Source organism: Scomber japonicus, chromosome 18 (genome assembly GCF_027409825.1).
Source record: "Scomber japonicus isolate fScoJap1 chromosome 18, fScoJap1.pri, whole genome shotgun sequence".
NCBI classification, from domain to species: Eukaryota; Metazoa; Chordata; class Actinopteri; order Scombriformes; family Scombridae; genus Scomber; species Scomber japonicus.
The window spans coordinates 21,015,963-21,227,380 of NC_070595.1; the positions used below are offsets into that span (position 1 = coordinate 21,015,963).

General features: G+C 38.4%; 16 protein-coding genes and 1 long non-coding RNA gene across 25 annotated transcripts; 9 read left to right on the forward strand and 8 right to left on the reverse strand.

Annotated features, from left to right (window-relative positions):
• The first annotated feature begins 663 nt into the window (after positions 1-663).
• Positions 664-1,758, forward strand: gper1 (G protein-coupled estrogen receptor 1). The gene has a single exon (XM_053339256.1). It carries the CDS (start codon positions 664-666, stop codon positions 1,756-1,758), a length of 1,095 nt encoding a protein of 364 aa, XP_053195231.1.
• Positions 1,759-8,511: 6,753 nt separating this feature from the next.
• On the forward strand, positions 8,512-20,083 carry unkl (unk like zinc finger). 4 transcript variants are annotated; one of them, XM_053339252.1, is made up of 16 exons: positions 8,512-8,623; positions 9,310-9,519; positions 12,235-12,411; positions 12,977-13,110; positions 13,238-13,373; positions 13,962-14,079; positions 14,841-14,925; positions 15,141-15,307; positions 15,766-15,954; positions 16,832-16,882; positions 17,054-17,231; positions 17,326-17,415; positions 17,516-17,752; positions 18,339-18,526; positions 18,605-18,862; positions 19,049-20,083. In XM_053339252.1, the coding sequence occupies exons 1-16, from the start codon at positions 8,559-8,561 to the stop codon at positions 19,202-19,204; spliced, it is 2,439 nt and encodes an 812-aa protein (XP_053195227.1). In that variant the 5' UTR covers positions 8,512-8,558; the 3' UTR covers positions 19,205-20,083. The 4 variants fall into 4 exon arrangements, with proteins under 4 accessions (XP_053195227.1, XP_053195228.1, XP_053195229.1 ...); XM_053339253.1 differs by having other exon boundaries at positions 15,141-15,298; XM_053339254.1 differs by lacking the exon at positions 15,766-15,954.
• A 6,545-nt stretch (positions 20,084-26,628) lies between these two features.
• LOC128379279 (dynein axonemal assembly factor 8) lies at positions 26,629-35,456 on the reverse strand. The gene is made up of 29 exons (XM_053338903.1): positions 35,361-35,456; positions 35,124-35,261; positions 34,900-35,010; positions 34,695-34,797; positions 34,457-34,559; positions 34,136-34,378; positions 33,957-34,046; positions 33,742-33,880; positions 33,480-33,668; positions 33,249-33,377; positions 32,989-33,150; positions 32,788-32,895; positions 32,496-32,637; positions 32,029-32,317; positions 31,761-31,828; positions 31,431-31,585; positions 30,948-31,074; positions 30,043-30,174; positions 29,782-29,946; positions 29,031-29,315; positions 28,605-28,768; positions 28,376-28,517; positions 28,132-28,226; positions 27,927-28,041; positions 27,482-27,696; positions 27,296-27,381; positions 27,127-27,196; positions 26,844-26,911; positions 26,629-26,692 (listed from the first exon to the last, which is right to left on the reverse strand). Exons 1-29 carry the CDS (start codon positions 35,454-35,456, stop codon positions 26,629-26,631), a joined length of 3,993 nt encoding a protein of 1,330 aa, XP_053194878.1.
• Positions 35,457-36,361: 905 nt separating this feature from the next.
• On the reverse strand, positions 36,362-39,379 carry igfals (insulin-like growth factor binding protein, acid labile subunit). Its single transcript, XM_053337949.1, has 2 exons — positions 39,286-39,379; positions 36,362-39,144 (listed from the first exon to the last, which is right to left on the reverse strand). Exon 2 carries the CDS (start codon positions 39,137-39,139, stop codon positions 37,406-37,408), a length of 1,734 nt encoding a protein of 577 aa, XP_053193924.1. The 5' UTR covers positions 39,140-39,144; positions 39,286-39,379; the 3' UTR covers positions 36,362-37,405.
• Positions 39,380-41,337: 1,958 nt separating this feature from the next.
• Positions 41,338-95,901, forward strand: LOC128378889 (uncharacterized). The gene is made up of 3 exons (XR_008323374.1): positions 41,338-41,432; positions 42,725-42,892; positions 95,881-95,901. It is a non-coding gene; the product is annotated as an uncharacterized LOC128378889 (long non-coding RNA).
• shisa9b (shisa family member 9b) lies at positions 55,769-71,585 on the reverse strand. The gene is made up of 4 exons (XM_053338462.1): positions 71,083-71,585; positions 66,175-66,281; positions 58,776-58,916; positions 55,769-56,151 (listed from the first exon to the last, which is right to left on the reverse strand). Exons 1-4 carry the CDS (start codon positions 71,583-71,585, stop codon positions 55,769-55,771), a joined length of 1,134 nt encoding a protein of 377 aa, XP_053194437.1.
• Positions 95,902-96,229: 328 nt separating the features above from the next.
• On the forward strand, positions 96,230-111,526 carry mrtfbb (myocardin related transcription factor Bb). Of its 3 annotated transcripts, none has more exons than XM_053338451.1 (16): positions 96,230-96,509; positions 97,423-97,588; positions 98,129-98,476; positions 101,849-101,914; positions 103,437-103,492; positions 103,586-103,661; positions 103,913-104,074; positions 104,700-104,881; positions 105,235-105,384; positions 106,359-106,603; positions 106,960-107,095; positions 107,202-108,095; positions 108,880-108,990; positions 109,085-109,213; positions 109,299-109,359; positions 109,469-111,526. In XM_053338451.1, exons 3-16 carry the CDS (start codon positions 98,377-98,379, stop codon positions 109,942-109,944), a joined length of 2,844 nt encoding a protein of 947 aa, XP_053194426.1. In that variant the 5' UTR covers positions 96,230-96,509; positions 97,423-97,588; positions 98,129-98,376; the 3' UTR covers positions 109,945-111,526. The 3 variants fall into 3 exon arrangements, with proteins under 3 accessions (XP_053194426.1, XP_053194428.1, XP_053194427.1); XM_053338453.1 differs by having other exon boundaries at positions 98,129-98,461; XM_053338452.1 differs by having other exon boundaries at positions 96,230-97,588.
• A 3,442-nt stretch (positions 111,527-114,968) lies between these two features.
• Positions 114,969-117,599, reverse strand: snrnp25 (small nuclear ribonucleoprotein 25). Its single transcript, XM_053338649.1, has 5 exons — positions 117,212-117,599; positions 116,056-116,146; positions 115,761-115,866; positions 115,565-115,639; positions 114,969-115,141 (listed from the first exon to the last, which is right to left on the reverse strand). Exons 1-5 carry the CDS (start codon positions 117,437-117,439, stop codon positions 115,084-115,086), a joined length of 558 nt encoding a protein of 185 aa, XP_053194624.1. The 5' UTR covers positions 117,440-117,599; the 3' UTR covers positions 114,969-115,083.
• Positions 117,600-118,286: 687 nt separating this feature from the next.
• Positions 118,287-120,109, forward strand: polr3k (polymerase (RNA) III (DNA directed) polypeptide K). Its single transcript, XM_053338628.1, has 3 exons — positions 118,287-118,499; positions 118,580-118,667; positions 119,854-120,109. Exons 1-3 carry the CDS (start codon positions 118,389-118,391, stop codon positions 119,979-119,981), a joined length of 327 nt encoding a protein of 108 aa, XP_053194603.1. The 5' UTR covers positions 118,287-118,388; the 3' UTR covers positions 119,982-120,109.
• A 143-nt stretch (positions 120,110-120,252) lies between these two features.
• cdip1 (cell death-inducing p53 target 1) lies at positions 120,253-127,534 on the reverse strand. Its single transcript, XM_053338627.1, has 6 exons — positions 127,463-127,534; positions 126,411-126,472; positions 124,454-124,570; positions 123,632-123,790; positions 122,803-123,079; positions 120,253-122,253 (listed from the first exon to the last, which is right to left on the reverse strand). The coding sequence occupies exons 3-6, from the start codon at positions 124,527-124,529 to the stop codon at positions 122,142-122,144; spliced, it is 624 nt and encodes a 207-aa protein (XP_053194602.1). The 5' UTR covers positions 124,530-124,570; positions 126,411-126,472; positions 127,463-127,534; the 3' UTR covers positions 120,253-122,141.
• A 2,459-nt stretch (positions 127,535-129,993) lies between these two features.
• On the forward strand, positions 129,994-139,693 carry mgrn1b (mahogunin, ring finger 1b). 2 transcript variants are annotated; one of them, XM_053338659.1, is made up of 17 exons: positions 130,011-130,068; positions 130,172-130,327; positions 132,187-132,305; positions 132,674-132,762; positions 132,858-133,004; positions 133,695-133,812; positions 133,966-134,032; positions 134,203-134,246; positions 134,336-134,383; positions 134,998-135,066; positions 135,174-135,333; positions 135,427-135,536; positions 136,036-136,250; positions 136,571-136,682; positions 136,769-136,814; positions 136,904-137,008; positions 137,791-139,693. In XM_053338659.1, the coding sequence occupies exons 2-17, from the start codon at positions 130,240-130,242 to the stop codon at positions 137,901-137,903; spliced, it is 1,650 nt and encodes a 549-aa protein (XP_053194634.1). In that variant the 5' UTR covers positions 130,011-130,068; positions 130,172-130,239; the 3' UTR covers positions 137,904-139,693. The 2 variants fall into 2 exon arrangements, with proteins under 2 accessions (XP_053194633.1, XP_053194634.1); XM_053338658.1 differs by having other exon boundaries at positions 129,994-130,327.
• A 1,574-nt stretch (positions 139,694-141,267) lies between these two features.
• Positions 141,268-145,455, forward strand: aanat2 (arylalkylamine N-acetyltransferase 2). 2 transcript variants are annotated; one of them, XM_053338339.1, is made up of 5 exons: positions 141,268-141,334; positions 142,557-142,837; positions 144,289-144,459; positions 144,834-144,988; positions 145,146-145,455. In XM_053338339.1, exons 3-5 carry the CDS (start codon positions 144,294-144,296, stop codon positions 145,449-145,451), a joined length of 627 nt encoding a protein of 208 aa, XP_053194314.1. In that variant the 5' UTR covers positions 141,268-141,334; positions 142,557-142,837; positions 144,289-144,293; the 3' UTR covers positions 145,452-145,455. The 2 variants fall into 2 exon arrangements, with proteins under 2 accessions (XP_053194314.1, XP_053194315.1); XM_053338340.1 differs by lacking the exons at positions 141,268-141,334; positions 142,557-142,837 and adding an exon at positions 144,090-144,114.
• Positions 145,456-146,066: 611 nt separating this feature from the next.
• rhbdf1a (rhomboid 5 homolog 1a (Drosophila)) lies at positions 146,067-171,968 on the reverse strand. The gene is made up of 18 exons (XM_053337950.1): positions 171,674-171,968; positions 154,598-154,742; positions 154,351-154,490; positions 152,039-152,252; positions 151,533-151,739; positions 151,196-151,318; positions 150,892-151,055; positions 150,225-150,476; positions 149,987-150,098; positions 149,795-149,869; positions 149,547-149,708; positions 149,335-149,435; positions 149,177-149,240; positions 148,932-149,026; positions 148,745-148,820; positions 148,324-148,424; positions 147,306-147,459; positions 146,067-147,101 (listed from the first exon to the last, which is right to left on the reverse strand). Exons 2-18 carry the CDS (start codon positions 154,712-154,714, stop codon positions 146,682-146,684), a joined length of 2,577 nt encoding a protein of 858 aa, XP_053193925.1. The 5' UTR covers positions 154,715-154,742; positions 171,674-171,968; the 3' UTR covers positions 146,067-146,681.
• An 8,552-nt stretch (positions 171,969-180,520) lies between these two features.
• mpg (N-methylpurine DNA glycosylase) lies at positions 180,521-183,932 on the forward strand. The gene is made up of 3 exons (XM_053338479.1): positions 180,521-180,865; positions 182,441-182,645; positions 182,906-183,932. The coding sequence occupies exons 1-3, from the start codon at positions 180,614-180,616 to the stop codon at positions 183,370-183,372; spliced, it is 924 nt and encodes a 307-aa protein (XP_053194454.1). The 5' UTR covers positions 180,521-180,613; the 3' UTR covers positions 183,373-183,932.
• Positions 183,933-184,076: 144 nt separating this feature from the next.
• Positions 184,077-195,345, reverse strand: nprl3 (NPR3-like, GATOR1 complex subunit). 2 transcript variants are annotated; one of them, XM_053338077.1, is made up of 14 exons: positions 195,027-195,345; positions 194,197-194,266; positions 192,790-192,828; positions 191,882-192,014; positions 190,027-190,101; positions 188,699-188,852; positions 188,423-188,504; positions 188,192-188,329; positions 186,933-187,089; positions 186,296-186,402; positions 185,820-185,949; positions 185,085-185,274; positions 184,794-184,986; positions 184,077-184,456 (listed from the first exon to the last, which is right to left on the reverse strand). In XM_053338077.1, the coding sequence occupies exons 1-14, from the start codon at positions 195,217-195,219 to the stop codon at positions 184,291-184,293; spliced, it is 1,827 nt and encodes a 608-aa protein (XP_053194052.1). In that variant the 5' UTR covers positions 195,220-195,345; the 3' UTR covers positions 184,077-184,290. The 2 variants fall into 2 exon arrangements, with proteins under 2 accessions (XP_053194052.1, XP_053194053.1); XM_053338078.1 differs by lacking the exon at positions 190,027-190,101.
• Positions 195,346-201,006: 5,661 nt separating this feature from the next.
• LOC128378225 (hemoglobin subunit beta-2-like) lies at positions 201,007-201,865 on the forward strand. Its single transcript, XM_053337671.1, has 3 exons — positions 201,007-201,156; positions 201,295-201,517; positions 201,634-201,865. Exons 1-3 carry the CDS (start codon positions 201,065-201,067, stop codon positions 201,760-201,762), a joined length of 444 nt encoding a protein of 147 aa, XP_053193646.1. The 5' UTR covers positions 201,007-201,064; the 3' UTR covers positions 201,763-201,865.
• Positions 201,866-205,345: 3,480 nt separating this feature from the next.
• Positions 205,346-207,048, reverse strand: LOC128378453 (hemoglobin subunit alpha-like). Its single transcript, XM_053337974.1, has 3 exons — positions 206,892-207,048; positions 206,563-206,770; positions 205,346-205,557 (listed from the first exon to the last, which is right to left on the reverse strand). The coding sequence occupies exons 1-3, from the start codon at positions 206,984-206,986 to the stop codon at positions 205,429-205,431; spliced, it is 432 nt and encodes a 143-aa protein (XP_053193949.1). The 5' UTR covers positions 206,987-207,048; the 3' UTR covers positions 205,346-205,428.
• Between the last annotated feature and the right edge of the window lie 4,370 nt (positions 207,049-211,418).

Here is a 211,418-nt window from a genome sequence, read left to right on the forward strand (position 1 = left end):
TAAGCCAGAAGCTTGAATTTTAACATGCTTACTTTGTGTCTACCATTCATTTCAGACCCCTTAAAAACTACCACTCACCAAATGGACTTATGACATTCCCATATCTGATATGAAAAGGGAGTTTTTGTTAATATGTAAAAATAGCACTGTGCTGCTTCCGTATTTTAATTTGAGTGCACTTAAGATTGCTGTTGTTCTAGGTCTTTGCACCTAATTGTCTTCCGTGTTCTGATTTTTTTTTTCTCCACTCCACAGCTCGGGTGTCACAGCAATAGCGTTTCTGGCTGAGGCTCGCTGAATAAAGATGCACATGGACTTGGAGAGACAAAGCAGCACTCAAATCAGATGACTCAAAAGAGGAGAAAGAAAAGCCACCCTCTAATCTCAGGTCCACAGTTTGAAGTATCTGGACGATGTGAGTCATCAGATTACAAAGGCCAAAGGCGATTTTAAGACATGGAGGTGCTTCTGTTTTATATCTGGAATCTATTGGTAAATGAACCTTGATGTCAACATGGAGTCAAAACTACCATAAACATATCCACTAACCTGACTTCTGTCAGCATGCCAACACAGTATAGATGATTCCCCCTTTAAAGAGACACGAGTGGGAACTAACACAGTTTAATGATGTAGCAGCTACAGGTGACGTGCATGGTGCCTATGATTCAAGACGGTTCAACTACAGTAAGTATGGAAGTGCAGACAACATCTTTGTACTGGATATATGTTAACAGCACAGAACAACTGAACACTTCATATGAGTACAATACTACGGATTTGACTGAAAACTCAGACAAATACCAATCTTACATTATTGGTCTCTTCCTGTCCTGCCTATACACCATCCTCCTCTTTCCAATTGGATTTATTGGTAACATCTTAATCCTGGTAGTGAACCTGAACCACAGAGAGAAGATGACCATTCCCGACCTGTACTTTGTTAACCTGGCTGTGGCTGACCTCATCCTGGTGGCCGATTCCCTCATTGAGGTCTTCAATCTGAATGAGAAGTATTACGACTACGCTGTCCTTTGCACCTTCATGTCTCTTTTCCTGCAGGTCAACATGTACAGCAGCATCTTTTTTCTCACATGGATGAGCTTTGACCGGTACATTGCGTTGGCAAGCTCAATGAGCAGCAGCCCACTGAGGACTATGCAGCATGCCAAGCTCAGCTGTGGCCTCATCTGGATGGCTTCTATCCTGGCCACTCTCCTTCCCTTCACCATTGTGCAGACCCAGCACAGGGGTGAGGTGCACTTCTGCTTTGCCAACGTCTTTGAGATTCAGTGGCTGGAGGTAACCATTGGCTTTTTGGTGCCCTTTTCCATCATTGGTCTATGCTACTCCCTGATTGGGCGCATCCTCATGAGGTCCCAAAAGCACCGTGGATTGTGGCCGCGGCGGCAGAAAGCCCTGCGCATGATCGTGGTGGTGGTTCTGGTGTTCTTCATCTGCTGGTTGCCAGAGAACGTCTTCATCAGCATCCAGCTGCTGCAGGGCACAGCTGACCCATCGCAGAGGACTGCTACCACCCTGTGGCATGACTACCCACTCACAGGCCACATTGTTAACCTGGCAGCTTTCTCCAACAGCTGCCTCAACCCCATTATCTACAGCTTTTTAGGAGAAACCTTCAGGGACAAGCTGCGTCTCTTCATTAAGCAGAAAGCCAGCTGGTCAGTAGTGAACCGCTTCTGCCACAATCACCTCGATTTACGCCTCCCTGTCAGGAGCGAAGTGTCAGAGGTGTGACAGCTAAGAAAAGGGACAACTGTTGAGAACGAGCCCAAAAATTGTTCTATTCTTAATATCAAAGTGATATGTCACCTAGTGTGAAATATTACCTCAGCTTTCTTCAGCTGTTTAGCTTCACATCATAGCTGTGCCAGTGTCTCAGTTAACCTGCTCACTTTCTGAACAAAAATACTAAAGCACCAAGAATGTACACTCAAAGGTTGGAAGTAACTTAGTATGTGTATTAGTAGATTACAAATTCACATACAGTACAGTACTTAAACGTTATTTTCACCTGACGTTGGATTGTTTTCCTCATGTGTATTTGGTGTTATTTCTTCACAGAGTTACTTGGGTGGCAATGCAAGCAACAAATGCAAATGCGATGTCAGCATATAAAGTTGAGATACAGCAAATGGGCAAAGGAAACTGATAAATAGATGAGTCTCAGAAGAGCTTGTGTGTGAGATAGATAATAATGGGGGAAAAATCCTTGTGTCTATAAAACAAATCTTAAAGATTATGTTCAGACTAAAATAATGTGTAAAATGAAATTAAGCTATCTGTTTCAGATTGGAACAGGAAGGGTCATGTCAGGTACAATCTACATTACATGTACATATCAAGCAGTTAAGCAACATCAGAAAATGAAACAACAGTTAAGGACATCACAGTTAGGCAATAAAATAGAGGACACTACAGGGAGCATTGACTTGCCTTTTACTGTCCCTGTCTAAATATTACTGTACCCCTTGCTTTGTGCTTCTCAGCTAACCTGTTTTATTTTCTTCTGTTGAAAGTCAGCCTTATGTACAGCTAAAACAATCATTGGACAATGCAAACAAATGTTCACAAATTTGTTTTATTTTTTAGAAATGAATAAATTGATACACTTTTTCCAGGAATATGAATATGTTTCTGATTCAAATCAACGAATGTGTTTCATAGATTTCAAAGAGCAAACAGCCTTTAAAAACCCAATTTTGTTCATGTCTTCAAATGGAATGAATAAAGGGTTACTTAGTTACACCCTTTATTTTTTGCCTTATACTGAATGTATTTCACATTCAACCCACTGCCGGGGTAGGTCAAAACATAAGATACATCTTTTATGGGATTGATTTTCTAAATCTGGTGGTAGAGCTCAGTATTTATATCATAGCAAATGTAGGATTCAGTGAGTGTTCAGTTCAAAGATGGCTTCGATTATTACCCTATCTGTCAGTTCCTGTTATCGTGACGTTAAAGCAAAGAGGCAGGTGTTGTTTTGCCAGGAGAGGATGAGACTGGGTAAACACATCATTCTGTGTCTACCACAAAACGCATCTTCAATCTTTTATACGCACCCGTCTTTAACATACATTACACTGATGAATGATAATGACCAACACTTGGAAAAGTAATGGGCTTTTGTAACAAACAAATTTTCTATCAAAACATACTTCATCTACAGACTTGTCACTTGACTTGTGGATCCTCTTGAACTACATTATCACGTACTACCTGATACAATGTTTGTCAGAACAGACAAACATTGACAACAGGTTAATGTAAAACAGATTACCAGGCTACACAGGTGCAGCTTAGAAATTTTGAATTGTATCCCACTAAAGGCTTGATAGCAGAGGTACCATGATAACCTGTCATAATGTATTATGGCCTCTTTGTTTGTTGATCTGCCAGAGCAAACATTGTTTTCTGTCATCTACATAATATGAAACATAACATAGATTGCGGACTATTCTCTCTGTTATTTGAATGTTTGCAAAAACAAACAATGCATGTGCAACAGCTTCAAAACATTATGTGGAAGAGGCAGATGGCTATATAATATTGCACTGGCAATAAGCATAGAGGAAATGCTTTCATACAGAAAATGAAGATTGCACAAGAGTATATCAAATGCGTGTATTGCCAGCCTGTAGTGCGCCTGAGCTGTGTTTGTACATCAGGCAGCCAGAGATAATGGCGTGACTGGGAAAAACAGGAGTCCAAACCACAAACTGTTATTCCAGCTGTAACAGTCCCAGTAGCCTGGGAAAGCAGCGTTGAGGATTGTTTGAACAATTGTTTATTAGAGGTCTGCAAAAATGCAAAACTTGTTGTGCTAACATGAAACTACAGATTCAATTGTATGAAATTTCCTCTACATGATTCTTTGTTTTGTATTTCAACTGTGCAGATAAATATTCAGCATGTTTTATTATTCACAGTTTTGTTTGTGAAAAAACAAAACAAAGACAGGTTGAGTGTGACGCTCATACTGTAGATTTGTGTATTGTATGCGGCTGTAAACAGCACATGAACTGGCTCTGTCAAAAGCCACAGAGGGCACCAAGACAGGAAGACAGGCAAGTAATAATGCAATGAATGCTGTCAAGTTCATTGATATAAACAAGCAACACTGAGACACCAGAGCCAAGACCCTCCAAGTACAACCCTGAGGGAGAGGCAAAGGATCATCTTTACATCACACATACAAGCACACACATAGAAGACGCTGTGAGAAGGGGTTGACAGCGGACTGTGTGTACAGCTGAGACTACTGAGTAAGGTTAAAGGTTTGTGGTGGCTGACGTCACAGAAAGGAAAAAGGGTGTGACTTTTCCCCTTGCTTTCAGTCATCATACTTCCTCTGAATGATGCTGGATTACACAGCAAAAATCCATCTGATAATAGACTATAAACAACTGCTTGAGGCTATTCTTCTACAATAATGGGATGCTCATTCCAAACCAAATGGGGTTCACACAGCCAAATGATGTAACTGATCTAATCTAGAGATAAATTCTGGAGCATGTTTACTGCCAAAAGTGCAGTTGTCCAAAAGTTGTTGGCAAAATGATGGGTTTATTAGGCGCAAAATATGTTAGGATGTTCAGTTTCTGTCCAAAGGTCTTGATTCAACAATAATACGATTATTTTCTGAATCTCTAGGTAGTACTGGTTTTGTATTGTATTGCTTAATATGATTACACATTTCTAATATTTTGTCCCTCGTGCATTAACGAGGATGGGCGGCACACTAGAAATATCTCTCCATTTACAGTCCAAGTTAAATCAACACCTCTCTGACACAGTTTCAACCAAAAACAAACACAATAGCTTAAAGAAATTAAAATGTATTGCAGTGTGACTGTATTGGATTGCATTAGATTGTACAAATGCACTGAATTAATTGGCACTTAAATATACATTACCTCTCAGCTTCTCATTATCAGGTTAAAATGTCCATGTCATCATCATAAATGAGAGTTGATGCTGTCTGTTTGTAGCTATAGAGAACACAATTTAAAACATGAAATTTACATCAATATGCACTCCACTTGAACTGCTTGAAATATGCAGAAAGCCAAGCAAGCAAACTAAGGATGAGCACCCTCACAATATTTTCATACAGAAGAAAGGTAGTGGACAACTGTAAATTGAGCGAGGGTGGGGCATGTCAAAGTAATTACAACTGGGTAGTCCAGGCCTTATGCATAATTACAATGCAGTGCACTCTGTGGACCTCAGTAGCTGAATAATGGATTAGACGTATAATTGCATTTGTAAATTAAAATCCCTTAAAGGAAAAAAAAGTTTAATAGGACAGCTTTCCAGATACAGAAGGAGAGAAAAGGGACTGGAGGTTCACATATGGCAGTAATGATGAGGCAGACCCTATCAAATTTCTTATTGAAAATATTTAATATACTAAGGCAACACAACCTTCCACCAAAACATTTTATCACAATAAACATACAGAGAAGCCAGAGTCAGTGCTTTATAGTTTCTGTAAAATATAGAATATCTGTAAAATCAGTAACATTTAGTTTGTATGTTTTTATGTTATCTTTTTATGTAATTTAGCCTAAACTGTGGGCTGGCAGGTGAAGTAAGCAGTATAGACTGGATGGCAACATGACACCTCAAGAGCCTCATATAGAGAGAACAAGGCTTTCTACAATCCGCCCACTATACACACCTTCACCTTCATTAGGGCTGTGGATTTCATTTGTGAGGTGATTAATCTGAATGCAACGTAATGACCCCCAACAAATTATTCAGTATAAGTGAAAGTTAACTTTTGAAAGTTTTTAAAATTCCAAAAGGAAAGCTTTGACCTAACACAGCTAATAATAACAGCAGTGCATGAACACACAGAGACAGATGCTAGGTTTACAAGGCCGATTCTATAAAATCAATATTCTTGAACAGGAATGATTGAGGCCAATAATGATAATAATAATGATACAATATAATTTTAGTATATTTAGTATATTATTTTGGTGTCCTGCAAAATAAAATGTAATGATATTGAGGTGTCCATGATGGAAGTTTGACCCAAGTATTGCTAAAATCCTGGCTACCATGCTGCAGAGCAGACCTTTGCCTGGCAGGATAAATTCATTTAAATAAGTGTAGCCTTTGAAGCTTTGATATAAGGGGCAGACTTTCCGCACTGTTATGAATGTAATTGATTAATGTAATTAATCACAGTTACTGAGAAAAAATGTGTAATTATATTACAGTTAGGCTACTTATGAAGATGTGGATGATTACAAAGGGGGTTACATCTGAAGTCAGACATTTATCAGACATTTAACCACTTAACGCACGCTGTTCCGTCTACGGGACGGGACGGATGTTAGGAAGTTCTTCTGAATGTTTTAAACACCAACCCTTAAACATATATATTCATGCCGTACATCGTTGGAAAGCTTAGATTGTCCTGATTCATTCAAGACCACTCACGACTTATATGGTTGCTCACAGCCGTAATAGTATTAGCGATTAGCTCGGCTAGCCGCTGAGCTAAGTAAGAAAAGCTATAATGCCTACATACCTTCAAAGTCTTCCCTTTATCCACAACGTTTATCTTATGACTCAGGACTTTCTGTACAGCTCGCCAAGTATCCATTCTTGTGAAATATGAAATCCGTTTCCATAAAACCGGAATACTTTCCTCAATATGTCCATGTATTTAGTCCAACACGTAACGTAATAAATAAATAACAAACCATATACGGTCCGTTTACGTCATTTCCTGACCTGCGCGTCCATCTCAGAGTACACGTGACTAGATGTTTACGGCCGTGAGCCTCTCCTGCTTCTGACGACACCACACACAAGCCAATCGGTGTTTAGGTTTAGGCAGTACATGTCTCCAAAGCCAATGAGGACATGTGACCGACAACAATGACGACATGGCTTTGATTGACTGCTGTTCTAGCCTATGGAAATATTCGGTGAAATGAAGTTGATAACCTTTTAGCCAATAGTCAGAGGTTTCCAACGGTGTATGACACCAAAGTCCTTCTAAGGCTTTTCTTATTATAATGTCTCTGATGACACTAAGCTATTAAGTTTGGCTGTCCATAAACAAACTCCAAGCGTAACCGGCGTGTGCCCTGTGCGTAAAAGAGTTGAACCATATATCATTACGCACTCTGCATTTTGGTACACGGTTGGTTCTTCTTCGACTTGACATATGACTTATAGCAAAATAAACAGATAGATAGATAGATAGATAGATAGATATGGCCAAACAAAAAAATATGGTTATATGTAATAATAATAATAATAATAATAATAATAATAATATTATTATTAATAATAATAATATTAATAATAATAATAATATGGCGTCGTCAGCTTTCATTAGAGACCAAGATTTTGATTGTAGGCAAAGGGGATGTGAAGTTATAGGTGTTTGATTGTGGTTATACAGCTTTGGTAACCAAGTGTCCATTTGGAGTCTCCAAAAAGGACCTGAGGAAAACGCATGGACATACCTGTTGAAAAATAATTCAGAAAAATTCATCTTTTGGTCTTTTGACTCCAAATTTGGACTGCATGAAGCCAAGACATGTGGCTGTGGCCTCATTGTATCTATATCCTGCTGAGAGGTCCCTGAATGTCTGTACACATGTCATTGTAAAGGCAAACCTATGGGCGAGTAAACAACCCCATCATTGTAACCTCTGCCACTCTTTGTCAGTAAGTCACAGAATCACACTTTTACAAGAATCCTGAGAGTGTTTCCTTTCCAATGATACCAGACACATCTCTGAGTCTCAAACTATGTGGGATCTGTGCTGCTCACAACTTGGGCATGTCGTTTAGGCTAACAGCATAAAAAACAGGGGCGTGTGTTAAGTGGTTAAGAATTTGCTCAGGAGGAGGGCTTTTATTTAAAGTGTTACTGAATACATAGATTGTTGTGTTTAATTCTTTGAAATCAATATTTTTTAAAATATTTTGTAAACAAATCATGACATTATTTGGAGGCCACATGGGCTTAAATTGTGTCACGGTACTAATTAAGCCTTTGTCAGACTTTTGACTTTTTTCCACAACAGCAATATAAAAACAGCAATCTGTTCAGTAACATGTTAAATATTTCAAAAATGAGGAAAAAACCCTCTGCCTGAGCAAAATCTTAAAGGTTTGACTTCAGATCGCTTTGTAATCATCAACATTTTCATAAGTAACTGTAATTTAATTACACCCTTTCTCTCAACAACTGTAACAGATTCCAGTTACATTTATTTTGTGGTTAAATTACGTAACAAGTCACTCCCCAACACTGGTAATCAGTAATCTGTAACCTATTACATTTCCAAAGTAACCTTCCTAACCCTGGTGCCACTGACAATAAAATCAGTGAATTGAAGCAGAAGGTGCATCAGGGGAAGTGAAACAAACCAGAGGACATAAACAATCAGAGGTATGTCACGTGGTTGCAGCGCCCCCTGCGTCAGTCTTTGCAGCAGCGTGCAGGCGGACGTGCAACAGATCCCAAGCGCATGCGCAGTTCATTGTTTTGACTGAAAATGCCGTCGGTTTCGAAAACGGCGGCCAATGCGTCTCCTCAAACCGAGAAACCTACCCACTATACGTGAGTACAAGCTGCTGCGAATAAAACAACAATAAATCGTCCGCTGCTGAAAAGGTTTATTCTGCACGTGCACCTTATGCGCGCGTGCATTTCTCGCATACCTCAACTCTTGTGTGTGTGTGTGTGTATGTGTGTGTGTGTGTGTGCGCGCGTTGAAAACATGGTGCTTTTCCTGGCTTTGTGACTACCTAACGCAACATAGCAAACAACGGCTGTACGCTAACGACAGCCAGGAAACACGGACATGTTAAACCTTGTTAATTCACACGGCCATTGTTACCGGATCCGTTTTACAACAGTTTGACAGAGTTGGGGAATTGTTTCGACTAATCTGTTGAATATTAAACCGTGAACTTGGCCAGCTAAATGATTAGCCAGGAACTCGCTCGCTAACCAGTCTGCTTGTAAATAGCTCGGCCTTATTTTGAGTTCCCCTCTTGCCACGCACATTTATAGACGTACGCTCAAAGACGTACAACTGGCGCTACGTCGAAAAACATACGCACGTTTCTCTGTGAATATCGAGCTAACGTTAGTGACCCAAAATATAATAAAGGCTACACCTTTTTAGCAGCACAATACCTCTCCCGTCTGTCAACTTTCGCCCTTTTCTCCCTTTTACTCATATGTTTTTTTGGATTATTATGATAAAAAACACGCTTTTTGATTCTTCCTCGTTGTTTCAGATACTTGAAGGAGTTCAGGACTGAGCAGTGCCCGCTGTTCCTCCAGCACAAGTGTACGCAGCACAGACCCTTTACGTGCTTTCACTGGCATTTTCTTAACCAGCGGAGAAGGCGACCCATAAGAAGAAGAGACGGGACCTTTAACTACAGCCCGGACGTCTATTGCACGAAATACGACGAGACAACAGGCATTTGTCCGGATGGAGATGAGTAAGTGTCAGTCTCAAGTCATTGTGGCATGATGCTGCTGCAGACATTACGGATTATATCCTGCAATGTTTTTTTTCTTCTTTCTAACTATATGAATAGAAACCATTGCTACTAAAAATATTGAGTGCACTTTTGCAGGTCATTTCATTAGTGGTGGATAAGTGCTTCTGTTCCCACAGCTGCCCTTAATAGTTATGAGCAGTGATGCGAATAATGATACATGTATAAGTAGACTTTCATTGCTTAATATACTCACTTTTACAGTAACTGAAACAAAGTTAACTGAGCAAAACTGCAGCATTTTACCATTGATGATGCTGTCCTTACCGTGTAAATCCCAGATCATATTGCACATTTATATATTGCAGATTTATTTACACAAAGATTATTTGCTGTAGTATTTTATTTTATTTTATTTATCACTTTCAGCCTTGACACCGCTACTTTTTTCTGCACTTTACTGCTGTGTCAATTTGAATTTCAATAGGGATCAATAAAGATACCTCTTATCTTATCTTATTATTTATGAAGGAGCAGCTGGTATGTGAGGCAAGGCAAGTTTATTTGTATAGCACATTTCAACAATAAGGCAATTAAAAGTGCTTTATGTAAAACATAAAAGACATCAAGACAGAGAGTAAAAGCAACGTAAGGTAAGATATAAAAATACAAAATAGTGTTAAATCGGAATGAGACAGATAAAACAAGAACAACATTTAAGATATTAATCAAAAGCCTCAAATTTGATTTAATAAATGCAGCAGCAAAGCCTTGATTTAACAGAATTGAGAGTCCCAGCAAACCTGCAGTTTTCCGTGAGTTTGTTCCAGATATGGAGCTTAAGAAGTGAACGCTGCTTCTCCATGTTTAGTTTTGACTCTGGAGACAGAAAACAGACCTGTCTCAGACCACCTGAGAGGTCTGGATGGTTCAGAACGTAGCAGCATATCAAAATGTATTTTGGCCCTTAATAATAAAATAATAATGATAAATAATTATATATTATTATATATAATATATAATAATAAATATTCAGTATCTTGAAATCAATTTTCTGACAGACAGGAGGCCAGTGTAAAGATCTGAAAACAGGAAATGTTCAGTAGTAATGTGAGCTCAGAGCATGTGTTTCTGTTGTTGGTGCATTTTAGTGAAATGTTGACATTTTTTCAGTCTGTGGTAATATTACCAGCTCTCTGTGGCTACAGTTACTCATTCATACACACACAAAGTTGATGTACAATAATGCGTTAAGTGTTGCGATTACGCAATCTCTCTGTTTAATATGTCAATGTCCACATCAGCTTGTCTAAGCCTGAACAGAGATTATGAATTTCCAGTTTGATTATCAAAGCCATGTGTACATTTCCAACCATTGAAAAGATTGCACTTTAGATAAGATGGAAAACTGGGTGTATTCTTGACATATGGTTAAGCGTGAAAGATGAAAAATGAGATTGTCATTTTGCAAGACGTTGGTTTACTTTGGAATAATAGGATTTGATTGATAGCTGCGTCTTAAGCAGTCTTTCTCATGTAGTTCCCCTATTTGAAATTGATGATGTTGCAGCAGATGTTAGCAGCGTGAGTGCAAGGATCACATCTTGCGTCATTCCCTGTTTTGTTGCATGCATTAATAATTAGAGTCTGTGCCAGATTTAACATTTCTAATTGAGCTCACCCTCTGGATGGAGTTAATGCATCTCTTTGTCTTTGAGGCTATTTGACCAGTCAGCCATGTTTGCCCTCCGGCGTTATATTATGGTGCTACTATAATTTTCAGCTTATTACAAAATGTTATTTAATGCACAAACATTTTTTCCCCTATCTTCATATTTTCACAAATGTCTTTTTTATCTTCTTTACCATAAGGCACCAATTTGTTTGTGTATTGCTTGTGTGTGACCACTAGTCTACATTGTTTTGCACATATCATCTGTCCTCTTTCACAACAGAGGAAAAACAGACGCTTCTTTTTTCTTAACGGCTTGTGGTTTTAGAAAAGTGGGGCATTTACTACATGTGTATTGACTGCTGAATGTTGTGGTTGCACAGAAACACAGACAACTGTGTTTCTTTTTAGCCTCCTCTCTCTCTGTATGATGGAGGAAAAAGAAAATGGTGCATCATTTTAATTGAGCCCTACATAGAAATAAAAAATGAGATGAAATTATTGAACTAATGGATAATGAACGACTGCAGTCTTTACAGTTCCTCCTCTGCCAATGGCAGCTATTTTTGTATGACCTTATGTGTTGCTATAGCAACTGTTGCTACTCAAGGAAGGAAAATTTGGTTTAGAGGCTTATTGCCTATACATTTCTCGAGTAATTGCTGATTTGTCAGGCCCGCATTCAAAGTAGAATCTTATTCATGATTAAAATGTGCTTAACTACAATAATTAACATCCTTATAATGCAATTTTTACATCTTGTGGGCTCATACTGAAATTTTTAAATTATTTTTTTGAATGTCAGTCCAGTGTTTGCCTGTTTCATGCTTGTAATCATCAGATCATATTAAACATGCTGCCTGCACAAACATTATATATTTGTGGACTATGATAATATCTTGAGCTGAAAAAAAGGTTTATTCAATTTAAACACAAACTTCTGCTACATATTATGTTCATTATGGTCATGTTGATGTCATCCTAAATCAGTTTTCTTCCCATAAACAGTTCAATCTTTCAGTGCTGTGTTCTTCCTTCATCAGCTGTCCTTATTTACACCGGACAACGGGTGACACAGAGCGCAAGTACCATCTACGCTATTACAAGACTGGCACTTGTATCCATGAGACAGATGCCCGAGGGCATTGTGTGAAGAATGGCCTCCACTGTGCTTTTGCTCATGGGCCACATGATCTCCGACCTCCAGTCTATGATATCAGGTGACACACAAAGCAAATACTGGCCTCTCTTTCTCTGCCAAACTTTTCACTCACAAGCCTCACAATAGAGCACACAAATTAGCCAATTTATACATAATCTAAACAAAATCCTGTTTGTGGTCGAGGTTTAATGGATTGATAGACTTACAGTTTGTCAGGGGTTTCACTCAATGCATTTCTAAAAAGATAAACTTCTTTTATTGAGCTCTGTGCTGCTGAAAAGCTCTGAGCGAGGTTATCTGATAGAAGCCAGACTGTTGAAGTGTTTCCTGAAAATGTTGTGTGTAGTAAAGATTCAGGAATTAGGCTGATAAACCTCTGTAATCACTACATTGGCTGATTTTCATTGAAGAGTTAGTTTTTCTCTGTGTTTTAAGAATATTTCAAGATTGACTTTGTTTGAATATGATGATAGTGTTACACCTGCCTTTAGCCAATATTAAGATGTAGTATGTGTCCAATGAGCCAGTGTAAGTTTTTCTACTGGTATATTTAGCCTTTTAAGATTTGGAGTAAATGGCTAATATGATAAAAAGGGATAATAACATACATTTTATGTGCACAGGGAGATCCAAGCACAAGAGGCCCTCCAAAACGGACAGTTGGGGTCTGGGGAAGGTATTCCTGATCTACAACCTGGTGTATTAGCAAGTCAGGCCATGATTGAGAAAACTCTGACAGAGGACCCACGGTGGCAAGGTAACCCTCCCCCTCTTTAAAAAAAAAAAAAAAAAAAAATTATTATTACAATATGTAATAATATATGCTAGATGAAATTAAAAATTACATGAATACTTAGTACCTTTTTTAAATTTTTTTATTGCAGATACCAACTTTGTTTTAGCCAACTATAAAACAGACCAGTGTACTAAGCCTCCAAGACTTTGCAGACAGGGTTACGCTTGTCCCCACTACCACAACAGTAGAGACCGAAGACGAAATCCACGAAAGTTCAAGTATAGGTGAGTAATAATTCAAATTAATACATAAAAAATAACTAAATTATTAAACACAGCACATTGAGTGTAACATGTCATAGGTGTAGATGGCTCTTGGGGATTTGAGCCAAAGTCTTATATATGCAGAGGCCTCAGGGTCCTTTACTGAAGGAGATGTAATTGCCCACTTAGCATAATATTTCTCCACCTGGGTGATAAGTCCAAAAGAGAGGCCCTCCCTAAGTCTCTTTAATGATTCATACTGCAGATTTTAATTAATCAAAATAGCTATTCCCCTATTACGGCTAAATCCACACGCTATAGACACATGCACCCAGTCCACCCAGTATGCAGTTTTCTTGTTTATTGGTTTATTAACTTTAATTTATTTATTTTGATAGGCAATTGTAAACTCTCTACATTTAGGCATATATAATATAAACCTTTATTATTATGTGTTTTCATATTGTGCATGTACACTAACATAATCTGAGAGAAACAAACAAATACATTAAACAAATAAACAACCTCCATGAGCCCCACCACTATGGCAGTATATGTAAAGGTTCTGATTATATGTATAACATTATATCATATTGTATAACACTGCAGGTCAACTCCCTGCCCTAATGTGAAACATGGGGACGAGTGGGGCGAGCCTTCCAAATGCGAAAGTGGAGACAGTTGCCAGTATTGTCACTCTCGCACTGAACAGCAGTTTCACCCAGAGGTAAGTGAATTTTCTTTTCCCTAAATATACCAAGGTGTATCGGTCACAAGCTTCTTCTTCACTGTAAAATATTTAGCAGCACACACACAGTATGTTTTATGAGATTTTAAGGTCCCAGCAGAGATTCATAAAAGCCTTAAATTGGCCACTTAAATTGAAAAGCATGTCACCAGAGGAGATTAGTGAACTAATCACTATCCATATTCATTAGTTGACTCCATTCAAACCTTCAAACTACTGTGTGTAAGACCAAATTATCAGCACAGACAAATTTATACAAAAAATGTAACAATGTTCTAATTTCATGTTTTTAGTATTGAATCACAGTGTAGTCTCCTAAAACAACAGACTTATTGTGTACAGTACTTATTATTCATTGCCATTTTTTCTTGTGCTTTATTATTATTACTTATTCTCTACTATTACTGTTTTTGATGTAAATATTGCACATATTGTAAGTATATAATACTCAGTGTCTTGTTATGCAGACCTGCAATTCTGCCTTTTAGTTTAGGCTATTGTCATGTATTTGTTATTTTGTCATGTTTTTGTCATTTGTTCTTTACTATAGTTGACTATGTTGTTGCATAATTTATTTATTATTAATTAATAAAGTATCAATAAAGTATATCTAGTTCTGTGTACCTATCAGTCTAAAACACTGTATTTATGAGGTTTTCCATTGTTAATGTTTCACATTCATTTTTTTCAGATGTGTTAACTTTCTCTTGTCATGTGTGATTCTTTTTTCTATCCTTTAGATCTACAAATCCACCAAATGCAATGATATGCGGCAGACTGGTTACTGTCCCAGAGGACCGTTTTGTGCGTTTGCACATGTAGAAAGTAAGTACAACACTTAATATTGTGTTACTATTCTATTTCTTGTATTGAGTGATACAATCTAATATATTTTTCTATTTACTACTCAGCCAGCCCCATTGTGTTGTTTATTACATTATACATTGATAACCCTCATCATATTATTGGACTTTTTTTTTCTATGTAACCTCACTGAATACACACTATCTGCAATTAAATATTTTTAAAAATAATTTCAGGAATTCCCTCTACAGAAGAGACCATGAGCTCATTGCTAACAGCGATACAGTCAAGTTCACAGTCCCAGCTGAGCTCCCAGCAGTATTCAGAGTGTCCAGTCAATGAGTGGAACAGTGGAGGCAACTCCACCATCAGTGCAACCAGTAGCAACGGCCAAGTAGGAAGTGTACGTTTACTCTGTTGTCATGTTAATTCTTTAATGGGAAATATAATATCTGAATCAACTTGGCACTCAAGAGTAGGCAAATAAATCTCTTAAAATTGTATGTAAATGTTGCTGATATTGTAACCAACTAAAAATCAATTCAGCTGATGCAAACAAGCTATTTATATGTGGGCATTTTTTTTTGCCATGCTCTAATTTTTCTATTTTTAAATTCATTAATTTGTCATGATTTCAATTTTCCTTTTTATGGTTTTAAATTTCATTCCTACATTGTTTTCCAAGAACATACAATACATACAAAAAATGTGTTAATTGTTGCATACGCAGTCTAATCTCAATCACAGATGCTCTTGACTAGCACTCATCATCTTCATACTCATACTCAGAATAATGTTTTTATTTTATTATTTTCATTGGATCATCATTTTATTAAGATCATGTGCACTTCTCTTTCTCAGGTTTCATGTTCTAATAGCTCAACTGTAACGCCAAGCTCAGGAAGCGACAGTTTGTTATCCCCAGTGGGATCCATCAGCAGGCCCAAATCCTTAACTAATAGTAGTTTATGTTCAGAGTCCACCACATCCAGTGTCTCATCTCTGACGTCTAACTATCCTAAAGCTCCGGGCTTTGAACGTGAGGATCAGGTACACAGACTGCTCTCTTCAGTTTTAGGAAGAATACAACACATAAAAATATCTTAGGGCTTTGTCACTTTGTCATATCATTCGATTCACTGTTTTATTTGTCATGCATTATTTGCCATGTCTTTTTTTTTTTCATTTTTTATTTGTCACATTTGAATCATTTTCTTATAGACTGCATTTCTTTTAAGTGATTTCATGTATTGTGTCCTCAGTGCTTATAAAAACACATTCCTATAGGGTAACCATAAATAATGCCCTTTTTAGCTTGTTTGCATTGATAACACTGCAAAACACATCAGAGCTTCATAATCTGAATTGGTGTGATGGTTGTGGTGGTGAGATATTTCTTACAGATATTACTTACAGTCAGACTCCCTAAAAATACTTTCACACTGCACACATGAACAAGGAATATTTGTCTCTGAAGACTTAAGAATTTCCCCTCAGGTTAATTTTACCTGCTGTGTGATGTTGTATTACACAAGAACACCGCCCACTCTCTGTCAAAAGTATCTTGTCAGTTTTGTTCAGGATGTACTGTGATCATAGGCAGTGTGTTTAAATCATTCATAAGAAGCTCTCTATGTTGAGTCAAGACACATGAACAGTTTACACAGCTCTGTTGCTTCAGCACACACTTACCACATTAATTATGACCATAACAAAACTCACTGAATTTATTTAAGGAAGTTTCAGTGCAGGATTAGATGTCACCAAAGTTAGCTCTATCAAGGGAAGTGAATAAAGATTGAGGCATAAAGTTTGTGCTTATGTAGGCTTTTTAGTTTTTGTCTGTGAACACATCTTAGAAATAGCTTTAATTGACAGTTTTCAGATCTGTTATTAAATGTGCTGCTTCTGTGTTATTCATTTTTAGATCAAGAATAAGGGACACATGGATCAAAAATTAATGGACCAAGAAAAACAGGTTTGTGTTTAGGTTGGGTACTTTGTTGCAATAGTGATAAGGGTGATGATACATATATGACATGATTATTTATTTGTAAATGGATATTATTATTATTAGTTTATCTGCTGCTTATCAAAACTTAAATTAACAGTATTAGAAATAAAAACTCTTTCTCTGCTTCACTTTCAGACACAAAATACTGTATTCTCTGCGGTGAACCCTTTGGCATCAAGCTTTACCTCCAGTATAACATCAAGCTTGGCCTCCAGTATTGGCTCAGATAGTTCTTCACCCACCACCTTATCAACAATGAATGCAAAAGCCACTCCTTTCTATCCAGGGAGCAACACAGTGGAGTCTGTCATAGGTACGTCTGTGTAAAACGTGATTCAAGACCGCAACAGCTTCTTGTTTTCTTGTCAGATCTCAGTCAGATATATGTTGTTTTTTTTCTCCTTCAGGATCCGCTCTGGACCTCAACTTCAGTGACATTAATGTTGCATCTCTGGAGAAGGAGTTAGAGGATCAAGACAACAATGTGGGATTGGCAAGTAAGTTTACAGTAAAACCTAGTTTTTACTGCACTGTACTGTTAGTGGTTTGACTGTTTGATCACAGATGGTTTCAACACTATTTATTGTGTCCCCGTAGGTCAAAGGGTGCTGGGTGGATCCGCTCCAGTTAACATTCCTGGCTCCCTGGCAAGATCTTCTTCTTTGAATTCTTCATCATCGCTCTCCACCTCTCCGCTAAGCTCCCTCTCTCAGTCCCTGTCCCAGTCTCTGCTGTCTGGGACGGTATCGCAGCAAAATCAACCTTCCAGCATGTTAACCAAGCAAGAGCACGGCCTTCTGGGAACACCCACCTCCTCTTCCCAGAACTCGTTGGGTAAACTGATAACATCTTATATTTTCCTCCCAAGTGAGCCGGAAAGCATTTGAAGCCGTTTTTAGATTTTAATCTTTAGTATGCCAACAAAAAAACTCTTTAAAAAAGTTCTTCTAGACTTATTATACTACTGCTACTAAGTCATGTTCACATTTAAGAATAGAGGACTTCATTCAAATTAATTTTTCAGTTCAAACTAAGAAGTTTGCTTTTTTAAGAAACTGTCCTATAATCTGACCAGCATATGACACACCCTACCCGCAGACCCCCTGTTATTATGTATAAGGAAAAAGTCCTCCAAAAAAACTATTTTACAGCGAGAACGTGGAAAGCTTGCAATAGATGTCAGGTGTGCACAAAATGCAAAATTACAAAATGGAAAATCATACAGACAATATTGTCGATGGACTGGACATATATAAAAATGTGATGATGTGGTGAACATTATTTATATTGTGATAAAGGAGTTTTAAAAATTGTTTAATAATCCAATGTCTCTAAATGAATCTCCACTTCTACATAGATCCAGGACTACTAATTAACTTGTGTGTTTGTTCTTGTGATTTTTAACACCTCATTTGTTCAGGCTTGAATGGAGGAGCTAGCAGCATTTGGGACTTTGTGAGTGGCAGCTTTTCACCGAGTCCATCTCCAGTTTTCAGCAGCCTAACCTCCACAAACAGCAGCGCTGATCTGGCTCGCCTTTTCAGAGAACTCGATGAGGCCAAGAGGAAGATTAAACAATGGGAGGAGGCCTGGCATCAGGTCAAACAAGTGGGTGTTAATGAACTTTTTTTTGTGTCTGTGTCACAAATTGCAAGTATTTTTTTAAACAGAAGAACTCTTTTCCAGGCGTGTGAAGCTTGCCAGAAAGACGCTCACGAAGCTAAGGAACAAGCAAAAACGGCCGAAGCAGAGCGGCAGCTGGCAGAACAGAAATGGGAAGAAACGGAGCGCAAGCTCAAAGAGCTCCAAGGGGACTTTGATGTGCTTTGTCGCACCCCTGGAACACCTCTTCTACGTAGCTATGGAGAGCTGGACCAGCTCCCCTTGTCAAAGCTTCACTCCATCCAGAGTCAGCTGCGTAATGACCTAGACCTTATAGACGGGGTAAGAAAGACTAGATCACACAAAGCATTTCATTTGTAGCATCCTCATAGTTTAAAAAAAGAAAAGAAAAGGTTTATCAGGCTATCATTCAGATCCATTTGTCATCACGCATGCTTATTTAAAAAATCTGCATGAAGTGTATTTTCCTAAGTTGCAGCTGATATTCATTCTTTTCTTCCCCAACAGGTAATATATCAGCTTCAGTCAAAGAAATGTATAGTTTGCCAAAAGCATGATCGTTGCATTGTTCTGCAGCCTTGCCAACATTATGTACTATGTGAGACCTGTGCACCTAGTAAAACAGAATGTCCCTACTGTAGAACAAAAATATTGAAGTGGTGATGTACAAATACTCAAGGTACTATTTAAAGAATTAGCCCTTTGAAAAACTACTAATAGATATTACATTTTCTAAATAGCAATGTCTGTTTCATACAGTGATTGAATTAATTTAGATTAAAATGATGTTTGACTGATGAAACGCATAGTATTATGAATTAGATTGTGTACAGGGGATTCAATCGTTGTAGTTTTTGCTCATTTTATGTGCACGTTACCGCGGGTCAACCAGTTAGCTTTCTGTATAAAAAGCCATGCACTCAAAATTAGAATATTAAATTATCTTGCAATACCCTTGTGACCCTCATACTACGACGAGTTTCTCAAATATTTAATCATGATTCAAACACTCAAAAGAATGTACATGTTTAAATATCTAAATACTGTTTTTGCACCCAGTTAAAAATGCATTTGGCTAAACACATAATTTAGTCGTGCTTTCCAGCAAAAAAAAAAAAAAAATGCAAATATGCATTGCTCACCTGACACGTGTCTCTTAGGTTAAAATTGCAAAGAAGACAATAATCCCAGTGAAAAAGCTGGATACACAAAGGCATTGTCTGTGCGTTTGAATTGCTGCCCAATTTATTTGCTCTTAATGGATTAAAATTAGTGTGGATAAATGCATGTGTGATCTCCTGAGGTAACATCTTCTTTACTCAATGCACTTAAAGTCGCCCCAGAGCAAATCTGAGGACATTTCAGGCCACACATTTCAGACATTACTATGGAGATGTGTGTAAAGTCATTAAAAGGTTTTAGTACATCTGTTACATGAAAGATTGTTATATTTGAATTTTATAACTGGGAATGGATACGTGCTACTTTTAAAAATCCTAAAGTCATATGTCTGTCATTTACTGGAAGTCTTAAAATAATGTTTTCAGCGGAAAAAGTTTGATATTTATATATATATATATATATATATATATGATGATAATATTAAAGGTATTGTATCCCTCTAATGTTCATAGGAGAATATTGAAATACAAGTTTGTCCCTTGTGAATCTAAACAGTCCCACACATCAATAGAGAAATGCAAAGCCATTGTTGATATTTCACCACAGTAGCTCAAGTCATAGACATTCCAGGTTGGGACATCAAAGACGAGGAAGTCACTGTATACACTTTTGAAACATAAAACCAGGAAATGGTGACTTCACTCTCACACTAGTCTGGTGATGTTAAACATAAAATGGGCAAAACTCAGAGCTAATTTTTCTTTAGTTAAAGAGGAATACGACTAAATCAAATAATTCACTTTAGTGGCATTAAATCAAGAAACCTGATATCTAAGCACATAATCCAGAAATCATATTTTTTGTGTTGGCTTTATTAATCATCTTAACAGTGTGGAATACCAGAAAAAAATGTATGCTTAGTCCATTCACAAAATATGGAGCTTCCAAAACTGAACTGGTGAAAGGGATCCACTTTATTGTACCAGAAAGCGATGCAATGTGTGGTTGCTCCATGCTCTGTGGAATGAGCACGCACTTTTCTTTCAAAACTACGGGGTGTGAATGAATGAATCTGAATATGTAGATTTGTAAAGTGTTTCACATCCAATAAGCTCTTAGTGCTGAATCATGTATCTGTGCATCAGCAGATTAACAAATGAAATGAAAAGGCGCAAATGTCAAACTGTTGCTGTGTTCCTCTTTAAGTAAAGCCACATTTTGTTAAACCCCAAATTTTCATAATCTCATGATTTAATTTTTATTAAACCAACCAGTCAAGCATCATTATTTTGACCAACTTTCTGAAGAAGATTGATTTCTTATTAAAAGCACTTTGTTGACCTGGGACTATTAAAGGGTATATAGATTTTTGCTTTAAGCTGCTTTGTAGGTATTCTTTTGTGTCTTTTTTTAGATTTATACTTTTTTTTTTCTATATAAGCTAATGTCTGAAGCTTTTGTGTGTACTGTGAAACATAAATTGAATATTTCATGTTTCCTATTGTTAAATCATGGCATGGTTCTACATATTAAGATTTAATAGTAAAAGTGCTTAATAGTTCCTACTTTCATAGTTAGATTTATAAAATTTCAATCAAATAAGTGCAAATTTAAAATGCATTTTAGGCATAACCAGCAGCTGTAATATCAGTAAGGCACATGCTACATGTTTAAGGCTGTTATTCAATCAGTTAGTTTTTTTTTGTAGAGATTTATATAGCCTAGTCATTAGAGAAGCATGTATTGTATTTGCTAAAAGCCTGAAATGGTGTTTTTTTTTTTTTTTTTTGTAGGAATCTAGCCTCTTGACCTTGTCTAGAACATATCGGCCTCTAACTCTAAAGTGCCTTGACTTAGTGGAAAAAGTTATGTGTAGAATTGTCAGAGCAAACACAAGTAGTTGACGCTTGTGCACAGGTTTCTGCAAAAATGTGTCTTGTTTAATTTTGCGGAGAAGATGACATTCTGTATGACTATATATGTGTATATATAAATATATGCCAGTGTATTTGGCCCAGTCCCATTAAGTATTTCTCCAGAAGATAATTGATAACAAACATTGTCAGTGCCTGTGTCCTGACTTCAACTTTAGAAATTAACCCTCCCCTCTCCCCGTCCTTCCTTGGTCGTGGTGCTCTTTTGGTGCAGCTTCAGTTCAGTCTTTAAAATTAGGTTTTTCAATTCAACGTTTGGGAGTGTGAAAACATACGAAAGCAAAACAAATTTGTATTTTAGTGTATGAAAATGCTTTTTAAAGAGTTCAGTAATATTAATTTGTTTTATTGTAATAATTCTGCAGTGAATGAAGAATTATGTAGTTAACTTGTAAGTTGTACTTGCATAGGATTCGTGCTTAGGTTCCTCTAATTGAAATGACCTTCTACTGTGTTAAAGAATCTTTTTATTCTCGCTTTAAATTCAATAGAAAATCATGTATCGCCAGGTACACTTTTTGCTACTTATAAATATGGGAAAATGCATTGTTTACATTCACATAAATGACAATTAAGCAACTCAGAGGAAAAATATCAAGAAAGGTTATGGTATTTTCATGATTATATTACAGCATAAAAGGCAGGCTAAAACACATCTGGTATTGCATGTTATGCGATATATTAACCAGCTACAAAAATAGAAAAAAAAAAGTTCGCACTGTGTCACACTGCCAGAATATTTGTATTGACTTATTTTTAGTGTAGTAAAGGCTTAATAACTTCTGCAAGCTTTGCTGCTATTGGAAAAGGTATTAATGTAGTTTCTTGTAATACATTTAGATGTTTGAATGTTGTTATGCATCCACAGCTCAGATTTCAGAAACTAGGAAATAATCTGTCTTCTGCATCTAACTTGACTAAACCTTATTTGATTTAATTATTCATTTGTAAATCCATTTGAGTCTAATTTTCAGTACTTTTGTAAATCCCCTAGAATGATGTCACAGAGATTTACTACTGTAGATTGTCCATTTTTAAAAGATGATTGAAGGTAAATGTATTTTTATTGCATTATTATCCTCCATATACTGAATAGCAGTATACGGTGCAGCTAATTTCACAGGGTCCTTTGGTCTAGTTTGTTTTGCCTGTGAAGCCAACAAAAGTACTGATGTCTAGTGTGAAATTCTAAAAATGAACCAAAGTGGTGTTCTAGTAGCTGTCTAAATATGTATTTTAAATGGAAAGTGTACCCTTGAACTGAATTAAAATAATTGCTAAGATACTGGGCAGATCAGCCTGTAGTTGTGAACAGGGCTGGGTCTTGCACCATGGTCATCTAGATGAAACTGAGACAAAGTCCAGCATTGTGAGTGATGGGAATTCTGTTTTCGGGATGGATTTTTGCTGTAATATTTCATTCAGTAGGACATTTATCTTAATGAGTAAATGACAGGACTATGCCAATGGCTTTTGCTTACAACATTAATGGACTTGAGCCCATTTTTTGCAGTTTTACCAAAGACCTGTACTGTCGTTATTTCTTTTGTATTACATTTCATCATTCTCTTTTTTTTTTCAGTAAAAAACCTAAATTGATTTTTTTTTTCTCAATGAATCACCTAGTACCTTAAATAGATAATATTCATTAATAGCAATTAATGCTATTTCTTTCCATGTAAAGTTGGCTATAGTGAGTTGATACACAAATGAACAAAAATGCATGGGTCGGATCCTGAAAAAATGTGTATTTGTACATTTGATTTCGTGTTAAGTATACATTGGCGTTTATGGCAGATTTGTGCAATACTGGCTAGCACATGCTGACCTTAAGCAAGGATTCTGTGTCAGTTTAAATGTTGTCTGCAGTGAAGGAATGTCAAAGATGAATGACATTTGTGCTTCTGAAGTGGCCATATACAGTTGTATGCAGGAGTTTGGCCACCTTTTGACAAATAATATTGTGGTGATTGTTTCATTGAAAATATGTAAACAGCCTCTCTAGGATTTGGGACATGAGACACAATATTTATGGCAAGCATTAATGCATAGATACTTCTTATGTCAAATATGGGTCGAAAATAAAACATTGTGGCACTTGAAAAAGTTTGGACACCCTAGGATTTCTAAAGTCTAAGATCTTAATCAGCTCATTAGGCCTGAGTTATGTCAACAGTTGTCATAAAGAAATATCAGCAGGTGACAGTTTTTAAGCTTTACAAATACTTCTGCGAACAATCAGCAACCATGGGTTCATGTAAGCAGCTGTGGAAGTTAGAGACGCCTATATTGTAAGGGAAGGATACAAGGAGATAAAGCGCTGTTAGGTTGTGGTGTCTACTGTGTGAAATGTAATTTAAGAGACAGCAGTTTAGGGGAACTGTGGAGGTCAAAATGACATCTTGAACAGCAAGATAACTCTGAGCCATTCATATGCTGGTCAAAAAGGCAAATAGAAAAAAACAAAACAATTTGACTGGAAAAAAGCCTGCAGGAAGATTTAGTAGACTTAGGAGTGATGGTGCACCTTCCCACTGTGCAGCAATGCTTGCACAAACATGACTTTCATGGAAGATTGAGTAGAAGAATACCTAACCTGCATCCTCATCGTAAAATTCAATGTTGGAAGTGCTTTAGACGCTTTGGCTGCAACTACTAAAGGAGTAGCATTTCATGAAATGCTGAACAACTTGCCAACTGTTAAGCATGGGAGTGGATCTGTCATGCTTTGGGGTTGTGTTGCAGCTTGTGGTACAGGAAAAATTGCTGAAGCTGAAAAGAGGATGGCTTCTACAACAGGATCATGATAACTAAACATACCTCGAATCCACCATGCACTACCTCAGAAGACAAGCTGAAGGTTTTGGAATGACCCTCACAGTCCCAACTTTAAACATAATTAAAATTGGTGGGTATATCTTAAAAGAGGTGCATTAAAGATGACTCAAGAATATTTCAGAACTAGAAGCTTTAAGGAACAAACTGAAAAAATCCCAAATACAAGAATTTAAAAAAACCTTTAGCTGACTGCAGACAGTGTTTGCAAGCTGTGACATCTACCAGAGAGAGATTTACTAAGTACTGAGTATCTAGGGAGCCCAAACTTCTGCAGATGCCACAATGACTTTTAATTTTTGTTCAATTTATGACATAAAAAGTATCTAAGTGTTAATGTTTCCTGAGAATATTGTGTTTTATATTTCATATCCTTGAGAGCTGTGTTTACATCTTTTCAATAAAAGACACCAACATATGTTATTTGTTAAGGGGTGCCCAAAGTTTTGCATTTGACTGTAAACTTCACTACAGTACTGTTTTGAAGTTAATTTAGTTTTTTGACTTTGCTTAACTACATAATCTCAATCACTTTGGAAACAGATGGTTATGCATTATGTGTTGTTATGATAAGCCTACAGTGACTGTAAGGTGCTTTCTTTCTGACTTTTTCTTAAAGTCGTGGTCCAAATTAGTTTTTGTTTTTTTGTAAAGTAACAGGACAGATGATGATTGTGACAAGCATCAATGGCAGATACAGACATAATTAAAGTTGTGTTATTGTTGGCTCTTTACTGGTCTACTTACCCCAATCCCAAGTTTTTAAATAAGAAATTAAATAAAAATTCACTTAGTAAGCACAGCTTACATTTCTTTACATTTCTTCAGATTTGTTAAATTTATCTGTAACGGACCAATTACAGTAACATTTGTGCCTTTTATGATTACATAATTTTGATTGGTATCAAGAGAATATTTCCCTGAGGCAGTGTCTGTTCTCAGTCAAATGACAAAATTTAACATATTTAATTATAATTAAAAGTCCAGTGCCTTAAAATAGTTTTTGTGGACCACAATGTAATTGTTGAATGATCCTCTGTATTCAGGCCACTTGAGCTGAAAGGAAAACGAACACGATCAAATAAGCTTTGCTTTACCTGTTTCACAGAATAAGGCAAACATAATAATCTCCGTCTGTATTTGCCATACCATCTAAGAAACCGCAGCAATACTTACCACCATTACCACCATTGAATACACAATTTTGATCTCAATTAGTCATTTGGCACCAAAAATTCAATTGTTTGTAAGGAAAAGCACCAAATAGGAAGAATCTTGTAAATGAACTGTAATAGATGTATCATTATGCTCTGCATTGGAATCGTTTAATCTATTTTGCATTATTGTTAGTTGTTGTGTTGTCTTTGTTTTAATATTATGAAAATGGAGCCTGAAGATTTATGCAATCTTGTACATGTATATGAGTATGATGTATGGAGCTGTTTCAAATTAAGTAAAAATACTAGTACAACAAGTGTTGTCAAAAGTAAATAATCTGAATGTGGAACCAGCTGTTCCATATACTGTAGAAAATTTCAGTAGAAATGTTATTTTAACATTGAAGCCCTGAAATATTGAATGTATTGTTCTAAATTAGATATTCAATGAATAGGTCACTGGAATATTATGGAGCGCAGTTAATCCATTATGATGTAGCATCTAGTTGTGAACTGCTATTCAATAAAATTTATTAGAACTAAAACAATTGCAAGTTTTCAAGTTTCTATTTGTCAGTATAATGAGGAAAATAAGGAAGGAAATGTATTTTTCTCAGGGTAATACAGCGATTCAATAGAGAATGTGTTAAATCTGAGGAAATTGCATTTCATGGATTTACTTAATGTCAGTGGGTTTAGACCTTATTTATAGATTTAAAAACGTCCCTTATTTTGTGACAAGCTGTATGAATATGTAGGAAATTCTCTACTGATAATCGTAGGAATTATTCTGTTGGTATATTGATATTTTTTGTGTTGTGAACACAAAAATAGGTGCAAGTCTTAGAATACTAGGTTTTTCTTTTCTACATTGAGGATTGTGTACCGCATATTTTCTGTAGTGTATTACTAGTTTGTTAACACTTGTTAAATTGTTACACTACAGTTATGCAATGGTTTACAGAGTTCACAAAATTATTTTTTATCATCTTGAGAATTAAAATAATTTTTCATCTGAAATGTGTGAATACTTTTTGTCTCAAACACAACCTACAAAACACCTTTTTAGAAGATTGCGGGTGCCTAAAAAGTCAAGTGGACACCTGAGGGAGAGGACAGTGATTTTTAGAAAGAAAACTGCATTACACTGAGTTGAAAAAATATATTATCTAAAACATGTATTTTTAGAAAAACTGGAATTATGAATTACATATTTCAGAGCAGACATCTTATCAAAATGCAACAGATTATTACTTAAGTGCAATGGTGTAACAGCTCTCAGGAGACAAGACATCAAACAGGTAGCAGATCAGCTGTTCAGCCTGGTGGAGAAAACACAACAAAGATTGTCTGAAGATGGTGGTCAGCAAACAAGCAATACTTGAAGCACCAACTTATAACATTCATGGCAATACAACAGATCTTAATCATTACACTTGGTTGACTCCCAAAAAGCAGCTTAAGACTCCTGACTTGTTTTAGTCTTGTAAGAAGAATGTAGCCTTAAAGCAAAACCTCACTTATATTCGTGATTTACCTCTTTCTCACTTTCTGGGTAGATCATCATTTCCCCCACTTTCTGTAGGTCCGACCTTTCCTTGTAAATGCTGTTGTAACAGCAAAATGCACAGGACAAGGGGAAAGGTTATTCAAAAGCAAATATTCTAAATGCATGTATTCAAGGTTTGAGTTATTTGTTTCCATACCTTTGGAGAATCAAGTTAAAGCAGGTCACAATCTTCTCCCCCTGAAGAGCAATAATGAGGCAGGGGGTCAAGTGAAGATGAGCCACCTTTTAAGGACACAAAGAGATAAGTGACACTCAACTGCTGATTGTAGTGTTTGAAGAAGAACACAAGATCTAAAGCTCATTTAAAAGCCACACTCCTCACCCTCTCGTCTTCACTTGATAATCGCTTCAGTGTCCTGGCGATGTGTTGCCTTTGCTCCTTATCTAGTATGCTTAACCTCCCTGCCACCAGATGGCAGCCTGACCTCAACAGCTGCTCCAGCATGTCTAGCTGAGATGGCACTTGGCTGAGTGTTGAGGCATTTATGGGTAGCAACAAACATGTTGTTTGCCAGAGAGTGGTGTTTATCAGGGTCCCTGGTACCAATAAAAAGCCACACAGGACATTTGTTTTCAACACAGTCTAAAAAGGTCATCTGGAGTCATGTTTCAACATCAAAGTCCCAATAAGTGATTGAGTAATCTAAAGTGAACCCTTTTTGTTTTAGAGATGATTAAATCATGCAACCTGAACACAGGCCATATCATGGGTCTTTAGAGTGTAAAGTTACCAATACATATATAGTATATTGTCTGTTTGTCCAAACCTCCATTTGGTCCTGACGCCATCAGAGGTGACAGACCTTCCTTGGCTGCAGGGGCCAATGTGCAGCTTTGCTTACGTTCTACAGAGGCTAAAGGGTCTGAACACAGGCTAAGTATCTGAAACATGAAATCAAGAACAACCATAAAGCAGTGCAGGTGACAACTTCTCATAAGTTTGCAGTCTTACGCTGTGTGTGACATGTATACCTGCTCCTGTCTCATTGTGCTGGTCTCAGCACAGCAGAGCCCTTCTGGGAAAAGCCTCTTGACATCCTGAATTGCTCTCTGATAGGTTCCTGATCCTGTGACATTTGGTTATAGACTTTTTAACTGACATGTACACTGCAATTATATTGTTGAAATACTGGTTGATCTGTGTGGATTCAGACATCAGGAATGCGATACAGGGCACTGATCATACTGTAGATACCATAGTATGAATGAGCCATACCATAGCAGGCTGTCCACAGGGATGAGTCCTCCTGGCCCAGCATGTCCAGAAGCCTCTGCACAGCATTTTCCCCCTTGAGGCAGACAGCCAATGACCAGCCAGAGCACAGGAACTTCACACGAGCCTCCAAGTCTGAGGGGTCCTGCACAGAACAAGGCAACACTATATGAATTCTCAAGGCATAGTTTGTACAAATAGAATAATTTTTCAATAATACGCTTTAAGTTACATTTTCTGCAGACAGCAGTGAGTTAGCATCACTTTTGTCCAGAGTCGCTACTTGCAGGCCCACCAACATTAGACCGCTCTGCTGGAGTTTGCGGAGTATTGTAGCCACAGTGTGATTCCAGACGCTCGGTTTGAAGAGGAACACAGTGAGCAGCATCTGTGGATCTGTACAGAAAGTTAGCTTGTTTCTGCTCCACAGTATCACTGAAAATATTGAGAGTACGTCACATCATTTGCTGATTTTATAAGTTGCCTGCTTTTCTCCTCCTTATTTTTTCACACACGCCCTTCATAGTGCAGGAAATAAACTTCTGTAGTGTGTGTATGCTATGGTCTGAAGAGCAGGAAAGAGAAGACATCTACTTGTTTCTCCTTTAAAAGCTGCTAAAATCCATTAACAAGAACATCCCTCATTCAGCAAACATACCAGGAATCATTTCATGGTCAAAGAAGAAGAGGGAGGCTTGTCTGAAAGCCACTTCAGGTGTGGGTGACATCAGGACACTCAGGTCACAATGATAATCGTGCTGTAGGATCTTCTGCAGTGAAGCAAAAGCATCCACTCGTCTGAGAGCGCACACTAGTGCAGAAGATGACATCAGACTGTGCAGACTGCCTTGGTAGAGCTGCTCTCCAACCTCATACGGACTCAGTTCCTGGGCATGAAGTCGAGTCAATGCAGGCAGCCACTTCAGGCCAAGCAGTTCAAACGCTGAAAAAAAAGAAAACATAAGCAGAGAGGTATGGTAACAGAATTCTGGTGTAATACTCATGCCAGATACAGGTTAACATATTGTCTTTGTCATAGTATGCCTATGGTCTTTCCTTATTAAGAAATGTCTTATTAATGAAACAAAAGTTGTGTCAGTGAGTTTTTTAATACATTAATTCACCACTCCACTCCTCTTCTTACATGTTAATAGATTTTTCTGACAACAGTTGGGTTACATTATTTGCAGGTTCTTCATTACAATGAGTTTGTTGTGAGTGGAACAATATTTCTTACTTTTTAGTGCTAAACACTACTTGGATGCATAAAATAATTCACTCATATACTCATTCATTTGCTCACTCACTGAACTGTGTGGGCTGATTTGTGTATTTGACAGCGTGTTTGTTTATTTGCTGCTGCTCCCAGGACAGGCTGTACTAGAGAAAAACATAGGACCTTCACCCACCTTGTGGCCTTTCTGTCAGCAGTACGTGTAGGAGGTTCAGGCCTTGACTCATGTCCTTTCCACACAGGGTCAAAATAACCACCTGGTCCATGTCAGACTTGAATGGACACTTCTGCCGGAGCAGGATCACATCAGAAGGATTTGGCACTGCCCACATACACCTAACTATAAAAAAAGCATGTGTGCATACAATAACATGAGGGGAATCAGTATAGGATATTCTACTACAATCTTTATTTACACTGAATTCACAGTGCTTACCAAACATATGAAACAGGTGACTGTTGTAGGGCACAGTGTGGAAGCACAAGCTTGGCTCCACAGCCTGACCATCATCAAGTCTGGAGCGGATGCAACCCAGAGACTGTTGTGCCTTGAATTCTCTCATTAGGGCTGAAACAATATGACAAGTAGACAGAAATATTAAAACAGCCCTGCAATTAAGAATGCAGATTTGCACATTATCTGCAGTTTCTAGATAATAAGAAATCTTATACATATTATATCACACTACACATTTTAGCCAATGCTTTAGCAGCATTCAAGACTATCAGGAATTATAATTTTCTTCATGGTCCCCAGAGTTTACCCCCTCAGGTTGGCATTTTTGCTTCTCAGTATTTTTTTTTTTTTTTTTTTACAGTTTACCTTGTTAGTGAAATATCTTGACAACTCTTAGAGGGATTGCCATGAAATTTTATGACAAATCCTAATGACTTTGGTGAATTCCTGACTAAACATGAAGTTCACATTTGTGTGTTTTGTTTTTTGTGAATGTCACAAGAAATGTTAAATACATTGCCATGGAACACACATTCATGCTTTATCCTCTGATATATTTTAATTTGTCCAAAACTTTGGTTTATGATCAAATACCAGCAAAACTGATTATATTCCTATCTGCCTCACCGGTACTTTGTATTATGTTCTAATTAGCAAATGTCACACCTTAGCATAACTTCCTTAACATCAGCATGTTAGCATTTTAATTATTAGCATGTTAGCATAATGACTTTAGCTATTCACATAAAATATTTAGCTTTCATCACTGCTGTGTCTTGTTATTGTCTCACAGAGCTGCTGGCAAACTCTTAGTCTTGATTCTTTTCATATAATTAACTAAAATGAATGATGGTGTGAATATAAACTGAGATGAAATTTGAGACCTGCTGCCAGATTAACACTGTGACACGATGCATTTTCTTTCCTGAGAATCACCACTAGACAGTGACAAGGCAACACTGGCTCGTCCTGATGTGGAGTTACAGTAGGTGGACTGCAATACACAAGGGCCTGGAGAAAACACATACTGGATTTAAGAGTGGGGTAAAAAATACATAACATTGGCCACAACAAGAAACATTTAAATTCATCAAAAATCACTATCTAAATACATTTACTTAGATAGCAGCTAAAGCTACATTTTCTATTATGATATAGCCTAAATGTCTTAACAAGAGTCACTCCTGGTAAGTTCAACCATATCCATTCTACTTTCCATTTCTGTTTTCTGTAGTAAATGGCAAACTTCCCTGAAAAGCAATTAAAATAAAACATATCGTAATTCGTTGACTTTGATTCATGAGGTTCAATAAAATATTGTCTCAGCCTCCCATTCTTTTATTTTATTCTATCAAACACTTATTTACCTGCTGGTTGCTGAGTCCCAGGACTGCAGCTCCACTACTTTGCAACTGCAGCCTCTGCAGCCCTCTCAGACTGAAGCCTCTACGCTTGCATACAGCCAAAATTAGGGCGTAGCAACACAGAGGCACAATAGGTGACACCACAAGAAGCATGTCGCCTGTGCAGAGGGAGAGAGATGGGTAGGTCAGCAACTCCACTCAAGGTAAAAAACATAAATCCTCAAACAAACAAAATTGCGCTTGGGGCAGTTAAGATGTGGGCTAAAAATTAAATATGGACAGAATACAGTGTCCCACTTAAGACAGTTTCAGCTCCTCTCTGAATTACAGTACCTTTAATTGTAGCACACAGAAGGGCGGATGATCTTACATTGAACATGCTGCGTCCGACTCTGTCAACCCTTCTAACAAAAGAGAGCCATTCATTAATTTTCTTAAAGTGACTAAGTGTAAATATAATATTATAATCAAAAATCAGTGTCAGTTATTTTAATAGTTGGTCAAATAATTGGTCAACATAGTCTAATAATACATTTGTTTGAAGAAAAAAAGCATTACACTGTTGAATGAATTTTTGCATTTTGGAAATTTGAAAACAAACTTATTCAGAAGCTGCCTGTGATCCTCTGGCCTTCCTCCTCGAAGCCGTCCTGAAAACCAGAAGCACAGCTCTCTGTGGACTTGACTGGCCAGTTGAGGGAAGTACAAGAGTGGAGATCCTTGACCTCTGCAGTGGTTTAGGTTTTTAGAAAGTGGATCTGTCTTCATGACCAGCACTGAATCTAAAGAATTGGTTAAATCCTTCAACACTGAGTGAGCATGAGGGCCCCGAACAGCTAGAGCAAGGACTGGCACGGAAGTCTCGGCACTTTGGATAACTGCTTCAGCACCTAAGGATCAGATTGAGTGTTTTAATACTATTTTTATTCTGTATAGATATTTGCTTTGATTTGATGTGACATGGATCCTGGAATAGTGTGAGATCCAGAGCGTCATGTACACCAGATGAACAAGTCAGAAGGAAAATTACTGAGTACTTTTATAACAAATGGCTTCAGGTATTCTTACCAGGACAGTTACTCAGGACCCCCTGTGGTGGATAAAGGAGCCGCAGACCACACACATCGAGTCCTGAGTCAAGGACAAGCTGGAGGATATAGTGTGCAAAGATGGGCTGTAGTGAAAGGGCACACCACAGAGTGAATGATACCTATAGTAAAGAATGAAGGGAAAGTTAGCATAAAATCAGTTGCTGCTATATCTGTGACTCACCGTTTCCTGAGATCAACAGGAAGCTGATGAAAAGGAACAACTATTGACAACGTAAAACGACTGCACTGCTGAAGGACAACATGCTCACCTCTGTGTCCAGCTCTTGTGTGGTCTCTCTCCCCTTACAAACACACTCCTGAGTTTCCACAGTCTGCCAGTAAAACCCTGGACTGAGACCAAATGTCCTATCTATAACCTGAAATACAAAGCCAAGGCAACAAAATACAGTCAACAGAATGCAAAATCATCTGAGCGGTTGGAAATATTTGAAATCTCTGCAGCAAACCACCTTTTTGTTTGAGGTGGCAGAGATAAAACAATTTAAATAAGAAGAAGGCAGGTAGATGGGTGAGGTTGGATGTAGCCAGTGGGCAATTGAAGTGAGAGAGGTCTCAGAGAGGAATCTGCAGACATGTTTATAGAAAGGTTCATGGATGTCTGTGTCCCGTTTCTACAAATCAAACAAAAAGAAAAACAGCATCAGCACACAAATCATCAGACATTATGAAGCCTAAACTTGAAATGTGTTTTTGTTTCTTTGTTATTCACCCTCGGTGTATAACTGTGACGAGCTACAGCTAAAACATGCAAAGCTAGCCCGTCCTCAGTCCACAGCTGCTGGAGTCCTGCAACCCAAAACGGGACTCCGTCTTCATCATGACGAGGGTCGGGACCAACCTAGCACACATAAACAAGTGTTACTGACATGGTGAGGCACGAACTCAGCCTTAATAACAACCTTTGGCATATGTTAGGAAAGAGAAGCCACTGCTCACGAACCAGAAACAGAAACCAAGCCACTAGAGAGTTGTACACATTTGCTTTGGTTGCAGGATCCAGATATTTTCTTTTTCCATGAGATCTGCTTTCAGCCATACCAGGACTGGAGAGGCTGACAATAAGCTGCATGCACCCTTTACTTTCAATATCTGCTGGAAGAGTACTGATTGGCTGGAGATGAGACGCTTCCTGCAAAACAAGCCATAATAAGTGTAGGCACTTTTTTAAAGTACTATACATCTTGAGTGTTCTGGTAACTTACAAAATCATAAAGAACATCAGTCTTTTCAGCAGCTGGCTGCTTTTCTCTGACCGATTTAGTTGGACGATGTAGTCTCAACTCCTTAAGAATTTGCTGGTGTTGTTCACGTTGCTTCACTTGCTTTTTCTGTTGTTGGTCTCTAACAAGAGCATCATCATGGTTAATTTAGCTTACTGTCAATGATGTGCTGAATGTATAAAGAAAGAAATACATACCGTTGCTGCTTTGGTGCTTTGGGATATTTATTTCCACTTCCATTCATCTCTCTTATTTTCTGAAGCAACATACTCTTTCCAGTCACTTTTCTGGAAGCAAAGAAATGACAATATGAACTAGAACACAATGTACTTAAATGTGAATCATAACAAATGTTTTTAGTGCAGAATATATTTACCTGTCCCCCGCCTGTGATCCAACATGCACTTTAAGATTGGGTTTCTCTGCAGGTGGTGTTTCCTGGTGAGTGTTGTGTTTGGCCGGTGACTTGTAATCTGATGAAAGCTTCAGGGATGTTCTTGGTGGTTTTATTGAAGGATCAGGGCAGCGCAAGTCAATATAAACTGTGGGACATTCCTGGTGGCTCAACTGCAACTTTTCTGCCATGTTTTCAAATGATTTGTTGCACACATTATTCTGTCTGTAGAGAACAGGTGATCATCATTATTATTATTTTAGGGACTTGGTTGCAAAAATGACTGTGTCATTTTTAACTTACCTAATGTGGTTAGAACTTGTCACAAGATCTGATGCAGACTGGTTCTTGGAGAAAGCAACTAGCTTCTCCATTATATCCCCTTGGGACCTGTCCTTGTCACCATCTATGAAGAGAAATTGCTTTGAAACTATAGACACAAGTAAATTCATAATGTTAAACATAAAACAAATAGGTAGATTACCATCAGCGAACCCTTTATTGATCACTATTGCTACACGGATGGTGTTTAATTACTTACCTGCATGTAGTTTTAGAAGTTCCCCTGAAACGCCTTGTTGTAGAGGTGCCGTATCCTGTTTGAGATTTTGGAGGACATCATCTAAATCCCACTGGTCTAGCTTCTGTATGTTAAGGTGTTAAAAAAGGGTATTTCTGAATAAAGAATGCTTACACTGATCAACCACAACTGGCAAAGATTATTGTTATTACTTTATCAAACCCACCGCAAATGAGAGAACGAGAAAATCTTCATCAGATTTAGTGTTGCTCCTGTTTGATTTTAAAGAGACATCCAGCTTGGTTCTGTTCAACTCAATTTTTTTCTTTTCATTTGCCTTTAACAGGGACATAGAAAATGAATGAAAGGGAATGATTACTATTTAATGTATCAAGGCTTTACAGTGCTTTACTCTCATCAGGACAGTGACTGCAGATTAATGTCACCCACCTCAATATCAGTGCCAGACGGTTGTGTACCCCAATGAGTTACAGTGGCGCTTTCTACAATTTCATCATCATCCAACTTCAGACTCTGGCTGCAATTCTCCTCTGACCAGCATGTCTGAGAAAAAGGTTTCAACAGTTCCTGGACACACACAAACACACAGACAACCAGTTTATGTCAGGTCAGTGGCTCCTGGCATTACTAGAAAACAATAAAAAATAAAAAATATAGTTGAATAACCTCCAGTTCAGCATCTTCCATGGGCAAATGATCCTCCTGGATGTCTTCAGGGACCTTTAAGGAAAGACCAGCTGGTCTTTGAAATATTGTGACCATCCCTTCATCCTCGGACTGTAAAGACGAAACATTGTTTGGTGTTATCTACTTAACTTAATTCATTTAAATGAATTAGGAATAAAGAACCCTACCGATAAAGAATTAAAGTCGATGGTCGGTATATGCGGTTTCACTTTCTCCAGAATTGAACTCCAGTGATTCAGCTCCATTTTCAGCAGACAGAGATAGCCTTAAAGTAAGACAAAGTGTTTTACATAACTGTGAGGAACGTGTTTGGGGATTCTTGGTTACCACTGGCAACAGAAGGCTTCTATGTGCGGCACGTTAGCCTGTCAACAATGCAGTGTTGCCTTCAAGTGCTGTCAGAAATCGCACGTTAAAATCACAGGGAAGCGTTTTTGCACCTGGACAAACAATTGGGTTACAAACACGGTGTTCTGGCTGTTCATGACACACAGAGAAAGGGACATGCCCCGAGGTAGGTTGTCTGGACAAATATACCCAAGTGTTAACAAATACTTTACTACAGTAAATCCTCTTGAACGTGCTTACCTCGTGTCAAATTCGTACCTGTTCATCTTTTGTAGCTGCTTCGTGACTAGCCAACTGTTTGGCTGACCAATTTGTTATATAGTATAACCCTCCCCCGTCATAATTAAAGTTAATTGTAACATTTTGGTCGCCCAAAAAGTCACATTTGGTTGTACTAAAAGACGTTCTTATTGTTGTATCTTCAGTTTTTTCCGGTAACGCTCAGTACATTTTGTTTCACTAGTTTGAAGCCTGTTTTTCACTAGTGAAAGATCGTGCTAACCAAGCTAGCAAATCGGATGGCAAAGGTCAAAATCATGGTGGTATTCTAAAAGCTCTTATAAAACATTTACATAATACATGATGAAACACATAATATATAATACATAAAACATTTTAATAAAGACAAGGCACATGTTTCAATCAATTTATTACACTTTTTAGACAATTTCCTAACAGTTCAAAATACTTAAAAGTAACAAGCATTTCATGAAGACACCAGCTGTACACATATTCGTAATTCATCCTGTCTGTAATTTCTTTGCCAAACCTTTTGGACATCCACTCCTGTCACATAAATTATCATTTATTATGCCTTGATGTCTTAAAGTTAAAGTGCCATTTCAGTTTTGTTCCTCTTATTTTTGCATACGGTTAAGGAGCCAAACATTAACCATTTCATCCATCCATTTCAAATTACTGGTCCATTCCCTTCCAGTTCTCTTTCTTGTTATCACAATTTTCACTGTCCTAAAATGCTCATGATCACAGCAATGAAAGTGCCATTCTGTAACAATGTAAATTCGATACTTTGTGTGTTAAAGACATACACTGTGGTTAAAGAGCATGAAAGGAGGGCCAAGTGGTTTATACATGATAGCATATAGAGGCATAGAATACATTTTAAAATATATTAAAATATTTTTGGAAAATATATCATTCAAATCCATTCATTGTTTTTTTCATATGCTTGCATATATATGCAAAACTGTCTCCATATTAAGAGATCAAATCCCTAGACTAAGATATATACAGTCCCTCTTACTCTCTAATGTCAGTATCCATTGAATTATCTCAAAGCATTTTTTGTGGATTGAATAAAATTCTATTTTCTTTAAAGAGATGGCAGTTTACCCACTGTAGTCGCACTTTCCCACAATTACACATTCACTATTAACACAAAACTCCATAAAGCAGAAGGAAATTAAATTTTTCTTAAATGAAAAAAAAATCTTCCTTCAAGTGTATTTTGAAACACATTTTCTGTAAAGATGATGACATCAATTTTTCTGTTAATAGTCAACATGAAATATGAAACTGAATCTTACATCAGTATTACAGTTTTGAGCTTGAAATCTGAAACATTTAGTTACATTGTTAAAAATATTATCTGACAATTCTGGAATACTCTGTCGTGTGTACGACCCAATTTTGTAATCATGTATGCCTGTGTCTGCCTAGCAGGTTTGGAAGACTTCATTGGCAATATCCCGTAGGTCCATACCAGCTAGATGTGGTGGGCTGGTGCATGTAATGTTGTTGTATATGGTGATAGTAGTGTCAGGCTCTTCACTCTCTGCGTGGGTCTCCACTTGTCGAGGTACCACCAGTGGATTCCTCAAGCTGTAGTTTCTGAGTGGGAGGGCACCGCAGTCACATTTCCACCGGTTCCCAGACAACAAAAGTTTTTCCATATTCTCTGAGAAATCAGGTACCATGCTTGTCAAGGCATTAGCTCTCAGGTCTAGATAGCGCAGTCTTGGAAGTAACTGCTTTGTGCCGTTTTGCAAAAACTGTCGACATTCATTGTTGGACAATAGCAAGTACTCCAAATTCTTTAGACCAGAAAATGTGTTGGTTGGGAGAACCTCCAACTTGTTATAACTCAAGTCTAGTCCCAGTAGGCCTACCAGGTCCACAAAGCTCTGGCGTTCCACTGTAGAGATGTTGTTGTGTTGCAAGAAAAGCCTCCGTAGACCAGACAGTCCAGTGAATGCTTGAGTTGTGATTCTTGTTAGACAGCCTCTGTCCAGATGAAGGCTGTGAAGCTTCGACAGGCCTTTGAATACCTGGTCCGGTAGACTGAGGAAGCAGCTTCCGGACAGGTTGATAACAGCCACATGAGACAGGCCTGTGAAACTACCCACTTGTGCCTCCTGCAAGTTATTATGCTCTAGCTCTAGGACCTCCAGATGACTAAGGCCTTCAAAGATCCTTTCGCCCAGGGCTCTGATCCTGTTGTAACTGAGTCGTAGTTCTTCCAGGTACTGCAGATCGCGGAAAGTCCTGGGCCTGATTCCAGTGATAGAGTTGTTGGAAAGACGCAGCACATGAAGACTGTGCAAGCCCAAGAAAGTGTCGTCGTGAAGTGTGGTCAGTCTGTTGTTTGTGAGATCCAGCCATCTGAGCGACCTCATGCCTACAAAGGCTCTGGGAACCACTGTCACGATCTGGTTTTGGGCCAGGTAAAGCTTTTGCAGTTTAGTGAGTTTAACAAACACATTAGCCTTGATGACCTTGAGATAATTTCCAGTTAGATCCAACTCTTTAAGCTCAGCAAGATTTTGGAAGAGCTGTGGTTGCAAGTAAGCAAGTCTATTCCCTGCAAGAACAAGCTCTCGTAGACCTGTCAGGTCCTGGAAAGCTGTCTCAGGTAAAACTGCTAGTGAGTTCCATCCTAGGTTCAGAAGCCACATGTTTGAAAGTCCAGCAAACAGTCTCTCCTCAACACGAATCAGGTGGTTGTTATGCAGACTAAGTGAGGCAAGGTTAGGTGTGTTCTGGAAGATAATACCCGGTAACGCCCGCAGGCGATTGCGCTCAAGGTGAATGTGTGCTAGTGACCGAAGTCCTTTGAAAGCCTGCGGGTCAAGAGTCGCCAGCTGGCCACTCTGCAGATTCAAAAAGTCCAGATTGGTAAGATCCTTGAAAGACGATGCTGGGAGCGAGGTAAATAAGTTGCCATCCAGCCAGAGAGAGTGAGCAGATGGCGGCATATCAGATGGGACTTGTGTGAAGTTTCGAGCACTGCAGTACATGTTGAGCTCCAAGCTGTATTCATCGTGCATACAGGAGCATCCCTTAGAACATGGAATAGGCTCTTCGGTTGCCTTGTCTCCAGCTGTGTCGGGGTCTGACAACACCAGTGATGTTCCCAGTACCCACAACACCAACAGCACAATGGTTCGCATAACAGCTGTGAATAGAGTATTGATATCACTCAGTAAATTCACTCTCAGATATTCTCACAGAATGGTGTAAAATGTGATGCTTTGTTAAAAATGTTGGGGGGAAAAATTTAATTGTTAATGTTTCGTTCTTAAAATATATTGCTTACCTTGAACCCGAGAGATCTTGATTTAAGGTGGACAGGCTGTGAAATACTGAATGACCAACCCTTGTGCAGTTGTTTGTACACTGAATGGAGAGTCAGCCAAGCCCCCAAACCTTTTTTCAAAGTGAAGTCCACTGAATGTGTACAATTAACCCATTCATTTCCATTAGTTTTGTGCTGAATGTTGCTAGTATTTATTTTTTTAAATCTTTTCGAGAACCCTACGCTGGCTGTCATTTATATCAACTGTGATCATTTAATATCCATAATCCAGTGTCCTTAATAGTTCCACTATTATAAAGTTGTTAAAATGAGACCATACTATCTATTGGGTCAGTGTGGTGATAATGTTACTTTATTGAAATATCTAATGATTACATACATATGTACTCCCATTTATTCTTATCACACACATCCTGTATTTTCAATCTAATATGGGATTCAGTGAAAGTAGACTGTAGTGTTCAGTAAAGTCAGGGTTCTGTCACTGAGTGCATTTACTGTAGATTGTAACTGATATACAGTGGAAAAGAGATAAGATGAACCCAAACACTAGATCCTTAACTGAAATAACATGACTTTGTATACATTACCTGTTTAGAAAAGGGGGTTATATTAGGAGGGGGCGGGTTGTATGTTACCTCATACTATACATCTAATATTACATAATCATTTAGAGTATTAGTTTACTAACTATTAATACCAGCTACCCCTTTATATTTGTATAAATACAACATGTTATTAGGTTTATACTGTCTGCAAAAAACCTGATAAAAACTGATATGCTACTTTCATTCACTTATTTGACAGTGTAGGATGAGGTCAGTTCCAGAGGTCCATTTGTAATGACTAACTTACTGTTTACTCTTTCATGTGGTATCTGGGTTCTTTTAGACAACCATGAACTGGTCATGCTCTAAAGGACAACCACATTCAGATAACTGTGTGTGCTTGCACATGAATTTCATTGACTGACTTATCAAAACAGGATTCACAACACCTCACAACATGAAGAAAATTAATTTAATTGAACACATCCTCTAAATTAATAATGTCTGTCACTCAAAACTGGCCAATTTCCGCAGTGAGTAAGTGGGAAAAATCGAATTCTCTTCTGGTAGGAAGGGTATGTGATGTACAAGACGAACTTAACTTCTTCAGTAGCCTGAGGTTACACTCAGTGGATTTACTGAAAGAACATTAGCCTTCTAACTATTTTAATTTTATATGTGAGTGAAAATAGATTTGTTAAGCAATAGTCTCACATAGATTAAATGAGTTATGTGTGCCTCAAATTCATTACCATCTAAGTTTAAATCTAAAAATCAATGTTTTTAATGGTTTTATAGAAGAATAGATATGGCACAGTGTCTTCTGTTTTCTTTTTAGCATCAGCATTTTTTTAATTTTATTTTTTAATTTGTGACAAATACATTTTTCATATACCAAAATTAAAATTACATTTGACATGTATTTTTAATGGTATGTGTAATGTTTTGTGTCAAAAAAATGCACTGACTGAAATCTTTTTTTTTATTGTGCATATGTCCCACCAATTAATCAATGTCCATTTAATTGATGCTGAAAGAAGATGTGATAGTTAGTTTACTGAGAAGACCAGGGAGTCAATGAATTCAAACTTTTATTTCTTTTGCCAGTAGAGAGCACTGCTGGTTTGTTGTCACATCTAGGTCCAACTGCATGGTATGTTTGCCTGTAAAGGGCTTTTGAAAGCATATAAAAGACAGTTTGTTTTATTTAATGGTAAACAGAGCTTGTGTCGGACATAGAACATGCCTTCAATCTTATCAGGTAACACTAGAGAACTGTAGTTGTCATATTTCGTGACGTCTTTGGATAATACATATAGTTTAATTAAGAGGGTTGTTTTCTTTCACAGAATGAATAGCAAATTATTTTACAAAGAGGAAAAATAAAACACTGCAGTTTTTACTGCCAAAAAATGCCAACTGGCTGCTGTAGTGAGTTGTTTCATGAGTGTTGCTCCCCTGACAAACACCTCTACATAATTGGCTCATTCCTCGGCACTCAACCAGAGACGAAGGTCCCCAGGTTTTTCAGTTCATGTGGGCTTCCTGAGAGGAGGAGAGGAGTCTTAAAAGTGAGTGGCAGAGCCTGCTGCCGTGGCTGTAAGTGTTTGACTGGACTGTGCCTTACTCTTCTCAAATTATTCTGTATAAATGTTGTGCTTCCTCAGCAGTGGAGAACAGCCTTGAAAGGCACCATGTCAATCTAAATTGCTTGCTGATCAGTATTGAAGCCCATCATATCACTTTTTTCACTCTGCTGCAGTGAAGTCTTGACATGAAATGTTCAAGAAGCCTAACTTTCAGCATCATTTAACTGTACATAATGGGATCCGACGCTGCTTTCGTTGGGTCTGTTTAAGTCATTTACTGTAGTACAAATCACTATTAACTGACATTTTTAACTTTTTTTATCAAGATCACACTCAGAAATTTTAAGTGTAGTTTGTTAGGTAGGCCTATATAATGTTTTACTTCATAGATTGTGTCAGTTAACTAAACTAATTTCAACATGGGCAGTCATATTGTTGAAATCTGTGTAGGTGTAAGTGGAATATGGTGTGGTTTAAAATTCTTCATTCGACCTATCAAAAGTGGTATTGTGACTGGGATCAATACCGTTTATTTGTTCTGTGTTTGTGTCTTTGCTTAGGCTGCTTTCCAGATAGTTTAAGCACAGTTTACGGTTAGACCTGATTCACCTTTGAAACCATGCAAAGTTTCCAGTTATCTTGTCAGACATGAAACACTATGAGTTAAAAAGTGTTTTGTACTAAGATGTACCTGCTGATGACCCAATTATCTTGTTCGATTTTCTCCAGCTAGCTGCGTGACACAGACTGCTGCCACATCCTATTTGGTATATAACATTAAAGACTTATATGGTGAATAATGTACAACGTTGTGTTCATACATTAAGCTAACCTGTCAACATTACAAGGTTTAAAACTCTCACTGTAGGTGATAATCATGCTTTATACTATTAATGTATACTATGTATTTGTTGACATCAGGGATTATGTCTTGTGAAATAAGAAATACATAATTTTCACTTTGTTTCTTTAAGAATTCAGTTCTGTCTGATTCATAAGGTTACGAGAGGGAAAGAGGCTGTCTAAGTATATAATCTCAGAATATTTTATCCTTTTATCCTAGAGAGTTGTATAGGTATTGATCATGTTGTGAGACTGTATAGTTGTTGTTTTTTAATTATAATGTATATAATAATTAAGGTCATTAAGTTTTGCTGGGTTATTTTTCACATTTAATTCCAGTGCCCATTTTGGCAAGTAACTACTCCATGTCTCCTGGTTCTTACGGCTTTTTCCTTATTTAACTTAATTCTACCTTCACTGAAACACTTTCATTTTTCTCTGTCATCCTGTCTTATGAAGGTTTGCCCAGATGATTCACTCACACTGAGTCCAGCTGCTCGCTGTACTCTCACAGATATCTTGGTGTCCTGCGCGCTAACGTCATGTCATGGATGAAACCAGTGACTTTGCTGAATAACCTTGAACACACCCACATGCTGTTGGCTTCTAAGGCCGGGAAGAGGACAGGTGAGAGATACTTCACACACTCAACTGCACAGAGAAAGTCTGTCTGAATTAGCTGCCAGGAGGAGACCTGGATCTCATTCAGAAGAAGATAAAAAAGCAGCTGATGAATCCCAGGAGGAATTTAGACTCAATCCATAGCCTCGTTTAGCCCTCTCATTCATTCATATATGTCCCAATACCTTAGCGTGATGAGCAAACATGCTGATTCAGGAACACAATTAGTTGTTTATTAATACTCTACAGCACTTGTACTTTTCAATTCAATCTTTTTGATCATCACATAAGAACAATGCAGACCTACATAAACAGGTTGACCCACAAAAGCGCTGATAATAACAAGGCTACGTTCTGATGTCGGGATGCTTCTCTGACAGTATACAGAACTCACACTTCCTCTCAGACACATCACACTTCATCTGTATGTCATTTTAAGGGTCAGCATTTCATTCTCTACTGCTGCTGTGTCCAGGTAAGTAAGTGATCCAATTTTGGAGTCAGTGCCATCACATCTACGTATCTGGGCCAACAGGAAATACGTGTACATGGCAACAGGCTCAGCTAAGGGGAAAAGCATCTGTCAAACTCTGATGAGTTATTATACATTTGCCTTGTTTAATATGAGCTGCCAAGTTCCTCTGCGTCCTAACCATGATGCTGAAGCTTTGAATGGATATTTTGAGAGCAGATCCTGGTGTTGCAGCCTAGTTTACAGCAGTCACAGCTTGAATTGCACTTGGGAAGTAGTCACAGATCTGATCTTGTGAGCTATACATTTAGTTCATTCAGCATATCAGTGACTCAGTAATCAACACAGAACTTTGGCCATGTGAGAAACTCTTTGATTTCAGGTGACAGCTCCCTTAATCACACCTAAACTTAGCTATTTGTTCTTCAAAGGAGAGCTAAATAACCACCATTCAAGACCTGTCAGAACTGGAACATAATTTTCTTTGTGACACCTTACAAAAAACACCTTGATATTTATCTTTGTCCCTTGTATGGCCTTTCACTGGAAATAGTGTTAGCTGTGTCTCTATTGTGCTTGTGTCCTCAAATGCCAGTCTGATAGAAGCTGATTTATTTAAAAAATATGCCAGATCGTCACAACTCATCCAACTGGAGTGAGGAACGCTTGTTGCAGTATCTTCCCTCAGTTGATCTTTGAAATTCTCTGACATTTATTTACATTTGTGTCATATGTTTTCTGGATAACTGAATGTCCATAAAAGCAGCCATGATTTCAGTCTAATTCTTACTTGATAAACCCCTTCATGTTGTTTGTGTGTTTTTATTCCCAACAAGACTATTACAATTCTGTGGATGCCACCTCATGCTTTAGTGAGATTTGATCATTGTTTTTGGCTGGGAAATCCCTCTCATGGGAATTATGTATGGTTTTGAAAAGATGTACCAGCTTGCCTCTCTTTGCAGTAATGGTACTAACTATCACTTAGATATTGAAATGACGGAAATCTCTCAGGGATTTTTGCAGATCTGTCTCTGTCTCACTACTAATTACTATTTTGCTTTATAATCCAGTAAATCAAATAAACCACAAATACTACTCTACGTTAGTCTGTACTTGGCACTTCAGCCACGACTCGCTCTTCCTTGTGGTGTGCGGCTGTCATGTCAGTTTTTTGACAGTTTCTCCTCTATACTTTCCAGTTACATCAAAGGTGACCCCATGGCTTTGAATTTCCCCTCCAAAAGTTTTAAATTCTTGGACTGAGTGCAGATGTTTTTCAAAGAAAATGGCCCTCCGTTTTGCACACTGTGTCCTACACAGTATTCCCTTAATGCATTTCCTTGGTGAAGAATGAAAAAGCACTAACTAGCACATAATAAATCCCAAAAATTGAGGAATCCAGGACAGTATTTTACTCCATGACTGTAGTCTTGCCATTTTCCTGACTAACTTTATCCAGGTCAGTGCTGTCCCCATATCCATTTCAACTGTTCTTGTGATGGAGAAGTACATTAACTATGGAGGGCAACAGCCAGCAGTTTTAGTTTTACAAACCAGCTAAGCTGCAATTATTTGTTTTTGACATTTTCCTAGGAAGGTTGTTCTTCTTTTATGTCTTCAGATAACTGTTATAGATCTGGAAAACGAAACAACACCTCCTCCACCTCCATGGCATAAATGTTTAGTTATTTCAGTACAGTGAGTTTGCGTGTAAAAGCTATGTAAATTATTGATCCAAACTTTTCATAAACCATGATACATCTTACATTCGTGTTACTTTCCTAGTATAGTTCCTCAAAACCATTTATTCTAAAATGACCCATTTTTTTTCAAGTTCATCATACTTAACCAGGTGCAAAATGTGTCATCGCAAGGTGATGAAAATAGTTGTGTGTTATCAGTCTGTTGCCCAGGGCTCCTGCTCCACATTTATGGTAGTGGAGTGAATAAATGTAGATAGAAGTGTAGGTCAATAATAAAAAAATACACTGTGCCTGTGGCATGAGTGGAATATTTTAATTGTTCCTTTTCTTAGACAGGAATTGTAGCACACATACATCACTTTGACTTCTTTTGCAAGTCTGTAAGTGAGAGTCCTTGTTTGGTGATGAAAGTTTCTTCTGGCTCACGAAGATACTGCACAGACCACACCAGAGGCCACTGTGTACAGTAAAATTGTCTCCTTTCAGCATTACTTTAATCTTTTATCATTTAGCTGCAGCAACTGTGCAAAAGCATTTAGTAAAAGCCAGCCAATTCTTTGTTTGAGAAAAAATAATGTTTTATGTTTTTCACATGACTTTTGATAGCCAGAAAAACATTGTAAACTTGTTCTTCTTTGGCATCATAAAGTTTTCAACTCCCAGTATTTTACAATAACAGAACCAATTGTTTTTCTATGTATCTGCGTGACAAAATATCCACTACAGCTCCCCAAACACTGACAGTTTTAGGATTCATCGTGAGCTAAAGCTTTAAAAGCTTCTGAAAGCTGAAGGAGGATGTTCACATTGTGTGAAGGACCTCATATATTTACAAACAACAAAGCGCTCTTTTTGGCTGGACCGCAGCAGTGGGACGAGCCCTATAACAGCAAATGTCTGTGACTGACTGAGAAGCTGAGCTCGGCCGAATGCCACGTGACTGAGTGCCTTTACATAGTCAAGCCACATACTAGGTTTTGACCTCGTCATGTTTTTTCTCAGTTTCACTTATGTTCAGATCAGCTCACTCCCATAGCTCACTGTAGATGATGGATAAATGAATAATTGACTAGTCCAACAGTCGTTTCATTGCAGAACAGCTCATTTTGGCTGACACCATGGGTCCTGTTTCTGCAGTTTGAATACTGGCAACTGAATTGTTATTTCTCTGAGGAGATATAAGCTTCTGCTTCTTTCCAACAGATTTTATTTGGGCTGTAATCTTCATAGTTTTGTTGCCCTCCTGACTGTTAATGAAATCTTAACGAGGACGGCTTACTGTTACTGGCCGCTGTCAGTGAATTAAAGTTTAACAGACATGCACCATTTAAGATCCAGTTCACAGAAGAACAGGCTTTATTTTCTCTTGTACATATTTCATTGAAATCCAATAATGTGCCTTTGTCTTGCTTTTTGCACTTAGTTATTAAAAAAATGTATATCTTTGATGTAGGAATGGCAGAAATATTATAGTCACAGTTTGTACCTTTTTTAAACTAGAGTATATTACACAGTTGTATCTTAGTAATGCAAACGTTTTATATATGTTTCATGAGGGTTGACGTGGAAATAAATGTTTTGTATTTTAGAATATACTTCCTTTATGTTTTAAGTATGAGGTGTCTTTAAATATGTGAGGCTGATTCATTGGGGTTGTTTGTGTTAAAGGCATGTTAAATAAATGTCTTTGGATTGTTCATCCTGAGAAAAAGGCTACAGGTCAGTATGTGATGTGACTTTGTGACTCTTCCTCAGAGGGCTTTGGAGAAAAGTGAGAAGCCGCTTATGGAATGGATGTTAAAGAAAGAAAGGAGATAAAGAGGTGCAGCGAGTCAGTAAGTACAAAGAGACCAAAAAATTATAAGTCATGTCTGTGACTTTAACGACTGTCATCATTCAGTGAATGGGAAGAAGGGACTGACAAGAGAATGAAGCTGGGATGAAATAATTACATTACATGACAATGTTTTGGTCCGTTTAACAGTCTGTCTTTTTCAGTTTGCGTGCTTCTACTAATAATCAAACCAAAAGTTTGAGTATTGAATAGAGACAAGCAGGAAGACAAAAGTAGAAATAAATGATTAAATAAAGCAGGATACTGCAGCCCTTACTGTTTTTAAAGTCACTGAAATTTCCAGAATAATTTAGGATCCTTTAATTTTCTTTTGACCTAAAAGGTTCCCAACCATGTATTTGAAAATCAAAGTTTTATTAAACCAAACCTAAATTTACATTTCATCATCTCCCTCTCTGCCGTGGCATTTCTTGATTAGATGTGGTCAAACTAAGAGCTCTTCATACTGTCTGTCGCCAGTATCTGACTCATCCAAGTTATTTTTTAGCTTCAAGCTTCAGCTGTTGAGTTCATTTTAGATATTCTCCCCATGCAGCAGCTTATTGAAGGATTTCACATTTATATTACATCTAATCTTGTAGGGCTGATTGGCTGAAATATTGATCATGATAAAATGTTTAATTTCAGTCTATCAATAATTATTGATATTTTCTTAATGATCTATTTAATGAAGACCCGAAGAAGACTTTAACCACCTTACTTTCATATTTTATTATTTATTCATTTTATTTATTCTGTTTTATTTACCGTTTACTTTGTCAACAATTCCCTTACCATCTGCACTTTTCTTACTCATACTGTTTCTGTTTTTGTCACATGTCGATGGTACATCCGAACAACACACCTGTTTTCGTGTCCCTATTATTCCACACCCTATTATCAAGGGATATGATAGGCTGTTTATGAGCCACGGAGAGGACATGCTTGTCGTTTGTTTGTAAAACTGAACTTTGCCTGTTTGTTATGTGCTTTTGTGGAAGTTTAAATTTAATGAATTTAAGTGAAAACATTGAACAAACTATTTCTTTCACTATAGTGCATATCACTATGGCCCAGGCCTATCACCTCCATATTTGCAAGTCCTACTTACTGTGTAGATATAACTCCCCATGTGCAATTTCTGGCAGGTAGCCTCTGAGGGACTTTCTGAAGGAGATGTGTGAGACAATGTTAACAGTGACAGTTTAATTGGAAGGTTAATCATGTCTGATGGTGTCTGATCTTCACACCCAAAGCCACATAGGAGAAGTGATTTGGGAAATAAGATTGTCATTCTAGTCTGATGACCCACCTGGCACAATTTCTGTCTTTGTGAACTATTTAATGAGGATTAAGAACATTTAGGTGGCCTTACTATAAAAGAGATATTGGTCTTATCATCTCAAACAGCCATTGACTGAGAACAAGATTAGATTTTAGGACTGATTAAAATGACTCCAGTTCATCGAAGATAATTCTCACCTGGAACAACAAAATCACGATACCCGATATTAACATTGTTTTGTGACACTGTAGACGAGCTTCATAAATATTAACGTGTCTCTCCTGAAGTTGGAAACAAAATTGACCATGACTTATCTTTCATCAGTGGCACAGTCTCTTGCATAATGGATGCATAGTTTTTCTGAAGAGTCGTAAATTTGAAGATCGTAAAGTATACATATTGCTGGGTGTGATAAATGTTTATAGAATGAATCATGGAAGCATCGGAGTTTTTTACAGCATAAATGTGTGGCATTAGTTTAAATACTATGAACAAGCAAAGCCAAAAGTATTTTACTAGAGCAGATGGTGGAACAGGTCAAAGCCTCAATTGTGTTAATTTATCTGATGGAGGACAGAACAGAGTACAGTGAGATGTGAGTGGCAGAAGATGGAATCATATGTTTAGATTAAAAACTGCAGTTGTCACCCAAATTGATGCATTTGGATAGCGCCTCTGTGCCAACTTGACAATGTTTGCATCTTGACACCTACTACAGCGCTGTTTTTCAGTGTTCAGTCTACTCTTGAACTTGGTGCAGGGAATTCTCTGTGGACCTTTCTATCTGTTTATGAAATTTCTGTAAGAATGGCACCAGTGTGTGAGCAAGCAATAGTGTGTAGGTTAAGCAGAAACTTCGATTTTAAGGTTACAGTGACCATGAGTGGGGGAATAGAATAAGGGAGTTCATAAAGTATTTGGTCTAAAAAAAAACCAAGCCCACATTGTTAGAAAGTAGTGATGACGGTAATATGAGCATCACTGACTTTTACCCCAGAAAAACAATTCCTATCCCAAAATGGTGACCTTTCTTCCCTCCTCAAGCAGAAGGAAAGACTTCTCAGAGTCTTTGTCTGCTGTGAAGGCATCTCTCAGAGGAGCTCCACATTCCTAATCTCTGTGTGCCTCCTTTCAGAAACACTCAGATTTTGCTCCAAGCTGCTTCACTTGCTTTTGTAGCAGCACAATGATCTGGGCTGTGTTACTCTGCACTGGATTTGAGAATGGAGTAATTCGGAGCATATTCGAGCCTTGCTGATGTCTATTTATCTGAATTGCTCCCTCTTTAGCCACGTAGCCTGACTGCAGTACAGTGGACCTTTTGACCACTAATTTTTGAAAATGCTTCCAAACAACTAAACTGATTAAGTAGATAATTTTAAAAAGGCAGATTAAATTAAGCAGAATATTACACATTACACACACACCCAAATGCATTCATTAGATATGTTGTCATAAACTACATAACTACATAAACTACATAAACTATCTATATTTCTACTACTATCTATATTTGTGTGTGTGTGTGTGTGTGTGTGTGTGTGTGTGTGTGTGTGTGTGTGTGTGTGTGTGTGTGTGTGTGTGTGTGTGTGTGTGTGTGTGTGTGTGTGTGTGTGTGTGTGTGTGTAATCATTGTTGAGCAAGGGAAATTTAAATATATGTGTAAATATGTAAGAGTAATTTCAAACGGCTCAGTTTCATCTTTGCTCCCTGGATAGATGTCACTAATGACATTAATGTGAAATTAAAAGTAAATGTCACACTCCTTATCCCATCCTCCTTGTCATGTTATCAGTGATCAAATTAATCAGAAGTCCCATAAAAATGTCTAATAAAATTGCTCTCTAGTAAAACTGACTCACCAGGACTTTTTCTATTCATTCTAATGCCAACTCTGTTGGAACACATGGATCCATGAATTATAAGCTGTTAATAATAGGTATGTCTGCCTCTGTGACATTGCAAACTTTGTGTTTGCGCAGTCCTATTTCCACAGTCGCTTAGTCTTGTTCAGTATCAGATGTTAGTGCTGCAGTATCACAATAATCATAAACCATGTGGAGGTCAGGGAGCAAAAGCCGCAGGGGAGGCAAACAAAGCAGACTATTCTTTTCTGCCTGACTGTCTCTCTGTCTTTGATTTTAAAGTGCACATTTGTACTATGGAGAAAAGAGGATTTCCAACAATCCTTCAACTATTGACTCATTTCTTTCTTATCTAGGCTTATGCTGGTGCTTATGCTTCCTCATGCTTCCTCCCAGTTTAATGGCTTTTGGAAAAGCAGAAATCTGTCCCAACACTGCAGACGTTTCAACGCAAGGAAAACCATAAATTCATGTCGTGTGAATACACATGTTTTACCATTAAGTTGTTCACTCCCAGCGGAGTCTCTGCCATAGGAGTTGCGGCACATTTTTTCTAAGTATGTAAATTCAAAATCACATTTATTTGAACAAAAGCATTTCCCAATGGATTGGCTGTTTATACCTTATGTGAAAAGTACCATGCTGCATGACTTAATGTTTGAAAAATCATGCAGCATTTTATATCGTAGTTTTAGAATCGAGAAATTTCACACACCAGGACATGGCTGTGCCCCTCTGTTTGACTGAATAAGGTTACTGTGCTGCTTTAATTTCCAGAGGGAACCACTGTGGTGGTAGGAAACATCATTTGCTAATTAAAAAGATTGTCTCCTGGCGTCTTCACGAAAAAGATTATGTTCCCAGAAGCTTGTTAAAACTGAAGTTCTGATAGAAAGCATGGCTGTAAACAGGAATAATCTGCAGTAACAGGTACAAAATTGATTGAATTCTCCAACAAGTGTAAAAAGTTGAGTTAGAAACCGTCATCTAAAAATGCCTTCAGGAACGATTAATGGTGCCTGTCCTCCTCGGCTCCAGTTCTGGGTTCTTTCATTCTACAGGTTCTAAATTCCTGTGTGGAGTTTATGTGTGGCCGTATGACTGGAAAAGATTGCTTTAATTTGTGTGGAATTATGTGTTATTTATTATTATTTCTCCAAAAAATGTTTTGTATTTGAATTCCAATGCAAGGATGTAGTAAAAAAATGCAAACAGATCAAGATTTTTGTTTCTGGTTGCAAGAAGCCCCATTTAATGTTCAGCTTTGTTCTCTTTCGCGCTGCTGTACTATTGATTTATCATGCAATCCACTTATCCACAATAGAGAAGACTCTTCATTGAGTTGAACTAACTCAGTTAAGGCATTAGCACTGAATCAATTCTCCTTTATTTATCCAGGCCTTGACAGATAAGCATGTATTGAACGTTTCACATGAGAGTGGCAGGTACTTCAAGAAGTGCCTATCAGTGGTACGTAAAGCCACAGTGAGGAAATCAATGTGCGTCGCTCCTAGTCCTCTGAACTGAAGGAATGTGAGATTGTAGCTGGCTGTTGTTGTGTTCATGTACTTGAAGAGCCCATACAACATAAGCTGTTTTATGAAACGTTACAGTGTGAAGTTTTTCTTTACTGATCCATAGATATAGAAGTAATTAGAGCTGAGCAATATGGACAAAATCAAATATCACAATATTTTCAACCAAACACCTTGAATATTGACAGCATTGTTGGGCTGGCTGTGCTTTCACAAAATATTTACACAATGAGATTTTTGATGTAGAGATTTTTTCAATAGACTAACTTGAACAATCCGATAAGTTCAGAAAATATTATCACTTTACTGTAATGTAGCCTTGAAAACCAAGAAAAGACAATACTTATGCTATACCACCATATTACATACCTAAAATCTAAGATGATAATAGTCACAATATCAATATAATATCAATACATTTCCCAGCTATAGAAGTAATCATAATTAGTTGGCACCACAACCATTACGTTTTGTATGCACCATAATAAAATGTGTCTTAACCTGTGATTTGACTGTGAAACTGCTGCAATCTTATAATTATAAGCATAATCATAACTATCAAGGACAAATGGCTTTAAGAAAGTCTGGAGAAGAGACAGAGTTATTAAAAATAATTTTAATGTAGACAGAATAATGACACGCGTTTTACAGCTGGAGCGCACTACAAACAGAAAGTTTCATAAACTGTAGTATACAGTATGATCCAGAAGAAGTCCTCTGGCTGCACTCAAGAGCTCTTACATAATGTTATGATGTGGTGTTGTGAGGGGCCAGCTGATAGAACCAGTGAGAATCAGAAATTAAAAGGAAAAAATAACCCAAATGCTACAGACAACTTAGCTCTTGTTGTTTTTGGGATATTGAAGTCAATGCATCTTATTTATTTTATTTTCTGATTGGCTTTTGTTATTGTGAATCAGTTGAACGAACCAATTACAAAATGCTTAAAGCTGTAATAGTCTTACTGATATTGTTTACCTTTTGGCTGGAATGTTAAATGAAGTCCAATAACATTGTGTTGTGCTAAGCTACAGTTGTAGTCCTTTGTAAAAGTTAGGTTACACTTCGATGTAATACGCACTTCACAAAAAATAGTTGACATCATCAGTGTGCATTATTTTACAGAAACCTTGTATCACCAGGAAAGGCAGCAGTCAAGGTGTTCCACATTTAGAAAATGTTTCATTAACCTCTGAGTTTTCTAGACTTCCAAAACCAGTAAACCAATCAGTGGTTTAATTGTAATTTAATACAATTCAAAATAAGGAAAAGTAGCATCTTGAAGATTCAAGGTTTCAGCAAGACAGTGACAACATGGGGATTATGTTTTACTGCACAATCAATGTATGGAAAATGATGAATACTTAGGTTAGTATTTTATCAGGATAGCTGGAGGATGTGAACTGTCAAACACAGAGGTTGTAAATATAAACAAGGGAAACAAAGTAACTTTGTATTATACATAAAGACACAGAACAACATTCAATAGAGCAATTAGATATAATGATAATAAGCTAACAGTGATACACAGAACTGATAGCCATCATAGTGAACTGTATAAGACTTGTGATAATGGGGGCTTTCCTTTAAACCTTATGAGATACAACATAGGTGCTTTCATTACTGGATGTTGCAGTGCAAACAGATATTATACACATTATGTTTTTAACTGACAGTATTACAATAGATCTTCCTATGTGAATATAATGTAATGCAGCTTAATAACAGTGGTTTCAGTATCTTTGTCTGAGCAAAAAGTAAAAGAGTTTGTATTCACAAAACAAGAAGATTCAATAGTAATGACTATACAATAATATTTGCATAAATAAAAATCATGACCAAACATCAACTGAAGGTAGTACTTGAGATTGAACAGTGTGAGCAATAGATTTTATGTAACCGTGAAATAAACACTTAGGCAGTTATGTGAAAGGACATGTGCATTTGATATACATATTTGGGAAAATTGTGCATACAGTTAGCTTGGAAGTGTGTGATAATATAATTGATATCCAAGTACAACAATCTGCATAATTTCTGCCCTTATTAGTTATACTTCAGTTCCCACTTTAATACCTCATGAGGCAGCGAACCACTGGTGCTTCAGATGTATCAGTGTCACAAATTCAGCCACCTCGCAAAGTAAGACGGATATAGATGGTGATAGACAGATGGTTCAAGTAGCCAAGTATTTTCTTTGACAGTGCCTGCTCTTTTCCAAACAGTTTCCATGGACAACTTCTCAGATGGTTCTGTGTAACAAACCATCTGGTGCGTCAGGTTAACCGCTTCCCACTTGTGCATCAGCTATGAGTGCAGCCTTGTCCTCAGCTGCTTGAAATAGTCAGCTGCATGAGTAAGACTTGCAAGCAGGCATGAGCATTTTATATTGCTTGGCTGGAAAAGTGCAAAAAAAAGAAAGAAAATCAATTGCACCATAAAACTTTATTTATTAAAAATTTTTGCCATGTGTGGCATGAATTCAGTGTTTTTGTTGTCCTATTTTAGTGAGTTCTCAGTATAGTACATTAGTTATGATAAGAAGTGTTGACCAAAATGTCCCCATTTGCAAGTAAGTAGATATTGTCAGTATGTATTTAACAGATGCATTTACAAAGAAAAACTAACTTTATTTTGCTTTTCAGCATTTTTACATTCATCCTGACTGACGTTTAGTAACCTTCAACCTCCAACAATAGACACATCAACTACAGTACTAAACCAGATACATTCAACAAATGTGATGATGTGAAATTTAAGAAAAAAGTCACATTTTTTAATAAAAGCCTTTTAAAGAGTTTTAACCATAATGGAAACTCTGATACACCATCTTCATACCAAAAAATATTTTTTTTGGGGGGGGGGTACTGAATTACTAGGAACAAGACCAACCACCATTGTAACACTGGGGCTCCATCTACAGTATATTCTATCATTATCACGTACATGCTGGTACTGATGAGAGGCACTATTACACCAACACAACACTGGTTCAACACTCTGCAGCTACTGATGCTTCCCCCAGTAATCATACAAATATGTATTACTACAATGTCTGTTGGCAGTGACTTGGTTTGAATGCATTTGGAAGATTTCTTTCAAAATGAGACATCTACCATTGTAAAAGTGACACTACATTTACAAAATTTGACTTTCTAATGGATCGTAAGTCATTTAACTCAACACACTTTTATAGACTGAATCTGTCATATTTTAGAAATGTTGAATGATACACTGAATGTACATTTTAGAAATGAAACATAAATAACATTTATGTCACAAAGGCTTTGTGTGTGTGTGTGTGTGTGTCTGTGTGTGTCCACGTGCACGTGTGTGCGTGTGTGCGCGTGTGTGTGTGTGTGTGTGTGTGTGTGTGTGTGTCTTCTTAAATACATACAACTTAACTTATGTCAACATTAGTAACCGGGTGCAATTTACGGATTTCATAAGTTTGATTTATTAGACATATTTAAAAAAAAATACAATAGAAATGTATGTAATGTTTTGGAGGGCTCCTATTGAGAGCAATGTAAAGCTTAGGGTAAAATTAATTCTGGCCATTCTTCAAGTTTTAGAAAGTAATCTAAATTAAATAAAAAACTGAATTAATCAAGTTAAAGAAAAAAGCCAGTATGTTTTCTTTAGGTGAGCAAAAAATGTACATTTTGGACTCTCTTTGCTGTTCTTTAGCATGAAACCAGTGCCAAAACATTTTCAAACGGTATCCATAAACTGTCTGAGTCATTTCTGAATGCTCAATTAACCACAAGCTATTCAATCTTTGATTATTTAAATAAGGATGGTTATTTTCATTTAGACAATATAGATTTAATAGAAATTATATGAGATACTGTAATTTCAGGTCTTCTGACCTTAAATACACCTGTACTATGTGTGTATATGGTTTATTTAGCTCCTGTGTTTTGTTTTAGTGGTTGGATTATATGAATATAGATAACAACATATTAATCACTGTGCCTGAGGAACAGCGATTGGTAATGCGCCCTGTTGCACTTCACCTTATAGGCAGCGCCTTGAGTGATGCCCATCACATTCACAACTGCACATACTGCAGTCCATGCTGATTTCTTGAAGTGCCTCCCACAGTCAGCAGCTACTGTGTTTCTTAAATTGCGACTCCTGTAATTCCACTCGCTCTTTTAATCCAGATGTTTAAACAGTCCCTCATACTGTCACTTCTGTCTTGCTGTTGGTGACGAAGTATGGCTGCTGAGGGATGTAGCGAGTGGTGTGTAGCTCCTTCTCTATGATGCAGAGTTTCTTTGGGCCATAGCTCTGTCGCAGCCCCAGTGTGTCCTTGCTCCCCCAGGATTTTAGCACCCCTGGGCTGGCAGCAGTATTTGAGCCGTAGGACAGAGCCCCAAAGCTGTGGCTCTTGGAGCTTTTGTACTTGTGTCCATTCTGCTTTGCAGACATCTGTCTGGGCGGACTATAAGGATTACTCGGCTCTGGCTCCATATCCACAGGTTCCATTGGAAGGCTTCCCTTAGTTGTCATCTCAATCACTTGGCGTCGGCTGCTGTAGAAGCTGTCATTAGCTTTCTCTGCTAAAAAAAATACACATGAGCAACATGATAGTTTTTGTCCTGTTTCCCTTCATTAGCCATTACATTGAATCTGTAGCTAGACAGGCAGCTGAAAATAAGCCTGCACAGTTTTATGTTTTTTGCTAAAGAATCCAAAGAAAACAAAGATACAGCATCAAGTGGTCTTGACAAGTGGTCTTTGACTGTTGCAACAGGAACTCACTGTATGCTAAACTTTAATTGACCTTACAGCCAATACAAATAATTTAAAAATCCTATTTTTGATTAGATTTTTTGCTGGTGTCAGCACAGGTACCAGCCTGACACATGTGTATAGTCACATAATTCCCTAGGTTACATTAAAACAAAAACAAACAAAAATCTGCATATTTATAGCCTCTGTATATATTGTTATACCAATAAATAATAACACAGGCTCAAATTTCACCATATTAAGAATGACACACGCATATTAGTGAAATTACAAATTATTTATTATTACGTAATGCACAGTACTGTAAAATGCTAACAGTCTTTGCTAAATTGTGATAGCTTCCAACAACCTATCAGTATAAGTCAGTACATCTTTAAATATACATTTTCATTATGCTTCCTTGTCAGCCATTAGTGAAATTAGTTTTGTTTGTTTTTTTGCTCTAATTAAAACTGAGCAAATATGTATTTATTTTAGTGCAGCACAAGGAACTAAGGCTGGCCCAGTAGACCACTGCACAGTATATCTTGTCTTTGGCATTTGTCTTGCCATCTGCTGTAATTTGCTCATAACAAGCTCTGTAGTGTGATTTTATGTCTCCAATCAGCAGCAGACAGCGTATGAACAGTGTTCAGTTCAGTGCTAATTGAGCCTGAGCCTACCAAGCTCTAGCATTAACCATTGTGACTTTATTTTATTTATTTATTTTTTTGGTTAACATTTCAGACTTTTTTAATTAAATGTCTCCCAGATAACCTTTAATGTCTTCCCTCTGCTCTGGATCACACTTTATGGAATAGGAATAGGGACAGGAGATGCAGTGACAAGTAGCTAATCTTTTACAGCAGCCACTTCAGTGCTGGTAGATGAATATATACATTAAGGACCACAGAACCTCACATGGCTCATCCTGTATGGTGTAGCTAGTTGCATCCCATCACCACGCCCCAACTCATTTGTGTTTGATTGCTCCTGATTGTCTCCTGTCCCCAGTCTCATTAGCTTAGATTTGCTCTATTTTTAATTTTTCCCTAATGATCAGTTTGTTTGAAGGCACTTCAGTGGATTAGTGGGGGAGAAGCTTCGGCTGCTTGTGTAAATCACAAAGAGGGTTTTTTGTGTGTGATTGTACCTATTACACGCATGCTGATAGCTGTCATCCTTTCTATGGTCAGGACTGTCAAATACAGTTAATTTATTCAAGCAGCATCTATAAAAAGACTTACTGTGTGTCACTGTGCAAAATAGCATCAAATACAGATCCACAAACACCTTCCGTCCTTACTTTGATCCTGAGTATTTCTTGTATTTATATTTCCTCTTCCCTGGCTGTCATCATTATTCTTACACCAGAAAAAACTGTTCAGGGAATCTAAACTTATTAAAAAAAAATTAAAAACTATTACCATAATATACATAAAGGGGGGTAGATTGCTTATTAATAGTAGATTAAAATATCCGTTGTGTTGAGGGATTTAATTTTATGATTGGCAGTGTTTTTATTTACATGTACAGTACCAGTCTAAAGTTTGGGCACATCTTCCCATTTACTTGAATGAGAAAGTGTTTCCAAACTTTTAACTGGTTTCACACTATACTCACAGTTTATATGTTTTCTAATAACACGTTTTTTTAGCACCACCCTGCTGAGTATTTCTGTTTTGGTCCATTTAAAGCTTTAAGTATAATTTCTCCTATCATGGCTCTTACTTCTGGTTTCAATTGCTGCTTGCCCAGGAAACCGGGCTGCCAACTTCCAAAATTATCACTTGAGAAGAACAACAAACTTGTTCTATAAATAAACGTCCAGTTCCCTTCTCCGTGGACGTTGATGGACTATGGATTAAGTGACAACGATTTCTGTCGGCCAGAAACTTGACGGCAATTCAAACCAACCATTGTTTCTATTTAAAGAAAAAGACACTTTTGAAGCACATTTCTCTCAACATGTCTTGTGTAAACAGGATTTTGTTGAAGTAGATAAGAAATGACGGACTGAAGGACTGTCAAAGCCACCTTGTCTTCCATCATTTTAAAGCTAAACTAAAAAGAGAGGCATGACAGTGAAGCTCACTAATAATTTCAGCTGGCTGAATGTGCTAATATGTTTTTTTGTTTGTTGAGACACGCAATGTTTAACACTAAATTAAACACGTTTAATTTTACTGGGATCCTATAAAACGTTTTATGAAGCTCTTTGGCTGATTTTTCTGCCTCATAAGCTCATAGTTTACAGCTGTCCTCATGGTTGTTTTGTTGTTTCCAGTTCACTCAATTAAACCTTTCTACTCCCCTTTATATGATGTAGAGAGACCCTAATTAATTATGTTAACTTTATTTATGGGGGGGTGTAATGAGCAACCTAATCAGATCAAATGATGAATGGCAACTGATTTTTCATAATTATAGCTCACGTTAAATAATGTCTTACCCACAGCCTTGAGGGTGGCGTACTTGTTGAGATCCTTGACAGGCTTCTGTGGCTCGTAGGGGCTGGTGATCTGTCCCAGAGCCGGGTACGGCTGAGTTATCAGAGTTGATGATTGAGCTGCGTTGTTCATCTGGGTGCTGTCTAAAGGAAGGGAAACATGAGTCGGTAATGCAGAAAATGGTTGTTGAGGCATTGTTGTTGTTAAGTGCAAGACCGTGAATAAGCAATGATGTGTTTTCCGTCTTTATTGCTTGTTTTTTTCACTTCAGGGATTAACAGACCTAATTACACCATTAAATCTTTGTAGTTACAAACTGCCTTTTATCACTGAAGTAATATTTGGAAGTGTGTATGTTTTAAATGCACCAGCTGACACAAATAAGGAAAATAAATACAGATATATGAAAGAAGCCTCAAACACAGACAAATGGTCTCTTTCACAGTGGAAATCTGTGGATGTTGCGATTATGTGTTATGCATCTTAACCAGCAGGCTACCATAGCACCCCGATATGTTACATTTTATTTAGTAATTTGATTTTACCTGATTTGGTTTCTTCTAAGTGACTGCTCTATATTGTCTAATTCCCAGGATATAAATCAGCTCAATGGATGGATGTGAATACAGAATATTTGTTTCTTTAACTTGGTAGTGTCACTTTCTCTTAAGTAAGCCTCTCTGAGGACACAGCTGGAGAGTCATGACTGCTCTTTGTAAAACTGTACTAATCCTACAGAAGACATCTGGTAAATTAAGGGGTTTACAGCAAAGAGACTTGCCCCCTGCTGCCTGGCATGAGCAAGCAGATGTTCAGTGTCTTTTCCTCGTTTAGATTGGAGGAGATTAGGGGAACGTACCAGTTCACGGGAGGCAGTTTGAGGACGGCTGCATGTGCAAGGCCCTCCATTATATATTCCTGAGTAGGGACATTATGGATCAATACTTGAAACATGGATAGTTTTGATCACTCCTTTCGTGACGTACCCATCACAGAATCACAATGATGGTTATTTTAAATATCATAAGAATGCATGCAGATTGTTTCCTTTGAAGGAGGCTCACAGGAGTTGACTCTGTTCATTCAGCACCAATAACTTGGATATGAAGATACAAAAACATCCACCAGCTCATCCTTGCCAAGTTTACAAACTTTAAAATGTGGGCAGTCCACTAGTCCTTGGTCTAGAATTTCTCTGACAAAAACAGATCATTAATAGAGAAAATAGGTTAATTAAGCTCTTATTCCCCACTGGTCAGCAAGAAATTTTATTAGTGTGCTAATTAATTTGGAAAGTCTCAAATTATCAATGCTGTCTCATGAAATGATGTTGAGGACAGCTTTGATAATTCTCTCACTTAACCACATCCTAACAAGGCTGGTGGTGTGATGAGTAAGATCCATTTTTGGAGGTTATTCAAGGTAGCAAAGGATTGATGAGTCCACTATATTTCTTTTAAGATAAGGATTTATTTGCAATAAAGTCAAAACTGGAGCGTGGCCTACTGTATATCAACTGTATTTTTAGCCATATTAAAAACTGTAGTTGTTAAAGAAAGAATACCACTTCTACATGCGAGGAGACCTTATTAAACTCAATAAACCCTCATTAAATCTTTTAAATGTGTAGCATGTTGGATGCAGTCATGTGCAATCGAGATGTAGCTTTTGGCTGCTAACAACACAACAAATTGTCCAAAAATCTAAAAACAGAAACCTTGTCAGGTTACTTTCTCAGCTTGTTGACCTGCTTCAGTTTCATATAATTCATTGTAAGTGGGCCATGCACACAGACTCTGATTCAATGTGATCCTGTTTAAGCTGAAAGTCAAATTAGATGTTCTGCCTCCACAAAATACATTGAATGTGCTTGTAATGTATTTTACCAGGATAATACAGGATGTACTTTGTACAATATATATTATAGAAAATTTCAAGGTCAGGGTGGGATATTTTAACAATATGTGTCAAAAACAGTTTTTTTTTTCTCCAGAAACATGTACGTAAATAGATTTTTACAACAGTTAATAAATGAGGACAGTGCTTTTGTTCATGTCTGGTGCAACTTTGCAATTCTGAGACTGCCAAACTCAATTTAAACTGAGGTGTTGATGTATCTTCTTGTTTATCTTCCATTTTCATGTGTATCTGACTTTTTGTCATTGGCGCTTTAATATTGTCAAAGTCACAGCTTTTATGTCAGCTCATACCAGAAAGTATGCCACTTCTGGAGACATGTAAGGTTAAAGACATGGTTGTTGAGGGAAATAAGCGAGTTAACACTCCAGACACAGACACCTCCGTGAGACTCATAAAAGATTTAAGAGAGTATTTTGGGAGCTGTATGCCCCGAAATAAATGGTACAAGGAGATGGGCGCTCTTATTTACAGGCAGCCTACTTTCAAGTTAGTGATGAAAATATTCAGTTGTTCAAGTCAATATCCCCCTTTCACTGTCAGACCCCTGAAACATACATTATATAACATTATATAGTGTAAGATATTATATACACATATATATGTATAACATATATGTTATTTTATATAATTACATTCACTAGATAATTTATAGTTGAACTAAATTATACTTGTATTGATATGTAAATTAGTTGATAAAATGTTTGATTATAATTTGGATATTTTTATTATTTTTGCTTCACTGTTCATAAAGATTATAAACTACACTTGTAAATCATATATTGATTTTGTGTGGCATGAAAACACACAAAATACTTTATTTTGAAGGTGACCACCATTATCATAAAGCCATCAGAGAGTTTTCTATATTGAGTTGATCATTAAGTTCGTAGACGTGTCATGCTCTTTTCAACAATGTAATGTAATGTCAGTTATCTTTATTCAAACAGCCAATGATGCACAAGAAGCTTTACCACAACAAATTGAAATGATTTGATGTCATAGTAAACATGTTGAATACTTGTGAATGATGAATGAATTAACAGCATGGCCTGGTGGCCTAGGGGCTAAGGTGCCAACCTGTAACTAATCAATAATCTCTGGTTCACGTCAGGTGTGGAAATCTTCATTGTATGTAGTTTTGTCATCTCACTCCCCTCATTTCCAGTCATTTCTCTTCTGTTACTATATGATAATGGCAAAAAAATGCCCCAACAACAACAACAACAACAATAATAATAATGATAAATTAATAAACCATACAACTCATCACACATCTAAATTTAAAAGTTTCAGAAAAAGAGATTTTGGTCTATTGATGCCAGTAGTCTGTACTGTCCACCTCTACATTCATTACACCACTGTTGCAAATCTCTGCTATTGTAAATCACAGCTACAAAATTGACAGCATTCAGAGTCTAATTTCGTGTTTAGCAAACTTATTTCACATTAATACATTATATGAACATTTCTAACAGTCCTAGAGCCGATGCTTGGCTTTTCCTCTCAATCAATTAAGATTAGATCAGCTAGACTATAATACAGTAACTCTGACTTCATTTCTTGAGCCCTACATAGAAATTTAAAACAACAAACAAACCAGTAAATATTAAAAACAAATCTTTAAGCTTCATAATTAAAATGTAGAGAAAGAAGTTGCAATTGAATTATGTTTAGCCAACAACTCCAGATAACTGCCTTTCTTCACCTCACATTCTTGAAATTCATTGGCTCTCAAGATGGCAGCAATTTTCTAAATTCCCTATTTTGTCAATATTTCTTAATTAAAGTCAAAGCAAGAATTACTGGCAAACCTTAAGGTTTTACACCTGGTGAAACTTAGACATATGATTTAAAATAAATGTCTTGGTATTTCGTTGGCTAATGGCCTCAGTGTAACTGTGTTGTCATTGAAATTTGAAGCTAACAGCACAGCTGGTTACATTTCATAAACTACTGAAAATGAATTCTAAACAGCCCATGTGTCGCCAAACATTCAGACCTCACGGTAGAGTAATCTCTTTAAGAATTTGAGGGTCCGGTATACAGTGCAGAGTACAGTGTACGGCATGTGGAAAAATAGAACCATAGGTAGACTCTACATTTGGTAGCTATTTCTCAGCTGCTGTCAGAGGTAATGCTGCTAAAATACATTTCTATCTGGCAGTGAGGAAATGGACTGTCATGCATCAGTGGAGTGTTGGCAGTGAGTAGAGACTTTGTTCTCTCTGGCTGGCTGCCTGGAGTAAAAAGAGGCCACACTTCACAATTACCCCAAGTACGCACATGGCCAGCAGGACAGAAACATGATAGTACTGGTAGCCAAAGAAACCCAGCTAACAAAACGTGTATTACTGTCTTGAGAAGAATGAGAGCTCATAGCCCAGCCTAACAGATTTTTATTATCTTTGAAAGGCAACAGATGAGGAGCAGCGGCTCCCGCTGGAGCATTTCAATCACTGCTTTGCACCACTATACAGTGACTATTATAGCTGTGGCATAGCTACACCTGCCACCACAAAGCACAGCTGGAGAGGACAAGAACAGCACAGATGCACGAGGCAAAAAATATTACCTCACCTCTTGTAACCTTGCAAGGATTGCTGTCAAGAAAACAACAATCATACCTGTGCCGTTGCCAATTCAATTACACTGAATCCCTCCCCAACATCCCTGCAAGATACAGCAGCCAGCAGTGTGCCCTGGATCTACATGTCCAAGGTCGCCAAACAAAGCTACTTTCACTCATAATAAATGAACTAAATAGCACACATTCATGTTGAATACATATCTTGAATTAAATATTAAATTAAATTAAATATATAGTATATATAAAGTGCTCGTCTAAGGTGTTCCACAGCAACAAGTACTGCCAATCATCTGCGAGACATCTATCAAACAGAGTGAGTCTTCTGTCTGTTTTATATCCCAGTTGTAAACCTGAGACTCTAAACTATGTGAATGACCTGAATACAGGTTTAATGCCAATTTGTTCTGACTAGTAAAATTGATATATATTATTTTATAAGTATTATAACTGGTATGTTGTGTATATAATTACAAGAGAATGATTGTCTTTACATTGCTATGGGCAAAAGGATCTAGTCTGTCATCTTTAGTATTCTTATATATCTATATTATTACAGACTCAAACTAAAACTACTATTTTCTGACTCACAAAAGGAGGCAGGTGGGTGAAGAAGTTTAGTTTTTGAGGTTTTTCACAGGAGTGAATGAATGTAGTGACAGGATAATGATGTCCACCTAGAATTTGTGTCCAGTAAAAAAATGTATTTATATAGTGCCAAATCACAGCAGAAGTTATCTCAGGGCACTTTTCACAAAGAACAGTTCTAGACCATACTCTTTCATTTACTGAGACCCAACATTCCCACATGAACAAGCACTTGGTGAGAGCAGCAGGGAAAAACTCCCCTTTTAACAGGAAGAAACCTCAAGCAGAACTGAACTCTAGGTGGGCAGCCATCTGCCTTGACCGGTTGGATAGAGAGAGAAAGAAGGACAACACAACATTTTAGTACAGATACTGGTTTAAAAAGCTGAGTACAAGCACTTCCCCCTGTGCAGTGAACTGACTATTTTATTCTATCTTGCATATTTTTAGCTGACAAAACAAAGTATTGATCTTTATACTATACAGGCAGAATAACAGTAATAAAACATTGAATTACATATCAAACAATAGGTGATAACAAGTATAGTACTGTACATAGTACGCTAAAGAAATCATACAGTTTCTCTTTCTGAAGATTAGGTCTACCTGTCAATGTGTTGGCTGGTTTTTAATGAACAGATAATTATTCTGTGAGGAGGTAAGGTAGGAAAGAGATCAAGTGCTCTGATTTTAGAATGATTAATTATTACTATGTCAGTCCTGACACCTCGTCTCAGCTCCTTTTAGGGAATAAGAGAACCAAGCAGTACTGAAACTACATATAAAAATGTACCTAGTGATTAAAATAGAATTAATTTCATGTGTGTTTCTTGTTTTATTTTACTTACAGTACATTGTATTTCTTAATTGAAGTATATTGTAATATTTATAGTAAATGTGGGATATTAAGTTGCAAGATGGCCTCATGCTGTTAAAAGACCATATTTAACAACAACTTTATAGTAAACTGTCAATACCTGGTCCGGTTTTGAGTTTTCTGACAATGTAACAGGTTTTACATAATTTGTACAAAGCCTGTCAGATTTTCCACAGTTGGCATTCAAATATTGTGGAGAAATTACTTTTCTTAGCAGCTTGGGTTGAAGAATAGTCTGTAAGTAATTTTCTGTAATTTATTGTTTTATATTTGTAACAAACATAAGCATTTGACCTATTGAAAATGCTAAAAAAAAAAACTGTTCAACTGAAGCCTGAATATGATGAGATAATTTGAGATAAGCAATCATCTGCCATGACTGCCAAGAATAGGCGGGTTTCATTCCAACCAAAGATTACACCAGGTGTTTTCACTAATTAGCAAACCTTCCAAACTAATCAGTGAAATCTCCTGCTGTACTCTTCGGTCATAATGAGAACATAAAAACTTTTGGAACAATAATCTTTGATTTTTATTTTCGTTTGCCAATAAAATAAAACCTCTTGAGAAACATCTAGACTAAGGAACTTAACTACATCTCCTATTGTAATTTTGTTTTTTTCTTTAATTCTTTTTATACTCTCCTGGATCACTAAGACAGTGAGTTGTAATTATATCACCTTGTAGTGCTTGACATTGGACCTAATCAGCATCAGGAGACTTAATCTTCCATTTAGCCAAAGAAATTAGGGGTTTTAAAAGCCAGATATTCAGCCAAAATAGGTCTTAATAGAGAGAGAGACAGAGAGCGAGAGGAGGCAGAAAGACATTTATTGGCTGTAGCTGTCAAGGCACTAAGTGTGCTGATATTAATAATAATAATTCTTTTTTGACTGCTCGTATCTGTGTGGGTGTGTGTAGGCATTGAATGGGAGTGAGATACAGTTTAAGGTGTGAGGCTGTTGCATAGGCAAAGCATTATCTAAGAAAGAAAGCTCAAGGTTGTCAGTGGTAATTAGTATGTGTGTAAAGTGACTGCTAAGGGCATGACTAATTGCTCCACCAGCCTGCAGGATTGTGGATAGATCTTTATTTATTTACTCCCACCATTTCTGGATCCATAGCTAATCCAGGAAAGGTGAGCAAATCTGTAGGGCTCACCTTTTTTTGTATTTTAACAAAAAACAAATAATTGGGGATTTAAGAGTATTTATAAAAAATAGTTTATGGTGCTGTGATTGAGATTGCACTGCAGTGGGAGGCATTGGCTATATGTGACCAGCATCTAAGCAAACCACTCTGTAATGTGAATGTTTGTACAGTAAGTGTGTTGCTGGGTGCTGTGTGCTCCTGATGTCATTAACTTGCAATGCAATAAAAAATATCCATGTTCACAATTTCCTATCAGTGTACTTAAATTCATTGTACTTACGGAGACTGTTGACTGTGATTCTGGTTTGTATGTTCTCATAGTGCTGGCCGAGTCCAATGTCATCCGAATGCTCTGAGGCAGGATGGCGGATCACGTGTGCAAGAGCCCTGAGAAAACAGAGTATAATCTCAGAGAATGAACCATTTATTCAATTATATTAAACATTGAATATAAACAAGCACTTTCTGTGCTGTCCAGCTCTACACTCCTGGTTTTGTGCCATCCAAAACTACCTAAATGACTGTTTTAATAACAATATAATAATATCGACCATCTTTTTATCTTCAATCTACTTGTCTTCAAGGTAAGCAGAAAACATCTTAACTGTTGGTAGGAGACAGGACATAAACTGCCGTCCCTGGTGTTGAAGTCACACACTTAGTATGTCAGTCCATAGCTCAAAGGAATACTCAATGATTAAGTATTGCACTTCAAAAAAGGAACTCGCGAGAGACAGATTTTAAAAGAACAGTTAAAATTGAAGCAGCAGAGACCAAGATGTTTAGTCCTCAGTATGAGTCAAACTCCAAAAATACTGAATCCAACATTTCTCAAAATGCAACTCTGTAGTTTCTTTCTTTAGACCCTTTGTGTCTTCTAAATGCCTGAGCCTTTCATACTCTATTCCTCAACTTTGTAATGCAGGCTTTCTGTAAAAAAGGTAAGTCTCAACCCCAATATGGTAACATCACTTCAACAACATCAGGGTTATTTTCTCAGACTTGACAGAGCTCCCTGCAAAGCCAGAAGGCATTATACGACTGTTGGGTGCGGTTGGGGGATGATCAAAAGTGTGCTGTGTCACACATGTAACTGCACTCACCCAACAATGATATCAGAGTGTGCAAAAACCCTGAGTACACTTCTACTGCACTGCAGAAAGATGAGAACTGTAATCAGTGGGGGTCAGAAAAAATCAAGGTTTTCAGCTGAGAAAAAGCAGGAGCCAGTAAACAAACAGAACTCGCTGAAAAGACTTGATCAACCACTGTGTTTGGTCACTAATTATCCAGAATTGTCCTGGCATCCTTGGCTCTTCAACATTTCAAGAGTCAATTCAGTATTAGAATTTTCCTAATAGTGACTGAGGTATTTACATATTCTTGTGTCATACACTTTTTTCTTCTGACATGCTAAAGCCAAGAAAAAATCGCTAAAATATATGCCATTATCTAAAGTAGTATTTCCCAATGGGGATATTCAGAGAATGTTGGGGGGGGGGTGTTGGAAGCAATAATTTTGAAAGGGAGGGCATTAAAGTGTTCTTGAGGGGAGGCGGGGTGTGTCTGTTTTGAAATGCCAGTTTAGTCTACATTCAGCTTTTTTTCCTACTTGGCTTTTCCTGCAAAAACCAAGTCCTTTTTTTTCTTGAATCGCTTGCACGTAGCTTTTCATTGCTTTCTATGGAATGGTGTGTTCAGTTCCTTTAACTACCTTACTTTTCCTCAAGGCACACACGCGAGTATGGCTGCATCACCACACCTTTTGTTTTTGTTTTTTTTGGGGGGGGGTTGCATAGCAAGAAGCGTCATCTCTTGGTCAGTGGTCTGTGCAGTCGGCTGTCCTTGCTCTTTGAACTGGGTTGTTTTATTTGACACTCTATGCAAGACCACTGCAGGTCTCATTATTGAATCAACCGGATAGTGTCTTAAGACAACAACAACAATCATATTATATTGGCAAAATGACACGAAAATGCTGCCAATATTCTGTTGAGTGCCTTAGCTATGAATTCGTACCTTCTCCCACCAATGCACAACTTCCAATGTGTTTACTGTGTGAAGAAGTGTTTTCAACTGAGGCCATGAAACCCTCATGTCTCAAGAAGAACCTTACAAAGATCCACCTGGACAAAGCACACAAGAAGTGTCTGTTCTTTGGGGTCTTCCAAGAATTAGGAGCACCATCAGCAGTCGCCTCCCTATAGACCAGCCAGACTGATTGCGGGCTAGTAGCATCATATACCATCTCTGTGCCAAATGTTGACAGCCATTGGTGCTCCTTGCATTCAATGAGGTCATCTCTACGTTGGAGGAGCATGATCCCACCGGATCCCACACAGGTGCTGAAATCCATCACAATCAGCAATGACCCAGTGGCATGCAGGACAAATGAAATGGGTGCTGATACAGAGGAGCAGTTGTGTGCCATCCTTCAAGACTCGTAAGAACGTATGCTGATAGCTTATGTTCATTATAAGGCCTCCAACAGTCAGGAGATGACTATGGATTTTAGTTTTCCCAATATCTGGAAAACAGGCACCAAGGGCTAGACCATTCTAACCATTAGTCGTAATCACCAACATCCTTGCATACACTGCTGATGGTGTCTCCTTATTTCCCACAGTTGACCAGGAAGATCTACTATTTTTCAGAAACAACGCTCAATAATCTTAATAGGCCTGCTATTATTATAATTAATTTCAGTTCTGTGAATCATTATGTTGTGGTGTTTATTATTTTGACTTGTCAGGAAATATAGGTCTACATATTATTACATTACATTATAAATATGAATAAACACAGACTGATTACCTATTTTAAAAAAAAGAAGTTTAAAGTCAGATAGTCTAAATACCTACACCAAGAACAATTCAGCCTGTGGGCCTGAAAAATGAAGCCTGTATGTAAGCGTCAAAAACTGCAATTCCTCAAATGTCCACTTGAGGCTAGTTCCAAAAGCAAGTCAATCCCCATAGTCTTCCATATTAAAAAGCCAAACTTTACAGCAGAAATAAACATGTTTATAGCCTGGTACACAAATGGTTTTGGTTTTCCCCTTCCATGACAATGGACGTGGGGTGAATTTTTATATAACTCACTAATTTACATTTTATTAAGGCTTAAATTCTATTCTATTCTATTTCAGTGTGTTTTCAGTTCTTGAAAGTTATTTGTTACATTGTTTACGGTCAGCTCCGTATTATTACGGATCCTGCTGCTTTTCTTGGCAAGACCCACCCTACATTGCCTCTGATTGGCTAGTACTTGTTGCCTTCATTGCTTGCGTTGGTTAGGGTTAGGCATGAGGAGTGTGATTGGTTAGGGTTAGGGTCAGAATATCAGGGGAAGCCAATCAGAAGCAGAGTAGGTGAGGTCTTGTCAAGAAAAGCAGGGATCCATATTAACGCATCATCTCCACCCTCTCATCCAAATATGGTCACTTCTGGCTCCAAAAATCCAAGATGGCAACAATCAAAATGCAAACTCAAGGCTTCAAAACAAGAATCCACAGCCTATGGGTGACGTCATGGTGGCTACGCCCATTAATTAAATAAAATTGGCCCAAAAAAGGTTGAGAACCACTGATCTACAGTAAAGTTACCTGGAGAGTGATATTTTTTTAATATATGGGAATGGGAAACTATCAGCAGGAAATTTCACTCTAGTCAAGCAGTAATTGATGCTTGTGTGTGGCTGTCACATAATATGCAAATGCAATATGAAATAATTTCAAGTAAAGCACACCAGTGTATGAGAGTCAATCTTATCACACCATACTCAAAGTCTGCACCTGAATAATCCTTAAAATCTCAACATCATCATGTCAAGAAAAAACAAGAAAAAAGTCAGGTGCCCTTCGACTCCCAGCCTCTGTCTGTCAGTAGCTGTGTTGTTTAACACCTTCCAGGTGTTTTTTAATGAACTTCTGTCACAGGTGTCAGCCCGGATTTAAATACAATCTCTGTTAACCACTCCACATTCCATCAGAATTGATCTCATCCAAATTACAGTTTATAAATTATTTCATTATAGTGCACTGTCTACACCAAAAACGAGCCACATTTCAGGTTAATCTGTAACATACATTTTCATTATTTGTCTAAATAAACCCTTGATTGTCGAAACAGACCATTTTCTTTGTACTTTTGTGTCTTTTTTGTCTGTCTGTTTTTAAGGGATACAAACTATAGCTTTTAGTGCACCAGGATAATAGTCATAGAACAACAATAACAGTGCACTCTCTTCTCAGTGCAGACATTGATCAGCCCAAAATCACTCTCTAGAGACACAGTGTGTGAGACAAAGATGGGGAGAGTGTGTATATTCTGTTTGTGTGTAATAACTATCTGCAAAGATTTGATGCTCTCAAGCTTGAGATCACTTGTCACTTTTAAACCATTTATTTCCACTTTTTTTTTAAACAAAAGCCAGTAGAGGCTTTTTAGTAAATTATCTTTGTATATCTTGGAGATGGTTAATGATGCATAACAGAATATGAATTTGGAGAAAAGGCCTGTGCTTGTTGAACATGTTGAAAATAACTACACATATTTTTTGCTGAGCCAAAACTCAAATTAATTCCTTGTCATAGAACAATCTTCGCGTTAAAGGTAAAAAAGTCTGGAGCAGGAACACTTTTAACATATATTACCATCTGTATCCAGAGTGTCACCAATGATAAAACACTGTGTGCAATCGCAACACACTGACTTATAGCCTGATGCTGCTAAGACTCAGGCCAAGGACAATGCAAAAACACATCTTTAACAGTGACGCAAAAACATCCATAACTTCTTGGTGTGCAGGCAGCAGGGCAACTGAGAATGAGCAGGTTGATGATAAAGGTTGTCTCCAATTCGAGGATGTTAAAGCATTCAAATGAACCCATTCTCCCCAAATATATAAAACGCATTATATTCTTTTAAAAATGTAGGCAACTTCAAGTACAGCTGAATTACTTTTAACAATTTTATTTACAAAAGCCAACTTGTTGCTTTGTAATTTGCTCTCCAGTAAATAACGATAAGACTTAAGAAGCACAATAACGCAAAGCCTCACTAACCAGACGTTTATTGGTTTGATCCAATCCGCTCTGCAAGTGGAGGAACAAGTCTCAACTCTGAACTAATTGTTAATGGAGACAAAACCGACGGACATCACGGACATTGGTGAAATTATAACCTACCTCGACATGTTTTCTCTGTGCGGACGGTGCGTCTTTTCCAAACCAAGCTTGGTGAAAATCCCTATCAGTGCCATTATGGCCACGACCCCGCATATCACATACACAATGAGGTTGGTTTTATCCTTCGCGGCGTCCTGTGCCACGTCCACTTTAGGCGGTCTGCCTGTCATCATCCACGGCGGAGTGTCGTAGTTCTTACAGTTGGTCTGGTCCAGCCGGGAGCTTTTAAAAGCGCAACAGAACCTGAAGCCACAGGTGCCGCAGCAGTACAGGTAGCTGCCCGTCCTGCACACAAAAGGCGGGTCCCACTGACCCATCACATCGTAGTACCCGCGGCACCTGTCCTCCGTGTGCGGGTTCTCCGTGACGCTGCTCTCCGCTTCCTTTGACTCGTTGAACATTGTCACTGTCAAGTCGTCGAGGTGCTCGCCTGGCTCGCCTTCTGCATCGCACACCATAACTTTCACTAGAAAGTAACCAAGCAACAGCTCAGTGCCTCGCATCGTTGCTCACTTTTTATCCCGCTCTTGATGCCCTGACAAGCTCTCATATGTCCGGATGCATCTTCCGAGGAGACGAGGATCAGCCATGCGTAAATGTGATTGAGCTGATACCAACTTCCATGCGTAAAAGCACAGTGCGCTCCTGTACTTTTCTTTTCTTTTCTTGTGGGAAAAATCTATTGTAGCGCAAAGGCAGCAAGACACTTTCCAAGTGGCAACCTACTGTGGCAAATAGTTGATGAGGGGGGGCATCACTGAAGCGGTGCCTCTGGCTGTGCTGCAGGGTGTCAGACACCTCTGAGGATGCCTCACTCAGAGCGCAGAGCGAGAGAGGGAGTGGCAGAAAGACGCCAAGTTGAGGAGAGATGAGTGAGTGAGGCAGAGGGGAGAGAGAGGCAGAGAGCCAATGAGAGAGAGACAGGGAGAGCTGTGTGCTTTATTTTCAGATTACAACACTTATATCCCTTTATTATTGTGATTAGGTTTTAAAGGTACAACTAGTGATCCAAATATAAACAGAAGTCATTTTTGAAATTCATAACACAGGACTGAATCTTTCCACCAGTCCCAAAATAACTGGGAGGACTTAAATACAGGCAGTAACACTAGAAAAACAACGTATTAATGATACAACTGATTATCTACATCATGTCAACACAGGAGTAAAACATCCCTTTATGTTCTCATTTCAGCAGTTGAGAAACACAAAATGTTCTTTTTTCCATCTAACTCTAAATGTGTGATTAGATCTGCATTTATTGGTATGTAAAATGTTAGAGCTTTTAAAAGAAGAATAACTTGGCTGTGAATTTTAGCATTTGCACAAATAGATAACGGTGCAGTGACTTGCTCTGTTCTTTCTTCCAACACCTTTTTCTGGCTAAGGGAGGTGATGTTGGTGTCTACCCATCTCTCCAACTTTGGTCTGGAGAAAAAAAATATATAAAAACGTACTTGTCACTATACATGTAGGTCATTCCCTGACCTTTTATCTGGCACCAACTTAGGGCCAAAATTTCCCCTTTGATACATGACAAAAGATATCCTAAAAACCTAGGCCTAGTTCAAGTCAGAGCTGTAACCCTCTTGGCCTCTGTTATTTTCACCTCTCCCACACAGTTTAACACTCTACTCAGTAATATCTAAGAAAGCATTCGTTGAAGGGTTCATCCACTCCAACAAACATGCAGATCTGGGGGAAATTAATTTGTTGGTTAAATTAAATATCCTGTACAATGCTTTCAATGTTATCAGTCCATGGAGAGTGTTTCAGAAATCAAAATACAGCCAGAGTGTTACTACTGGTACAAAGGAATACAAGTTTAATTTTATATGTAAACATTATGATCTGAGTTAGTTTGATTCGTCTTAAAGTAGTCTTGTCAATTTTACTGTAATCATTTGCAGAACACTTTATTCCAGTTCTCATTTCATACAACAGACAATGTGTCAACCTTAGACCCTCATCTATTAATTACTGATCATGTACAAACACTAACAGATGATGAAGGACTTTGACAAGCATGGATCTGCAAAAAGCTTGTTGGTGATATATTTATAGAGAAACCTTTTTATCTAAAATTATGATTAGTGAAAGGAGGCTTACCATCTGCCACTTGAGAAATCTCACTCTTTTTCTTCGTTTGATGTTGAATCATCTCAACCATGGGAGGCTACTTTTATTTACAATTGGCTGTCAGGGGAGGTTTTGCTTGTCTTTGTGAATCTTTAAAGTTTCCCTATAAATAGTATGCACACTCCCCTAGGATGAAACTTTAGAGATCCTTTAAAGTGAAAACACACACACACACACACATACACACACACACACACACACACACACACACACTTACACACACACGCAAATCTTTATTAGGACCAGATACATGACATTTAATTTAAATGGTAAATTACAAAGTGTTAAATAAACATGTTTTGTTGCTGTACCACCAGCTCAGTTGGCATTCTCACTGGCTGGTCACTGTTAATAACACCATGTGGTACACTGATAATGAGTCACCACCACTCATACAATAAAGAAAAGTGGAGTATTGATGTGGAGTATTAATTGTCATACACCTTACACTAAAACAACAAAAAATCATAATATATTAGTTACGTCTATTAAGATGCTGTCCTGGTTTTATTTAAGTGCCATTAAAGTCAATCAGAATGATTTTAGAAGTTGATAATAGAGCTGTATCTGTTTATGAAGAAGAAACAGATAACACTTTTGCAAAACCGCTCTGAGACTTCAATAATCAAATAGTGAAATTTTAACATTTTGTGATACACAGCTCAACTGACAGCTGCGCGACTCTTCTAGGTCTTGCCAAAAGTTTAGTGCCACAGCTCATTCTGTGCCGTCCTTTGGGTGGGAGCAGGTGGGCAGACCAGAGTGCTGTAATTCTGATCTGACAGCGAGGGAGCCTAATTAAATGCTCACACAGTGGGGAATTTTAATGTAATCCCTTTCTGTTACATTTGAGAAAGAACACTGTGAGAAAAAACATTAGTCTGTAGCTCCAGAGTGCTGGAAGAGATTCTTCCCTGAAAGAAACCACGTGTATGTATGTTGTCACATTAGTGTGTTATGACTTATTTTGTCATTGTAAAAATGTTGGCCAAAAGTAATAAACTGAATACTCCCAAATATCAATCTATATATTAGAAATGTATATAAATTGTTCCCAATTTGGCTGAAAATCAAGCATTTTCTGTACTGTATTCTTTAAAGGATAAGTTCACAATTTTTCAAAGTCTTAAAACAACGGTCAGGTGCCCAAATGAACATTGAGACAGGTTTTGCCTGCTGAATCCAAACTTGATGAAAGAGATCTCCACACACTTAGATCTACTTTATTTTTGAGCTTTCAGTCTATCAGACCATCATGATATAAAGAAGGTCAGATAGGCCAAAAGCTCAGAAATTAAGTGAATACAGCATAGATCTAAGTATGTGGAAATCTCTTTCATCAAACAGAAGGGTATATAAATGTTTATCTTAAGACAATTTGAGGCTTCAGCCATCTAAATGAGTTAAATAAAGTAGACACCTTCCACATTGAGTCTTTTTAGTTAAGAAATCCCTCTCGTCTCAACGGATAGTGGTTTCCCATTCAGTTGCAATGGAAGGATTGTAACAAAAAGAGGGTATTTGGCACTCTGAAAATAATGCTCCTCTCCCTTTTCATCGGGCCCTGGTTTCCAACATTAGTGTTTCTGTGTTTCACTACTGTAATTTCAGTCCAGAGTTTCTGTTCATTTATCAGTCATGTTACACAAATAATAGAATAGGGGTGTCAGTTAAGTATTTTATCGTTATATTTTGTTGGAGAGCTTCAGTCCTGCTGTGATTATTTTAAGTGTTTTCTGATGGTATTCAGATCATTAGCTTAATCAGTTATAGTGGCAACAGGTGTGCGTCATTAGCGCGGTTAGTAGTGAGTAAGCAGGCACTATCGAGGTAGGAGGGATAAAACTGTTCTGTAGTAAATGTAGTAGTAAAAGGCTATGAGTGTGCCTTTCGACACACTCATGTGATTGTCAGCAGTAGAAGAAATTCTACATCAATGGTAACATGAGTAGATGGTACACTCCCATTAGGTGAGGTTGAGAAGGTAAAAGGCCAGTCACTGGTCAATTGAGAGGGAGTAGGGAAGAGAGTAGGCAGCACCTTGCTGTGAGGCTGCAGATGTTATTTATTTGTTTGCGTTGGCTTAGATCATTTGTTGAATTTCCTGGGGTTAATTTTTGCATCTGATTGATTAATATGTTTGCTAATAAATGTCACTTTTTGTGCACACACTACAGCCTGCTAACCGGCTTTCTGTAACATCCCTTTAAAGGTTTCCAGTGCCAAATACAGTCTTCTGCCCTTTATATGGGGTAGTGGTAACACACGTAGTAAAAAGACAGTAACTTTGAAAGTTATTGACTTCACTTGAATTATTTGGGAAGCTGAAGCCTCATATTAGCTTCAAGTACACCTTTAAATACATCTTTGCATGGAAGGGAGAGCTGCAGAGCTTGTTCCCCATAAACTGCCATCGTCATAAAACTTACATGTTTTATGACAGACTTGAAAAAATATGTATCCTTTGTAGAAAGTTCCATGGTCCTTGATTATACCTCTGCATGTGTATAGACTAAAGGATCAGGTCATTAAAATGTTAGACAAGATTACAGTCTGAAATGATTTGGTCATAACTGTAAAATATGTGTGTGGTGAATCACATTAGCATTTACATCCAGTGTCAATAGTGTGACAATACACTGAAGTGGTTTTTGATGTTATTTGAGTTACCTTAATCGTGGAAAAAGCTGAATATTCATACCATGACTTGACTTTGACAAAGGTTTTGATCTACACTAAAATTGAATCTGTCTTGTGTGTCTGATCAGTCCAGTCTAATTCTGCTCATTAGAGCTCTATATTTATCTGTTCTTTGTGAGCAATGGATTTTAATATCAATGTGTTGAAAAGGCTGTCAGGAATCAAGTTTCAAAGGTGTAATTTACAGAATAAAGTTATACATATATATATAACATTCTGACTAGACATGTAGAGCCTTATTTTCTCCCTTGAGATTAATACACAATTCCTCTACTCAAGAAATAACTCATTATCATTTGATCTCATACTGGACATACAGGATCCATCCCTGTAAAAGTAACATCCACCTTTGTTATATGTATAGTACCTTGAAGTTTCAGTAAACTCATAGACAACAAAAAGTAAAAAATATGAAAATAACCACAAAAAATAGAGCTATGATGATATAAATTAGTAGCTGATATTTCTCTGGGGAAGTCTTGCAGTTAGCATGCTGACCTTTTCCCAGTCTGAAATATCACTGTTCATTGCTGCATCATTCTCTATTATCCCTGTGTTTGGAAAGGTTTTAAGGACACTTGATTAACAAGTGCCACCCAGTTGTATAAGGTATTGCCTTCATGTGGCAATTTTTTCATTCATTTTGTGGCGAATGCGACAACACGTCATTGTTTGCAGGATTTAAGTCACAACAGTAAAATGTTTGCAGCTCAACAGAAATCCTGTGAAAAAGGTTGCTGGACCAGTATAAAGCAGTAGGTGTTATGCAGCCACTCATGTCATGTGACCCCAGTGTTAAGGCCTCACAGCTGTATGAGTTATTTATGCTGGCGTGGCTTGAAGCGTTCCACTTCAAAGTGAGACACACAAACAAATGTACATGACCTTCCGATTTGACTTTCTCAACTCTGTGGTTTCTTTTCATCTCCTGATTCTCTTGATACTGTATGAACCACTCATTGTTCTAATGTGAGACGACATGTGTAGTTGGGAGTACATAGAAACATGTATAAAGAAGGAAGGAAAATAGTGCAATCTTTCTTTTTAGGACTGGTTAATCAAGTCTTAACCTACATTTGCTTTAAAGGTATATTGTGGATTTTTGACCATTGGTAGCACTAAGGATTGATACTTTTGTGAGTGAGATGCACATTCCTGCTGCTGGTTTCATGGTGTTACGCTCATCAACAGTTGCAGACAAATAAATAATGCAATGCAAAAGCAGCAAAGAAGACTACCTGTAACAAAGACTGAGACATAAGGAGGTCTGATGTCATCCATTTTTCCAGTTTTTATTAGAGCTGGTTTGAAGCCCAGAGTTGCAGCTTGTGGTCGGCGCTATCTTTCCATTTGGAGCCAGGACCTTCCAGATAAGGGGTGCAGGGTGTTGCCTTTCACTCTTTGGAAACACACCCCACTACCTTGGATCAAAGTGATGAACCCTAGCTTACTGGGATCACTGTGCAGTGCACACTTGGGTTAACTTCAGCTTTAATGTGCTAACAGGGTAGGCATTGTAATAAAGTAATATTAAACTTACCAAAATATTACAACAAAAGTCCCAATCAGTGAGAGTCCTGGAGCCAGGGAGCAATCATTTCCAAAATGACTACCAGCACACATATTAAAGGGCCATAATGGCATAATTGGTGATTGAGAACTTAATTACTCGTAAAAAAAAGATTGACTTGTATTTATAATGAGAAGTTTTATCCTTTCTGAATGGGAGTGTACTGAAGCCAATATCTGGCTGTGGCTAATATTACACTCCAAGGTACTTCCACATTGGCTTCAGCCACAAGCCATGATAGCTGCCTCTTGATTCATACACTGTTACAAGAAACAATGATTCATGTAACAACAGTGAACCAACGTTGGATCAAACATATCAGAAGCTCATTTGATAGTAAGAGCAAAACGTCTGAGGATTGGTTGCTGCCAGTTGACTTTTGACAACTCTTAAGAAACATGTAAGACCATTTCATCTCAGAGTTAAGTGGTTTTTATTACTAGTTTAACTCACAGCGCTAGCCTATACCTAGGAAAGTTTCTGAGAAACTTGATTCACTTTCCTCCTCAGGCTTGTCGGTGCTGAGGAATGTAGATCAAATCATATCATTGGTCAGACTGCTGTTAGCTTTTGTTTGGGTTTTTTGGACCCAGTGAGAGCCCAGGTGAATAGCCGGTGTGCTTGTTTTCAAATTACTCGTGTCCTAGTTATAGAAAGCAGCAGGGAATTGTGGGAAGATTAGAGGATTTTAAGGTTGATCCACAAAGTGCTGCTGAAAGCACACCACTGTTTGAGATTTCAAGGTTCGGTTGCACCTCCAAGTGAACCTTTAAAACCAGACTTGAGTTTCTCACCATGTGACTGGTTTTATTAATGTAGGATGACAGTGAAGGATCGGCCTTTGAGATGAAGCGACACACTTTTCTATGACTATAGATAGCTGAGAACACCAGGACTAAAATTGGTAAGATATGCATTTCACACATCAAGCTTAGCCTTTAAGTAATTTGTAGACAAAGTAGGCCAGTCAGCAGTGATGGTTCATCTGTGTTCAATCACTGCTTCTCAGACTCTGACATTTTTCCCTTTGTCTTCTTGTTCATTTTCTACACAATCAAGAGGCAGAGGAGTGCAGAGAAATGTTGTCATGGTAACAGAAAAAATGGCAAGGATGACCATAAGTGAGACAGACCTGATAGCACACAATACTGTGCAAAGTATTTCATGACCTGATACTACAGCTGCAGTGGTACTTCCATCCTGCAGATGAAAAAGAAGATGCTGCAGTAAGAAATAAGTATGAGCTTCAAGGTCACTACTCTATTGGAAACTGGATTTTTGAGGGTTATTGTTGCCCTGACATGTATTGTTTGTACATTTCAATTCTGCATAAGCTCTTGGATGCACATTAAGTAAAGCAGTATAATTGAGTTTGGTTTGTCTTCAGTAAAGTCACTGCTATCAAAGTGGCCTATTTCCCAAATCACTTATTTCTTAATGTGTTTCCAGTGTCTCCTCTGGAAATTGGGTTCAAACTGTGTGGCAAAGAAAAATGCATAATTTGATTTTTGTGAAGTCCTTACCAATAACTAGCATGACTGGTAGCTCACAATGGCCCAAATCATTTTCCAGATTTAACACTGATAGCTTTCTATGGCTGAGACAAACTTTTGGAATAGGGCGTGTAAGCGTGCGAGTGTCTTTTAGAAAAGCCTTCTCAAAGCAGAAAGAAGCCGAAGGAGATCTGATTAGTTAAGCGTCTAGCTGAGAGGGTTCCAGATGAAGTGACCTTTTTATAGTAAGATGATGAGAAATAGGAAAACTTATTCACATTGCAGAAGTAGGACATAACTCTACTTCTGCAATATGTTATATTATGGCATGCATTTCTAACACTTGTGCTCTATATGTCATGAAGTTTCAGATACTGTAATCAGTATTCACACTTTTCTCTTCAGCTCTTTTGAAATTGTATTCCCACGTGAACCAAACTACACTGTATGATGGTCACTCTTCATCCTCACAGTCCCATACTCTGTGAAATTGGAGGTGGGGGGGATTAAACACAGAAACCATTATACAGTTGAACTTAGCAGAAGCCACTGGCAAGCCTGCTGGTCATTGTACTGATAAAAACAAGTAAGAAAGACTTCATAATGTCTGACTATAGCTAGAAATAGCCACCAGAAAGACTTCAAACTCTTACTGAGTTTAAAGCTCTTAGTGTTATGAGAAACTTTTGGGCATTTGATGTTTTTAGGAAAGGCTATTTTAGAAATGTCTCCTCTCTTCATTCTTTACGCATTTATTTGTTGTTTTGTCTTGTTAAGTCAATGTTTTTGTTGTTTTTTTTCTGCTGTGGTAGACAAGTCTGTCTTAGAAAAGATATCACAGATCCCAGCAGGATAAACATGGTTAAGAAAAGGCTGAATCAAATTAAAAATAAGTTAAGCATATTTATGCCATGTAGTGCACAAAATGCTCTTCAATCACATATCAATCATAGTATCTAGTTTCTCGTTTTAACCTGTAACAAGGTTAAAAAACAATAACATTTGAATTTTGTGATTTCTGTCTAAATATACAATACACAGCTCAGTAACTGTGAGCAGTATGTCATAGTGGCAGTTATTGGATACAAATCAGATCTAGGAAAACAGAAGCTAGAGCCACTGCAAAAAGCATTTAAACAGCATGCTAATTAAAAACAAAGAAAACATTTCTGAAAATCAATATCTGGTGGAGAAAAGTGCTTTAGCCAAAAAAAAACAAAAAAACATTACTGATCAAAACTATAACCAAAACAATTAAACGCTAAAAATTGACAAAAGAGAGATGAGAACATATTACACAATAAACCAATAAGGTGTCTGTTGTGATTGTGGGGAATATGGCCAGACTGAAGAGCCCTTAAGAGAGCTGCAACTGTAGAAAAGGTCGCTGATGAATTACAAATATCTGGAGAGTGAGTTGGATTATTAGGAAAAGGAACAAAGAAGGAGCGGTTACTATAACAGTGAATTCTCCCTGAAGTATCCTCATTTTCTTCTTAAAAGGAAACTTCAGTGTTTTTTAACTTGGACCCTATTTTCCCATCTTTTAAGTAACTATCAATTTTGTGATTAAGTTCGAGTTGTTGCAGAAATCAGTTAGATATTTAGTCTTGACAGATTTGGAGAGAGTAGTACAGAAAGCGTAGCTTAGTGTTACATAAAAGTTTTTCAGAGTCATGGCTGAATATTTAGCTGATTACAACAACTCAACTCTCGCAAGATTTCAGAATGAGACTTGGTTAGACACAATAACACATAGACCCACCTGATGGAGCGAAAGTTAGAAAAAAACATTTTATTTTTCTGTGGTCCTTTTCATAATGCTGTCAGATGCTTACAATAACAGTCGCAGCCTGTCAGTGGCAAAAACAACAACTTCTGTGGACGTATATTGACAGGGTGCTATTGCCCCAAAGCGCTCTCGCTCAATACTGAACCAATTTCAAAAATTGTTGTCCCCATTAGACAGAAAAAGAGGGGAGAATAGGATCCAGGTGAAAAATACCAAAGTTTTCCTTTAAATACTTCACAAAGATAAGATTCAACAGATAGACCCTTACAGAAAATCTTGTATGCTTGGTGAAAGTGAGGTCAGCCTGCACCACAGAGAGCAATGAAACCAATGATGCCTGGCAGTAGATACCTAACAGCCCCTCCAGGACGCCAGAGGCTCCTCTCTTGGTCAGCTGCAGGGCAACAGGGTGGTTGCCTCACTCCAAGTCGGCCAGCTTCATGCCAAGGTTTCTCGTGTAATGCCAGGTTCATTATAGCAGGACTTGAGTTCACTCCTCCTCAAACTGTGTGAGCTTCACAGGAGGATAATGAGCCTCCTGACCACTGGGAGTAAATGCTTGTCTAGCCTTCACCCCGTGGTTGTTTTCCTTCATTATATAACTTTAAAATCATAATGTGTGCCTTACATCCCTTACAACAAGCTTTATAGCTACATGTTACCACAAGTGAATGTTATTTTATTATAGCCTGATTTGTCATAAATGCTTTAACACATACAGTTCAGAGAAATACACTTGAGCTTACATATATTTTGAAATATGTATAGATTTCAGGATTGCATTGCAACTTGTAGTGAAGACTGTTTTCTATCATTTTATAGACAGTACCCTTTACAGCAAAGAACAAGAAATAATGGCTGGATTCAAGTCACACACCACTAGGGAGCCCCACTGCCACTTATTTGAAAGTTCAGTAGAACAAAAAGATTTACACTTTTTTGTTGAATTTTTTTTTTTTGCTCCATTTCCAAAATCACTGGGCTGAAGGTGGTTATCTTCAGATGTCATTGACTATTCACCTTGCCTTCCAAAAACACTCTTGCTGCAGGCAAAGCATTATGTGCTAGGGACCCAGTGAGTCTTGAGGGGGAGGGGGTTAATGCTTCTGGTGCTGGGTACATTAGCTGCTTGGAGGGAGAAAACTGTGGACCTGCCACAGTAGAGATATCCAGCACTGGGCTGCCAGCATTGGCACATATCCCAGATAATTGTGACTCAACTGTAGCAATAATGTCCATCCAGTCCGCTCCCAGGTGGCCAGCCAACTAAATGCCCATTACTATGTTTATAGTGCTTGTGGCTTCTTTGTTTATTTTTAGCAGCTTTCAAAGCACAAGTGCAAATTCATACTCAACAGATACATTTTAATATGAAAAGAAAAATATTGCCACAAAAAAAAAAAAACAGGCACTGTGCTGCTTAAGGGACTGAGATGTTTATGACTCATAATGTAGAGCTGAGAAATAATAAACTAATAACTACAACAACAACAACACAAACAAAAAAATTGAAATAATCCATTAACTGAGGCTGGAACATAAAGTTTAATATTTATGCATTTCACTGTCCTTGGCTTTGAGTAGTCGAGTGTGGTGATGGTGTGACCTTGACTGTTGTCCTATAAGAGTCTGCTGTGAGCTGTTCAGGAGAAGTGGAGACCTCAGTCTAGAGACCTAAAGAGGACATCAGTATGAGCTTTAGCTGCACGGGTCTCCTGTGCAATGTAATATGAAACACTATTCTTCGATCAGGCCTATTTTCAGCCCACACATTTTACTGGAGCAAAGCTGATCTCCCTAACATGCACTCTGGGACAATTTGGCAGGCGCAGAAACACACACACACACACACACACACACACAGTGAGAGAGAGCAGACACTTGGCTGGCTTGCTCAAATCAAATTGGGGCTAAATTTGACCTTTGAGGGTAAGTCTCAGGTGTGCCCATCATCATCTACAAATAGTATCTGAAAACATCCAGATCTGCAGACACACCATGAACTGAACTGCATTTTCAATCCACTTTCATTGTCGGTAGTGGTTTTGCTCCGTATGTGTCTTTGTCTCCCTTGTTTCCACATTCAGTGAAAGTTCCACAACCATCAAATAAAAACCTGACACTAATTTTGCACATTTCATAAATCATGCTTACTTCACCATGCTGGGTTACGTTTGCTTGTTTTAATGAGCTCGTAATGCTGCCACCACATTTAAACGCGTGGTTTGTGACACTATTTTGACAACATCAAGCCACCCAATTTGTGTCAAGGCCAGAAGACTTCCTCCATTTATGTCGCGCTTTTCTTCGCCTCAGCTCCTGTCAAAGTGGTATTTCACGGCAGCGTGGACGGACATTTATTCTGCTGCTGTTTTCTTTCGCTCCACAAATATACTTTCTCCAAGTCGTATATCTCTCCACGCCTTTCCCTTTCCTGCCTGCTGTTTTCACAGCTTTATTGCGTAAGTCGTTCGGCGGAGCTGAATTGAAGCTGACAACTCTCTGTATCATAGCTATAAATTTTCACCAAAAGGGGTGTTTTTATGTATCTTTCTCCTGACAGCCCTCACATATTTGTGTACCATTAAACTCAAGAATCAGACTCACATATGAGGCGCATGAGTCTGAGTCTTCTCACTCTCTAAATACTTACAGTGAACATGAATGCATTATTAACAAACTGACAATCAATTTTTATGTGTGTGTGTGTGTGTGTGTGTGTGTGTGTGTGTGTGTGTGTGTGTGTGTTGTGTGTGTTACGTGACTAAAGATTAAGATTATGTGTATTTTGACCATATAAAGACTTATTTTCTAAGACTTGAAATTGGTCAACTTGACACATTCATCTACAGAACTAAATATAACTGTATTGATAGTTTTCTTTAATTCTGCATCATGCTGAACTCTTTAGATGGGTTCATCAACTGGTTATAACTTAAGGCTCATGAGCAATGGGTCTGACATCTGCTGGAAACCTCAACAGACAAAAAAACTTTTTTCCTTTTATGAGATATTTATCTGGAACCAGTCAAACAGGTCTTAAAGGTAACAAATCCCCTTTTCAGAAAGTTCTTCTGTATATCTTATTATCATTATTGATATGTGTTTAATTATGTAATTGCTTGTGTTGTTTTTAATATGCAAGTATACACACAGCTTTTCAGAAAGCAGATTTAATATTAGTGGATTATTGACAATTTAACTCCAAGTTTGCAAACACAAACAAAGCAGATAAACCCTTTTACTATCAGTCCAATTCAAAAATGAATGTGAGTGTGCTCTTTAGTGTCAAAGTTGGGTTATTATGAAAAGAGTAATGACCAACTATAAACTAAATGCCATTGATGGGGGGAAAAAAGAGAAGGGGCTAATAAGCTTTTCAGCTACTGCGCCCAGGGGGAGTTCATATCAACCCTTCAACTCTTATCTATTTAAAACAAATGTCATGCTTCACCAGATGATAGCGCTCAGAAGCCTCGGTGGCTCCAGTGAAGTTTTTGTGAAATGACAACGTCCCACCTCTCAAATTGTTCTGACATTTCATTTCAGTGAGAGTCAAGCCACGGCTGGTTTGTTTGTATAGGCTTTAATCACTGCTGCAAACTCTGAGGACTTCAGTGCAGCTGAACGGAGAACAAGAGCTGTTTGAAAATGTAATGACTAATCAAGCTACTCATTCAATTAAGAGTTTGTTTTGAGTAAACAAAAGGACGAAAGGCTTCCTGTCAGAATATACTTTATACCCTGACTGATTGGTTTTAGTAATAGAAAGTAATATTGACATACAGTATAAGCTGTGCGTCAATCATATTTTCTGTTTATCATGTTTATGTGTGTAAGTGCTCAAAATAAAAGCAAAAAATAAACAGCTTTACATATACAGTATGTTTTTCTGCTTTTTCTTAGAATAGTGACTTGTTTTACTGATTTTTTTTTCACAGATTAAAAAGGGTACAGCTTTTTACAAAGTAGCAGCAGGATTTAACCAAGGCCACAGTTCGCAGAGACTAATTGATCATATAGTTTGTTGTCTGATATTTGCTGCATGTTGATTTCAGCTTAGTGTGTGTTTCTTCTCAGAACTCTGATTATCTCCTCCAAACAAGATTTAAAAAAAAAAGATTTAAATGGAATTTGATTTTAAAGAAATCATGCCACTGGCCAAGGAACAAGTTTGTTTTTTGATGTGAACCTGGACTCCATTGTGCCACCATCTGGCCATGTATAAACTACCTTACCTTCTCCCAGTTTTGAGAAGTCTTACAAGTCATCCAACTTATTTTGCTACATCATTTTCCAATTGGTTGTATTTTTTATATAATTTTTTGTAGACAGAAAATGCCGTAACTGTTTTTTCTTGGATTTTATGACATTTTGCCTGCAGGTGGCACTACAGCAACATGATGAAATTAAATTGTTACAGCTGTATTATGTCCGACTAGCTTTTTATATCTTTCACATAACATTCTTCAACAAAGCTTTAATATTCCCTGACTTCTACTTTCATACTCTGCTGGACCTCCAGGTGGCTTTGGGGCAACAAATGACCTCTCAGTTTGATTCTATTACATGAGAATCAAAGTCACTCATGAGAAAGTAGATGCAACAGTATTATAAAGACTAATTGCTATGACGTTGTGTTTGATATGAAACAGCAAAGTGTTCTGAGAGGAACTGACATTTATCCCCCAGTCTATAAAATCCCCTCTGAATATGGAAGTTACACCGACATAAATTTGTACATCAGAATACAACTTTTTTTAATCCTGCCTTTTCACATTTAGTACAGTTAATTCATCGAAATGAGTTATCCTTGGTTGGTGGGTACCTCTACATTTGTTATATTAATATGGTTGGACATTTCAGAGCAGATAACATCTTGCAGAATCATGATGGATTCACTCCAAGGATTCGCCTCCAAGGGAGAGATTCACTAACTAATATTATCACACTCTTATAGCGTCATGCTGAGCTCTATATTTGGGAGAGAGCTGATGGAGGGCATATGGACTGAAGAGATGTGATTTTTAAAATGATCACTGTGTGGTACTGAAGCAACACTTCAGATATAATTTTAACCTCCTAGATTTCAAAGGAGCCATCAGACAAGCTGACTTCACATAAATATGAAGACTTTACTCCATATCTGACCATGATTAAATTTAGGCTAGTAGGGGATAAAAATGTTTTATTTTAATTCATTTAATCTGTGTATGTCCATCTGTCTATTCAAACAAGTGTTTTTGTCACTAGGGAAATTGGATCCTTAAAAGCCAAACTGTTTAAAAGATAACCGTTTCAGTGTAATTTTGAATTCATATTCTCAGTCTCCTATAGTTGATTTAATCTGAGTACGGTATTTGTAAGACAAAAACAGTAAGGTGTTTGTTCATGATGGCACTTTCACACTTATAAAAAACCCTAACTGCTGCATTCCCTTGGTACCTACCTGTTCATACCTTCAAGAAAGTCTCTGACCAAAAGCTCATTAATTAAAAAGATTCTTGCACAGATTTGAGCGTAGGGATGCTTTTTTCATTCAGTCTCATATTTTTTAGCTTCAGCACCTCAGCTAAGTCAGATACCATGGGAGCAATGTATTTTTCTCTATATTTGATAAGATAAAGAAAACAAATTATAGGATGTTGTGAAATACTTTAACCTGAATCCGATGCCAGGATCTTTATCGCTTGTTTACTAGATGCAAAGCAATCTTCTAGTTCAGCTCCACCGCTATTGGATCAAGAAATGTTTTTAATGTGCAAACTGTCGAGGAGCCCATCTTGGCCAGACATGCCAGTCTGAACACTGATGATACTTGTGCAGAAATTTGAAGTGAAATCTGGCCAAGATGCTCAGTGTATAGAAACACCACAGCTGTTGATTTATGCCTCTTTGTTTTGGGAGACAGTCCACACTTTATCTGATAATTTCCAACACACAGCAGGTGATATTACATGATTGTTTATCATGCTGATTTAAGTAGCAAAATGATGAATGTTTGGCCACGTACAGTACTGGCTTTTTCTGTAATCGTATCTCTGATGGGTAGAGGAGCTAATACGCTGCAGCTGTTTTTGGTTTCAATTGTCACTAAAAATCAGCATTAAAAATATTGCCTATTGATGTAACCAATGTTATTATGTCTGTCTGTGAGGGACACATATGCGTCCTGATTGAAAAGAAGGCAGAGCCGATGGCTACCTCCTCACTGCTCTGCCTGTGACTGTTTGGAAATGAAAGGGAGATGCCTGTTGGATTAAATTATGCAAGAAAATTGATCAAGACACCTTAAACCATCCCCTATAATTACACTAGATGGCGACAGTTATCTGTTGAGTTGTCACTTGGCACTAACACTTAAAACCTGCCTAGATCTCTTAAGAGTGTTATATGTATTGTTTACGTCCATTAAAGTAGATTAAAGAAGGTTAAGTGACTTCATTTGCTAGGCTGTGTCAAACTGTATATTAACTGTATCTTTACCAGCCAGTTGTAGCTTAATTTCATCACAACATAAAGATGTTTAACCTTTTTATGATGCTGAGTTTCACACTTAACACAAAATAGAGAGTGCTTGTTGTGAATATGATCAAGTATAGCACAGGGACTTAAAAAGATGGAAAATGAGTAATTGTTTCTAAATCTTTCCTAAAAGGGTTTAGATAAAAGGTCAAATCTGATAATGAATATAATGACCTTTCATCAAAGACATTTCATTCCTCTGAAAATTACCTTTACAGTAAATTCCTCTCTATTACAACTTTGTCCTCAGTTAATGGTTGTTAAGACAAATCTTACTTAGCCTACTGTAATCACTCATCATGAGGGTGGAGAATATGCATTAGCAGACTTCCTAATATACCTGTATGTATTATAAACCTAAAATTGTTGGACTTCTAAACAAAAAGAAAAGAAACATCAGCTCGTAGTGCCCCCCTCTGGTGAGATTTTCAATAATAACATGAAGAAGCTTGTGGTGATGTACATAATAAGAAAAGCACAAAAATGCAGGTCTTATTTGTTTCATGTTCCTACAGCAAGTGAATAATATGCTGAATTGTTTGTGACAAACATTGAGAATATGGCTCTTTTCATTTTGTTTACAGACTCTTACTGAATAATATAATTGGTGTTGGGGTTGTGAGTGATTACTCTCCCAGGAACCCTTGGCCTTTGTAGCCTATGATGCGTATGTCATGTGGGTGTGGGATCTGGAGTGTAGCGCTTCAGGCCTGAGTAAATACTGCAGCCATTCCAGGCATTGCTGTGAATGGTGGAGGAAGGAAATGTCTGTAATCAGGGTAACTTCACTGTTTCCCATAACTGAGTCAGGAAGTAAATCAGTTGCATGGAGATGACAGTCGATGAAGAGAGCGTGCATATCTGTTGCTTTTAGTTTTCTGCTTTGCACTAAAATGCAACTTGGTGTCATGCATTATCATTTTACTTCAGAGATGCATCTTCAAAAGGACTTTACGTCACACTTTTATGCCACATTTATGCTGAGATAAAGTACATTTGTGTTATGATCAGTGTAACTTGTGCTTTATCTCATGCTGCCTTCAGTTTATAGCTTCGTTATACCTTCTCCATTTGAAGACAACACTGCACACTCTATATTCCTGGCATTTATAGGGGAGTTAATGCTGCCCTTGTGGTCTGGACTGTGTTCTTGCAGCCCACTTCTCTGACTGTCCATCTCTCTTGAGGCTGAGGCCATGGTTACCATGTTATTGTTACCTGTTATTCCAATGACAAATGTTATTCCTGATCTTTTTCTGGGGACGCACAAAATTGTAAGCATACCACTTGGTCATGCTGAAGTAGAGTGTATTATCAGAGCGTTCAGAACAGACTGGATTTAAGCTCTCAAAATTAAGATAACCACACTTCTCCAAACTGTTCCAGTTTCCTAATATCCCAAACCGAATAAGCAGGCATGGAAAAGTTATGTGGTGCCAAATGCTGGCTCCATGCCTGGGGTAATTACTTTTTTCACACTTCAGGAACTCCAAAACTCTCAGCTTGTCTGTTGACATCATCACACCAGTCTGCCAAATGCTAAAACCAGGTTTCTGCTAATGTAATTAGAATTAAAAGCACATAGATCTAATGCCATGTGAAGACTATAGCTGACATAAAGAGAGAAGCTTTCCCCTTGAGTCAACAGAGCTGCATGCCTGTGATTATATTACATAAACTATAACACTGCTTGCTTTAGATATGAACAGTTTTTATTTATCAGGAAAAACAATAATGTATAAGTTATTTACTAATCTCCTCTCTCTCTCTCTCTCTCTCTCTCCCTCTCTCTCTCTCTCTATCTCTCTCTATCTCTCTATCTCTTTTTGACTTTTTACCTCTGCATTCATAAAAAGTGGTCAGATAACAGCAACAAAGATGCTAATGTAAAGCACTTTAAAGCCTTAACATCACTGTTAAACTGTCTATCAAAACATCATTTCATTGCAGCTTAAAATTCGACTTTCCTCGTTTATCTATTTCTTGAAGCTGCTGTCCACAGATGAGAACACTATCGCTGGATTTCAGGATCTACTGTGATCCTTGACAAAAACACACAGTCCTCGTCTGGCTCCCAGAACAACACCACGAGTTACAGCATGCCAGTGAGCAAACAAGAGGTTATTTCTGTCCGTGGTCGACCCCTCACCGACCCCCTGCTAAGCATGCTGTTCGCTGGGCCCAACCAGGAGGAGAGAGGGGAGGACTTATGTTATGTGCAACTGCTCATAATAATGGCCACTTGAGGGTTAATTAGACTTATGGGAAAGTTCTGGTTGTTGAAAGCAGGGAATGTTAGAGGGGACGTGTGAAGGAGTTACCCACCCTTCCCTGTAGTTTAGTTTTCTTACATGATGTCTACATTGTGGGGACACCGTTATACCCCAGACACACACACACACGCACAGACAGGAAAAAATATTTTTTTCACCACTGCTTGTTCTGGCTATAGTATCAGCTATTTTTAGCAGCAGTCTCCCCCTGCTTTATAGTGCTGAGTTAACAGCAAGATCATGTGGTAGATCTGTGGTAGGCAAATAGCGGCCCATGGGCCAAATCTGGCCCTACACAAAATATATTTGGCCCCCTGACAAAAGTTTTGACTTTAATAATTTGCATCAAAACTTTTATAAAATTCTTCACAAAAGTATGTAACAAAATAAACTCAAGGCTGGTGTAAATCAGTATGTTACTTCTACAGTGTCCCTACAGGAGGAGAGGTGTGAAAACCGTGGTTGTGCCATGCTATCTGAACAGTGAGTGGTGCTGAAATTATGTCTAATAAAACTACCAGAAATAAAATTTTAATGTGTGAATTCCAATACTGATTTAATTTAACAACTTCAGCGTGTTCAACGATAACAGATTTATTTTTCACACACAAATATTGGCAGTTGAACAGAAATAGTGTGTTGATGCCATTTTTTTCTAAGGTAAGAGCAACAACAGCACTTTCAGCCAACCAGGAATGAAGCAGACCACTGTGTGTGAATAACAAAGTATGATCCTAGTCTCAGCACAGCACATACATTCGTGTATGAGTCATTTTTAGCCTATTGAGTATTAAACTTAGCTGTAACTGTTAGCCAGCAGTTGTTAATATGAAAAAGACATCTGCCAGCAGATACAACCCTAAACAGAGCTATAAATAAACACAATATAAAGGCATGTGTTTCCATTTAATGGCCTTCCAATAAAATGGAGTTGAACCTATGATGAATCCTGATGTTTATTCATGGCAGTTTTTTACACAACAGTGTGATGGTAAGAGATTCACATTATACAAATATGAGTTAGCTTTTATAGAAAGATTTAATATCTAGATGTATTTTCACAATTTACATTGTAAAAATAATTAGTACTTAACTTAATTGTAAAATAATTAAGTATATGTTTTTTATTTCTATTGGCTGGTTTTGTGCCATTGTAGTGAGGTTTTTGTCTGAATGCATTCCCTCTCTATTTACTCATTTTAGAAAAAGAGCCACGGCCGTGGAGATGTTGCTGCCTCACAAAGATTTTTCATTCTGTGTTGACAGCGGTCCTTTCACGGGTACAGTATATAGACAAAAACTGTATGATACCTCTGTCTATCTAGAGCTAGAACTCTCAGAAAAACATGGTAAAAAAATGTCTTGTGTCTCAACCATACATACAGCTTTGACAATGAGAACACAACAGAAACAGTTTAATCTTTTATTATCATTGCAGTTATGCTATTCTTGGTCAATGACATGGTGACTAAGACAATCCATGAGTGTATAACCAGATGTTTATCTAAAGGAATTGCACCACAGTGTTGTATTTATATTTATGATAAGTCAGCCTAGTCAACTTCCTTGGTATTTGGATGTAATAGAGAAACTTATGACAAGTCAGTTCAAGGCCCCAGAGCAGCTTGGCTTTGATTCTACAAGTCTCTGAGCTCTACTGGACAGATGAACACCATTCTTCCCGAAGATATTCCTTCATTTGGTGTTTTGATCCTGTTGGTGTAGCGCACTATGGTCCAAAATCTCCCATAGGTGTTTAATTATGCCTTGCCCATAGATCTGAATGCAGATGTCACATAAGTCACTGTTCCATTTGAAACAGCAGCCAGTTGAGTAATCTTTGAGACTAAAGTTCCTGCTATCCATGTAACAACAATGAACCCTCTTTCAAAGTCATTTAGATCTTTTCTTCTTGCCATGTTGGTACAAAATCAGATGTTTCTGCTCAGCATTTTTATACATGGCGCAGAGCGTAATTGGATGTTAATTGTTTAATTACACCATGCAGTGCACCTGTGTGGATTCATCTGCATTCATTGTTTCTGCACTCGTTTATTATTCCTTTTGATTTCACTTGTTTGTATATTTATGTTGTACAAAATGAAGACTCCATTTATGCCTAAGTTTAGTAATCTTGGTGAAACAGTTTATTGGTTTGAAATTATCATTCTTGCGAAGCCAAAATGTGGGAAGGAATGCAAGTATTTGATTGCCCATGACCATGAAGTTAATCTAAGAGATTAAATACAAATGATCTGCATTTGCACATGCTTGAGTATAATTACAGTGTGCCTTTGGGCAACGCTGTGCGCGTATGTGCTTCATTGTTTGTGTGTGCAATGTCTTGTTTTTGGTGATGATGTTAATTTGGCCATAGCTGCCACAAGCGTGCCTTTTTTAGCCTCTTGTGGCAGCTGCATGTAGCACAGCTTCAAAGAAAACTGGAGGCCTACAGGGATTTCCCTTTGGCTTTCCCACCATCTGCAGTGGCCTTCATAGGATGTGATGGTAGTGGGTGTTGTGGAGACTCCCCTGTGAAAAATGAATATCCAGTTTTATTCCAACCTCTTTCAACACATGCAAACTTTCTCAACATCATTATATATGCTATTTATTACTTGAATCATATACTTTCTTTGTCCTTATCTATTTAAAGGCTTCAGGCACCAACCAGCATGCAGAACATTTTGACTTGTGCCCCATCATTAAAGCACATTCTTGGTTTATTGTCTTGAACCAAACTTAGATCCAGGTGTTATATGATACGCCTAATGCCTTTACTGGAGATAATGCCATGGCAGTGACCCAGACTTTTCACTACAGTGATAAATAACTTCTCTAAAGCTTGAAATGTCAGCGTTTTATAACCCTGCAATCAGTCATCCAGAACCCAACACCTGATGCTTTGAAAAATAGTTTGATTAGCAGATTCTGATTATACTGAACATCTGTCTTTGGTGTAGCAGCACATGCTCAACAATGTGCTCGCTAAACTCAAATCCATCTTATTCAGCGTGACATCTAGCACGGAGAGGGCCAAGAAAGAGCTTTGTGTTAGGGAAGGAGCTGTCTTCTGTGCATACCTGCAGCTAGATTACTTTAAATGTGAGACTTATCCAGACCTTCCCAGGGATTCTTCCTGGAACCACCACAGTGAAAATCCAAAAGGAATTTGACGCAGTCTGGGTTTTATAGGAAATACCTATGTGAGCTGAAAGGGGCTGTATGGACAACTGCCTCATCTTCGTGCACCTGAACTTGATAACAATGTGCCCATCAGCAGGCACCATCAGAAAAGGAAAGGGGTGGTTTGAAATTGGCTTTCAAGAGTACTTTTGACCTCAAGTGTGATGGAGGTTAAACTCGCTCAAATTGTCTTTGACCTTGGTGCTTCGCTGTGCTTGAAACAAATCTAAGTTGAGCATGATTTAGTAAGTATTTGCATTTAGTTTGAAGCCCCCACAGACTTGATTTTAATATGCGCTTTGATGTTCAAATACACTTTATCTCAGGGAAAAAGAAAAGAAGTGTGGGTTTTGGCTCTGGAAAATAATGTGTCACCCAGAGTCAGAGGTCTAATGAGACTGTTGGGATAATAGTGATGAGGTTGCAGTGTATTTTCTCACCAGGACAACATTGTGACAACACAGCAGCTGTTGAAACTGCAGCACAAGCTATCTGACATCATCTGTAAAAATAATAACAGGAAACATTTTGAACTGGTAATAATATTGGCCTTTTGTTTGTAACACAGAGTAAACTGTACTTTTTATCTTTAGCTACACAAAGGAAACATCATACATCACTTCTATTTCAGACATAACTGGCTAATATAGTTGGATAAACAATGGATGTTAAGTTGAAGGAGAATATTATTATTGGGTTATTACTATTAAAATATGACAGGTGTTAAGCATGCAGTCCAGTAATTAAAGCAGTCAACAGCACAGTATAACACAGACACAGCTAACACGAGCCATCAATTCAAAAGAAAAGCTGAATTAGGTAAAATCACAAGTAATCTTATCTATTTATTTTGCAGGAATAAGTGAATGCAGTATGATGTAAATATAGAGGAGCGTTGAGCTCAGCGATATAAAGAGCAACTTTCCTCAGGCACAGAAATATTCTTACTTTGTCATATTTTATGTGGGAAAAAACTATGTTTTAGTTAAAAGACCTATGAGCCAGAAACGTGGGTGTTTTTCCCATATAAAATATAATGTCGAAATATTTGTAGTTTGTCTGAAGTTTGATATTTGTCTTACATGAACGATGAGGGAAAACTAAAATTTACAAACTTTATTTAATCCCAGATATTAGCTGCAGTGTGGCTTTTGGCATGATCCTGTCCAGACATTGAGCCTTAGTGTTTGTTTCTTTGCTTTTATCTTTACAGCGGCAACAACAATAATAAACAGTAAGATATGTAGTGCTTACTGCTGTGTGTCTGCTGTCTTGCTAGCATAATAATGGAGCAGTGAATAAAGCAGTCTGCACTTACGCTACAGTATAATATCAAGTAAAATAAATGGGCAGCCATCAGCAATCAACAATATTTTTTCAAGCCTGGGGATTACAACATTACTGACATAATCAGTGTAAACATAGAAGCCGCTGGCGATATTCTTGGCAGAGATTTAAGGCCAATGGTACAAATTGCCCTACAATACCAGTAGCACTGTATTGTATACCAGCATTGCAGCCCATTCTTCACCATGTACATGTTGTTGCTTCTTAATATCTGGTAATCAACTCTACAGTACAGCTTAATTTACTATCAAACTCTGTAGATATATCCTAATTGAAACATTCCATTATTGTAGGGGCGTCATCATTAAGAGTAAAGGGAATAATTGTTACATTCTGGAAATGGGAAAGATGAGAGTGGCGTTGTCTACCCTTGGGGAATCCGCTGTTTATAATTAAAGAGATTCCCATCTAGAGGGGAGGCCCAGAATGAAATTGTGCAATGTTTGGCTCTGTGTCACAGCACAATACTCATCCCACTGTCAGTGGACGTTTTTCACAGGAACACAAAAGAAGCTAGTCTAAAGTTGTGATACAGAACAAACAGTAATGGGGTGTAATGGAAAAATCCCAAACAAAAATCTCTCAGATATAGCAATCTTTTTCCATGCACTACTTTTTGTGTATTGCAATTTTCCATGTGTTGTCTTAACAAACTACACATGATGAATAGTAGTAGTAGTAGTAGTAGTAGTAGTAGTACTAGTAGTACTAGTAGTAGTAGTAGTAGTAGTAGAACATTAATGATGTTGATTTCTGCTCACATTTCACCAAAGTCCTAGATGGCCTTGCTTCTCTGACATGACCAAAAGAGTACAAGAACAGCAAGTGGAAGAAATCTTGGCATAATCAGTAGTCAAATATCTGAGCATGGTTTACACATACAGTATTGTACATTGACCATTTAAGAGCAAGGCCACTCTGGGAAAACAAACTAATTTCAGTAATTTGTTTGTAGAATTAAGTTAGGAATTTTACCAAAATTGTCTATGTGTTTGCAGACAAACACTCAATCACAGCTTAAGTAATTACTGCAATCAGAGTCTTTTTCCTAGGGAAAAGAGATTTGTTGTGTCTTACACAACAAACAGTGTCAAACTGGATGGTGTTAAAGGACTGAAAATGATCATTATAAATATCATAAACATCCTACCAAAAATAGATTTATTTTGAGCTTGGGTTGAACAGCACAAACCAAATGCTCACGTTGTTTCTGTTGTGTTCTCATTGTCAAAGTTGTATGTATGGTTGAGACACAAGACATTTTTTTACCATGTATGCCATTATTTACTGCGAGTTCTAGCTCTAGATAGACAGAGGTATCATCTTACCAGAAACAGTGTCTTATACATAGCTGATAGAGGTACATAGAGGACATATATGTGCTCTAATCTTGTTAATTACTCCTGATGTTGAGCCTTTACATTTTGTTCTAGTATAGTAAAAAATACAAGTAAACAAGCAAAACATTTTTGGAAACCAGAAGAAGTCCACTCATGCCACATCTTTATGTCAATCTCTGCAACTACTCAAGCTGCCACCAAAATGAATTAGAATCAGGTAATGAAAGTGAATACAGATTGTTTTATTAATGACTTCATTTCAATGAATTGGGATAGGTATCAGCTAATACCAAATTTTAAAGATGTACAGACTTTTTATTTTCTGAATGTATTGAAGTGACAGATAAAGATGTTCCCTTCAAAACTATTAAAGTTAAGAGAAGGCATCACCTTTGGATAGCTTTTGATAATCTCATTTTTTTTGTATTTTCAGGCAGAGAGATGATGTATGGGCCACATTTTGAAAGTCAAGGGAGGCTGCTGACTGGGAAAAGTACAGAAAGTTGAGTATTGTTTTGTTTTTTTAGACACTGAACACAGCTCTTATCTTCTGTTCCTGCAGTCCCTCATCTACTGCTAAGTAAGCCTTTAGGTTCAAAGCTCCCTCTGACTGAAATAATCTACCCCTAATTATTCCATTCATTTTGTGTCTCCACTTTATGGGATAAGCTGTACATATCCACAATAACACATCTACAATAATAATAATTAGAAGTATGTGTTATATATAACCTTATTACGTATACTATCACTGCCATTCATACTTTTGTGTAATTTATGAATGTATGATTATTTTGCTCTGCTTGGGGTATGATCATCTCATTTTATATCCATAATATCTGATATTTATTTCATTTATTCTTTGTTGTTGTTGATTATTTTATTTTGGTCTTTTGTTGTTGTTATTTTTTCTTTAAATCGATTATTAATAACATGGTGTTTAATTGTGTTGCATTTTTGTTAGGTAGATAGACATATATGAGGCAATGCTAACTAACATTTCCCTGATGTTGCTCTTCATGTGATGAACACGTCACACAACTTAGAAGAAAACCCTTTGAGGTACTGCTTTTTTGTTACAGCATGAGAGAGTAATGTGACACTGTACTTGTTTTTGGGTTTGTCTGTTGTATTTGAAGCTACAGCATTTCATCTTTCTTCCACACAAACCGGAGACATGAAACAAACACTGTTTAGTCACTACAATAGCAAACTCATATGTTTTCACTCTATTCTAAATGAGTAATTATAAAGTTGTACAATTGTGAAAAACCCTGGCCAGTGGGAAACAGATGCATGTGATAATGTAATGAGTGTGATAATCATCAAGCTAAAAGAACTATAACAGTGAACGTAGTGACTTTGTTCTAGTGCAAAACTAAATCCAGCTTAAAATGTAAAATATCTGCAATGTGGATCGTCAATGAAATTTACATTTGAATACAGTCCAGGTAGTCTTTTCTTGTTTTTTAGATATATTTTAGTGTGAATGGAAAACATCTTGAGTTAATATGAGCCACCTTGTGGTTTAACATTAGAGATTAGACTTTTAGATTGTGACCGACGATGAGAAACAGCATTGTTGGAGGCTGGAATGGGAATTCATGAGCCCACAGCAGACTTTGGTGCAGGGGAGAGAGGTTTTTGATAGTCAGACAAAACAGGTGTACGAAGCATTCATTAAATCTGTTGTTTCATTTCTGTGGCCAATGTTCCTATGAAATGTGAACTTCGTTTGTTTACGGATGGTGTGACATATTAAAAGATGTTTTTCCACATTCCTAATGCACCAACTACTCGCCCTTTTTTTTGTATGGTCTTGTTGTCCGCCATTATTCAATTCCTGCTAAGCTGTTGTAACATATTGTCCCTGACTGTACTAGTCCCATTTACTTTATCAACTCCATGTCTCCACTGTCCCATGCTGTTTGACATGCATATTTCTTGATCCCACAAGTGAACATTATTAATCCAGAACAGAGCAGACACATCACAGGAACTGAGAGGAACTGTGTCTCTGCAGCTTTCACTTTGGCATCAGATCCTCTGCGGGGGTTCAGACGCCTGCTCTTTAGCTTTGGTGTGTTTTCTAACCGGCCTTCCTGGATCCACTGAGACACATGGAACTCACCACAATTAGTGTAATTCCTTTTTATCTCATTTCCTGTTAGTGTGTTTATAGTCATGAATGGCATCTAGCCACTATTGTGAGCTGAGAGAAAGCATGATTTCCTATGAGCCACTGCATTTTTGCTTCACTTCACCCTGTTTGAGTCAGTCGTCATGTATAAGTTGGATTTGCTGGCAATGTATACTACAATTACAATCAAATTGGCCCCAATAAATCAAAAGCTTTACAGTGTTAAAGTGCACTAAAAACTAAAATCTTCATACATCTAAAATAAAAACAACTAATAATTTAAAAATGTTTAACGATAAGCTTCCACGTCCCCAAGGACTCTATGTGTTTGTTCTTGTCATTGTTATTTAGTGCTCGAAGAGTTTGTGGAGGAAAAAAAACACTAATGCAGTTTCTCATGGAAATTCGCCAACTCAAATTTCCCAACAGCTTGTTTTCATCAGCTATGGATTAGTTATTAGTAAATTCTTTAGTTCTTTGCTAAGTAAATATCGTAAAACCACGACCTATTGATTAATCTGAGAAAATAATGTTCTCAAAGGTTTTGTTTTGCCGTTTGATGAGTCCTCTGCGAGTAAAGCAGAGTGACCCAGCGAGGGTTAACATGAAGCAACTCTGTGTTCCCTCCTCCTGACGCTGACGGAGCACTCACACACACTTTCTCCACTGAGGCCAGAACAGAGCCAGAGAGGAGGGACTGTACGCAGCTCTGAGAGCCAGCTGTCGTTCGCTCAGAGCTGGGTCTTTTCTCTCCCTGACTCCCCCGTTCTCCACTGGCCTCATCACTCCATGGGACTCCAGACTTGGCCTCCAAGCAAACCACCACTGTCATCTATGGCCTGCCTTGATGTGGAGACCCCTTCCATCTGCAGGGGTAAATTCAAATCAGGTGCTTTCTCTTTCTTTTTGCTGTCTAAACTGCATGTATTCTGGTGTTGCGTTAGTATATTTCTGTAAAGTAAACTCAAGTTTTTCTTTTACTCTTGTTAATCTTAACTGATGCTGGCAGCATTTGGGGGGGATGGTTGTAGTGACGTAGACTCAGCCCCACCAGGAAATGACAGGGCAACAATAAAGCTCATCACATTGACTCATGCCAAGCATCATTATCACAGGAGAAACTATTGTTAATAACTCAAACTTAAGCTAAAAAGCAAACTGAATCAGTGATCGAGAGATTTAGGAGAGACCACTCATCCATTTATACAGCCTTTATTCATTTTGGCACTTTGTTGATATGATATTGTGGTTTTCTGTCACATAATATAGCCATGAATTCAGACAATAAGTACAGACAATGAGCTTCGTTCACACTAAGTCCAATACTCAGATACGCTGTTGTTCAAGATTCTGATCATTTTCCTTGTTTGCCTTCCTTGTTTGCATTAATCCGCAACAAATTCCTTTGATTGCGTCACTTCAAAGAAGCAATACACATAGCTGTGGGTCCGCGATAATACCAATGTTCTAGTGTGGAAGTTCTATATTAGATTATTGTTAATTAACTTTAAAATCTGCTAAATTACATTGATTGACATGTGGTGAATATACAGTAAACATAGGAGTATGTGAGGTGAGTGCACTTTAAGATACAGTACAGTACACTGCTCTTTATTTTTGAAATCACATATACCTAACAACATTCTCATGTCAAAAATACAAGAATTGTCTTTAAGATAAGTACAACTTTCCCACCGGCCATAATCCAAGATTTTGCTTAGATGACAGTTCTTGTCAATAAATTGTTAGTCATGGCCTTGATAGATATATTCAAAACAGACCCAGACCAGTTTGAGATTGACTCAGTTGAAGAGCACGCCCACCACTGGAGGAAAACTGTTTTCTCATCACTTCTGGTGTCATATAAGGCTCCACAAAAAAATCATACTACTACTAAAGAGACTTATAGACTGCTCATACCAGCAGTTTATACAGCTATTTGTGATGAAGTTTCAAATAGTTGAAATTCTATATTTAACATCTTCATTGTACCTTTTTGTTCAACTGACTATAGTATAAATGAGTAATGATAGAATTATATTTGATATGCTTTATGGTCAACTGTTTGCCTGTCTATACTGACCAACTATCTACATGAATGTTAAATTATTTTTATAGACCCATTTATAATTTAAAATCTTATTGCTTCATCTTTTTTAAATTTTTCACAATATATGACAAAATATATCAATTTATTCTATCCTATTAAATTTGAGTCAGACTTTTATCTCCACATGAGTGTAAGTTGTGAAAGCAAATAAAGTAAAATGCATCTGAATCAGCTACTGCCCATAAAAATGACGTTTTGATAAACCAATATTATCTGTATATTATGTGGTTTAGTCTATCGCTGATTACAGATGCTTGAATCTCTGCTAAAAAAGGGACACTGTTTAGAGTCTTTGGTATTTATAACAGTAAAGTCAACATAACCCAGTGTCAGACAGTTTCTAAACTACATTCAGCTTTGTCTGGGCAAGTAGTATGTGTAACCACACCAAACAGTTTTTTGTCTTTTCTTATTTGTACTGTTTCTAAAAAAAAAAAAAAATTCAAATAAAAAGGTCCGATGGGAGACCTTGATGATTTGCTGAGAACGACATGGGTCAGAGATTAGAGATTACATCAGTAGACAGGGATTTCAGTAGAGCGCTCTCTCTCTCTCTCTGTTTCTCCACAACCTCTGTTTATGCTCTGCTGGTGAGCAGGACAGTGGAGCCAGTTTGCATCACGGAGAGGGTTAGCCAGGGTTCAGGTGAAACACAAGCTGACACATAGTGAGGAGGTCCCCGGGCATGAAGTGTTCCCCCATATTGTTGCTCAAATTAAACTTTCTCTTGTGGAGCTGGAAGGCAGCTTTTGATTGATATTGATATGCAGTAATATTGACTCATAAATTTCCTTGCCTGTGGCATTCTCTCCAAGTCACAGAGGATATAAATACTGAGACAAACCAATGGCAATTTTTTACAATCTCCTGGTATAATCTGTCTCTGGCAGACCATAACCCCCCTGGTCTTGGTTCGTAATAGGAAACACAGCAGGCGGGGCAGGCACACTGTGTTCTCTGCCCTGGAGTTGATGGGCTGCTGTGAGACTGGACTCGGCCTCCCACCCTTTGCCTTAGATTTTGTCACTCTGCGTTCCCTTGCCCACCAGTGGAAGCCCGTGATCGTCCCCTCGGCTCTCCATACAACTGGAGATCCCACCCCCTTAACTACCCCTGAATTTCATGGTTCCCAGGCCTTGTTCTCACAGCTGCCCAGTTTATTTTTGCTAGAGTGACTCACAGTGGCCTGTTCAGACGCAGTGCCTGTCCCAGGAGAGCTGAGCAGGTCTGTGTTGTGTGTGTATATGTGTGTGTGGGAGTAGCTGTTTCCCCTGAGCCACTATAGTAGAGTAGATCTAGCTAAGCCAGCTTCACTTCACTACAGCAGTGATGATAAGGGTCTCACATGTGCCTCGCTCTAGCGCCTCATTCGTTACCATCACCCATCACCTTCCTCTTCAAACAGTTTTTTTTTTTTCGACTCCACTGAGCTGTGTTATTCTACTGAAATAACATGTCCACACTCAAATGTTTATAAATGTTTTAACTGTGATCTAACTAAACTTTATACTGATGGAGAAATAATGCTGAGGACCATCCAAGTACTTTATGTGGGGCCTGCATGCAAGGCTCAAGAGTTCCTGCTAGAAGATAGTCATGTCTTTGATGTTCTTATGTAACAATAAGTATTTCTCCATCCAAAGCAAGATCACATTCTTAAAAACAATTCATTAAAAAGACAAGACTTACTTGGCTAGTGGTGATGTCATAACCAACTCCAATTTTGTTCATTATCGTGGCTGCAGCCCTGAATATTAATCCCTCTTTTATCAGTTTGTATTCTGTACTGTAGATACTTTGTTTGACTCCGCAGTACATTTGCATCCCACACAGAGATATTCACTTTCATTGGGAAGGCAATCGGCCAATCGTATTGCACTCTTTGAGTCTAACTGTTGTAAAATGTGTGGTACTCTTAACAACCCTAGTTAAAACCATACAGGAAGTGAATAGCATGTCTGTGGTGGTGAACAGGGTTTACTGTTGGGTCTTGGGGATAGGTTATTGATTGATAAGTAGTAAGTATGTTGTTTTATTTTAATGCTGGCAGCGTTCATAGTTTAAAGCTAGGGATGCTTGTCAGATGACTCAGCGGAGTTGGCTCAGTGGTAGAAGTTCATCTCTGACCCCCGTGTCTCTGCACTCTCACAGTCCTCCAGCTCTGTCTGCAGCAGAGAAGAACTCGGGAGCAGCTTGTTGACCAAGGCATCATGCCACGTGAGTATTCACATCACGCTCTAACAGAAAAAGATGGAGGTCAATCGACTGGCACCTATGGAAATTAAGACAGCAAAGTAATCAATATGTCCTGAATCCGCAGTGCCATTCTGTATCATTGATTCCTTATTTTCTTATTGATGGCAGTATTTTGTAGTTCTCATTAAAACAGTATGAGAGATTAGATTTAAACTTTGCTAATGTCTCTATCAACCACAGCATCTTCCTTATTCAGACTTTGTTGGAGAGCATATTTGTAGTGGCATTAAAATGATGTGACAAAGGCAGGACACATGAAAACAACATTGTTATTTTTAAGTATACACTTAGTAGTTGTAAGTGTATTCAGTGTAACAGTAATCCTGTTTTACTTGTACTAAATGTGGTCACATAACATCTGTGTGTTGTGGTTTAATTAGGGATAGTGATATTTTATAGAGTTGTTTAAATGGCTTTTATCATCTGGTGTCTTTTTGCGCATAAATCAATTGTTTCATACTATAAAGTGTCTCATATTGTAGTTTAGTGTCCTAATCAGACCGTTACTAATAGCTGAATCATTGTGCTCATGTAAACATAGCCAATGATGAAAACTGAATCACAGTTAAGCCGGTGAGCAGCACACCAGTCCCTTACCTGGAGGGTCTAGTGCCCACTTTATACCATTCACATTCTGTCTCGATTTGATGAAAGTGGAGCAGACTTAGTCCCCATGCTGCCTTCCCTGGGGGAGCGTTGTGTTCAAGAGCACCTCTAATAAAAGACAAGCCAAATCTGTGACAGAATCATGCTGATAGCTGGAAAATTAGAAAGAGAAAAAGACATAGGTCTTCCTCTTTATCCTGTTCTCTCTCGAGAAGCCTCCTGCAGTCAGGCTTTCAGCTCCTCTCTGGCTCCACAAAGCCACATGAGTCAGCGACTGGGCCTTCAGTGGAGGTCAGTCACTCCCTCTGTGGCCTGGCCAAGCGTGGCCTGCACACAAACCTCCTAGGCCTTTCCTACTAAAGCACTCTACTGCTCCCACACTTATGGGCTTATGGTAGGTATGCAGTGAGGTTTAGGTGTTGAGCAAGAATGTTTTGCTTTGCTCCTCTGACACACTCCTCAGAGCCCCCCTGGCCAGTGTATCCTTAAACCAAATAGAGCCCGTCATAGCAGAGGTGACTCGTCAGTGAGCCAGACTTTGCCTGAAGCGGGACGAGTTTATTCTGGGAGATCAAAGACTAATTCTCTGCATGGAGTAATCTCTTTGCTTGAATCAGTAAAGCTGACACTTCCTGTTCCTGCTTCTGGTTATTACTGTCACACTCACACTGAATAACAAACACTAAAACACTTGAAAATAACTTGGTGTGAAGAGAGAGTTATTATCATATCCCTTAAAACCATTTACAACACTAGAAGACGGTGGTGAAACGCACCTAAATCAGTAATCATTTATTTTAAAATGAACAGTTTGCTTGAGTTGGTGTGGATTTTGGCTGAGAAAGTTTATGGATGTTGTTGTTTCACCTTCTCACAGCTCTGAAAACGCCCGCTGCATTTCATGAGCAGATTCGCAACCTGGAGAGAGCCAGGGTAAGACATCTAAGCACATCAAATCACCTGATCGTGACTCTTCTCATCTGCATCTAAATTATTCCCCCATAACCCTAACCTTTGTTTCAACAGACTGGGAACTTCTTGAAACACAAACTCTGCAGCAGACCTGAGCGCTCGGAGCTAGTCCGTATGCACATCCTGCAAGGTACTCATCCTCCTGTGTGTTCCCACGTAGTTATGACATCTAGATAACAGAGATGAATACAGTGCGCTTTCATCTAGCTATATTTATTGCTTGTTTTAATTTGTTTTACAAAGTTACAACCAGATAAATGTCTTTGAGGATGACTCGTGAGAGCTCTGGCTGAGCTGACTGTGAGTCACCCTAACAGAGCAGTTAAGAGGTTGTCTGATGCTAGCTGGATCATAGCTGATGATCCACTGTGTGTTTATCAGAGACGCAGGCAGAGCCGTTACTCCAGGCCACACAGATGAAGCTGAAGAGGGCCAGACTGGCTGATGATCTCAATGAGAAGATCGCCCAGCGGCCTGGAGCGATGGAGCTGGTGGAGAAGAACATCCTGCCTGTAGACACTAGCGTCAAAGAGGCCGTGAATGGTAGCCACTCATTAATACTACGGTAACACTATCATGAGGCCAGGGCCAGTAGCGAACATAAACAACATAAAATAAATATAAATCCTTTTCATGGCTTGTTGTAGTGCATTTTGGTGCCACGTGAATGAGATACAAACTGTATTTTGGTCATTAATACTAGTTACACTTATGTTTGACCAGTCAAAATATCTGCTTCTTCCTCTTTGATGGGCACCATACCTGATCTTTTAATAATAAGTCTTATGTGAGTTAATGGTGCCAATCTGTTACTGAGAAGTTGGCCTTCAATAAAAAAACCTGCTCTTCATTTTATGAATAATGGTACTTAAATTTCACCTTAACTCAAAATAACTCATATCTCTGTCCCCATACTAACCTCTGCTTATTTTTTTCTGTATTTTTGTTGTGCATTATCATGAGAATATTAATGTGAGAGGTATCCTAGACTCTGCAATCACTGATAATTTAAATGTACCTTTTCACTGTATGTCTAAATTACCAGCAATGCTAAAACTTAGTCTGACAAATTCTTTGGTCATTTTTGACTCATTGTATTAGTCTTTTTAGTCTTCTATTATGGATAACATGAGCTGTACTTACTAACTTGTCAATGCTGACTCGCTAGGTGATGAGGCAAACTACCCTAAGACCCCAGATGTGTACAACTTTGATGAGGACAGCAGTGGTGCGTTAACACCAGAACAGACTCACAGCCAAGAATCTCCCAGCTCTAGCTCATCCTCTTTGAGGGAGTATGGAGGCACTGAGTCCTCCTCTGTTTCCTCTAACCTAAACTCTTCCATTCAGGTGAGGCAATTGCAAATACCAATATCCTGAACCATCATGATTTATAATATGCTGATTACTGACTTAGTTAGACACTAACTTCCACTGGTATAATTGTTCACTTATGAGAAAAATAAAACATTGACACTTACTTAAACATTGTACTAACCATGCATAATGTATTAAGTGTTAGTTTTAAAAACATTTTGTACTCATTCTTCCATTTTCTAAGTAATATAATCTGTTTCTGGGAACATTATTCCAGTTCAGGTGCTTTTAATTATCCCACATTTAATGACGATCAACTGGCAAAGCAACTTCATTGTTCTTGGTGAACTGATTGTGCGGTTTCTCTTTGTCTCTGCTTTTCTTAGCACTCACCACCACCACCCATCTCGCAGTCCACATCAGATTTAGTGAACATTGTTTCCATCAGTGAGCAACAAAGCAACCAACAATCAACTACACCTCAGCCAATCGCCACTGTCGTCACCAGTATCACAACAGGGCCAGTTCTTGTAAAGGTGAGTTCAAAATTGTTTCACAAAGTCTTCTTAAACTCAGAATGCAGTGGGAGTTTTTTTAAAGGATGACTTCATTTAAGCCAACAATTATTTCATCCCAACTTGCTCACAGTCCTCTAACAGTTATTATCAGCTGACATGAAACTGACCTCTAATAAATGGCTCTGTCTCTCTAAGTTAGTGACTGTGTGGGTTTTGGGTTTCTTTTTGTTTTTTTGGTTTTTGGTTGTTGTTTTTTTCTTCCTTTGGAAATGTGATGAGAGATACGATGTCAGAAAACACAGAGTCTGTGTTTTGTCATACTGAATGTCACATTAGTTTAAGGGTGAACTGAAAGTCAACATTCAGCCAAGTCAAAGGCAGTTCAAAGAACAACAGGGTTTAAAGTCATTTCACAAATCCAAGGGTTTAAATCTGTGCCAGCCACAGTTTGTCTTCAATTAGGGTCAAATGACAGGCTAACCTTCCTCATTCAGGCTGTGTACATTGTAAACTTAAAATCAAAGGATGGGAGTGAAGAAATAACTTGTGCATTTATCATAATCCAGTTATCCTCTGAGCATAAGATGAACTCTCCCTCCCTTTGAATACGATAGGGGAATGAGTTTGACAAATTGGAGGATGTGTGCTTGCTTAACTCAGCTCGAGTTTCTGGTTTCATAGCTAGAACCTGCTGTTCTTATGCCAAGCCATTTTTGTATCCTGTAATTGCAGGTGGTAAAACAATAAGGTTCACATGTCCACTACCCGTTTCCTCATCCTGCAGTTTTCATCGGGTGTCAGAACAATGTTCCACCTAAAGGCTTCAAGCTATTAAAAACCAGCATCAGTTCCAAGTTTTTGCAGTGTTGGTACTGGCAATGTTAACTGAGTTTTCTGATAAACTGGAGTGAGATCAGTCACAGGGATCAAATATCCTCCAGATGGTTGTCTCAGGTTTTACATGCGCCGTCTCTGTGTTCTGTGCTCTGCAGCAAAGCCTCCCCAAGTCAGCCAGCGATAAAAGCCGCAGCAAAAAGAGCAAAGAGCCAAAGCCACGAGTGAAAAAGCTGAAGTATCATCAGTACATTCCCCCGGACCAGAAGCAGGAGCACAATGACGTACCAATGGACTCTGCCTATGCCCGCCTCCTGCAGCAGCAGCAGCAGTTCCTGCAGCTCCAGATCCTAAATCAGCAACAGCAGTTCAACTACCAAGCTGTCCTGCCTGCTACACTCAAGTATGGATCCATTTAGCAACACAAACACCTCTGTTACACAGCCAGAGATAGGATTTGACTCTCCCACAAAATTTATTTTAATAGGCAGATCAGTTGCATGTCTTACTAAAACCACCCTGAAGTGTTGCTTCCTTTTTGTTTATTTATATATCATTTTTCAACAACCAGCATCAAAATCTTACACCTGGTTTTACAGAAAGAGATGCTTGTTGTGATAACTGTTTAACCACAGCTGCTGTATGTCTCGAATACATTGCATTTCCTGCCCACGGCTTCCTACACAGAGGCTGTTGATTGTGAAAAATGAATAATAGTTTCATCTGTACTCCCTTTTGCCTCCTGTCTTATTACAACAGACCAACAACTGAGGTACAAACCAGCTGCTCCAGTGCTACTCTGAGTGGAAACGCTGTGTCTGCCCCTGTGCAGCCCCGCCACACTCAGACGAACCGCAAGCCGGATCATTTACCAGCCAATCTGGATGAGATGAAGGTGACACGTTGCTGTTTGCACATTGTCTGACTATATGTCCCTTATGCGCACTGTAATGGACAATGAGAAAATTAGATTATTTCATTATATTCTGTTGTCCCTATAGGTTGCTGAGCTGAAAATGGAACTAAAACTCAGATCGCTGCCTGTTTCAGGGACTAAAACGGATCTGATAGAGAGGCTAAAGTTGTATCAGGAGAGCTCTAACATTCAGATTACTGCTGCCATGGAGACACCAGCTGTCACAGCAGCTTCACAATCTGGAAACATAAAGTTAACCCCACCCGTGTCCCCTATAGCCTCAAAGGTGTCCAGTCTGGGCATAGAGGACAGTAGTATGGCAGCCAGTCCCTCAAAGCTTTCAGACACTTTGTCTCCAACTCATGCTGCTCCCTGTGTGAGCTCCCCACAAAGAGCTCCACCAGAAGAGTGCTCCATGGAGACGAGGTCCTGTGAGAAAGACAAACGTCTCCATGAGAAGGAACGTCAGATCGAGGAGCTGATGAGGAAACTGGAGCAGGAACAGAGGCTGGTGGAGGAGCTGAAGTTGCAGCTGGAGGTGGAAAAGAGAAATCAGCAAGGAGATTCTCCACCTCACCTTAGCCCTCTTGCTCCTGTCCAGATCAAAGAGGAAAACAGGACCCCATCAAACTGCTCAGCATCTTGTAGCTCTCCTGTTCTGCCAGTGGTGGTGAAACAGGAGGAAGCTGCAGATCAGAGTTGCTTGGCTCCTCCAAATCAGTTCATCATCAGCCACCAGACCATCAAGCAGCCTAAAACTCTGCAGCCTGTCCAGGCTGGAGCTCAGATCCTTCTGCCTGCATCCCTTCCTGCTTCAGCAGTCCCTATCCAACTGCCTGCCAACGGCATCAAATTACACACTACTGTTAACAGCACAGCCCCAGGCCTCGTCCAGACCTCTGGACAGGTGCCACAGAAAATAGAAGCCTTAGCACCACTACAGCAGCAATGCAGCACTCAGACTCAGCCACTGACAAAGGTAAGAAAGCAGACTGCTTGCTCAGGCTTGCTCAGTCTGCCTCTTTATTAGTCATCACCATCAGCTGTGTGGTTATTCTGGATTCCTCTCAAATGTGCAAACTTGAATTGTATGTGCACACCTGAAACAGGAAACATGTGCACACCTGAAATCGTAAATTCTGTTTTCATGTAGTAAATTCAGGTTAGATTGCACATCATACATCTGGTGCAGTATTTTTGATGGCACTGCCTAATATAATACATATGTGTTTTTGTACCAAACACTTTTGATGGGCTACCATGGGTAATGCATCCTCCTTGTTGCCACGGTAATAACAGGCCTCAGCTGGGTGGTGAAATCCTTCCCTATTCACATCAAAAGAAGGTTTGTGGAAAGTTTGGTTGCAAGAGCAGATGCTGAGTGAGAGCTGACAGTAGTGGCCTGACTGCCCTCTGTCGCCTCAGTGCTCTCAGTCCAACATCCAGTCAGAATTAGCAACAGAAACCGCTGTGCTGCTCAATAAGAGCTGTGCTGCATAGGACTGCAACCAGTCCTTTCACTACTGAGGTGAAAGATATTGATGCCACTTTATGGATCCCTCAATTCTCCAGCTGCACCCCTTAATCTTGTGTAGCACCATAAACTTTTTTTCCCAAAGAGAAAATATTTACTATAGCAGTTACCACAAAGTGTTTTAATGTGTGTTTCAATGTACTAGTTTTCCATGCATTTAGGAGAGCATTTTCCAAATTGATGGCAGTAATGCGTGCCTCCGTGCTGATTTGTCTAAATGTCTTTGCAGACGTGGAGGATGGATGCTACAGCACAAAGCTTACTCAACACATTCCCAGCAACTGGACCACTGGCAGCAGCCTCCTCAAGCCAAACTGTCCAGAAAAGATGTACAAAGAAGGTAGAGGATGATCCGTGTCTCTTTTTTCCTCTCTTTTTGTAACACACTTTGATTTTTTAAATGTACTGAAAATCTATTGCTTCCTGTCTACTAGTCACCTCATCCCAGCCAACCAGCTCTGATCTTACAGCAGCCAAAATTCACAAACCATGTATCAAAGTGGAGGGACCCGCCCCGCTATGAGGATGCAGTTAAACAGACCCGTATGCTGACAGCTGTTCAGGTAAAAAAAATTAAATATAAATGTTTATTATATTCTATCCTTTATACTGTAACTGTCACTTAATTCCACACTGTTTTTTCTGCAGGGTCCCTCTGCAGCCAGCCAGCAGATGGATGATCTGTTTGATGTGTTGATCGAGAGCGGTGGTAAGAAATATTTTTTTCTTTTTTTGGGAGGTGGGCTCATAAGTGACACACAAAACGTCCCAATAAACTTTGGATTTTCTCACTTTATTTTCTGTACTTGTTTTTTTAGAGATCTCCCCCTTCATCAAACAGGATCATCCCAGTCTGGACAAGCCTCTCCCTGTGACGGCCAGTGTAACCACCCTTCCCATTAACACTGTTTTATCACGCCCTCCACCCCTGGTCAAAGTGGCCCAGCTGCCTGCTGCACCGCTTGACCCTTCGAGCAGCTTAGCAGCCCTGACCTCTGACACCCAGCTGGAAACACTGCTGGACGGCACACTGGGCGCTGACACAGACACACAAACACTGAAGCTGATGGAGGAGCTTCACTCACCTTTGGTCAGCATGGAGGTGGACTTCAATGAAAACACACAGCCCTCTGCCTTGAACCTGCACAACTCCAACATGGATAACATGGATTGGCTGGACCTTACCCTGTCTGTGCCAGCAGACGGAGTCAACACTTTGGACATGTCAGCGCCAGTGGGCGTCTTCTCCTCTGACTTCCTGGACTCACATGAACTGCACTTGAACTGGGACTGACTGCTGTCAAGGTGATCCTTACACCTTGTTTCCCGTGTGGGAAAAAAAAAAAAAAAACATTTAGGGGCTGGCACAGCTCTGTTCTGCTTTATGGTCAGATAACTCAGCTTGGTAATAATCTAATCATGCAGCGTGTCTTTAGAAGCTGTGGCATTGCTTCCTTTGAGGTCTTTAAGCCCTCTGATTGTATGGAGAGACTGACATAAAGTAGAGCTGGTACTGGCAGATTGAGCTGACAGTGGAAATGGCTAGATTTCAGTCTCAAGTTATGCCACTGTTTTGTTATCAATCTGCTCTCATGTTATTGATCCCTCTTTTTTCTGATTTAAATGAATGTACTGTGTTGTATTGATCGTAGTCGAAGCAGAAAGAAAGAAAGAAAACGTCCTGTTCCTGGTTAAAGAGCTCACAGACAAACACTGCATGTAGCTGGAGTCTGTTATATAGTTCACTCCACCCTGTCTTGGAACGGTTATCATTAATTTGTTCGTGGTCAAACAATCAAAACAGAACACACTCGCATCCGCTTCATGTTAAATCAGATGCTTAACTGAACTGCTGCAAATATGAAAAACACTTGACTGCCTGATAAGAGTCATATTAGTGTCAAGCAGCACTGAAGAAACGAGTCTGACCAACCCTGTATTTATTAAAAAATACCCTTTCAACATTGTTTCATCTCTAAACCAGTTCTGACAGTGTGCAGATGTTTCTTTAGTGCTGAGAATGACTCCACTCTACATCTTGGTAAAATATACTGCACACAGTTTTTTAAAAACCGAGAAGCTTTAAAGGGAAAATCCTCAGTTACATTGATGGCCAACTAGTCAGTGCATCATTCAGTGCTCATCAGTGACTCATAAAAGGTTTAAAGATTTCATCTTAGAACATTAAAATGACTGAAATAGGATCAGCTTGAATTTGTTTAGGTAGTTTATTTAAGAGGAATAAACCTGGCAAACCTTACCAGACCATGATCTAGGTGCACGGCATTACAGTGTAACAACAGATACATAAAAACAGTAACAAAATCCATCAGCATGACTCACTGATAACTTGTTATCACTTCATTTCATACTGAGACAACCTTAATGCACATCAGTGAATTTGTATTGTAGTGACATCTGCTGGTTACATCGAGAAAATCCAGTGTAAAAAAGACACGACTCAGTATCATTGTCTGCTTCTGTAGATTATCTGGAGTGACGCTGACGCTCATCTGAATGTTGAAGGAACTGATGAGAAAAGGTCTTACATGTAATTATATGATTTTTGTTTGTTTTTTTTCTTCCTGTCAGCGCATAAGTGCCTCATTTGACAATCCAAATGTCGCCCTTTAAAAAGGATTGTGTGCTGGAATGAGAAATACTTTATCTTTACTATACTAGTATAACTCAACACCAAGAAACATTGTAATGCATAATTTATATGCCATATGTTTTACACATTGTGTATTTATGTGACCTTTTATACAAATGTAGCAGGCATTTTGTAAATACAGAGATTATTTAGGATTTCACTGTAGGGCTATCAACATCCCCATTATGCCACTCACCCCTTAATGCTTGTGATTAAAAAACAATACAAGGAAAGGCTTGGATTTGTAGTTTTGTTCGACAGAGTGCATCAGCTGATGTACTGTAAGTCCATACCACATGTCCATTCTGATGTGCTTCATTAAAACCAAACTGGAAAGTGATGATGATGATAATTAACAAATAAACTCTTCAAAGGAGCCATGCTGCTCATCATTAGATCAGTGCCCTATACCTGCTCTGTCTGAGCTTCAGCCTTTCACCACCTGCTTCTCTCATAGTTTTTTAATTGTATGGATTGACGATCGACACATAGGACATCTGTGTGTGGTGGATTTGAACTTATCGAAGCAGAAGGGAAGCAGGCAACAACCGGCCACACAGCTGCAAAACAAGAAACAGGAAAAACATGATAAACAAACCTGGAAGCATGTGGTGTTAAGATCTCATGCAAATAAGTGAGCAGGATGCAGGAGACAATTTCATACCCCATCATAGCCGCCATGAAACACACCAACCAGGTCAAACTGCTGACTGAGGTAAAAGTCTCTGTGGTTATGAACTGTCGACACTCCGGGCACTGTGTTTTGCATGGATGTGATGGAAGTCTTTCCAGGTCGAGAATCACCTCAGGGGCTGTGAAGAGAAGACAAGATAATTCTCTATGTATTATTTCTCTGAACCCTTGATCCTTGATAATATGGAAAATAAACTCTATTAAAATTACTGTACAATTTAGAGCTTTAGCAGGTACTAAAATGCTTTGTTGGCTTTGAAAGAAGTAGCTAATATAATTGAGGTTAAATGGTTGGCAGTTACATTTACACTGTTTATCTGGAAAATGATTTTGTTTGAAGGAATATACAAATAAGGTAATATCCACAGCAGATTAAGAGAAATTAAGAAAATAAGGGTTAGGGTTAGGCAAGGATGCTCAGTTTTAAATTGCACTTTATACATGTGCAGCAAGTTTGCAGGTGCATGAAGAAAAATGAAAAAATGCATAGGAAATAATAGAGCGTTTATTTTTATTATAAGGGTATTTTTTTTAAAGTCTAGTAAATGTCAAGTAGCATATGGACTGTAACTCAGCAAATAAACAAGCATCTTTTTGAGCTCGATCAGTGCAAAAAGATGCAGGATGAAGCTCAAAATGATTCTTAATGGATGAATGCCTGACGTAAAGCAAAGCCTGAACCATGTATGAGGAGCTTTTCATTCATTTTCTAGAGTAATCTCCAAACTTAACAGAGCAAATGAGCATTTTGTAGAGCGTTGACCTACCAGAGAAATCAGGGGGAGACACAATATAGAAAACCTTTGACTCAGGATCCTCAGACACAACCGTCTGAACGGGGACAGATTCAACCTCTGACAAAGAAGACAGAAGGTGGTTAGAACAACGCTGAAGTGTGACTGTAATAATTGACTGCAGTGAGTTAAAAACATACCTTTGTTAATATCCCTCTGTTCTTTGGCTTCGAGAATGTTGTCCTGAATCTTTTGGAGGTCTGCCTTTTTATCACACAGTTGTTTCAGTGTTTCATCAATTCTGTCAATCTCATGCTGACTTGAAGCTGTTTCTTCTGGTGGAAAAATAAAAATACTCACAGGGCTCATGCACAGAGGCAAAAAGGATTTACTTTTATTTGGTGCATACAAAAAAAAGAAGAGACGACTACTTATGTAACAGCCCTGTGGCAAATAGAAATATCTTTAATATGTTACCCGTTTGTGTAAATTCGGCTCGATTCTTCAGTTCCTCAAATATGCACAGGATCTTTTTCCTATCCAGAAGTTGTTGCCTCTTGAGGGAGAGATGCTTTAACTCTGTCGAAATCCTACTCAGCTCACTGTCTGAAGAAGTCATGGTGGATACTGAAAAGAAAGATCATGATGCAATGGCTTATTATATAGCAGGACAATATAATTTTGAGCCTGTGCAAATGTTTATGCGTCTTTGATGCAAATATCTTGGTACCGAAAATAACAGCAGGCATGAATGTGCACATTATGAAATGGCAGGTGATTTTCTAGATGTTGTAGGGAGAAGAGTAAATGTTACAACCAAAGATACAACTCATGTTTTGGGAGATATTACAAACTCTACTTGAATAATATTTTTGTCTGATCTTTTTTAATTACCTTGTAAAAATGCATCTGTTACTTCACGCTCATTGAAAAATACACAATATTTTAATGTGCAAATGTTTCTCATTTTAAAGGTTTAACAGCTGGATGCAAGATCTCCTACCTCAGTGAAAAGTTGAGTTTCCACCTTGAACGCTGTATAAATTGCACATTGGACCATGATTAACTGGTTGTGAAATCATGCTTGTATGTACACGTCTTAAAACTCAGATTACACATCATTCTGCACAGTGAATATTAAACATCCAACTGAACTAAGAAGAAGCACGCTTGAGTGGAAGGGGACTTTAAGATATCATTATCAGACTCTTTAACATCATTGTCGCCTTTCGAAACTAAACGAGTTTGAGGTTATTGAGCTTGTGACTAATTTGTTTCCTGAAGCCCTAAAACACTGCACAGCCTTATTTTTTTTTAGATTTTTTTATATTTAGAGTCAGTATTTGCATATTGTCCCCTCTTATCTGATACATGAACGAATGACAAGCATCAGGACAACAAATGGCAGGCAAAAAAGGATTCCTGGAAAAATGGAAAAAAGATGAAATTACTGTTTAAAAAAACAATAAAAAAGACTTTAAAACAGTAAAGGGTGATCTTCAATGTTGTACATATCCAAACTTTTAGCAATAAAGGCACATTTATCTGTGGAGACAAATTTAAAAAGTCTCTCACTGTCCAAATAAATTCATTTTTAAAACCATGAAAGTTTCTTGGTGATAAAACAAAATAGAGATTATTATAAAAGCAATAGTACCAAAAATAATAATTTGGACTTGTAGGCTAACCCTTATTTTTAAAACACTTAAAGAAAAGAAAGAGAAGTTTAGTAGTCTTAAATTTAACTGCACCATATTCCACCAAAGAGTTGAAAACACATTACATCTCATCTACTTTAAACCTTATTCAAGAGAATATTATATTAAGGAGAAAATATATGTATTACCTAATTTGTTCCTCCACTTCCAGTGTATCCTGCACACATTCAAACTCTGTCAACAAGGACATTCATTGTTCACTTCTGTAATGAAATATTCAAATTAGCTTATGGCGCCTGCCCACTTTGGAGACAGTTACATGATGCTCTTGTTGAGATGCGTGCAAAACACAAGTCCACATAAATAAAGAAAAATATTTTTTATTTTTGCACGACTATACAAAACCACTGAACACTTGCAGTTAGATGGAGGAGGGGTTAACATCCAGTATTCCAGACGTGCTGTTAACAAAAAACACTTTTAGGAGCAGCACAATTCATTTTGTCATAAGCTTCTCTATTATAAAAACAAAACAACAAAAAACTTTACAATATTTACTATTTACACAAGTACTGAAACATATAATCATCTGTGAACAAGTCAAACTATCATGAATACTTGAAAGTAATTTCAAATCTGAGAGGCAGGTAGTTGCTGTTGTTTGTTCTTGATGTGTCAATGCTTGCTGTGACATTTCACTTCTTCCTGAGTCTCTTCATGAACGTTACTTCATCTCTGTTCCTGATCCCGTAGCTGAAGATACAAAGAAACACACACAAAAAAAGTCAAGCAGCAATAATGAGAACATAATCACAGTTAACGGTGCAGTGAGTAGAGTTTAGTGGCATCTGGCAGAATGGACTTTACAGAAATGGAAAATTATATTCCTAAATATGTTTTAATTTGTGTATAATCTCTCAAATATGAGCCCTTTATATCTACATAGGCAGCAGGTTCTCTTCCACAGATGCCACCATGTTACACCACCATGTTTCTACAACAGCCCAGAATGGACACACCAAATACTGGCTCTAGAAAGGGGCGTTTTACGGCTATCACAGGTTTTCCTACACACTAGGAGGGGAAGGGGTGGGGGTGGGCTGCAACTTCACCACTAGATGCCATTAAATCCTACACACTGGCCCTTTAAATGAAGTGGTTGTTTTATTCACTTACTCTTTGAGCCTCATCTTGTCATCTTCAAGTTTTTCCCCTTGAAACACTAAATTATAAGTTCTCCAAACATACCTCCTAAAAGGAGAAAAGGCAGAAAACAACAAAAATGGAACAAGTGATACATTTTAAAGTATTTCCTTTGTTGCATTTGTGTGTGTGTGTGTGTGTGTGTGTGTGTGTGTGTGTATGTGTTTACCAGCTGATATGTTTCACTCCGCCTTCACGCTGCTGTTTCAGCTCCATGAATCTGCGGATGGCCTTCTTCAGATCTAGTACAGTAGCGTTTTGAACCACCACTATGGCTGATAGGGACAAACATTTTTTTAAATAATAGTTCATAGAAAATAACAATAATAGATAATAGATAAAATAATACAAATACTATTATTATCATTATTATTATTATGTAGAGATTTACAAATGAGAGAAAATACATGAAAACATAGTCAGGATATACATGCTGTAAAAACAAAACACGTGTCCACACTTACGCATTATTTCACCATCTGCCTTTAAAACCCTCACGGTCATCGCCTGGCCGTACTCCAGAGCTATTTGAGAATTGACCTCCTCCAGAGTCACCTGCAGATAAAGATGATCAGGTTTCAGGAACATTGACAGGACTTGATCAATCTATCAGTTTCAATTCTGACAAAACCTCAAAAGACATGTTCAGTCACCCTCAGCACTCTAACCCTGATGAAGCTCAGTTATTGTTTGTAAAAAAAAGTTTTTAAACGTATTACAGTCAATAAAGCTACTTCTAATAAGTGATCCTCATTAATAACAGCCAGTATAAAACTTTTCATTAAAGCATTTGTTGCCACTTATAGACACTGAAATTGTTTTGGCTTGCTGTGATAACTCCTCCTGTTCATGCTGACTATTATAGGATCCCTTCCTGACCTGCTGCCAGTAGAAGAGATGGAGAATAAAAGCTTATCTTAAACTAATGCAAGATAATCAAATGACATGGTTATCTACCAAAGTTTCTGTTTGTCTTGCTGTAATCATTCCTCCTGTTCATACTAACCTTTAGAAGATCCCTCCATACTTCACTTACAATGTAAATCAACAGTTCTCATCCTGTGTAAATATGAATTCAAAAGTTGATCTAAAGCTAATATGAAGCTTAATTGGTCCAAAATAAGTCAAATCAATTAGATATTTATGTATTTTTAGTGTGAAAGTTCCTCTTTTTGTAACTATACTTCCACTACAGCTCAACAGGGGAACACAAAAAGGGAATTAGAGGCTAAAATGAACGTAAATGTGGCAGATATCCCTTTGATATCAATCAATCAATCAATCAATCAATCAATCAATCAACATAAAGAAAAGGAATAAAAACAATGAGAGAAAAAAAGCAGAGAACAAATTACAAGACAAAAATGGAGACCAATGTACACGGGAGAAAATACAGATGATTAAAATGAATACATAGAATTAATTAATTATAATTACTAAAAAAAATAAAGTAAAAATACGAGAATAAGAGACAAAAGTGATCACAATTAAATGAAGGAGAATGGACCTCTTTCTGGGTTAAATTTGGGCACCTGACTGCTATTTTTAAGACAGACAGGTAAAATAGCCTATCATTTGAGGACATATAGTGTTTCCTAATTTATATGATGGACACAACACCTGAATTGGCAGATCACAGAGTAAAGGGTCCTGCACAAGGCGAGCAAGTCCCTCCTCGAAAATATCCAGAATCTCTGAGTGAGGAAGAGCCTCCTCATCCTCCTCCTCCTCCTCCTCCTCTTCTTCTTCTTCTGCATCTGGAACTGTCAGGATCTCCTTCTTCATCTCTTCATCCTTCTCAGTCAGTCCTCCTCCTGCCATGTCCTCCTGACTCTGTTCCTCCATCATCAGCCGCTAAAATCAGTCAACTCACAACAGCCTTCTTTATCTACGTTAAGCAGTGAACAGACTACAAACATTTAGTGAGACTCACGTTTAAGAAAAAATGCCCTGAAAAGAGTTTTTTTAGCTGTAAACTGTTTGGCATGAAAGGAGCCATGAAATAAACAAACAGCGTGCAACTATAAATTTACACCGGAAGCAAATCTTTATGTTTCCTAGGATGGCGAAGTCATGACCCGCCCCACTCTTCCTATTATTGGCTAGTACTCGTTTCCTTGTTAGTGTGATGTGGAGTGCGATTGGTTATAATATCAAGATAGGCCAATCAGACGCAGAGTAGGGCGGGGCATGACTTCGCCGTCCTAGGGAAATAAATAGCATACAAGTGTTACATCGTATTTGGTGACCCATCGGATATTGTGACCTGAGAATAGACACGTTACTAAAATATTACTTTAAGTAGAGTTTTAAAAGCAAAATGATGGCTGTTAATTAAGTATTATTACATGATGGTATTGATACTTTTACTTAAATTAAAGGATCTGTGAGTACTTTAGGTTACCAAATCTGACAGGTCACCAAATACGGTATAACACCGGAAGGTAACAGTGCAAATGGTTAACCAAACTCTTATAATACATCCATGATGGTTCCCTATAGACTATAGTGGAGGTAAATTCAGACACTGCTTTAAAGAATTAGCTTGCACACTCAAATATTTGCTTCATTCGTCATTATTCAACTATTTATACTATTTTGAGATGTTGTATCGTTGACTTTAATATGATCTTATATTTTGTTTCCCATCGAGCTGTAAAAAAGGTAGCACCCGCTCACATCTTCCGCTGCCTGACACATGTTCAATTGTTTACATCAGGAGAGATACATACTGTTTGAAATGTGTAAAATAGTGAGCTAACACAGTGTTTGTAGTTTAACGGTTGTAGCAGTAGACATGTTGCTTTTTTGTCCGACCTGCGGGAACGTTTTAATAGTGGAAGAAGGTCAGAAGTGTATGAGGTTTGCTTGTAACACCTGTCCCTATGTACACAACATCACGAGAAAGGTGAGTGATGTCATGCCACGTTAAAGTCTTATTTTTAATGAGTGTATAGTTTAACTTTTTTCTGTTCTTTTACTCTGCAGGTAAATAATAGGAAGTATCCCAAGTTAAAAGAGGTGGATGATGTTCTTGGTGGAGCTGCAGCCTGGGAAAACGTGGACTCTACTGCTGGTGAGTGACTAAAAAAATATCTTTGAGGTGCCCAAATGAACACTGAAAGAGGTTTTTTTTTCTTCATCTTGCTGTAATCACTTATGTTCATACTCAACATGAGAAAACGTCTTCATCATAATACACTTCCTGCTTCTGTGCAAAGATGTATTTAAAAGCTAATAATGAAGCTTCATTCGTCCAAATGAGTCAAATCAAGTAGATGTCTTTCATTGTTAGACTTTTTTATGCCGATGTCCCTTTTTTTGTAACTATACTTCCACCACAGCTCAACGGGGAAACACAAAGAGGAAATAAATGAAAATAATGTTTATGAAGTTAAAATTCAAATATATGAAAAACAGTTTGTGCAAATGTGTAAACAAACTCTAGTCATACATTTGAACAACTCAAACATTTGCCACTTAGTGTTTCATACAGTATTTGGATATCACCTCTATGTTCTTAATGTAGTGAATAAATTCATAAGACTATCTTCAGTCATACAGATGAGGCAGTAGGTGAATTCCATTGTACTAACATCATTGTGAGCTAAACAATATACATTTTAAGAATTACTCAGCCCATTTAAAAGTTGTGATCATTACTAACAGCAGCTGTGTTGAGGGTGTAAAATCTTTTTAAAGGCATCAATACAACTGACACTCCACATCATCTTTTAAGTAAAATCACCCCCTTTGAAGCCCAATTTGAGCAGCAGAAGATACAATTCTGGTTAAATATTTCTCATTGACACAAACACTGATACACTCAGGTCCAGTTTCTCAGACAGATATTAAGACTAGTCCTAGACTAAAGGTAAGATTCTGTGGAAATATCCATTGAGAAACAACTCCAGTCTTGGACTAGAGTTAATCCCTGTCCAGGAAATCAGCCCAAAGAATGTTAATTATTATACATGTTTGTTTCAAATTTTCTAGTAAAATACCAGCTGCAACAAAATGTTTCAAATTCATTGAGCACTTGTTTTATTGGCAAATGAATAAAAGGTTCTGTTCGTAAAGCAAATATTTTTAAATTAAAGATAAAGGCTACTTTCATGCATGGATTCACATTTGGTTTGTTATTCTTTATGACTCTTCCATTCGTTCTTTGGAAATTTCCTTTCACATTTAACCAAATATGGAGACTCCAGCAGTCCTCATAGTTCCAGACACCCACACTTTGCCTTTGTATCCTTTTACAGAAAAGTGTCCAAAGTGCGAGCATCCTCGGGCGTATTTCATGCAGATTCAGACCCGATCTGCAGACGAGCCCATGACGACTTTCTACAAATGCTGCAACGCCCAGTGTGGACACCAATGGAGGGATTGACACATATATTATATATACACATTCTATACATTCAATGTTTTATGGTCATGTGACTGATTACTACTTGTTTCTTTTCCTTCATATTTGAGCCTTTATTTAATGCCAATAGGCTCTTATAATAATGGAAAATGCTGCGTTCCCACTTTATGCTGTTTTTGTTGTGTTTAGGCACAGCTGAAGAATTTTCCTTTTGTCTTTCAAGAGATTTACATACAGTATTTACTTTCCATGAGTAGCTCGTTTTCCAAATAAAATCAGTTCCAAAGGAAAATCATGTTCTGACTTTTATTGATAAAATAGTACCTGTATACAACAGTCAAACAAATTTTTGACTTACATAGTTATACATATCACAGACATTTAGAGAGCAATGCAGACCAGAATCATCCACAACAATGGCATAGAGTACTTCGTATTAAAAGTTCACTGCAGTCCTTCAAACTCAAAATTGACTTTCTTTGCACAGCTTAGTTTAGCCTCAAGGAAAAAAAACAAAAGAAATTAAATGCACATAGAGTCAAGGAACTAGCCCATAAGAGTTATTTTTTGAGACGTGTGGCTCATGCAGCCGAACTCTGAACTCTCTGTGAGCGGAGATGAAGAGCGGATGGGGCATGCTGTGGTGGAATGATGCTTTGTTAGTATTAACTCGATGGAATCACTATGTAACTTTGCAAGATGTCTCATACAATCATTTATTTATAGCTTATTCCTAGCAGAGATTATACTATATTTTTGTAATTATAGAATTAGTCAAAAGACGTCTGCACTCGTTATCTAACATGCATTTGAGCAATGCGGGTAATCTTAAAGGTCTGACACAATATTAGAGAGGCTATAAAACTTATGTGATGATCCTGCCACCACTGGTACGTTTTTGCCAATGTACTTGTTATTTTTTCTATTTTAAACTAGCTACCTGTTTACTGTGCCACCGACAAATAAGCAGCCAACAGTTTCAATGAGTAGGTGATCTAGTGTGGAGCAGTGTATCGGGCTGATGCATAAGACTCCAAAAACACTCGATTATATGGCCAAAGAGGACGCAAGACGACTGATGTCACGCAGCGTCATCTCCACCAGTTACAGTAAAACACCCTATGCATGTCAGCTCTACTTTGCTTACGCTATAATCTGAATATGTGCATGTGTGGTGGGATTCACTCAGTTAACGCCAAACCCAACTTAAACCCAGTAAAAGCCAAAAATACACACTGCTTTTTATGTATAAGATGACATTTTAAATCACTTTTTTTTTTTTTACCTTAATGTCATAATATCTCAAAGAAAGGATTAGCTGAGGTTTATTTTTGCATCAGATGTGAATTTCAACTTAAAGTGCAAATGTTGGCTTTATTAAATAAGTAAATTATGGACAGAGGGCACTGATGCGTAACAGCTCAACTGTAAATCACGTAACATTTTGGGACCACTCACTGAAGCCCAGAATATTAAAAGGAGAGAAAAAAATGAAGCGATCTTGGGCGTTCCCAAACAAGCAAGATGAAAATCTGATTGCACACATTCGAGAGAGAGAAGAAAAAAAAAAGGAGATTATGATCAAAGGAAAAACTAGGTCCGTTAGAACAAAATTATCAGACATGGACGAAAATGTTCACAGTTTTCAATATTAACTAAAATATTGGATAAAATATTCAAAATAAATATATGGAAAAAACAAATGCTAACCTGGTGGGTTTTAACTTCAATTTGCTTGCTTTTCAGCATGATTCACAGATGAGTTCAAATAAAGTGACAATTTTCACAGCTTTCCCTAACTGAGGCTATTTGTCTATTCGCTGTTTTTTTTTTCCATTTACATGCATTAAATTACAAGCGTTTTATCCAGTTTTACACAGGATGCACCTGTACATATGCTGCCTATCCATCTCTGTGGATGTTTTAGTGCCCTAAGTCTTCTGAAGTTCAGTGAGATATTTGTACATTTCAAATGCATGTTTATACATTAAAGTATTACGCTGAAAGATATATACAGTCAATATTCAGTGAACTAATGAGAAAACTGCACTTACAAATCAAAGAGGGCTACACAACACTTTGCAAAAATGGGGTGAGAAGCCTGTAACTACCAGCAGGAGGAGCTGTGATATTTTATGTTGTGTGCTTGAACATGTCTCTGTAGCATACAGCTGTCGGTGGTTAGCATATACGCTTGTATGTGTAAATGTAGCCCTTACAGTAAGGGCAGGTGTGTGTCACATCCTTGAGGTCATCAATCAGACAGGGAATCAAGCAGCAGCCGAGATCACACCTGAAAATTGGGAGCAGACAAGGAGTTAATACTGCAAACAAACACCTGCACATGATTATTACAGTCAGCACATACAGTAGAAACAAAGACATGGATCTTCCAGTGGAAGAAAACATACTTTAGTCTGAATATGTAGACATCTGGAGTCAAGAATATGTCAGCAAGCATAACTCCTGTGACAGCTGCAATGTACGTACACTCTAGTTTGTGAATTTTCTGTGTGCCTGAGGACAAGTTTGTTTACCCTGATTTAAATGAAATGAGCTATAGGTATCCTGCTGAAACAGAGACAGCTTTGTATGCAAAATACACAGGAACATAAAAGACAGTCAAGATTAGCATACTGGCTGGATCAAGAACATTTTGGTAAAACCTGTCCTGACGTTTGAATACTCAGAACATATTTTGTGTTCCGTGGTCCCTTTTTATTTGCATGTTGCCACATATAAAGCACTCGCTTTGCATGTAAACAAGCTGCAGATGTTCCTCTGCTGTTGGAGCAGTCTGCCACCTCTGTTCTGCCTGGTTTTTGTCTTGTGATCCACTCACCCAACAAAGAAGCAGAAGAGGCAGAAGAGTGTGTTCATGAGGCCAACATCGTGGGAGATGCGGGTGACGATTGCCTGCTGACAGTGCGGACACACAGTCTGTACCGGTGTGGTCTGGAACATTTCCCCCTGCAGTACAGTCACAGTGGTGGCTGCTCCTGGAGGAGCAAGGACGGTCGCTGTGTGACCTCCCATGTGGACAAAGTGACCGGGACCAGGGCCCATCTGTCCTGGAATAGGGTGAGGGTAGTGACCGGGTGGTGGTGGGTAGGGACCACCTGTACAGAAACCAATGACAAACATGAGGTACTGCATGTGTAGGTATTATATTTTTATATACATGGATTACACTGACCTTATTATAAATACATTCATCACTATATTAGCTTAGGTAATAGCCTCTCAAAGTGGTGAGGATAGATCCAACAGGAATGAACTAAATCAATGTCTTGCACAAACTTAATGGTCCTTTAAGTGATATTGACATGGATTGGGTCACAAGTGCTGCCAAACCAACTGAGACTGAACAGCTACAACTGCAGCTCTGTGTATCCTCTAGCAGAGTAAAGCTCTCTGTTTTGGTATTTTGCCTCCAACAAACTAAAGCTGAAGCCAAACTGAGGTAAATAAGTGGCAGGTGAAGAAAATTAGAAATTTGAAGAGCCAGATGTTTTTCTGGAGGAGTTGCTGGACTGAGCCAGAAGCAAAAAAAGTGGTAAACACCATTCATCGGTGGTAGAGAATTTTTTGCTAACACATTAGCTATTGCAGATTTATAACATGTGCAGAGACGGTGTGTCAGTTTGATGATTGCAGACACTCTGCAGCACCTTGGGGTGGTGGCGGCATTGGCATAGGCATGGGCATGGGCCCCTCTCCAGGAACATGTGGGGGGAGAAAGCCTAGATGTGGGGCCTCATAAGGTGGAGGACCATAGTCTGGAGGCAACGGCTGTCCCTGTTGAGGAGCAGTTCTTATGGGAGCCGTTTCTGAAAGGTAACGCAGACAAAAAGAGAAAAATGTTGGACTGAAGACAGCTGTGCACAGGTTTGAGTAGAGTCAAAAGTCTGAAATGAACACAAGACCAAACTCTAACCAGATGATCTTAATTAAGTCATCACAGATAGTTAATTTGCTCAGGCTGATTATCAGTGTGGTCAACACATCATTCTACTTCAAGAGATTCTCAGTTAGTGAAGAAGTTCCAATTTTTGTGACAATTTCCAAAACCATAAAAAGGACCAATGTGTAGGGTTTTAGTGCCATCTAGTGGTGAAGATGCAAATTGCAACCAACTGATACTAATTAAAACATACTATATATGTTGAATATTAGTCCATTTCTGCTAATAGATCCCTCTAAATCGTACATACTGGCCTTTCAGAAATTTCAAAAATGATCAATTACAAGAAATTTAAAAAAACTGTGAAAGTGTTATTTGAATTACAATAAAACCAAAAACTTCAGAACTTCAACACTGGATAACTCCTAATAAATACATTTAAAAAACAATCTGGAGAGAAAATGATGAATTGTGTTTGAATGCTGCAGTCACCTTTAGTTTTACAAACTCTACATTTAAAGTACTATGAACAGCCTTTATTTTAATTGTTATCCACCACAACAGAATGCTGCATGTTTAGTTCATTTACCAGGTTGTCCATTCTTCTCTTCAATGAGTGGAGCACTAGGGCCTCCGGGGTACGGAGGAGGAGGATCACTGGACATACTGGCCAGATATGTGGACAGCTCTCCTTTGGGCCTTCACTCTATGGAAATAAAAAGTTGCACAGTTAAAGTCCCATGGTTCATTGCTCTCTGACACAGACTTCTCCCAAGTTATAAAATGTTCTAACGACAGTCAGGGAGGCTAATGAGGTACTCGGTGCGATGGCTGATGATGGTCAGCACACATACATGTGTGAGAAGAAGTGAGTAAAATGAGTTTTAAGTTACTTTGTGATGGAAAACAGAGATTAGTAGTATTAATGTTTTTTGTTGCACTATTAAGTACAACAGAAATGTCCAAATCTGAAGTTGTAAAAGTCATTACAAAACAGAGAACGAAAAATAAACAATGAAATCCATAAATATGTTCAATTAAAGCATGACGTAAGCTCTGCTAAGATCCAAAATCTACAGTTTTTTTGTGAAATCCTGAATAGTTTAATTTCACGGCATGATTTAATAACCTGATGATCATCACCACAACACAGGTATTCACAAAAGCATCATGTTAAAAATGTTCCTACTATACTCTGAATAAAAAGAAGAAATAACACAAAACAGTACATGAGCAAGAGCTCCTCTGTCCTGTGTCAGGAATTAAGTTTCAACAGGAAGTATGACTAAATAATACATGAAGCTTCTGAATGCTGCTGTCAACACATTTCTAAGAAAGTAAAAGCACTAGTTATTTGTATTTTTCCATAAGATTTTATAGTCATGTCTGCACTGTTATTTGCAATCATTTCATAAAAGTAGATAAGGCTGGGTATCCAAAATAAATCGATACCAAGTAGTATCGAAACGTCTCCTGTCAAACGAAACTTGCAATCCTTTTTTGCACCCAGAGATAGAAAGCATCACTATTTGTATCACAGCCAATCAACACAACTTGTGATTAGCCCACTGCCACAGCAGCTAAAACCTGTGTGTGGTGGTGATGTCTTGGTGAATTTGAGTAAGCGTGCTTTGCAGTTCAGCAGCCATGATGACACCTAAACGCTGTAAAGTGTGGCGCTACACGCCTATTACGCCAGATAAAAGCAAGTGAACAAAATGTGTAATAGCAGGTATCGAATGACGTACTCAATTGGTATCGGTATCACTTTAAGGGTACTTGCATTGGCACTGGTATTGTACTTTTTTAAATGATACCCAGTTCTAAAAGAAGAGAACTGCAGGGAACTCTAAAAACAGCACTGTGAAACTGCATGCTGTTTATGACTGAAAGCATTTCTTGTTCTTTGAATGAGAAACTGAGTCTCTTCCAGTCTTCGCTTACTCCATCAGAGTAGGTGGGGAGAAACATGATTTACTGTACACTTTAAAATGTCAGAGAGATATGAAAGTGTGGGATGTTACATTTGAGTATGCACCTAAGCATGCAGCGTATGTATGTATGTATGTCTGTGTGTTACATTTGATCTGTGTCAGAGAGGTGTTGGCATGTCCGCGGTTAGTCTTGCAATTCCAGATCTGAGATCTCTCCACCTACTGATTGTCTGGATTTCTAAATGCAAAGCAGCTGCTTGAACAGCAGCAAGTACAGCTGTTAGCAAACCTATGTCTCTTATAGTTTGTCAAGGTCTTACGGGAAATGAGGATCTTTGGTTCTGCAATGCGGTTTAGAAAGAAAAAAAACACCCTAATTTTCACAACAAAAGTTTGTTGATTTGCCTCAGTCTCTAGTGGAGTGAAGCAAGCGTGACGCAGACAAGACTGACTGACTGGTTCGTTTTTGAGACAATATGCAAAATCCTGTATATATATACTGTCCACCAACTCAACAAAATACATTTTATGATCTGACAGCTGACAAACAATCCTACATGTGACTGGTATATCACTGATAAATACCTGGAGAAGGACAAATAAAATGTTTACCTGGTGTTACTGGAAAAAGAAAGAGTCCACCTGAGGAGTTTGTCAAATGTACCAAAAACCTGTAATTAGAAGGGGGAAAAAGTTATTAAATAATTTCTATAAGCTACATCTGCTATAATAATTTAAAATGGTCATGGGTGGAGATGACTACATGTATTAAAAGATTTGACAGTTTTTTCTAGTAATTTCGAAGAACAACAATTTAAAAATGCAACTTTTTAGTAGCTGAAATGAAACCAACACTACTGTCCTCCAGGCTCATGTAGCTAAATGACACCCAGCAATGTGACAGCAATATGAAAACACCTGACACTTAAGTGAACCATCACAGTAATACGTCTTAATCCCGTTGCTTTGTTAGATTAAAAAAAACAACCCCAACCTCATCAAAGTTTAGTGGGAGCCATTTCTCCTGCATGAACGCTTCTCGGCTAGCGCAACAAGCTACCTAGCTGATGTTTGTTTTTTAATCCTTTCCCCACATAATCCAGCTCAAAGCTACTTGCACAACATGAATAACTTAGTTACGTAATCTAATCTAGCTAAAAAAAAAAAACAATAGAGTTGATTTTAATTTAAACTAGAACGCGTGTCTATAGCAATCTAGTTCATTATTATTATTGTTAATTAAGAAGGTAACGCTAGCTAAGGGAAGCGAAAGCAGCGAGTGATGTTAGCATTAGTGGTGTTACGGATAATTTGTCCTACCTAGCTCGTACTACGGACTGAGAAAGGACTGAAAACAGCGAGTGTGTATTAGTTTGTACTCAGTTAGTTGGTTAACTTGTTTGTTTGTTTGTTTGTTTGTTTGTTCGTTCAGCCACAGCGATGCCAAGCGTGTCTGTTAGCTGCTAACTGTACTGCTGTGCTGTGCTGTGCTGTGCTGGAACTAGCTGCCGTCGCCATTCTGGGGCACAAAAACAATACGATGACGATAATTCCCGTAACCGCCACGTTCACATTCTAAGCGTGGTTTAAAATTATATCACGTTGATTGTGCTCGCTAGTGTTATGATGTAATGTGTCAGTGTGGTAGATGTTAAATTACCTGTTTTTTATTGGGAGGGAGATGCAGCCTGCCCGCGGTGTAACTGAAGCTGTTAGACGTCAACAGTGCCGACCCTCTTCCGCATTACGTCATTATTATGATGGGTGACAAGTGACTTCGTTGCTCCTACTGTTATACATTTATTATGCCGTTACAAATAAAATAAAAGCACAACCAAATAAAAAACATAAGAAAATTGTGTATAATAAATATATTTTGGGTGTGTTTTTTTGCCTAGTACAAGCCTAGTTGTATGTCTTTTTAATTATTTGAAAGCAAATCATTATTTTATGCTGCAAACTTATATTTAATGCTCTATTCTAGTCTATTTCTTTCTCTCTTTCTATTTTTCTGTACTTTGTTTCTATTTTTTATTATTAGTGTGGGGGGTTTGTTTTTTATTAATTGTATGTTTTAATGTTTCCATGTTTTTACTATTGGGTTTTATTTTTCAAATTGTATGTTTTTATGTGTGTTTTGTTTCCAATTCTTACTGTTACATGTGTTTTAGTTGGGTGCATTACTACTGTCAAATTAAACATGTAATTGAAATCACATGACTCCACATATGTGATGCCATAGATTGGGTGTGGAGTAAGACTTTGAAAACAAAACCAGAAAGTTCAATTTACTGTCCATTTAAGATAAGATAAGATTTATTAGTCCCACAGTGGGGAAATTGTTGCAGCAGCAAGTGGATAGAAAGAATAGAAGAGCATCAATAGAAATTATAAAGAACAAAAAATGATAAGTAAACACACATACAATAAAATAAATAAACAATAGTAGTAAAAAAAAAAATACAGTAAAAATATTATGTACCAAAGTGATATCAGTGTTGAGCAGGAGCTGCTGCAACAGGCTGCCACTCTTGCAGCATCATTTATTAATTTTACTGGGAAATTTCCTCCATAAATTCTCAAGGTCTTGTCTATTGTTTGAACTTGTCATGACTAAATTCAGAAAGTATTTTGAGTCATATAAAACGTATAAACAACGAGAAATGTGCACAGTTAGTATGCTCCAAGAATTTTAAAAAAGAAATATGACTTTATAGACCAGCTTTTCTGTGAAGAAATGTATTTATTTATTATTATTATTATTATTATTATTATTAATAATAATTATTAATCTTTGTCCTGTTACCATGTTGACTTTAACAATAAACTTAAAGTGAAGTCATGTCTTTTTGTGTTATCTTTATTTCATTATGATCCCGAATTGTTTGCTATTATTGTCGTAATGTCACACAAGTGACACTTTCAATAAATAAAGAAACGGGGGGAAAAACAAGACAAAACAAAACCATGTGCATTATTAATGGTTATAGTTTGTCACTTGTCACCAATCATAATTAGAAGAAGATACATTTCTGATTATTTATAACTTCCACCACATATAAATAATTTTCTCCTGTTTGTAAAACTATTTCAGATGGTCTATACCGCTTCATGAAAGCCATATATTTAGAGCCGATATAAAGCCGATATTTAGAACTTAAACCACATAATATATATATATATATATAAAACATATTTGAAATAGATTATACAAAGAAAGATCACTGCAAGAGGAAAGGCCTCTTAGAATCACTTAGTATTAAGTATACAGTATTAAGTCCTGCAGAGCACTGTAATCATTCCTGCTGCTCATAATGGCTATTAAAAGATCTCCTTCAAATGTCCTCTCAGTGTGAGTGATGGGGGCCAAAATCCAGTGTGTCCACATGGTCATTTTGTGCCAAAATGCATTTAAAGGTTGATCTGAAACTTATATGAGGCTTCAACAGTCTGATTTCAAGTGGATATCTGCCACATGTACAGTCTTTTTAGCATCAAATTCCCTCTTTTGTGTTTTCCTTGACTTGAAAGAGAACTTGAAAAACTATGAACCTGTCCTTCAACATACTTGCTGGTGGACAGCTCTCTTTTAATCATGTGGAGTTTTACTGTGGTATTTACTGTGTTTGTCTTGTTGCTAAGTGGAACCATGGGGAGGAACTGGATGTGCGTATTTAAATGCTCACTGCCCACCAGTGGTCACAATGAGAAACTGCAACCATACATTCGTGTCACCATCTCTATCTATCTATCTATCTATCTAGTACATTATATTTATTCATTTATTTATTTAATGTTTTTGTTGTTTATTGTTTGGGGGGGGGGGTTGTTCAATTTTTTATTGTTTATATGTTTGTTTAATTTTTTGTTCCGTCTTTTGGGGGGGGGGGTTACATTTTTTTTATTATTATTTATTTTTGTTTGTTTCTTTTTGGGGGGGTTGTTCATTAGGATCCCCATTAGTAACTGAGAGCCTGACCTCAGCAAGAGGTTATATCACAGTAACTAGATAGATCAAACTATAGACATAATATACGTATATATGTCTAAAGATCAATCTTTATTATAAATTAGACATATGTCTACGCTCCTGACCCTGACTCCCTTTAGCTCCGTGCTTCCCGGCGGACGGTGCGCTGACACAGACCGAACGCCCCTCGCCCTCTAGCGGCAGCCAATCAGATCGCCTCCTTGCTACGTTAGTTAGCTCAGCGCTGACACAACAACAACAGCCCGTCGCGACTTGTTTTTGCTTGTCAACACTCATATCGTAACTACCGACAACTTGAAAATTTGTAAGATGTTAAATTAACCAGATCGGTAATTGTTGTTGTTGATACTGTCTCTTTTTTTGGCGTTACTGTCCGCTGGAGGCAGTGAATCGGAGCTGTTAGCTTCCAGTGTGCTAGCTGACGGAGTAGCTAACACCTAGCAGGGGAAGATGGGCTCCATCCTGAGCCGTCGAATCGCTGGTGTTGAGGATATCGATATCCAGGCCAACTCGGCCTATCGATTTCCACCCAAATCTGGTAAGTGATCGGCAGTGGCTGAATTCAGACGGAACACACACTCCGAGGCACCAAATCACACTCGAGCTAGTCGTGTCTTCCTTAAATATGTTGTGATGTCCAGAATAAGCTTGTAAGTAGCTGCTGTGGAGCACTTATTGAGCAGTAGCTTACTAATGACCATAACATATGAAACAACAACCCTGATTACTTACAACCCTTTTTATTAACATTAATCAGGGTTAAATGTCATCCAGAGACATTACACCCTATCAACAAATGGTGTCTTAGCATTGACTAACTGAAGCCTTCAGCAGCACGCATGTTTCTGTGTATTTGTACACAAACATCTTCACTATAATTTAGTCTTAAATTACATTTTCGCTTGTGGTTCTTGGGATAATTTCCCAAACACTAAAAAAAAAACACTGTGGAAACGTGCCAGAGTAATAAACCAGACTTACTTTAAAAACCCGTAAAAACTTTATTGTCAGCTGGTCATATAATCACAGTACACTAGATACAAAGGTGGTGATGAAGTCGTGTGTAATCTCATTTTCTCATACAATACATACAGTTACAGGAATACACTTACACACAGCTCTTGTCCCGATTTGGTCATGTTACACCACTTACAGGCAGGGGTAATGATCTGGTGGATGATATTTAACAGTGGCATGTTATTGTCTGCCTCACTTTGTTGTTGTTGTTGTTGTCCGATATTATCAGACGATATTGTCCTATTACAGCTATATTGTCCAATATGTGCTGATATTTTTTTTAGAGGTTATGCAGCATTTCCTGTATATTGATCCTTTTTCTTAATTTAAGTTTAATAGATACATGTTTTATGTTCTGTGTGTTTTTTTTATTCATAGCTAATTATAATGTAAAAAGTAACATTAGTGCTCTGAAACAGTAATCACCACTGGGAATTTAATAAAGTTTATTGTTAAAGTGTAAAATCTCCTACCCCCATTATATGTCTTTGTCACAAGTGTTTGATAACCATATATGAGGGATCACTGCAAAAAAACAAAAGTGTGTATATATTATGTACATAACATTATCTGCAAATATATCTATCAGAAATCGTATTCTTCCTAATATCTGTATCAAGATCAGCCCCTAAAATCCAGAACCGGTCGGCCCCTAGTTTGTTGTATCAAACACATTTACTCTCAATCTGTTTTACATCGTTACATTACAGAGCAGAGCTGCAACTAATTGTTCTTTCCATTATTTTTCACGATTAATCTATTAGTTGTTTGGTCTTTAAAATGTCAGAAAATGATGAAAAATATTGATTGCCGTTTCCCAAAGCCCAAGATGCAACCATAAATGTTTTGTTTTGTCTTGATCAATAGTCAACCTCGAAGATAATCAGTTTCTATCATATAGGACAAAATGAACCAGTAAATATTCACATTTTAGAAGCTGGAATCTGAGTGTTTGGACCTGTTTCGTTAAAAAATGACTCCAAACAATTATTCTAGTTTCGAAAAAGTTGGCAATTAATTAGTCAATAAGTTGACAGCTGTTGAACTGATTAATGGTTACAGCTCTATCATAGACCTACTACAATAAAATCCCCAAACACTTGAGAGAATATAATGAAAATGTAATGTTTCTAGTGTTGCCTCTGAAATGACTTCATTAAACATGAACCCATCATATTCAACTAAAAACACTTTTATACATAAAGAGTCATATTCAGCTCCAGCCAACAGTCTGTATTGATAAACATTTTGCTTTCTCTCACAAAAGAAAAAAATCAAAAGCACAACATCACAGTACTTAAAATAATGTAGACTTATTTGACACAAAGGTCGTTGTTACTCTATTCAATACCTGCTTACCTTTTTTTCTCTTGCTCTCAGGAAATTATTTTGCGAGCCACTTCTTCATGGGAGGAGAGAAATTTGACACACCACATCCTGAAGGATACCTTTTTGGAGAAAACATGGACCTTAATTTTCTTGGAAATAGACCAGTGCAGGTGAAAAAACATGTTTTTGGGGCATTTCAGCTCAACTTGTACATGATGTTACTATTATTTTACTATATTTTTTTAATACTATTGTTTTTTTAATTGTTTTTGAACTTTTTATTTATTGTTCTTTATTCTATTTTATTGACGCTCTTCTATTTTTACTGTCCACCTCACTGCTGCTATAATATAAACTTCCCCATCGTGGGACTAATAAAGGAATATCTTAACTCTTTTAATCACATAAGAATTCACTACTGTACATTTTCCGGAGCTATTAGACATTTCCAGTGATGCAGTGCTACTTCTTTATTAAGATGAATTCAACAATATGAGAAATATATGATCAAACTATTTGTGTTATTATTATTCATTAGTTTCCATATGTGACACCTGCACCCCACGAGCCAGTGAAAACCTTGAGGAGTCTGGTCAACATTAGAAAGGATTCTTTGCGTTTGGTCAGGTAAGGATAGTGCAATGAAGTGAACATCAACATGTAAAAGTAAAAGTAAAAGTAAAATGTTGTGACCTAATGATTGTCAAACATTTGGACTGAAGGTATAAAGATGACTCCGACACTCCGGTGGAGGAGGGTGGAAAACCAAAGGTCCAGTATGGTGTGGAGTTCACCTTTGATGCTGACGCGCGGGTGACGATCACCCTCTACTGCCAAGCATTTGAGGAATTCTCCAATGGGATGGCAGTGTAAGAATTTAAGCTGAAGCAGATTAACCTTTAACTTTTTGTAGCACTGGAAGAACAGCTATCTAAATATTAAACTGACATAATCGAAACCATGTCTACTTTTTAAAATGAATTCAATCTAGTTATTGAAGTGAATGCTTTTAACCATCTAAACCCCATTTATTAGTAATGTCTGAGTTAAACAAACACTGTGGACATTCAGTATAAAAGCATTCAGTATTCAACGGCATCTTTTTAGTTTAAAACATTGCGCCACCTATGTTTAAAACTCTTTTATTGGTACTGAGATGCAAGTCTTAGAGCACAAAGACTGGAATAGATTTGGCAGGTCCTTAGCAACCACCCGTCACCATGGATACTGTGGTTAAGATTTAGCAGAAGATGAAAGTAATACTTCATGCTGAAGTCTTGTGTTATGATGAGACTGAACGATGACACATTTTCTTGGAAACTAAAAGATCAGATATTGTAGGCAGTATTTTATATTAAATACATAATTACGGATTTCTGTGTGATTTAATTTGCCTTAATTCGGTCTGGTGACACTAATGAATGTATTAAGTACATCAATATGACAGCTTCAATGGGTATTTAACACTAATAGAAGTCTAAGTAGAAACTTAATGGAACGATGGGCTTATTCACCTGCCAGCACACTGACCATTTTCCACTATGATTGACCGTGTGAAGGTACAGCCCAAAGGATCCCACCATGGTCTCTGAGACTGTGCATTACAAGAGGGGGGTGAGCCAACAGTTCTCCATGCCATCTTTCAAGATAGATTTCAGCGAGTGGAAAGAGGAAGATGTAAGTTTCCACAGCAGTCATTTTCTGCATCTTACATCACATTACGTCATCTTTGGTTACTGAGTACACTTTTCCCAGAGGTGTGTCGAAACAATGTGTTACAGCAACGCCTCATTGAATCATAAAATATATGCACTTTTTTCCTTTTTAAAGTTGAACTTTGACCTGGACCGAGGAGTGTTTCCCATGGTGATCCAGGCTGTGGTTGATGAAGGGGACGGTAGGTTACTAGAATTAGTCATCATTATATGTTTTTTTCTACTGAGACTGATTGTACAAACAGAAAAAGCATATTTATGAAGTAGCTGTAATATTATAAGTGGTTGTAGGTGAATTGTTGGCTAAAAAACACACTGGGTATTAACTATGATGCTGTGTGTTCTTTTAAAGATTGCCTTGGACATGCTCACGTACTTTTGGCGGCCTTTGAAAAAGTATGTATACATCTAAGCAGATCATTTTAATCTGAAAAAAAAAGTTTTTATATGAGCTAAAACATTGTTTATTTGTTTTTACCCCACAGCACGTTGATGGCAGTTTCTCCGTCAAGCCACTGAAGCAGAAACAAATTGTAGGTTTTTATTATTATCTCAGATGATGGATTGATTTAATTCATTTTGTATGCTTTAATCACACAGGTCTAACAACAGTGTATATGGTACAGCATGTTTTAATGCAGTGCTGGATAGCTGTGGATTTGATGTTTAAGACTGAGTGGACATTCAGGAAACATTGCAGGCAGATTGCATATCCAAATGAAACATACTTATCTTCAGTACTGAAGCTGTATTCTGCATTGACCCTGATATGCATCTACAGCTTTTGAAAAAAGATATTCGCCACAAAAATCTATGTCAAGACCCTCGGGAGTCTGACAGTAACGCTGAGTAGAAACAGATAACAGGGAGCTCCACAGAGACCTTCTGATGTTTGGTGTTTTAATCTCTCTTTGATTATGAAACATAGTGATTTTATTGAGTGAACACATGGTTTAAATTTAAGACTGAAAACTTTTAGAGTGAAAAGCTTGTATCACTTTTTTTGTATATTTTCTCTGAAGATAAAATAAGAACAGAGCGCAAATTGTATTTATTTTTTATTTTGCTTTCTTACATCCTTGGACTTGTAAATTGTTTCCCGTAACATGAACTCCAAACTTAATTTTCTGTCCTCGTGTTGTTCCAGGTGGACCGTGTGAGCTACCTCTTACAGGAGATCTATGGGATTGAGAACAAGAACAACCAAGAAACCAAGGTTTCAGTGGAAATATTACCTTTTATATACAAATTATGATGCTGTAAATGCTCTGCTGTTAGTACATTTGTGTGGCAAATGATTTAATGTTTTCTTTTTTTCCCCAGCCATCAGATGATGAGAACAGTGATAACAGCAACGAGTGTGTTGTCTGTTTGTCAGACCTGCGAGACACACTCATCTTGCCCTGCAGACATCTGTGTCTCTGCAACTCCTGCGCCGACACCTTGCGTTACCAGGCCAACAACTGTCCAATCTGCAGGCTGCGTAAGTAGTGGTAGACAGTTCTTTAATGATGGTTTAATAAAAATATAATTACATTATTATTGTGTTTAATGTGACCTGGTGTTTTTCTCCCAGCCTTCAGAGCTTTGCTGCAGATCAGAGCTGTGAGAAAAAAGCCTGGAGCTCTTTCTCCTGTGTCCTTCAGTCCTGTTCTGGCTCAGACTATGGACCATGATGAGCACTCAGTAAGTTTCATGCACATTCTGTATATATTTATATCATTTTGAGCAATTCTCCAAGCAGAAAATGCTAAAAATATCAGGTTTCTTTAGTCATCTATGATAGTAAATTGAATGTCTTGGGTTATGGACTGTTTATTGGAACAAAACAAGATTCAAAGTTGCATTTTTGACTTTTGCAAACAGTGGTTGATATTTTTCACCATTTTCTGACATTTTATAGACTAAACAACTAATCCATTTATTGATAATGAAAATAATTGTAATAATAGTTTCAGCCCTAATCTAACTCACATCTTCCAGACCTTCCATGTTTTGCAGTCTTCATATGTACTGTGTAATCCAGCTAACTGGCCTAGTTTTAAGGGAGCACATCAGACACCTAAACTGGCTACGGCCTGTCACTACTTAAATTTTTTAATCTTCTTCATGGTGCTTGAAAACTACAAAGATGCATCCTTTTGGAGAGTGTTTGTCACAGTCCTCCCTGTACATCTTTTCACAGAGCGCAGACTCGGTTCCTCCAGGCTTTGAACCAATCTCACTGTTAGAGGCTCTGAACGGCCTGCGGTCAGTGTCTCCTGCCATCCCCTCCGCCCCACTGTACGATGAAATCAACTTTTCAGGCGGCCTCGGAGGCGACAGCAGACAGCTGAGCTCCCCAGAGCATTTAAGTGACAGCAGTCTGCAGAAAGGCAAAGTGAGCAAGTCACCTGACAGGTAATCTCACAGTGTTTGTTTACATGCACATAAACACATTAATGCAAGTAAGCAGGTTAGAATCGGGCATTTAATCACATGTTTACATGCTAGGGTAGTCTTCCTTTGGAGCTGAGAGACAGGATACCTAGTCGTTGTTTGTTTTAGGTTCTTTTTAGGTAACTAATGGTCACAGCATTTGAAAGTCATTGTCATTCCTTTGGAGAAGCAGCAGTGTAATTAGTATGTAATTAGGGTCAAATTATGTCCATGTAGATAACTGTGATTGACTGAATTATGTGTTCTGCTATGTCATTTTTTTCCGTTGTCCCGCTTTCCAGCACCCTTAGGTCTCCATCCTCTCCCATCCAGGAGGAGGATGAGGAAAAGCTGTCAGAGATGTCGGATGCTCAGCCGCACACGATGCTGTCCAGCAGCCCCGCTCCCACTGACGTAAGCCACCACTTCACCACCTGACATTCAAAGTGTTCATACTGCAAAGAAAAGCTTTAACAAGACGTTCCCCTCTCTTCTTCCAGGCCACAGCAACCGAGGACGTGGCAGAGTCTCTGCCTCCAGACGATGGTGAGTTCTCTCACTTTGCGCTCAGTGATAGTCGATAATGTGTTTGAGTGAGATCAGTGCTGTGATGTTCTACTTTCTGATTTCTCCAGAGGACAGGATGCATTCTGGTGGAGACATCTTACAGGACTGCAGCAGTGAGCACAGCAGCTTGACCAAAACAGAGAGTGACCCGCCGGGTGACCTGTCTCTGCCAGGTGAGAAATCCTCTGTCAAGAACAAAGAAGAAATATCAGACTGTGAAGAAAAGTCATAAATCTCTTCTAAACAGGGAATGAATGACAGAAAAAGAAAGTTCATGCACTGAGCACTAAATTAAATATAGATCTGTGCTTTCTGATGATAGTTACTCACCTGCATGTCATGTTAACTCCCAAAAGTAAAGACCTACAGTCATGATCACAACCAAATCACTTGACCACAATGTTACTTAAACTCTTAAAATTGGCACCATTGTCTCTTGTTACTTTTAACTCTTTTCTACATGTTAAATCTCCATTCTGCTACTCTAAAATCTCTCTCCTCTTAAATTCAAGACTCAATGGAGGCTGTGATTCCCTGTGCTTTCCATGTAACCTGTGTGCTCTTATGCTTCTCTCTGTTTCCTAACATTCCTCTTCTGCTCCCTGTCCCGTCCTGTCCCTGCGTACCGCCTCACTTTGGGCAGCTCTAGGTCCCGATTCCTGCTCTATTGGTATGGAGGAATAACTGTGGTATGTAGGCTTTCCTGTCTGCTCTGCTTCTGTACGTATTAGGTATTACCGCTCTCACTGAATCATGTTCTCCATAAATACTTCCACTGCCATCTATTGCAGCTAGCGTAAGAAACAATCCAGCAAGTATTATTCAATGAATTTGCTGTGATACGTTTTTAATGCCGAAGAAGAATATCTGAATTTACAATGAGCACGTCTCTGCGGAAGCCTGACTGCAAACTCTTTAGGCCTTGTTGCTTATTTGTTGCTTCTCTCATCTTCAGGTTCATCAGAGTCAACGGAAAGCCTGAAAAGTCAGAGCACAAACTGCTCCAGCCAACCTCTCCTTTGTCCCTCGAGCAGCCTTCACATAGAAGACGAACACCTCAACCCTTGACTCTGGTCCAGCCTTTTCCCTCTCATCCGTCAGAACAGATTTATGCTTTACTAAAAAAAAAAGGAAAAAAAAGAGAAAAGAAATCATCCGGCCCCTCTGCCTCTCCCCGCTTTCTACCTTCCAGCCCCGGGTCTTCTGCTCCTGTGATCAGAGCCGCCGATGGCCCTGAAAGGAAGTTCACGAGGACAAGGGGAGGTTTCTGTTTATTTCATCAACGTCTTTGACATTAGAAAAGAAATTTGACGCCTTGCAAAGATGGTTTCGGTACCTTACTTTATGACTGATGTTTTCACACACACAAAAAAAAAAGTGTTTGTCGGCTCTGAAAACATTTCATTAACTGTCAAATGGTGACTGTCATTTGTGTGTCTTGGCCAGATTTGTGGTCTAGTAATGTGGATTCCAGAGATATCTCACAACCTGTCATGGTTGAGCTTTTAAAAGCACACATACTTTGAATTAACTCTATATTGACAGAATTCAGAAGACTTTATGAATACGGTTTGTGTTTAAATATTGTATTACAGTGATGAAATACATTAATGACATGACATACGTTCATTATTTTTTTGCCCAATCAGGTTCATTTGGGTTATAAGCAGCAATTTGAAAACATATTACTGATGTATCTGTGTGTCCATTTGAAGTGATTTTTTTCACTCTGACCAAATCATTTATAATCCATTCCTTTTAACTTTACAACGAGATTACTTTAAGTCATCTGACATGTCTGACTGTTTTTTTTCTTGTCTTATCTGTCGTTTTTTTATTTGAAATGATGTGATATCTATGTATCATAACTGTACTAGAATCCTGTGTAGTTACTTCCAAAATGGTATACTTGCATATTATATATATATATATTATATAAAAAAAAGTAATTCAGTTAACACGCACATTATATAAGACTTTGATAATTGATAAGAGCTACAGATTCACATCCTAACAGCTGAACTCAAAGATAGCTAAAGCCTGCAACAAGCATAGATGCTCCGGCTACATGTATGCTGACTCCGTATGGCACAGTGAGTGTGCTTGTCATAGATGTGGCAGATCTCTGTACAGTCTTTGTGCTTAAGTGATGTGGCTACATAAAAAAGGTCAGGTGTTTGTCTGGCTGCATTGCCTTACTTACTTACCGTGTTCCTGTATGTGTAGCGCCATGCATATAGATTTATGTGCCTTCAATTAATGTGGCTGCCTGCTTGTTGCATTGGACATTAGTGTTCTTATAAATGCTACAATATACAACAGTTTCCAGCCCGTAGACAGAATTTTTGATGCTGATGTACAGAGCCTTTTTTTCTATTGCACACTTCATGCTACTCTAAAAGAAAATGTATCTTGTTATTGTTACTGAGCAATATTAAATTGAGTCTTCATTTTACTGTGTCATAGCCATATATCAATTATGCATTCAATCTTAGTATTTAGGTTAAAGTGAACTCTATTGATGTATGTTTGATTGGAAGGAACACAAACAATGCAATAGATGCAACATTTTAATTATCGGGCTAGCATTTTGCATGTGAATTTGTAGAGGCTTAAACCTGTCACTGCTCTTAAGTAACGTGGTTATTTTGTCTTTTGCCCCCCCCCCCCCCCCCCCCCCTTTTCTTCTGTGCCATTTCAACTTGACACTGTGCCTTCCTGTTCCTGTTCTTTCTGACCACTATTGACCTGGTATCCAGGATAACTCCACAGTAGGTGGTTTGTGGCTCTCTGTAAAATCAATACCTGTCTCTCCTCGTGTGTATAGCAGCATGTGTATAACAATAAAGAACAAACATTCAGTACTATAAATAGCACTTGTTTTATGTTTCATCTCAGTATTTTTGATTTATTTTTCTTAACATTTACAATACCCATTACTATGCCATGATATCTGATTAATTTTATTGCTCTCTATAAAATTAGTACTTTATTCTAGATAATATTGATTTTACTATAATCAGAGGGTGGACTATTTTATGTGCTGGGTGTGCTGTGCGATAAATGTTAATAAATTAGCCTTTGAGCTAAAAGGGAAGGTTTACAAGCTTATAGTAATGAAAGTTGTAAATTTTAATTACACTGTGCACGTAAAGCTCAATGAGGGACAAGAGTTTAATATTAGCAATCCTATGTGTATTTTATAGTACTTCCATATCTGTAGTGTATTGTGCTTTTATGGTAATGAAATGTGTACATTTTAATTACACCGTTCATGGAAAGCCCAACTAGGGATGAGTTGGAAATTATAATGGCTTTAAACTCTGCAGTGCATCCGTTTCACACTCTGTACTATGATAAATTGCATCATCCCTATTAAATAAAGATAATGTAATGTAAAATGTGTGATGAAGGACGGAGCACAGTGTAGGAAATACTGGGTATTGAAAGAATGTAAAATTATATCCTGTTTATGACTCTGTACAGTACAGTTCAGACCACACAAAAATCCATGTGATTGGCTATTTAAAGATCATTTTTTTCAAATAGCTTTCATTTAAGGACTGAGCTTCCTTAAAGCAAATCATCACATCAATGCTCTCTCATCATGTGTGAGTGTGTGTGCTCACAGGAAATATCTTTTTTGTCTAGTAGATATCAGAGGTTAATGTTCTTTGATGACACACATGCTCATAATTAAAAATAAATAAAGACAAATAAATCAACAAAATCCAAAAAGGTAACATACTGTACAGTCTCTTTGGTTCCTCGCCTGCCTTATATTGGGATTAACACTGCTCTCTGCTGGCCAAGCATGCAAGTATCCAATGGATTTTGGTTAGCTGTTGGTTTGACATTACAGTTCTTTACAGTACAATACTCAAATTAATATTTTATTCTCAAAACAATATGTGAAATCTTTAAATATTTGGTTCATTTTCCCACAGCTGTATAGCCTAGGAGGCATTTCTTGTTGTCTTCATACAGAGGTCAAATGCAAAAGTACAAAGATCTTTAAAAGATACAGTCACACATTGAATTAAGACTCTGTAGTCACAGTAAATTACAGCTTTTCAAGATATGCTCATTCTTTAAATCCTCACATGAAAAATAATCCGTGCATCTGAAGGACAAATGAAGTGTAATCCATGTGGTGATTGCTCTTAGTGTTTTGAGGGATGAGTGTTTCAGAAAATGTGCTTCAGCAGTTAAGAAGAACCACTTGGACCATGAACTGCTGTAAAAACATGAAGTCAGCTTCTTTAGTTAATGGTCTACCTGAAAGGCCGTGGACCTCCTCGGGTTTACACTGCAGGATATTAGTCACAAGATTTCTGATCCATTTACAAGTGGAAATTATCTTTGTTCTTCACTGTCTTATAAAGTGACATTTAAAGCTTGCTGTTTGTGAAAGATCTAATATACGTTTACAGGACAACCTGCTATTCCTGTGGCTTCATTTGAGAGCAGTGCTGCTAAGTAAATCAGCTCTGATACAAGTAGGCTGACGGATAAAACTTAACTGACTCAGAGCCAAGTGGATCACACACACACACACACACGCGCATACCAATGTGGTTACACACCCTATCAGGTTTTATTGTTTATTTTTTGGGATGGATAAACAACATGACATATTTAGCAGACTGATGCCACATACTAGAGCATTTTATAGCCTCAGCTAATTTGCTATCTTTGTCTCCAGACAGGCATTTATTAATCAGAATGCCTGTTAAATCCTCATCGAATCCTAATCAAGTTCATTACAGCTTCTACTGTCAGCCACAATCTGTTCTAATAATGAAAAAAGGTTGGACACATTACGATTACCCTTTCTATCACCAAATACAGTGTCAGGTCTTTTGAAGCAGGGACGGGCATTAAATAGCAACTAAATCTGGGTCGATATTGATGTTTTATGCTGCTTTTAAAGAGTTTTTTTCCCCCTAAAGATTGTTAAACAGATGTGGTGAGAAAGATACAAAGTGCTGGTTTTCCATCTTCAAGTCAAACACATGGAAATATATTTGTGAATTTACCTGTAATATAGGCAGAAAATGATGAATTGACCTTCAAAACTGGGACACAACTGCATACTATTTTGTTATTTGTCTAATGATTACAATAGATAATGTGTCTTTTATATTGTAGTGTACTGTATTGTATTGAGTCAAATCTTGAAACAAGCACAGACATGCTGCAGTTTACTGTTCACTACTTATTATTACAAGTGCACACAACACACAACGTCTGGCTGTTGAGTGACTAATTTCAGGTTGAATTGTTCTGACTATGTAGTGTTCCAGTTCCTGTCAGGTGTTTCATTTTTCCAAGACATTTATCTGTAATAATAGTTAACAGTTGCTCTTTGCTCTGCTGGACCAACAGGTGTTAGACAGTGTAAAGTTTAATGAGGGTTCAGTTACTCTGTGGCCTCCGGGTTGCCTGTAAAAACATAATACACTGTGGAAATGTGTCTGTAACGTGCCATAAATTAGGTTAGGGTCTGTGACACTTTCAGCTTCAGCAACTTACAGAGCGGGTCAGTGGGTGAAAATAAAGTCAAGAGTTTAATCATCCTTCTAACATGATGCATTCACAGTCTCAAGAGCCAAATCTAACCTTTATTCCACCATCATTTTGTTCAAATATAGTTTTTTATTAATGGGCCTATCTGTTTTAATGATTCTCTAAACTCTGAATATCAATCTTGTTATTCAGATTGTCAATAAGAGGCTGTTTTGAAAGGCCTTGAGGAATTATTTCATGGACTGCACCCTTCCCCTTTCAAGCCGGGCAGATTGAGGGAGAGGCAGGTCACAAAAGGTCATTTCATCTCTGGACAGCCGTGTTCGTGCTCGCCTGCAACATCTGATGATCTCACAAGTGGATATGTTGTCGCGTTTGTGATTGGCCAGCTGTCCAGATGATGTGGCCGGTGGCTTGAAATAAAGGAGATTTCCCATTCATCATTGAAGTGAAGACCAAAAGGAAGCAGTAGGGTAAAACAATAATCCTTAAAACATTTCTATTTTGGTTTGATCTCTAGAGGCTACATTAAACAATATTAGGGATAAGCCTCAAGCCAGGTGGTTGTGGTGTGAAGCCTGTTTGGGTACAGAGAAATAAATAAGCTAAAATCACATCATAAACCGGTCCAATAAGGATAAGTATTTGCAGATTGTTGATCACAAAAAGTTTCTATTTAGAGTTACACAATGGTAACATAGAGTATAACACCTGAGATATACAGTTACCTTTCTGACTAAAAGTATTCTCCAAGCAAATAAATGTTGAAATGTTTGGATAATATAATTTGCTGGACTATTACATGTCCGTACAACCTAAATAAAGAGACAGAGTCATATTTTTTTATTGGATGAGAGTTTATTATATAGAGAATTGGGATTATTTTTCTATAATAAACTAAATCTCTTTAGACTTAACTCAGACAGCTTTTTGAAATTCTACCAGACTGAGACAGTCAAACAAGTCTGTGTAAACAGGTTTACCTGAGGCCAGTCAAACCAAGTGCTCTCTCATTTAATTAGTCTGTGCTAAACCTCTTTGAGGTCTGAAATCATCCCAACAGCAATCCACACAAATCTCCCCTCTCCCCCACTACAGTTAAATTAGCCCCACATGCCCTTGATCTCCCAAAACAGGCTTAACACCGCGTCCACTCATCCCCACCCTGAAAAAAGCATACCTGAATGTACAGTGCATGTGCCAATATACATGTGCCAGATAAATACTAATCCCAGTGCATCAATACATATCAGCAGCAGAGTTTGTGCCTGTTTAAAGTGCACAATGATATAATTAATCTTGCTGAATTATTGCTATCCTATCGATAAATCATCACAGAAAGACACACATCATACAGTGATTAACTTAAAGGAAGAACTGGTAAAGATTTCTTAGCGTAAGTGTGGAAAATGCTGTTATTATTGTGAACACTCTCAATCAAGGTTAATCAAAATTTTTGGTCAAATTTTAATATAAAGAAAAGCTGTGACTAATATGTTGCCTGCCTCTGAAATTCTGTTGTTTTTTTGTTTTGTTTTGTGCTTTTTTATTACAATCGAAATGAAAACCGCATAGGAAATACACCAAGAAGAATGTCATTTGACAGTCAGGGGATTTAAGGAATTTGGAGACACGTGCACAGACAGATATCCTACTTGGAGATGACCACTTCACAGTGTGAGATCAGACAGAAAACAGAGGAGGAGAAGAGACCAAGAGAGACACAGTGGTCAGCATCAAGCCTAGTTAAGTCAGTTATATTACAGCTTTGGACCAAACAGAGAGTAAGGGTACTTTTCCTGGCAGACTTTAACCACATATATAGCATCAGTACAAAATACATTTTGTAAATATCTGGAGGAGAAGAAGACAGATTAGGAAAAGAGCCCAGAGAAATCATCTGAACCCCCCGTGTTGTATTCAGGCATCATGACACAGCAGGTCAGTGGCTCACCGTTCCTCAAGCCCTTCTTCCTGAGGATGCCGGTCAGAGTGGTCAGACCTCTGCGGCAGAGACGACACACACTCCCCGCCAGCGAGTTCAGGAACCTCACGCCACAGGATGCCATCAGTGTGTTTGAGATTGAGAGAGAGGGTAAGTTCACTTTTTGCTGTTCAGACACAGAATATTTCTTTAAAAAGATGGCTTTAAATTCTTGAACCTTGTTATATGTGTTCTAATGATGTTAAGTATGAAAGTAGAAACTTCACTGACTCTATGTGGGTTTGAAAATTTAAAAAAAGAAGCTATTATTATGGTTTATTTAGGGAAATCATGTGTTATATCTCAAATACTACACTGTTCTCACATCGTTTTAATGTTTAGTATCAAAAGTTTTAACATGATGAAAAATTCTTAAGTGAATCAAATGTGAAGAAAACTACCTAACACAACCTGAAGACTTTCCCTTATTTTCATCATCAGTCTCACTGATTGACCCCAGCTGTCCCTTCTTTTCTCCTCTCCAGCATTTGTCTCTGTGTCTGGAGAGTGTCCACTTACCCTGGATGAGGTGCTTAACTTCCTGAGTCAGTGCCCTGAGTTGTCGTTGGGTTGGTTTGAGGAGGGACAGCTGGTAGCTTTCATCATCGGCTCTGGCTGGGACAAAGAGAGGCTTTCACAGGTTAGGAAACTGTAAAGATCACATTTATTGACTTAACCCTGCTATCTCTACCCAAATGACTGATTCTGACAAAACAGATTCTGATGCATGTGAATTTTGACTAATTTTCAGTTTGTTTTGACATAATGTAAACTTCTTTTTAAAATTCCCCCTCCAGGAAGCCATGACTCAGCATGTCCCAGCCTCCCCCACAGTACACATCCATGTGCTGTCAGTGCACCGTCACTGTCGCCAACAGGGCAAAGGCTCTATCCTGTTGTGGCGGTACCTGCAGTACCTGCGCTGTGTTCCAGGCCTCCGCAGAGCTCTGCTGATTTGTGAGGACTTCCTGGTGCCCTTCTACCTCAAGGCCGGCTTCAAGCAGAAAGGGCCATCAGCCATCTCTGTATCCAACATGCAGTTCCAAGAGATGGAGTATACGCTCGGCGGGCAGGCGTATGCACGACGAAACAGCGGCTGCTAGTCAATCAACCACCTACCCCACCTGTTATTCCACTTACTCACCTCTAATATGGACTCAGGGCTGAAAAGATTTAAAAGACGGATGGACAGTATGTACCAGCAGACTGGCTTTATCAAGCAGTATCAATTCACCAACTGAACAAGGAGTAAGGACAGCGGGGGCCAACAGTGGATTCACTTCTTCATGCAAAATAAATGAGTCAGTGACTTTGCAGTTGATAATTTGGCTTATCAGACAAATCATATTCCTTCTGTTGCAAGTAGCATCTTGGCTTTAAGAGCTTAATGTTGTTGTTTTTTTCCATTTATTTATTGTTTGTATTGTAATGGAGGTAATTAATAGAAAATATCTTTCAAATCCATTAAATCTTGAGTTGTGATGTAAATACCATTTTATTTTTGTAAACCATATCAATGAAAAGATGTGATGAATTAATAGTGTCATTACTGTAAGACAAAGTCACTTAAGGACCTATGTACAAATAATACAGTTGGTAACATTGTCCAATGAAAATCTGTAGCAGGAGTAATCTGCTTCTATGTTGCTTATGTTAAATAAACAATAAAATTATCTGCAAAAAAAAGTCAGAGACAGTTTGAATTTGTAGATTTTTTTTTACTGTTGTTTTCAGTTACGTGAGTAGACAGGTAGCTAAAACACTACCATTTTCAAAACAATCATCACTTCTTGAGAAGCAATAAACAAATGAAAGAAAACATTTGAGTGCTCAGCATAATGTAACAAAAATATGGCAGTAGTTGGTACATTTATCAACAAGGCACCAAAGGTATCAATATTTGATTTTTTTGTCCCTGCTTCTGTATGAGGTTGCCTGAATAATAATAATAATAAAACCTATGTTTGGAGTGTGAATGTAAAAAAAACCCTTCTCTCTGTACCAGTGCTGGCTTCTGTAATTCCTGCCTGACATGTAAAGGGCAGCTGGGAGCACTGATGAGGTTCAGAAGTGCCATACCTTTGTTTCACTGGACAGTGAAGGAGCGACAATGACTGTCGGTGAACAGGGAGGTGATTAAAAGAAGTCCATATGAGTGGCATAGGTATTTATACTTGACAGAGTAAAAAAAAGAACACACAAGCACATTGTCATAGTTCACAGATGGGGATGATCCCCAAGCCACACAGGGGCAGAGTGGAGACACAGACTGGCTGATATCATCTGTCAGCACCACAGCCTTTGACCTGATGCCTTCCTGCTGTGTTCACACTTCAGTGGAGGTGAGCGTTGAGGTCATACTTCTCGCAGAATTTGTCTGTGAAGGGGATGCAGGTGATTAACTCGCACCATTCGCACTTGATTGGGTAGACATAAAAGAGCACCACTAGGCCTGAAAAGAGCCCGACAAACACCACCAGGAAGACGATGATCTGACAGCGTTTTCGGTACAGGTCCATGCGGCCAAAACTGATGTAGGGTAAGAAGGCGAACGACAGGAAAAAGCCAGAGATGAAGCCACAAATGTGGGCAAAATTGTCGATCCAGGGCAGTAGCCCAAAGGCAAAAAGGAAGAGCACCACACACAGCAGCTTGGTGAAGGCCCTCCAAGGCTGGGCCAGGATCTGCCAGCTCTGGAACAACTCCACAAACAAGCAGGCCAGGATCCCAAACTGAGAGCCAGCTGGCCCCACCTGAGACAGAGACATGAGAGAGAGAGTAAGTAAGTAAGCCTAAGATGACAGCTCTAAATATTCATGAAAATTGAGTTACATGAGTTACAAGTTCTTTGCATTATATGGTGTTGTTAAGATATTGGATGACTCCCCAGAGAGAGACACATAAACTGACTCATAAATGCAGAGTGATACTTTATGGTGAATGAGACTGATGATCACCTCTGCTCTGTAGGGCAGGAAGATGGCAGACGCTAAGTTGCCAGTGATGCCACTGAGGATGTAAATGATTGAGATGCGCAGCCATCCCGCCAGCTTCTCCAAGTCTCTCAAGATGGTCATCTGGAAAGCCACCGACACCAGGCAGTGAAGGATCCTGGGAGGACAACATTGGACAAAGTGCTCATGTATGTGCAATGTGACGTATGTAGGTGAAAAGTAGCACGTGTTGGGAAGATAATCCCTTTGTGTAGAAGTGGCAAACCCCTTAACAGCTGACCGAGATAACTTCACCTATCAAAAAAAAATCACTCTCTATCTCAGTTTAAGCTTAATGAGTTTATGTAGTGAGGGCACTTTATTTAATTACCCAGGAGACGGATAACAGACATCATTAAGATGAAGCACTGTTCCTCTTAACTGTGAGGTCAGCTCTTTGTGCTGACTTGACTGACAGGTCTGAACTGCACCAAAGTACTGCTGTCAGTCTGATATACAGTACATAATTATATAAATATACATATATACACACATAGTATATAACTGTAAGAGATGAAGAAGTCTGTCTGCATGATTTAATGACATACAGAAGTACACTAGGAGCAACTATAACTGAATACATTTAACTGCAACCACTGGTGATTAACTTGATAAGGTGATATCACTTTCACTTAAAATATAGCTTTCAGTAGTTGCATATAGCCACCATGTGCATACATCAATTGAACTACTTCTATACTATTTATTTAAAAAAAATCTCCATTCAGTTAACTAATAATCTGAAAGAACCACTGAGTAATAAAGGCTTTACATATGTTGAGTTTTTTTCTTTTAATCATACTCTCATGTTTGACTAACTGAGAGTTACTAGGCTAAACAAATGTGCTCAAAATCTACCTCAAAATACAAATGATGCAATAGAGCAATCAAATTATTTTCTCATTTGTGTCTGTTTGTTTTTCTGGGCAAATCTTAAAATAGGAAAAACTACTTTCCATGACCCTGACAGCTATGAACTCACCCAGCATGTAGGAAAAGTGAGAGCCAGAGCCTGTAAAACTGATCTGGGATCTCAGGGTTAAGGAAAGGCAGCAGTCCGCACACATCATCCATGCAGTGCACCTGAGGAAGGATAGGGCACAGTGTCCTTGATTAGACTTTAACTACCACAGATGCACAAATACATCAATCACAGAAAGGAAAAACATGACACATACTATTAAAATATCCTGAAATCACAAAAACAGTAAATGAAGACATGCCCATCCTACACATCTAATGTAATCTGTGCACCAGAGTAAAAATAACACAATATTTTCTATCAGGCAAAAAACTCAACAGATGCAGAAATTAAAAATGTTTCACTTTTGGCATTCAACAACTTCTCTCCTTTTTCCCCTCATGAAATAAAATATGTATGTGATAAAGAGAGAGTTGCCTACTTGGGAGCAGAGAGTAGCTTCCTCATGAAAGTAGCCCATCATGAAGTCACAATATTCCCGGGATGTGATTTCACACCTTGAAGAATATGAGCAGCAATTAGTAATCAAGTAAACTGGTTGTCCATCATGTGTCTGGGTAGTCCATTAAAAGTGTTTCTCATCAGTTCATACAGTAAACTCTCCTCACCTCCCTTTGGTTCCAATGCAGCAGGGTCGGCCTGTGATGGTACAGTCAATATGAGGCAGGTTGGTGTGGTTCCCTGTGTTGTACCTGGTACAAACCTAAAAGCCAGAGAAGGACAACAAAAGTCAACAAATAAAAACATACAGCTAGGGGTAAATGATACACAATACCTTTAAATTGAATCTGAATGAGACTGATAGTGTAGCAGTTATGACCTTGTATACTATAAAGGGTTTTAATGCACTCACTGGCCACTTGGTGATGTCATCAGGCCATTCATGAGGTGATACTGAGGCAGGCTCTAGACATATCCTGTCATGACACAAACAATAAGCACACATCGCCAACCAATATCACTTACTCAATATTGAAAGATTTAAAAGGAAGAACTACTGGTGTACTTTACCTGGGATCCTGATGGCACACTGAGCCATGTTGTCTGTCTTTACCATTTAACTGGGGAGTGCTGGAATGCTTCGGCCACTTCACCCATACAGCTAGAGTACTCTGAAAATAAACCAAAGGACAGAAGGAATCAGAATAACCCACAGTTTCAAGATGTAGTCAAATTATAAAGGATATGGAACAGAAAGCAAATAATTGGGTTTGTTTACAGACCGAGCATTCCACCTCTGAGGTTTGGACACAGCCGGAGCGATCGTTCCGCACACAGCAGGCAGAGTTGCGTTCGATAGCTCTCTTTTCCCTGATAAGATCATGCACTTGCTTGTCCTGCCGCATGCATGGAGAGTATTTGGCCCCCAAGTGGATCAGAGCTTCCTAAGAATGAATAGATAAGATAAAATGCAGACACATGTTTCATGCTTGTAACCTTTTTCATCTGCAGCGACAGGAAGCATACTTACCGAGCTAGGCCCAATCCAGAAGTTCTCCTGCTGTACAAACTTGACATTTTCATATACTCCTTTGTTTCTTAAAACCTAAAGCAGAAGAAATCCAAACAAGAAAGATTACAATTAAAAAGAATTGTAGACACACACATATTATTGTAAAAGTGAGGTTAAAGATATGCTCATTTCAACTGAGTGGGCACTCACAGAATCAACCGTCTCATGCTGGGAGAAGCCCACCGGTGCAATGCCGTAGATGCATACAGCCAAGATAGTAATGAGCAAGTGGACAAAGGTGATCCAGTATGTAAAAAAAGGCCTAGACAAGACAGAGAATATGCATGTTTAAAAAAAGAACAGCACAGCTCATCATCCATCATTGTCAGCCGCTGAGAGAATCAGACAGAAATTGCTCATTATTCCGATATGTGGAGCAGTGCAGTACCTATGGTCATCCATGTCCTCTATCTGCCTCTTGACGTAGCTGTCAATGCGCTTGCGGTAGGTACGGTTAGTGAGCTTCCCTACCATGCCCAACCCATAAGGCCTCTTCTCCCGGGCAAAAAGTTTCTTGACAGGTACAACGATCCGCTGTCCACGCCGCTGTCCGTTAACACTGACCACCTCTTGCCGTAAGGGAACCTTTGGTGGCCCTGGGGTTCCTTCTTTGGCTTTACGCCATCCTCGCTCCAGAGGTCTGGCCGCGTTTACAGAGGAGACAAAGGGGAAAAGAGGTATATAAGCTTAATGGTTATGAAATAAGATGACATCACCTCTTTTCTGCATCATATCATCCATTACTTGTCTCAACCTAATTCTAACAATCTTTTTTCTAATATTTACTCTTGCTTTCTGACTTAGAGCAGTACATCTTGTTCATAATTCCTTTTTTTCCCACTTAATTCAATGTTGGTTGGACAATATGTGCAAATCTTACCATGAAATCTACTTTCCAGTAACATGGATCAGTCCTAATGATTATTTTTTAAATGTTTGTACCAGTACTAATTTGAGCTAATTAACCTAAATAGCCTAAATGACTAACATTGTGGCTGCGGTTGCACAGTAAAGCTCCAGTAAAGAACAGTGCAAATTATGGGAGCTTGACTCACAGCATGAGGTGACTTCTCTCCAGCTCTGTTTTATCTAGGGCACTGCCTGTCAGCTCCGTCTCATCTTTCTTGCTGCTGGGCTCTGCCTCTTTCATGGCTGCTTCAGACGGTGACTCAAAAACTTCGTCAGCATACGTGGACAACTCCTCCTGCATCAGAATGTCCTAGAGGTGGAGGAGGGAAAATACTGAAAATGCACAAAATATCACAGTTCTCTGGTAAATCTGGTAAAGTTTTTAAAAGTAAATAAACATTGTTAAATAGTAACAACAGCTCAACAGCAATGCTGTTTTGTCTGCCTTACTCTGGCAAAGAAAGATGTGTCCAGTTCATCTGGAAAGTCGACCATGTCCTCCTCCATGAAGCTGGCAGGTGTGAAGCTTCGTCTTTGGGCCCGTCTTAGAGTGCTGTCCCGTAATGAGCGCCCCTGAGAAACACAAGCATACATATTACATTCATATACACAATCATAGCTCTAATCTTTCTATTACAGCAAATTGCGGACCAATAAAGTACAGAAAGGAATTTGTAAGCACATTAGGGCAGTGGTACACTGCTTATTTATGATACATATTAATCTTTGAAAGCATTGTACACATTTTTATCTAATCTCTCTAATTGATCTCATCCCTTTGACTCACCTTGACCAGAGCTGCTGCGGCCCTGAAGCTCATCTTTGCCACAGATTCCCTCTTGCGTCGGCGAGGCAGTCGGTTGAGACCTGAGCGGGAGCTGGTGAAGGAGCATAACGAGGCAGCACCAGGAGTGATGGGGGTCTGAGGCACGCTGTAGCCATCCACCTCCTCTACCATACGGAAGGCCCGTCCTCGAGCCAGTGGGTCGACAATCTGGGGATGAATGGTAATTTTGAAAGAGCCAAAAAAATATCTAGAGAAAGCTATATTTCACTTGGACATTGTATGTAAATAAACTGTAAATAAAATCAACTAAACACAGCAAACTAGCTCAAAATATATAGGAAGTCTATACCAAGTGTATGTCCCAGTTGATTTATTCCAGATCAATTAAAGAATGATACACACCTGTATTGCCAGTTTTTAAAAATCATCTAACTTATATCACATATGACAAAAAATGGATTGAAATAAGAACAACATTTAACAAAATAACCGATGCAACCTTTTACCTTTTGCATGCCATGCTGTGAGGAGGGGACGTAGAGGGGAGGAGGGGTCTCTGTGCTGGTTAAAGAGATGTTGTCCTGGCTGGGCAGATCCATCTCCCGGATCACCTGTGGTTTCAGCTTTCCATAGCGCAGGCTGCAGTGTCGCAGGCTCTTCCTCTGCCATTTCTGTGTGGCATCACCGTCCTTACTGACCCCGAACCAGTCCGCTGTGCCCCTGATACCATAAACACTGACTCTTCAGTTCTGGGTTACAGCACTATCACACACACTCTTCATTTGTTGTGAATAGATTAAATGCTACCCGGCATGGTGAAACCTTCCAAAGAGATTTAGAGCCACTATGAAGTCCCTCTTAAAAACACTGTGTGAGCAGGTCGGCAAACATGCAAGGAGCTGATAAGAAGACACATCCACGGGTATAAAAAAGTGTCCTAGATAGTGCATGTACAGTAATAGGCACAGTGAAGGTAACAAGCCTAGACATGTCTCTGTCCAGACACACAAGGAAAGACAAGTAGCCAGGTACACACACACACACACACACACACACACACACACACACACACACACACCCACACCCTGCATTCATGGTACAGTGTCACACATTCTCCCAAAGCCCATGTGTTCAATCAAAGAGCGAGAAAGAGAGGGATTGCTGGAGTTCTGCAAATAAAACCCAATTTACTGAGACTTTCCTAATCCTAACTGACAAAAGCGCACCAATTAATGCAGAGATTGAGGAATTCTTCTCAGCTTTTATTTATGTCGTCCGGCACTCTCCACATCAGCCCATCCCACTCATCACTGATGAATGCACATGCAATCACATTGTTGAAGTTGAAGCCTAATAAGTACCAGAGCAAACAATGTTGCTGCACCCTGAGGCCAGGAAATAGAAGTGGAAACATCCTTCACAAGGAAAGTTGAGACATGCTAGCTGTTTCTACTCTAATTACCAGCTGCAGAGTGAATACTCAGTGAGGTTCAGTTAAAATCTATTCCTCACAAACTCTGCAAACTGTTTCTTTCTGTTCTTTTGGTCCCCAAATATGTGTCAGTGACATGACTTAATAGCTGTTATTCAAGCATCTGTGTGCCTGTCTTTGTCTCCCTGCTGCAGCAGTAAAAACGCCATTGCTAACCTTGCTTGCTATAAGTATGGTTGAGCAGCTTTATCTAATAAGTGTCCACTAAAACTTGCGTGACCATCTTAAAACAGTGGCTCACGAAGGAACGAAATGGTTCAGAAGGAACAATGTCTTGTGATGAGTGCTGTTTGACAGATGTGAAACAAGAATGTGCAGCCTCTCCCACTTCCAGGATGGGTCATTACTGTAACTTTTTGAAGAGGAATTTGCAACAGAAACATGGCAGCTTTCAGTCCCCTCATGACTCATTTCAAAAGAAATCTGTGGCACTGACATGACTCATCAGGGTAACTGTCAGTGACTGAATGAGGAAAAACAATATTTGTAACTGTAATGTGGGTTTCTGGCAGTGGGTGAATTGAAACTATTTTTTTTTTTACATAATATCAAAATTACTACAGTACCAAACAAAATCATAACAATATTAACTTGGTAAGCTAAACACACACACACAAAATATGCACTAGACCTTCTGCCCCTAACACTTGCTGTCTTATGAGGGACTTCCTGCCATACCTGAGCAGGGTTCTGGAGAGTGAATGGTGTTTCCTGGTGCTGCGCCGAGCAGCTCGCTGGCCCTTAATGGGCACCGTGTTAATCCGCTCAAAGTGCACCCTCCTGCTGTTGTGACCAGGCAGAGCAGGGCCGGAAAGGTGACGGGGAAGAACAGGAGGAAAGGAGAAGGAAAGAGAAAAGACAACAACAGGCAGTGAGAAGGGAAAGTGCAGCTGGACAGTGCGGTAGCCCTCATGCAGAGACAGCAAAGCAGACTTTTAGGTAAAGGCTTTTTTTCATTCAGATTTACAATATTAGGAAAGTTATTTCCAGGCAGTTTACATTATAATTGTTAATGAGAAACAGACATGCAATTTGGAAAAAGGTAAGGAAAGCAGAAACACTCAGGTTATATGGAAAAAAAATGTTTACATGCCAAGACAGGGATACAGACTGCCAACATCCTCCACTTAACTCATGAACCTCATATAAGCATGTGCTGCTTATATTCAAACCATTTCACTCCATAAACTGCAATCTCAAGACACATACTGTAGCATATAGATTTAAAAAACACTATTTACATGCTACTCTGCCAAAGTAATGCCACATACTGTATCAACATTTAAACATATTATATAAATCCTTTGTATTGCTCGCTGCCTTTACCTCTTTATGGTCTGAGTGATGGATGACTGGCGTTGTAAGACAGGCCGTCGGGTGTCAAAGAAATCACGGGGCGGGGACTGGAGGTGAGAGGTCTCCACTGGCATGCTGATGCTGCGCAGGAACCCCTGCCTCTTCACCGGCTACACCAGAAAGAACAAATAATAACAGGAAAAGTCAAAATATGAGACACGACAAAATGACGCCAAGGATGACAAAACTGAGAATGGAATTCAGTAAGAAAGGGCACCTGAACAAAAGTGGGAGGCTCGTCTAGTGACATCTGAGCTGTGGGAATGTCCAGTCTGAGCCAGGGAGGCTTCTTCCTCTGCAGGCTGCTGGTGCTCTCCCGCCGCGGTTCAGCCATGTTCTCTGTCCCACCCCAGGCCTGCCAGCTGGACAAGACAAAAAAAGAGCAGATGATGTTATTATAATGGATTCTCAGAGGATCACATGTAATATGTAGTAACTTCTATTACAATGCATAATCAAAATGGAAGTGTATTGTTTGCAGCTAAAAATATGATGCTCACAGTGGTTTGTGCTGCAGAATTGTTACACAAGAGGGTGCTGAGGCCCCTTATTTGATTTAAGCATGGGCGTTCACATATTTCCCCTCTTTAGATAATGAAGGGAAAACCACAAAGAACAGTCCACAGCTGTTTACCCTTTCCCCAAAGCGGTCCACATAGCCATTTAAAAAAAGCAATAAATATTTGTGCTGGAGAGTGAGGAAGTTTGCAGTCTTAAAACTAATCCCTTAATTCTACAGTTTAAATCAAACGTAATCCCTCTGTGTGTTTAAAAGTTGTTCTGCTTCCAGCAGACATCTATCAGAGCCTAATGACTGTGTATGCATTCCCATGACGCAGCCTGTGGACCACAGGAGGTGCACAATAAACCTCACCATTAGACAGCTCGCCTATAGCTGCAGTCTAGTTATCACCAGCCTTTCATTTTATTGTCTCACCAACAAACCTCACTTCTCTGAGCCTGGTGGCTCGTTTCCTGTCATTTTCTCTATTCCCATAATTCCCTCAGAAAACTGAACTCTCTTAACAGTACACAACCATCATTAGCAATGGTTCTACCCGAAACCCACAAAAAGTAGTTATGCATTCATCATCACTGATTGACACATTTTCAATCTGCGACCATAAGAGATGTACAAAATACGGATTATTTTCTGCAAAGTGAAAAAGGGTGTCTCCTTAGTTTTGGGTTGTTACATAACCAAATTAATTTGAAAAATCCTTATGTTATTTATATTTCATTGGCTAATGTAGTTAAATTGTCTCACAAGATGGCATCATCACAAATTCAGTCTTGCAGTCACTTCAGGGGCTTTGAGAAGTTACACCAGGTCATGTCCTCGCGTCTCTTGTTACAGCTCCAGCTCCTTGAAAAACTCCACGGCATCTAGAGACCACATCTGCTTCGCGTTGCCATTTTAACGCACCACAGGCTTCTGTTTTAGACCAAGTGATGATGGGAAGTGTTGTCAGTGGATCTCAGCAGAGACGGAAGGAAAACCTCAGTCTGAGGGCAGTGGGGGTCATCACCAATGTGTTAATATTTAAACACAGTCTAGCTCTCGCTGACATACATTTCTCATTTCACCAGTTCACAGGAGGACAATGATGTACTGTATAATTTGTTAACACCTTTCCTTCATGCTACAAGTAGCAGAAAAAATGAAAGGTATGTATGCAGAAAATAGTGCACACTGTCAATCTGCTGGTGGCTTTGTACATCGATTACGCTCTTACACTGATGTTTCCTGACCTCCTATGACATTGTCTGGACTGTGATACCAGATTAGCAGCAGGATGTACCAAAGCTGTCTAGTGCAGAGTCAGTCTCCTGAGTGTGAGACACAAAGGGGAGGGCAGTTTTTAGGTGAATGAAGACCAGTAAACAGAATACAAAGTGACACATTTTGAAACAGGTTTTGTGTTCATAAAGGAAGACTATGAACAAAGTTATCTTCAAGCAAATCCACTGTGACTGCGAGGAGTCATTACAGACACAAATTGACCATAAATATCACTGTTAGTGAAAATGCAAATGTAAAACCAGTATCTCAGCTTGTGCACAACATACTCTCACACTGTTTCAACAACAGCCCTCTCCCTCTCTCTCGCTCCAGGCTAGAGCACCCGACATTTAATTACTTTCGCCATTAGTTCAAACAGCAGGGCTCCTGATATAGAGCACATCAGTGAAGGGAGGGGGGGCATCAGCTCCAGGGCTGCAGATTGGAACAGACTGGGACTGAACTGAAATAAGGCAATGAGAGAATCTAATTCCCCTCCATGCTAAACATTGTTTGATTGCCTCAGCTCTGGCTCCTCCTGCTTTAAGTCTGTTTACCCTGAATGCTGTGTTGATCCCGTCCTCCAGAGATGGAAGCAAACTGAGCGGCTCTTATTGTCCCTGCTGTTAGCTTCTCCTCCTCTTTTAAAGCTTTTTTCATCCCTGCTGTCTCTCACTCATCTCATCCCTACTTGCATATATTCTCAGTGTGAGTGATTGCCATTTATAGGCAATTTCAGATTCTTAGTTCCTTAATGTCGGCTGTATACTTAAACCCACACAGATAAAAAAAACATTCTAAAGTATTTCAATGAAGTGAGAGGGTGGGCGAAATATGACCTCTTTAAATAACAGCGAGACCAGAACCACAACTGAACATCTGTATCTCACACAGCAGGAAACACTGTAAAACACTTCAATAAAAGTAAAAGTATTCTAACAGAAGCAGAAGATGTCAGCAAAATTTGGTCCATGCAGCTATTGTTATGGTTTTCCATTAGCCTGTTGATCAGTGGGTTGTAAGAGAATTTGGTCACAGCCCAAGGTAAACCTCCAACGTTCAACTGCCTTGGAAGTCTCACTCTCTCTTTCTCTCTCTCTCTCTTTTCTCTCATCCTCCTCCAAAGTCAACATGGCAGATGAGGCGGCACGGGCCCACGACTCGTGTCTCAGGAGGAGGATAGCTGGAACAGTTGGCATAGTCAGCTCTCAAACGTAAGCATGGCTACGACAGCCACCAACTCATTTCTCACAGTGAGTGCGTGCTAAAAGTCCCTCATCTCTCCATCAGACAATAATTAGAAATCACGACACAGAGAAGGTAAGGACTCGAGGCTGAACCCTGTCTGAAGAAAATGGGCCCTTATAGGCAGGAAGACCTTCAAAAAGCAGAGATATCCTTGGGGGAAAAGGAGACCTGATTGAATTCTGTTTGGCAATTATCCAGGCTGGAGGATTAGCTCTCCTATGACAGCATGTGTTATCTGTCCATGGTCAAGTTCAATGGTGAAAGAAAATCAGTCAAGCAATAACTTTGTGTGACAAGACTGTGCTATTCAAATAATTCAACCTGACCAACCTCTTAGCTAATGTGCCATACTGTCTTATCTTACTCTCAAGGTGATGGTGACTTTTTTTCTAGCTGATATGTTGTATGCCTGCAATTCAAAGCGTGTAATAGTTTCCCACAGTGTTTACATTCCCATTGCTGATTTGAGACCCATGTTCTTTAGGCCACCGTGATTTAATCTACTTTCTCAAAAAGATTTGTTTTGACTTCACGATTCACATCTAAAGAGGGAAAACACCCACGCCTATCACTCCGCACAGCGCCTTGCAAGATTGGCTTCCAGCCGTCGTTTGGTCCTTGTGAGAAAATAACACTTCCGACTCAATCACAAGGCGACCCTGCATGGATTGTTTTTAATTTTGAGGCTTCTCTGTGCCATGTCTTCTCTCCATTAGGTGGGGGCAAGACAGACAGGCGGACAAAACACAGAGGACAAGCTGACATTACTCCAGGTGCAAGGACGTCCAGTAGGCCAGAATGACTGGGGTTGACAGGCATAACTAACACTCTCTCTCTCTGTGTGTCTGGGGAGCTGCAATCTTTTGTATTACGTTATACATACAAACTCAAGCCCAGCAAAGTTTTCCATGCCATAATTTAATATAATTACTTGGTAAATGGTCTCCAGTCATGCAGAGAGGGGCACTGGCTTATGACAATAGCGGCCCAGCTGTCACAGGTGATGCTTTAAGACAGACAGAAGATGGGCTCAGTGGATGGAGCTTTTAGTGCCACCTTGAACACAATGAACAGAAACAGCTTGTTGAGGGGGCGTGGGGGAAGTGCTACTGCTTCATTTTTGTGCTTGTTCATTGTGTACAACATAACCAGTTTTCTCCAACCCTTCTTTCGCTTCAAATATGCAGAGAGGCTGGCATGTCAGCATTGCCCTCCTGTTTCACATTCATCATAAATAAAACAGTAATCTGGCCATGGCCTCTTTTATATTGGATCCATCATCTTTTCTGCTGAGGCTTGTTTAAAATCTCCAGCTCATGTTCCTGCTGCACATGAAGAGAAATAATGGTCACATAGCCTTTTGAACTGAACACATACGAGCATACCTATGCAGTCCATTATCAAAGTGCATGTGACTCTACTGTATCAAATGTTTTAAAAAAAATAATGATGGCATTGTGAAATATTCCTACATTCTTGAAATCTTCTATTCAGGGCCATTTGTAATCTCAGTGCATGCCATACCCACATTCCACAAGACCTCTGGCTGAAAATGCACCAGGCTGAAATGGCAGAGCAGGAAACCACATGAAGTCTAACCATTATGGACAGGAGCTGGCTGGTTTCCGGGTACTGTGTGTACTCCACTGCTATGCGCTCCTCTACAGGCGGCAGGCTTGCTACAGCCACACTGAGGGTGGCTGACAGAGCCGCTGTCATTGAGGCTGACAGAGCCTCAGGTGGTTGGCCAAGTAGGGCCCTGCTTGCTCCGGGGAGAGGTTACGGAGGCTGAGTGGACAGCAGAGCCGAGAAATTGCTGCCTAGCATTCACAGACAGACTCCATGATGTATGACCTCATTAATCCGGGTAGTGAGAAGTCCAGATACCTCATTCTTGAGCTATCTTGGAGAGCTGCAGCACTTCTTGACCTCAAGTCTTCGTGCTTCATTTCCCTTTTTCATCTTCCTGATCTTCATGCATGTTTCTGCTTATCTCTGTTCACTACAGGTCAACCTTTTGACTGCTTCGGCTCCAAGTGTAGTTTTACCTAAATATTTTCTACGTATTTTTATTATTGCTGCGATTTAATGTAATGTGACTGGTTCTAGACTAATTAATAGATTATTACCTTGCAGTAAATCTGATATGGGTTATGTTATGTTTTCTTCATTCTTTAAATGTTAGTCACTTACTATAAATGCTCCTACCATCCATTGTTTCTTAAGTCTCACTCCATGCTGAGGCAAGACTTGACACTGGAAACAATGGAGGGAAACTAGGCTATTCAGGCAGTCACTCTCCCTAAGTTTTTTTTTCTCCTGCTCTCATTTAACTAGAAATTTTATGGTTAAAATAAAAAAAGACACACAATACGACAAGTTTAAAGTTGCCATTGCAAAATCAACATCATTATATGGTAGTTCCAGTTCCTTTAACTGGGATTGCATAATGATGAGCAGAAACTCATGACCACAGTCATTCAGTGAGTGGGTGGGGGCATGTGTGAAACAATATGAAACAGAAACAGATCTGGCAATACAGGCTGACAGATGATCTAAACTTAAAACCTTTGCACTTAATAACACTGCAGGCATGTGTCTCGTGTTGGTCCTGGAGACATCTGAGGCCCATCTGCACATTAATTGCACAACGAGGCTTTTGATCTTTATATAGCACATCGTACTTCAGACCGGCATGAATTAAGAAGCTGACAAAACTACAAAGCTACTGATATTTCATTTGACTGAAGAGAACAGAACAAGCGAAACAGAACAGGCATTAAAAATAAACATGTTATAGTGCAGAGCATACATTAATGCTTGGTGACTACAACAGTTGTAGAAGTTGAGATAAGTACTGAGTTTCTCTGATGTCTCTCTTCTTTTCTGGCTTCACTGTAGACTATGAACATATTGTGACTAATATGGCTTCCACACATAACACAAATAAAACAGAGCTGTGGTCCTCAGTACAGGCTAACTGAGGGTACAGTCACAAATTTTGGGTGGCCACACGGATATGGAAAGCATGAACTGGCCTATAAAGCTTCTCAGCTCCGAATATCTTCTTTTCTGGCCATCTCACAGTGAGAAAATACAGCCGCAGGCCAGAAAGTGAAGTGCAACTGAGCACCAGCGAAGCTACAGTCATCTGAATTGGCCCTAGTGACATGTGACAGGCTGTCACACCAAACCAGCTCTTATGACATTAAAAAACACACACACACACACAGACAGCAGAAATATCTGTCGCAGCTGACCCTGAGATCAAGTGTCACGGCTAGCTGAGGGGTAGGCATGTTGGGCGGCGGCTGTGACTGGCAAGGTGGGTGTTTCAGGGTGGGCATAGCTGACAGACCTAGCCAAGAAGGGCGGAGCATGCCTTTTCTAATGTTTTCAGCTCAGGCCGTCAGCAGCCGTGGGGTGGGGGGGGGAAATTTTACAATGGAGACTTAACCTTTTAGTCTCAGTGGTTTCAGTTTGAAGTGACAGATTTGTATCAGGTCCATTGCCAGGCTCCCTCACTGTCATAACACTGTTTACTAAACGACAGGATCGAGTGCCAGAGATATGAATAGCTCATGAAAGTATAAATGGCCTTCTAACAGCGGTCTCTGTGCATGTGGTGTATTTATAGAACTCAATTTCAAATGTACTGCTGGATGAAACTGTGGACCAACATAAAAAACATCCTGCTTCAGATCTCTGGGCTGTTACTGACAAAAGCGCTCATGACAACACCTCTCAAAAGCCGTGCACATCAAACCAGTTTTATAAAGCTGGATGCTTTTATTTCCGTACTAGAAATGAACACCACCAGAAGCAATATCTGTTTGCCATAGTACTGCCAGCAACGCTAGAATATTGTGCTTGGTTATTTTATCAGCACAACACTCTGCCTTTCACCGTGAAGCAATATCCTGCTCAGGAAATCATGAAGCAGCGGTGAGATGTGTTAACAATAAACAGAAACCAAGATATAGTTACCCTAATCTCAGTGTGTTTACAAACAGAATATCAGCCGAGGGAATATCAACTTTGCACAAAAACTTAGTTTTTTTGCAATACGAGTGAAACATTATCACGCACATGGCTAATTCAGCTCTTGAATTATTTAATCATTCCGAACAAGTGAATTATTTATTACAGATGTCCTACTGGAGCTGCTGTGCACATACAGGTAGCTGCACATAGCTGAGGCCCCTTAGCTGAAGTCTCTCTCTTTTCTCTGTATTGTTTAAGGGCCTGTTTTAGCTCAGAACAGCAGATAGCAAAGGCCTGTCTTCAATTCAGTGGAAAAATAGACTCACTTAGTGAATCTGTATCATGTCTCAGGGTAGAACTGTGCTTGTGTTTGTAATCTTGAGGAAGCAGCTTACAACAGACAGTAAAAACTCTGACCATGTCGGTTAGATCAGGTAACACCCTGTTGAATCAACTCAAGGAGAAACGGCCTTCACTACTTTGGGAAAATGTAGTTGATAAGCAGTTAGTTTTAGTCTGTGGCTCCAGCTGCCAGACCTGAAACCTCTTTGTTTGCCATAGAGGCTTATCTTCAACTCGCTGTATCTCCAGCTGTACTTTACAAAGACGCTCACTGCCGACCACACAGTGGGAAAAACCAGCAGCTCCTGAAACCTTGTATACACCTCCACACTGGGTCATAGGAAGTTCGTGCATGACGAGCACAGTAGTCACAAAAGCGTGTTGAGGGTAGTTAATGAAATTCAACAAGACCATGATACTCCCAAGGACCTGACTTCATCCCAGAGGCTAAGATAGCTACAGCAGATGTTTAAAGCCAACAGCTTAAGTGGCCAAATAAATTATAGCTGCAGTTTCACATCTTGCTTTGCAGTGAATCAGCCTTTTTAATAAATATATATATAATATAATACTTAAATCTGCTGATAGGGTCATGAAGAATGAAAAGCAATCAGATTAGACTAAGATTCTGCCTGCATATGACAAATAATGAGGTTTTTTTTATTTTACACATAATGAGTCTCATAAATCTTACATTTCCAAAGCATGGAAACACTTTAATTTCCCAATTAGGTTTCCAAATTAGACACGGGTTGTCAAATGATGATCAATGTCAATGTTTGCACTACTTGGCTTGATCAGGAGCTCAATAACATTAGCATTAGACTTTCTGACAAGGTTGTAGCATATTGCTCAACTCTTGACCTGCCCTAGTCTGACATAACCTGTTGATTTAATAAAGAAGCAGTTTTAGACAAAAAAAAGGGAGGTGACCCATCCGTCTTACAGCTCCCAGTCCTCCTAAATATGTCCTGAGATTATAAACAAGTAACTTATTGTCTACAGGAGGTTTGACATTCTCTCATTAAGTGAGTAAGAGGAGAATCTCAGAAACAGCGTGCCCTAACAACATGTGATCACCATCTAAATAGTTTCCAGCATGATATCAGCCTGAATCAAGCCTACAAAGGGCTGCATTGTAAGGCCTGATGTGGACTGGACTGAACAAGGGTCATTGTACTGTGCAATCGTAGTCAAAAAAAAGTAAGATCAGGCTGAAGTTTTCATTTCTCCATCAATGGAAATGGCGCACTAAGCAAATTCCCAGCTGAGATAATTACTAAGGATGAGGCTCAATGAGTTAACTCCATTAGGGTTAAGCAGAGACAATGTATTGGAGTGTAATGCTTAATGGATGAAAGCTATATCCAAGCTAAGATTATCAAGTCCTACAAACAGAAAGAAAACAGCACCACAGGGTGTCTGATTGTGTCATGTTACTATCACAACTGTTTAGGTTTATCTTCGTGATCAAATCAATCAACAGGATTAAAAATACTTCACAAAGGAGAGCCATCAACTCTGTCATCGCACATCCTCTCTGGGAGACCACCAGCATGCTGAGGTCAGGTTACTGCTTATTTTACTGAGGAGTAACTGGGAGGAAGGAAGTGCAAAGCTGAGGAGGGGGAGAGACGTGCAGGAAACACACTGCAGACTGGTCGCATTCTCCATGTCCGGTCCACACGACCACGGAAACAACATACACTTGCTCACATGCACAGGAACACATCCACACTGCACACGTAAACATACACATCCCATCCCTGGCATGATAGAGCATACGTCACTGCATTCAGAGAATAATAGGTGCTTTTTTTTTTTCAGGCCGGCCGCCCACTCAGAGCGGCTGGAGAGTGGGATCTCAGCGTAGTGTGACATCGAAGCTGACACGTCTATTGAAGACAGCAGATGAAGTGTGGCCTGTAGCTCTGGGACAATGGGAATTAGCCATATTAGCATGGATTTAGGCAGGGGAACGAATGAAAGTTGTCTAGTAATTTCTGAAAGAGATTTTCAAAGTCAATCCCTAAATTGGCACTTAGAGGGTTTTTTTTTGAAGGGGATAAGAACACCTCTGATTAAACTGAATTTTTATGAAATTACAAAATTGCAAATGGTAAAGCAATCCATGCTGTGATGACAAACAACTTCAGAGGTGAACAAACTGATTAATTTAAAAGAGCTTTTCCAAAACACACAATCCAATTTTGGTCGAGCTCAAACCAAACCACTTTACCAAGCAGCACACAATTACAGTGAATATTAACTCTTCTGTTCTTAGGAATTCGAGGATTAAAATGTTACTTTTCAGGTGGAAAAAAACTACTTATCAGTGGAAAAACCCCACTTCAGTTATTTTCTTGTTGCTCTTTAGGCCTGCAATGTCAACACTAAAATGAACCTGTATCAACAAGATTAGGAACACATTTTTATCTCAAATACCAACAATGTCACATGTGTAAGAAAAATATATGAAACACTCATAAATACACACGGAAAGAAATCAAACACGTTTGAGCCCATCCTATTCTTATAATAATTTGATTCATAAATGTTTATAGACTCAACTTTCATAGCGAGGTCTAATTAAGGTTTTTATCCTTTCAATCTTTTAATTTTAGACACCTGCTGAAATTACTAAAAAGCCTCATATGGATGCAACCTTCACCTGCAATTTCAGAAAATGTCTTCTTGAAAGATTTGCAGGCCGGTAACAGCCCACAGTACACATTATCGATTTACTGCATTGATTTTCACCACTGGGGGCTGTGAATATGTTTACGTATGCACTTGTGCATGTGTGTCTACGAGCGTGCAGTAGGTTTATGTGGGTGAGCACAACCTGAGTCGACAGTCAAGTGAAGGACAGGGAATATCAATTGAGGTCATCTCTATGTGCACGAAAACATATTGAGTGTCACATATGAGCCAGATGTTCTGTTGGGATGACAGTACGAACTATTCTGCACAGGCGGGAGAATTTTATTTGGTTTTCGCAGAGGCAACAGCTACAGAGATCTACTTAGTCTTCATGATCCCCTGTGGATTGGAGGGAGGGGAAACCATTTTTGCACACAACAACTAGGTCATTTTAATAAAGCTCCCATATTTGAATCTCTTTCATCTGTTATACAGGCAAATATACGGATGAAAGAAAAGCAGGAGCGGCATCATTAAAATGAGTCTTACATACACAAAGTTTAGCTATAGCTCTACATGACCCGTGGAGGTTGTTTGATTAACAGATAAGTGCTTATTCACAGCTACACTATCACTTCTAGTTCCCACCGCTGCAAGTGGTGGGAAGAACACACAAATCAATCCCACATACATCAACTACAACATTCACGCTGCTCTATTGTGCGAAAAAAAAGTACTAAAATTAACTGTGCAAACAATGTGTTTCTGATGTAGTCTCTGACTTTTCCAGCCCACAGGAGAAATCTGTGGGTCTGACAGTTACTCAGTCACTGTGGTGTAACACCAATGTGGGTCACAAGACATTCTGGCAGGGCTGTGACGAGCGTAGATTGTGGGTCAGTGACTCAGTTAGATGTGAGGTGAGATTTTAGCCTTGGTGTCAAAACAAGTGAAAATCACTCATCAAGGTGGCGCCGTTTCTATGACTGGCATTGGAAGAAAGATGATTCAGATCGTTTGGACCATTGAGACTTACGTGTTACTCAGTATGTGTTAAATCGCTGGTTTGGCTAACATTTTCATTGGATACAGTGATTCATAAAAGCTACAGAATGACAGTCTTTAAGTTTCACCTCATTAGTCTCATAATGATGATCTTTTCAAACAAGTGAACACAATACAGTAAAAGAAGGTAATATTTAGTGTAATTTCACATCTTTTAGGAATTCCTCTACTTGACACTAATCCCATCTGTTCTTCTGTTAAAGTACTATCAACTTGAAGAGGATACGATAACAAGAAAAAAACGGGTGGACCACGGCAGTCACATCATTCAGGATGTTATTTGCAAAACATACAAACAGGTTTTATTCTGGACTAAAAGTGCGCAACAGAGGAAATCTCGTCTGGTCAGTAATCAATTAAAATATAATTTTCATTTCTCTGACATCCATTTACTGCCGCATTTCATTCAATATGTCATGCTTTTGTGTATTTGCTGGCTAATAATCTAGACGCTGATATAGGATGTAGCGGAAGTGAGCGGGCACCCAGGGGAACACCCAGAGGTGAAGCCAGGGTCTCCGAGCTGGGATGAAGGAGATGTAAAAGTGAGGATGAGGGGGGGAAGGGTGGGTGGGGGGTAAGGAGGAAGAATGAAACCATGCAGCTGGGCCGAGAGTTGTGTGGAAAACTCCCGACAAAAGCACAGGAAAACTGGGGAAGGCCGGGGCAGGTCCTCTGGGACACTCATAGACCCAGTGAGGGGGAGGCGTCCTTACTGCTGATTTAACTGAAGAAAATACATAGACTCTTTGTTCATGGAAATAAAGTCAGTTTTTCCCCAGTTCACAGAACACATAGGACACAAGGGACGCCTCGTTACCGTTGGATTTGACAACCTAAAAAAAGTATTTAAAAAAAAAAGTGACAAATAATCAGGAAATGTAACGTCATTAAAGAGACAGAATGTCCCATTCAGATTAGAGATGTGAAACTAAACTATAAAAAGAGTCTCCAGGAATAAACTGCATTTGAATTTGCATTAGCGTTCATTTGTTAGATTTTGCTGCGATTTCAATGCACATGCCTCACAACATGTTAGGCTTTCTGCGTGATGCCTTAACTATAACTGGGCGTGACCAACTGAGCACCATAAATTAGAGACTTTACATCATTTTCCCTGGCGTACGCATTGCAAATTCTGTCAGCTGGCAATTGGAAGGGAAAGTTGGCACGAGTGTGAAGAGAAGCAGAAGCAGGAAAGAAAAGGAAAGTAGAGTTACAGGATCAGGTACTTGTTCAAATATGCCAATGGCGCCTGGCTTGGTGCCACTTCAAGCCGTCTGACTGACAAAAATCAAACACAGTCTAACGGATTAACTGAAATCTATTTGTACAATTTGTACATCAACTTAATATGAAAATAGGCCTTAAAGATGCACCTTGTGACAGCTGCACTTTGGTGGCCCCACAGCACCGGTATTCTAACACTCAAGTGGGATAATCTCAGCCAAAAGAAAATACCATTCACACTGACTAAGGCGTTTTTTGAGATCCACCTCTTCCAAAAAAGCCAGTAAAAGACAAGTCGCAGTGGAGTCCAGAACACACCCTCATTTCTGGGAAAGCTGCTGGAGTGAGTTTGGTGCATGGTATGTGATGTTGGTGGGACGGTTGAAACTGTCCAGATATAACTGTGTGTGTGTGTGTGTCTGCAGCTCCATTCAGGGAATGCTCAACTTGAATTTAGCAGTCTGGTACACAATGAGGATTCACAGCCTGTGGGTATGACGGCTGACTGTGCCAAAGATAGAGGGGCGGGGAGGGACAGGGGTGGGTGGGGGGTGCAGCCGGGGGAAGGCTATCCTATTTAAAACTGCACTCTCATCCACACTGTAACAGTGCTGGGATACTCTATCAGTCAGGGTGTTCCTTGAGTTGGTGCTCTGACCTGACAATGATCTGAGAAAATGTAAACAGACACTACACAGTGATGCCATCACAGCAGTTTAAGGCCCGTACAGCATGCATTACACCACAGTCTCCAGTATGGATCAGCAACATGAAAAAAGCATGAAATATTCTGCATATCTTCTCAGTTATATAATGTTCTGCTCTGTCTAACCTTTCTCTGAACATCACAGAAAGAATGAAAATAATAGTGCCACTTTCTCGCTAATGGCTTTATTAATTTAATACTTTATTCATGATCAGACATTCTTATGAAAATGTTTTGCATTTCTACATTGTTAAAAAAATCCCTTTTCCTTTTGCAAATCCTTTTCTGGCATGTCTTTCTACCTAGTTCTTTAATTCATAATGCTGGATGACCCGCGCCTCCAATGGATGCATAGAAAGTGGCACTAATAATAAATAAATCAATGGTTAGATGCGTTTCGAACATGACACGAGACTGCATTGATTTTTTTCTTTTTTTTTTTTTTTTACAAGTTGACCATGAAGTTGTACTACTGTAATACAAGCTTGTGTGAGCTTTGAAATAAAACCTTCTCTTAAGGATTTCATCCAGGATCATACATCTACATATTCCTGTCTCCAGGTGCAAGGTAAAGAAAAATATTCACTGGGTTATCTGTGAACACGCCTCCAAGACGATCAAAGTTCAGGAAGCCATTGCTGCTTCTCTATATGCGACGGCCTTCTGGGAAACACACAGAATTCCCATAACCCTGAAAATGAGCTTTGCCCTGAGGTTAACCAGCCTCAGACACCATGTGAGAGCAAAAGGACCAAAAACACCCTGTAACTACCAACCCTAAATTAGATGTTTTCATCTCTGCCACAGCCTAATGTTGGCTTCAAACAAATAACTGTGAAAACAATTCATAGTAACCTATATTTTCATGGTCATGCCTGCAAATTTTTCTTGAAACCTACGCATCAAAGGTTTCTAGTAATTCCCGTGAATGCCGGTTCATGTATGGCTGTCTGGCTCATGACAGATGAGGTGCTGACTGAGAGAAGGGCAGGTTGGCATGTTGGCAGACGAAGGTCTTGGAGGCTCAGAGGTAGGCCTGAAATAGCCCTGCTGCTGCTGCATTACAGCATTACATCACAAGTGACTTCACTGTCATGGCTGCCGCTGCATCATGCCACCACCAACATGCACAGCAGGCAATAGAGCTACAACACTGTTTCTGTTCTTCCTCACATACCGCAATATTTGACATGTGAAGACAATAACTGATGCTGCTCAACTGACAACTTCGTCAAAACCCAAAACCACATCAAAGTCAGAAAGGTAAAAGCTGAGCGAGTAGCAGCGAGGACAAGATCAAACACTGCCTGTGGGCTCTCTCACCATCAATCCCCTGTAAAACCATACCTGGAGTGCCTTTAAGCTAATGTCTGCTTGAGTTTGCTTGTGGGAACAGTTGTAACCAATATATTAAGCAGGAAAGCCTGTGTATTGTCTCTAAAGAAGCAGAACAAGTTTGCTCGCATGTTTTACCTCTGCAGATATGGCTGCCCTGCCCCACATTCACAAATCAACCAAGGAAACATCCTGAACATCCTGAAACAAAGCAGACACTGGCTGTGATGACACATGCATGACAGTCTGAGTGAAATACGTTAGGTTCAAAAGATGATAAATAAGAATAAACAAGTAGCAGTAAAAAGCAGGATGAAAACGTCTATAATAATTTTATGAATCCACTAAGTTTAATGGTGCAGCCATAAAAAAAAATGGTGACTTGAAAGTAAGAAGGTTAAATGATAAGCTGGAATAAGCAGATGCAAAAAATGCAACATCAAAAGTCATAAGGAAAATCGGGATCAAAGTGAAATGCTTAAATGAAAATTGTGCAGAATTATAAGATTATCCTAAAAGGTATAAATTGATATATTATGCTATATAGTGAACTCCAGAGACAGACTTACAGACTTTATACGGTCGCTGCAAAAGTACACCATGTGCTTATCTTCCATCATATGATCAGAGCAAACTTCTACATGGTCAGTAGAAATGTAAACATCAGGTCACTTGGTAAACAGGATTCTCAAGTGAACAACTTTTCAACTCGTGGTACAGATGTGCTCGTTGGTGAAACAGCCTGAGGTTATGTAGAGAAGCAATGCGCTCTGCACACATGGAACTGTTCGGCCCTGTGACGCTCGTTTCATCTCAACTCAGAAAAAACTGTGTCCAGAGACTGGAGAAAATGACCAACAATCACAGAGAGTACACTCGTGTTCAGGGCACAAGCAGATTTCAGATTTCAGAGGGCTTCTTAGACAAAATCTATAGCCGCTTAGTATTTCTACTGAGGTCTGCTTCATCTTCTCACCAGAGCATCAAATCTACAAAGAGAGCCCAATCTGTGCTAAATAACTGTGTCCTACTTGTAGATACATCATCTTGAAGTGATTAAGCCACATATGCAAAAGATCACCGTGGTGCCATTGCACACTCCTGCATGCTTTGAGATGTATAGAAAGATATATCTCTTGATAAATGGCGACAAATGGAATGAAGGCTGATAACATAACCACTGAGTGTACAATCTTGTTTTGTAGCTCTTTAGAAGGCAACAGCATGGAGCAGTTGTAGCGGACTGTGAACTTGGCCAGACTGACAGACAGATACCGCGCCATGAGTCATGCAGGCATGACTACAGTGTGGTCCCCTCAGCAGCCCCCTGAAAAACTCAAATACCAGCCAGTCAACACAGGGCAGCCTGGATGGTCCACCTGCCTCAGCAGAGCTACTCCCAGCCCTGTCCAAGTATCACGTACCCACATGCACCCACATAAACATTCAAACACTCACACAGGGAATATTCTCTCTGGGGTACAGTTGGAGCAGATACAGAGGATGAGCTATCACACCACTATCACACATCAGGGCTCTGCTTTATTGGTGAGATTACATCACCCAGAGCCATGACCACCCCCCACCCCCTCTCTCCGACCCACCTCCATGTGATAAGGTTTCAGGAACACTGGGCACACAAACCAGGCCATGTGCTCCTATGTTCTGTCTGCCAAAATAACTCAGCAGTTTCTAATACAGTACGTCTATAGTTTCACTTCAGTCTGCTCAGGTATTGTAGGACATTGCAGCGCGTAACCTTTCTGATGTCAACAAGATTGCAGTTTGATAATATGCATGCAGCCGTCAACCTCCGATGAGTCACATCTAGACATTTAGTTGGCCTCACCATGCGTATGATTTTGTGGAATTTGAAGCCTTTTGAGACTGTCTGCTATGGGTCACATTCACATTGAGTCACCATGTGTCAGTGCCTGATGAAAGCCACAATTCAAAAACAAAGAGTAAAAAAAAAGATCTACGGAATAAACTCTTCTTTCAGGTTCAAAGGGGTCGAGTGCAGGGAGGTGATATAAGCAGCACGTGCTGTTTGCTGCTCTTTTCACCCACATTTCCCTCATGAATTATCTAACATCTGCAAGTAGGCATCTATGCTGTAGCAAAGGAAATGTGTCATTTTGAAACACATGAACATTCACAATTGCCTGGAGGAAGATGATGTTGATGCTGATGATGAGCAGGAGATCGTTGAAGAGGAGGAGGTTGGAGGAGGGAGGACGAGGAGGAGGAGAAGTCAGAGAAGGAGTGGGAGGAAGATGACAAGAATGAGTGATGTCATGATGTGACTTTACCCATAATGTTGCTGCGTGATTCATCAACATAGTCATTTACGCTCATTCCTTGATGTAAAATTACAATTGGGCTGAGCTATCTCCCATCAGCCTCCAGCTAAATTAAATAATGTTGGCCTGCTCTTGAAATTTAAACCATAAAGCATTTGGCTCATGTGGCCCTAATGACAATAATCTGTTCTGATTTTAGCTAAATTTAGATTAGGTAAAAAATAAAAAACAAAAAAAAAAGAAGTAATGTAGCTTCTCAGGCTGTGTCTCATTTTAGACATGAGGCCAAAATCACACCTCATTAATTCCACTTCAGCACCTCTTAAAGATGTTGGGTATTTCACACTTTTTTTTTTTTTTTTTTAAAGGTGTCCAGGCCTATAGGTACAGCCAATTAGAGCACTTTAAATAGCCTACTTTCACAATTAAAACTCCACTACAAGATGCGTAAAATGCACAGCATAGTGTAACCTAAACGATGCTCTGCTCACTGCGTGTATCTGAAAGCTTCATATGTCGACCAATTGACCAGTGATTCAATTCAATCGTTTTTTCCTCCTCGATCACGACGCGTGAGTGCTTCCCCCGGCTACTGCCTTCCGTATGGGCGACTAGAGGAGACAGTCACGGAAAAAAAAAATTGTCACAACTTACCCTTTTAACAACCAGCTCAGATGATCTCCAGTGGTGAAAAAGAAACCTCAGATTTTTCCCCAGGAAGCGGACGAGTGACTTGTCACATCATCCTGACAGCGGCGCAGGAATAGACGCGCTTCTTCTTCTTTCTTTTTTTTCCCAACCCCGCAGATGTTTTTAAGCCGAGCCCCGGTGCTGCGCTATTAAATCTGGTCACTCTTGATCACACCAGCAGCTGAGGCAGTCCAGGGTGATGTAGCCGAATTGTCGCTGCCGTCCGGTTCTCTGCTTCCCACCTACGGATAGAGCATTCCCACACTGCTCCATGGATCGACCCGGGGTAAGTTTTCTGCCGGTTGTAGCCTAATTCAGTGTGGCGGAGAGTCAGCCCCGCCCTGGACTGGAGACGGGCTCTGGGGAAGGCGAGCCCGTCAACAACCAATCCGTGTGTACACAGGGAGGCGCTGCTTCCCCCGGTTCACGACGGTGACTAAGCGATATGGTCAGCCAGAGATGGGTCAGGGGACTGAAATCAAGGTACTTTTATATATTCACCCCGCCTGTTTAAGATCTAAGTGGAATATAAGATTGGAAATAAATTGAATATAATATTTAGACCCCTACCGATACTGGATTTTTGGGGACGATGCCGATACTGATATTAGGGAGTTTAAAAAATCTGATATGGATGTAGGCCTACTGTTTTATAATCTTGTATATAGGTCTCAAGGAATCAAGAAAATACGGGCTCTAATAATATTCATAAGTGTGTAATCAGTGTATAATAACCTTAAAATATGAATCACTGTGTTTTTGTTTCCTTAGAATGTGCCTTTTATATCTACGTAAGGAGCAGGTTCCCTTCAAGCCCCCTGCACGTGCCAAGCTCTGAAGCCAATCTAACAAACAGGTCAAACTGTATAATTAAAACTTCCGGTATGACAGAGGCCCAAAAAAGGATTTTCCCACACTCAATCATGGTAAAAGGAGCAGCTGTAAAAAAGGGGGGATTTATTTTTTGCAAAGGAAGTAGTTTCCTTATCAGAATTTGATCCATTCGGTCTGACATTATTTGTTGTTTGCATTATATTATTATATTGTTTTATCCCCATTCAAGTTAGCTGGATGGCTGAACTGGAAGTTAACAGTCTTGGCTAGTGGATATCGCTAGTGAACAAGTTCTGTGGGTGCTGAGATTCATAGAGCATGTGCACTATGTTTCACCCAGGAAATTCTTTACAGCAGGAAGTGTGGGTTTTTTTTTTGGCTTCATGCACCACTGAGCAAGTTTGATAGGAATGAACTGGGTCCCGCATCTGACGTTGTATCCAGGTCTCTTTACACATCAATGGTCTCCCTTCACAGAGGCCACCATGTTGCACCGTCATGTCTCTAAAGTAAAAAAAAAAAAGTTAAATTTATGGGTATGAAATAAAACACCCTGATGAAGACTTTGGTGAGTAGATCTCCTACAAACTTGGAGGGAGGTTGTAATGTGCAATCTCACCACTAGATTACACTAAATCGTACACACTTGTCCTTTAATTCTAACACAAACTATATTAAAGATATCTACTACAGTTTGTTTTTTTCAGAAGTGACCTGACAAAATAAAAAAACCTTATTCTGATACAAATATAGAAATTCACGTATTTGGTTAATATCTTTGCCTATAACTGGCTGACCTGTGCAATCTCATAGGGTTTGCTGTAATGAAACAAACACAAAAAAAAAACACACAAGTAAGCACATACTGTGCTTAAAAAAGCTTGTCATGATTAATTGAAGATCATGTAGTATGCATCACATCCAGTGTACTCACAGAGGTCACCAGAGCTTTGAAATTCTTAGTTATCCCCCTTACTTCTGCATATTCCATTAAATATGTTTATTCTGGGCTCACTTCTTAAATTCTGCGGATTTCTTACCCAAAAACTCAGAGTGATGGATTGTCTAATGACCAATGAGCATTATGATCTGATCTGAAATGCCTCAAAATCATATTTCAGTAGCAGACATTAATAATTTCTTGTTCATAAAAAACACTGCAAAAACAGGTCAAAGAACTATTGTGAATGTATTATATAAACGATCACATTTTTTTCTCATCTTTGGTTTGTTTTTAGACATGTGATGTTGCCACATGACACAATGATGAGCGTGACATCACAAGATATCAGTGATCAGTTGAGCAACCACTTTTGAATCCCATGAATTCTGTCTATTAACTATTATATAAATCCAATACATTTCTTCACTGGGCATCCGAATTCTGAATAATACACCAGCGTCATATGAGCCTGGGGTTTGGGTCATCTGATGTTGGATGTTATCATGGCTGACTGAGACTGTAAGCTGTGTCTGAACACTGTTGGTGCACATTTCTGTTTCTTAGTTTGCCAGAAGCCAGCTCTGTACAGAACAACATCAAAATAAATCAGAATCAACAGCAAAGAGTGTGAGTGTTGATGTTAAATATATGTTCATAACATAAAGGTGGATATAGAGTAAATGTACCAATACAGCAATGTACAAAAACTCCATTATAAGTAAAAGTCTTTCATGGAAGTACATAAGTATTAGCATCAAAATGTACTTAAAGAATTAAAGTAAAAGTATTAATTTAATCCCTTAATGATATGATTCTATCTAACATTATTACATTATTAATACTAATGTATCAAAGGGTCACCAGATAAATCTGAGGGTTGGTGAGACGATGGGCGAAAAAAAGAAGAAAAACAAAGTTCTGATACATAAATCTGTTTCCAGTTTTTGGACTTTTTCTCTAATCTTTGACTTTTGGTGAAATCAAACTGAACATTATAATTTACTGCATAACTATTGTATTTGACCTCATTGGCCTGTATGTTCCTCCCTGTTATTGTGATAGACAGAAAGCTAGAGAAGCTGGAGAATGAAGAAATCAACCACAAATAGTTGAAATGGTACATGTAAAAATAGGATGCCATTATTTTCACATCACTGTGGCTGAGATTCCTCCCATACTCAGCTCGTAGGATTCTGCAGCCATATCTTAATCTCTAATTCACAGTCAAGCCTCATGGGCATTTCCTGATGTGAGGCCATTTTCAGAAACTGAGTCCAGGGCATTTTCACAGTAATTATCTGCAAGGCTGTATATCTACATTTTTAATATATAAAAAAAAATCTTATCAGTCAGACAGCCAATGTTCCTCTGAGGAGCTGTTGCAGTTTTGGCTTTTTATTGTGCACATATACATTAAAAAAATCCTGAAACTGCAATTTTTTTCTGTTTAAAAATCACTTTACTTAATATGGTAAAAGGAGAGATTTTCATTTAAGAGGATGAGGCTCCTATTCTACAGTGGGTAATACACACTGCTCCTTCATCTAATGAAAAGACCATTTCAGTGCATTCCATCATGGTTTCAGTGAAAGCTCAGATCCACCTGGGAATATTATTGAGAAGAGAGATGTTTGGAAGCAGAAGGTTTCTGAGGTGCTGACAAGGGGCACCATGTATGCAGTTTTCCTCAGATGAAGTTTCAGGACACAAGGGGCTCGGATTCTTGGAAACATCTCCTTCATGGTTGCTTTGAACCACTACTCGATTAAGACACACTGAATGTGACCTCCAGTGTCTTCCTGCTATTAAAACAAAGGACATAATAAAGTCTGATTTTCATGCTGATAGAGAGAATGATTAGTTGTTAGCAAAACATGGGATCACGAGTGTGGCTGACTGCTTTTATTTTCAGTAGTATTCTTTGCAGGTTGTCAATTTCTGTGCTTGGGTGTGAAGTATGTTTGTCCCAGTTTTTTTTTATCTAGTTATGATATGTCTTGTATTTCCATGGAGCCCATATATGTCCAGAAACTTGGGGCATTTTCTTCGCCATGATTTGCACTGGAGGGTCTGCAAAAATGTACTTAAAAGATACCAAGACAATATATATCCAGCCAGTTAACTACTATCTAGCTACAGGGAATATAATAAATGTCTAAAAAGTAATTTTAAAATTTTATAACACCGTCTCCGCAGCTCCTCCACAGCTAACATATAAGATGAATCTGTTATAGGAAGCATGTTATGCCCTTTTAATAAAATCTAATCTATTTAAATGTGAGTATGTCAATATATTATTTCACTATTGGACAAATGCACAGCAGACATGTCTCACAACTGCTCATATAGTCCACTGTAAGAAGAGCTAAAACTTCCTCTTAGTTTGAGTCTTCCTCTCTGCACCCACGGGTCTCGTCCCCGCCAACATGACTGATGACCTCACAGCAAATCAAGCTGATTTCAGAGACATGCTCCTAAATTAGGCAAAAGATAGTATTTCCACCGATGGAATTAGTTTATCGTTCTTCATCAACTTGGTTACATGTGCTCAGCTATGTAAGGCAGTGTTCAGTGATCCACCGGGAGATCCTGATGGATTTACCATGAAGTCACAGTAATTAAAGGTGAAGTCTCCCCTGGGATAGAAGAGGGCTGAAGCTGGGGCAAAAGCTGCAATTAGGAAGCGACGCAGGACCTGTAGGAGCACTCAAGGCTCCCTGAAGTCCCATCAGTCAGACACAGATAAAAGGGTTGAGCGCAAGGGTAATGTTTAACCAAAAGGACATTGTCAGACGCTCCATAAACGGTTTCCTCTTTCTTCAGCCAAGCAGAGAAGTGGAGGGGAGACCATAATTTCTGGGTTAAGACCGCAGAGGGGTTGTTGCTTGTACATGGGTGACATGTTTTACCCCACCAAAGAAAAAATACTCAAAACAGGCCAAATGCTGTTTAGAAGAATGTGACATCTTTAAAATGTGCTTTTCTGGGTATGTTAGATTTACTGTGACTATAAGTCATAATTATTAGCCTAAAGTAGCCCTAAAGGGAACATATTTTAATCCAAGATCTAATAAAATCTGTCGTTATGGTTTTATTTGCTGCTACTGCTGATTGAAATAACAACCAAAAGCCAGGTAGCACTTAAGTCAATGGGTTAAAATACAGTGCTTGCTGGTTTTCATTCAGTGGCTTCATTTCTGGGAAAAGGCCATCTATTGTACTGCTCCAAAATACCACAACAGAAGGAAGTTATTAAATAAATCAAAGAAGACAGAAAAGATGTTAGTGTGTGGTCATGCTGAGCAGATTTATACTTGTTGTTTTTGTGATAAGACCAGTAAGATCCCATAAAAGGGCATCCATCCCTCCCTCCCTGACTCAATGATTGTTTCCGTTAAGAGTTACAGGTGTGAGCTGAGTCAAGGAACTGTTATCAGACTGAAATGAGAAAGGTCAGGCTCAATCAATAAACCAAACAGCTGTAAGGCTGAGTTTTTGTCCTTTAATGATCTACTGAAACAAACCCTCATACTATCATTGACGCTCTTGTTTATGCTTGGATTCTGCATTGATGGCGATTACAGAGAATAATCTGTTTCTCAATTGTGTCTCTGCTGAATAGGTGTAGCCCGAACTCTCTGAACCCACCCTCAACTCATCTAATAAATCACTAATTTTCTATAATACAGAACAAACCAAACAAAACCATATGTGCTATGTAGACACACACGGAAACTTTTAAATTCCCTCTGGTGTATATACAGTAAATACTAGCATGCATGGTGTTTCCTAACCTGTCTTTATAAATCATTTCTTCTGTAAAAAAGAAAAGAACCAAAAAAAACTGTTAGTATGAGGACCCAGATGTGGAATAACACAGACCCACTTCCTCCATAAGCATGTCTTTGTTGTGCAGGTGCATGAGCTAAATATCATTTGAAGTAACCCTGCGCCCCCACCCCCTGGGAAGCCTGCCACCTGTGCAGCACACACCACACCTTTGCAGCTACAAACACAGAGGCACATGAATCATTAATTATCACCAATTAATAATTGATCCCATCAGTTCCTGAGGACACAGATGACTACCAGGTTCTGCCACTCATAGACTTGGTATGCAAGAGGCCTCTGTAGTAACACTGTTGTATGTGAGAACATTACTTATCACAAAAACGGCTGTGGTTAAAGTGTCCTCCAAAAGATTTCTTATTTATGGGGACATGTGATGATTTAAATATAGCATACTTAATATAGTAAGAGGTTATTTCAGCAGCTCAGAAGCTATGATGCATTGCCGTTAATAGTGTGTGGTGTTTATTTACAACACAGAATATCAGGGATGTCCTTTTTTTAAATTATGACTCTCATAAGAAGGCGATGCAACATTAAGTCGCCCACAATAATAACTGCAGTAGACCGCCTCCTGCAAAAACACTAACGCTGTGCTACATGATTTGTTTATGTGCCTTCATTAATTCTTGACATTTCCTTTACACTGACATTTTCCTCAGGGAAAGTATTTTGATAATTTAATATAAGTGTGATTATCTGATTTTTGCACTGAAGGCATTGAGACCGCATCATTTTCATAAACATACAAAGATTTGCCAGTCCATTAGTCATGTGTTTGATATATCTTCGTACAGCCTGAAGACAATTAAACTTAGTAGTGTCAGTTGGTCGGTGTATTGACACTTTATAAGGTAAGTGAAACTATATTTACAGATTCAAGAAAAGTTAAAGTTAAATGAACCAACTGACTACTCTATACACTCTCTCAAAAATAATCTACCCCTAGATCAAAAAACAAATATTAGGAGTCACTTCCTTCCTTAACACTGCAGGACAAGAGGATATCATATGGAGCAGATCAACCCTTATTCTTCATAGGACTCTCTGACTCACAGCGTAGTAAGATATTTTCAGTCTGGCTGCATCCTACTTGTCCATCTGCACACACAGATGAGTCTTTGGTGTCCCAGCTCGGCGTCACTATCGCTGTGGGGACTGCTAAAGTTGAAAGTGATCCAAAATGTAATGCTACAGCCAAGCTGTAGCTGCTAAGATTATCCAAGGCAGCAACAATGAAAGCTGCCCAGCCCAGACCTCACCATCGCTGCTGACAGGCAGTGGAAACACAGTCAAAGTAAACAACGGCCTTCACTGGTTCACCAGCCATGACAATGACAAAGTCAACAACCCATGCCAGAACTCTTCTACTGAACATGCTCAGCAGATTTCTGTCTGGCTCCTATCCTCCCTCAATAACTCAGTCCAGGTATTTATGTCTATATTTATTCATTGTTGTCATGTGTTTCCATGAGAAATACAACTGTTGTGATCCTACAGTAGTGTGATGTTGCCTGCAAAGAATTGGCGCAATGGCATACAATAAATAGCCATGTAAATATTTGACCTGGGAATTTTCATGAAACTTTTTATATGTTGCTGCAGTATATCAGTTTACCCTCAATCCAATGACATGTTCTCTCCGCCTATCTCTGCAATGCCACACACCACTTTACAAGCATGTTGCACTTTCTGGCACCTCTCCACAGATCTGACAAACCCCAAGGAGAGAGGGGGGAGACATGTGTTGACTGCTATCATTACATTCCCCTTCCAGTCAGCAAAGGCTTGCCATAACCTCAATCTGTGCCAAAACATTTTGAAGAGTATTGAATAGTTGAGACACACTTTAGACATGAGAGTTTAGACATGCAATGTACTGTATGTCACACAGAGTTATATAGTGCCTATAGTATATTTCTTTGTGTGCAACTTCTCTAAATAAAGAAATTAACTTCAATGACAGACTCTTGCAGATAATTGCAGGTGAGGTGAACAAGAAGCTGCAGCTGTTAAGCACCAATACTGCTACAGGACAGCAGGAGAAGAGTCACAGTCAGAGCACAATGACTGCCCAGACTACAGAAAGGGATGCATCAAAGCTCATGCAGCTGTAGAAAGTTCAGGCCAGAGTTGAGTCCAGACAGCAGAAAAACAACGATGTTCAATAATCAGAAGCAAGGCAAAAAAAGCCTTAAATAATGCTGGGAAAGAGAATAAAGATACCCTCGAAGTACGAGGTGTGCTAAAGGATGAACAACTGTTGACTGGTCAACCCAAAGAGCAACTTCAGCTGCAGCTACAAGAAGCTCAACAGGATCTTCAGAGCATGTTTTACTCTGGTAGGAGAAATTACAAAGTATGTGAAAATATTTAAAATATTTATCTGTCACCATTACAGTACCAGTTTAGACACACTTTCTCATTGGGAAAATGTGTCCAAACTATTGAGTGGTATTGTATATAGGAAATTATTCTTTTCAACAATTGCAATGGTATGAGAAATCAATTTACCTCAAATGTAACATAATGTAATCCATTTAAAATATCAACTCATTGAACTTCTGTCTATTACCCATCTATCAGTCTATTCATCCCTTAATAAATCAATAAATGCATGCAGTCATGAGCTTTAGGGTCCAAACAACACACACAGCAAACTTGCACTTCACTCATGAAGTTGTACTCTGCGCCACGATAATGTCACACACAGTTAGTCTTCCAGAAAGCCACATGAACCCACAGAGCCTGGGGCCAAACTGGCGCCATCCACTTCCTGGGCACAGGCAGGCATGAGCACACCGGCTCTATATATAGCCTCTTATTAGAGACTGTTTTCAAATGAGGCTGAAAAGATAAGACAGCAGCAGGAAAAGGCCACTGTTCAGTGGACTTTACCTATCAGCAAATGTGGCTTTCATATGCACTGGGAGGAGGAAAAAAGTTATGTTTGACAACTTTGTGGGAAAAACAGAAGATGGACCTTTCTAATTCTAACACAGCCTCAAGTGACATAATTAACAAGAAAAAAAACAACCTAAAAGAGTCTTGAACATCCTGCAGGAGAAACTGATGTGCGGTCCCTTTAAGAGCTGCAAAACAATCACACTTCCTTCCTGTTAGCATTAGCATTGGTCACTATGATCACTACATGAAAGGCTGATTGGAATAAACAATGAAGTAAATGGTTTAAAATAGACAAATGTTTTGCTGAGTTTATAAGGAGACAGTGACGGCGAGGGTGCAATTTTTAGTCCGAGTTGTTTTGCGGTAATGCAATGGCAGAAAATAGAAAAAGAAAGCTGCTTTCACTGACAGCAACAGCAGCAGCAAATACACATAGAAACCAGACAGATGTAAACTTAAACGTTTCACCTGCAAAACAGAAGAAGCCCATTCACAATGCTCTAAGTGCTGAGACCGAGCAAAGTCATTATTTCACCAAAACTAAAGCAGACCTGCAACACAGACTGGGAGAGGAGTTTTTCAAGCAACCTTGCATCAGTCTGGCTAAAGCATTTCTTGGCAAGGTAACGCAATCATCCTATTTTTACAGCCACTGGTGTGCTTGTAAGAAACATTTGTGTCAGTAGCTCAAAGGCTGTAAAACTTTTATTTATTTATTTTATTGGATAGCATTGAGGATTTAAGATAAATTGTGTCCAGTGTGCCAACGCTTTGATATGTGAAAGCTGTAAGGACCCTGAGGCAAGATATAACCTTATCTGACAGTGTTGCTACTTAATCTGGTCATGCAGGAGTTTCATTAAAGACCCCCTCTAGATATGTTTAAAGACTTCTGATAAACACTCTGCTTAGACTTCAAATCTGTGTCTGACATGCTTTTACCACCAAGAAAAGTTCAATTAACACTGTAGAAGTCCTCAACATGACATTTACTTTTTCTCCCTCACAGAAAATCCTGAATATATGAATATGCAAATATGTTGTTTTTTAATTTCAAAAGTTTAAATATGCTACTTACTGTGAAGTCCATTTTCACTGTTGATTTTTATGCATTGACTGGGGGCTTCATGTTGTAGTTAAAAGTATGTTGCATCTGTTGCAGCTGTATGTAAGTTAGCTTTCCACTTTCAACTGATAAATACATATAATGTATGTGTCAAACTGTGCACATACATTATTCTGCACAATTAAGTTCAAACATTCAACTTAAGGATCAAGACAAAAAACATATTTTTTGAGTGAAGGGAGACTTTAAAACTTATTATAGATAGCATTTAGGATAACAAATTGTGGCCAGTCGGGCAACACTTTGTGTGAAAGCTACAGAACCCGAGGCAAAACATAACCTTATCTGACAGTCTTGCCAATTAATCAGGTTGCTTCATGTTTCATGCAGTAGTTTAATTAAAGACCCCCCCTAGATATGCTTCAATACTTTGGAAAAATACTCTGCTATGATGACTATAAATGTGTTTAATTTGTCTGTTTTTTTTTCTGCAAAAAGTCCTTAAAAAGACATCTACTTCTTCTCCCTCATTAGAAAATGCAGAATCTATGAACATGCAAATTTCTACTTTACTTTAAGTCCAAGTGTGTGTGCATGCATGAGGTTTTGAAGTTGCAGGAAGTCAATAACTTACATATCCAGTTGTGTAATTTGTGATGTCTCAAATCACACTATAGGGACAATCCTTGAACTCAGATTTAAGGTGAAAACAGAGAAACTTTCCACTTTCAGCAAAGGTGAAAAGGTGAGGTGAAAACCGTCATCTAGTGTCAAACTATGCACATACATCATCGTGCACAGTGAAACCCAAACATCCAACTGAAACACAAAACATGTTTGACTGGAGGGGGACTGTAGCCTGTCGGTTCAGTATTTTCAATCTTTTGTTAACACTTAAGAGGCATTTCTGTATAGAGGTCATTCACCTTATTTCAGCCCACATGTTCTGGACCAATCAATTCATGTAATGGATTCAGCTATGAAAAGCTTACCAGCCATTTTTGACGAATCAGTTATCAAAATTGTTGCCAATCAGTTTTCTGTTGACCAATTAATTGACTCATCATCTTAATCTATTTAAAATGTGACTCCTTCATGAAAAGCTAACCTGTGTTGTGCCTCGGCCTTGCAGGTGTTGGTGCACAAGTGTGAGGATGGTACTGAGCTGAGAGGACGAATAGTGGAGACTGAAGCGTATCTCGGAGGAGAGGACAAAGCTTCACACTCAGCGGGGGGGAAACGCACAGAAAGGAACACAGCTATGTTCATGAAGCCGGGAACAATCTATGTGTATCCAATCTATGGCATCTACCTCTGTATGAACGTGTCTAGTCAAGGTAAAGGCGTGACGTAATGTAGAAATACCTGCCCCATGTTAATTTAATTGAGCATTTACCATTTTTACTGTTAAAAGCTTGCAAACAGAAAAAAGTATAGTGCTTTTTTGGTTAAATATGACCTTTAAGTGTTATTAATATAACATCAAACCTATACAGTGATAGTTTGTGTTTTCTATTGTCAATATATAAAAGGGCAAAAGGAAGGAGACAGAGTGGAGCCATGCTGACTGATGCATATTGTGTGCTGTGTTGCACAGGGGAGGGTGCTGCTGTGCTGTTGCGCTCCCTTGAGCCCCTGCAGGGTCAGTCTGTCATGAGGCAGCTGAGAGCAGCGAGACGCAAAGAGGGAGCCCGACAACTGAAGGACAAAGAGCTCTGCAACGGCCCTTCGAAGCTGTGCCAGGCTCTGAATATACCACGCTGTTTTGACCGTCGAGATCTTGCCTCAGACCCCGAGGTGTGGCTGGAGAGGGACCCTGACACAAATCCAGCAGAGCACTATGATGTTGTGTCAGCGCCTCGCATTGGAATTGAGTCCCATGGGGAATGGGCCAAGAAGCCATTGCGGTTTTATCTTCGTGGTCACCCCTGCATTAGTGTAGTGAATAAGGAGGCAGAAAAACTGTCTATGTCATGTACTGTAAAGAATGATTTAGATTCCTCCGATGTGCAGTATGACACAGGACAGCTGAATGTCAAAAGAACTCAACAGGAACAGTCCTGAAACTATTCTGCCATCTGTTCCCTTTGTAGGCTTCACCATTTAGGCAGAGAGGTTTCCATTTCCTTTGCCGGGATACACTACTTCTTAGGATGAAATAAGACCGTTAATATTTTTGGAATTTGGAAGTTCTCATGAAGTTAAAATGACTAATTACCCTCCAACAAATCTAAACTCTAATCTGCAGAAATCATACAAAATGTTTCTTGTCCATTTTGTAAGCATCAACATATTTTGGCACCATGTTTTAATGGTACTGTTGCAAAATACTGGCAAGTTGTACATTAGCATTCATTAATAAGACATAATTTATCAACAGAATTTGTATATTGGTTAACAAAATCTGTTCTGAAATATAGTTTTTCCTCATCCCATCTCTTTTAATAAACATTCTCCTGCCAGTGACTCAGTGATTTCACAGATGTTTGGAACGCTCTGCTTCCCTCAAAGCAAAAACAGCCTCTCTCATGTTTGTAGCCCTCCTCTTTCTTACCGGCCTTCTCTCCCCACCTCTGGGATTCCTGAGGAGAGGTAGCTGGAGATCTGGAATGATCATTACTCAGTGTGCCCCTCTGTTTTCAGTACCGATGATCTAACACATCTGGGACAGGGGAAGATGAAGACAAACCCCCCCACCCCCCACCCCCCACAAGCACCAATCTCTCAAAGATTCAGAGTGAACACTTGAGGCGTGTCTAGTCTGTACAAAATAATTTAATACTATAAACAATATTTGGCTCGTAATGAAAAAACATGTTCTAAATTTCTTACATCTGCACAGATGCGACATTTGACAACCAAATGTGTTCATTTTAAAACATTGTTGAGCAACAGTACTTAGCTATGAGCTCAGCAGGGTATTAACTGCTTCCAAACTGACATCTTTTCCATTTGGCGAGGGCTGATGTCGTCTCTGTGCCACTACTCCATGGGTGACTGAAAGATTGAAATTATAGGATCCTCATGGTTGGTCACCACCAGGACACTGCGGAACTTGTCAAACAGCGTCTTGAGCTGAGACCGCCTCATGTTTTCATTGTACATAATCTCTTCCAGGTGGTGATGTCCCCGGAAATAGTGCAGCAGCCTGGAAGCAGGCAGAAAGATGTTTTTAGAGCTTGAAATTCACTGAATTATTAGTTGTGTCAACCATGAGATAGGGCATCTTTCATTACTGTACACAGAGTAACACACAGGAATGAGCTTTCTAAACACACTGGAATATTTATGTTATTTTCACAATTTCACATATATCTTCAAGGATTAACAGTGATTCATAACATAATGAGTCACTTGATGTTCATCAGAACATATCCCATCTGTTAATCTGGCTGTCTAAAAGCAGAGAGAGCTGAGAAACATTTAAAACACTAAAAAAAACACAAAATATGCACCAGTCCTGCGTCAGAAGCAGGATAAATTACCTGGCAAACATCCGCAGGTCTTCTGGGTTTTGTGCAGCAGGGATATTAAGAATGACCTGCCTCTCGTGCTCCGACAGGCTGGCAAGCAACGTCTCTGTCATCCTCTTGTTGAGAGGAGAGTCCCCACCGGGTAACAGCTCTGCACTGGAGTTGTCCATACTGGGGCTCGTTAGGGTCATGTCATCACTACTGGCTGCACACAGTAGGGGGCGGACAGATGTTCATAGATTAGCTATAAGCATGTTACACCTGTAAGAGCTGGACAAAGGAGAGAGCTGAGAAAGGACATACTTGGGGAACCAAAGCTAAGAGCGCTTGGGGTGCTGAGACTGCGCCCCCCTACTCGGGTAGGCAGTGGGAGGTCTTCATCCCTCATCCCAGGCTCATCCTCGCCAGGCGGTACCAACAGGCAGACGTAAGTGTGCAGTTGGATCAGCAGGCGTCGCTGGAGCATCCACACCACCATCTGGATCAGCTGGGCCTGGTCAGACAGTATCAACAGCTGAACACACTCATGTCTCCAACCAGGTCAAATATGTTTTAAATCAGGAGGTGAGCCACAGGCTCAAACTAGAGGCACAAGAATGAGCCGCAGCTTTGATCTTGTTCTCATGAAAAATAGAGGCTGCAGACGCTGGAGCTGATGTCCCTTTGCCATTTATAATTCATCGCTGGTGCTCAAACAGTGCTGCCAAAATGAGATGGGTCAGAGGAGAACACCCAATGGTTCTGCTAATCAGATGCAATATAACTAAAACTAAAACTATCTGTCTTGGTGCATAATGTTAGTCAATTATTGTACAATCTAAAAATATGTATAAAAACAAGAAATATTATACAGTTTCCAAGTAGATTCACTGTTGAGTTTTTATTTTTTAGAACAAATTCTCAAATGGGGAGGACTGGTTTCCAGTACTATGCGCCTTACAGCTTAATTAACTGACTTATAAGATATGGACAGTATTTTTGCTTTCTGGAGTGTGGAGGAGGAATACGGTTATTTGTGAAATTGTACAATAGTCCTACCTCCTGCGCAGGAGCCTCCAGAGGGTTTCTGAACTCGGCCAGAGAGACTGGCAGTGAGAACTTTGCTAACATGGAGGGCAGATCATGACCAGGAAACTGCAGGGCAAACTGCTCAGCCAGTGGTGAGTATCTATCCGGGAAGAGGTGGCACACGTTATTCTACAGCACGTAACTTTTCCATGAACGCAACTCCTTTAAATTAATCTTCCACAATTTTGTAAAGGAAAGTCTGTTTTAAGTCTAGTGTATACAGAAAGAAAATGAAAGTGCTGCCAATGGTGCAGTCCAATTCTTTTGTAGCACATTTCAGGGCAATTTAACAAGTGGAAATCAGCATTTAATATTAATAATGACAGATTTTTTAGATCAGCATATATGAGGCAATGGCACGAATGATCGTTCATCAATAAAATGGTTCATTAGAGGCACACTAACTAGTACAGCCAATTGGCTTACGTCGCACCATGGCCACTCACAGGCAGATGTTGGCATGAGGGGACAGCATGTAGACGTTGTTCTCACACAGGGGGTAGATGATGATTGCTTTGCCCCAGTAAACCAGATGAGCTGCAATTTGAAAGATCTGAGAGGGAAAATGATTTGTTTAAAATGTAAATGATGTGAAATAATACAGTTTAAACAACAAAATGCTTTGCAATAGAAGGAAAATATAAACTCCTCTTGTACTACACATGGGAACTTTGGATGTACACATATTGTCCACTAGATGGCAGTAAAACACCATAAAGACAACCTCTGCATGTAGAATTTTCACTAATGTACTGTTACTAGACATCAGTCCTAAAAAACTAAATTATTCCCATTATTGTATCTGTGCATCTTTTTCCATTTCAAATAGTGTTCTCTTCAGCTACTACATACAAAGGTAGTAATTACATGCAATGCTCAAATATATACATCTGTGAATAAATTTGATGACATTTTGAGCACTGTACTTAAATACAACTGACAAACTTTGTATTTGTAATGATTAAATTAGCTTAACTATACATAAAGTGTTCTTATAGTTGTAGTTTTTGTTTATTGGTGCATTTTAAGACATCTGATGTTGTGAATTGCAATAGTGACACAGATGCTGTGGCTGTTCTGCACCTGAAGTAAGGCAAGGTCAGCATCCTGTGCAAGCTGCTGCAGGTTTTTCACTGCTGAGCAGGTTTTGATGAGGCGCACCATCGCAGGCGAACAGTCCAGAGGAAGCTGGCTCAGCAGTGCCTTTTCACTTTCCAGCAGCAGTAGAGCATGATAGGGCCTGGAGGATTACACAACATATACAGCTGAGTAAACAGATTTCCTCTTTAGGGGTTCAAGCTGCTTCCTGCAGGAATCAACTTTAGTATCAGTCATTTTATAATAAAATTGTCTATCTAAGAATTCAAACTAAATACGCTGAATTACAAATCTTATGTATTTCCACACTGCTGGTGTGATTTCATGGCCTAAATATATTTACACAAATTTCAGATGGCTGAACTATTTATTCACATTTTGTTGAGCAAGACAGAAATAAAGAGAAGTTGGTGTAATTATACTGAAGCAACAATAGGTGGCAGTGTGGCCCACAGAAAACTTGGGTTTCTTTGAATGCTTCAAACAATTATCACTAAAGTGCAAAATACACAACCCCCCATAAATCAATACTCATTTGACAAACTGATGGTGGATTAAAATGTCAATCCCAAGGCCTGTAAGTAGTATGTGTGTGTGGTAGAGTCATGAGTATATGGGTGAAATTAGTCCTTTCTTTAACCAGGTCAGACCATATTCTACCTTTCATATTCAGAACTTACAATTACAGACTGATAGTGTTTTGCATGCCCTGCAACCAAGTAATCTTAACAAATGAACATTATGTTGCTGTCAGGTGTTTAGTAGAGCATAAACAAACATATATGGGATATAGGAAAGAGACACTCAAAATGTTCTTTTAGCCCTAACAAATGTCACATTTCTGGGCAGAGAAACTATATCAACAAATGTAAATGTTTTACATTTCTTGTACAGTGAATCAATATCTGCTCATTAATGTGTAACATCTTAAAACTGTGTTAAATATTGCATAGGGTGTTATCTTGTAATAAGACTTCCTACAAGTGTTTCTGTTTTGAGACGGGGACCACTGGGTGGAGTAGGTATGGGTGGTGTTGATAGGCCATTTTTAGTATGATTGCCTCTAACTGCTGAATTGCGTATTGGCAGAGTTGCAATTTTTAAGGGATTCAACCCAAAAAATCATTGTGACGGTTTTCTGCACTACGTGATTTAACAGAGAATGTGTTCTTGTGGTATGTGGCCAGTCACATAAATTAAGCTCAAAAATAAAACAGACCTCTACAGAGAAGATACAAACACACCGTATAGCTTTAAGGCTGCGTTCCAACGCCTCTGGGGGAATGTGTTTTCCACCAATCCTGTGGATCTTGTGTGGTAAGCAGAAGCTCACCTCCAGCCAGTTGTTAATATGTAGTCGCACCACACCAGTCGTACAGAGGCTGACAAAACATCAACATCAAAATCAGCTATTTAAGTAATAATAAATGTACATGGCAAGAAAAAGAGAGATGTTATAAAACAAAAACACACACCTGTCATAAGCCTCCTTCAGGTCCCTGGCTAGCTTACATTTGGGTAGAATTTGCCTAAATGGAGACTGGGGGCTTCCATCAGCTGATATCAGGGGAAAAAATAGATAACATTGTCAAAATATACTCTCAGATTTATATTTTAAATTTATAATAAATTACAATATTTCTGACCAGTTGCTTTGTTCTAAAACAACAAACTCTAAAAAAAAATGATAGTTTGACTGGGACAGAGTTGTGGATTTGATTAGTCTTGAGGTGTATATGTATGTATCTCACTCTCGGTCATGGTGGTAATCTCATCCTGGACGGCCAGCATCAGTTTGGCCTCTCTGGTCAGGTACTGGCAGCGCCGCTCTTCATGCTGCAGGGCGATGGCAATGCGGCGAGACAAGTTGTGCATGCAGCTGATGACGGAGGGGTCGGCATTAGCCTGTACGGGCCAACAATAGGGGGGAGACACATTTTGGTTATATACATGTTTACAACTCAGTAATTACCAGTATTACACTGCGTTTAAAGGACAGATGCTTTAACTAGTAGTTCAGTTCACATTCACGTCATGTGGTATCATTCTGTTGTTAACTGTCAAACGTATTTGAAAATGTATGTGACTATTACATTAGGGGAAGATTGTAACATGTCATTTAATAATAAAAGAATTTTATGAATGAGATGATTAAACTATATTCTTAATAATTAAGTTAAATGCTTTGCAGGAGTTTAAATCACAATCAGTAACAACATTATACTGAATACTGTCATTTTTAGATTTTTCAGATATTTTAGCAAACATTTATTGTAATGCAATCCAATCCAGTGTTCTTGCAATAAATGCCATGATTGTGAAGTTTATATTGAAATTTTAACTTGTCTTTTAGGTAATTTCAAAGCTGCAATTTATGTCATATAGTATTTCATAATATTGAGAGGTGTTTCTGATATTTCAAAACCTAAAGAAATAGTGACCAACATTGTATTATTGCTAAATAGATGACTGCAATAATTCAACAGGATAGATATGAAAACAAAATATGCACATATAATCAAATTAATTAACATGTAGACATAGATAAAATAATTGACGGGTGTAAAAATTATTATTAAGTAGATCAAAAGGGAAGACACACTACTATATGGAAATAACCGAATGGGACTGTTTCTCCTAATGCCACAGTTGCCGGGTAAAGATCATTAACAAAACATGACAGTGCACTTCCAGCCCCATCTCAGCTGTTCTGGCACTTAGTAGATACAGTGACTCAGCATGGGCAGGAACAGGCTAGTCCTTATTGGGGCAGCATGATTAAGCATAGTAAATTGGTCTCTCCTCCCTCTTAAGTTCCCATGCTGTCACAGATAGACTATATAGGAATATTATCACTGATAAACACCCGTGCCACTCGAAGAACAGATTAAGAGCACTGAATCTACACGTGCCCACCCATAGTCAGCTGGCTGAATGGCATCATTTTAAACAAAAACACCAAGTTTATACACTATATATTTACACTGATAGAGTAAGGGGCATTTTCCTTGGTTAATATCGACAAATCACTTAATTTGAACACACACAAAAATCTGAATCATAAGAGGACTTTTCATACCCTGAGTGCAAACACCACGTTAAATAAGATCATGGTCGGCATTTCTCGTTTAGGTGAAGGATCCGTTTTTGACACCTGTGCAGAAAGAAGACCCAAATTTCACAAGATGCATAAAATAAGCTATTTGTAAAGTGTAAATCTATAATGTGCAGATCTATATATGGCACAGTCGGTACTTCATTTAAAAATCTGTGCTTTTAATGCATGGATATTTAAGTAAAGGGGTTTACACAATGAAACTGCACCCACACAATGGTATGCAACTCTGTACAATAGCTCTGCAATAAATAAACCTTTATTAACACGTTCATGTTCAGTTTTTGTTGATACTGTGTCAGAGATGTACTGATTGACTTATAAAAAGTATTTTAGTATTGTATTACAGTATAATATGAGTTACTCTTGTTAATTTCAAAGGGGAATCTAATAATAGACCATGATGTTGAATTGCCATTTCAGCACCACAGTCAATGACTCAAGAGATAAACAAAACTTCAGTCAGTAGAGGGTGCTGCTGCAACTAACACTTATTTACCAAAGTTCAGTCCCTTAATGAATTGAAATAATAATGGTGAAATTAGAAATGGTCTTAGAGTATAATCACTACCAAATGGCTTGGGTTGGTTTTTCCATTTCCAATCACAGGTGTCCAATATATTATATAATAAAATATACTTTTAAAGTAATGTTACTAATTAAAACTCTTAATTGTTGTGGTTCTCCAAACAATATCACACTCATTTTGTTGCTCCACTGTACAGAGCAGAGCTAGTTTAATCTATAATGATGTTTTTTTCTTGCATATTCAGAATCCCATTCAAAGTTCTTGAGCTTTGCATTAGCTCTGCATGGTCGGGCATCTGCCTGCATTACAGATCTACTGCAGCCGCATGTCACCAGCAGGTCTCTTATCAGGGTTTGCTGGTTGTTCTCAGAACTAGGCTTAAACGTAAAGTAGGGTTTGTAGGGTTGTGGCTGCTAAACTCTGGGACTCTCTCCAACTGGATTTACAGTTTTTTCTGATTGCTTAGTTACTATCTTTAAACTATGTGCTATTTTTGAAACACTCCACACATTTACCACAAAGCCTTACAACAAAAAAGCAGAACATTATACAGCTATTGCAAAAGTAAACAAATCTCGCAAAAACTCCTCAAACTGTACAGTACAGTACAGTACACACAAACCACCTTTTGAATAAGCACATGATGCACCAACTATGCACTGATAGTGTGAATGAAAAGCATTTCTGAATTTTACTTTTTTTCTGTGCAGAATATAGAAGTTTGCAATAAAGTTTTGTCATACATGTAGTAAACAGACATACACACAGGTATCAAAATATGTTATATAGTTAACAATATGGCCAACCACAGCTGTCTCATTTCTCTTCCTCTTCCTCTCCTTCTCCCATGACTTACTTCTTCAAAATAGTGCAGAAATATGGAGACCAGTGTTTTCAGTTTAGCTGGAAGTGTTACAAAATTATAAACTCAGTGCATAGCAAAGACTTTGACTACAAATATTAACGGTTTCAGAGATCGTTCTTCAAGAATCACTGTTAGCATTTGAGCTTTCAGAAAGACCTGTAAGATATGTGGACGCTTTGTTGGCAGCTTTAAAAAGCAGCTCAAGAACCATTTGTTCAGACTTGCCTGTCATTTTTCCATTTTCTGTTGATTCTGTTTTTTAATTGTGCTTTATTTCCTCTGTGAAGCATTTGGTGACGTCTCTGCTCTTGAAAGGTGCTCTATAAGTAAAGTCACTTACTATAATGGGAGAGGAAGAGACTATGACAAGCTGACTTTCTTAAAAACTGGTCATAATTTATCTGGCTGTCCATTTAGTTCCTTACCTGAATGATGGGGGGATGCTGAAGGAGAGTAGGGTGACCCACAAATCGAACATTGTCGATCTTCAGCTCAAACTTCTTTCCGCACATATCGGATTTAGTTGCTAGGATGGTGGCGAGGATGATGTCTGAAAACCTTCAGGACGGAGGAACACACTTAATAGGTAAAAAGTGTTGAAAGAGGTCACGGCACAGAAACAGCTAGGATAAGTGAGAAAGTTTAAATTAGCTTTGCTCGATTACATTTTTCACATTCCTGTCTCAAAGAGGGGTTGCGTTAATCAGATGCATCTGCCTGCGATGTATTTTAGCAATCAAGAGTGTAAATAAAAAAGCTTGTGTGGCTACTGGAGAGGAGAAATTAGGAAGAGGCCTCCTTGCAGAAAAAAAGTGAAGTCTTTGTATGAATAAAGAATGTGAAAGACTCATGCTGGTTTTACTTAAGTAACTCATGCTGCGATCAAAGGGATAAAAAATAAAGGCCAGAAAAATAAAGGCCAGAAAACATTAAACACACAATAGACTTACCGTACCGTCACAATTGGAAAAGAACGTTCAGGTTGTTTAAGTTGTTTTATCGTAGTTTGCATTTGATTTGTTTTTGTCATGGTGAGTCTACATGCTACGGGTAATCAAATTAAATATGAATTAAAGCTTTAATTACAGTTTGAACTATTGGATTTTAATATGACAAAGGCATACAGTACAGAGGAAAAGCAACACTGAAATCCTGAATTTACCAAAACACTGATTCACTGGATCTACTACTGATAATTCACAAGGATTTACTGAGATTAGGATTGGGGGTCCATGTAGGACATAAAATAGGAAAGAAAGGGGATATTTATAAAAAAAAAAAGACAGGGGTGATCTAAGCATAGGAAAGGTGGTTTAGAATGATTTGGTCTTACCCTGCTACCAACTGTTCGTCAGTTAGTGGAGATTGTTCTCTGAAATGGGAATTGGGCCATAAAACAAAAGAAGAAAAAAGCAAACAAAAGGGAAAATGCAACACACAGTTGGGCTGAATGCATAAAAATGGACATCAAAAACAACCCAAACAAACATGTGATACTGTGATGTGAAAACGCTGGTCAGCATGTTGATTACGCCCTTCAAGCAGCAACCAGTTGACGCCAACATGTCACTAGTGTTGATCAACAGTTTATATCTATCAGTGGAGTATTCTTTCAATTTATGGCAGAAAATAAGACAGAAAATAGTGAGAAATGACAAAGGTGACATCTTCAAATGTTGTGTTGTTGAAAATCATTAAACCATCACATTTAAAAGTTAAAAAAAAACAATTTGATTAATCAATTAATTGACTACCTGTTGCAGCTCTAGATTGATACAATCCACTTTATATGTGTCTTCCTAAAGTTGCTACATTACTTTAAATGCTGCTTATATGTTCTTAACTAAGACAAAAATGAGAGGACATGTAACACCTACAGTATATGTATACTTTTTGACTTTATTTTATGTTTTTATGATTTAACTCAAGTTTATATTGAGTTTGTATGGCTCGTGCACACCAGAGATAACAGGGTGTTTAAAGTTCTATACCCCTGTAAAAGCTGTTTAAAAATATCAGATATTTTCAAAAATCTGTATAACTTGTGTTAGCTGATAGAGTTACAGCAAAAGTTGACAGGTGGTTTGTAGCATTTTATTTGTACTAATTCCGGGGATCATAATAATTCTCATGAGGCTCATTATCAGCACGATGTACACATAAACAACAAATGAAAGTTTATTTAATAAACATATGTTGGTTATTACATACACATTTTAACATGAAGTGTCGTCACATCTGCTTCATCCTTTCAGAGCATCGGTGGATGCACATGTCATCCCCTATCATATATTTTTTTAACCTATGACCAATTCCTGTTTGTAAATCTTTTTCCTTTATTGTGATTTGTGAAAAGTCTAACAATTGATATATGAACCTGTTTGTAAAAACAATCAGTATTCCACATGTTCACTGTGGTAGCTTGTTTTTTGTTATATTTAAACAGCAGCTGGGGCAAAGTTTAGAGACATTAAGCACTTAATGTTCCACCTCTACAGCATTTTGTTTTGTGATGTTTAATAAAGCTAAATCATGGGCTGTGTTAACCATCTCCTAAATTCATCTTTAAAAAGTTTAGGAGAAAAAATAAAAGATCAAAAGCAAGGGGAAGGACAAAAAAAAGAAAGTAAGTACCTCATGTGGATCTTAGACCAGGCTGTGTTTCAACCTACTAATTGTCTTTATAGTGTCTATAACATATAAATCAGTTTTTATTAAATGACCAAAAATAAGTAAATACCTTGAGTCACCATCCTGATCTTCAAGACCTTCCCCCGTTGTGTTGAGTGCATATGGACTTCGTTGTTTTGCTTGTGAACAAACATAATGGTATTAGTTCAAATTATTCCACCGATTTCAAATAACACATTTTTATTTTAGGAATATATTTGGCTGGTTAAGTGCCAAAACTTCACAAAACATTAAAATAACAGCCTGAAAGTCAAACATGTTTATTGCTGAGCTGTTACTTGGGTTATATTGTATTGTGTGGTATTATGTGGACTGAATATGTGTTACTTTATCCAGCCAATGTGAATGTGTAACTATATAAGAAATGAAGGCAGTGCTCAGTGCAGGGTTCCCACACATTTTTACCATTGAATTTTCAAAACTTTTCAAAACTTTTCCATAACTATTCCACAATATTTTACCCAGTATTACCCAGTAGTTTAACAGAGTAGATGTCATTTCCTGCCTTTTAACAGGTGTTTTAACACTTTGATCTCACTAAATGATGGGTATATTTTATAATTACATCCAGAGGAAGCATTTGGCCCCAGATCACATATTAGAAAATATTAAAAAGCTAAATATAGAAATTGATTAAATTGATTACATCCCTAATTCAAAACATTTCCAAAACATTCACCTAATTCCAAACCATTTCCAGGCCTGGAAAACAGTTTTTCTAATTTCATAACTTCTCCTTTATCCAGCCCATGTGAATGTGTAACTGTATAAGAAATGAAGGCTTAGCCTGAATTAAGAGCAGGTCACGAACTCTTGACTGGCCTGTGGGTGAAGCCAGATACATTATAATAAGAAGGACTTTGGTGAAGCTGCGCCTACCTGTCAGAGATGGACAGTCAGTGACTCTTTGAAAGGGATACCGAAATAGCAGCTTGTTCCCCCGGCTGCCAGAGCTGACCAGGATGACACTAATGGGGCTGGTTTTATCGCCGCTTTTGTACACGCTGCTCTGGGTCTGGATGTACATGGACTTTCTGGTATCTGGTAGTCCGGTGGATGGGTTGAACATCATGTTGGCATTATAACTATAACTCACTCTACGCTTAATAAGCACAAGTTTATCTCTTACTAATATGTGCGGTACTCAGTAACACACACTGAATCTGGAAAAGCTGCAGTTTAACTAATTTAAAAGGTTACGGCCTGGCTGTTAATGATACTCCCTACTGCTCATCCTGTTGCGATTGTTTTGTGTCACCACGAAAAATGGTCGACTGGAATACAGACGCCGGCTACATGGTTCCGCTAGCTACTCACTGTCTGCCTGTCTGTCTATCTGTAGTATGTAAAAAATAAAATAAAAAAGACATTCATATCTGAAAGGTATCGAAGCCATTTCCTATTAAATAATGACTTAGTATCTCAAAATAATGACTTAGTATTTCAAAACTATGACTGAGTAACTCCAAATAATGACTTATCTCAAAAATAATGACACAGTACCTCAAAATAATGACTTATTATCTCAAAAATAATGACTTAATGTCTCTAATTAATGACGTATTATCTCAAAATAATGAGATACTAATAAGTCACAAGATAAGTCATTACTTTGAGATAGTATCTCATTATTTTGAGATACTTATTCATTCTTTTGTGATACTAACTCTTTATTTTGAGAAAGTTTCTCATAATTTTGACTTACATGATTTGTTTTCCCCCCATCAAATTGGCGGGAATGTCATTACTAGTTATTGTTGTTGTTGTTATTGATGTTATTTAGGTGGCACAGTTTAGCAATATTATCAGTGTACTATCAATCAATCAATCAATCGGTCAAACTTTATCTTACCTTTCATACAGGCTAGTGTAGTTCAAAGTGCTTTACAGTTCATTGACAAACTGATGATAAGACAGAGCAAGTGACAACATAAAGAAAAGGAATAAAAACGATGGGAGAACAAGAACAAAGAACAAATTAAAAGACGAAAATAGAGACCTATGCCATGTTTAGAAAGTTAAAATAAAATAAGTTTAAAAAAGAGAGGAATAATAATAAGAGAGAATAAGAGAAATGTTTTATTAAGTTAGAGTTTAAAAAACTAGGTTAAGATAGATAAAAAAGACAAGTAAAATGAAATAATAATAAAGATAATAAGATAATAAAAGCTAGACTAAAAGAAACGGTTAAAAGACAAAAGAAACCGATAAGAAGATCAAACTTATGGAATGATAATAACAAAAAAATGTTAAATAAAGTAGAATTATTATTATTTTAAATAATAAAAGAAATGCAATAAAATAGAATAAAAAATAAAATAAAATAAAATAATTTTCAATCAAAATCCAGCACTGTAATCGTCTGCTCCATGTGGACTATTTATGCTTTAAAAAACCATCAGAATATGTTTATCTGATCCTATATTATTCCATTGTCGACTAAATCCGCCAGATGGCACTACTTTCTGGTTCAGGCTTTTTTGAAAAACTATTTAAATAAATAAATAAAGTGTATCAAGTCTATGTACATCGTTTCATAATGCAAGATCAAAATCACTCATTCAATTCTTTAAATGAACCACATAATATGTGCAGTTTTTATACAGGGCTGAACCACACAACACGGGGTAAAATGATCAAATAATTATTCAATCAATCATTTAAAATAACGTAACCCACACCGTAAACCCATTGTTACTAAAGGTGTTACATTATTAATAAAACACCATAAGCTTAGATGTTTTTTGTTTTGTTTTTGTTTGTTTATCTGTTGTTTTTTTTTTACATTACGCTATTCTAAGGACTCAAAAGAATGAGGATTTGAAATCAATCAAATATACGTAAAAGAGCCCAACATGAGACTCGATATCTATTGGCAAATGTTCAACATTTCCAGACCTTTCCAGCACCCTTATCATTAATTACAGATGGCCGCACCCTTCTCAAACTGGTGACAAGAAGCCAGAGGAACTGGCAATGCCCAAGCAATGATAAGTCAAATAGTAACAATTGGGATTTTGGGAGGGACAGGTGCTGCAAATTTGTATTAGCTATAAACACTGTGATACCTGCATCAGACAGTTAAATAAACCACGATATATATAAATAAACTATAGATCTTCATGCTATACACTTTCTTATAGAGGAAATAACAGCTGTTAACAAAACAATCAGAGGTCTAAATTGTTGGACAAGGACAATTATCCATCAGTTGAGCTCAGTACAGATCAATATAGTATCAGTTTAGTGGGCAAGAAACCACGATTTTACATTGACATGTAATGTAGCAATGTAAGACAGCTTGCATTATCCTCTTCAGCAAATGTATACATCTAGCCATAAGAATAACATATAAATCAGTTTTTATTAGATGACCAAAAATAAGTAAATACCTTGAATCACCATCTTCAAGACCTTCCCCCGTTGTGTTCAGTGCATACGGACTTCGTTGTTTTGCTTGTGAACAAACATAATGGTATTAGTTCAAATTATTCCACCGATTTCAAATAACACATTTTTATTTTAGGAATATATTTGGCTGGTTAAGTGCCAAAACTTCACAAAACATTAAAATAACAGCCTGAAAGTCAAACATGTTTATTGCTGAGCTGTTACTTGGGTTATATTGTATTGTGTGGTATTATGCAGACTGAATATGTGTTACTTTATCCAGCCCATGTGAATGTGTAACTATATAAGAAATGAAGGCAGTGCTCAGTGCAGGGTTCCCACACATTTTTACCATTGAATTTTCAAAACTTTTCAAAACTTTTCAAAACTTTTCCATAACTATTCTACAATATTTTACCCCATTTCCATGATTTAATTTAAGTAGTTTAACAGAGTAGATGTAATTTCCTGCCTTTTAACAGGTGTTTTGACACTTTGATCTCACTAAATGATGGGTATATTTTATAATTACATCCAGAGGAAGCATTTGGCCCCAGATCACATATTAGAAAATATAAAAAAGCTAAATGTGTGTGTGTGTGTGTGTGTGTGTGTGTGTGTGTGTTAAATTAATCTACTGATTTTTGACATGGTAAAAGTGGTATCAGAGCAGATCATCCCTAATTCAAAACTTTTCCAAAACATTCACCTAATTCCAAACCATTTCCAGGCCTGGAAAACAGTTTTTCTAATTTCATAACTTCTCCAGGAATTTCATGACAGTGGGAACCCTGGAAAATGTGTGTTGCTTTATCCAGCTCATGTGAATGTGTAACTGTATAAGAAATGAAGGCTTAGCCTGAATAAAGAGCAGGTGATGACTCTTGACTGGCACTATTGTCTGGTTCAGGTTTTTTTTTAAAACTATTTAAATAAATAAATAAAGTGTATCAAGTCTATGTACATTGTTTCATAATGCAAGATCAAAATCACTCATTCAATTCTTTAAATGAACCACATAATATGTGCAGTTTTTATACAGGGCTGAACCACACAACACGGGGTAAAATGATCAAATAATTATTCAATCAATCATTTAAAATAACGTAACCCACACCGTAAACCCATTGTTACTAAAGGTGTTACATTATTAATAAAACACCATAAGCTTAGATGATTTTTGTTTTGGTTTGTGTTTGTTTGTCTGTTTTTTTACATTACGCTATTCTAAGGACTCAAAAGAATGAGGATTTGAAATCAATCAAATATACGTAAAAGAGCCCAACATGAGACTCGATATCTATTGGCAAATGTTCAACATTTCTAGACCTTTCCAGCACCCTTATCATTAATTACAGATGGCCGCACCCTTCTCAAACTGGTGACAAGAAGCCAGAGGAACTGGCAATGCCCAAGCAATGATAAGTCAAATAGTAACAATTATGATAATTTTGGATGACGTGATGAGGCCCCTCGTCTCATCACATCATCCAAGGCAGCCTATTAATATATATATATATACATATATATATATATATATCATTTTACTTCTAATGGATGTTATTACTGCTATTTTGCCCAGAAGAAATTTGACATAATACTGACATTTTTCATGACAATAAAGTTGGTAAATTCTCACCCGCACCATAGAGGGCTTAATTATGCCTTTTTAAAACTATACACTATTTTATGAACTAAGACATTTTGTGGCTGTGGTAATATTGTTGGACGGTAAGAACTAAAGCCACACATTAATCATCAGCCTGTAAGCCAATGGCAAATTAAGTCAAATAACTGTTGCGTTGACAGATTTTTAAAAAAAAAAAAAAAATAAGGTTTCAGCTCTTTCATTTTGTCAAACAGTTTGGCGTATAGTTACTGAAACGAAAGCATAAATCACACCAATGGATATTGGCCGGTATCAAACAGCATGGCAGGACAGCGCAGCGCTGACCAAGGTCCTGAAGGTGTGGCTGATAGCGGCAGAGGAGCTGTCCGAGGTACTAGTCGGACAGTAACAGGACTGATTAAAGGGGTGACGAACAAAGAGACTGTGTGAGGTATTCACTCCGATCAGCGTTACCAAGCAGGAAAGGGTTTCTTGTGACAAAGTGTGCCTCACATCTTTCTGTTGTTATACTAACTTGTCAGTGTTCTTCCTCCATGCGGTGTCAATTTAAAACGACTTATACCCACATTTCCCGGAAACTGTGTTTAGTCTACTTTGACTTAAGTTCTGTTATGTGTTTTGCCAAAACAATTGAACTATATTTTAGGAGGCTAAGTCTATTTTCATCTAGCCTTTGTGTCACACTGCAATGTAGCCACATTACTGACACTGAACAGTCATGGCATATCCATCACAGGTCTTTACGAACTGTCTCCCTCCTCGCTCTAACTCCGGATCGTTCATTTCATAGAGCTCTAATCCTAAAACTGAACTGTGATATAAAATCAGCAGTGAGCATTATATGGTATAACCAGATAGCTCCATTAATATGGGACTTTTCTTTTGAACTCATACATTATAATGACATCATATGGCAGTTGCTTGTGATAGGTGATGCACAGTTGCATTGAAGATAGTTTGTATATGTATTTTTGTACTTTGTAATCAATTTTTATTTTTTTTAAAAACATATTTTTTTCATCTCTTACTTTCACAAAAGCCCTCCTAGGGTCAGGTGCTGCAAATTTGTATTAGCTATAAACACTGTGATACCTGCATCAGACAGTTAAATAAACCACGATATATATAAATAAACTGTAGATCTTCATGCTATACACTTTCTTATAGAGGAAATAACAGCTGTTAACAAAACAATCAAAGGTCTAAATTGTAGGACAAGGACAATTATCCATCAGTTGAGCTCAGTACAGATCAATATAGTATCAGTTTAGTGGGCAAGAAACCACGATTTTACATTGACATGTAATGTAGCAATGTAAGACAGCTTGCATTATGCTCTTCAGCAAATGTATACATTTAGCCATAAGAACCTCCTGACCTGAAGACGCGCCCTCTACTGGATATATCTTACTCTTTTGGCGTGGTTGATTAAACCACATCACCATCTTATTTTGTTTTTAAATTAACTGTATTGTTGATTGCAAATAGATAAGAAATTAGAATAACCCTATGTGTAGAAATTGAGAGAAAAAGACTAGAAGCCTATACGTATACTATACGTTTTTAAAAAGTAAATTGGTTGTTTTCCAACAAAATAGTCATTCAAGTAAACTCAAATTCACAACAGTTTACAAGCAGTGGGCCAATAGCCATAACTATGAATGATGCCACATACATTGTAAATTGCAGAACTCTTGTCCTGTTTGGGACATAATCTAAGCAGTGCAGATCTGTGCTGTCCTTATCGTTTTTTGCAAATTCGCAGAGCAATACTGGGCCAACCCATTGTCCTAGCTCATCCAATCACATGAGACAGGGTGGGCACAGTGTTTGTTATATAAGCAGCTTTTGGCACAGACCAAGTACGACTTGTGAAACAAATCTAAAGCCAGCAAAAATGGTCGAGTGGACAGATTTCGAGCGCGCTGCCATCCAGGACATCTTTGCCAAGTTGGACTATGAGGTCGTTGGACCTGCAGCTCTTGCCAGGTGTGACATCTATTTTCATGGCATTTTCCTTAATGGAAATGCCCAAAATAAGCAGTAATTTGTTCACTGACATTTGTATAATGGGGACTTATTGATGTTTTTACAAGTTTTTTGTAATGTTCTCTTTTCTTTTTTCAGGTGCCTGGTCGTCTACCCTTGGTGCCAGAGGTATTTCGGCAATTTCGGAAACCTCTACAACGCCGAAGCCATCATGGCAAACCCGATGATTGCCAAGCATGGAACCACCATCCTGCACGGTCTGGACCGGGCTGTGAAGAACATGGACAACATCAAGGCCGCATATGCCGAGCTGAGCGTGCTGCACTCCGAGAAACTGCACGTGGACCCTGACAACTTCAGGGTAAGGGGTTATGGGACAGTTGTGACTAATGTTGTCTATGTTTAACAATAATCTGATCTGATCAATAATCAGCACAACTATTATGATGTTGATGTTTTGTGCTTGTTGTGTTGCAGCTGCTGGCTGACTGCCTGACCGTGGTGGTTGCTGCCCAGATGGGCAAAGACTTCACTGCCGATGTCCAGGAAGCTTTCCAGAAGTTCTTGGCAGTGGTGGTGAGCTCCCTGGGAAGACAGTACCACTAAAGAGCTACAATAGAGGACCATCGCATGCTGGGAATTTGTTTAAAAGCTTTGTGTTTTTATCATGTCTCAAAAGCATAAATAAAACAATAAGCATCTTCAACAAGCTGGTTTTCCTCAGTCCGTGTTTGTGGTCATATCACAAAATGACGTGTATATACAACTATTCCCTATTACACTGCGGTCACAAAACAGGTAACATTTCATCCAATGAATGAAGCCCGGATTTGTGGTTAGGTGTAGGAAGCAAAAACACCTTTGATAAACTTAATGAAAGATAGTTGCTTAGTTTAAATGTGAACAAACAGTTTGTGCTGCAAGTCACTGTTGGCTATTTCGGAAACGAATATGATATTTCCCTAACTTGAACCAAGTGCTGCCAGTGTCTAAATATGACGATAAAAAGATCAGATAATCTGATGGAAATTAAAAAGCAAGTTGTCTCTTAAATTTAAGTTTTGATTTCAGGAACATTTTTGAAATGTGTTTAAGGGTTAACAACATACTGGGTTAACAATTTACTGTGAGAGAAAACGTGATTTATAACAGAAACCGTATTTACTGTTGCGGGAGGGGGGGGGGGGGGTGCAGGGCGAAGTATAGACCCCTCTGCAGAGTGATGTACTATAGTCATACTCTATAAATCGACTTGGATTTTTTGGCATCACTGTATGCTGACTACCACATAACAAAAACATAAATAATGTCGATTCGGTGATATACTGAGTCACCAAGAAAGTTGTGGTTTTTCTGACCTTTCAATTAAACTGGAAGAAGTTTGTGATACAGCACCGCAGCACTTCGATGGTGATGGCTAGAATAGGATGCAGCCACAATCTTCATTAAAGTGAATTAGTTGTAACACTTTTAGCAATTTTCCCAATAAATCAGAAACCGTTTACACTGGAACAGCCAATTTGCTATATTAAAAACTTTAATGTGTCAACTACAGAAACAATGTATGAAAGTGCTTTTAAGAAATATATTCAGGTTGCAAAATGCATCTAAAGACAGTGACTCCAATGTTACAACCGTCCCAGTGTACAGGGACAGTTGTAACACATGCCAGGGATGGTTGTAACATGCCTACAAGGCTACATAATTAAGAAATAAATAATTAATCAACAATATCCAAAATGGTAAATATTACTTAGCATTTATGTTATTTGGAATTGTTAATTAGTTAAAATTAAGATAATGGTTACCTCTTTCATATTACATTTAAAAAAACTTGCAAAGCAAGTTTTGTCTATATTTCATATAACATGCTTTCTCAAAAAAGTTGAAACATGCCAGGGGTAAACATTCCTTTTCATTTAAATTAACATGACTCAGAACAAGATCACATAGATAATAGACAAGATTGCTTATGGAGCACAAACATAACATTTTATTAGAACAGAATACCTGTAACAGCACACGGCATGGCTGAAATACAACAAACAATAAAAGACAGCATTCCCAACAAAAGAGTAAGGGGATTGGGGTGGGGGGCCTTGGTTGTCCATATTAGACCACATTTGCATTTCACATTCTTTGTGTGTGACAAACATGAACAGAACATGTCCTCAAAAAATGTTAACCAGGCAACAGAACATGGGTGGGGGGACTTTGTGTTTTTTCTGTCTTCCTCTTTCTGATATTTGGCATGCTGTAAGCAAACAAGTGTTTACACTGACTATTATCATGCAACTTATTATCATCTCTTACAACTTTTTAATAATTAAAACAAGCATATAATCTAGTTCATATGGGCATTTAGGTTTTTAAAGATATAAATTAAACTAAAAGAAATATTTGACATTTCAAACATGGCTTGTGAAGGCATTCACACTACTGGCTGCAAGGCTACAGGCTACAATTCATTGTCAATGGAAGCCAGCAACATGGAGCTATGCTTCTGATGCCTGACACTTGTCGCTGCGTGTGTACAAATAAGTCAGCCTAAGATAGTAATAATAAGTATTAAGACACAGTGAAGCATCAACCAATCACATTTCACCATTCCCGTTTGGCTAGCTGTGATGATGTTATTTAGTTAGCACAAAAGCTAACCTTAGCTTTTGTGCTAACTAAATAATATCATCACATCAAAAAATGAGAACACTGCACGACACAGGGACAGTTGTAACAAGGCGTTACAACTGTCCCTGTCACCAGTCATGTTTCTCCCTCATGCTATAGAGCTTGACTGCTGACTAGACACATGTTAACCATTTCTATTTTTAGCTTACAAAACAGTGAATTCAGTAATAACTGTTTGAATTCTTAGATATTTGATCTAATGACAGTATCCAAAAAAATACATCTGATAGTCCTACAAAAATCAAAATTTTAAAAACACACCTTTGTAGATACATTCTCCTGGGTGCTGCAGATTTGTCTCTTTTTTTGAGGGCAAGAAGACAATCTAACTGCGCATGTGCACAGTGAGTGTCATCACTCTAGCTTGTTTCTGATTGGAGCAATTTAAGGTGTAACTAATGGGCAGGTAACCTTCCGTGTTACCTGGTCTCTCTGTGTGTGCGCGCGCGTGTGTGCGCATGTGTGCATGTACAATAACAACAGAAAACAACAGAAAAAGGTGCATTAAAAATAAATGTCAAATATGAATGTTATTTGATAAAATCTTGTATTTTGAACGGATTTAATTGATTTACACATGTATACATACATACACATATACACATATATTCTTTAATTATTTTTAATGCACCTTTTTTTCTGTTGTTCTCTGTTATTATTGTGTATACATATATTTGTGTGAATGGAATCAAGGTATTCCTGCAAAAGAGAGCACTGCTCTCAGTAGATTTCCCCTGAATAAATAAAGGTTGGGGGGAAAAAAAGGAAAGAAAAAAAGAAAAAGAATATATATATATATATGTGTGTGTGTGTGTGTGTGTGTGTGTGTGTGTGTGTGTGTGTGTGTATACACATACAGAATTTATAAGAATTGATATATATATATATATATATATATGAATTCAAAATATTACACTTAATATAATAATGACACACATAGTTTTAAAATTAATTTTAATCCACCTTTTTCTTTTGTTTATTAAGTGTATGAAATACATGTTATAGATTTATTTATATGTATAAAATACTGTGTATAGGGAGTTCATTCCGAATTATGATTCAGAAATTACTTACATGTTAGTTAATAAAAATGAATCACATGTATCATAATTCAATATTTTGAAAGTGTGATGAGTGTAATGAGTTGGTTTATTGTGTTGACTTCTACAAATCCAGAATGTGAATAGGACTTAATAACCAATTCACAAAACGGTACTAATTTAACTTTGAGGAAGTTTCTTGATACTTCTTTTTGTAGTATTAATAGACATTACGACTCTTAAACTTTTTGTTATTCTTCGGCTTTATAACTGAGAAGATTTTTTGAATTAATTCTGCATTCATTCTTTTCCTTTAGGAACGTATAATACTTACAAAAACCTTCTTCTCTTTATATGTCTCGATCAATAATGAAATATCGTTGTATTGGTTTCATGAGTGTAATTGATTTGAACCCTTTTACCAGCAAGAAAAAAACACACAACTACAAAAACCAATTAAATTGCTTTTGATCATTTATTCATCTTCAGACTTGGTGAGCGTGTTGAATCCCACGCTGCTGTCCCGTCACTCTTTTCCAGCTGTTTATCTGTATTTCTCAGACAGGGCACGAGCCAGAGCAGCCAGGAACTTGTCCAGAGCCACATGGGCCTCAGGGGTGAAGTCACCTGGGAACTTGATGGATATGACCACAAGGATGCAGTGGGCGAGCATCTGTGAGAAGAAGAGAATGATTTTTAATCCCTCCTGCTGTCTTCCTGTCGACCGTGCAACTTTTGTCTTCCCGGGTCAAAATCGACCCTGTCTGGTTTGAGTGTTTATAAAGCATAAGATGCAAATTATCACCCATTTCTATATTAGACCTTTTTAGGCAACTTCATTCCATCTAATTACCACAGGTTTTACACATACTTTTGGCAATTGTGGCCAAAAGGCCTCATTTAAATCAAATTATACCTCAGTTTCTAAAGGTTAAGAGGATCATAAACCCTGTATTTCTTCTTATATCTGTTTGTCTCCGTTTTGTTTTATTGTCATAATTTAGAAGTAGGCTCTCCGTTGTATATTCAGGATGAGATGGGTAAGATGCCCACAACTAACTTCTAGTGTGCATCACTGATCTTCATCATCCAGTTTCGGTCACATCCCTGTTTAGTCTTCCTTCTTGCGCACAGCGCTTTGGTGAAGACCCCTGCAAACGCTGGATCCTATTAACCTTATGTGTAATTGCATCTTTGATTAAAACCTTTGATATTTTTAACACATTTCTTTTCTAGTGTGCGTGTGAACAGAATTCATCAATTTATATATAGGCTAAACGTAATCCGGAAGAGACTTCGGTTGAACAGGGTTGGACTTGTGGTGCCAATATTTTTTTTTATCACAAAGTACGAAAACTGCTGTTCACCTATTAACGATTTCAAACCCTAAATAGACCACATATATATCAAATCCAATATGCTGGAGTATACAGTGAAGGCCTGCGAATGTCCAAATAATTCCGCATACTGCACTGTGCCCGAGGTTACTAATGATGACACGTCCTCAAATAAACACTTGGCCACAGATAGAAATAGAGCACAGAGACAGCTTACTTTACGTGGCTCTTTTATGTGTTTAATTGTTCACTTTGGCGAACCTGTGAAATAAACTGTTCCCTAAAGTACCACAGTTTACTAAATTATGGGATGTGTACGTATCAGGATCAGTGATATATACCTTGAAGTTGGCAGGGTCCACTCTCAGGGTGAAAGCGTGCAGCTCACTGAGGGAGGCAAGACCTCCTTTCAGGTCATCGATCTTGGACACAGCATCAGCAACACCACCCATCACTGTCTTTCCGTGCTTCTTCACCGGGCCAGAGCCGGGGCTCAAGTCCTTCCAGTGGGAGAAGTAAGTCTTGGTCATGGGGTAGACGACCAGCATCCTGGAAAAATACATATGATTAAGTGAATTAGTTAATAGTAGGAGTAGTAAAAGTAATGCATTAATAAGTCAATAAACACACATATCAGGAACAGTATCAGTCAGTTATGGGTCATATTTACCTGCCCAGGGCATCGGCGCCAATCTCGTCGGCCTTGCCGGAGATCTTACCCCAGAGGCCCTTGACTGCGGCCTTGTCCTTGTCGCTGAGACTCATTTTGCTTGTTAATTGGGTTTAGTTGCAGCAAACAGGACTTTGGGGGGTTTATATACATGAGGAAAGGCATGGGCACACCCGGGCCACCACCGAGATAGGCTGTGTGGCATTTGGATGGACTCCAAATGGCATTACATTGCAACTTGGATGAGATAAACACACAACTGAAAAAAGGGGAAAACACCTTCTCGACTTAACCGAAGTCCAGTTTGAAATACACACGAAACCATAGTTTAATATTTAAGTATCATTTTAAATGTTTCTGCTTTCATAGAATTCAAGGGGTTCGTTAAATATTAGTGAGGCAACTTATGAAAATTCAAAACAAAAAGACCCACTGAAAACAACACATTTAAAGTATATTATAAGAGCAAGTATTCTGGTATTAGTGTTGGCAGGGAGTAAAGTTATAACCTCACATTTAGATTTGGGCCAAACTGGAAACAAACTGTTTTTGTTGCACAACATGAAGAGTTAAAATAACCCTGAAGTGGCATATTTAGTTTTGACGAATCCAAAATTCACTGATTCTTAGGTCAAAACATGTTTTTTGACTCTGGTTTTAAGCATTTTATCTTTATTTACCACATACTTCTGCACAATTATTGCTTGTTTATGTTGTTTACAGCATAGAATGTGCTATAACAAATAAAAAAAGAAGGGAATTGTGTCTAAATTAACATTTTATAGAACAGATATGGGTCAAAGACGAGATGTGTAAATTTAGTGTCCAAGGGCCATTAATTTAAAATAAAAATATACATATTTATAAATATAATATTAAAACACTCAAGCCTTACCCGTCTTTTCACTCAGAATAATGTTTGTGTCAAAGTATTAAATTAAGGGAGTTATTGAGCTCTAAAGTGTCAAAATGTCATTCAGTGTAACTGTCCCGAGTTAAATTCTAATGACAAAATTGTTTTTAAAATGTAGAAAATCATCCTAATATATAAATAGACACCTATGGCATGATTATGTAAGTGTTTGCAACACTATATAGACTAATGAGCAACTTATTTTATGTTCAAGATATTTAAAAACATGAATAACTTCTGTCCCAAAATGTGTACCAAATGTGTCACCAATGTCATTCAGTGTAACAATGGGTAAAAAGCCATTTTAAAGCTGATCACATCATGCTGATCATGTGACAGTGTGTGACATCATGAAAATGACCCTTAGAAGACCCTCTGTCCATGTGGTCAGATGACTACACCTCTCTGTAATATTTGATAATTTCAGTTTTTCACCCGCTTGTAACCCATGGTCCAAAAATGTATGTCCTTCAGTGCGACACAAAAAACAAACTTTAAATATAATGATTTTTTAAAAGCTATATTAAATATGATAATTAATGATAATATCTATAAGTGAAGGTCATGACTTTATATAGGTAGCCAAGGAACTGCCTGATAAATGTGTTTATGTATGAGATCCGTCCTTCAGTGTAACATTTCTGTCATTCAGTACAACAAATTCTCCAGTGTTAAACATGTTACACTGAATGACAGAAACGTTACACTGAATGACAGTAGCATTTTTATTCCATGTTTTCACTAGTTTATAACATTTAATCATGCAATTCATATTTATTTGTTGCATTTAGTAGTTGTATTAATAGTGGATATTATCATTTGTAACTACTTTATGGCATTTGATTGTATTTTAAGGCACATTATCTGTAAACTGTAGACATCTTAAACATTTTGTCCTGATTTTTATACAGTTTTTAATTTTTTAAAAAATACTGGTGCTGCTGCAGAAAATTGTTTATAGGACCATTATTGTTGTTGCTAAAGGAATCACATTCAATCAATATTTTTGGGCCATTTTGATATATGTCATTCGGTGTAATGAAATATTGTCATACAGTGTAACACCAATATTTTATATTTAAATACAGTAATTTGACTCACAGAGACAAAAACAATTCTTAAAGGTGTAGTAAAAGGTATTTTTAAACATTTAAGAAAAAAATTCAGTTCAAGGCAATAAATGTTTGCTAAAAACCTTCAACAAATTTAGAGTTGTACCAATGACGCATCAAATATGTGGTGTTCAAAATGAAATAATGTAATTTTTCTGAGTAGTTATATTTCTGACAGTCTAAACATAAATATAGAACCAAATGATTGTGACAAATGGACATAAAAGACTTTTTGTTAAAACAACAATTAGTGTTATACTGAATGACATTTTTCCACGGTATATTCTTATTAATCACAATAAAAATGAATTACTGGTTTTATTCTTGAATATAACTAATATAAGTGCATAGGTGACACTCCAATGAACATAAAAAAGTCTTTTAGGGAACTGTACTAGATGTTTTCTTTGAAAACCTTATACGTCTTTGACCCATATAGTAAATAAGTGACAGACCTGACCATTCATATGTGACAGACCGAACATGTTGATTTGGAATTCTGCAGTTAATAAAAAATAAATTGGGTCTCCAGTTGACCTCAAAGTGGTAAGGTCATTCTCTATTTGCTGCCAATTACTGGCTTATCTAAAGGCGTGTTGGAGCCTCCAAAGGGTGGATCCACCGAGAGGGTAAAAGATAAATTAGATAAAGTATACAGTAGCTGATACAGACTGCAGCGCAACTGGTATTTCTCGGTGTGGTTGTATAATATTACACACTCCATTTAATTTAATTTAATTAGGGTGTTGCAGATCTGGGTCTGACCTGCATTTAAGAGATATTTTCTTAAAACTAAGACTTTCTTTGACTGTTGGGAACCACTGAAGTGTGTCTGATGCTTAAATTCAAATGGCTCAATTTGTAGTATTTTCCAAATAATGGACAAAAGTCTTTCATGTCCTATTTGCTGATTTCTGCTCACACTACCAGCGGATTCGCCTCAGTTAAAATAGGTGGAGACTTACGAAAGAAGGGCATGAAACAATAGGTCACATCTGTTCACATCTGCAGAAACACAGTCAGACAACACCGGTGTTGAACGAACAAGGCAGAAGTCTATTGGACCTTTCACTTCAGCCAGGTAAAAACAAAACCTATCCAGCCATATACGAATGCTTAACAAACATAAATGTACATCTTCGGCAGCTATCTATTCATTCGTCAACTGCTAAGTTTGCAGACACAATCTCTCATAATAAGCCTACATTTCTTCTTTTATCTCGACCCACCCCTGTATGTGGCTTAACATTACTCCTTATTCAATTACATATGGTATTTGATAAAGAACAAAAATAACAGATTGTTGATTAAATATTACGTTCTTTAAGATTGCTCTTTCCTATGTGCAAACAGTCGAGTCCGTGGCTTTGTGATTGCTCTTAGATATCCTAAGCATCTTCCTCTATGGCAGTCCTATATGCCTGGAAAAACTGCAAAATGGTATTTTCTTTACTGACCCTTATGTCAGCAACACTTTCCATTTCATGTCCAAACAAACTCCTTTATTTAGTGGGTTTCTCTCAGTCTCTCTTCTATGTTAAAGAAAATCCATATGACGTTAATACACCTGGCAGTGGCCAAGCCAGCTCTATCACGATGATCTGTGGTTTGGTACGATTAGCGACCTATTACGTACTTATGTATGTCATAGTTTATATAATCGTTGATTTCCTGGTAGGCTACATCAACTTGAAAGTGCATACAAAAATAAAAAAGCAAATTCGACAAACCCAGAAGCACATAACTTGCTGATAGGTTAGTAAGCAGTGTTAAAAAAAAAGGTATTTAAATTCTTGCAATCTGATTGGTCAACAGTCGTGGCCTTAGCAGCTCTATAGCAAGCAGGGACGACCCAGAACTCCACCTACCTTTGACCACCATGCCAAAGCTTTCGAGTGTGGGCCTCGAGGCAAGAGAGGTAATGTCCAAATGTGAGAGCTGTCTCCATAACTATCGACGTCATAAGCTCGGTGCGCGGAGAAGGTGGAGCATCATCATCATCACACAAAGCAGCACATCTCCTAACAAAATGAGCAGGCCTGCAAACACTGTGCAATGTGACTCCGGTGAAGTTGGACAGTGTTTCAATTGGGTGCACAATTAATGGAAACGTTCATATAAACGTGAATAAACTCTGGTTAGATCACTTTATTAAGGTTGCATAACAACCACCGGAAAGGGAACTGAACTATTCTCTTGTAAATTGCTCTTAATAAAAATTGTTTTTATGGGTTTGTGTCTATAATGTCTGTATTGTAATATTTGGTGGTCGTTTTATAAAAGCAATATCTCATTCCTGGCGGTGGTATGTTTATTATCACAATATACCACAGCCAGATAAATAAATAGATAAATACATTTACAGGGTGTAAACATCTTAGAATACAGCGCAGAACATAGACAGAGCACTTGGGTTTATGGTGTTCGGGCGCCCTCCAGTGGACATGCAACGTCCGTATTGCAGCATCCATAGAACATTTTTGAGGAACTTTTTCTGAAGAA

Bases quoted from the DNA above. Each gene is read 5' to 3' on its own strand.
- gper1 (XM_053339256.1), top strand. From the start codon at position 664: ATGATTCAAGACGGTTCAACTACAGTAAGTATGGAAGTGCAGACAACA.
- unkl (XM_053339252.1), top strand. From the start codon at position 8,559: ATGCCGTCGGTTTCGAAAACGGCGGCCAATGCGTCTCCTCAAACCGAG. The intron at 13,111-13,237 runs GTAACCCTCCCC...TTTTTATTGCAG, and splicing joins AGAGGACCCACGGTGGCAAG to ATACCAACTTTGTTTTAGCC. The intron at 17,232-17,325 runs GTACGTCTGTGT...TTTCTCCTTCAG, and splicing joins CACAGTGGAGTCTGTCATAG to GATCCGCTCTGGACCTCAAC.
- LOC128379279 (XM_053338903.1), bottom strand. From the start codon at position 35,456: ATGGTCACAATATTTCAAAGACCAGCTGGTCTTTCCTTAAAGGTCCCT. The intron at 34,798-34,899 runs GTGGGTTTGATA...CTTAACATACAG, and splicing joins TTCTCGTTCTCTCATTTGCG to AAGCTAGACCAGTGGGATTT. The intron at 33,151-33,248 runs GTGAATAACAAA...TTTGATTTGTAG, and splicing joins GTCACAGTTATACACCGAGG to AAACGGGACACAGACATCCA.
- igfals (XM_053337949.1), bottom strand. From the start codon at position 39,139: ATGCGAACCATTGTGCTGTTGGTGTTGTGGGTACTGGGAACATCACTG.
- shisa9b (XM_053338462.1), bottom strand. From the start codon at position 71,585: ATGCGAGGCACTGAGCTGTTGCTTGGTTACTTTCTAGTGAAAGTTATG. The intron at 66,282-71,082 runs GTAGGTTATAAT...CTGTTTTCTCAG, and splicing joins CACAGAGAAAACATGTCGAG to GGCTCTTGCACACGTGATCC. The intron at 58,917-66,174 runs GTAAGTACAATG...CCCTTCCTTTAG, and splicing joins AATCACAGTCAACAGTCTCC to ACAGCACCCAGATGAACAAC.
- mrtfbb (XM_053338452.1), top strand. From the start codon at position 98,377: ATGGGACTCCAGACTTGGCCTCCAAGCAAACCACCACTGTCATCTATG. The intron at 98,477-101,848 runs GTGCTTTCTCTT...GCACTCTCACAG, and splicing joins CAGGGGTAAATTCAAATCAG to TCCTCCAGCTCTGTCTGCAG. The intron at 103,493-103,585 runs GTAAGACATCTA...TTGTTTCAACAG, and splicing joins GCAACCTGGAGAGAGCCAGG to ACTGGGAACTTCTTGAAACA.
- snrnp25 (XM_053338649.1), bottom strand. From the start codon at position 117,439: ATGATGGAGGAACAGAGTCAGGAGGACATGGCAGGAGGAGGACTGACT. The intron at 116,147-117,211 runs GTGTTGTGTCCA...CTTTATCTGCAG, and splicing joins TCTGTGATCTGCCAATTCAG to GTGACTCTGGAGGAGGTCAA. The intron at 115,867-116,055 runs GTAAGTGTGGAC...TGTCCCTATCAG, and splicing joins GGCAGATGGTGAAATAATGC to CCATAGTGGTGGTTCAAAAC.
- polr3k (XM_053338628.1), top strand. From the start codon at position 118,389: ATGTTGCTTTTTTGTCCGACCTGCGGGAACGTTTTAATAGTGGAAGAA. The intron at 118,500-118,579 runs GTGAGTGATGTC...TTTACTCTGCAG, and splicing joins TACACAACATCACGAGAAAG to GTAAATAATAGGAAGTATCC. The intron at 118,668-119,853 runs GTGAGTGACTAA...ATCCTTTTACAG, and splicing joins AAACGTGGACTCTACTGCTG to AAAAGTGTCCAAAGTGCGAG.
- cdip1 (XM_053338627.1), bottom strand. From the start codon at position 124,529: ATGTCCAGTGATCCTCCTCCTCCGTACCCCGGAGGCCCTAGTGCTCCA. The intron at 123,791-124,453 runs GTAAATGAACTA...GTTACCTTTCAG, and splicing joins AGAGAAGAATGGACAACCTG to AAACGGCTCCCATAAGAACT. The intron at 122,254-122,802 runs GTGAGTGGATCA...CCCAATTTTCAG, and splicing joins CTCTTCTGCTTCTTTGTTGG to GTGTGATCTCGGCTGCTGCT.
- mgrn1b (XM_053338658.1), top strand. From the start codon at position 130,240: ATGGGCTCCATCCTGAGCCGTCGAATCGCTGGTGTTGAGGATATCGAT. The intron at 132,306-132,673 runs GTGAAAAAACAT...ATTATTCATTAG, and splicing joins TTGGAAATAGACCAGTGCAG to TTTCCATATGTGACACCTGC. The intron at 135,334-135,426 runs GTAAGTAGTGGT...TTTTTCTCCCAG, and splicing joins CTGTCCAATCTGCAGGCTGC to CCTTCAGAGCTTTGCTGCAG.
- aanat2 (XM_053338339.1), top strand. From the start codon at position 144,294: ATGACACAGCAGGTCAGTGGCTCACCGTTCCTCAAGCCCTTCTTCCTG. The intron at 144,460-144,833 runs GTAAGTTCACTT...TCTCCTCTCCAG, and splicing joins GTTTGAGATTGAGAGAGAGG to CATTTGTCTCTGTGTCTGGA. The intron at 144,989-145,145 runs GTTAGGAAACTG...TTCCCCCTCCAG, and splicing joins ACAAAGAGAGGCTTTCACAG to GAAGCCATGACTCAGCATGT.
- rhbdf1a (XM_053337950.1), bottom strand. From the start codon at position 154,714: ATGGCTGAACCGCGGCGGGAGAGCACCAGCAGCCTGCAGAGGAAGAAG. The intron at 149,709-149,794 runs GTAAGTATGCTT...ATTCATTCTTAG, and splicing joins TCTGGATTGGGCCTAGCTCG to GAAGCTCTGATCCACTTGGG. The intron at 149,027-149,176 runs GTGAGTGCATTA...TCTGGCTTTTAG, and splicing joins ATGACATCACCAAGTGGCCA to GTTTGTACCAGGTACAACAC.
- mpg (XM_053338479.1), top strand. From the start codon at position 180,614: ATGGCAGAAAATAGAAAAAGAAAGCTGCTTTCACTGACAGCAACAGCA. The intron at 180,866-182,440 runs GTAACGCAATCA...TCGGCCTTGCAG, and splicing joins CTAAAGCATTTCTTGGCAAG to GTGTTGGTGCACAAGTGTGA. The intron at 182,646-182,905 runs GTAAAGGCGTGA...TGTGTTGCACAG, and splicing joins TATGAACGTGTCTAGTCAAG to GGGAGGGTGCTGCTGTGCTG.
- nprl3 (XM_053338077.1), bottom strand. From the start codon at position 195,219: ATGATGTTCAACCCATCCACCGGACTACCAGATACCAGAAAGTCCATG. The intron at 190,102-191,881 runs GTAAGGAACTAA...CTTTCTGCACAG, and splicing joins AGCATCCCCCCATCATTCAG to GTGTCAAAAACGGATCCTTC. The intron at 185,275-185,819 runs GTAGGACTATTG...CTGTCTGACCAG, and splicing joins TGGAGGCTCCTGCGCAGGAG to GCCCAGCTGATCCAGATGGT.
- LOC128378225 (XM_053337671.1), top strand. From the start codon at position 201,065: ATGGTCGAGTGGACAGATTTCGAGCGCGCTGCCATCCAGGACATCTTT. The intron at 201,157-201,294 runs GTGTGACATCTA...TTCTTTTTTCAG, and splicing joins GGACCTGCAGCTCTTGCCAG to GTGCCTGGTCGTCTACCCTT. The intron at 201,518-201,633 runs GTAAGGGGTTAT...GTTGTGTTGCAG, and splicing joins TGGACCCTGACAACTTCAGG to CTGCTGGCTGACTGCCTGAC.
- LOC128378453 (XM_053337974.1), bottom strand. From the start codon at position 206,986: ATGAGTCTCAGCGACAAGGACAAGGCCGCAGTCAAGGGCCTCTGGGGT. The intron at 206,771-206,891 runs GTAAATATGACC...GTATTTTTCCAG, and splicing joins GGCGCCGATGCCCTGGGCAG to GATGCTGGTCGTCTACCCCA. The intron at 205,558-206,562 runs GTATATATCACT...TTCTTCTCACAG, and splicing joins TGGACCCTGCCAACTTCAAG to ATGCTCGCCCACTGCATCCT.